At 42.5% G+C, this 288,358-nt stretch overlaps 1 protein-coding gene across 7 annotated transcripts; it reads left to right on the top strand.

Moving 5' to 3' along the window:
- The first annotated feature begins 122,804 nt into the window (after nt 1–122,804).
- Nucleotides 122,805–250,427, top strand: MCTP2 (multiple C2 and transmembrane domain containing 2). 7 transcript variants are annotated; one of them, XM_055716767.1, is made up of 23 exons: nt 123,592–123,682; nt 140,723–141,259; nt 149,848–149,910; nt 151,002–151,110; nt 162,971–163,113; nt 163,909–163,985; nt 165,131–165,242; nt 167,249–167,284; nt 175,772–175,936; nt 177,803–177,933; nt 184,721–184,907; nt 185,830–185,923; nt 189,690–189,792; nt 192,252–192,354; nt 201,288–201,389; nt 202,132–202,206; nt 203,006–203,125; nt 226,666–226,788; nt 229,622–229,663; nt 240,287–240,396; nt 242,806–242,915; nt 245,244–245,341; nt 247,600–250,427. In XM_055716767.1, the coding sequence occupies exons 1-23, from the start codon at nt 123,662–123,664 to the stop codon at nt 247,666–247,668; spliced, it is 2,730 nt and encodes a 909-aa protein (XP_055572742.1). In that variant the 5' UTR covers nt 123,592–123,661; the 3' UTR covers nt 247,669–250,427. The 7 variants fall into 7 exon arrangements, with proteins under 7 accessions (XP_055572747.1, XP_055572742.1, XP_055572741.1 ...); XM_055716771.1 differs by adding an exon at nt 126,158–126,227 and having other exon boundaries at nt 123,609–123,682; nt 245,244–250,427; XM_055716770.1 differs by adding an exon at nt 126,158–126,231 and having other exon boundaries at nt 123,619–123,682; nt 245,244–250,427.
- Nucleotides 250,428–288,358: the final 37,931 nt, after the last annotated feature.

The raw sequence follows: 288,358 nt of genomic DNA, 5'->3' as shown, positions 1-288,358 counted from the left end.
CTGGTGTGTGAAAAGGATGAGGCAAGTCTAAAGAGAAAAGAACCTAAGGGCAGAGGAAAGGGCTCATAGCAAGGATTCCTAAAAGGAATAGAGGATGAAAATGGAGCAAAAGTTATGCATGTACACTGAGCAACTGTTCGGATCTGTTCAGGATGTGTTTTTGTTTCATGCCCACAAAGAAAACACAGTACAGCTTAGAAATACCAAGCTTTGGCCCTCGCTGCCCTCTGCACAGTGTTAGGGCTGTGAACACACTCAAAATGTCAAGAACGTGCTGCTAGGTGTTCACAGGAGCGGCTCTTTCCAGAAAGTGGTTTTGTGGGTTTTTTCCTTGTTGTTTTTTTCCCCCCCCACTTCCAAGTAAGTGCAGTAACATGCTGTGAGGTTCCGCAGCCACGCTTGCTGCATTAACTGTTCTCATGTTAATCGTTTCTCTTAAAGGTCTGTTGAGATCATGGCCCCTGTTATGCCAAGTGCAGCTCAAGAAAAGCGAAAGTGGGAAAAGTGAGATGTAATTCAGTAGGGCGACGCTCGGCAGCTGAAGCTGAAGCAAGGTAGTGCTGTAAGGATCCAAGCTTTACATCTAGTGTACATCAGAGGGGGTGTGCTTCCATGTGTTGCTCCTTCTTCTGGCCAGGGATGGAAACTCCACAGAAGACAGTGAGCACTACCTGCTAAGTTAGTATTATTGGGTGTATCTATGCAGGATGAGAATGCTAGAGGGTCCTAGCATGTTTCTTACCAGGTGTTCTGAACAATAGCATCTACTATATCTGATCTTGTGCGCCCTATTTAATCTTGCAAGCAAGACAAATGCCCTGTGACAAGCAACTGATCTTCCATGTCTTGCTCTGACCTCACAAAACAGAAGGCTCCCCTCAAACAAGGCTCCTGGAGGGGAATGGTAGAGTGGTTGTATTATTTCTTCCTGTTATGTGAAGACTTAGCAGGCCGTGCCATAAAAGACATAACATTCAATTGACCTTTTGCTTATCTATAAACGTAAAATGAGCTACACAGACCCCAATTCACCGAGGAGCCATTTCCGAGAAATTTATTTCCTTTTACTAGCCATAAAAATAAATTGCTCTGCACAAAGAATAGGCACAAAAATAGCTCTACTAGCCTATAATAAGATTATTATGAAGGAGATGTTTTTCCCTGGGCAATCACAGCCAGCCAATGCGTTATCAAATTTTTATCTCACTGAATTGCTAGGCACAGATTAGTGTTCTAGGGAGATTTTGTATGTTACACTGGCCTTCTGTAACCTTCTACAGTCTGCGTACCCAAACCAGGCTGGATTCAGGGATTGAATTCTATTCTTTGAAGGATGGATTATTTTGTGTTTTTTTCCTTTGCCCTACTTTTAAGCCAGATTTGAAGAGTCTTACAGAAAGCATTCAAAGAAAAAAAAAAAAAAAAGTAATTTTTAGATGTCATATCAGTCTATTTGGACAAAGCCAGGCAAAACTGTTCTGAAAGGCAATGGGAAGATAAGGCAATAAGTCAGAGTTTATCCAGCCCATTTCTCTTTGTGGAGCCTAGGACAATGAGGCTAGCTATTAATCTTGTCAGGGCTGTAACCGAAGAAGTTGGCTTACTCACTTCCATCCTTTCATTCTAATTTTTCAATGATATTCAGAGTGAAAAATACTCCTCATAAAGAAAAATACCCCTCCTAAAAGAATAAACCCCAGTGCATTGCCTCTCTCTGATTAGAAGTCAGGGTTAATTTTTTTGCACTCAGCTGTGTCCTGATGTGTCACCTGCTGATGGAGATGCTGAGCAGGAGCAAGCTGGTGAATCCTAAGGTCGACAGGTTCTCTTTTTCGTTCTCTTTTTGGTGCTGTTATGTCCTTCTCTCCTTGCCCTTGCTCCCCACAAGCTCTTTTGGTCTGTTTTTTTTGCTACAAGATTCCTGCGGCACACAGCCTGTTTGCAAAGAGTACGGCTCAGGGTGTGCAATGTCAGCTGAAACTGCTCCAAAGGGTCTCCCAGCTCCTCATTGCCTACATCAGATTTAGTCTCAGGCCTTCCCACCGGTAAGGTTTGCAACCCAGATATGCCTTATTGCAAGAATACTGTGTCTAGGAAGGGGGCAACGTGTCACATCTTGGTAGCTGTTGCTCTGACTAGCAAAGAGGAGTGCGAGAATTGGAGAAGGGTGGTGGTGAGTGTATTTGCCTTGAGATGCAACGTGCTTTGGTGCAACTTTGTGTGGGGTCTCTTTTTGCTCCTATCAAGACAGTGAAGTACTAAATAAAAGATGTTTACTTTAGATCTAATCAGACCATCATTTTATGCTTTCTGAATATTTATGGGTTGTGAACATATTGGAGCTTAAATCATTATGTAATGGTGATTAATTTATTATATTACAAAGTTTCAAAATAGTGTCCTCTCCTCTCACATGGTACTAATTAGGAACCAGTGCATTAGTAAAATCTGCATGAAATGTGTATTCAGAACCATGATTTTTACATGGTTTCACTTGGTTCCTTAATCCCTATATATACGTATTGCAGGACAATAGTGCAAACCTCATTTACTGTTCGGTGGTCCCTGAAACTGCAGACTACCCATCACGCTGATCTGACAGTAGCACAACATATATTTGTGTGTGTGTGTGTGTATAGATGTAGGTAAATTCAGATCTGTTTCTAAAAGGACTGAATTTTCTTATTCCCCCTGCGCGGGCTGGGCAGTGGTTGCATTAGCTTGGGGGCCAGCGTGCCCCTGTGTCCCCCAGCCCTGGGGCAGGGTGGCAAGCCAGCAGGGGCTCAGTTCCACCCCATCTGCTCAAAGATAAGCAGCTTGGAAAGCACCATGTTGGGGCCAGGAGGGACCTGGGTGCTCTGAAATTAGCCTTTGACAAGCGGTTTGGGAGTTGGCTGCGATTTTAACAACTGGTTTGACTACACTGCCTCCAACACAGATCTGGATGAGGGGCCTACATTTGGCAGGGAGGCTTTATAGTGGCATAGATTAACCTGGTAAGATGCTGAAGTAATTTTCCTATTAAGAATCTGGCTTTGCTTTGCGTGAGTACAGCATGTCTGCATTTGGGATTTCTGATGGGAGTGTTCTTAATTTAGACTGAAGTTCATGCAGATCAATGTCTCTCCAGTCAACCACTTATTTTTACCATAGCAAGGCTTAATGAGCAGGTCCCGCTGCTTTTAAACTGCTTCAGAGTTCACGCTGAAGAAACAAAGTCAGTCTTGAAATTAAAGAGATGTTAGATGAGGTCGCCTCAGTTCAGGTATTGCAAAGGGAATTGTGGCCAAACGATACTTTGCTCCATGTTTGTGTCATTCTCTCTTGCTTGTACACGCTTATTCAGCTCCATCCTTGGGATCTGAAAGGGCTTAAAGTCCTTTGCACAGGGATCCTTTGGCTCAGCTCTGTCTGTATCGATGGATCTTAAAAGTGACACAGCTGTGCAAATGGACTGCGATAGACCGAGGATCCGTCTGCGGTGCCCACAAATCCTGCTCCTTTCCTGCCTTCGCATCTCCCCGCCTCCCCCCTCCCGCGGTAAATAGCCTCTAAAACAAACACACATTTTTAGGCATTATGTCACTTCTGGGCAGCAGCCAGGGGATAAGATTAGCACCATTGTCATCAGAATGAGCATGGGCTGTCTCTTTGATGAATGATATTGGATCCTCAGGACTTTTTTTTTTTTTTTTTTTTTTTTAATGTGCCTGTATATTTTTGGATATCAATGTCCCTGCATAGCCTCAGAACAGAGGGGAGAAAAGAGGGGTGAAGAGAGAGCAAGAAGGGAGCTTTGCTGTCAGCCTTTTTTTCTCCTGTCTTCATCTTCATGGGGGAAAAATAGCCCAAGGTGTGAAGCACGGGCCCCTCGACCGGCTGAGTCTCTTTTGTGCCCTTTGTGCCATGAGCAAGACTAAACCATATAGAACAATTAACATCACTTGGCTTTTCACTTTTTCTTCCCCCCACTTGTGAATTTTTCATCCTTATTTAGTTCCCTGGCTCTTTCAAATACCAATGATAGTGTCATGATTTCCAGTTTGTCAGGACTGAGGTTTTGAGCCCGAGCTGGGCAGCCGCTGGTGAGCTGCCGTGTAAGCCCATGGTGCCTGCGCTCCCGAATCTTCTCCCCTTGTTTCTTCTCTATCTTTTTGTTTGATTCTCATCTGTCCTCTTCTCTCCAGCCTCCGCTACAGCCCCCACTACAGCCCCCAGGGTAGAGGCTGTCTATTCTTTGTTCTGTGTTTTGTACAGCACCTACTGCCATTTCTCACAGCTGGGAGATCACAGATGTGGAGAAAGCAAGTAATGGCATTCACATCTCTAAATACTTTCCCTTACAAATGTCAAGATGCCCTTTCAAAAGGAACTCAGGAGAAGAAATTCTATTTTTTGGGAGGATAAGTGAACTCTAGCTGAACTTGTTTTTTTTCCCCAGACTCTAATTCCAAAAGAAATAAAATTTTTAATTTGAGAGGAAAAAAAACCAACAACAAACAACCTGAACCTAAAGAAGTATTTAATTTCTTGGAAATTATTTTATTTCTGTATTTCACCACTCAATCTGATGTGATGTGAAGCAAAGACAAATGCTGTCACTAAGAACAGCATGATATTGCTTTGTGATCTTAACCCTCTGTGCCTCTCAGCTCGAGCACCTGTGACTTCACCCACTGTGGTTCATTAAAGAGATGATGTATTAAAATAGACACATCTTTTATTACCTGAGAACCAGAAAACATCCTTATCGCCGTACCCTGATGACAGCCTATGTTAATTTCACCATTTTTTTCCCCCCACCCCCATTAAGTGTGTCCCCTTGGGGACAAGGAACTTTATTTCCACCTATGTTTATATGATGCTCAGCGCAAGGTGGTGCTGCTCAGGGTGCCAGGACTACAACACTGCAAAAAACCCCCCAAAAATCCAATCTGAAATTTGAGGCAGTAGCCTTTCCTCAGCGTTGTTTCTTCACTATAACCCCTGCATTAGGTGATATGACAGAAAATATCGATTCCCAGTGCTGCTGGAGCTAGAGTGACAATCAACCTCCTGCTTATGAAACAATTTCCTTATTTTTCTCTTTGTGAGGAATCTGCTTAATCTTCTATTAAAGGGAGCTATGTTTTTTGGAAAGGGGAGGAGGTGGTTCCTTAAAGGATTGAGGATGAACAGGAAGCGAATGGCAGCAGTGAGATCACTTCAGTCTTCCCATTGTGCGACCATTCACCTGGGTCTTTTCATTCTCTCTTTCCAATTTATTTCCTTACATAATAATGACCCAAAGGAGGGTCATCACTTTGCAGGCACCATTTGGCTGAATTTTGATGAGGGACTTGAATCACTCTGACAAATGGGAGCCTTCTGCATGGCTGGTTGTAGAGGTGGGGGTGCTGGGGGGATGAGAAACCTCACACGGAGTGAGACTGGCCTGCGCTTTGTCCTGGAAGTCTTTATACCTGAGCAGACACACGCATGAAAAATTTAGCATCATTAAGGTTGGATGATGGACTGATGGGAGGGAGGACTACTGGGAATGGTAGCTTCCAGCAAAGGGCAACTCAGATAATTTGAGCAATTACAAGCAGATATTGTACTTATTTATGCTACTCCTTTCTCTCTCTCTCCTTTTCCATCACCTCCTTCCTTTTCTCATACCCAGCTTCTCCCCATGCACTTGGGCTGATGGGGGTAGTTAGGGTATAGTTGTAACGTACTGTTTGTGCTTCCAAGGGCTTTTAGAAGGGCTGTGAAAAGCCACGAGGTAGTTTTAGCTTTGGCTGGAGGTTGATTAAGCCCCAGGAGAGCTTGTGGTGGGCTGTCAGTGGTGTTTTGAGCCTGGTCCTACCTGATAACACCTTGAGATTCAGAGTGTTTGACTCTGTGCTGTGTTGGGTCCTCTCCGGCCACCTGAGACTCCCCCAGTTATAAAATACAGCAGGAAGAAATGCTTATCTAAAAGTTTAAGGGCTTAAAAGCACTAATACAGAACCAATTAGTATTACCTTGTGTCTTTTCATCAACTGAGTCAAATGCATGCTACCTTTGTGCTGGAAATTAAGCTCACCTGGGAATCCTTATGGAAAATGACGTTGCCCGTTTATGACCTTCCAGCACATGAACTTGTGTGCATTTCCACCAGGCTCTCAGCATGCTGGATGACTATCAGCATCCTGGGATATGTTTTAAATTAGTGCCCGAGGGGGGAACGGGATTGAGTTGTGTACCACATGCCCAACTCAGCTGAACTTTCTTCTTATGCCTTTTATTAAAGTTGTATATCACCAAGAGAGTGTGAAAGTCACATTAAGGAAGGGAAATCATCTCCCCAGCACCCTGGCCTGTCAAGCTATTTGCATAATAACTTAAGGAAATGAACTGGCCACTTCTAATACTCAAGGACAGGCTGGGAGAGCAAGAGCCTTCTGAGGATTTTATCACAAAACAGCATTTTGCGGCACATCTGGTTTGTTTTAAGTATCTCTGTGTATTGGGAAGAGAGCAGCAGGGGATGGGGCGGGAACGCTTTATTTGAAATCTTTTGCAATGTTTCTGAGTCAACTGTTTATAATGAGAACAACGGTCTTGGGAAAACTGCAACCAGGAGACGAAGCATCCAAGTGCTTGAGCCACTAATGTGGAAACTTCTGTGGGGATTCTTCACCTGCTTTCCTTCCCTCCTCTCCTCCAAAGGGCAAGTCCATGTGAATGCTGCTGTTGAGATGGGCTTTACCTTTGAAGAATAGCTGAAATTCAAATCAGACCCCTTTGCTCCAGTGCAGTCTCTCATTAAACATAAATCCACAAGCAAAATCCAGCTGTCTAAATCATTGCTAGTTATATAATTATTCACTTAGTGCCAGGGCTTGCTTGGTAATTTGGTGGAGTTGTGGTGAGCAGAAAATAGATGCAAGCTACTTCTGTGGTGCAGAACTCGAAGCCCTGGGGTTTTACAGCGCCTGAGGCTTGTCCCAAGTCTTTTGAAGCTGCAAGACACAAGTTTCCTATTTGTAGCTTGAATTACACACCTGCTCTGACCCACGGTCAGGAAAAGACATTACTTCAGTCACCACCCATATATTTCTGGACAACGAAGAACAATTAAATTGAAGAACAAAGCAGTAAAAGAGGAGAGTGAAAAGGCAGGTGACTGGATCACCAAGTGCTCCCTGGGACTGAGGTACCATACTAGATGGAGTCAGTATCCAAGGGAGATGAGCAGGGGCCTTCAGGAGGTCTGTAACTTTGTGAGGAATTCTGTGCGGAGTCCTGAGACCTGGACTAATGAGACCCCAACCACTGGCAAAGCTTCAGGGTGTGCAAAATATTATTTTTCTTCTGTGCCAATGTGCTCATCAGAAAACTCTCAGAAATTTTTATTTGGATTGCTTGGCTCTTCCCTGAAAGCACAAATTTAATACTATTAAAAATCAAATAAAATGCTAATTTGTTTTGCACATAATTAACTAACAAGCAGAGGAAAATTTCCCAACCAGGCTCAATGCACTGGATTCTCCTTTAGTGTCCAGAGCTGCTCTGCTCTTACTAGCTGTTCTGGTTTTGTATGACACGGCCTTGTAAACTGCTATTTTACATTGGAAATCTTAAGGAAAGAAAACAATTCATTAAACCTCAGAGCTAATTGGAATCGATACTTAATGTTTTTAGATCTCACAATTAATTGCGGAATGATGTATTGCTAGTTTGATGGTGAGATATAGACGGATATCTCATATTCTTCCTCTAGGGTGTCATTCCTGTTGATCTACTAGCTGGCTCCAATTTTTTCCTTTCCCTCCTGCCTGCCTTTCTGTGTTCTAATTCTCTTGCTTAAAATCACAATATAATGGTAAATTAGAAAAACTGCAAGGCACAAGATACTGTTTATCTATTGGAAGGTATAGGGACTTTTAAAATGGAGCCTTGGAAAAGGTTCTCTTCTCATTCAGCTGATCGAGTGTTTGTTTCGTTTCCAATCCAGGGAGGAAAGGAAAATGTATCTTTACTCGGTTCTCACAGAATCACCCAGGAGTGTCTACAGTAATTAAGTGCCTTAAATTGCAGCTGGGGGCTCTCCTGGGGGTTTCAGAAGTGCATAAGGAGGTCAGACCCTGAGTACCTGTTGATGTCCTGCTGATTTTCTCAAATAACAATTCTCCCTATACTGTGTAAAACTTGTAATGTGCTAAACGAGTTATGTGTTAGCCTGGCTGTGAGCGCCTCCAGCTATTGTTCCTACGGGTCACCCACACAGCCCTATCGTCAGCTTCAAATCATCTCTGCTTTCGCAGGCAAGTGATACTCTGGCTCGATAAGCAGCAATATAGTCTCAATCAAGCTGGTTTCCGCCGTGGTGTAATTCATTTAAATATACCCATGCACTCAGTAAGGCTGACTCATACAGCACAACATATTTCCACTAATAAACACTAATAACCAGGTGCCAAGTGTTAGCGGCTGCCCTGGCTCATGCCAACGTGGACGGCTGGGCTGAGGACCACGTATGGCTCTGATCGGTGGAGGTGCCCTGATGATGTAGACCCAGTGGGCCTGATTCAAGTATGAGTAAAGTTAATCTGTTGGTGTTAATGTTGTATAGAAATTAACACTTAGACACATTCTGGTAGTACATGGACACCCACAATTTTTATCTGTGGTATCCAGGAGTAGTTGAAGGATTATTTCACAGTTGGAATAGTCATTTTATAAGCATAGTAGGGACTCTAGAAAATGTTTTGTCATTTCCTTTCTGCTCAGTTTCTTCCTAGAGAAACAGGCATGCATGGAGCCCTGTTTATGGTACCCACATTAATAATCGAACGTGTGTGTAGGTGTAAGGATTGCAAATAAACACATCTTAAAACAAGATCTCTCTTCCTTCCCTGAACTGGCACGCTCCCAAATGAACTGAATTGTAAAATTCCCTCATGCTGAATTCAGATTTTTTTTTTTTTTTTCATGTATGAAAGCTGATGACCTCATGAGCCTTTCGCAGGGAGCAATGAGCGTGGTAAAACCTTCCAAGTGTTTGGTGGCAGTGTGAATGCTGTTATTAGCAAGACAGAGTCAGCAGGAAAGGCACACATGCAACTGACTTTTTGCGTGCATACTGGCTTTCCTCATACTGTCTGAAGACTATAAATGAGTATGAAGAGAAATATTTCTCTGTATCTGTTCTCAATTTTTTTCCCCTGCAGTTGACAACCCTAGTGCACAGCCAGTTGCTCTGTTTTCTGTTTCTACAGTCCTGCTGTTCTCTTGGATGTCTCCATGAGGGTTTTTTTGTCTTTTTTTTTTATTAATTTATTATTTTACACGAGTCCCTGACAAACATAAATAAAACCTAAGGGAGAGCAAGCAATAAGGTGCTCCCTCTTGTATATGTGTTTGCATAATGTTCCTACCTAGGGCAACATCATCTCTCCAGTCAATACAGTAGAAGCACAGAAAAAGCTGGAAGCAAATACTACAAATCCTGATCTATCTGGAAGTTGATAGCAACTCTTGCTGTAAATTAAGAGTCCCTTTGTGATTGACTTGAAGCTGCAAGACTACGTTCTGGAGAAGGGTTCAGCTAAGTACTCTGTGTTCTGGTTTTTTCACCATAAATGTCCTTTTTTGTGGCACTTTCCCATCAGCATTGTGATGTTTTCTTGTTACGTGAGGTCTGTGGCAAAGGGAAATCTTTAGGTGACCCCCTTGGCAGTGCTGGAAGTGAGCAGTGAGTGGACCTAATATTTGGTATTTCAACACATGCCTTCTTCCTTGAGCTGTTTGAAACACTTGTAACTTTTTTTCATATAAAAATTACATTTCTCATTGGAAAAACAGACCTCCCAAACTTCCAGTTTTGAACACTGTGAAAAAGGACCTAAATCTGAATACTGTTGGATACAAACCAAACCAAACCAAAAAAAAGCCACCCAGCCCCCTTTCTTTTTCCTATCAATATTAAAAAGAGATAAAAAAAAATAATCCTCAAGATAAATTTAAAATAATGTGTTTGCTGGGGAGAAAATAGAATAGATGGAAGACTTTCAGCCTAATTTAGTAACTACTACTCAAGATACGACTTGGAAAGAACATTCTAAAGCTGGAAAGTAATTCTAATGACATTTGTGACTGGGGAAGCATATGATTCTCTTTTGTGCTTTGATTAATATTCTCTATTATATGAGGCAGCTTAAAAACTGAAGGAATACTTCATCAGTGTTGTTCTGCTGTTCCTTTAATGCAAACTAACATCCTTCTGTAAAATGAAAAAGTAAATTGGCCATGGAAGGACTCTGGACTCTTTCTGACCTGTCTGATGCAAAGCAGAGTCTGGTAATGCTGCTCTGTGCAGTCAGATGTGTGTCCACACAGTTAAACCCGAGGCAACACACATCTGTGATGAGAGATGTATTTCTGTCAGTAAATGTAAAACATTTCTCGATGTTTTATTCCTTTCTGCAAGAGTTGTGAAGTAGGGGGTGATTTTGTGCAAGCGTCTTGGACAAAGCAAATGAAAGGAAGAACAAACAAAGAGAAGGAGATGAGGGAATCCAGGGAGTTTGCTTGCTGAGAAAGCTGCTAGCACAGGTCTAAGAGCTTGAAATATGATTTAGCATAAGAGAAGTCTGTCTCTTACTTGTACCCAAGCTTCCCAGGAGACTCAGAGGCGCAGGAATCTGCACACGGGTCTCTACATCTGGAAGAGAACATGGGGCTGATGAATTATTCATGCGTTATCTACTTGTGCTTAGGAATTTATTTTTATTCATACTTTAGGAGCACAAAAAGGAGGTAAAAACCTTGTATCACACTTGCCTTTTAATTTAGAAAGGGATTACTTGTAGCGCTGTGGGCAAAGTCATCTGGACGCAATAGCAGGCTTTGGAGGACAGGGTCTTGAAGCTGTGGCAGGCTGTAATACTGCAATTTTATTCTGTTCTTTAGGCAATCTGGAAGAGGGCAGAGAAAATCTGTGGCATAAAGACAACTGTCTGACAACTGGAAAAACAAAGCAAAACAATTTTCCAGATCTTTTGAAATGATGCTCAGTCTCATCAAGTCTGTAAAGAGCTGGAAAAGAGTTCTGAAAGTTACATTTCCAGGGCTCTCCAGGCATCACCATCCCATTTGCTTTAATTTGGGGTTGAATTAATCTTAGTCTTTCAGACTGATAAGTGTGAAAAGTCCTCGCAGAAAGCAATTCATCGTTCACTATCCTGGCAACATCTTAATGTAGATGAGAGGGGAAGATTTGTGCTGAGACAGAGCTGGCTGTAGGGGAGGAGGGCAAGGAGTTTTTTCCATGTTCTTGCTAAAATAACCCCCAATGCAACGGACTTTTTGCAAAAACTCTCTACCCTTCCCAGCTGACAGCTACACACACGGAGCAGAGCTCATCCAATGCAGAGCTGTAGTTTAATCCTTTGCAAGGCCATAATTAACGTATTACTTGGGAATTGGGGGCCAAAAGGTCTTACGTGGCCTGATGAAACAGCCCTTCCAGAGCCATGTGCTCTAATGATGAGGAATTTTGTAATCTAATTTCTACTTTCTGGTTTGTGGCCAGCTATGTCTCCTGTGTTCTTGTCCTATCTTTGCCTGTTAGCCCTTCTACTTTGCCAGTACTTCTCCCCTACTCCCCTCTCTCCTGTACTATATTAATAGAAAACAATCATGTTATTTTATCTACGCAGCAACATATGCTTCTCAGTTTTCTATTTCGTCAATATCAGAAAGAATTTTGCTTTTACTTGGAAAGGTATGGAGCTGCTGTTCAGCCTAGAAAAAGCTTTCCCAGATGAACCAAGACTTGTATAAACAAGTCATAGTTTATACGTTGGCAAAATCAGGCTGCAGATACGCTCGCTGCGTTTTTCCAAGTTTGCATGGTTAGAAATACCAGCTTCCCTTATTTTATACAGCATCTGGGCTCATACAAGGGGGTAGTACAAACTAATTTCAGCTGAAACCAGTCACACTACCTAAGAATAAACTAATAGGTTAATTGTTCATTTCTGGCAGGGTCCCATCTCCGGCTAACAGCTAGGAAAAAGTATAGGAACAGATGGCTTCTTGGGCCAGAATTTGTGCCTTGTGATGTTGCTTCACTTGGACTGTCTACTCACCAGCTGAATCCTTGTAAAACATGATGTAGGAATTGTTTTCCTTTATAGTTAGACAATGTATGACACAGGCAGGCTCTTCAAGGGCCCTGTGGCTCATGTTACCTCCCCCATACTGCTTTTAGCACATTTCTGTATGAATGTTGTCATTCCTCGTATAACTGCACGCACCATTGTGTAAAAGGAGATCTGTGAGAGACTGACTTTGCACTGTGGCCGTAATCTAACTGTATAGGTTCAGGCTTGGGCAAGCATATACACCCATGTTTACTCAAGCCCTGCACAGCTTTGAAGAAGATACCTTTGGAGGGAAGTGATCTCATCTAAAACAGAATTTGGGAAGCATAAGGTCTTTTCCAAACATCATAAATGACCTGCAGTGCAAAGCAGAGGGAAGCTTTGCTGGTTAGTTGGGCATTCCATGGCCCAGTGGGTCTCCTTGCCTTAGGACAGTTAAGTAGATGATCATAAGAGAAAACAGCACAGTGCTTCTTTGTGATGGAGAGGCTAGCCAACCGACAGGTATTTCTGGGGGACCAGTCTGAAAGAAGGGAGTGGTGCTGGCAATGACTCCCCATACCAGCCCTATGCGCTCAACTGGGGAAATCAGCCTCGGGCTGGGGAGTGGCTGGAAAGGTCACATCCATGTTCTATAGCCCTAAGGAAGTCTTGTGGATCCGGGGGGCAACCGAGGGGAAGGAGGGCAGAAGTCCACTCTTACCTTGCAGCACAAAACATCCTGGGCTTCTCTGAATCGCCCGGCAAAGGCTGATCGGCCTCAGCCGATGAGAAAGTGCAGATTGGTCTTTCTCGGTGTTTCTGACCATAGCACAAATCAAAAGCACCATTCCATGCCAATGCTCTCAGTACAGGTGACACTTGAAAAGGTCATGGCTGTGGAGTTTGTGTTCATTTCCATTTATCAGCCTTGTAAAATTGTTGTATTCTTGCCTTCTCCCTGCTAGTCAGGCTATGGATTTGTTATTACTTTTTATTATTTTTATTCTTTATCAATCAACTCCTAATAAGGCATTGAAAAATTCTAAAGCAGCTGACTGAACATCAGCCATTCCTGGTTCTATTTAAACTCTGGATTTTCCATCTTTACTGTCTACTTTGGTTAAGGGGAAAATCCTTGAGCTGGTGCATTGGGACCTAGATTTTTCTGGTACTTGTAACAGCTTTCTAATATTTCTGGTAGAGACTAGAGGTTCAGACTAGGAGCAGAAATAGAGTTGTTCCAGGATCCAGGACTGGGACTTAGCTTTTACTTATTCTGATATATTGAAAGGCACAGGAAAAATGCCTTGGTTCCTCACACCTGTAGTTGGCACTTGCTTTGCAGGGGGAGTCCTGCCTGCAGGAACCCTCCCCAGGTGTCTGCTGGAACACCAGGTATTGCTGGAAAGTTATTAAGGAGGTGCGTTATTAATGCACCCAAGTTGTTTTGCGGTTGGGAAGGGCAAGGAAAAGACATGGCTTGAAGACGGATGGTTTTATTCTGTGCTCTGGAAGTGCTGGTCTCAGCTGAGTGAGAGTTACTGACTTCACTGTGGCTTTTCCTGGCAGGGGAGTGGAGGGTGGACTTGTTGCTCAGCATGCAGGTCATGTTTCTTCCTGTGCACTTCCCATCTCTGAACATCCTCTCCTGTGAAATGTGGTCTCGCTTAGGGTCCTTCAGGACCATGAGTAGGTGCTGCACAAGGTTCTGCAAAAGGGCTCAACAACTGCATCTTCCAAAGCCTCTTGAACACAAGGGATGGAGCAAGGGCTTTTGGAGGACGTGTGAGCATCTGGGAAAGGTGTGTCTGTGAAGAGAGTGAGTATCTGGACTCTTCTGATCCCTGTGGCTCTGGGTCAGTGTAAGCCCACCAGGAGAAGGGGGCAGTGGTTTTACCCTACTAGTCCCTGTCTTTTGGACCCCACGTAAATCATGCTTCCTGTGGTTGTGAACAAGGACTTGAATCACAGCCTAAGATACAGTGCTGGATGCCTAACAAGGCCCCGTTCTATTCTCCTTGTGTTTCAAGTGATACAAATAAAAAACTGGAGAGTTAATACATTAACAACATGGGGAAGGAGGGCAGCGAGATCATGTTTCAAGGAGATCTGAGTGTGGCTGATGTTTCTCTCCCTGTTGCCTACACATATTTGTGCTGTGCAGAGAAACATGTTGGTCAGCCTGAGCCAGTGCAGCTGATCTCAAGCCAAAGGCTAAATTAAACTAAGGTGTCTTTTCTCTCAGGAACCCTAAATAATGTCAGGATCCCAGATCCTGGGTGAAGTGCAAAGGAAGGCCAGAACAACCATTCAGAGAAACCAAAATGTCTCTGGTGTCAGTTAGGGCTAATCAAAGGTTCAGGTGTCCGTGGCATTGTGCTGGGACAGCATGCCAAAGGCTTTCATCCCCAGCTGTAAAGCACCGAACGACCAAAGCACCAGTCAGAGGAAGCAGAAGTATTTTGCAGGATCAATGCTGCTACAACACCCATGGTTTCTATTTTCAGTTTTAAAGGTAGGGATAATGTATGGGAAGACATACAGGTGGAGCCTTTGACTCCATGAAGGACTGATGAGGGCCGGGGAGGCAGCACCTGCCATGAATTCTTTGTGATGAGAGCTGGGAAGGACCATTGTAACACCTGAGAGACCTCAAAAGTGGGTCAGACTCAGTGTTTGAAGAAAGGATCAGAAGACTCTTGCCCATCCCTTGAATTTCTAAAGGCACTGAGCCAAATGATGAACTGGAACAGATCCTCCCCATCATTTTTTAGTAGTAAACTACAGAAAGCATGAATAAAATAAAATATTATTGATTTCTTATTGTAGCAAGCCATGCAGAAAGTGTCAAACACTGACGCATTTGAAAAGGAAAAGCCAGTTAGCAGCTGATTTGATGCACATGCTTGGTCAGTGCTGCTTATGCGTGAGCAATACTGGGTGATAGGTACTATTGTATTACCAACCTTTTTACCCTTAACCTGAGAACTACAGGTTTGGATATGTACTTCACCTGTTGGTAAAGCACTACTTCAACCCTCCTTATTCAGCCCTAGGGAAACATCCATTTACCGTTCCTGGCTGAGTGCTGGAAGAGGTGAAAAGGCGGCTGTGTTTAGTGTTTTGCTGTTTTTTCAATCCGTTCTCCAGATGATTTGTTTTCGTGGGAATCGGCTGGTGTTTATGTTAGGGTGGAAGCTAAAGCGCGTAGTCAATGGCTCTGCCTTCAAGAACTGAAGTGACTCCTCTGATAACTTGTTTTGTTTGCTGTTTAGAGGGGATAAAGCACACTTCAGGGACAGGAATTCACGCTGCGAGAAATCTGCTGCAAAGGTTCAGCCATCAATAGCGTCAAGCTGAGCCGAGCGTGTGAGAGGCTTTTGTCTCCTGATGCGGAGACCTCGAAACACTCCCCTTGCACACTGGCAAGGGTTTTGTGTTGGGTTCCCCCCAGTCCCCATTCATCTACTTTTTTTGTTGCCAGATTTCATTAGTTGTTGAGGAATCGTTGAGGCTTGATTGTTCGGGCTGATCCAAGCCCCTTCGCAAGAGATTAGCGGGAGCTTCCACAAGGAGAGGTCCCAGGCCAACATTGGGGGTGCTACACTGTGATTTGCCTTAATGGCCCAAACTGTGCAGCTATTAATTAATGAGAAGATTGTGCCGGGAAGACCGGTTGATAGAAAGATTGCTGGTGAGCAGCGATCTCAGAGAAGTATTTTATTTATTTATTTGCTTGTTTGTTTTCCTGGAGCGATACACATTTTAATAGCAAGACTCAGCTTACCCATTTTAGGTGGGGAAGAAAGCAGGGTTTGGATTGAAAATATCCTGATGGAGCTGAAGGGGAAGGAGCTGGTCTGATTCCCAGATCCTCTCCTACCCCAGAGTCAGCCTGCGCTTATGCAGCCTCTCTGCGCATACTTGGAGAAGGGAGACCAGGGAGTTGGAACTGCAGGGACCTGAAGAAAGGGTATTATTCATTTGGCCAAGTGCTTGAGAACATGGCACTGATCTCAGATGAAGGGGCGGGGGGGGAGGGGAGAGGAAAAAATGTGTCAACATGTTGGCAAGGGGAAAACTGATCTGCAGCATGGGTATTTTTAGGACATATTCTCTACATTAGGGCCTTCTCGGATTTTGAATCTTAATGTCTGCTTTACCAAAGAGGACAGCATCCTGCAAAGCTGCATTGCAGGAAAGCAATACTTCTCGCTGCCAGGCTATTATCACAGAAGATGTTAAAAAAGAAACCACTGATTTGTCTGCAGTGAGTGCCAGGAACTCAAGTAAGCCCCACAAATCATGCTGCTGGGCAGACAGCACTTCCAAAAGCAGCTATTAGAAGTGTCGGCTGTTTTCTTGCTTTCTGAGTTAAGAATCGATTGGGAAATGGCAAAGAATATTCAATGCTCTCAGAAGTTGCTTTCTCACTAATTTCTTTCTGAATCCAGCTGTCTCCCTGGAGTCTTTCTGTTAAACCTACAATGTATATTTATTTTCATAATCTGCTTTTCACCTGAAAAGAATAATAATCCCCATTTACTTTAAGCCTGGCTGAACATGCACTGGATTCAGAAATTAATTTCTCCCTGCCCTTAGCAGTTAAGCTCTGAAGGATAGATCCTCAGCTGCTATAAATTGTTTAGCTTCATTGAAGGGTATTGCCCTGTGTCTTTAACCTCTAGAAGCAAATCTCAGCTTTGAGACCATATGAAAATTGATTTTGCTTGTCATATCATTATCTTCATTTGGGTAAATGGTGTAACCGATGCACTGTCAACTCAGTCCTGTGAGGCTCTGAGTGCACCTAGTGACAGAGTAAGCCCCTGCCAGGGAGATGATTTAGATCCAAGGTGAGGGTGCTTAGCATCCTCCTGGGAAATACTTCGTACCTCAGCTGCTGGGCTCTGATCTGGCACTGTTTCAATTCTGCCAGACTCAGACCTTCAGATCTCATACATTCACCCTGCAAAACTCAGAAGCTTGACATAAAAATTCTGAGGTGATTAAAAAATAAAATGGGTTGGCTTGCAATTCACCCCCTGATTTTGAAGCCTAGAGTGATATTCTGATAACAAGCAAAAACTACATTTAATTTTCCAGTTCACATTGCTAACCCAGACCCACAACTCCATCAAACTTTGTGCGAGGTGGCAAGAGCCCTTTCCAGGATTTAGCTCTGTGCCTGGTGGGTTTGGAAAGGGACAGTCCCCAGACCACAGGTTGGGACTGAGCTGCTTCTGCAGGTCTGTGTCGCAGAGGGTGAGCTGAGACCATTGCCAGGACATTTGCTCCAGGCAAGGCTGTAATCTGTGAGGCTGATACAAGCACTTTGCAACTGGAAACACATCCCATGATGAAGGAAGAGCCTCTTCCTTGTCCTACTGGCTATTGAGAGCTGTGAAGGAGGAAGGCCTCTAAAATTGGATTTGAAAGCCATTTAAGAAACAAAGATTAAGAGAAATAAAATAAGCGTAAAGGATGTTCTGATATTTAAGTTTTTTCTTTTTTTCTTTCTTTTTTTTTTTTTTCCTGGTCAGACAGCAGCAAACATGTGGAAAGGGGCTCAGAGCTCTCTGTGTTACTTCTCTAACCCATGAAATCATAAAAACGACATCGGAAAGGCTTTTGCAATGTTTTTTGCTCCATCCCTCTGGCTGCAGGCAGGATGTCGAACCCGCCGTTAAAAATTGCCAATGATGATGGTTCCATACCCTCCTCTGGCAATTTATTTCAGTGCTTTAACTAGCCGTGGAGGTCACATATTCACCCTGGTCTTAAATCACAGTGCTGCCGGCGGTGGACCCTTAGGAAGCATTTGGTACAGCAGGGGAGAGGATGAAGTGGTCTGGCATGTTATTGCAAAATACTGCGGTCTGTGTGTGTCAGGCACGTATAAGTTGGCATCTCTGCCTAGCGCTGCCAGCTGTGGAGTTAAGATGCTGGCCTTGTCTGCCTGGCATCTTGCAGGATAATTTATTAAAATTTAATGGATTCTCATTTCTGTCTGTCTCCTTGTGAAAACCAAAGGGTATTTCTTTCCCTTCCCCTTCCTCCACCTCCTATTCTCCTTCTGAAATGTTAAAGCATCTGGCTGCCTCCAAGCAAGGACAAACTACAAACACCTGGGTGTTGGTTTTTTCTTTCTTTTTTTTTTTTTCTTTTTTTTTTTTCTTCTCCCCCCACACTCCCTCCTGAGATCTGCAGCTGCATGACAGACCATTCTGGCGGCTGTGAATGGCACCTTCTCCCCACGGCTGTCAGTCTATCAGAAACAGCCCCTGACTCTCGCTGCTTGATTTAAAGGGCCCTTACTCTGGCGCTGACCTGATTACCTCATGATAAAATGATGTGGGGCCATGACACCGAGGCATGATGTCATGGGCCTTGACGTGTCATGAGAAGAAATACAAGTTTCCTGGTGGTAGAACCTTATTACAAGGTGATTTTTGTTCCCCGGTACACTGATTTAAGGGTATGTAGTGCACTTGTCCCGTTTGTCCCTGCCCACCGAGACAACCACCATCACTAATTCTGCTGGCCCCCTCGGTGGTACCCTGCAGCATCATACCCCCATGGGGTGGGAGGTCTGGATGTGCCCTGAATGTAGGCACTGGCCATAGCACCCTGGGTCTGTGCACAGCCCCCTGCTCGTCCAGCAGCTCAGCACTGCTCCCAGACACCTAATTAAATTGAAGCCTGAAGTCTCTGGATATCATCCCATACCTTTATTTGAAATGATTTATCATGCCGTCTGATACAATCCCTGCAGATGGCTGTTACAAGGCCTTGTTTAACATGCTATACGCACCCCTGTACAGTGCAGAAAATGCTCTTGGCAACGTGAAAGCCAAAGACTTGGAAACTGTTCGTAAGAGTCTTTTCCTGCGCACCAGCCTTGCTTTCAACCGAGAGCAGCGTGTGGGGCCTTTGTCTCCCTGGATGGACACATCAATATATGCCATCCTGAGTATTGACTTCTGATGGTTTTAAGAGGGTTTTTTTTTTATGTGTGGTTCTTTTATTTTTTTTTAAATGCTCCATTGGAAATTGATGAAGTACTTCCCAAAATCCCCAGGCTACTGACAGATGCAACTAGCTGGATGTTGGATCCAGTGAGAGGTTTGCAGACAGGTTGGCTTCCACGGCTGCTCCTGCAAGCACAGCCATGCTGGGGTGGCCATGGTGGTGTCGCCCCTCTCCAGCCCAGGCACAAGCTGCTGGTGTGGGCATCTCTCTTCTTTGACAGGTCCATGGAGAAATACTGCTCTTTGCTTGTTTTCAAGCCAGTGCCGTAACAGCAATGGTCTCTGGAGATGATGCTCTTGTCTCTCTCACCCATATCCCTGATGACACATGTGCAGTGGTCCTTCATGTTCAGGACCTGAATCTGGGGCTGCCTTATGGGTGACACTGAAATTCTTAGGAGTGCAGGATCCAAGGTATAAGGCAAGGAGAGAGCAATTGCACATGGAGACACAACAGCCATCTCTGACTCGCAAAACACCCTGCTAGAAGTTACAATTTTTATACCTTTCCCTAGTCAGCAGAGCAGGGTTTTTCCTGCTGATTTCACTGGAAAAATCAGGATCTGAAATGAAAGGTGACAGAATATGCTGCCTAGGTCTATTACTGTCAGTTTGCTTGAGCTGGCAGATAATTCATGGCAAGTAATTTATATAGCACTTTTACTTATCCTGCCCTTCATCTCATCTGTGGTCAATTTGTTGGAAGTCTTTCTAATTAGAGTTGTCTTTGCCAATCACATGGTTTATTTCTATTAGCTCATTGGCTAAATGTAGCTCTTATAAGCCATTAATGGCATATAACTGCTATGAGAATAGGAAGAATAACTCCTTTCAACTGGAAACAATTTTTGCATTATTTAAGAAAAACGGAAGTCAAGATAAAAAAGATTATTTTTTTACCAAATTATTGTTGGGGTTTTTTTAATTTCTGAGCCTTTAGAAGACCTGTTATATAAAACAGAAGTAAATATAAAACTAATTGCACCTGAAAGACAGTATTTTATTCTCTAAATGCGAAAGACAAACATTGTTATTCCCTACAACCACCACCTATTTTTCTACCAAAGCAACTTCACATTAATCAGCCCCAACTTGCGAAATGTTTTGGATGACCTGTATCGGGGAGGGAATATTCTAGTCTATGAAATATTTCCTAGCTCTATACACAATGATAAATTTGAAAACCATTTTCCTGCAGGGGTAGTAGCAACATTAGCCTTAAATGCCTTTGTTCCTGCCGGGGAGCTCATTTGCTGGAGTATTTGCAGAAAAGGAAATACAAAAGAGAGGTGAACAAAGGGGAAGTGGTTGAAAGACCGGAGTGAATTGTAATATCCCAGACGGCAAATGGAGGGCAAGAGAGAAAAGACAGATAACAGTGCCACCAAGCTAATGAGTGAATCTGTTCAGCCCCTTGCCTGGGCTGGGAAAGAAGCTGCTGTTGACATTTCTTTTCCCTGGTAAAAGCAGCTGATGAGTTGTGGGTGGGTAAATGAGAAATATAACAGTATATCCCTGTTCTGTTGGATAACCTGGTGAATGTCGGCTTAGAGGCAAGAGCTTAGAGCAAATCCTGCAAAGATTTACTGTGTGTCCTTGTTTCGAGAGAGGCAGGTTTGGTTTCTGGGTGCTAACACGTGTCTTTGCCTGCTGGCTCCGGGTTTGTGTGCAGCTTCCAGCTCACCGGAATCAGTGTATGGCTACTACAGGGCTAAGCTTCAAAATCACTGTGAAGAGCAGCCTTGTTACAGTCTGCTGGGGATCTGCCTGCTCAGATTATCCATGTAATCCCTCCAGTGTGAGGTTAGCATCCAGACCTCGAGAAAAATTTGGGTGAGGGCTTTATTTATACTGATTTCCCTATTGATGATCTCCTCTGTATCAAAATACCATCCAGCAGGTAACTTTGAACCTGATTTTCTCCTCTTCATTTCTTCCATGCTTAATAATTTAATCTCTGAGGGAGTTTTGCCTCAGCAAAGCTTGCAGGGGACCAACGTGGCCCAACAAAATTGCAATTATGCAGACACGTCTGCTAGGAAGGAAAGATGAGTATTTTCTTAACTGCAGCATCCTCTCACCACCTGGTCCCGCTGCTCCAGACAAAACCGTTTGACACACATGTCTGTGCTTTTCATTCTGGGAACCGACTGTTTTCCCCTTTCCTTCCCCCTCCCCTCCTTGCCTTCATTTCTTTTTCTGCTGAATGTCAGACTATATTGAAGAAGCTGCTTTTTTCTTTTTTTTTTTAAATGCTCTTTGGCATAAATATTGTGTGGGGCTCAGACAGCATGGGCTAAATCGATACTGGAGCGGTTGGGCAGCGGGGGCCATTCACGCCTTGAATTTAATTTCGCAAATTGATCTATGGAGCTGAAGACAGGTTGCAAAAGACAAACAGCCCTCTGTGCTCTGTTCTTCCATTCTCTGGCCCTCAGAGCAAGAAGGAAACCAAAGTTACTGTGAGGATGTTGGCTAGTTTCAGGCTTTGCACAAGCAATAGCATTAGAACAGCTAAAGAGATGAAAATCAGACTCACTTGGGCAGGAGCCAGGGCTGGGTTTGGGTTTGGGTTCTGGCTAGCCACAAATCTCAGCCCTAGATTTAAGCCTGTAGTAGATTCGACAGTGTTTTTATTGTCTATTAGGATACAAGGAGTAACATTCATCCATGCTATTTTTTATTTAAAGCAGTTAAAACTCTAGGGATTCTCTCTACTACTTTTCCTTCTCCAGTAAGCTGACTGTGGGGCAATCCAGTGCAGTGCAATCATCTGTGCCAGCAGGGAATGCAACCGTATAGCTGGGAAGTGCTCTTTAGTTATGGAAAAGAACGGGGAGAAATTGTACGAGTGGAGCCCAATCCAGTTCCTGTCTGTGACAGTGGGAATCTTCAGCCTTGGTCTGTATGACAGGCTCTGGCTGCAAGTACTCACCCCAAAGGACAGATGCATTTGGAACCTTATCTAAGCTCTCCAGTCATGTTGCGCCTTCAAAAAGGAGTGGAGAAAAAAAATCTTTGCTACGCAGGCTTCCTTCTGAGATTTCTCACAACCCTTCTCGCAGAGCTGCGGAGGCATGGGGGATGCTCTCCACTACTGGCTGTGGCCACTGCTGGTGCCAGCTGGAGCCTCAAGGACAAAAGAGCATGAAAATGAATAAATGGGATTTGGGGGCAGCGTGGCTGGTGGGTTTTGTTTTACATGTATGCATGCAGGGAATGTCTGAATTGTTAAGCAACCTTTAGCAAACTTGGAAGGTTTGAGATATAGGACAGTGTTTTCTTTCTGTATGCATTTTTTATTTTTAAGTTGTTTTCTACCAAACACAGCCCAGATTCAAATCCGATGATAAGATCATCCCAAAAAGCAGGGAGATACTTGGAGCTTAGTCCAAACTTCATACATCTCTCTTTTCTCATAAAGTCCTGTTGGATTTATTTCTTTAGGTCCAGGACCACTGTAAACCCTTCTCCTTTTGCCCTTGTGCCAGTTTGTGAGGTTTTTTTTTTTTTTCTTTTTTTCTTCCCAGTAATAAATAACCTTTCAAATACTCTTTTAGTTGTGGATTAAACAGTGCAACGAGTGACGACATGGTCTGAAGTTTCCTGTGCCTGACTTTGTTCTTCTAAATCTGGTGGGGGGTATAGAATACCCTAATTTTCCTTTTGTCTTCCAGCATTCAATGCTACTTTCTAGATTTTCCTTTCTAGTGGTGTTCCTCAGTAATCACAGCACTGAGAAAATGCCTGCTGTGGCATTTAGCAGCCTGCAGCTGGAGCAGTAGATTTACCCACCCCACGCCAGCTCTTTCCAAATGTTCACTTGCTTCCCTACTACGTGGCTGGCACTTTCCATTAGGTGAGAAGTCCTGGTTTTATTTTTCTGCTTGGCTGTTGCTGTCGCTACCCTGTGAGTGTGATACCACTCCCGCACAGACACAGCTCTGACTTAACACACAGCCTCTCCATGGCTTTCAAGCTGATTTCCTCACACAAACTGTTGTCCTTGACTAGCACAAAGCAGTTTAAAAGGAGAATACTAAATATTTGGGGGTTTGCCTGCTACTTCTCCAAGGTAGGTTATGTTATGAGCAATTTATGCACGTGAGGTGGAAGAAAATATAATAGGAATATTATTTTTATTTCGCCACCTGCAATGAGAAGTGTTGCTAGAGATGCATGTGGAGATGCTTGTGCTATGGCTTGAGCTGGGCTTACCCACAGCCTGCTTTCCATCTTGAACTTTACACTTTATCTTTGCTGGCTATAAGGAATCTTCCAAGTAGGAAAGTTTCTGAATTTGGGGGAAAAAAATCATATCTCAGAAATGTTCTTTTTCTCACTACATTTTTACATGCACCAATATGAAATTTGTTGTGTCAGCATACATTTTTGCAGGAATGGTCATTGTAGGTCTCACTCTGGGAATCTGCAGCACACTCTAGGGAGCCTGCCCAGTGCACAGCTCTAGGTCTGAAAAGGGGGAAAAAAAACCACCTGCATGTTTCACTTGCCACTGATTTTTGTTTGAAAGTATGTAATACAGAATTTTCCTGTTACAGCTCTAAGAAAACAGTTGGTGAAATTGTGAAATGGAGTAAATGAAACAGCAAAGTGAAGCTAGAATCCCCCTCTTTCCTGGGCATGTCCTGGGTACACAGCTAATGGCATCCCTTTCTCACCCTTCTGCTCTGGGCACAGCCGTCCTTGTGCACCAGCAGGCTTGGGGGCTCTGCTCCCAGGGCTGCCTTTTTAAGACACAGACACGGCTACCTGCACAAAATCTATCTTGAATCCCACCCCAGTCAAGCGTATGCCCCTGTGGCCAGAAGCAGCTCTGTAACAATTGCACAAGCTGAAATGAGTCACAAGCTGTAAAAATAACATCATTGTGGTGGCGAGCTTGACAGCGTGCTCATCACAGCATCTCCTGGTGCCAATCAGATAGGTTTCACACCTTGCGGATCCTTGTCCGTTATCACTCCTGCCATCGTTTCATCTACACTGAAAGGGCAGAAAAGCATGAACAAACTGTTACACTTGGCTTGATAGACATCTCTACTTTCAATTACTCCTCTGTAAACAGATTGAAGATAACAAGTGCAGCCATCTCAAATGGCTGTCCGAAGGAGCGGGTTGCTCAGTGACTGCTTGCACCTGCCTGCTCACCCTGAACTGCAAAACATAATTGCATTTCATGTCACCTCTTGTGTTTCCACCCTCCTTTCTATTAACTATGAGATTAGAATAAACACTTTTGTTTAATGTCAGCAAAAACCTTCAAGGAAGTGTGTGAGATGCACTGACAGATGCCAGTCACTATTTTTAAAGAATACATAAAATCATTCTTTGTTTCCAGCACCTCTTTTATTTCAGACTTTTCCATTCAAGGCAGGTAGGAATGTAAGGGTTACATTTCAGGCTTGACATTATCTGGCTCATCATTTTCCGAGTAACACAGCCCCGCACAGCCATGGCTTGTGTGAGTGTCAGTGGCCGATGAAGCAATGGCTATTTGTCCTTCAGATACCACCTCCGAGTCATCTTCTGCCATGATTTACAGTGTGCTCCTACTGCTGCGGTGGCATTTAGATGTGTGGCAGGTTGTGACTCTTGCTGCCTGTCACTTTATTACTCTTCTGAATTTTGCAACCAGCCGATCTATGATGAACTGCCTTCATCTGTTGTTACATCATCTTTCATTTGGGTGGCCTGTGTTGTCTGACTACAGGGATGCCTTTTTCAATGTGTCTACGGAGTGTCTCCAGATAAGTTATCAAGATGCCCCAATAAACAGGACATAAAGAACATTTATATTTTCGCAGTGGTGCTGGTAGCTGGAATTGTCTGAGGATATAAACGAATGATTTTTGCCTGACTTGAAGTATGTACTTTGGTGGCTCAGAAGGGAGATTCATGCTTTGCGTGGAGGCTGCTGAATTAGTCCCTGGGAGAAGACAGCGTATCCTCAGCTGAAGCACAGGCTTGGGGCATGAGCTCGGTCCCCCCAAACTCTGTGACAACACTCTTGGTGCTTTCCATGGAGCTGAACCAAGCCTGTAGCGCACAGCAGTTACCAATCCTCCTTGAACACTAGGTGCCTTACTAGCACCTCCAGGCACGATAGAGATTTTGATTTATTCATCAAAAATCTTCCAGCAGCAAATAGAAGTTCGTCCCCCTGTTTCACACTACTGTGCCTGTACAATCACCCCTGCTGCTTAGATGAGGGGCTGATTTCCATGCCAGGAATCCCGCTTTGTGCCAGATCCCTTTATTCTTCTTGGAACTTTGAAGATATATTATGATGCTAATTAATTCCTTTCTTAAGAAGAGACTAATTGCAAGTATTGGAAGCAACTTCATCAGCGCAGGAAATGAAGGCAAATAGATGCTCTTTTTCTTTCTTTCTTTCTTTTTTGATTTCCCTTTTGAAGCCAAAGACCACGAATTGATCTGACTCCTGGGTTCTGTCATTAACCCACCATGATGTAGTCACATGGTCAGATGCAGCTGGTTGCAAACCAATTCTATCTAAGCTTTGGTTTTGCTTAGTTAAGTAAATCGTTATCTGTAACCCATCCTCATGCTAATTTCAGTGAGTGAAATAATCTGGTCTCTGGGGCAGGATATCCGTTTTCTTCCTGCCCCTAGGCTGGAGTCCCATGGCAGAGGGTACAGTTATGCTGCAGCATCACAGTTATGAATGCTTTTTCAGTTTCCCACCTTTAATTTCCTCCCATCTTATCCTTACTACGGCTCAGCTACTTGTCATTTATTTGCATGCCCATGTCTGTGCAGTCTGAGCGGCTGGTTGGCAAACGACAGTTGCATGCAGCTCCCCCTTCCCATATTCAGTAGATCATGCCCTCTCCCTCTATTTGGCTTAATCAATTTGCAAACCAGAGAAAAAACAGAATGGCCGAAGCGTGAAACAGCAAAAAAGTCAAAGCACCTGAATGCAATGCAGAAAATTGCAGCGGGGATGCTGCCTTCTTCTGACAGCAGTAGCAGTAAGAATAGGACAAGCACAGCCTGTGCCTGATGGGGAAGAGGGCGGCAGGAATCGTGACACGGAGCAAACGGCAGCCACTCATCCTTTGCAGCCTGTGGGCACCAGCTCCTGCCAGGGCAGGGATTGGACTCCTCTTCCCCCGCACAGCTCCGGCAGCAAGCAGGGTGCCAGGGCCATGCAGCACAGCCCAGCTGATGAGCTGTGTGCTGGCTTGTGCCAACAGGGGCATGGGGACAGCGGGACGTGCTTGCTGGGAAAGCCAGCGGTGGACCTCTGGCACGGCAGAAAGCAATTAGGTATATGTCACGGGGAAAGACAGCTTGCAAATTCATCCGGGGTGCTGGAGGAACCCAGCTCTCAGAGGAAGCACAAACAACACATCTCCCGGGGCACATCCTAAGGACAGTGAGTGGCAGCTGAAGCAGTCGTGGCTGAAGCAGCCAGCAGGGTGGATGGTGGCAGGAGAGCCTCCCACCAAACGGGCCGTGCACAGACCCCATCGGGAAGGGAGGCTGCACAGCTGCTGCCTCCAGCCCAGGAGCTGCAGTGGACGGCGGGGAGCCCAGACTCCCCTCCCAAGCAAACTCACTGCTGGAACTGGTGGCTAGACAGTTCCATTCTGGGATTTCCCTGGTAAGACAGAAGCAAATGTTTTTGTAGGAGTTTTAGCTCCACAGGAGCTTGGTGCCCATGCAAGGGGTAGATTTGGACCTCTGTGGTTCCTCTGCATAACTTGGGGGGAAGGCAGTAAAATGGCTTTTCTCTGTGGATCTTCCCCTGGGAATCCCTTGACCTTTCAGATGCCTGATTTATATAATCCTCTCAGAGGACAGACTGAAGGGGGGGATATTATCAGCCAATTAAAAGGTTCCCTCCTGAGGAGGGTGGAAAATAGCATACAGATGATCTATTTTTTATACAACATCAATTACCATTCTGTTGCCAGATGTTCCATGGAGGAAGATCTGTGCTGTAATGTGCTCTATGGAGCTGCCTCTCCCAGACTAAAACTCTGGGAAGAAAAACCCTGTGGTGGATTTCTAAAGCTGCATGGGTATTCATTAAATACTTGATGGGTGTGAAATGTATCTTTCTGACAAAAAGCAACTGTCAAATTTGCATTGGCTATATCCTTATTTGCCCCTAGCAGTTCTCTGCCAGTTGATGTTTGGGTCTAGATGAACAAACAAATTATTTTTAAAGCCAAGAGGCTGTTACTTTAGTTCAGTTTTCTAGGAATCTCCCAGCTAACACCCACACTACACAATCCTTATGGTATTTACTCACAGTTTCATCTGATCTCCCTCTTGCTTCCCTACTTCCAGCTGTTCTTTGCATCCAGTATGCTGCCAGTTATCTTCAAAAGAGAAAATGACAGTGTGTACTCATGAAGATATGCAATGCCACAGTATTTACATCGGGGTTTTGGTCACACGTGTTGTATGGAAAAGAAGATGCCACAAATGGGAAACAGTTGCTGCAGACTCCAGGGTCTTAAATTAAGTAGTCTGAAGAACATCTTGTGAAGAGGGACAATTTTGCCTTTCACAGATAAAACTGGCCACTTCTGAGGTTTCTAGGTAATTCTAGTTCAGAGAAATTTTTGACAAGGGAGATTTCTACCATAGTATGTGGAGGTTGTTGATCCATGAATATAGACCTGGAAGAGGGGACAAGACAGAACAGAGAAAGAGGAGTGAGGCAGGATTAGAACATGTCTGAGAACGGTAACCGAGAGCTCCGTCCTAGGGCATAGCTGCAGGGAAAAGGCTGCCTTAGGCTGTAGCAAGGACCTGTCCTTCCAGACAGACACTGACAATAGAGGTCTGCCCTTAGTCTTGAGAGGCTCTTGGGTGTCCCATGAGCCTCACTTCCCCCTGCGATCCTGGGAACTGTCTCTACCCACTTGTCTCTTTATCTTAAACTGTCTTTCAGAAGAGGATCTAATGATCCATCTGCCATCCAGCTGTGGTCCTGGCGTCAACATTAGTAGATATTTAATCACCGTTAGTGGCATGCTCCGATTCCTATCCCGATCGGTGTAGGTGAGTTTGGACACCTCCACAGAGGCTGCTGTGCTAGTCTGGCTCCGTGGGCCATGGGGAGGCCACACAGCAGGGCGGGCACATTACCTACACCGAGCTGCTGCCAGGAGCTGTACAATGTCCTGCATCCCAAACAGACTAGAGGCTTGTGGGTTTGTGAAGCTGTGGCTGGACAAGGTCTCCAGCGCAGATGCATCCTGTGGAATGAAAGCTCCCATTATGCTGCCCTTTTAGCATGCGTCTGCCTTAGCCGAATGGTGCTCATTAGTTCATGTCCAGTCACTCCTTGACTAATTTATCAATGCCAGTCATGATGAATGTGTTTGTGAGGAAGGGCGTTGGTGCCTGGGAGCTGCTGAGTGTTCAAAATCCAGGTGGGACAAAAATTCAACCCATCATTCAATGACCTCAGTGGTGCCAATTCAGCAGCAATGGTGTCAGGTAGCTTTAGAAAGCAGCATAACTTCAGTCCTGAGTTTATTTCCCAAGCTCAGCACAGTCCAGTCCAGATCAATCATGTAGATGAATACTTCTCAAGGTCCTTCTCTAGTCTGTAATTCTTGCTGGACACTGCTCTTATTTCATTTTAGTTGCTTATGAGCCTATAGGCCACAGTGGTCCTAGGTCAAAGATCATCCTTTTACTGCTGACCCAGGACTTTGTCATTAAGGGCCGTCTGCAATGATGTGCTACAGGTGCTAAATCTCATTTCAAGTGAGTCAGTACACCTGCCTCATAGAGATCCTGCCTTAGACCCCAAAAGCTGGGGAGCTGCGCGGGTGCAGCGCTGTGCCTAGGCTGCCTGCCACTGGTGGCCCTGTGCAGGGCTGGCTTACGGGCCAGTGTGACCAGGGTGTAGTGAGGACCGTTGTGTCAGAGCGAGTGAGATAACATAGCACTCCAGACCCTGCACATCACTCACACATTTCCCTCTTGGCCGTGCTCAGACAGGAAGATTCACAAGCGCCCGGTTTCTCGGCAGACCAGGAGCTCCTCGCTCCCAGACGTGTGGAACGGGATGCAAGGCTGAGGCTGCTGCCTGGCTGGGGTCATGCACCCCTCTGCCCCGCCACATTGCAGGTGACCAGCCAGGCCACAAAATCCATCACACTTTATTCACAGGGAAAAAGACTGACTTGCAAGATAAGGTCCATCTAAGCCTTGGTGATATCATGAGGACGAGACGTGTGACAGCAGGAGAGGCTGCAAAGATCCATGTGTTGCCCGTGTGTGCTGTTCTTAGTGGCAGACTGCTACATCAAAGCAGCACGGTGCTGACAGTGGTAACCTTTACAAAGAGTAAGCAATCACCACAAATGACCCGAAGGCAGACAAATAAAACCCATTTCGAGTCCCTGGTGTATTCCATCGAGGAATCTGTATAGGAAAACAAAATGAGAAACCACAAGTCCCGTTTTATTGCCGCACTGCAGAGGAGAACGCAGTGCTGACCCCTGATGAATCAGTTTAGGTTGGTGCAAGGGGAGCAGAGGTGTGTTTGATGATTTGGAGAGAGGGAAACTAAATGCAATTGTACTGAGAGATACGTGATTTAGCATGCACACCGAGTAACGTGGGCAGCAGGTGGCAAATTAGAGAATATGCAATATCTTGTTACAAAACTAGCAAAATACATTTGCTGCATTTAAAGTCTTGAGATGCCATGTTGTTAACAGATCTGTAAAGTGCATCATGCTGTGAAATGGGACATCATGTTTCATTTCTTTAACGTATACAGTTGTTGTCTCCTTCAACTCCTTTACAGCCATGCTTGCTCTGCCTGTCCTGCTGTTTGATGTTAACTTTCAGGTCATACACTTACTGGTTAATGTTCCACCACAGAGCTTTTCAGGCCTGCGGTCTGCATCTTAGTCACTGACTCACATTTGGAATACACCTCGGGTTAGGTGACAAGGTCATGGGTTTGACTGTTGCGATGGAGGTCCGCCGGATGGGAGGAGGAGGAGAGCAATTTCCTCATCTCAGCAAGAGGCTGAGCGCTGGTCACATAGTTTGTGTTCCCTAAAGACTTTTGAGGAATTATCTTACAACAGCAGCCATTTCATGATCAATTCAGATGGTCCTTTCCCTTGGAATTATTACTAGATAGACAAGAATCTGAAAACAGTCAGGATTCATGAAGAATAATTAATACCCTTTCCTCTGCTGCACGCCTGTACCCTCTGAATTGAGAACCTGCCAGATCCCTATGTTCAAGAACATCAGCCTTTTAGGGGAAAAAATAATTCTGAGACCAAAGAAAGGAAGACAGGATGTAAAGGAGGTGGAAGGGAAACCTGAAGTGATGGGAGTTTTCAAGAATTCCAGATGGTCTCAGACTGAAATCATAAGAAATAATCACTTAATATCTGGGTAATTTGAAAAACAGATGACAAGGATGGTAGAAAACAGCTGTTCCAAGGAGTCTAACCAGGTTATTTCTCAGACCAGGAGAAAAAATAGTCCTGTCAACGGAAAGGAAGATTTAACTCCTCATGTTCTTGTAAACCTCTGTTGCTCTGTAACAACACTTACAGATTCAGAGGTCTCCATTTTCCAGCACAAGGCCCAGTACACTCGCTGCAAAGGTTTGGCTTTTTTCGGCAAAGCAAAGCACCACGTTTTCACACATTTTCAACTCTTTCACTTGATGTTTAGCAACATCTCACTATTTTCCCACTTCACCTTCCAAGCCCAGTCTTTAAAGTTTCTCACTATGTTCCTGGTAACTTAGGCTTAACCTTTGACCAACCTGAAGTTTCATTTTTGTAATGAACAGCAGTTTCTGAAATCAGGAACTATTGTCACTAGAGCCACTTAGATGCTTTTAACTTATAAAAAGACTTTACTAAAAGCCGAATCTATTTTTTTCTACATTGTTTAAAATTGTTTTTTCTGGGCACAAACCTGAGTTCACCCCAAGATGGGTTGCAACCAGAAGCTAACTCTGTAACACTCCTGCTTGTTGACCTCAGTGCCACTAGCCCAAATTGAACGAGAACAACAGGAAAAGCCTCTGCACTCCTAACTCCTTCAGCCAATTTACTTCCACTATACTAGACATCGGGCCGATGGTGCAGAAGCTGCAGTCGCATTACTCTTGGACTATTAAGATGTGGTTATAAACGTGTCCACTTCAACAGCTACCCTACAAGCTATGCCTGGTGAATATTTTTTAAAGAGCAATTGTTCTGTCTTGCCTTACATGGACTTTTTCAGATGTGAGGCAGTAAATTTTGAGCACCAGATGTGGCCAAATTCCTGAAAGATTCCCCTCACCCTTTTCCCTTTCCCTCCCAAAAAAGCTTGGCTTGTGAATCTCCCCTGGGAACTAAGTACCTTTGGGATGGTTTGAAGACAAAGGCAGCTGAGAAAGCCATTGCCGTGAGTGTCTCCTATTCCCTAAGTCTATTATTCTTTTTGCAAAGGAGAAAGGTGACAGCACCATCAGGGAAAGCTTTATCTCTGCAGCTTAGCTCATCTGGCAAAGGCTGAACAGACCAAATATAAGGATATTTCAGCATAGTTCTGCAGATAGAGTGTCTTTCTTGCTCTTAGAGAAATCTTTAAACAAAGATTCAGTGAAAGACGTCATAATAATCCTAGAAGAAATGGTTATAATTACATTTCAGAACTGTGCTGGGAAGTGAGTGGATTAACTTCTGTCTTCACTTTGGTTGTTTTCTTGTTCCTCAGGACAAGGTGAATCCTGCTTGCTTCCAGTCATGTCCTACCACAGCCAGACCCCATTCACACATTTCATTATCACTGGAGCTCAAGGCAAGTGCAGGTTTCACATCCGCAGCCCCACCTCTCCATCTCCATCCCTTTCAGTTTCTCTTAACTGTGCAAGTTCACTTTACTGTATTTGGCTTCTTTCGACATCAGATCTATCCTCCTCAACTTGTTTCATACTGATCATTCTTCATCTATCACCCCAGAAAACTTCCTGGAGCAGGAGAAATTTGGAGGATGCTGGGGTGTCCTTTTATAGCAGAGTATTCCTTGCTACCTGCCCTCCCCAGCCAGCCCACCCCACTGCTGAAATTACTCCTCAGATCTGGAGTTTTGTTTCTCTTTTGCTTTATTTGCACTACTTTAAAGTATGAACAGTCCCAATAAATTCCTTGGGAATCACGAGTGAAAATCTGGTGCAGGAGAGAACAGAATCACGTCCTTTTATTGTTTAAAGCATAGCATTCCTAGTGGATAAATATCCTGTAGTACCACTGTGGAAGAGCAAATATATGAAAAACCACTTAGCACCAATAAGGATACTAATGTAGTTAAAACATTAATCATGGCTGCAGCTGTTGTCAAATCTGTCGTAGGGCTTAAGGTGGTTCCCCACAGCTCCTCAGGAGAAAGCAGCACGTGTCTTTTGTACGATCTTAAGAGGAGGAAACTGGATCCGGGGCATTTTTCATTTCGATATACAGAAAGACATGTGCTTCCTCCCCAGGATTCTTGTAGCCTGTTCTCATCTGCACAGTATCTGTGAGAGCTTGGACAAAACCAGGGCTGGAGGCTAGAAAAAGTAGGTGGTGGGAGCTGCTGGGGATGCTAAGCTGTAGGATTTTTTCAGGATGTTTGCAGAAAATGGGAAAAAGTCCCATGAGAGGCAACCAACCACTAGTTTCTTTCAGTATGCTTGAAAGTTGCTGGGAGAGGCAGTAGATATGTCCCGCTGAACTGCTACCTTCAGTCCTTTTGGTTTTGGTTTTTTTTTTTTTTTTCCCCAGGATCTTTCTTCTGGGCTTATTCCCAGCAATCAATACCTCCCCCACATCTATCCTGCACAGCCCTCCCTGCCTGCTCTTTTAGCATCAGTCTAACTTCTGCCTCAGGTCCAATTAAACATAATGTATAAGGAGAAGAAGAGGAAGGAAAGGCCATTTTCTTGATTTCACTGCATCCAGAAAAAATAAAAAAAGTTGCACCTAATTGATACCAGTAATTGAAAGCTCTCAGGATTTTTAGGAAAACCTCAAAATTTTGGGGCTGGCAGTAAGGAAGGGGCAGCCCAGCTAGGTGCAGGAGCCAGAAGATGGTTGAAATCACTCTCTCCGAATGCTGAGGAGGGAGAAGGGCCCCTTCCCCCCTTTACTGCTGAGGGTTTCTGCTGACACAGAATGCCGTGTGTCCGAAGCAGGGGGTGTGCAGTGCACAGAGATTGTAATTGTCTTTATGGAGTGACATGGAAACCCAAGCTCACCAGCTGGCTGGGTGCCCGTGGCTGGCGGTGGGGCAGGGCTACGTCTCCCAGCCCTGCTCTGCATATCCCCTGTGCCGTGAGCAGAGCTGGGCACAGGCCAGAGCCAGGACAGAATCATGTCATCCCTTGGCAGAAGATTGAATGCTGGAGGTTGGTAGGGGAGGTGGACACGGAAGGGATCACCAGCAGCCCTGTGCTAGAAGAAGCAGAAGGATTTGCTGCATATTTGATGAAAGTTTCTGCTGTTTGCAGCCGTGGAGAGGTGAACTACCGTTGTGTGATACCTTGCAGGAGTGAGTCCCTGCTCGTTGTGCAGGAGGGCACGCTGAGGCAGTGGCGCACCTGGCAGGCATCCATGTGCTGCTGCATCAGTGCTGGGACCTGCTGGCATCCTCCCAGGTCTGCTGGGAGGCTAACAGTCTCAGGGGAGGCACTTTCCAGTGCAAAGCCAAGGAGCTCTGGGAGCTCAGCCTGTGGCCATGTTCTACCTCAATCCAGGCTGCAAATTTTCCTAGCATTGGACTTCTGTGCTAAACTCTTCAGTCATGGAGGAAAGAGGCTGGGGGAGGCTGTAAAGGGCCCCTGTGAACCAGGCAGGACACACTGATGCAGATACAACTTTTGACAAATAGGTTAGGCTCTGTGGCAGATGCGTGGTCCCCAGCTGTGATCATCTGGTATGCTGCACCCTAAACCTCCAAATCCATTCAATGCCTCGTGTCACTGTGCAGCTTTCTGATTTGCTGGTGTCCCTCTTCTCCAGCTCCAGAACACCCAGTCCTGCCATGGAGGTTCCCCCATTGCTGACCATGGGCAGCATCTGAAGTGGCTGATAGATTCAAACTACCCGATGGCGCTTCAGATACAGCTTTTCACCAAAGCTGCACGTGCCTTTTAGCTGGCAGCACAAAGCCAGCATTTCAGCATGGAAAAAATAACCGGTGTGTTTTCTCTCTGAATAGAAAACTATTTCACTGGGGATGAAGGGTGAGGCTGTGACATTGCAAGTGTTCAGGTTAGTGCACCCTTAACGGAGACCTTCTTTCAGCTGGAGGTCATTGCAACGAGCTGGGACGTTGCAAATGAGTGTCATCTGAAATTAAACAGCTGAAGTTTCCCGTTTTGCCCAAGGAATGTCAGTTCTTTTGAGGCAGCTGAAGTCAGATGTTCAGAACAACTTCTGTCATCATCCTAATTGCAGTCTGAGCTCAGCGTTGGTCATTGATGTAGGGTCGGATGGGCACAACGCACTTCTGCAAGCATGAGCTGAAACACTGCAGTTGATTGTCATCTCGTCACTGTGCTGGGAGCTTTTGCTGTAGCTTACTGTATCTTTATTTGCACAAAGTCTTGGCCAGATGCCTGGCACCATGCCAGCAGAGTGGTCCTATTTCTGTTTGTTGATAGATCTCTTTTACATCTGATACTTTGATTAACATACATTGATTTCTCCTGTTTCTGCTGGGTGGAAGGGGTACTCTTAACAGAAGCCTAGGAACCGGTTTCTCTAGGAGGGGTTACTGCATTACATTTAAAACCCTCAGCATGCACAGCTATGAACCAGCACTAAGCACAACATATATTTTCAGGACTTGCTTTCCCCTGCCACTTAGTGGCTTTAAATGGCAAAATATTTTTGCAAAGACAAATTGCTTCGCAGGTACCGTGCTGAGCTTCTGGAAAGCTTCCAAATGCACAGAGGGATTCAGAACGACTCCCTGAATCCCCGTCAACAAGGCGAGATGACCCCAAGCACTTATTTTCCACATTTAAAAATTAGAGGAGTGTGAAATATTGACAACAAATTGCATCGCTATTTCAAATTCAAAGCAGTCACGCTGCTGAAAGGCTCAGAGGGCTAGTTCACAACATCTCAGCTCTTCTTGGAGTAGGTCCTGAGCATTTTTTTGTTTTAAATGTAGCAAAATTAAGACCATTTTTCAATATGCATGGACCACTTCTGAGTAGGAAACAGCTAAAGTAAGACTGTTCCCCAGCAAATATCATCTGGGATAATACGATGAGCTTTTGAATAAATCTGAGATGCTGCTTCAGGACAAGCCATTGAATTGCAAAACTGAAGAAGAGTATCTTATGTTACAGGGAGCTTGGAGACACACCATTCTCTGTCCCTGGCCTCTTTTGCCCAGTTACGATCTCCAGTGCCTTCTGTTTGTGAAGAGGCAGGCGGTGCCTGCAGTGGCACAGTCTCCCCTCTTTCCCTGGCAATAGAAAACCTGTATTTGTTCTCCAGTTTCTCACGCTGGGACAATGTGGTGACCCTCTGGATGCTGGATATTCCTCACTGGGAAGAATAGCAGAGAGCTCAGCTTATTTCTGCAGCACTCTCTCCCCCTCCCCTTTACCTCCCTCTACCTCCCCTCAGCAGAAGGGACCCTGAGCTTCAGGTTCTTAACCCTTTTCTCCCCAGAAGCAGTAGGGAATCTAATTCACTACATGTGGGTTCAACATGCAAGTTATTTATTAGAACCAGCAACTCTGTAACGTTAGGCAAGAAGTTGCTTTTCAAGGCCCTGGGTGGCTCTAAACATTATTAAACGTGGTCATTAGAACATGCTTTTCCAACCATTGAATGGCTGTGAACATTAAATATTTTGTTTTAATAAGTGCTTGCTTTTTCAGCTGGTGAGTGGCCTTAATCTTTTTTTTTTTTTCCTCATTAAAAAATGTTGTTTTTCCAGCTCATGAGCCACTGAAAATACTGTTCTGTTTTTTTCTCTTCCTTTTTTTTTTCTTTTCTTTTTTAAATTCACTGATCAGTTTATTTTTATTTTTAAAAGGAGTGAGAATTTTGGAGCCTTTGGCTAAATAACTTGTTTTCAGCTACTAAGACAAGTATAGGGCAAGGCTTAGGATAACATAAAATCAAACCTTGCTTGTGTGAACAAGTTCCACTGAGATAAGAACATGAAAACTATCTGAACATCAGCAGGTTGTCTGCGCTGTGTGCTTTGAAAGGACACTGCTGCATGCTCGTTTTCCCACCTGCCAATCAAACATGTCCTATTGTGTCATCACATAGATTCACGGGGCAAGATATGAAGTGAACCTGGGGTCAGAGGTGAAGTGTGTATGTTTGGGATTCAGAATGAAGTTGAGAAGTTTAACTTAAATTTCATTTCCATTATTTGTTCTATAAGGGAGACCACATTACATAAGAAGAAAGATAATTAGGGAGAAAGATCTTTTGCTAAAGCATCAGGCTGGAAAGAGCTACTTCGGCTGTGGGTTCGTATGGCCATGAGAAAATCATTTGTGCCATGACTTTGTCATGAAGATGGCAGTCTTCACAAACTAATGGCAGTCTTCACAAACTACTTGGGGAAACAGTATGCCCTGCCTGACCTCCAGCTGTCCTTCCAAGAGGGAAGAGGTCTCCTGTAAGTCCAGCATCATACCTGCTAACACCATGAGGACTTGAGAGTTACATCTCAAGCAACATTGATTCTTTCTGTTTAGGCAAACGTATTTCAGTCTTAGTCTTTCCGCCTAGTTTTCCCTACAATACAAAGTCCCAGGAGTCTGCTGGAGACAGAGGCTGCCCCGTACAATGTGCTACCATTCCTGCTCTCATAGGTCCCTGATTTTTGCGGTTGCTCTGATGGAGGAGGAGACACTGACAGCACGGAAGGCAGCTGATGGGAAGTGGCCAATGTCTTGCTCAGCTGGGGAACAATCCTCAGGGAGTCCAAAAGTGGCAGCTTTCCCCTGTGGCTGGGGCATTGGCTTTCTGCAGCTTCTAAATCACCCACTTGGAATGCACTGTGCATCAGCCTGGAAGGGAGTCAAACCGTTTTATGAAAGCTGCAATTAGTGGCTTCCCACAAATAGCATCTAGCACTGACAAGTGGCTGCTCTGTAATGCTGTTTATGGGCTTGTTTCAGGTAATGGAATTTCATTGCCTTTCAGGTGCTCTCGCCACAGGAAGCACATATATTTTTTCAGCTCTGTGATTTTTTCCACTAAATTGCACAAATCATTATATTTGGGCAAGAGCATTGGAAACATTTTACTCTGCATTTATTTTGCAGCTCAAGTCCTTCGTGAAAGGAAGAATAAATGTGTTCTTCTAGGAAAACAACTGAGGTGAGAAAGCAGAGATAGCGGGGAACCAGACTTGGTCTTCACATGTAATGAATCAGTCTATCTGCACTGACTTAGTGTACCTGTGCTGATTGGCATCGGTTAATGAGTGGATGCAAAATTTCCCATCCTTCTCCATCCCCAGCTGTGGCAGCTCCTAGCAGTCACTACTTGAACCCATGTCTGGATCTCCTGGACATGTGCGTGGCTTCCTTGGGAGAGCAGGCTGTGAAGTGATGCAGAAGAGCTCCCCGATTCTTCCTCTACAGAATTATATGCATGTGCTGTTTTTGTAGGAATAGAGCAAAGCAAACGGAGAATTCAAACAATCTCTTTAACTGTAGTGGATGAATAAGTTGTGTTGAATGCAGGGACAGAAGGCAAGGGCAAGCCACATTGGTTCTGGCTGGCTCTAGTGTAACTGTTTACCGGGATGATACACGGCATCCAGCAATCTGCAGGACCTCCCTGTCGGGTTCATGCTTAGCAGAGTCCTGCTGGGCTGGCTGCACTGGCATTTGATAGGGAAAAGAACCCCACACGAGTAGCAGTGAAGAGAAAGCCTGTGAGATGTCGTCACTTACACTGAGCCTGTTTGGTCATGGTTAGGCAGAAAGAGCGTTTGTAAGGAAAGCTGAGCACCAAACTGCATAGCATCTTCTTTTGTTTGTGAGCTTTGCTGAAACCATAAGCCTCAAAGGGACAAGAAGGCTGTGAACCCAAGAAACAGGTGAATCAAAGGCAAAGTAGTTGCTCCAAGGGAGGAAACTTGAAATCAAGGTTGCAGAAAACCAGGGCTCCTAACAGGATAATGCAGGTAATGCTATCACACAGCATTAAAACAATACAGAGCTAATTAGCTCAAATATTTGCTGACACTGTGGGTTTTGAGGAAAGGGGGCCATGGGCTTTCATAAAACTTAATTAACTCATAGAGTAAATCAGTTTCATTCATTGCCACAACAGAGCCAATCAAGATAGGCTTACTGTTTGCTCATTTGGAAAACGATTAGGATTCCCATTTAGACTTAATTACAGTGCAAAGGTTGACAATTATCATCTTTGTGGAAGCACTGGATGCCACAATATCTCAGTTGAACATGCGCCTATAATTATAGACATCATTTTCTTAGCAGAAAATGTAACCCACTTATTACCTGGATTTCATGCCTGTAATTAGAGATAGTAGAAATAAAAAAAAAGAAATTAAGAAAGGGGCTGGTGCTGAATTATTTTGGATCTTTCCATAGAAAATTACTTTGTGCAACTGTTTGTAAGAAATTAAAACCTTGGTCTGTACTTTATATGCCTGATGGAAGGAAATTTGTAGATATACAGAGGAATAAAGTACCCACATGGGTCATATTTTTGCCTCCGCTAAGAACACCACGGCCTTAGATTGGTTTGGTTCATAAACCTTTCCTTCTACCCCCTGAAGTTTCTCGTATTACACAGGCATGTACTTATCACCCGAGTCGTTGCAGAAGCAAGCTGTTGAGAGAAACTTGGTCAGTCACTCCGGAAAATCACAGCTTGATCTGAACCACAACTGAATAGACTTAGCCTGTTGACCAAAATAAACCACATTAATATTAAAGCTCGCAAGAAGTGCTTGACTGCAATCATGTTTAATACTGCAAAACACAAATGATAAGCAGGTAGAGACTGCTCCCGTTTGCCAGCCTAGATCCCTCCAGGAGACTTCCAACTCATTGCATCCAGGGGCTGCACCACAGCTGAGATAAGAGAAAAAGAAAGTTCAAAGCATTTTACAGATATTAATTACAGATAAGGCAGGAGGTAAGATGAGGATGTAAGAAGCACAAGCTTGCTTCAGTCAGTTTTGTCACTGTCCCTGGGTCGTTTATCCCATGAGCTTGTAAAGAAGCTGGGGAGAGTGCCCTTTGCAGGGAGCAGCAATGGATCAGCACAATCCCAAACACTAAACAGGCATCACATTTCACAACAAAGTTGAATTAGCCCTTTTCCTTAGTTTAGTTGCATTTATTTCCAAACCAGGGTGGGTGAGGTGGAAGAATGCAGGACCCCAACCTTCTTGTATTTGTTTCATACAGGACGTGCCTGATCTTAAGAGTAACATCTGAACCGCCTGGGGGAAATGGTGCACGTGACTTTGGGACCAGGGCACCACCTTTCCTTGAGCAGCATTTTGACTGCCTACCAGCTGAAATGTTGACTTCGCCTCAGACACAGGTGATTTGCAAGGGGCAGAAGGAAGGATAGTTTCCACTTACATATCCTTTCTATTTTCCACGATTAATGAAGAAATACAGCATTCAATATTTATTCCTACCTCTGCCCTGCTTCTTTGGAAAAACACCATTTGCCTCCTGAAACATGCACTGTCCTGTTAGGAGGGGAAAAAACCCAGCTTTATCAGGTCAGATTATCCCTGTGCACCATAATCAGAAAATAGTGTCAGCAGGACTTCAGGGAGCACATTTTTGTAGCTGATTCCTGTGGAAAGGCAGCTGCAAGTCTGGAGGCAGAAAGGCATTTTTGTTTGTTTTCCAGAAATATTAACTTGTGCTTTCATTCAGTTTTTTTCATAGGTGTAGATAAAAGGGAAGAAAACAAAGTTTTGAGCCTTGGCTGAGTCCTTTTGAAAGTTTACTGTTCAGGTGCTTTTAATATTGCCTGGATGCTGAGCATTTTGCAAAGAGAATAAAACCAGTGATGGAAGTAATAAAACACAAAAAATAAGTCCTTACATTGTTTGAGGTGCTTATAGTGCTGAAGGTCTTTGCTTTTATTCAGTTTCTTATATCTTGTTCACTTTATGTAGCCATGGAGCTTGCATGGTACTATGGTGTTGCTTTGGAAAAGCCGAGAGGGTGGATTTTTTGATGCCTTGGCTCCCAGCTGCCTGGAAGCAAGAAGCTCCTTCAGATGTCAGCAGAGAATCCTGCTCATCTCCAGGCTTAAGAGCTAGCCCTGCGATGCCAGACACTGCTTGGTGTGACAGCAGGAAGATTTCCACATGGCTTTTCAGATGGGAGCTCAGTGCTGGAGCACCTCCATCACTCCAGACAAGTCAGAACAGGGCAGCTGTGCTCCTGCTACAGTTTTCAGTGCAGGATAAATGAGCTTTCTTTTGAACTGCTGAACTACAAATTGCCCTCCTGGCCAAGCAGCCATTGTGGGTGGGACGAGGGGGAGAAGAAAAAGTTGCTCAGCAAATAAAATACTGGTAGGTGCGCGCGCGCATATGTGTGTGTGTGTGTGTGTGTGTGTGTATGTGTATGTGCGTGGGTGGTGGGAGCAGCTGACTTGCCAAACCCACTTGGATTCACTCCATCGAGCTGAGCACAGTTGGGAAATCTGGCAGGGTTTGATTGCCTGGTACCTGGAAAAGCTCATTTGGAATGCCTGGTATCTCCAACCAACCCACAATCAAGCGATTAGTTGCAATGATCAGAGGTTTAAAGAAATATGCAGCATTGAGAAATATTCTAACTTGTTTTAAAAGTAAGGATAATAATTAGGGGAGGGGGGAAGAGTCCAAAAAAGAGAGGAATCCTCCCAACAGAAGAAGGAGGAAATGAATGGAGCAGCTTGTCAGCAAACACCAGTTCAAACCTATTCACTGATTTTGTGCAGAACTAGTTGTGCCACTTCAGTGTTTATTTATCCACTACAAGAGTCCCAGGTATGAAAACAGACACAGAAACATATTGGCACGCAGGTATTCATCATTTGGCAGTAGAAGCATGTGAAATTCCAGGCAGGAGCTGCAGTGCTGTGCATAGCTCCTGCCTTTGCAGTGAAAAAAATCAAAATCCTACAGATGGGTTTTTAAGGGTTCGAAAGCCAACACTGAAATGTGTGGTTACTGGTCACTGGCCTTGGGAAGATGGGCAAAAGGATTCAGGAGCAAACATGCACACGCTGAAAAAAACCTTCTGCAAGCTTCACAGAGCTACATTTATATCAAACTACTTCAGCATCAGAAATCTTGGGTTGCATTTGCTTTCCTCCCTCACCCACCTTCAATATCATCTTTGGGTTTTTTTGGAAGACAGTGACACACTTGTGCATTTTTGTCCCAACTAGAAGCCATCTGACAAATGTTTTAATGTTTCTGAATCAGTTTCATAAAAGGAAGACATTGCAGCTAGTCAGTGTGAGCTTTGAAAAGTGCATTGATTTTCATATCCTTATCTGAATTCAGCCTGTGTACGTTAAGTGCTTACTCTATTTTTAACTCACGGAGATGCTGCCAGCCTTATAGTCATTAGCCTTGCAGAGGTAAATACCATGAGAAGTCAAGAAAAGTCAATTTCTTGTTATAAAGGTTTCTGGAGGTGCAAACAGAATATAAGTGGAGTTTCAATTGCAAGGAAAAGTATCCAAGACAGCTGTAGTGTTAGACAGATATATAAGAAAATTGCTAGTTTATTATTGGCATCACTCTGAGTATCAAACCGAGCAGAGAGCGACTTTTTTGAGCCTTTGCTCTTTACTGATATCAAATACCAGAATTATTAGCTGTGCTATTCAAAGATGAAAGTGACTTTAGGGTGGTGGTTGTGAAGAACTGTTGCATGGAAGCACGGATTGAACGAGTAATAGAGAAGACCTTGGATGCACACACACCTGAGATGTATCCGTGTTTGCATTAAGCGGGGATAAGAAGCAATGACTGAGCTGATGCTAAGTTCCTCCACAGGGTGACTGTAAAAATGTTTTTGAGAGAGCTCCAGGTATGTAAAAAATTAACCCAAGTACTCAAACCCAAGCAACCTACTTTTGATGCAGGGATACTAGTGAGCTGGAGAGACAGAAAATAAAGGTGAAGTGACCCAGATCACCTTGGGTTTGGCATTTGGGGCTTTTCAGTTCTTACTTTGGTACAGAAATAAGCGCCTTCTGAATATGCTATTAACTCAAGAGCATTTGAAGAGGAGAGAAGCTTGTTGTATGTGAAAAATATCCTTGGGAACCAGTGCTAGACGTCACACAAAATGCATCTGGCAGAAATGATGGGGAGCAGAACAGAACTGCTAAGTGGGTTTGTTGTGGCTTAACACGTGTCTCCTGCAGCAGGAAACCTTCAGTGCTGGGCAAATGGGAGCCTGCAGAAGACTGCAGGACGAGGCAGAGCCAGCTTTGCATAGGGACACCTCGTCCAAGGGCACGACCCAAAGGAACACGGTAAGGGGGTCCAGCGCTGCCTCCAGCACAGCTCGGTACTGTGCACTGCATGTGCATCGAGGTACTGTTTGCTCTTGGCTACAGTCGCTCCGTGGCAATCAATAACTTCTCTCCAAGCCCTTCAAATTCTCCCTGAAGGAAACCCCGGAGGTGACCGCTCCAAGTCACACCCGGTTTGCAAGCAGATATCTTCTTATAGGGGAAAAATGAATGTCTGATTTGTTTTGCGAGAAAGCATGTTTTGAATCTCGGTGTAATCTGACTCCCTGGATCAGGAGAGATAGTGCATGGGTTTTGAGACAGAAATATATTCTGTTCTTGAAGTGGTTGGGAGAAAGCAGCGATCTGTGTGGGAAAGCTGGAGAAATGGCAGGAGGGAAAAGAAAAATTACATGCATTAGTGGTTTATGCCTTCCAGACATTTACAAACTCTGGGTAATGCAACTGGGAGGGAATTTTAGTCATTCCAAGGAGGCTGCATGATTTAAGAGGGCATAAGGGTTGCAGTTTCTCTATGGTTTAACCCACAAATAAAACTTCCATCACCCAGCTGAATGTCTGGAAGGAATTTGGGGTTGCATTTTTAGGAGCACAGACATTAATACAGCATTGCTTTATTGCCTGAGTGACCTTTCACCTCCATTTTGTCTGGCCCTGTGCTGCTCATGGTACGGAGAGGTTAATGTGTAAAACATGCCACAGCTTCAGCAGGTTTGGGGAAAACAAAGACAGTCTTGCGGTTGTTGCACTCCTAACTGTTTTTACATGACGTTGCTCTTTCTTTCTCTTGGATGCTTTCAAGACCACCTACTCGATCCCTTCTCCCTTGCTGACCTACTCTCTGCCTCCCAGAGAGGGTTAAAACCGAGACGGTGTGCAGCAAGGTCCAGTGGCCATCATCAGCCAATGATCTTATTAAATTAAAACTCTGACTGCTCCATGTCCCTTTAATAGCCTCCTACCTGTTTCGTTCAGTGATACCTTCCAGTCACTTTCCTAAACAGCTGATACATTAGCAAGGTCCTAGAGCATTTGTTATTGTATTCCACTTGCAGAGGCCACTTTATTTTGTTTAATACATACCATCCCAAGGCTAGGATAAGTTCTCGTAGCACTTTCCTTTATAATGTATACTTTAGGTAGGACTTTCTCTTTTCTGTTCATTTCCCTCCTTGTATTTTCCTTTTTTTTTTTCACTTTCCGAAATGTTTTCCTGCCTTGGTTTTTGATGTGTAAGGAAAAGACATATACCAGTATGTAAAAAAAAAATATCCCTCAGTCTGTTTTATGACGAACAACAGATGAGAATGACAGAAGTGGAAAAAAACCCATCAAGCATTCTGCTTCTTCTATCTTGAAGGACATTAAAAAATGGATGAAAAATATTTGGAACTGGGATGAGAACTTCAGTCTACTGAGGGTTTAATTTTTATCCTCATTTTATTAGGAAGGAGGTAACAGAGGCAGAAGGACTTGCCCAAATGAGGCAGTCATTCAGCCTAAACACATGTGCTGGCATGGTTCTGGTGTCTTTTAGAAATACCGACACTTTTTGATTGTGAAATACTTGCTGAAGTGCATTATCAGGGAGCCTCAAAGGAATTTCATTTCAGAGCTAGCGGTTTGAGGCTGTTCTGACGTGAAGGGAAAGTAGATAATACCTCGTTTCAATCAGTGAAGACCCAGAACAATCAAATTCAGCTCCTTTGCCCTTTATGCCATACCTCACATCTTCATACAGCACTAGGGGAGAGTCTGAGCAGTGAGTAGCGTTGAGAGTAACCAGACTTAGATGCACAGGCAAATTCAACGGCTCTTTTCGGAATGATCTACTGGGGGGATATCATCAGGGTCATTTCATTTCTGTCATTTCAGGTGTGAAGTGATTGTAATGGTGATGGAAATCTCCAAAGTGATGTACTCTTGGTTTACTTCCTTCTGCTTGTCTCAGGACAGCTAACGAGCAATTGGCTTGCTGTTCAGGTTGTAATTTGGTTCATGATTAAAGTCCTCCCACTTCCATGTGCTCTCACTGTCCTCAGCGCTCTTTCTGAAGGGAGTCTAACACGGATAACTGGAGACAACTCCTAACCCTGAATTGCAAAGGAAAAACCTGGAGCTGCCGTGGCAGGTGTTGAGGGTAGTTAAGCAGCTGATCACAGCTCCATTTGCAATACAGGCACTTCAGAAAACCAGAACAAACTGTATTCTGCATGGGACCAAAAGGCAACATAAAACTTCAAAATGCACCAGAAGCTGCTTAGCCAAGGTAACAGAGAAATCAATATAGGCTGCTGAATTAACTTCCGAAGCAGCGTGAGTGTTGGGTTGGTACCCCACAGTCATCTGCAGCTGCCTTGTAACTTCTGGAAGAACTGTTGTCTTTGTGCTGGTTCAGGTGTGCTGCACGGTGCTGCTCTCCTCCTGGGGAACGCAGTGTCAAACACGCTGCCTTAGCAGCGCTCTGAAAAGGCTTTCAGACCTCCTTAGGTAGTAGTCAGAGTCTGAATATGTCTTATGTCCTAGCAAGATCACACAGGAGAGAGCATGTGCTGTTATGAATAAAAAAATGAGGCATACAGGGGGTAATCTAAAAGACCCATTGTAGCTGGTCGTTCTGATTTTCTTATGGGTAAGGCTGCTGTTGTTATGTGAACAATTTGAAAATCAGCTTTTTTAATAACTTTGTTTTTTAAAGGAGGGGGTGGAGGAATCTAAATTGCAGGAATTTTCATTGTGACCATTTTCAGAAAAATGCCTTGCAAACATATTTCTATAAAGAGTGCACAGGGCTTCGGCTGCTTCGACAGTAGCCAAAGCAAGCAGCAAAACATGCGAATGCCTCCAGACCGCTTCCAGGCTTTTGTTCCACTGCCAGAAGCTGAGACGTAGACTCACAGCATGAGGCAGCAAATGTCTCTGGCTTTATGTGCTCACACATGAGATGGATTTCACGCAAGAGACTGTTATGCCCTCCTCACTTCTCCCCTTCTATTTCTCCCCCAAGGACTTGATTTAATAACTAAGAGAATAATATGGAAGCAATTCTGGATCTAGTGATACTGAAGGCAGATGAAACAACTTTGTCAGTCACAGCACATATTTATCAAAACAGCTGTGTTGTGAACCCATTGGAAAGACCAGTTTCAGTGTGTTTCATCAGGTTGCTTCCGTCTTGTGCCTATGAATGGCTGGGGATCGGGAGATCTCTTGGGTAATGTGTGTCCTTCCCAAGGTTGTTCACAATATAGGGTCAAGATTCCAAAAGGTCATATGGTTTCTGCTCAGGAAAAGCTGGATAGGTATACGTGCTTTCCTTCATTTATCTTTCTGCCACCCAGGAAACGTGGGATGGGCTCTGTATCTGACTGGTGGGGCATCGTGCCCTAAGAAGCAGATGAATCCCATCATCACAGGGCAATCTTTCCTAACCTCCTTTTCAACTTGCCTGTTCCCCGAGATCCTCCTCAGCTGATGGGAGTTACTTGTCTCCAGGGTAAAGAAATCAGCTATAATTCCTGGCTGTAAGGATTTAGTCTCTCAGATATCATCATTGGCATTGGGAGCCTGACAGCAATTAAAAGTTGTTAGCCATGGTTTGGTGAGTATAAACCTCTGCAGGCAACAGTTGCTGCTATTCTGTTCCTCTGGAGGAGGTGAGCTGCTGGGGACTGCTGCATTTGCACCCTGAGCCCTTCTGCAACCCTCAGCATAGCTCTGGCCTTCGTGGGCACTTTGAGGGACACTGTTGTGAGGCAGCTGTGAGGGCTCCCCTTACCAAATCCTGGTTCCTAGTTCACACAATGGCTGGAGATACAGACCTGGAGCCTACGGAGCATCTTTTCAGGATGATCCTTGAGAAGTCTGCCCAGTATGTATCCAGTATGTATGTCTGTTGGTGAACATAGAATTCCTGCATCTATATGGGTGGAAGTAGATCCTGTCAGAGAAAAACTTTGATCACCCATGTGTAGCTTTTTCATACGCAGATGTCAACTTTCATAAAGCCTATGGGTTTAGTTTCAGATTAATGTGAAAGATTTTCCCCTGTTTATTTCGTACCACTTAAGAAAGGTTGACTGGATCCTTAAAAGATTGTCAGCCCTGATTAAATCCTCTTTTAGGAATTATCTGGTAGAACCCTGGCATGAACCTGGCATGGCATTTGGAAATCTTCATTTGAACGGTCTTCTGCTGCGGTTTTGCTTATACATTAAAACAGGCGGACAGTAACACTGTATCATCTCATGTCCTTTGATTAAGTGGGTCATAAGAGATAGCATTAGAAAATGAAGCGGTTTCTGAGGGTTTCTGGAGAATGGCTTCTGTGGGTCTCTTGTCTATGCAGGAGTGGGAGTAAGTTATGAAAGCAGAGGGATGGCAAGAGGTTTGAGCTGAGCAGGGCCAGGGAGCTTGGGTGGGGAGATGAGGACCTTGGGGTGGAGAGGGGAGAGTGTAGGTGCTCTCAGGACATGCTGCAGCCAGCCTAGGGACACAGGCCAGGAGGAGGGAAAAGCAGTGTAGAGACGCCAGTGACAAAGGACAAAGATGAGACCTGGCAGACGTGTAGCCTTGAGAGCTGAAGGAAGCTCTGCTTTCTGCTCTCCAGAGCCAGTGAGCTTTGCCAGTAAGTCAGGTGGGGTTTCAATTTTCTCTAAGAGCAAGACTAAGGTCTTGTGGCCCTTCTGAAAACATTGCGAACCTAGCAGCAACTGCAGCTCCTGTAAAACATAAATTACTCCCCTCCATGTAATTTTTTGCTGCATCAACAAGCAAATTATCTGTTACCTCAGATTTCTCCATGCCCAATTTTTTAGCCGGTTCTTGCTTTTGACTGCTCAGTTTGTTGGGCAGAGCTTTTCGGAGTTTAGTCACGTTTGCTTTGGAGCTGTATCAGTAAGTCCTAAGCCTCTTACCCAGATCATCTCCAGCCTCTCCCTCCTTTTTCTTCTTCTGAACAAAGGGCTACAGAGAGAGATCACAATCCAGCACTAGGAGAAGCTATCTTCCTAACATGTTTGCACATGTAGAATATTTCCCAGAAGCAAATGCATTTTTCTGATCTCAAGATTTAGTTTTTGCATTGAGATCAGACCGTGAGCAACAGAAATTCGCTGCCAGACTTCCACTCTGCTATGTAAAAATTCTGCATATCAAAGCCATCGGGGACAGGGTTCATCTATATAAAACTGATTTATTAGAACTTGTGAAACCAGGTTCTATTCACATGGTACTGCAGGTTAGCAGCATGGTTTAACTGTAGGACGGCATCACTGAAGGGCATTTCACTTGCTTGATGTCTAAACAGAGTCAGAAATGGGGAGAAACATCTTGAGTAACCAATTTCAAAGACTGGGGTGCAGTGATTTCTGTCAGGTATTTCAGGCATCAAAAAACTCCTTGGTTCTGTCTGATTAGTTTTGACGGTTACTATGTCAGATTAAAAAATCTCGGATACTACAACCTTATGTTTTTAAAAGATTAATTATAGTTAGCACTCGGAGCCATTCTGTCCTGCCACTATTGAAACCACCCTCCTGTTTTCATGCTGCACTTGTATTTCCATGTGGTACCCAAAGGATAGCTCAGTCTCTCTGTTGTTGTCTGTAGCCTCTCTCACTGTGCAGGGCTGACAGCTCTGGCATGTCTGCTTCTGCCGCGTGGGTATTTTCCAGCTGAAAGCTGAGCTGGCACCAGCACCTGTCGTTTTAAATATCTCCAAAGAGCTTTCAAACAGGAGGAAACCCCTGGGTGGGGTGATGCTTTGCAGGTGACTCTGCAGTATCAGCTGAGGCAGAGCCCTCTGCACTGGTGTTACACCAAGTGGCTGGTTGTCTCTGAGCTGCCAAGCTTGAAGTGCCCTCAGCTCCCCTTTAAGCCAATATAAATGACAAAATCTTAGTTTCTTATAGGATGACTTTTTAAATTTCAGACTGTACTGGAACTGACAAACTGAGGTGAATTATACACAAACATGCCAAGCCATCAAATCCCAAAACCTTTTAAAATACCAATATATTTCAGATGCAAAATCCTTACTATTCAATTTTCTTTCCAGCTGTGCAACATAACATTAGATACCTCATTGCATTCTCTGTTAGAGTTGCTTTTGATTAAAATAGTTTGCTTGCTTTGCTGAATAAGCTGCTCCTAGGGCTGGTTCTGATCACAGGATTTCAGACATGTAACCTTGAAGCAGATAGCCACCAGTGGAAGTAAATTTCTTTAAAAAGTCAGACTGGCATGAGTACAAAGAGCTGAATCGTACTCTCTCAGTGTTTGCATTCATGTCCATTAAAAGCAGACAAAAGGACTTTTTCAAAAAGGGATGGAGAGATGTCATATGAGGAAAATGCAGTGATAATGCTAACTACGGATGTTTCTTAGTTAGTCTTTGAAGTGTAAAATATTAAGCTGGTCAACGAGGGAATGGGATAGGCAGAATTATGGAATCCTGGGAATTTACATCGATTCAGAAGAACCAAAATTTCAGATATGCCTGTAGGGAAGGTGGCTTGAATGTTTAAACCAGCTCTATGAGTCTGTAGGTAATTTTTCATTCGATCAAAGAAACAGATCGATTGAGTGTTCCCTTCTGCACCCAAAACCCCTTTGGGGTCTGTGTGCGTCGATGTATTAACTCAATGCTGCTTATTCAAGGAATTGCTCAGAACAACCTGAAAACTTCAAGAGCAATCAGTTATTTATGAAGGTAAGAAATAGCCATGACTTCTATTCATTGCAGGTGTGCCTGTGCCTGGATGAGGTGGGGGATAATTTTCAAATCTCATTCACCTGATGGATGTGGAAGGGAAGCTATGGGAGGTGAGGACACCCCACCAGAAAGAAGCTTCCTTCTTGTTGTGAGTGTCCAGGAAATCTCTGTGGTGCAGATGTGACAGCAACAGCAAAACCTATTTCGTGGTCCTGTCCCGTGAAGAAGCTGTGAGTACCAGCAACCACACAAAAAAGCTAGTGAGGGGCTGGGGAGGAGAGACTCCTGAAAATAACAGACATATCTGTCCGTCCTGGTGAAGTGTCGTAGTGACTTATGGAGCCCACTGCCTAAACCTCATCAAAGCAAAAGCACAGCACTGCTATCTGTTGTTATTCTGGTTTGGGTTTTGTTTTTAAAGTCATTCCAACATTTTGGCTTATGGTTCTGAAACCCTGCAATTATTTGAGACAAAATGTTTGTTTAGTTTGTTAATCAGTTGTAAATCCAAATATCTGACACAAAGGACTTGTGTGAATGGCTGTGATGAAGCACAAGAGAATTATTACGATCCTTATCACCAGGGGAACCAGCGTCAGCAAAGCTGATTCTCCTGCTCCCTCCTGAGGTCCCTATCACCTGGCAGAACAACTTTGTGGGGGATGGAGGGGATCAGGACCTGTCCTGAGCTGTTGTAAGTCTAGGGGCTGCTCTGCATGGAGTGGGATTATTTTTTTGGTTTTGGCGAGAAAGGTTAGCTCATTTTTCATCTCACTGTGGAGAACAGACAAACCAATGGTTCATTCAGGCTGGAAAAATGAGGGAGTTCTCCATGAACAGAGAAGTTCTGAAGCAACCTTTGAACACAACTAGCGGTGACAAAACCAGAACAGCTTTTAAGACTTACATTGATAAATGAGTGAGATACTAGTGCTGAGGATCTATAATGACCCTAATTAGGGTTAATAGCTTTACAGGAGATATTAAGCCTGATTAGTGCTGGAGACCATTTCACTCTAAGGATCTTGGATCTGACCTGTGGTGGTGTCCTCTAGTACAGCAGCAGTGTAACTGTGCTGATGTCACTTCTGATTTGCACTGCTGGAAAAGAACGAAGCCAATGTAGTTTCAGGATATTTTCTATAATACCTTTTTCAGGTTTTATAAAACCCTACTGGTTTCCTTCCTCTTAAACACTTAAAAATTTTCCAACATAGTTGTTTGGAAGGCTAAGAGTATTCAGGAGGGAGGAGGTGGTGAAGCAGCCAAAGGTGTGTGATAAATTAATGTAATTACTCAGCTTTGCACGATAACTCAGAGACGTCCCCTCTGCATGTGCAGTGGATGCATTAGCGTGCAGTAATAACAGGAATATAGTATCAGTATAAACAGAGATGGATATGTAAACGCTATCTGAGACCCGTACTATTTCTAGATATGTTGTGTTGCCACATCTGGCTTCATGCTAGCAGAACGGGGCTTTCATGCTATTTTTACTTCAGACTTTCTTGTCATAGGACTTTTGTTTGACTTCCTGCTGCCTCTCCCTCCTCCTCTTTGCCTCTGACTGCATGCACTTGGGCATGACAGTGAACATGCGAAATCACGTCAGCAGGCCAGTCACAGAAGAGAGAACGTTACCTATTTTGTTTTACCAATCCACAGTTATTTCTCTGTTTGCTTCATCCAGCTGTTCCTCCTGGCTGAAGGACTTGGTTTGGCTATTTTGTTCTGCTGAAATTACTGCTGCTAAAATAACATTCCAGATTTCTTGTTCTGGCCCCATCTTTGGACCCTCCCTCTGGAGCAAACCTCTCAATCGCAGCAAAAGTTGTTTTCCTTTAACACCTCATATACCTCAGTATGTTCAACCCATTCTTATCCCAATCTTACCCAGTTAATTCTCATCTGCTGCTCCTCTACTGAATTTTGGAATAACAGCTATTTGTTTCACTTTGGGCCAGCTACCCAAGTACATAAGGGACAATTTAAAGTGGAATATGCCATTCTCCAGGAGCAGAGGGCTGGCAATACTTTCCATTGCTCACCCATCCCTTTGTCCAAATGCCCACTCTGCAAGGACCTCTTGGTGGAGGCAGGTAACTTAATTATAGAAAACTCTGTGAACAAGGCCCTTGGTTGCTGTCTTCCATCTTCATGCTGGTAATGAAAACTAAAGTTGGAGAGGGGTTCTAAGAGCCAGATCTACCAGTCATTTGATCAAGCAATGCCTTGTTATGTTATGGGATTTGTCAGCTGGGAGGTAAATCCCATAAATTACCAACCAAGAACACATGAAAATGAACATTTTCTGCCATAACAGAGGGTTAGCAGGCAGGTCCCAGTGAGATGATCTTTACTACTCTACCATAGAGTTTTGTTCTACTTTCCAACTGTACAAGTACTGCACAGCCTACATGCAGGAGGGTGCAAAAAGTTGTTCAAAACCATTTCTTCCTCTCCTCCCCTCCTTGACAACAGCGTGAACATGGCATTGTACTCCTGAGAGGTTCTGCAAAGGGTCTCCCCCTCCCCCCACCTTGAGATATTTCTAGGGAAAAGTTTCCAGTCGTTGTATTTATGTAAAACTAATATAAGAAAAATAGTACTGTAGTTTGCTTCCAGAGTGAAAACTTTAGAAAGTGTTTTTAATAGATTTTTGTCTTACTGACTGGCTTACCCTGTGGTGCAGCAATAAGTAGTTATGAGCAACTTGCCAATGAAATATTTCACTTCAAGGGAACCTGTGATTCAGTATATAAGCAACAGTCCATCTGCAGTGGACTATTTTTAATATCCCTGGATCTGCAATAATATGTTTAATTAAAGCCAAGATGAAGTTTCTATTGCTCATTTTTAGGCCTTTTTTTTTTTTTTTCTCAAAGCAGTTCTGTGTAAATGTTCTTACAAAATATTATGAGACTGAATGATTTCAGATGAGAGTACTGAGCCAAAATTGGAGATTTTCCAAAAATATTCTAAACAAAACGCAGAACCAAATGTTTGCTGTTTCCTGTGATTCTCAGTAATTTGAGTAATATATATACCAGCTTCTTCACACATTGTTTTGAAGTAAACATTCATGGCCAAAAGCAAAGCTATAGGTCAAAAATACCAGTGAAAAAGGGATGCAACAGGCAATACTTACACGTAGTCTCTCTTGTAATAAAAATGAAAGCACTGCTCTGCTTGATATCTTAGTGGCTTTAATAATCACATTCAGGTAGCAATTCTGTGAAAGTCCTGTAGCATCTGGGTCACCCTGTTTGTCCATTACAGATGCTGTTTCCTCTCACTTGTGTCTTTTAACTAATAAAGACATTGCAAATGCTTGAGGCTTGGAAGGAAATCTTTTTTTCTTTGGAATTAAAATAAACACCATTCAGTCCCAACAGCTTTAACTTTTGTTCCCTCTTGATTTGTCTCATGCTTAAAACAATAATTATAATAAAACCCATACTGTCTTGGTTAGGCATTTCCCAAGTCAGTACTAAACTAAACAGAGAAATTACTTTCTCTAGGCAGCCAGAGTTATTAGAAGCACAGAGGTGTCCCTATACTAGGTGCAAAACGTACTCAGTTAAATATATATTACCTCTAGAGCACTCCTAGCCTGACTACAAGCACATTACACTAGACAGGACTTTAGAGAGATGTTTATCATTTGATCGGTGATAAAACCGCAACAGCACTTGTATATCAGAGTTCCAAACCGCATCAGGTCCATTCAGCAGGGTAACTCAAAGACCTTCCAGGCTTTGATGGTTGTGCAGTCACAGGAAGCGAGAGCTGTGTTATTACTGTCAATGGATGCTTTTGTGTAGGCCAGGCGGTACAGTAACTGCTAAACCTTCTGCTTGGCTAAGATCTGATCTCACAGTACCATCACCCTTTTACAAGGCTGACTTTGTTCTCCAGTGGGTATGTATATTCATTTTTGATGGTGATCCACAAGAACCCCGCTACTCCATGTTTTTATTAATCTTTTGTTCTATCCTTCCTCATCCTCATGCCGGTTGGTGATTATTTGAGGTAGATTGAACTACACTTTGCTGCAAACATTACAACGAGACCAAATTTTCATTGCAGGTCAAATTGTGATATTCCCCTTTGAGCTAGAACTGTGATGCTGAGATGCAGTGGGATGCTGTGATGCTATATGGTTGCCAGAAGGACTAACGTATTGATGGGGTCATCCAAACAGACATACAAATTATAAGTGAAGCCCAGCAACTGGAAGAGATACATTTTCCAAATTCACATGTTTCATCATGTCTCCCTACAGATTGAATGATTGCAAGAGATTTGCTAGTTGACGCAGGGTGAGTTGATTGGCATGAGTGGAATGTCCACGTTAGAAAAAGAAACAGCATCTTTATGTTATATTGACTTTTAAAGTAGCTTTTCAAAGAAACATATATTTCTTTAGAACAGTTGGTGGGAATAGTATACAGCTTGGGTGGCATGCAAACAGTTGTGCGCAGCCTTATACAGATAAGTAGAAAACTAGAGCTGGAAATTTTTGTCCTTTTGATAGAGCAGATTTACTGGACTGCAGTAGCAATACTTTCTTAAATGGTCCATTTTGGCAACCACTTGCCTGAGACAAAGGATTAGACAATAAAATAATTACAGTATTCTGTAAGTATTTGAAAATATACAAGTCCTCAGAGAGCATCTTTGACTTTTCTAGAAAACAGGGCAATGGCCTGTTAGGGATGACGAGTTCTATTGGAGGCATGAGGATGGACTGGAAAAGTTGTAGGATAGGTTTTCTGTTTGTTCAATACTGTAATTATTTTCTGTCTCTTTTTTTTTTTTTTTTTTTTTTTCCCCCCCTCTCTTCCCCCCCACTCCCTTTAGACCACAAACCCTCCTGAGCAGGAAGCATCTCACATATTCCCAGGTTTGCTAGAAATTCCAAGGACCACTGCAATGCAAGAAATGTAAAGCAACATTTGGTCCATGTTACTGCAAGAGGAGACTGAAAATGAAAAGGAAGACATTAGGCTGGGGTGAACATCAGCAAGCACCAGATGAAGTTATCATCCAGGTTGGCTGTTAGCCAAGTTGCTGCAAGCCTCCTTGGAGTCTGCCTTACGAAATGCCCCTTCCAGCAAAGTCAGAACCTGCCTGTGAACACAGTGGGGCTGGAAATGAGAAAACTTTTAACCGCCAGTGAGATAAGGTTTTGGAAGAGCCTCTTACCAGGATTCACTGAAGCATATAGCCTTATTTTAAGGTAAAACTTTTTTCAGACTATGATGAGATATGTGATAGGTACCTGTGGTATAAAGGGGCTGGGCACAGTGTCCAAAGAGGTCCTGTCCATTGCTCTTACCACATTCTGCATATGTCAGTAGGAAAACAAAATATTTTTAAGCACTGAAGCTCTAGTTTTAAGTTTCAAAAAGACCCTGGAGTTCAGCTCCTTTATTCAAATCTGTCTCAAAGAGAGGGAGCTTAACGGTTACTGAACCTGCTGGAAGTGTACTAGAGTAATTTGTTTTCTTTCTTTCTCTGCAGACAAAGATTCCTAAGCTGTAATAAGTGAATAGGATGATTTCTTTAAAATGCCTTTTCTTCCTTCTCTCTTTATATTTATTGCCTTTGGCAATTGTAAGCCTTCAAATACAGCTACAGTTCCCTAACAGTTTTCCTGACAGTCTGCACTACTGAAGTAAGACTTTAATTGAACACAGTCGCACCTAAACATGTTACCCTGTGCAGCTGACTGATCATTTTTTGATTACCCTGGATACCTCAGGAAAAGCATACATACTGGAAATATGCAGGTATTTTTCATTTAGATCTTTACTTTTCTTTTCCCAATGTGACCTCATCTGTTCTATTTTGATAAATAGGAAGAGGGTGAATGGACAGCCGAAACCTAGACAATGAATTTCATGCTGGTCAAAACAAGATTTAATTTTTTTTCCACAGTCCCAAGGATTAGAATCAGCACACACACCCCACCCCCCCACCCCCCCCAAAAAAATCATAACTAAAAATCTATCTATTAAAGAAACCATTTTATCAAGCAGTGGAAGAGAAAAAGCTTTGCTGATCAGACTACTTATAGCTATAATAAGATTTGTTTAATTTAAAGAGGATCTTGAAACTGAATCTTCTGTATCAAGTACAAAGATGTGGAGTCAGACACTTTTTCAGATTCTCCCAGTGCTGCTGTTCCAGTTTGCTGATCTTACCCACCCAGCAAGTTCATTACTCTGGCTTGTCTCTCTCTCTCCTAAAAGTTTTCATGAAAACTGTTGAAAGGTTTCATTTTTGTTCCACTGTGGAATGAAAATCAAGTGTCAAAATCATGACGCCTGGGGCCTGGGGGCTCTTTTTGCCATTTAATGGAATGAGATTGCTGGTTTTAGTCTGCCTCCATGTACTGAAATGACTTCTCAATTCAAATTGCCGTTACTGGGAGGAAGACGACTGTAGTTTGGGTATCAGTTCCCTGGGACTGGCAAGGAAACATTGTCAGGTAGGTTTTACCTCATTTAAATGCCATTATTCCCAGGACTTGCTCAATGTATGCACCCTGAAGTGGGAGAGAGACCGCAGAGAATGGAAAGACGGATGGCAGGCTTGGATGAATGCCTTGGTTAGATTCTCTATATTAGATTGTCATGCTTTCCCTGGCCCAGATGCTAACATCGAACACATTTTTAATACTATTGCCTGTTGAGATCCTATTAGAGAATGATTCAGAGTCTGGAAAGTTGGGGGGTGGGGGAAGTCAGTTCCCTAGAAATAACACAGTCATTATGTGTACACACAATTCAATACGTAACTTGGGTTTTTTATGGCTTCTCTACCATCCTGTACACCAGCTTTTTTAAAATTGCAGTCACACTCATTATAAAGTAAATGCCTAATGCAAGTGATTCTCAAAATATTTTGTAATTTAAATTCCTATTAGAAATAAAAGTAATGACCCACAATAGCTCATTAGTGGCTTTGCAAATGTTCATTATTTCCTTTCTCTTTGTCTTTCTCCTGGTTTTCTCCCCTTGCTAAAAGACAGGGGAGTTTAAAGGTTTAGACTACCTTTAGAGCTATCCATCTCTAAATGGCCTATGAAAATGAACATTCAATTCCTGAACAAGGAAGTCATCATTCCCTGGTATTTTCAAAGGGATAAGTGTGTTCACTTAGCAATCCATGAGGAAGCTAGATATTCCAGAAAATTTTAAGGAATTGTTTTATACTTGCAGCAAGGATATTGTGGGTTTGGTTTTTTTTGGTTGTTCTAAAATATCAAATCAAATACTGAGAAGGCCAAGAAGTCCCTGAAGAGATGAATATGGACACTTGGGATTTTGAACCCAAGCTGTTTCTAATTATATCCGAGATGCTAGTACACTACCAAAGGTTCATCTGGCTCCCCATTGCCTGGAGATGCACGAGAAGAAGGTCCCTGCCCTCTCTGTGCCCTACACCATCTTCCCCTCGCAAGACTGTTGGCTAAGTGGCGCATTCAACAGAGCCCATCTCCACTTGCTTCTCTGTCGGATGAAGGCTTAGCATCTGCAGATGGTCCTTGGATTGCTGGGGAAAATGATGCAGTAGAGAGGCAACATAGGGTTGCGGTGAGAGTCTGCATTACTTAGTCCCAGGAGCAGGACTTAACAGTGCTTGTTCCGGAATGATTTTATCCTTAAAAATATGCTGCCTTGTTCACCTGGCTGTCTTACTGCCCTGAAGTCCTCAGTCCCTCAGCACCATTCCTGGTTTGTCTCCTTTATGGTGGCTCACAGGGCAGCATTTGCTGTTGGTGTGGAAATGCAAAAGCACTCTCTTCATCAAAGCCCTTGTAGCAAAAATTCTGTGCGATTTAAACCTCCTGTATCCCACATGACTTCAGCACACTCTGCTGTAGGGTGTTCTCAGGGGGAAAATAAGTGCAAAAAGTCTTATTTATATTTAGTTTCTCTCTAGCCTGGTGATTTTCCTCCTCATTAACAGTTGAGGCTTGGGAGGTTGTCAGTATACTGGTGATTGCTGGTAGGGGCAGGCCTTAATGCAAACCTTTTTAGAATATATATTAAAAGATTGCTTGCTTGTTGAAGTCTCATAAGTGCTTACCAGAAGTTTAGTTTCACTGGCTACTTTCTATGTATGCAAAGGGATTATTTTGGCAACATACGCATGAAACAAAACCTGGTAACATGCTTAAAAGCATTACCTATTGTTGGAATTTGAGTTATTCAGTACAGTCATTAGATCACACCCAATAATTCTGTAAAAATTGATTTTTCCATCGTAAGGTCAATTCGCTTTTATTGAATTGCTTCAAGCAGGTTTTTCCAAAGCACAATGCTCCTCTGTGAGCCACCGGCACCATGGCTGCTACCTGGTTAGCTGATGCTTACATCGAAGAATCGGGTTTGACTGAGTTTGGACAAAATGAGCTCATTTGACCTATGCTGAATTTCTTTTCAAAGAAACGAGTCAGGAGTGTTCTTTCTCAGTCTTGTGATCTGCTTTCTTGTCTAAACACTGCAACCACTTCTCTCTGACTGGTGAGACCATACTGGAAGCATCTTCTTCCCTCTGTGCTGGCAAGCAGCTCTCACAGCCTGGTGTTATGCCTACCTCTCAACAGAGAGAAACAAAAGCCCAGTCCCCAGCTTCTCATCACTTGCATGAACTGTTGTCTTTTAAAAAGTTTTAGCTGTATTCTTATTCAGATCTACTTAACACACCCATTGGCTTGCTTCCCCCTTGTTTAGTGTGTGCTCTGGTGTGTCATTCATTTCTCTTTGCCCATTGGGCTCGTGTCAGATGCGATGCTAACCGCCTATTTCAAGTTCTACTTTAAAACAATGTCGTTCTCACTTTGTTCACTATAAATTGGCTACACAGTACCACCTGCTGATGGACCAGCATCACAAACCTGGCTTTTATTACCGCTTTTTTTCAAAGGCAGAGTTGTCTGTGACAGCCTTGCTTCTTAGGAAGGGGCCATGTGTCAGAGGTAGGAATGCTCTCGTGTTCATGCAGTGCTTTGGACTCTGTCATCTGTTACCACTTAGCAAAAGGATAATGCTGTGTCAGAAGGAGACTTGTGCTTTAGAAGAAAGAGTGAATAGTCTCCATTTTTCAGAGCCTAAAAGGGCATAAAAAAAAAAAAAATTGAGTGTAAGCCAACAGGCCTAAGGCTATTCTGATTTACATCAGAATCTGCACAGGCCCTGTATGGCTTACAAAGCCTAGCAATCATCTGCATCCACTTCTGTCACCCATCCCACAGCTCAGGAATGAAGTATCTGAATATCAAGGTCATTACATTTCATTAGTCTTCATTAACATGAGAGCAATCTTGGTCTGATCTCTTATTTCAGAAGCTTTTATCACTGAAACCCTCATCCTTCCCAAAATTCAGGAAGTAAATTTGTGTAATCTCAAGTTCGGCAGCAGGCTTGCACTCTTACCATATGAGCAATACAGTGAAATATTGATATAGATATTTTCAGCTGTTGATTCTGAATCTGTCATTCACCCCAAGAAAGTTCCAGTAACTTTTGGCCCGATTAAAGTTTGCAGAGTCTGCCCCTTCCTAGGGAACAAAATCAGTGTAATCACAGCCAGATAACTGTCAGAGAGAAACAGCGCAAAGCCAAGAAAAAGAGGTGACAGAGCCAGAACTTGGTATTTTGCAAATCCAAATTCTCATCTCTTTCTACTATCTACAGGGCAATTAAGAACAGTTTATCCTATGTCCAGCGTTGCCACTTTCAAGAGCTTCCTTTCTCCCCAAATTGCATAGTTTTTCCTCTTCCCCACCCCCCCCCCCCTTTTATTTTTTTTAAAGATGTGAAATACTGTGGTGCATGGGTTTTGGTTTAGGAGGGCTTGCTTTTTTCTTTTCATTTCATCAAGACAGAGTTCCATTTGTTCAGCATCTGCACAGGACAACATCTGGAGCCTCAGGAAATTCAGCTGCTCTATGTATGACGCTTAAATGAAATTACTTTTTCATGCACTTCAGAAGAGTATCAAGAACATCTCTCTGACCAAACAGGGCCTTTTGTTCTCCTCCAGCAAGTGTTTCTCATTAAAAATGTCATCTCCCTAACAAATTGCTTCATTGCCTTTGCAGCTGGGGTTATTGTTTTCATGGTTTTGTACTTGTGTGATTCTCTGAGGGAGCAGAAAGCTGGAAGAAGCGAGGCTTGGTTTCGTCTCCATTTGCCCCGTGCATGCCGGGCGTTGATTTCCCACTTTTGGGGTGGAATGCCATATATTTACCTGCGTACCCTGTGGATTGGCACAGCACTGGGGCTGCCCAGGCGAGGCTGCCAGCTCAGTCCACAGGCAGCACAGTCAGTGGCATGTGGCCACAGCGCTGGACTGTCCCTGCGCCCAGAGAAGGGCTTGGACCACCTTGTCTCAGTGCTCTGGGGGCTCTGGTGCTCACTCAGGGGTGGACGGTGAGAGCAAGGAAAAAGCCAAGTGAGAAATGGTCGTTTAAAGCTGGAATATGAAGGGTGGTTTTTAAACAAGACAAATCTATTTATTTTGTAAGAAAGGCAGGGTTTGGTGTTTTCTTGTTATTCTTCCTGAAGAGAGTATGCAGGGCAGTTGGGTCTGCAAGAAAACCTAAGTTACCCTGAGGGACTCAGGAAGTTTGCTGTGACTTTTTTATTAAAAGTCTGACCAGAAATAAAACTAGATGCTAAGAGAAGGAGCTGGAGGAGCTCAAAGGGAGACAGCGCCGATCTGTGCCTATTGCAGCAGGCTCTGATAGCGTGGAGTACATGCAGCCCCTTGCCATAGTGAGCAACCCTGCAACAAACCTCACCTAGCAGCGTAGAACTGAAGGGGCTATATCATCTCAGTGAAGAACTGCTTAGAAAAATGTCAAAACTTCAAATAATATTTTGCAGGGAGGGCATTATTTAAACCCCGAACATAAACCCCTCATTTTTTTCTTTTGCCTCCTTCGTGCATTTTGAAAAGACCCTTGCTTTGCAGAGACATATGCCAAAATCTTAGAATCACAGAATATTTCAGGTTGGAAGAGACCTCTAGAGGTCACCTAGACCAACCCTCACTCAAAGCCTGGTCAGCTTTGAAGTCTAATTTCAAATTGCAAGTTATAAATAATCTAGAGGCTACATCTCACTTGCATAAGTGTTTACCGCATGGTCACGCACTGTCTGCTTAACCTCATAGCCCTTTTTCATAGGTGACTACAAATTACTCCTGAATAATTTTACCAACCATATAGACTTGTTGGGTAATCAATTTATACAGGCTTATTTCCCAGTTTCACAGTTCTAGTGCTAGCCCCACAGTATTGGCAGTTTTTCTTAAAGTGTTGATTCCTGGAATTGCGTGTGTTCCTGAAAATGCAGGTTTTCATTTTTTCAAATGGCAGGAGCTACAGAGAAATGGTGAGAGGCTCATGCCTAAAGAATCATCAATGAGAATTTAAGTAATACCCCCTTAATATTATAATTCTTCATAGATCTTGTTCTTTAGCCATTTTGACGTTTAGAGCTTCAGCTTGTAATTCCAATTTCTCCTTCATTTAAACAAAGGATAGGAAAAATTGTAAACCTTTTTTTTTTCTTTTTTTTTTTTTTTTCCTTTTTTTTCCTGCTTTGGCCAGTGCTTTCTTAATGGGATAGCTTTCTAGTTTGGTTTCTCTATTTTGTCTGGGACGCCATCAGCCATTTAGCTCACAAACCACTAGTCACCTTTGGTTGTCTCCAGCCTGACTGATTTTACGATGTTACCTCTCCTCCCATCCCACTTCCACCCGGTGAAAAAAGTTTCTCTGTGTTAGATATAGCACCAGTCAGCCTTCCTGTGCGGCAGCTCCATTTCAGGCTGTAGCAGAAACATTGGGCACCACACTGTGGAAAGTAAGTATGTAGCAGTTGTAAATATACATGTATATTTATATGTATAAAATGGTGCTAGAACCCACAGTCTATAATTTGTGGGTGACCTTTAACTACATGAGGATAAATGGTTACAAATGAAGACCTCTGGTCTTGGCTGTTGTAACCTATTTTCTTACTCCCGTTAGTAAATCAAAAAACATGTATATCCATGGGGTTTTTTGTAGTGTAACATTTGGCTTAGATTTAAGCTGGGATAACTGAACAAAGTGGAAAACCAAACAAATAAATATGATTATCCTGCAGTGTTTTGCTTCATGGCATCAGGTTATGAACTAAGCAAAGCGTGTGGGATGCTTTAAGGTCTCTAAGACAGACACATGCTATTCCCATAATTAACTCCACTCCCTGAATTAGATCTTTGTGCTAGTAGGAGCTTTTTGTTCTGTTTATTTTGCTACAAGATTGCATTTTTGCTGGAGCCAAGCAGCATGTTAAACTTTTCATTTTCAGAGGCCCTTGCATGATGATGCTGGTGACACGAAGCCCTCTTGAAGCACCAACTATGATCAGAGGGTAAGTTCAGTCTCCAAGAGCAAGAGTGTCCCAGGATGTTTCATTTTGAAAGGCAGCAATAAGGATTATCTGTGATGGCAATGTGCACAGCAATTCAGCAATGGGATGGAAACAAATGCATTCATTACAGGTAGTTCGTTGGGTGGTGGTGACTCCCTGAGAGGAACAGGTAGGGAAAACTGGAAGGAGGTGTAGCACTCAAAAGCTATAAATTGCGTTCCCAGTCCCTATAGCTATTTTTTCCCTATCCTTAAATGTGCACATAAAAGCTTTCTCCAGTCTGTCTGTTCATCACGACACACAGAAATAAGTTTTAGCAAGTCTTCCAAGAACTTAAGAAGTCATCAACCCTCTGGGCTTTGATTTCTCCACCTTAATTTCAGCGGGTTAATTTTGCTGTGGCAATCTCTGATTGCTATTGAACTGTGGCCCATCTGACTCTTGCTTTGAAGCTGAAACATTCTTGTCACAACGGAGAATAAATATTGGGCTTCATGAATTCGTCAGCTTATTACCCATTTGTTTCAAGATTTTCCTGAACAGAGGGAGCAAAATGAAAAAGCCCAACTAAATGTAAAAACCCTGCTATCCCATCTGTATGTGGATTTTCTTTCTTTCATCTCTCTTTCATCCTTTCTTCAGCTCCATCTCCACTAAACCTCATTTAAAATCTCTGCTTCATCATGGGGGCTCTATTATACACACTCGATCTCAAGGTCAGCTGTTTATTTCCTATTTCCTTAGAGTACTTGCCCCAGTCAAATTCCTGCCACATTTTATCTCCCTCTTACCAGTCTGACATGTAAGGCTTTGTGGTTTGCTCCCATAAGCTCGGGAATGCTCAGGAACTGCACAACTCTCCTGACCCTATATGTATGCAGCTAACAGATTTCATAGGCTTCTCAATTCCAGGTGCCGCTCAGCACCCATCCATCTTTTCTCCTTTCATTCTTACAAGCCGAGTTCTTCTTCAGGGTTTCTTCACCAGAGTATAGCCCTGCCCAGAGGTCAGTGGATGCACAGAGCCCCCCAGCTAGCTACAGCATCTAGAAGATGACCGGATTTATCACCTCGGTTTCCCTATAAAGATAGTAAGGATCAAGAAGAAAGAATAAACTACACGTCCTCTGGTCAAATTAGAGTCACGCAGGAGCCTTGGCTTGGTGGATACCCATGAGTCTGTCACCTCTCTTAGTGCCTGCAAGACTGGAAACTTTATTTGAGAATGTGTGCTCCGGAGAGGTAACTTCACAGGGGAAAAGAAGGAAAGCACTGCTGGCACGTTAGGAGAAGGGGTATGCAGGGAGTTACACAGGATTGCTAATGGCAACAGAAATTTAATTTGGTTACAGCTATATAAACAATTGCAAACAGTGCCAAGGCAGTTAGCAAAGCTTTGGGGCAAAAAGTAGCCAAAACCAGTGGTGATTTCTGAGATGCCGAGAAAGATACGCATCTTTTGAACTGGGGAGGATGGGAAGGGAAAGAACATGAACATGAGTCTTAGGGGTTTTACTCTTGAGAAGAAACAAGCCTAAGGGGCCAGGTTTGAGTTCCTTTGGGCCCAGAGGGGAGATACCATGCTTGGAAAAAACCTGGAGTGCAATGCCAGGATCAGAAGCAGGGCTTAGGCGGAAAAAAAACTTGTGATACACTCCAGATCACACCGTACTAGTGCTGCCCTTAGCACCACTTACTGTTTTCTGCCTTTCTGTGAATCCTCATGCACAGCATTAAACCCATGGGCTCTTTACACATCTACGATGCAGAAATTAATATCTTCAAATAGCTCCATTGTCTGCACACTCTGCAGTCTCACTTCGTCTCCTGTACAGGTTTAAGGAATTGTGCCGCTCCACAGCTTCCTGAAATATTTTCCTTGTTCTTATACCGGGCTTCCTGATGGTTTATCCTCCTGGTTATCACAGTGATAATGATAACTGAGTGTTGCTCATGAGGGGGGGGAAAAAAAAAAAAGCAGAAAAACAAAAGCAAGTTTGGGATATCTCAGGTTCTTGTCTTGATGGTTAAAAAGATCTCTTTCCTTCAGATGTGGAGGGATGGTGATGCTGTGAATGTCATCTTGCTTATGATGGAAAAGGGGAATGCTTTTCCTTGTTTCCCCAAGGTTCTCTAACTGGATTTGTCTCATTTCCTTTGCAAGTTTGTCCCACAGCTGCATCCCTTCAGCCAGGAGACTTTGGCTTTTGCACTTTTTGTCTTGGACTTTGTGATCTGCAGTGTAGTGGAGAAGAAGAAAGTTTAACTAACTGTCCAGCCAGTGTACAGATGAAGAGGAGGTTTGCAGTGTGCCAGGCACTGTACTAATTACTCTGAAGATTAGCTCTGAGGACCTCATTTAGGAAGAGAGGCAGACTAAGAGCAGGTGGAAGTCACGGACTGGTTTGTTGTGGGTGAAGTCAGGCAAAGCAGCGTCGCAGGGGAGTCCTTGCTCTCAGTTTGTATTTGCCTGGAGATACTGTGTCTGAATCACGGACATTGTACACAGCTCCCGTACAGGCACATCTGGGGATTGCAGGTGCCTTTCCTCTCAGTAATTGAAGTTGTGTCATTTCTATTCTTTTGTTTTTAATATACCTTTCTTGTGCAAGACTCATTATTCTGGCTTCTATACCTAAATCCTGCTCCCTGAAGAGGTGGGAAATTTTATTTCCAGAAATTTGTGGCTGTCTTGGTAAACTCTTAAGAGCTCACCAAGATTAAGAATGACTTTCTGAAACCCACCTCCCTTTTGTTCCCTTATACTAAACCCTACATTCAGGCAGACAAGGTGCTCACATTCAGCTGCAAGCCCCTGAAACCTACACTGATCTTCGTTGTGGATGTATTTTACATCTTCCCCCATTGTGGCTTCAGCACTCCTCCCAGCTCTCATGAACCAGTTCCTTCTGATTTACATCTGTGTGGGGGCAGCTAAACTGGTTTCACAGAGTTGTTTATTAAAAGCAACATCCATTTTGTTCCGTTTCCTTCTGCTGCCACCTGTTTACCCATGTCTGGATACAAGGGTGATTGCACCTTCCCTGCTCTCCAAGCCCTGGCTCCAGCAGTCCATCCCCGGCTGACCCCATCCCATGTCCATGCTGCCTGGCCCCACCTCATAGCTGGTTGCTAGTACTTGGCAGCACACCTTGTTCTGAGAGGTGTTTTGGTTACTGATGGGTGAGTGACTTGATGCAGAGTTTGGTTTGGATAAGCTCCCATAAATTGTAATGCTTGACTGTAGGTTATCCAAACTAGCTGGGCCCCTTGAGACATTAAATTGGCCTGGAAGGTCCAGGCTGCTTTCTGAGATTCTGGCACATCCTGATCCCAGAGAAGCTGCAAATGGCATGGCAACAAGCTCTTGCATGAAAGGTCAGCATTTCTGCTTCGTGTTTCAGCTGGATCCTGCAAAATGAGTGAGCAAGCAAACAAGCCAGTTAGACCCAGCTACTCAGCCAGGTGGGAGCACGAGGGGGCTGTAAGGAGCTCTCTGGTGCCTTATGCTTGAGATGTGCATTGCCAGCACCTGTGGGTTAGCATTTGATAGAGAGGGGACTGGAGAGACTGTCTATTGGTACAAAATTGGATTTGGCACGTTAGTACACCGGTCTGGGTGGAGGAGGGATGCTGCACCACAAAAAGTGGCCAACGACGCTGGCTTTGTTCAATAAAAAATAGACGTAACTGTGACTGTCAGATTAAAGTGTGTATCTTTGCTTGAAATACAGCCCCTCAAAACTGTGTACGTATGAACATCTGTAGTGTCATAGTTAACGCAATATCCTGTCTGTAGGGAAAGCAGGAGACCTGGACGTGAGCAGACTGAGTGGTCCCTTGGCAGAGCCTCACAGGTTCCAGCGTGCAGAAGTTCAGTGAGTTTTAAGCCAAAAATCTTGTTCAGATAATTCTATTTCACAGCCACTGATGAAGCTATCCTCCCAGAGTTTGTCTATACTCTATTTAAACATATTAGCACTGGCAATTTATAATTACTAAGGCAGGAAGATTGACGGGGAGAGAGAGAAAATCCAGTCTTTTACAAATCTCTGTAAAGATCCAGCTGTTAAATATATATATATATATATAAAAATAAATCAGTCAAAGGTTTGGGTAGGTTCTTCTGCAGAATAGTCCACTTACTCCTATAACTGCAGTTGTGGATGGATTCCCTACAGAGTTTGGGGATGGGAGAGAGCTTACACCTGCACTGCCGAGCCTGTGAGGCAAAGCAAGCAGTCCTCTGACCTGATAACGTCATTTATTTTCACTCACCTTTGAATCCATTTTTCTTATCTTAGCCCAAAAGTGCCGGATAAATGCAATCATTTTGCCAAACATGGACATAAAATGGGGGGGTGGGGGGGGTGGGGAGGGGATGACCTACCCCAAACCCTACATTTCTGTTACAGTAGAGCATGCTCTTCAGAGTAATTTGCAGTGTCCTGGTGTTTTTGCTTTACATACTGCATCCCTCCCTCTCTCCAGCTTTATTCTGGTGCACAGCCCTTCCTGCCCACATGATATTACGCTTAATGCGGACGTCATGAAGATATTGCTAAATCACAGCTTCTTGCCAAACAACTGGCTCTTCCTCTTGCCAATTTTGTTCAGCCTCTGAAAAGCTGCAGGACTTCTGCTGAGCCTCATTCAAACTTCAATGATGTGTTCAGTTACAAACACAAAATAAAATGCAGGACACTAACAAAGCAGTTAGGTTTTGATTAATTCTGGGAAAGGGTTAATGGGATTCTTTTTTTTTTTTTTTCCCCCTTTTCCTACTCTCTAAGGGAAAAAGAAAAAAAAAGACAGAGAGACCCAAGTGGACGCAACTAGAACAAAGCCCTGTTTATGATTAGTATGGCTGAAAATATCCATGTTAGGCCAGGTGCAGATGGCTAATTCCCCCAGACTACAAGCCAATTTAAACCATAATTCCTGAGATACACCACTTTTCCCAACATTAATGGGAACCAGCTGCCTCCTATTAATAATATGGATGATTACAAGAAAAAAAAAAAAGTGGGGGAGGGAGTAGTGGAGTTAGAGAAGATATTATTTTCCAGACTGTTGGCTGTGTCCTGCTGAGGACAATATGGAAAGCTATGGAACAAGTCTTGAAAAACCTGTCAAGTTAAATACGCACAGTGTGTTCTCTCAGAAGAAGGATTGAGTTATCTGTGTACTTCTGTGTTTCGGTGACAAGGCTATTTAAGGGGTAGCAATTGTATTTATTTAGTTATTTGATGGTTCTTTGCTTTCACCTTCCTGTTGCTGACACTGGATGGTTTTGATTAGTTTCCTAGGAGGGAAGCTGTGCTGGTTTTGACTGGGATAGAGTTAATTTTCTTCACAGTAGCTACTACGGGGCTGTGTTTTGGATTTGTGCTGAAAAGTGTTGATAACGCAGGGCTGCTTCAGTTCCTGCTAAGCAGGGCTTACACTGAGCCAAGGCCTTTTCTGCTCCTCAGCCCACCCCACCAGCGAGGAGGCTGGGGGGCACAAGGAGCTGGGAGGGGACACAGCCGGGACAGCTGACCCCGACTGACCCAAGGGACATCCCATGCCCCACGCCGTCATGCTCGGTATATAAAGCTGGGGGAAGAAGAAGGACGGAGGGCGATGCTTGGAGTGACGGCATTTGTCTTCCCAAGTACCTGCTGTGTGTGCTGGAGCCGGCGTTGCCGGAGGTGGGCTGAGCACCTGCCTGCCCATGGGGAGTGGGGAATGAATTCCTGGCTTTGCTTTGCTTGCATGTGCAGCTTTTGCTTCACCTATTAAACTGTCTTCATCTCAAGCCACGAGTTTTCTCACTTTTGCCCTTCCAATCCTCTCCCCCGTCCCACCGGGGGCAGTGGGCCAGTGGCTGTGTGAGGCCGAGCTGCCGGCTGGCGTGGGAGCATGGCAGGAGCCCACTGCCTATGGAACACTGAGCCTGGCCGTTCCCACCGAAGCCTGATTTCATGTGAGATTGTAGAGTACATCAAAGCAGAAGGACAACAAATGATCCAAAGTGTCCTCTAAGATCCTGGCTTGCTGGTTCAAGAAATTTGTTTGAGCTGCTGTTATTGTTGTGCCAGTGTGAGACGAAAGGTGAAGACGTGGCAATTCATGGCATGCGATACCAATGTGTCTCAGGAGTGGGTTCTTTCTGTTTTCTTTATGATTGTTTTCCTTTGGTTGTTTTTGGGAATCTGAGTAGAATTTATTTTAAAAGCTAATTTCCACTACATACTTATTTACATTGTTTGGAAGGGGAAAGGAAAAGGCCCGTGGTATTGGTCATCTTGGCTATACTCCTTGTTCCCTATGGAGACATGATTTTTAACACATGGATCATTGAGATCGATGAATAAAGGAGACTCGCTACAAATGTCTCTTGCCCCTGCAGGAGATGATTAGGAGTCAATGGCTTTTTCCCAGTTATTCTGCTAGGATTTTGTGGGATTCTTGAGGATATTTCATTCACGCAGGCTGCATTTCTTCTTAATCCCTTTGATGATGGTCTCTGGACACGTGTAGGAAAATCCAGCTCATGGCACTGTAATTCCTGCTGGAGGGTTTGCAAGGGGCACTTTTTGTGTACTTGAATAGATGCACAGATGGAGCAAGCTTGAGATTCCTCTTTACAGCCTGAGGGTACAGAAGGGCGCGATGCCTTCCCAGACTATGTGGACCTTGTACATATCTCCTCCAAATGGACAGATTGCAAGGGACCCGCATAACCTTCCAGCTCCTCACTCATTTCTAAGAGGAAGTGGGGGAGAAACACAGACTAGGCCTTTGATTCTTTAATACCCCAGTCCCTTGGCATTATAACAGGGAGCTAGGAACCATAGGCCTTGGGGAAAAATATCCCTCACTTAGATGATCTTCTGTCCCTCACTAGGTTACAAGCGCTCTTTTTTGAGTCACGAGCAAAACATTTTCTAGATAGCAAACTCTTAAATGGCAGCTCTGAGAGGAAAACAAAATAATAAATCATTGACCTTCTAACTAAGCCATGAAACTAAGGACATTCCAGCAACGTATCCCAGTGGCAACACTTTGTTTTTGTTCACATGTCTTTGTAGCCCAGACTTTACATAGGTCATCGGAGCATCTCTCTGGGGTATTTACTGTACAGAAGAAAACCTCCACTGCCTGTATCCAAACTGCAGAGCAGCATTATTTAAAGCAGACATAGCAGAGGTAAAGGAAAAGGGATTATTGACTGTATGTATGTAAATAGAGCACAGTTGAGCTGACAATATCTCTTCAAATAATTGAAAAAAATCAGCCTCAGCTGACAGTAGTTCAGTAGATAATGAGGCTGGTTATGGAAGAACCTGAATAATTAGAGAGTGGGGATTCTTGCTGTGTGGAATTGACCCTTGGGGGCTCAGAGAAAGCAGGATTTGTGGCTGCTCTGAAATGCCAGCGGTCTGATCCAGCATTCCTCTTGTCAATACAAACCTTGTGTTTTTATTGGAAACATGTGTCAAAACAAAACAGCGTTTGAGGCTGCTGCTGAGAGAAGGTGGGCAAGTCCAGAGAAAGCCAACCTGTTTTTCTGTTTGTTGCCAAAAATACCATGCCACTGCTGCCCATCGTGCTCAGATGGAGGGGCGGATGGTAAGCACATTCATAGTAAAGTAATTATTGCAATACAGGTATGTATATAGAGAAAAATATCTTACACTACTTATTCTGACACTATTGCCTCTTTAATGATGCTGTTCCCACCCAGAAAATTGGAGAAGTCAGGGTGACTATGGCATCCTGCTGTACCTTGATGATGCCTAGATTGAGAGTTTATATTACAGTAGTTCTCTGAAGAAAAGCTGTTGCAGCAAGCTAGTTGTTTGGGGTTTTTTTGTTGTTTTTTTTTTTCCTGGACAGGCAAAGGAGCATTCAGTGAAGACCTGCCAATCATATGCAATATTTTACTCCATATGAGCTCCCAAAACACTTTGAAAACTTTGCAAATTATGAATGTAGGTACCATTACCCGCATTATAGAAAACTCAAAGAAAAGAGGTGAGTGTCCTAGTATCTGCTGTTTACATAAATAGGTCTTTGGGTTTGTTAGTTTTCTTTTTCCTGATTTAAAATTATTTTGTTGAGCTGTTGTTAAACATCTGCTTCCCTCTCTGCCCTCCTCTCTATCCCACCTCCTGAGATGGCTTTATTTCATGGGTAGAATTAAATGGTTTGGAGAGCTAAAGAACCCAATTTGTAATGTGCTTTAGAAGCTTTCAGAATGAAAGGCAGGGATTGATGTCAAGTATTTAGTTATTAGTGTCTCCATATTTCTTTCCCTTGATCTACCTGTCTCGTCGTGTTGTCAGATCCTCGCAGTCGAGATCTGAGGCAATAATAGTGAAAGCTGGAACATGTGAGCCCTATTTAGGCCCAGCACCATCATATTTCTGGATTGCATCTAAGCCTTAATTGAAAAGGCAAGTGGATTTCTCTGGCAAAAGAAAACATGGCTATCATAGACTTTACCAAGTTCAGTTTAACACAGTAGAATATGCTCTGGCATCTTTGTTTGGTTTCCATTCTAAATATAAAATTAAAGACACATTTCCTCTGTTAGTAGGTTTTAAGGATGATTTACAAACCAAAAAAAGAACTCTACAGCACTCCAAGGTCTGGCCCTTGTGATGCCAGGAAATAAGTCCCGATTCATTTCAATACCATCTCCGCAACAGTTTGTGCAAACTCGCTTGCGTACCACCTTATGGGCAGTGTGTACAGTTGTCACCATTCCTCATTGCACCTGTGATCTCTTCTTATGTATTTCCTATTGCTTTTGCATAGTTCAGGAAATAGAAACTGTTTGCATCCAATTTCCAAAGGATTAGAGCCGAGTTTTGGATTGGAGGCCCATGGAGGTGTCATGAGAGTATTTTCCTTGAGCCCCATTTCTTCACTGCTGCCACAACCACAAGTAGCTTTGAGACATTCTCTTTGGAAGCTCAAAATGTCAAATCTTTCAGGCAAAGCTCAGTTTCCATCTTCTGAAATCCTTTTCAATTATCACTGTTATTTCAGATATATTTCTTTCAGTATGTATCCATTTCAAGTTTAGAAATTGCAGAAGGGTTTTTTTTATAGTCGATACTCCTTTTCGTTAGTTTGAAGCACCATGTGATGAGTCATGTGCACTTCAGAGTACAGTGTATGGGAAAGCGTTGCCTTCAGTAATAGTTTTACCAAAAAGAATTTCCCTTATTAATTAATTGCACAAGATTAATTGATTCTTTAATGGAATGGAAAAAAATAGATCCCTATCCTAGAAATCTAAATCCACAAATTGTTGAGGTCTTTGACTGAACCCTTTGGTTTTGTTTGCATCTGATGCATTTTAGTGTCCTCATCGCTTACGGAGCAACGACTCTGCTATGAATTAGGTGCATTTTGGGAAACATTATTACAAAATAAAAAATTCTGGGGATCCTCAAACGAAAGAAAGAGGAGCTGATAGCAGGCACACAGCTCTGGATGGCTCCTTTTGAAGACCTCATCTATCAACTAGGGGTTGGCAGAGGCAGCCCTTGGATTACGGTGGAATTATAAGCACACTCTTCTCGCAGCGGTGGCACAATTGTTTTGAAACTAGGCAGATCTTCTGTGTTTACTATTTGGCAGGTTCTGTGGTTTTGGCTGGCAGCCACGCTGAAACGTGTTTAGTTTCAATTGACAGCCACGGTCAACACTGCAGATCCTAGGTAGGTACTGCTAATCCTTACAGGGCAAGGCAGAAACAGACAGCAGGCTTCTCGTCCAGCTAGCAGGGACTCAGTCCTCGGGAAAGCAAAGGCACTTTGCCTCGGGATGATTCGCCCTCAGGAACTCGACCTCCAGTCGCATGCTCCAACTCAGCACCGCCTCGTAAGCAGCCACAGGACCTGTAAGCTGTGGCAAGCAAAATGATTTTGTAATCGGCTTTGATGAAATGGGAAAACAAGTATGAGTATCCTTGCACGAGAGGTCTTATGAGAGCAGAAAGACATCCAGAGTTGTATTTTCTTCGATTTGAGACTTCAAAGCAAGAACAGTTACACACAGACCTGTAGTTTAAAATATGAGACATTCGAAAAGTACATATGGTTAGATTTATGTAAGTCACAGTTTGTAATGGTTTAGATTTAACCTCCTAGTCCTTGTGAGAGCTTCAGCCTTGCTCTTGAAAAAGTAAAAAAAGAGTAACTTAGAACACTGATAAAAGTTAAAGAAAAAAAAAGCGTATGCACAGACTTACGATGGCTTAGTCATGGCATCTATTTAGAGACAGCAAGGATTTCTGTGAACCACAAAAATGTTAGTTTCAGTTGGCATAAAATTCTACAGAATAATACTCGCAACTATCTCTGTCAGTCACACTCATCTGCTTTATTATTAGTGATGCATCCCTTCTCATATTTTTGTCTTCCTTATAAGACAACTTCTCAAGGAATTCTTTAACTTCCCCCTTAAGTGCCTTGCATTTCAAATAGGTGACAGACTTCCATGGTAAAGAGACTTTTATTTATGGATAAAAGGTTGCACCTGGATATCAGGACAACATACCTCCTATTAGCATTTAGGTCTCATCCTTGCTAACAGTTTATGCCTCTACAGAGAAAAAGAAAACAGCATCAAGTTAGATGTTACCAAAAGAGGACACTGAAGGTAGTTTTACTGTGCCAAAGAGAGCAAAGGATATTCAGCGTGTCACCTGTGATCAACAGGATGGTTGCTCTTCATGTTGTGGGATGCTCCTAGTGAAAAAGTAACCCAGATCCTGACACAGTGACAGCTTCAGAGTATGACTTCAGTGAATCAAGGTGCTCCTCAGCCTTCAGATACGTTTTCTGGTAGTATCTCTGCAGAGACACCTCTTTGGAACAGCACAGCATTTATGAATTTGGATTATTTCTGAGAGCTGTTTTTTTAATCTGGGAGAAGTTGAAGAATAATCCCCAGTTGCTCATTTTTAATGAGGCTGCAAGATTGAGGTGGAGACCTGGCTGTTCCAAACTTTCCAAAAGGCATTTCCAATAGTAGAGTAGCTCTATTTTCTCCCTCAACAGGTCTTTAAACTGTGCAGTACTCGTTCATCAGCCTCAGACTTTGATTTGGCACTGCTATGTCGTGCAGATGTAGCAATCACATTTGCGAGCCTGGAACTAATTAAAAATGGAATATTTTAGATCAGTCATGGTGAGTGTAGCCAGATTTACAGGGAGAATACAAGGGAGCTTAAGGAGCAGAGTGATCTAGCCTTTTAAAAATGTTCTTCCTTCAACATTGGTACATTACCTACAGGCCAATTGGGCTGGTCCTTTACAGCACTGTCTCTATGCGCCCTCAGGCTGGTTAAAGTGGAGCTTTAAGGGGACACAGGCATTTCATGGATTGCTACATTCCAGATGCACGTAGAACAGTTCCTGAAATCTGCCTGGCAAGACATTGCTGCTTTTTTTTTTTTTTTTTTTTTTTTTTTAAGAGGGTATGGTTGCCTAGCCTGTCCATCAGTTTAACAGGAGACAAGGAGTTAAAGGCAGTGGGGAACAGGAAAATCAGGAGATTGGAAGAAAAACAGGTGAGGAGATACATGTGGCTCTAGCCCTGTGGCAACCGTATGTCTGATAGCTGCAACAGAATGGGGTAGAGCCACCACAGGTAAGGCTGTTACCTAAAGCTTGGACACTATCCTGATTTCCATGAACCTCTCCAATCCTGCTGAATGGGTTTGTCAGGGATCGAAGAGAGCGCTCACCTGCAGACAGCGCTGCAGGGTCTTTGGGGAGGAAAGATTATCCACAGAGCAATTGTGTGGTGGGTCACCATCATTTTCTCCTTGCTCAGCTCAACATTTTCTAGGCTTTGCTGCTCCTGGCTGCCAGCTCCGCACCTGCTCCGTGCTGAGTCAAGCTTAGAAACAAAGGAAAAACCCTGTGATCTCTCCCAGGGTGTAGTCAGGGCTCATTACGGATCAGTGCTTTTTCCCTTTGCACCTCACCGACAGCTTGCTCTGGCTGTGACTGGCAACTGGTGTGCCACGACACCAGTCACACACCAATTACGCCACTCATCATGGTCTGGTGGGGACATCGGGTTCCTGTCACCACTGTTTTGCGTCACCCCCAGGCAGTGCCTGGCTGCTTGTGTGCTGGGTTGGGATCTCTTCACGGTGCGCAGGCTCTCTAATGGGCTGTTTGATTAGATCCTGGGAGACCGACTCTGAGCAAACAAATAAATGACCTGGGTGCCCTAGATGTGGCTGTTACTACAGAACAGAAAGCTTACCTGTAGGTGGTCATTCAGATGTGGTAGTCCTTGCGTGATGCTCGGACGGCAAAGCCTGTTACTGGTTTGTATATAGGAAGGTGAGTTTTCAGGCATGGTCCCTCACAAAAGTTTGTGATTTATAAACCTCAAGATAAACAGATAACTTAGTATCACATAGTGATTTTTTTTCTTTTTTAATCCCAAAAGACCTTTAAAGTTAATTTGTAGACAAACTGGTGAAGTATAGAATGCAGGTGGAGGTACTACAGTGGGGAGATGCTTGGGGTAGTGTCTCCAGCTATCTGCACTCCAAGGGATGCACTGTCACCAAAAGGCCCCATGTGTTCTCCTCAGAGTGTCCAGCAAATGACTCAGTTTATCAGCTCACCTCAAAGAAAAATAAATAACAAATCAACTTTTCTTAAACATGGCATAGCTTGCAGTCTCCTCAAGGAGTTTTTTTGCAGTATGGCTTATATTACCATTAAAATGATTTAACTGGAACCTCTGCACAGCAACATTGTAGGTGACACGTTCCCTAGCTGTGGTGTATCCAAGCAGATTGTTGCAAGGCCTTGAATAAACATTTTCTAAGTCTAGCTCTGAAGCAATTTATATCAAGCAGCATTTATTTCATGGGTGCCAACTAGTTCTTGTGTATTCCTGACAGGGCAGGCAATGTTTCCTATCAAATCTGGTGGGTGTAAACAGAATACCTATTAATAATGTGGCAGGAACCTGACTGAATGCAATATTTATGCCTCATGCATATGAAAGTCTCATAGATAGTTCGCTTATAAAGAGTGCACGAATTCTGTGGTTAATGTTTGAAATGAATAAGAGAACAAGAACAACTGTAAACATTTTTCTCACAGGCATACCTACCCACACACTTTTTTTCCTCCTGTAATATGAAGGATTGATGCTTTTTTTCAGAATAGGCTGAATGCAGACCTCTCAGATTTCAAGAGGTTTAGTGCTAGGATCAATACAATCTAATAAAGAATTAGACTAAAGCATTCAAAATCTAGCAAAGGGAGCAAATTCCCAGAGACCTTAAATTTTTCTTGCATGTTACTATGGTGAAATCTCGAGTTCATCCATTGATTTCAGTGACGAGTTGAAACTGTGCTGAAATGGAGCAGAACCAGGTCTTGGCCAGTGCGACAGTCGTTAGGTGGTGAGTTGTGTGCTAAGCACCTTAAATCTGAACCTCATCCAAACCCCAAGACTGCAGAATGGAGATGGAAATTTTGTGAAGCGAGGCTTTAGTTAGAGTATTCTTACTCCTTTTTGCTTTCGCACAAATTAGCAGAGTTCTAAAAACAGCTTCTAACGCTCATTTCTACTGGCACGACTGCTATTGATCGTGTCCAGAAAGAGGAATGGAAAGACACGACAGAATTGGCAATGATCCCAAACTGTGGAGTTTGGATCTAAACCCTGATCCAAACTTTGCTAAAGAACAGGAGGGTTTTTTGTATCTGGAGGTTTGATTTAATCTCTTGTTCGTGCATGGAAAATCCATAGCTGGAGTATGGCTTTTTCTCAATGGATAAGGTCTATTGGTTCTGGTGCTTTGGGGTGCCTGGGAAGAGTGGCGTAAGCAGCATTAGTAGCATCAGCAAGAGAGAGGGGTCTCCAGCCATGGGAACCAGAAAGGCAAAGAATATACCCAACATTCCTAAACATGCCCCAGCTCGGATGTCTCATCTAGCTTTTTGCCAGAACAGTCTTTTTTTTTTTTTTTCTCTCTTTTTTTCCCTTTTCTTTTTTTCCTTTTTTTTTTTTTTTTTTTTTTTTTGTGCACTCAGCTGGAGCTGGTATAGTACTTAAAACCTGATTCACAAATTGTCTTATGAATTGGCTGGCAAGTTTAGTTAACATGAAGATTTCAGTCACATTGTGGTTAATACTTGTCCAGTTTCTGCAGGGTTTTGGTTGGTTTGTTTGTTTGTTTAAATGAACTGCAAGTCATTAAACTCATTGTTTTCAACCAGATGTTTGCACCTGGAAGCACATTTATCATTTACTATTTGTTGTTTTTCAATTTTAAGCTCTTCTGTCTCTCCAGTCAAGAAACAGAAATATTAGCATGTGGTTGAGCTAACCTGTATAATCATTATTATTATTAAAATCAACTGACAAAATATCATACTGTACAATTTGCAAGAAGACAACAGATTGGCAATTGCTTGTCCAAACTGTATGGTAGATATGTTCCAGTAATGAGTGGCTTAGCAGAAAACAGGAGAGAAAAGACCACAAATAAAATCAGTATTATTATAAATATTATTTGCCACAAGTAATTTGAAAAACTCCATTTTCATCCAAAATATTTGTTTTAAATTATATGTTGATATATTCTGGAAATAACTATGATAGACTATTTTTAAATTAGTAGTACACAAAGGAGTTTTTCTTTATGTCCTTTTTTACATCATCAGTTTCTGGTTTCTGATGTGCTAAAATAGACTTGGATAAGGATTTATATGTGTGTGTGTGTATGTATGCATGCAGCCACTTTTATTTATTTTCTGGTTTGGACTACAGAATTGTGTGCTTTGGGAAGCAGGTGGTTTCCAACATTTGAAGAGATCTACATGTTAAATGAGTTATGTTTTGTATTGCAGGGAAGTATTGCTACATGTATTTTCATGACATTCCTTTCAGGCATCTTTTTGGGTCCATTTCCAAAATGCTATGAAAAAGTGATTTGCTTTCAGAAAGGAATTTCTCAGCTAAAAATAATAAATATGTTATAGCTAATGTGGAAACTAAATGTGTCAGAGGTGATGTGGAAAACACTGGAGCAGACTGAGCTGAAAGGATAAATGATCCCAAGAAGGAGTCAAACAAAGCTGTTGCAAAAAGTCCAACTTTTAGCAGAATCAGGACAGTTTGGAAAACACAGATGAAAGGCCCCTGTTTCCCGTGGAGGGTTCAGGAGAACCAAGTGACTTTCTGCTGGCTTGAGTGAAGCGGTCACTGCTTGGCCAACGCATCCTCAGATTGCCCCTTTCTAGTCAAAGGATCCAGATGTCAGTGGTACCCCAAGGTCTGCACCCCATTATGGGGTGGCCAGGTGTCCCACGGAGGATCATGTGAGCTGGGAATGCCATGTGTTTACAGTTTCAGTGGCAAACACACACTCGTGTCCAGGATGAGCATTTTGTGTGACCTTCTCTACAGGCTTTAGCAGTATTGGAGATGTCTGTAGGGATTGAAGTTTCCATCTTGTTGTCCCAGGAAGCCTTGATAGAAATGCAAATCAAGGGTTGTCGTCTCAGCAGTGCCCTGTCTGAATGGCTGACAGTCACCAGGGGATGTCTGCCCTGTCCCCATCAGCATACAGTATCTACACTGCAGGGGGTCCCTCGTGACTAGATGCGCTGTCACATGTGTGTGTTCTTTTCTTGGTTTTACCATCAAGTATCACATTGACTAAAGGTTACAGACAGCTCTGATGGGTGTCATCTGTGCTTTTGAGAGCATTCATCTTACCAGATCTCTTAGATCAATCCTCCAGTTTGGCTACCAAAATGAAAATTAAACATCCTACCCACCAGGAAAACTAATTTGAAAAAAACATTTTTAACCCCAGAGCAATATTTTACCTCCAAATTTAATTGTGTTCCTTTAAGAAGATGTAATTAAGTATCCTCATGGCAGACCATCATTTTTTTCAAAGCATCTCTAGAGCAGATAGACATCATTACTAATACAATTCTTGGAGGTGCAGGCAGGAAAATAAATTGGTTGTCATTGGGACATCATCAATATAATGAACATCTGACATGTAGACTGTTTGTTTCAGATGAAGCAGACATAGATGAGGGGGAAAAATTGTTAATAAGAACAGCAGACAGGACATTGCAGACTGTATCTGTCTCATGAAATGTTATTTGCTGCCAACACATCACAGTAAAGAAAGTCTGGTCTACCTGGGAATAGATGAGAAAAATAAAGTGAAGAGACACTTTCAGGTATGTCCTGAGAAGCTCTGCTGAATAACGCAGTTTGAAGCTTTGACTTTTTTTATTGCATCTCGGTAGCTACTTTCATTTCAGGCAGGATATTAGTGGTTTGCCTGTCTTTTATTTCCATTTAGCACTACAGTGAAATTGAACCTTTGATTTTTGGAACTATACCATCTCCAAGAGAAATCAGTAGCTAACACTGTCATTCAAGACGAATACAAAGCAGAGCTGGTTGAAGTTTTGCAAAGCCTACAGGGAAATTTTGACGTGCAGAAATGCATACCCAAATGCCCTCGGCTGCCTCGGGGATTTCCAGCAGCATCTGCAGGAGGTGGGGGAAAAACTGCAGGGTTGAAAACAGCTGAAAATGTTCCATGATAGTGTCCCAGATCAGCACTTTAGTCTCACTCATCTTACATGGATTTAAGCATGTGTTTATTGTTAAGATGCTGATTTCAACAGGAACGCACTGCTTTTCCAAGCAGGACCATAGCTCTTTCTCTCATTCATTAATTATTTGGGAAGTGAACCTAGACTTTTTGAAGTTTTTTCTTCCAATATTCATTAACAAGTTTGAACAATGTATACTCTGATTCAACTGTTTCCTATTCAGTTTATGTGATGGGCGAAATCAACCACACAATATAATCCCTTTTTACAGTTTTAGATGACTGAAACACACTCAAGGAGAAAATTTTCACTTTGTTTACTTGGAAGAGTTTTAAATAAACCGTTGCTCATGTCAAAGGGATTAGTGAAGGGCTGTATCAACATACTCGCACAGATCCCCACTTGTCAGGATATGTGTGAGTTAAACCCCCACAAGTCAGAACAAACTGCAAGAAGCAATGCCATGAGAGGGTACCCTTATGCAACTAAAGCAGCTTGAAGCATCATGCACACCCTGACCCCATCAGGAGGTATAAATAATTCTCCTTGTGAAACGCGTTTGGCCAGAGAAAGCACAGTAGACAGCATCAAAGCTTACGTGGAACCTGAAAGAGATAGCCAAAGCTCAACAGGATCAAGAGTTCAGACAAACATCCTAATGCTTAAATACTAATGTGAATGCTGTCCAAACCCATCCAAGCCATCTGGGCCCAGCTTATTAACCTAGTAGCATCATGAGAAATGGTTTTCTCACAAGGTTTCTGATGCTTCCTGTTGTCTGACAGGCAGGAAATACCATCAGCAGAGCCTTTCGTGCTGGAGTGCATCACTTTCAGTGCGAGAAGGGATCAGGAAGCGCAGAGGCAGCGCAAACATGAAAACCAGTGTGCTGGGGTTGGGATAGAGGGGGGAAGAAGGGACATGGAGAAGGAAAGTTAATCAGGTTTTCTAATGCCACAGAAACAGGCTTGTTTTGAGAGGTATCAGCACACACGGGAGCGGGCTGCCGTGCCAGGCGGTAGCGGGATGTGCTTCTGAAAGAGCGACTTGCCCCACTCGTTGGTCCAGCCCGGGTTATAACATTTCCCTGTGGCTGGGGAATGCAGCAGGATGAGAAGATTTGTTGAAATGAGAAGCTGCAAATGCAGGTCTAAGAAGACTTTGCAGCTCTAAAAAGAATTTTCTATTTAAGGTTCCCAAACCAGTAACCTTAATCTTGATGCTGTTGTTGCTTCACAGTGTATCTGGCATCCTGAAAAGGCTTATCATCCGGGATTTTTATTATTTCTTTTTTATTTTTCAGGGCTCTAATTAAACAGTTGGCTACCTGCTAGCCTGTCTGGCATCACCTCATCGCTCCAGGGTGACAGGACAGCAGCAATCACCTCTGATGATGGATTCAGCAGTGTGCAGCTGTGCCGTTTTGTTACAGCATAAGCAAATGGAGGATTCTTTGTGTGCAAGTCTGAAGCTGTGTACACATGTGCGTGAATGCTCCAAAAGAAAACAACTAGCCTTTTTAAAGCCAAATTCCAAGCAAGAAACCAGCTCAGCAGCTGTGAAAGGTGTCTCTGTCTTTCATTGTTGATAAAAGTACAACCCACAGTGACTCAAACATCAGGATGTGGTGGGAAGCCAAGAAGAAAAGAAAGATAGAGAGTGGGGGTAAAAGAGAGGGGAAAAAAACCTTCTTGGGATGAGGAGTTCAGACACGCCAGATTTCTTTGGCACAGACGCTGCTGTCATGAGCCTTGCAGACATTTAACGTTTGATTCCCTGCTTTCTTTTCACTTGGCAGTGAGCATGAAGATTTTGAAAACAGTATTGCAAAGTGTTTTAAATTGCAAAGCTGACCAGTGAGTGCCATAAGCAGCAGCTCCTTCATATGCTACAGGTTGACAGCACAGGCAGAAACCTGCCATGTGAGGGCTGTCATCCATCTGTCATTAACCTGCATCTGCTCCCTGTGACATAAACATCGATGATCATTTTCTTCCACTCCAGCCCTTCCTTGAACTCTTCTGGGAAAGCAGAAGGCAACTGCCTGAAGGACAAGGACTTGGCATGGAAAAAGGGAAAGGGAAAGTCTAGTCGGGAAGCTGCATACTAAAAGTAGGCATTGATTTCCTATCAGAGAGGTGAAGTGTTCGAATTTGCTATACTGCTTTGGCTTGAAAGGCATTTACCCAGTCATCGGGACTACCAGGCGTGCTGTGTTCTGATGAGATAATGCTGCAGGGTCCATTCTGAAGCCCCAGGTTTCTCTCCACCAGCTCCAGCCATCTGGCTTAGGCACAGCTGCTTGCTAAAGCAGCAGGAGTGACTTGAGGCTTGGTGGCCTCAGTGCTTCTCCTGTGATGCTGCTAGATATTTAGCTACAGAAGCATTAGCTCAGGCATGAGGAAGGAACAAAAATATCCTGTAGCAGACGTACCTAACTGAACAGGTCTTTTTTCTACTGCACACGCGTTTCCTTCACTTGCAGTGAGAGAGAAGTGCAGCTACGATATGAATGGAGAGCAGAACCGTTTAAGGGATGAAGGAGACAAGAAATGGAGGAAATCGCATGAAGGCTGCATGGGCTTGTCTTGAGTGTTTACTGATAGGAATAACACAGGGCCTCCTGTCAGGTCTAATCAAACCTGCTGAGCTGACAGATGCTGATTCAGCACTGAGACACAGTGCCTGCTCTCCAGAGGAGGATTTACAGAGTGAACCTGAGCCTCTGCAGCGTGATTCTCACATTGCTAGTGCTGGGAATCCAGGAGCTACTCAGACAAGGCAGAGGGAAGGCAACTAGGAAAAACAAGTCTAAAATTGTTAGATTTGCTTTGCCACGCCTCCTCCATCAGGCCGTTACAGAGGCTCAGGATGCCCACAGCTGGAGAGAGACCGAAAATGGATGTGCTGTCATCAGTGAAGAGGAGCTGGGCTCCAAAGGCTGGTTCAGAGCAGGAGCCACACGGAGCTGCTCTGCACCGTCTCCGCTGGTAATGACAGGAGTGGGACTTCAGTGTCCCTGGGGGAAGGTCTGCCTTTGAGAGTAGCAGGTTGTGTCCAATTGCTTTTAACCTTCCAAGAATTTAAATAAGTGACATGAGCTCTGAGAAGCTGGAAAGGACCAGATACAGGAATAATTGCAGTGGTGCTACCAAGGTACCTTGGCCGTCGCTGACATCTGACCTACGCCATGCCTTGTGGTCTTTGGTCTTTACTGCCCGATCGTTCAGAGATGCTGACCGCAGTCGGGAGCGTATCACATGCAGCTCCTCCAGGGACGGCTCGCAGTGGGCACGGGGAGAAGCCACAGCCTTGCTGCAAGCAGAAAGTGAGCTGGCTACTGCCACTTGCTGCTGCTTTGCTTTTGGCTCAACCCTGAAGCATTGTAACAGCGTGTTACACAGCTAAATGAGAAATACTCATTTTAATAGTCAATATTCAAACATTCTTCACACATGCATGTGGCTAGAGCACATATAACATAAATGTGTTCATTTACCAGTGCATTTTCTGAATGGCTGTGGCTTTTTGTTAGCGTGATCCCTTTATCTCCACAAATGAGTAACACTATTAGATCTGATCTCTAATTATATTCTGAAGACCAATAAACCCCCAAACATTTCTGCATGTCTTTAATTAGAACAAAATTCAAACAAAACAACTGAAAAGAAAACAAAGTGGTTGATGGAGTCTTGCTACTCACTTGCTGGTGGTTAAGAGTAGATCTGGGTAAATCAGTCATTGCAAACATTTGATGATTTTAGACCTGTCTAACTTTTCTCAGTATGCCTGTGAACAGGCTTTATTTTTTGTACATTTTTATATTCTTTGAATTTTTTGATACCTATTTTGTATAAATATGTTTCAACACACTGGTAGTAAAGCAGGTTTTAGCTGTATTTAGGGCAGTTTGCAGTATTTGTGTGATATTCAGTAAGTCTTGTGAATCATGTGGTGCTGTATATGCTTATACTTGGATAGCTGAAAACACCATAAGACACAGGGTGAAAAATCAGAGATTCTTAGGTGATCACATAGGCACTTGCCTAAATTATTGCAAGGATGCAAGAGTGGACAGCATGACCCAGTGCTGTTTCAGTAAAAAGGAATGGCTGCTTTTAATCCCTCATAATTTTTCTTTTGGATTACGATGAAGTTTTAGTTCACTTTAAATGACATAATTCATGTTCAGAAATATTTTACCTTTACTCATTTCTTGTTCTGATGATTTTGATAGAAGCAAAGTAGTCCCTTGCTGTAATGCAACTGTCTCTGGGGTGAAGCACTTCTGGGTAACTCCAGCACAGAAGCAAATCAGATCTGTGTCTTAGATGAAGAAGAAAAATCAGGAAAGAAGAACTGGATGGAGAGGAAAAATTTGACTGAGGAGGGAACTCTTTAGAAAGTACCGTGAGATCTTCAGGAAGGCAGCAGGGTCAGAGTTCTCATTGCTTGTGAATTACCTAAACTGCATGAGTGAGCTTTAAGAAGTAATGAAAGAATAAGATGGTTTACAAGGTACATCAGCCCTGGAAAACAGAAGCATTTTACAAATGGTTTCATCTTCTTTGACTGGTGATACACAACAGTGATGTACAATTACTTCTTGTTGTAGTTTTGTTGTATCTGAAATACAAAGCCTTCATTTTAAATCTGGTTAAAGAGCAAGAAAGGAGAATGAAGCAACTTCTAAATTAACCATTCGCTCAGCAGCAGGGTTTTCTCAGACTGCTTTGAGAGGGGAAAAAAAAAAAAAGGTTAAAAAAATAGTAGTTTAAACTTTTGCCTCAGGGATGGAAACCTATTTTTCAGGCTGTTTAACTTTTGTCATTCTCAGTGCATCTGTTCAAATTAGCTTCAGACAGTGAAATAAATAGGAAATATTGCCCAAGGGCCCTTGGTTTTGTCAGAAGGGACTTTGAAAAAAGTGGAAGAAGAAGGAAGCCTGATCCATGAAGGCCTGCTGAGTCTTTTTGCTAAGATGAAATAAAAATTGACTGAGTTTAAGTCCATTCAATTATCACAAACATCCTAGTGTACAGGAAAACCCAGAACATTATGATACTGGGTTAAAAGTTCAAGACAAGATGTGGTGTGAGCTTCCCCAAGTTTGAATTCAAAGTTTCAGCAAAGGAAAAAGAATGCCAAGTAAACCTGGTTCAGAGAGGGGGGAAAGAAATAATTATTTGCTCACAGTACAGAATGGCAGAGCAGTTGAGGTATTTGCTGCGGCAGATGCGCTGACTGTATCCTATGGGCAATACCTTAAGATCTTCATGTCTCTTCATGTTTCAAGACATTACTGTTGATTCTAGAGAGCCAAATGAAGGGAGAGCTCGGACACTTGCACGTCTTAACCACAGCTCAGCAGAGCACCTCTTCTCAGGCAGCACTTAGAGCAATTCTGCCCCAATAAACCCTGTTCCTGATGGAATACTGGCTACTTTGTTCCTTTTCTCTCAGCGTACTACCAGACCATGGAAGCGTCTTTGTTTCCAGGCTTCCTACTGTACCAGTCTGCTCTCTACTCATTTTCCCAAGAAAACTCTTCATCATTGCAATGATGTGAAGTATTTGTATATCAGTGATATTTTACACACACACACACACACACATATATATATATATAACCATGGCAAGATGTAATAGCATCTTCTAATCTTTTAAAGCCTTCCTTCACCCCTTTTTGCCCATGGTTTGATTCCTGGTGGTTTGGGAAAGTCTATTCAATCTTTGTGTTTGCAGTAGATAAGAAGCACAGGATAACTTGGTCATTAGCTGCTCGCAGATGGTGATGGCTCCTGTATAGGTGTCCTACATATTTTGACACCAACTGACCAACCACCTACCTGCTGCAGATGAGCAAGGCAAAGCAAGCCCATCCAGGCTGGGACATCCCTAAAGTTATTCCTGTCTTTCCTCCTTAGATCTTCTGGCCCTGCTGGCAGTGTGGTCTCAAGGCTTCTGGCAAGGCAACTTCATTTCTCCCTGTCTTTGCAACACTCTTGCCTGGAAAGGCAATACATCCAGAAGGATGTATGTCAACGACTGCCTGGTAGGGTGAGGGACTCATCTGTGGCACAGATGAACACATACAATGAATGAGCTACTAATTTAACATGGAGGTTAAGGAGGATAATTTCTGATACCAGCTCTTTAAAAGCAACAAGTTCCATTTCTATTCCCAGTAGTTTCCTTCTTCCCCTCTGTCACATCCTTTCCTAAATGATCTCTAGTAACTGGTATTTAATTCACAAGTATATCCTCTGTGTGCATGAATTAGACTGTTATCAACAAGAGGAGCTTATCTCTTCTTTATTGAATCTGGAGTTTGCTAATACACCCATTACCCTTATATCGCAGAAAACAATTAACAGACTTATTTGTTCATTTAAGAATCAGTTTATCTCTGTTAAATGTCTGTATCTCACAGTACAAGCCTTGTACAGCACACCTCTGGTCCAGAGTCCTTCTGGAGCACCTAGAACATCCTTTAGATCAAGCAGCAAAGGCATTTCTGTAAATGACTTAATTTTAAAAAATGTATTTTTATGTCACAAACTTATCTTGCTATCACTGAAGATTTTTCTCTAACACTTAAATGAAAAAAGGTCTAAAATCAGCATGGAAATACACGGACAAAAGAGACTTAATCATATTTGTGTCTAATTTGCACCTCTAGGGTGTTTTGTGAGAAATAAAATGCACTTCACATCTCGCTCTGGCATGCAGTGTAACTACAATCAACATTTCTAAGTATCATAATAATTATTATGATGATGACAACAATAACGATGGCCACTGCTTCCCACCTATTTGCTGTAGAAAAAAAGCTGACTGCAACAGGATGTACTATGAGTTAGATTTATTCCTTCCCTCTCTCAGAGGTAAAAATAGGTCAATATTCTATTATAGTCCTTATATAGTCATTATTAACTTTCTTTCCCCATATATTTTGATATTCCAGCAAAAAGGCCTGTGAAAATCAAAATCGAACTTCAGAAAAATGACTCATCTCAGGAGTAATATTTAAAGTTGTCTCAATCTATATTTTCCATTCTTTTTTCTCCAAGGTTGCTCTGTGTGTATGCTCTTTGCTTCTGCAACAGAAAGGAAAACAAAAACCGAGGACTGAAAATAGAAGAAAACAAAGCAGATGCTGGTGCTTGTGGTTATTTTAATTGGGAAAGAAAAACCCACAATGTCTTTCCCAAAACAAAATTTTAAATTGATATTATTTGCAACACCAGCCCCTATTGGACAAGTGCTAGTCTGGAAAGGTGTGTCTTTCCTGGAGTTGTGTTGGAAGATATGTATTCCAACATCTTAGCCCTTTCTTTGGGATGAGGAAAGAAAACATCAAACTGTCAGCATGCCAAGGGTGTTTTCTGGGTAACACAAATCTCTTCGTAGGCAGCCACATACATTACAGCAGAACTACTGTAAATGTCCATTTATTCTGATCACTCTAACAGAGAGCATCCACTGGTTTATGCTGCCTTCTCTGACAGAAGAGAAACTGCATTAAAGGAAAGAAATTCTTCCACCTGTGTCCAAGGTGAAGGCAATCTGTAGGTAAGAATGAAAATGACACAGAGAAATGGGTATCTCATTTCATCAGGGTCTGAATCATTATCTGCAATGTTATGGATGATTCAGCAGGTTTCCTGGGTGCTGGGTTTTTTCCCCTCCCCTCTCCATTACAAGGCGTGTTTCTGTGACAATGAACACTCAAGGAGCTGAGCTTATTGATGCCTTTCACTTCTTTCTCTGCTGTACCTGAAGCCGTAGGCTTATTTTGCCTCTTGCTGACTCTGGGGTAAATTGGGTGAGGCTGCATTGGAGATCCAGTACTGGAGAACCGCTGGTGTGAAACTGGGCTGAGTAGAGACTCATCACTTACTGGGTGTTGCACGTCTCCAGATCACTGCAGAGCTGACAGGCTGGGAAGAAGCACATGCTAAAAAATCCTTAAGAAACACAGCAGCCTTGCAGGTGAAATGGCCAGACTCCGGGGTTAATGGGCAGGGCAATGAAAAGAAGGAAAACAAATACAATTGCAAACAAGAATCCTTTCCAAGGAGCAGCCTTTCTTCTTTCCCCAGCCCAAGTACGGAAATCTATTGCTCCTCGTTGGAAAATAAAGTTGTAAATGCATTATTAACAACTAGACTGAACAATGTCTTAACCCTTTGATTTAAACATGAGAACAGTATTTTTAGGATTAAGCATATCAATTCTTCCGCTGATACATGATATTCACTATCATGGGTCAAATGTTTAAAAGCAGTCTCATTTTTTTTTTTTTTTGCTTATAATCTACTACAGGAGCAATTAATTATAAGCACAAACTGGAGGCAGGCAAGAGGGGAGAGAGAAAAGGAACAGCTGGAGTAGGTAGCAAAAAGAGAGAAGTGGGAGAAAATTAAATGGAAATATACACATAAACCACTTCTGCTGTAGAGGTAACAAGGAGAAAAGTATGAACGTGGGTTCTTTGAAAATGTTCTTGTTGACAGGAACCTGGAATTTTTATTCATCATCATTTCTTTCTCCAAAAGTATCACTTTTAACTTGAAAGCTCAAGATTTCACATAATTTACATCCTAGGAAATCTTTATTCCCTACCCTTCCCCCAGATGTGTGGAATGTGAGCCAAAACACCTAGATTTTATAAAAATGAATGAAAACTCCAAGTACATAGCAAATATCGCTGATAACATAGAAAATAAAAGTCATGTTTTCATGCTCTTATGGGGTTGGGCTGGTTTTTTTTCATCCTGCCAATAATTGTCGTCTTGGAGGGTTTCGGAGGGTAAACAGAGGCATCAGTGGTTAGAAATGGCTAATGGAAGAATAATGATAGCTCAGACTGCCTTTTTACTTTATGCTTTGCCTGTGCTACAGGTTACGCTTATGGAGTTAATTATTATATTCTGGATATTGTTTGTCAAGAACTGTCCACAGGAGTCCCCACCACCCCAGAACTGTGCAGCAGTACTTCCAGGAAAAATCACAGTTATGGAGCTAAAATGCCAGGATCTTCAAACACTTGCTTAAAAATGAAGTATGCAGTCAAAGGTATAGGTAAAAAGGCCGAATGGGCTGGTGAAAGGTATCCCCCAAGTGAAAGAAATCCTGTCCAGATGAAGAGGTCACTCTATCCGCCAGCCTTAGGCATCGCAGGGATCATAATCCCAAGGTTCAAGTGTTAACAGGAGAATAAAAGACAAATGGAACTATTTGCTACATTATTTCCAAATAAATGCAAGCTTATTATGCACAAAACCTCACTGTCTCAACAGGCAGATCCTAGAGGGTAATTTCAGGGCAGTTTTCCCTGGTGAGTGCTCGCTCCAGGCTTTATGTGGGTTTCTGCTTCACCTCTTCAAGATTAAGCATCAGGCTGTTCAGACAGCGGCTGGTGCTTTGTACTTAATGCTACTGCTTTTGGTGAACAAAGCTCTTTGTTACAATTCCACACAGGTTTCTTGTAAAGAGATTCCTTTAAGTTAACAGAAAGACCTGCAGTGATTCTTGCAGACTGTTAAGTAAGCCCATGTAGAAGTGTTTCTACTGCCTCAGTACACGTCTGGGAACGACGTGAATGCAAACAGGCTGAAGCTGAATTAGCCAAGATGGAAATTATATCTATGAATTGATTAAAGCATTCTGCTGATATGCAGGGAGGAACATTTGATCCTGTCCAAGAATGGGTGAACCTGTCCACAGGTCGGCAGGAAAGATGTGATGATGACCCCCCCACAGGTGGGCAGGAAAGATGTGATGATGACCCCCATGCCACTAGACTGGAAAGGGTTAAGGAGCACCAGTTAATCTGCAATCAAGCAGCTGAGAGGTATAATTAGCCAGATTGGTTGTGCTTTAAGGGCTGTGACAAGAGGTAGCTTCAGTTTCCCTGGATGGGGGGGCAGTCTGGAGGCTGTGTTCCCTGGAGTAAGGGTTGGAGGATTCCTTGACTGGGGCCATCAGCAGTCCTGCTCCATCCCAAGGGCAGCTGCTCTTGGAAAGGAGCTGAGCGTGGCTCTTCTTTTAAGAGTGAGTAGCTATGAGGCTTAAATATAATGTTAATCTTCTATAGATATGATAGAACTCCTTTTGGGTCCTTGAGCTGAGGCTTGGTCTGTGTTTATCTGGCTGAGATTTCCTAGGCTGGATATTTTGCATAGTGTGGGGGACACACACAGGTGCTCCAGCTAGTCCCAACTTATTCCCCTTCTTTGGCAGTATCAGGCTGAGAGAAATAGCAACAGCTCTTCAGCTGTCTCAGCTTTTTGTGAGATTCCATGTGCTGAAATTAAGCTGTTGGGATGCTTGGTGTCAGTATCTGAATGTGAACATCTGAAAGCTGTGGAAGTGGCATAGTGGGGTAGGGGGATGTCCTGGGCTCTCGGATCGTTTGATGCTCTGCTGAGGAACCAGCCACTTCATTCTCCGATCGCTGCTGGCAGTTGAGGGTCTGCTTCTCCTCTGGAGTAGTGCTGGCAATGAAGGAGGGCTGGAGCACAGATGGAGGTCTTCTTTTCACTTTTCCAGTGGTCACCAGTAAAATGTTTGAGGGTTCCCTGAGAGGAGGGGGAGGAGAAAATAACCCACCAAGAAAAAAATACCAAACAAACCCCAAACTGGTTTGTGTAGTCCATTGCTGAGAACCAAATCGGTGCATCTGTTCCTTGGTGATAAGGAAAATTTAGTATGCAAATACACTTTGGTTTCTGGCTTCCCAAAGAATCTAAAGAGGAGGCAAGGAAATAACTAAAACAAGGAACAGACACAAACCCTTGCAAAGCTCTAGGTCTGTGGCCTGTTTTGCTGTTCCCCTGCCTCCCGAAGCCCAGCACACCTTCAAACATTCCTGGCTGTGGTAGATATAAAAAAACCGTCTAATCTGGATTCACAGAGCCCAATCCTATCCTAAACAAACAATGCTGCCTGGAATTGCTTGCCAGACAGTTGGCATATCTCACAGATTAGCTAATGCTAACAATAACGCATTTCAAGAAGGAGAAGAGGCTGAACTTGGCCTTCGCTCCCCAGCTGGAAGGCTAATGTGGGGACGTGTGCCCATCTGAGCCGTGTGTGGCCCCCGATATCTGACCGTAGTTGGAGTGGAAGGATTTGCAGATAGCAGGTTGCTCAACCCCAGCGCTGAACCCTGCGTGGAGGTAGGCTGCAAACTGAGCTGGCAGAATAATTCCACTACAAATTGCTGCAAGTGTTAAAGCTCCAGGGAGCAGGTTTAATAGCTCCCTTCAACTCCTGCGCTGGTTCGTCAGACTCCGGTTTATGGGCACAGCTGGATGATGGTGAGAGAAGGCAGGAAGGGGAGGCTATGCTGCACTTAAATTTGTGGAAAAATTAGTTTGCACTTGTTCAGGCTTTCCTTTGTGTTGATTCATCCCTGTAAGTTTAGATGCATGGGGGAGAGGTGCAGGCTATGAGTGAGAAGCTTTAATCCTGCTTGCCCAGATCAGGAATGTGGGAACCAGCACCAGCTAGGCCTTACATGCTTTATGAACAGCAAAACAAGGTTTCAGCAGCTTGGTCTGGAATTTGGGTGGCCACATCTAAACACCAGCGAGCTTAGCTTTCTGGGGAAAAAAAAAAAAATAAAAATTAATGGTGGTGGTGGTTAAAACTTCAAGCTTATATTTGCCTCAGATTTCAAATGGTGAAGGGGGAGGGTGTATAAATGCCAACTCAGCAAAATGGATGGTTCACACAGAAAAACCAATGTCAGGAGTGAAACCTGACTCACTGAGAGCCTCTTGTGTGCTAAGTGCATGTGCTGTAGCGACAGGATAATATCCCTGCTGCCCTCATCATAATGCAATCAAAATGCTACTTATTCAAGTGTTTAGAGATCGAAACACCAAGAGGAAAGGAACAAAAATATCTCTAAAGATGTGAATCATTGGAAGCTGGAGTTTCAAATATCGGTTTGGGGAGTGTGCAAGGCAAGAAGCGGTGGTGCCTGCTGGAAGCGCAGCCCAGCACGTGTGCTGTGTACCTGCAGGACAGGCCTTCTGGCTCCAGGGCAGCACTGGTGGGTGCTGGCATCTCCTTTGGGAAGGGAGAATCTGGGGGAGCTGCCATCCCGTATGGATCTGCGAGGTGGAGCTGGGAAGGAAGTATCTTAAGATCTGTTTCTGTTAGTCTGTGTGGAAATGCTTATCTCACCTGGCAGGCTTTGCCAAGCCTCACTTAGGAAATATAAACACTTTCTTGAGGTTCGCGGTATTTGTTTCCATTCTCCTCCCACCCATTCCTGTCCCCAATGGCAGGATCACTCTCTAGATCTCAAAACTGGTGAGCAAGGGCTGCCAGTGCTCTTGCCAGTACTAACTCCTCTTGCCTCCAGCCCAGGGCTTGTGTGTCAGTCCTCTTTCACCCAGGAAAAAGCAGCCCAGTCCTGTAATGCCTACAGAAAGGCTCGTGGGGCTGGAGTGGGCTCTGCACCTCGTTTCTGTCAAATGCAGTACTTAGCAAGGGTAAAACTTCATTCTTTGGCTTCTGCGCAATATAACTTCTTCAGGTCAAAATCTTTTTATTGTTTGGTTTTTGTTGACCATTGAAACCAGTCAGAAACTGGAAAACTCTAGGCAAGAGGAAAAATCAGGAACGTGCTTGCAAAAAAAAACCCCAAACCACCAAACCATTTACAGCTGCACCAAACAGAACAAGAAAAGTTGTTTAGATAGCAAAAATACTCTGTGCTTATCTGATACCTCTTCAGACCATTTCTAGACACCTAAGGCTCTGCAAGCTTTCACTTGCTTGCTCATAATCTTGGCCATACTTTCTGCTTGCCAGCCCTTGCTGCTGCGCCAAGGTTTGGTGCATGGTCCGTGGCCAGTGGTGCTAAGCTGCCCTGGCAGGCTGGGCACGCTGGAAGGTGGCCAGCCCACCCGCGGACCCCTGCAGCTGGGTGTGTGGAAGCCACAGGTGATTAATGGGTGACAGAAAGCAAAGTGAGCCTGTTATATCGTGACTGTCGCAGCTGCGCTGACATCTGCAGAGGTGGAGGAGCCTGCATCCACCCCAAAGGGTGCGGGAGGCTTGAGGTGTCAGTGTTTCACACCCTGTGGAGCAGTGAGCATGGGGTGCCCTTCCTCCTGCCCAGCATGGTGCTGAGGGGCTGTGCCCTCTGAAAGAGGTGCTCCATCTGAGCATGAGGCTGCACGAGTTCTGCAAGGAAAACCTGCCCGCTACAGTCTGAAGTTGCTAGAAACCATCTCAAGGGAAATCTGGAACCTGCCTGAAAACATTTAACTGTAATTGCAAAGAATTTCAGAGCTTTTCCAGAGCATTCTGTGTGCTAATGTGCTTTGTCACAGCAGGGGAGGGGGGTCAGCCCTGGGAGGTGGGCAGCAAGCGAGGAGCAGGGTGTCTGCTGGGGGAGCGATCCTGTCAAAATGAAGCACATAAGAGGGGATCTCTTTGTGCAGCAAAGGAGGAGGCATCTCCATCAGTCCAGTGGGCATGGGGTGGGACATCCTCTCCAGCATTCAAAGCAGTTTCTGGTCCCTGGTCTTCCTGCAGCTGGCTGTTCTAGGTGGGGAGACACCTGGGCAAGGACCGTTTAGAGCTGCGTTAGCCACGCTTGTCTAAGCTGCCCTTATTTTGCACAGGCCAATTTTGCAGTTTTGACTGTTTTGCTGTTGATCACCCTTCTGAGGCAAATGGAGCAAATCAAAGTGAACATTCCTGACAAATTAATGAGCAAACACATTAGCGGCTCTGAAAATGGAATGCCTACACATCACATAAATTCATTTCACAGTGTTTATATATTTATGGAAATGTCTTTGAATTATACTCCCAGCTCTAGCGGAGATGATTTCTTCTTCCATTATAAAGCAGGTTATGTGGTGATAACTTTTAGACCCCTATGAGCTACTGGAGCATGTAATTATCTTGTTCCACTTATTAACGATGAAAGGTCTATGCAAGTCCCAGAGTAGCTGTATGTACTATGCTCAGTAGTTTAAAGAGGCTGTACAAATTTAATTTAGTTTAAAATTTAGTTGCTGACTTTAAATAATTGTCAAATATGGAATATAAATGTTGTGGGGCATTTAAAACTTTTCAAAATTATAAATGGGTATGTAGTACTGCAAATCTAAGCTTAATATTGTGGTGCTAAGGTATGAAACTGGGAAAGCAGACTGTAAGCAAAAGAAGCTGACCAGCTGCTACTCTGAAATACATATTGCAAACAAACATCAAGCTAACACAAATTAGGACTCAGGCTTTTAATTTTGAAGTAATATTATTGGTAATGGAAGATATGTTAAAAATGAGTTTCATCTTGACATCCTTGGCAGGTAGCCAATCTATATACTTCTGGGCTAGAGATCTGCAAACCCCTGCTCTCCAACCTTCCTAAAATGGCATCGCTCATTTTATGATGTCTCCTAGCTATAACCCTGCTTCTCCAGTCTGCCATAATACTGCTAATTAGTTCTGTATGTAAATAAACTATTGTTGACAGGACACTTTCAGCAATTCACATATGACTCATGGACAGAGAAAGAGAGAGAGAGGGAGGTTTTAAAAATGATTTATCCATAAACAGGGATTCCATATGTCCTAATCTGGCACGGATTTCTCTCCTTCTCTTTATAGCAAGGAATGTGTGTATGCCTGTATAGCGGGGCTATAATGTGACAATTTGTCTCAAAGTGAAACCAGGATTTATGGTACGTACTGGAGACCACAGAGGTAAAACGAACAGCAGGCTGCATTTAATCATCTAAATTTTTAAATATTTCTTTTGCTTGGGTAAATGTGTCTTTGTTCCTTTTTGGAAGCATGTTCAGCTGTAGGACTGGTTCCTGTAAAGTATCCGAAAACACTGCGGGCATACCTTTAGTGAAGTGCACGGAGGGGGTGGGAGAGGAAGCATGGATAGGGGACGCTCCTGCAGGGAAAGGTTTGGGACCAAAACTTTCTAGCCGAGTGTACTTCTGACAAGGCTGCCACCATTAACACATCCTGGAAGAAAATGCGCTTATTAGGTGTCCAGTGCACATTTCTGGAAATCAGGGCATATTGCACTAATCCCATATAAATGCCATAGGAAATCCAGGCAGAGGAGAGAGAGGAATTGTGAACAGTTAAATGCTATTAATTTCTCCTGTGGGTTGGGTCCTGTGGCCTTCAGTGATGTGATACTATTCCAACCTCAAGCGGAGTTGTGCTGATACAAGTGCGCTTCTAAGAGGCAATCATACCCTTTGCAGGGTTTGGAAACTTCCCTGGGAATGAAGCTTTGGTTGAAGTAGCTTGTATTTGGGCTTTTTGATTTTGACCTTGTGGTTGGGACTGCAGTACATATCCTTCTGGTGATGCTGCTTGTTCTCCCTGTCTCTTCTTGCCTCTTGTTTTCACTTTATTTTTGGTTTTAGCACAGGGTCACTCATATTACTACAAGTAATTTCTGCAACTTGCTGATTCTACTCTTCTTTTAAATCAAACCTAGGGTTCCCATAACCACAAGGTATCAGGATATGGAGCTTTGGGTAAAACAACCAGAAATCATGGAGCTGTTGACACCTAGAAAATGGCAGCATGGATTACCTGAACACACAGAAAAGGCAGATTAAAAACCCACAAACCAATGGCAGGTGGTGTTTGTGCCTTCATAATTTGAACAAGACAATGCTGCCCATGTGAACCATAAAATGGGATGAAACAAAGTACTACTGGCAGTAAGCTGTGATGACAGAACAAGACACCCCCCCCAAAAAAAAAAAAAAAAGTTGAATTTTCTGTATGGAGGGGGCAAAGCTGGCACCTCCGGAGAAAAAGGCTGGCTGCTTATACAAGGCAAAGATGCCAGCTTTCCTGACAGTGGAATAGGAGCTCATTTTCTTCCTTCAGAAAAAAAAAAAGCTCTCTAGGGGTGACGGTGGTTTAATTGGGATGGCTTGTTAGAGCCTTTGAGCTGCGAGGCCTGGTGAGGCTGCCAGTGAGGTGCCACTACAGAGGAGATGTGACTGTTGCAAACTCGTGTCTGCTGAGAATTGGACCAGGAGCGGGTGCATTGGCACAGCTGTTTGTGGGAAAGGCAAAGCCAGAACTGCTTTTTCCTTCTCTCTCAATTTGCAAGGGCTTTCCTCCTTCAGGCTGTGTAGGGAGAAGAGATAAAGGCACTAAGCTGGCTCACTCAAAAGAGAGGATCCCTGGTCTGGATTTTCTTGCTTTCACAATTATTTTGTTTGTTTGTTTCTTTGTTCATGGCCTGGCTGTGAAGTTCTGAGCATGACAGTTGTCATTTGCTGGTAATGCTGGCCAGGGTTTATTAGAGAACCTTGCTAGAAGAGCTGGTTTTTAGCTGGTTCTAAGAAGCTTCCTCCCAGCACTGCTCCTTTGTCTGATGTATGAGACAGAGCATCCTTTAGCATCCATGCCAATATTCAAGGCAAGGATTTACTAATGTGTGCCATTAATAATATCAATAATAAAAAAGGAGGCATTTTATGAAATTTTTTCTCAGTTCTCAGCTATGAGACTTTTGGCCTCCTCTTGACACATATGAGCATTTGTTACAAAAAAAGAAGGTGGTTAAGAGAGTATTTTATCTTATATTGTAAGGAGCTATGATGGAACCTCTGAAATGTGGAACCTGAGTCTGAACATAAGGATAGGAAAAATGATTACCCAAGAGGAGCCTGATGGGTATGTGCTCTGATTACTTTCTGATCTTGGCAAACTTGTGGGAAGTCCCCTTTCAGGCCCAGGTATATAAGCTTTACTAATCCAGCAGTGACTGGGTGCAATTCTGGTTCTGAATACAGAACAGTAAATTCAGATCTGAATAGATCATAGTAAACTATCAAAGGCTAGCTAGAAACTGGAGATTGGTTCAGCTCTGGTAGCTTCGTGACCCATTCCTATCTCTAAAATACACTACTGTCTTTGACCTTTGTTTCCCACCTAGGCATTTCTGGTGTAAACACATGGTGATGATAGAAGTGGAATAAACCCACATTTCTAGAGGCAGAGCAGGAATTTGGGGGTGAAGTGGGGGCTGCGTTTGCCCAGCTCTGTTAGAACTTTCCCTTTTGCCCTTGGTAAACAGGGGATGACTTAGAGAAGGATAGTTAGATTGCATTTTCCATGCTGTTGTCATTAATTACTGTTTGAGAGTTGAAATGAAGAGTTGGGCTGCTTGGTTGCTGTGAGGCGAGTAATGTGTGTTTACTGAGCGATCTGCTGCCTGCCAGCACGCTTTGGCTACCTGTACTTACTGGTTCTAGCCACAGAAAGAGCTTGGGGTTAAGTTGTGTTTGATCCATTTAAAAACAAAGGAAAGGGAGATTCTTTCCTGTCTCTTTAAACAAATTCCCTAATGAGCCATATCCCCAAAACGGGCTGAGCAAAAAGGTAGCTATTTTGGTCAAACAGGGTAATCTTAACCCAGAAGCCAAGTCATTCTCAGGGAGCTGGGATTCCTGGAAAGCACAATTTTGAGAGTGAAAGGGAAGTTCAGAGCTCTGGCTAGGGGGTTCCTGGTCTAATTTTTTCTGGTAATTTTGCCAGGTGCCCAAGAAATCTAGCGCTCCCGTGCAGTGGTAGCTGCTGTATGAGGTTACACTTGAACACTTGTGCAGAAATGTCAAGGATTCCCTAGGTATTGGAAGAGCTTCAGTTGAGGGATGATTTGGTTTTTTAACCCCAAAAATTTTAACAGAGTTAAAGGAAGACAAAAGCATAGGAAGTCTTCTGCTCCAGCTAAGGCTTATATTTTTAATTGCTTTGAGGCAGAGAACATGGCTGTATTTGGAAGTGTAGGCACAGGACAGGGCCACAGTGAATTAAACACCTTTCTCCAACCTTCTACCCTGTTTTTCTGCTGTTATAAATATTAAGAGAAAGGCTGGCAGTGTGAAAATCTTGTGATATTCCTCCTGGGAATGTTTTGTCCCAGTGTCCAAAATGTGAAATTTTCCTTTGCCCTGTGTGCCACTCTTCTCATGTGCATAAACTCTGAACAGAAATGGCAAGGTTTTGTCCAGAGCTGATGGATTTATCTGTTAAAGAATTTTTGCAGAAACTCTAGAAGAATCCTCCCAACACTGCTGGGTTGTGTTTCCAAATGCAGGTCACTGGGAAAATGTGAAAGCTTGATTTGCAGGTGCAGCTGGCAGTTCAGCTCTCACATTACCTGTGTGTGTGTTAGCAGATGGCTGGGGTTGCTGTTTACCTTCCCATGCGTTGGAGCAGATTGTTACAGGCTAATATTTGCAGTGATGGTTATGGATTCCCCTGGCCGAGTCAGAAGTGTGTGGGCATAAAAATGCGGAGTGATTTACGGGACCTTGAGTTACTGATTAAAAGTCCCTATTGAAAAGGACTTCCGGTTCACGCCTCATGTTGCTGTTTCTTTATCTGATACGAAGTTTTATTTTTCCTGTGATAATGCTCCACTTTCAGATTGGTAAATCCGTTAATAGAGCATCTACCCAATCCTGCAAACATACAGTAGCTGTACTGGTTATCCTATAAAGAGTATGTGAATTGTCAGGACCCAAAGCTGCTGGGGTGTTGTTTTTGAGAGGTAAAAGAAATCCAATTTGTTGAAAAGCAGCGATGAGAGTGAATGTTAACGTGGGAGTACTTGGGGTAGGCTGTGACAGGGAAGTAGCTGAGACAAGTGACCACATTTGAGATGAAGTAGCTGTTTATTGAAATCCTATTGCCTCCAAGGGGGTACTGAGGCTGTACGGTGCTTTAAGACACGGATTTCCTGCGCACCTATAAAGAAGTATTCAGAAAAAAAGTGGCAATTCAAGGACCGCTTTGGTGTTTCTTGGTGCTACTAGCATTTTGCATTAGCATGCGATGCAGAGGTCAGCTATCGCTGCAATCCACATTAGGACATTGTCTGGGTACTTCCTAAGCAATACATCTTGCTCAGGTGTTCAAGGAGCTTGTATAATCCCTTCCAGTGCCAGGAGGAGGAGGGAAATCGGATCTAGAGTTCCCAGAGGGACTGGGCAGGCAAAAATGAAAGTGTATCAGTAACAGCTTGCATTCAACAGAAAGGTAAAAAGATACATCCAAGAAAGCAGATACCGGTATCGTTCTTCCCTTGTACGTCCTTTCAGAGCCAGATAGTCACTGCTCTTAATAGCTATGGATTCATGACGTAAGTGTACGGGCTTTTGCCTGTCCCCTGCTGCTGTGATGCTTCAACAGTGTAGTTGTCTTTCTTCAGGTACTGTCTTCCTAGAGGGAACCTTGTAACTACCCCAAGGACTCTAGTCCTGTCAGTCTGGACAGAATGGCAAGCGATTGCCACCAGGCAGCTGCTGCTTTTGACTTGTGTCCCTGACAGCACCCTCCCTCCGCTGAGGGAAGGGGGAACAGGGTGGGAAGTTTTCTTATGTCTCTAGGTTGTAATTTTGATGGACAGGGTCACCGAGTGTTTAACACAGGAACAGCTTGCCTTATGAGAAGGGCACCTAGGGAAGAGGTTTTATTGACGCTCAATACCAGTAATTCAAGGATAAAGAGCAAATGAGGTTCCCAGGATTTATACGTAAGAGCCTGAGAGTATACTTGCAACTAGGCTGCTCTTGCTCAGTGAAGTAGTGGGGTCACCTAAGAAATTCTGGTTCACCATGACACAGCCACTGTGTGGGTGGCTTTGCAATACTCACAGAAAAGGTGTTGGGGGGAAAAGGGCTACCAAATTGGTCTGCAAAAAGGAATTGCACTGAAACAGGTGTGGTTAAGTGAAGTAATCGGGAAACTATCTCTTTGGGTTTATTTAGCAGCTTCTGAAAAGCTTGTCTGAACATAAACTTCAAAGTGGATCAGAAGGTGAGCCTGGCATGATCTAGACATACAGGTATTACTCAAGACCTGTGTTTTGTTCCAGGCTCTGCTACTGCCCTGGAAGGAAAAAGGTATTTGGAGAAGATATTTCATCTGGTTTTGATTTTCTGTAAAATCAAAGCAGTGATACCAGCTACCATGAAAACATGTGGAGATAAGCTGATGGAAAGTTATTAATTATACTAGTAAAATCACTTCCATGGTTCTGTAGCAAGTTTCCCAAACTAGATACTGAAATTAACTTTTTTCAGCAAATAAAATTCCCTTGTTTATGCCTCTTTCTCTCTCCTGTCCAGAATAAAAGAGGGATCTCAGCTTTCTGTTGCTTCCACTTAATTGGATTAGTCATCTACCTCCAACGGTATGTGCCTCAGGTCCAGTTCTTGCTGACAACCAAACCAATGGGCCATTACATGAGGTAGATGGAATCCAACATCAAAGAAAAGAGCAATTTGGGTTGGATAGATGCCAGGAGCTTTTTATGCTTATCCAAATACCTGCATGCACTGAGATTTTTCTCATTGCTCCTAGTGCTCCTTTACTGCATGTTGGAAAGATTAAAACCTTTGCTCATGAGTAAGGTTGTGCTACTATTATGTCCAGTGTCCAAATGAAAGTGGTGGTGTGGGCTGCTTATGATGTTGGAGATCACTTCTCATTTTCAAATGCTGGTGGCTCTGGGCAATGAAAATGCTGCATAAAGCTATCTACACATGGGGATTTTAGCTGTGCCTCAGCATGATCAACATTCATCTATTCCTGTCACACAATCAAGGAACAAAATTAAGAATTACCATTGCAATAATGTGGCAGGAAGGAGCTGTAAGGAGATGAGTGTAGAGCTCCTGCACAGTTCTCCTAATGAAGCTTCTGCAAAATAGCTTCCAAAACATCTGTGAAGGTCCCTGGAGAGCCTGCCAAAGATGTGACATTGCAATAGTTTGTGTTGTCCTGGTATAGACCTCAACAGTATGCTCTGTCCTCTTGACGATGGTAACCCACGGCCAGTGTCTCTGTGGAAGTGCCAGTTGCTATAGAGTAGGACCACCTGCAATTTGAGAGCAATTAGTAAATGGACACTGGAAAAGCTGGACCTGAGTCCTAAGTCCACTGAAGTGCAGGAAAAAAATGCAGATAAATATTGACTCCAGCATGTGTGAGAAATTAATCCCCAGGACCTCTATGGAGCTGAGCGCAGCTGTTTTGCAAATTATGGCCCCTTTGGTTTGTGCATCGAGCCAGATAACACAGTAAACACAATTCTCTTGAACTATTTCCAGTATCTTCCTGGGAAAACAATCTTCGTGTTCCTTTTCTGCTAAGGAGTTTGGAGGCGGAGGCTGGAGAAAGGTAACTGGGCTCTGCTCCTTCTGAAAGATACAGTGGGGCCAAATAAAGCACAGCTAATGCAATCTGTAAAGATCTGCTCTAGTGAAGTTGCCAGCCAGCCTGCCGGGCGCAGCCCATCCCCTTTTCTGTGCCTTAGTTTCCATGTTTGTAAAGTGGGGTGATGCTACTGGTCTCCAAATTACTTTGGAAGAGGAAGGTACTGTTTGAGTGTTGCTTAGGTGATGGGACCCATTTGCTGTGGTTTCTCCCTTCTCATTGCTAACGTACAGAATTGAAAGCTTTGTTGCAGTAGTGGGCTAACAGAAGAACAGCTATGAAATCACATGAATTTGGAAAAAAAAAAAAGGTCAGGGCCACCTTTATAAGGGCAGCCATTCATAGAGCATCTGTTAATGCTGTGAGGGACCTGTACTAACTTATGGGAACAAGGGTGCTAGGGTAGGGGCCCTCTTTATGGCCCACACGATATTTACAGCTGCTTTCCCACCAAGCTGAGTGCTCGGTTTTCTTTTATCAATCCCTGACTGCCTCCAGTCCTCCCGCTTTTGCTGTGCTGAGACTCACCTTTTTCACAAGCCATGGGACAACTTGCCCATACAGATCAGGCAGGTACAAAGACTACTCTTGAAAGTCTTGTCCTGGGGGTCTGCATCTGTAAAACCTGGCTCTACAAAACTAGCATGTGGGTATGGTTGTTCCCAGCATAGGTTAACGTATGAAGTCAGGAATTCCAGTTGTTAGTACTGGGCGTGGATTTGCCACTGACTTTTTTTCAAGGAGAAGGTATTCTTGCTTTATTTCCAGAGACAAGCCTTTCCAAAGTTGTGAACACAAGAGCTTGCCAAATATTAGCTTTCAAGGTTTTAAGTCACACAGTGTTTACTCGAGTTACCTCTTCTTGAAGTCTATATAAAGAGTCATGTTTGCTCAGGCATACTCCTAAAAGCTCCAGGACATGGCTCTGGAAGGAGGTATGCAGCAGCAAATGTAAATATTGCTGTCCTTAAAACTGGAAGCCCTCTGAGTAATCTATAGAAGGAAATAGTAATGTGAGGAAAACACTTTATAAGATTTGGAGGCAACTTTAAAATTTGGAGGTGAAGCCTACAGAACAGTACCTGGAAGGGATGAAATTCAGTGATACTGTAAATACAATTTCTCTTGGCCAAGGCTTAGCCCTGCAATTGCAGCTGCTCTCTCCTGTTCCCCAGTGTTTCCCTTTGCTGTCACTAAGTCAGCATTTTCCCATACCCCAGCTTCTGAAGAAATTGCTGGGAACAGTTTTTAGGGACTTTGCTGGCCAAACTGTGCTGGCCTCTTGCTGCGGGACAATGGTTGGAAACAAAATACTTGTACTTAGCAAAGTGATTCCCTCCTGCCTTTTAGTAATTGGTGTCATTTTGCTGAGACAATTGTGGAATTGTGAGCTAAGTTTCAGGTGTTCTGTGATATGATAAACAAGAATTTTCATGAAGGAGTGTTTAGATACAGTGCAAATAAAGAATTGAATTGAAATCCAACCACAGTATTTACAAACCTCTCCACCTGCCCATATATGCAGGTATGCTGAGACCAAATTCACATCATGAGTTTCCTGCAGCTGAGTCAAGCAAGCAGAGTGCCGAGTTGACTGAGTACGATCATATTTGTCCTTGCCATGTCAGTTTTTCTGTGTATCAACAGGCAGCCCATCAACTTTCCACTTAACTTTCTTCCCTCTCTGTAGATAGCAGTGATCAGCCTTCCACAGCAGGGGTAGGATGTAAATAAACGGAGCTGAAGCAATTTTTATGCTGCAGCAGAAAACCCTGCGCAGAAGTTAATGCAGAATAATTATACTTATCAGTGTATTGCATCTATCTCCGGTGTCTAGATGAGTGAAGGATTGCTACAGAGCTGGAGGCAGCAGGACCAGCCCTGAGCCTGCAGCCTGCAGATGGATTTATGGTTTCCCGATGCCATCTGCTGGCATGGGCCTGGCTTGTGCACTGAGCAGTGAAGCCCTCCAGCTTCTCTCTCGCACAAGCAAATGCTGCAGCTCCTCATGTCTTTGCAAGTGGTGTAACCCCAATCCACCCTTTCTTGATGATTTCTTGAGCTTTGCAAGGCAAATGCTGCCTGCACCTGTAAATCCACTCTGCCCATAGTCCCTCCTGGAGCTGCTCTTCACCTGGATGCCCCGTAGGCTTTCCATGCTTCCCTTCTTGCTTGCTGCAATGCTGTGTGCAACACAGGAGCAGTGCCAGATCCAAAAGGACCTGCAGCTGGATCTTTTTTTTTCTACCCCAGCAGAATAAACCTCCCTATCCATGTGGGTTTTGAGGGAATGGGTTTGTCTTTGGTGTGGTAGTGGTACCAGTAATACTGCATGAGGGTAAGGTTGTAAAGTTACTGCTAGAAAGCTTTGGGAGCAATGGAAGCTTGATCTTTGTGTAAGTCCCTGAGTGGCCTGGAAAAAAAAATGAATATTCAGGTAGTAGAGGACGTAGGGAAGCTTGTTCTTTTTCTGTCTTGCAGTCTTGTAAAAGAGTCCTGTAGCAAGCAAAGATGCACTATGACAACATTAGTTGATGCTATTCCTTGGCTTTTCATGTTAGCGCTCTAGATACCCTGGTAGAGCTGCTTTGATGCTTTAAACTAGCATCACTGTCTCCAGCACAGTATCTGCTCTAGATGATATGTGCTGTGGGGAACTGATCTCTTCCTCTGACTCCAAGCAAGCACAAATGAGCTACTTGTAAGCACTTTGGCATGTGCCGAAGACGTGGCTGTGCCCATGTGCACTGCATGAACCTAAAAGCAAGACCTATGTCAAAGCAAAAGTAATGAAATTAATTTTTAAATCTTCCATCTTTTAGAGGTAATATTTCATTTTATTTCACAAAAAAATACTTGGTTCGTGGACCTTGCTTTGACTTCAATCCAGGTTTGCCCTGGGCTTCCCTTATTTCTGCCTGTGGAGAACTTGCACTAGTTAACCACAAATAAAGTGGAGTTTCTGACACTTCTAGTATGTCAGGAGTGGGCAGTGACCAGACCTAGCTGGAATCTGTATTAGCATGTTTGCAGATATGGATCAGAGGTCTGAAATCCAGATGTCATGAGGATGAATGAAGACAAAAAATTGTTAATCAAATTCTGAAGGACTGCAATGCAATAAACCAGGGTAACTTGATGGAAAATGTAATCAAGCCTTCTAGTCCATTTTCCTGCTACATTTAGGCTCCAATTTTCCAGTCTTTATGCCTCCCTCTTCACATGAACTTCAAAAGGAAGGAAGATGTCTGTGAGGATCAATGAAGTCATTTAGTTTTACCGTGCAAGTTTAGTAATCTTGCTGGACAGATCTTCCAGAGGCTTCTTTCTCTTAACTGGGGGAAATATTGTAAAGACATTCTCCATCCTCAGACCATCACTAGTATAGATAATGCCAGCGCAGAAGCATAACTTTGGAGCAGAAACAGATGCTTTTCCCCCTCATTGGTCAATAAGTGGTTAAATTTGAGAGGCATTTTCTGTCTTGCACATATATAAACCAGTTTCCTGAGTTCTAACACCTGATTTTGTGCTGGGGGAAACTGGCACTTGTGTTCACCGTCATGTTTATCAAATTGGTCCAGTTAAATGCAGACTACCTATCAGTAAAAACTGTTCATAGACTATAAATTACAATGAGCTGCAGGTTTGGTTGGGGTTTTTTTTTTTGAGGTAGCTGGACGCAAAAAATATTGCCCTCACCGTATCGGGTGGGGGTCTCCCCTTGCTTACAACATTTTACTGGATACAGGAATCTCAGATATTCTGACATCCCTGTAGGATGAAAGGAACTGAGCAATTTCATATTGGAGCTGCAGGCGTTGGCTCTCTACAAAGTCACCTAAAATGTTTTTCTCTGAATAATGCAGTGTAAAAACACAGCAGTAGCTGACATACTGCCAGCATTTTGAATTTGAGCAACTATTTAACCCTGAAAAAAGTAATGATCAAGCACTCTGGCTTCTGTCTTATTTCAGGCACATCACTTTCAAAGTTCTAACACTAGCCAGATGGGAGATGATGGACAGAATTGCTGCTTTAAGGCTTAAAAAGGTCTTTGCAAATTAAGCTTTTCATTTTTCCTCCTTTCTTCCTAAACGTTGCTTGCAGGTTGCATGCAAAACTTTGTTTTGACAGGAACAGTCTGATCATAACAGTAAGCTTCAGCTTTCAGGGAAAATGATAAATTGCCAACAAATGGTGTGCATTAATGGGACAAGTTTGCTTTCAGACAGAACTTTTTTGGTTCCATCTTAGGGACAATTTGTGACTTTAATACCTACAAGGATGTGTATGTAGGTATCCCGTGTTTTGCAATCAGTGACACAGGGATGTTGTCAATTCTTCTAAGTCAAGCAATTAAAAAAAAAAAAAAAAAGAGTAAATATTTGAGTAAGTGATCAGACCTTACAATGGGTGTCATCTTCAGAAGCTGTTTGACAGGCAGGATTAAATGAAGGAACACCATAGCTGTATGAAAGATTTCCAGGCCTCAGCTTGTTTCTTAAACAAACAGGAGTTGACACCACAGAAGCCAGGAGAAGGTGTGGGTCTCTAACGTAAACCCATGTGCCCAGACACTGGGTCTCCAAAGAAGTTTGCCTCACCAGAGCAGCAAACCACAGCCGGCAGTGATCGGTGTGGCTGGTGGAAGTGCTCCTGTAACTCGCTCTGGGTTGGCCTGCCAGATACAGACAGATACAGAAATGTAAAGCACATTTCAGACTGCTCTAAAGCACGGGAGGGAATAGGGGGGCAAGTTCCACTGACCCTAAACTTGGGGGGTTTGAAATGGCACTTTATACCCACTTCTGTTGCACTACAGCTAATGAGCTGTGGGGGAGCTTGGCAAAGCTGGAGGGATGCTCTGGTTGCTTACAGCTGCATAAAAGGCACAAGTTTGATTTGCTATTAAAATAGAAGCAAAAGTTCAGAAGTCAAATGGAAGCAGCTGCCCTTGGAAACTCTCATGTTACCTGCTCTTACTGCCTGCAATTTTCTACGTTTCTTTTCACCCCATGTAGGCCCTCAGGACCTGGGAATCAGGTGGCTTTGAGATGCTGCCCTTTGCTTCATGCTGCTCCTCCGTAGTCAGCAGTTAGCTGTGAATTGGTGAGTGTGTTTCTCGGATGCTTCATGGAGGTTTGGTTACACTGAGCCTTCAAGTTCACAGGAGGTAAGCCTTGATGCCAGAGCCAAAATGGGATCTGGAAGAAGCTTTTATGTGTTTCCATGCATCTATGCTAATATTCACTGGAAAGGAGACATGAGAATTTTGCGTTTCACGTTTTCATTTTGCCTCCGCAATCTTTTGCACTCCACTATTTAGATTTTTTGGCTTTCTCAAGATTTTAATGTGGATCATCCCAGGGATGGGTATACCTCTGTATATACTCAGTATATACTACTGTATTCAAATTATAAAATTATATATATATAAAATACATTATAAAAATGCTGAACTGTTGAGTGGATACAAATTAGATACAAATTAGGAGGTGCTACAGGAAGACAGTGGGGACTCTTACTTTAACAATCATAATGCAGAGGGAAGACATGATTTTGTGTGTGTGTGTGTGTTCATTTTGAGTCCCTCAGGCACCACTTCCACTTGTGGAGCTGAGGGCAGCAGAAAACTGTGTACCTTTGGGATGCCGAGAGTTTCCATCGATACCACACTTCGCTATAGTCTCCCCAGGAGACTCATGCTCAGACTTTAATATTTCATCTTACCCCTCAGAAAAATGTATATTGCTTTGATAATACCTCCTTTTGCCTGCAAATAAGCTCCATAAGTCACTTGTATAAGAAAATGGTAGGGTCGGAGTCTGTGGTCACAGCTGCGGAGCTGTGCAAGAGCATCTTGTTTTAAGACCTTTGCTCTCGATGGCCACGCAGTGGCAGCAAAAACCAAATAGGTTTCCCCATCCTAAACCAGTGCGGTGGAAGCAGGAATGACTCCATGGCTGTTCAAGATCCAGTTCGTGCTGATAAGGTATGAAAAGGTAAGTTTAAGTAAAAACAAACAAGATAAACCAACTTCTATAAAAAAAAAAAAACCAAACCCCCCCCCCCCCCAAAAAAAAAAAAAAGAGGGGAGAACTTGAGTCCACGCTGCCCAAGTGTAATACTTGATTGAGACGAATCCTGCTGCAGGGAAAGACTGGTGGGATTGACTCCTAGCAGTACTTGTGTCCTTTTGTGCTCCAACTCCTGGAGGCATCGGGCTGGCTGGGAGTGATGCAAACTTTTCTAGACAGTCTTAGTAAGATTTTGCCGAGTTGCATGGGTTTTCAAGGAAATGCAAAAGACCATGTTTTTAGCATCTCTCTGAGGATGAATTAAAGGCATAGTGGAAACCAGTCTGGTTTGGGAGCGTACACACTTCACTCCAGCCTGGTCGTATTGTCATTTACAGCTTCAGGGTCCTGTTAGGCTGTGTACTCTACAAACACAGTATGAAACCATCCCCTAACTAATCCTTGAAGTCTAAATAAAAAGCAATAAGGAAAGTACACTTTCATTACAGATAAGGTACCGAAGCACGGAGACAAAGGATTACTCCTTTTTGTGGCCAAGGATTTATCTGGAGACGACTAAGGAGCTGAATCTCTTTTTAAAACCTCTGATTTTAAAGCCTGATTCCTCGGGATGAAGCCTTCAAGCATTTGAATGCTTCTTGCCTAAAACTACACTGGAAATATTTCAGGTGAGGATTGCAAAACAAGTACATATCACAGCCCTATGGCATCACATCAGCCCTGGTCCCAAGATCCACTTGCTGTCCCACGGCCTGAGCCATAACCAACATGTGAAAAAAGGCTGAAAGGCAACTAATAACTTATTAGAAAAGAAAAATAGTGCAACCCCAAATGATTTTTACCTCCTGGTCCATGAATCTTCATGGATTCTCTCCTTGTCAGGAAGGATGGGAATTTCTTTGCAACCAGTAAAAGATGTTGGCTGTGTCTGTACTGGGCCCAGCTCGGCAGAAGGGGAAAAGTTTGTGCATTATGTGCAGCCATAATTAGTTTAGGACACTAGATAAACGAGGAGCTGTTTGCTAAGCAGTCACCAAGTGAGAGATGTGGCTCTGGAAGCAGCGAGGAGCAGCACGGGTAGAGCACTCTCGCAAAGGAATGTGGTCATACAGGAAAGCGTGGCAAAACACCACCGGGCGTGTGAACCTGAAGCAGGAGTTTTTTGCCTGCCTTGTAAGTCGATTAAAGGAGACAATCTGAGTATTTTCCTTAATTATCACCATTTCCTATATAAGGAGTAATTTACCGGTTAAAATAGGAAATAATATAGCACAATTTATGTAAATGACTCATCAACTAGAGTCAGCCCGCTGTTTTATGCCTGTCCTGTAGGAAGGGGCATTGGAAGCTATAGTCGTACCCCTCTAATACAGGCTGTAACTTTTGGCTATAGCTCTTGCACATCACCACAGCCCTGTTTAATAACTCTGTTTTCTTGTCTTTTCAAGTTCATCAGAAATTATGTATTACAGTTGAGAAGAATTCATCTTGCAGCTGACAACAGCTGGATGAAATAAAGAGCCTGTTGCCAATGTTTTTTTTTCTTGCTAATTGTTTATTAGAAAAGAAAAATAGTGCAACCCAAAATGGAGTTTTAATTCCTGGTCCATAAATCTTCATGGTTTCTCTCCTTGTCTAGAAGGGTGGGAATTTCTTTGCAAGGTGAAAGATTAATGCTTATCTTTGTTGAAGGCTGAACACAAGACCTGAACACTGGCAAAGCCTCTGCAGACTTCTAATAATTTTCCACTATACTTTGCAAATGATATGTTATAGCATGAAATTTGTCATTATTTCACTGCAAGTAGTTCTTGAAGGGCTAGTCTGACTACGAAGATAATCCTGGAAGGTTAAGTATTTGAGGGAATCCTTCACACAAGGCTTAAAGTTCAGATTTTCAGACTGCTGGGTGCAGGTGTGCTCACTTGACTCATGTATGTGCTTGTCTGCTAATCCCAGGATTTCCCAGAGCTAGCTGGCCAGGAGGACATGGGCACTGGGGCACGGAGGAGCGCTTGGACATGTCTCCTGAAAGGCTTGTGTTCAAGCAGGGCCAGCATTAATGTGAACGGGGGAGCACATGGAGGGGAAAAGTGGTGAGACGTATGGGTGGTGCAGCCCCGTGTCCTGTCTCGATGCCCTGGGACTCAATACCACAGAGGGAAGCAAACAGCTTTAAGGTGAGTAAAAACCCCTATCAGAAGAAGCGTCTTCTCCCCTATATGGGAGGGAAGAAGGCTGATGCATGCCAGCATTTATTGCTTAGGTTTTGAAAAATTGCAGGGTACCCAGTCACTGTCTTAAGGTTATCTGGGCCTCTGTGTCCCTTTTGCCTTTCTCACTGTTTTTCTGGTCTTTGCAGTGGCAGAGGTGGTGGTACCTTTCTCGTTGGTCAACCTCCATTTTTCAGACGTCTCTCTTCTCTTTTATCCAGCTGCTTGCATGTGGTGCCTTTTTTCTGGAGAAAGGAATTAGAGGTAAACCTTACAACCATATTCCTACATAAGCCTGACGAACCCTCTGGCCAACCTCTTCCTGTTCTTGAGAAGGTACAAACACTTGTACAGAAGACAGCACAAACCTCTGGACCTTACCTCATACATTTTCGTGAATTTCTATGTGCATGTGTGCTCTCAACTTCCATGATAGATCTTTTATTTCCCTCCCTCCTTTCGTGGTCAGACTTTCAGCGCCCTCAGTGCAGTGTCAGGTCTGGAGCATGAAGGATTTGGGTGAGCTGTGGATGCACCTCCCTTTCTCCAGGGTCTGGTTCAGTCAGCTCAGCGTGTCTGCGGTTGGGCTTTTCCCCTGAATGAGCGCGGATCCTGTTATTCGGTGTCATTCCTGCTTGCACATGTTCTCTGAACTTTTGCTGGCTGTTTGCATAACCAGGAGCATATTTCCTGGCTGGCGCACGGCCCTGGGATCTGTTTATTAGCACTGGTCTCGGATGGGGGTGAGCTGGTATTCAGAGCTGCAGGCTCCTGCTGCGTGTGCTCTGCAGTCTCCCAGGGGTTTAACTCCTAGTCTTACTTGTGACTCGATTTAATTTCTGTCCTGTTCCATCATCCCAAGTACCGGTGTATGTGGGGCTTATGCAAATATAGGATTCCCAGATCTGATCCTGGTGATCTGAGGGAAAGTGACTGGTACCACATTGCCCAGTTCAGTTCCTTTCAAAAGTGTCTATAGACATTATCCACCTTCTCACCATGTAACTGAACTGAGGGTGCCTTGAAAGCCAAGTTCTGAGGCCATGGGTTCATTTATGGAGTCTGAATGCTAACGCTGCCTTAGCTGGACTTTGAGCCCAAGCTTTTGCTATTTCTGTATATGCGTTTGTTAGCATAGCTTTCTTCTGTATCTGACTTTCAGATTCAGTGTGGATTTCTTGCAGACTACAATTCTTCCACTTAAGTCACCTATCCAGTGTCAACTGATCGTCTTTAGTGTCTCAGGCGAGTCAGAAGGCAGTTTTACTTTGCTTTTCCCTCCTGTGCTTGCTATTTCTTTTGTTGACACTTAAAGGCCATTCGGTACCGCAGCTGCACAACTGTGTTTTCCTCACCCACTGTTCCTTCTGTGTCTTTCATCATCAGACCCACTCTGTCTGGTTTTTGGACCTTCCAGCTCATCTGAGGATAAAAACTGCAGCTGAACCACAAGGAAGGAGTGTTTGATGCCGAGATGAGGACAGCCTAAGCTTATTTGCTTGATGCACACTGCAGAAACAGCCATTTTTCCAGTATGAACAGCAAACCACAGACACAAATCTGCCAAAAACATAGAGGTACCCAGAAACCAGCCTGCACCAACAGCTTCAGAGCCTCATGTTGGAAGATGCTCCAGATGTTTCCGTTATCTTCCTCATGTAAGAATGGTGCTGCTTTCCTGAGTACTATGGGCATGAAGCTTAGTGATAAAGTGAAAGAAATCAGGTGATGCTAACTAGTATAAGTTAATGAACTTCTGACCTTATTTAATCAGGTACAAAGCAATTTCTATTCAAGACAAACAAGGCAAGAACCTGAGCTGTTTTTTTTTCAGTAACAGTAGCTATTTTTTCTGCAGAGTTCAGATGTTCTGATCATCTAAAATGGGAAGACAGTTAATAGTGAAAGTGTGTATTTGACACATCCACTTGTCACTTATACATGCAACAGAATCCACAGTCTTCTATAACCAGAAGGAATTAATATGCTGTAACAAGAGGCAAATATTCATTTCAGGGGGAGGAGGAGGAGGGACTTCCATCAAGTCTGTCTTGTCTTGCCAACACTGGAAAGAAATATTTCATGCTTTTTTATAACTTTACTAAATGATACAGGAACATCAGATTGAATAAAAAATAGCATGGAGGAAAAGAATGACTCAAAAGGTGATCTGTCTTACTGAAAGCACAGTTAAACCGTGTGCGTGTACTATTCCTGAAACTGTTTTCCCTGCTCTTAAGGTTTATCCTTGAAGTCCCTGACTTACGACAGCTATTGGAGGAAATGAATGTTGTAGTCTGTACAGGATGTTTGTAATGCTTCTAGTGGTATAAAAATAACTTCCCCAGTTTCAATTAAATTGAGTCCTCATAAAGATAATTTTGGGCTTGTGTAATGAAATTGTAAATTCCTAAAGATGCTGTCTATTTAACTACCTGTGTTATAAAAAAGATTCTCCATGTCCATCACTACTACATCAGCTGTTAGAAGTGATAGCCTTGTGAAGAAGCAGCATTTTCCTTGACATTTAGTGTTGTATTTGTGAAAATCCGTGTAGTCAGCTTCACTTTTAGATTAGACTTCATTACTTGTTTCACGGTTTTCCCTAGTTTTTGAGGTTCCAGACTTTTAAAGGAAGGCTATTTCCTTCTGGAAATGCTACAGTGTGATCCTTAAAAAAATATAGTGTCCTAGATTTCATTTCTATGTGAAAACGGTAGTACTACATTTGATACTCATGCAAATTTTTACTTTTTCTTTTAAAAGGACAAAAGGTGGTGGTGGGGAAACAGTTGCTTTTTAGACAGGGTGCAAATTAGTCAGTTTTCAAGCATTAAGAATGCTTCTGCTGTATCAGACTTTCTCAGCACTCCCATTCCTTCACGCTAAGATTTAGTTATGTAAAATACAGCTGTGTGAAATATTCATAAAGGCAAATGAAGCAGCAGTCCACACTCGTGTGGTTTTGTTTCCCAGGCACTATGAACAAAAAAGGGAAATGTTTTCATCTTGCACTTTCAGACAAATTCAATCCAAGTATTAATAAATAATATTTAGAAAGGAAACTTGCTTCAGGTGGGAAGAGACTTGCTTTGTAAGATTCCACGTCTGACTTAGTCAATCTGCTCTGTCTTTGAGAACCAGGACAAGAACAGTAATTCAACTGAGAAGGTGTGATTTGAAGAAACTATAATGGACTCTATGATGCGATCAGTGGGATCCTCTGCACATAGCCAAGATGCTGGAAAATATTACTGTTCCCCAGGTAATCCATGTCACATCTCACTGCTGGAAGTGGTTACCTCACTGGAGGCTCTGGCAGAGTGATCTGCTCCCCAGGAGGACTAAGTTAGGCAAGTAGCAAGTTTCAGGAGCATCTGAAGGGGGCTGGGGAGGAAGCAGAGTCCCCTTCCCTAAGATGCTAGAGTTTAAATGGCTGTTTGAACCTCAGCTTCTCTTTCATAGCTACAGAGGGGATGGGTTCAGGCAAACCTGATTCTCAGCTTGCATCAGCCAAAATAGTCACTTAAATTTATGCAACCATTTCAGGTTTTTTCCAGGTGATGCAAAACTAGGCAAAGTGGGACAGCCTCACTGACAGCGTTTCTGGAGCTGAATAAAGAGGAGAACTCAAAGGCCAGGCTATTTGGGAAGAGTTTTGTATGAAAGCTGGGAGAAGAAAAGGCTCTAATATAGCTTTTTGTCTCCCCAGAATGTCACTATTTAGCAAAATTACTGCCCGGCACAGTGAAGGGGGTATGAAGACACACACTGGGTGCTGGAGTACAGGATTAGAGAGGGTGGGAGGGTAACCTGAAGGCATCGTTTAATTAACTAAGCTGAGCTGCATCAGTATGAAAAGGAACTGTAATGTACTACAGTAACTCACCTTGTGTGGTCCCAGACCAGTGAGCACTGGAGCTGTTTCTTCTGCATGGCCCCATGGCATGGACCAGGGCACTGGACCTGGGTCGGAGCTGTGTCTGCTCCCCTCTTCCAGGTGGAGCAGGTAAGTGTTGGGATGCTGAATCCCTGCTCATTTCAGTTTTGTTGCTTAGACTGTCTGCTTTTCCATCAGGATTATATCAATGTCTTGGATTTTTTCCTCCCCATTTAGTTCTGGAACACCCTGGACTACTGGCCACAGACAGAGAAATGCTGTAAGGTGAGCCAGGCTGGGCACGGAAAATAATTCAGTTTCTGACTGAAGAATATTGCTCGCTTTTTACAGGGTTGGTTGTTTGGTGTCAATATTGGCGTGGACCTTTAGAGTCTTTTCTTTATTCTAACATGGCACAAACGTCTGCTTTTAGGCAGTACCTGCTATGTTTGCAAAGCTGCTATCTTCCTGTTAAAGGAATCTAGAAGAAGAGAAAATATTCTTGATGTTCTTATCTGATATTTTTCTAAGGAGCTGTTTTCTGTAGCTTGTGGTCTGCTATGAAACAGATCTAGACTAGTCCCAAGGTGCCATGAGGGTGTTTTTGTGGCATCTGGAAGAGCAAGTAAAAGCTGAGTTGTGGACATACCTCTGGAGTGATGGACTGTAGTAAGATTGCCTGGGTCATGATGCTCTACCTTCTTTCCTGAACTGAATATTAAGGTGTTTACTGGAGGTGGGAATAAGAACTTGTACTTTTTCAGAAAACAAATACCTGTTTCCTTTACCCAGTATGTATCCCCTTTCTCCCCAGGGTCCCTTATCTAACTTTCCAGGTTACTCACATGTTTTCAAGGTCAGAGTCTGGAAGGATACCCAGTTTGCTCCACTTACACACCATTGAAATTATAATTTCACACTTGGCCTCTGGCAGAATTGAATGCCTCATCTCTTGGAAAGGAATATATACAGGAAAACAAATAAAACCACTTACCAGCTGGTGCCTGGTGAATTAGCGTTTGACATTCAAGGATATTGCACATAGAACTGGCTTGATTGGCATTTATGTGGAAGTTTGACTGGCACCATTTGATCCTTTTCGGCATTATATTCAGACATATATGCTAGTGTAGTTTCTGTCTTGCCATGTGTTAAAGACGTTTAAGCTGTCATGAACTTTCCTGTTCCCTCTAGACACTTGATCTCTTCTCTCTTTGCCAGCAAATGGTCTGGGTTGGTTCCCCTCTTTCTTGATTCCACAGAATTGCTCTTTGGTCCCCTTCTCGTAAAATGCAAGTGGAGAGTCTGTAGCAGCAGCTGGCTGCCAGCAATGCCTTGATTGCAGTCTGATTCCAGCAAGGAGGAAGAGTGGTGTGATTTTCCTGCCTGCTGTCAATTTTTAACCTCTGGGGTTACCGCTGCACAACTCTCCCTCTTTCTGTTTATTCCCTCTGTCCTCCTCCTCTCCCATCACCCAAAAACTGGCTTTAAAAATTGTACATGAGGGTTAAAAGGAAATTAAGAATACTTCGGTCTTATCCTCCTGGTCTAAGAGGTGTCATGTCACAACTTCCTTCACCAGTCGCTAGATCACAGCTTGCAACATGGAAATGCTGCCTGTGTTGAAAGAAAGTTTTTAAAGTTAACATGGAGGAATACATTTCCCCAGAACCGTGGGACACTTGGGGCTGCAGTTGCTGCTGGACCAGACAAACAATGGAATTGCCTTCAGTTGTTTCCAGGATTTAGTAAAACCAAGACACATCGGTGCTAAGGCTGTGCTGCAATCGTCTGCACTGCAGGGAGGTGACATGCTTTATAAAGCAAACGGTACAACAGCACGCTCGTACTGTCGTGTTGAAACTTCTGTAGTTTGTTCTCTAAATGGCCTTGGAGTGAGTTGAGGATCTGGAGTTGCCTAAGCAGCGGTACAGCTTTTGTGAGGAGATCACTGGCAAATTTCTCTTACCGAATTTGGAAAACGTGTAAGTCCCTACAAATGTTAAGAGGAGTTAAGAAGCAAGTATTTTTCTACAGTGGTAAAAATCCTGGTTTTCCGAAAAACCCAATATTTTCTAATTTGGCTGTCTAATCTCTCTCAGATACTAAGTTGTTTGCATTGGTTTGAGGTTCATAAAGAAATTAAAAACAAGATGCTTAAATGATACATAATGTTGGAACATCTTGCCATGTGATTTACAGAAATGCCATGAAAGTGCATGTATGAAGCTAAGCATTAGAAAGCCCTTTAAAACACCCACACTCCGTAGGTTGTTTTTCTCTCACTGTTTTCTTTTGCTGTATTTTAGCTCTAGATATCGATGATGGTAAATGTACAGACATAAGAATCTGTTCTGGTAATTCAGTACCATAACCTTTATTCATATCCCTATGCAAAATAGAATATGTTTTTATTCCCAACTTATTGATGTGTGCATATCTCTTATCAGCAATGCTGAAGCCGGATCTATAAAGCACCTGGCTTCATCTCTGGCTGTTACCTAGAAACATCACTCCCAACTTTTAGTGCTCTTTCTACCCTTTCACCCACCTAGTCCTTAGCTAAATCACTTATATTGAAAACCTTAACAGTAATTTGTTTGGTTTACTGGGGGGGGGGGGGGGGGGGGAAGCAAGCCTGACATAATTTTGTGTGTACATATTCATTTTCCATCAGCCTCAAATGGCTGAGACAAGGATTAGGCAGGTTTTTTAAGGCTGCAGTACTATAAATCTCTAGACTGGCACTTGTAGTTTATAGGGGCTGAGTGGCTGTGGTGATCCTCCATAAACAATTCAGACATGTGGAAGATGAATTTTAATGAGTGCTCTCAAAGCTAAGTGCTACCTCTTGCTTCTACACCTCAAATTCACCCATCTTTTATTTTTATGTTCTATCAGAGGCTGCTCTGTGCTTTTTTTTCCTAATTATCCACACTCAAGCTGGATTCTGCCAAACCCAGAAGAACGGGAACAGAGCTGTGTACACAGAGGTGGGGTTTTCACCTGAACTGACTTAAGCAAGGGTTTAAGCTTTCAGTTGAAACACCTGGGCTTCTAAAGAGGAGGGATTAGCAGCTTGTGCTCAGTTTCATTTACTTTTGCCTGCGCAAAAAGCTTTTGTGCTTCATGTCCTGTCTGCAAAATGTTCACCTTGTTCTAGGAAAGGCTCCAAAGTAAATGGGAGCAGCCTTGGGGGCTGGTGTAAATCACAGCAGCTGAGGCCTTACTGCAGCACTTCATGCTCTGCCCTGTGCCTCTTCCACCGACGTACTCTACAGTAACCTCAGATTTCCACGTTTTTAAGAGAAAACTCCGTTTTGCATCACTGGTAGGTTTTCCTAGGCTGGGGAATCATCAGATCTGCTTTACAATAAGCAAAGAGAACAAAAAATGGAGCCCAGTAGCTTTGCTGGGAAACAGGCATACACCAGTTACTGTAATTCAGCATCGCTGTTTATAAGCACATAGACTTCTGTTCTGAAGCACATAGACTAAGCAGGAAAAACATAGCTAGAATAATTGCTCCTGGGTATTGCACTTTCAGATGCAAATTTACCCATTCCTGAAGCTGCTGAGGATAATTTCCCTGAACTTCCAGCACTGTGCAACCGACCATATGCCTTGTCTGGGGTTGACTCTTTCCTCAGCTGTGACACATACTGGTCCCTGACCAGTTATTTCAAGGGAAACTGATGGATCAGTGGAATGATCCAGTACCAGCAATTCCATAGTTACAAAAATAGGCTGTTATTCTTATCACTTCCTAGTTCTGACACAATTTCCTGCCCTCCTGTCGGGCTGTTCTGAAGATGGCCTGGATGACAGATCTGCTTTGAAGACTGTCAGACCCCTCTGCAAAGTCCCTTTCCTGTTAGAAAGAGCCGTCTTGAAGAACAATGGTTGGGAGCAGGGTGAGAAGCTGTGCGATGTTAACAGCCTCTGATCACGCTTGGCACGTGTCCAGCCAGTGCCTGCTGTGGGCACTGCTTGTTTTTTAACGTTTCTGATCGTATCGCACTAAAGCATAGGAACTGTGCTTTGCTTGATGGGTTTTACTATACCTCCTACAGATTTAGTGATCTCCAGCCCTCTTGGAGCAGCTCGGAACAGGGGAGGGATGCGGGGACCACAGAGCTGCTCCTATAGGAGCTAGTTAGGACATGACTGAGGCAAAGGGAGGAAGGTGAACTAGTCTAATTAATAGGGTTCTGCTGGTGAAGTTTGTTTTGACAGAAGAGGATTAATGAGATCTCACAGCTGCGGCTCTGCTGACAGATCTGTGTGTGATAATGTCTGGAATGGAGAGGTAGTGAGCAGATGGAATTGGTAACTTCTTTGGCAAGTACAGCTGTCCTTGGCATAGGAAGCATGATAGCCTTTAATACCTCCATCCAGATCCTTAGGGATCTATGTACCAATGATTCTAAGGGTGTATGTGACAGTCAGCCTGGCTTTGCAGACTGGTCACCTTTAGCTTGTCATCATCAAACCTTGTTATGCATAGTTATGGTAGTTCTCAGATCACCTTTGATCATTTCTGGGTCTTAAATATTAGTTTTAAGGTTTTAAAAAAAGCATTTGAAATTAAAAGACCTAAGAGTCCATAGGTCAGTGTTTTCCAGAACAGAGTCTTTCTATTTGCTTATGGGATAATGCTTCAAGAGCATCAGTAAGTGAAGCTCTAAGTAGACTTGTGGCCATGTCTACATGAAACACTTGTTCTGGTCCAGGACCCTTAATAATGCATAATTCATTCAACTTTTAGAGGTATGTGCAAGATTAATATCCCTCAGAGTCAACAGTTCTAGTCTGTCTGATTAAACAATGTACTAGAAATATGTATTATTAACATGGATGGAGTCTGCTGTGCTCCCAGGTTTAGACTTTGAATTTAGACTTAATAAGATTTTTGTACTATAATGAAGAGATAAGTGCTGTAATAGAAAAAACATTAACAGCAGCAGAAATGAAAGCAAGTAGCTATTTTTCCTCCATTCAAGTCAGTTATGAGGAATATAAAGCTTCCTTCCTAGCTATCAATTATTGATAAACACAGTTGAAAACTCTCCTCTGTTAAAAATTCCTGCATGTGTAACTTCTCCTTCCTCCAGCTGTACCAGATCATAATTTGAGCAAATACGAGTTCCGACAGACATGGTGCGAAGCAGGAAAATACTCTCCTGAAAGTGCACTTTTCTGAAAATAGACATAAAGCAAAAATACCTTACTTGGTAGAGTCTGGATCAGAGCGTAATTCTTAAATTCTTATTCTTTATATCCAGGACCTGCCTAGAGGATACTGTGTTATTCTTCTAGTTTGTGTTTGCGTGTTCTTCCCATGCATCTCACTGAGAAAGCAGGGATAATGTACACCAATAATCTGTTTTTAACAACTCAGTCCATGCAGGAATGGGGGGAGGATATACTGGGGAATTTTTTTTAAAAAAAGTAAAAGACTATTTCATCTTTTCATTTTTCTATCCCTGTGTTTCTTCATAAGTTATTTGCATTGTTCGGCCTCCCTATAGCTTGTGTTTTCTGTTGCTGGGCTTCATTTTCAAACACTAAACGAACAGAAAGGGAAGAACATGAAGACAAGTGTGGCTCCAAAGAGCAAAGATCCTCGGACTTCAGTAGACGAATTCAAATAATCTTGCTGCTGATGTTTCTTAGTGACACATAGGTTACAGGAGAAGCCAATCTGAAGATTTAAAGAGAAGTTAGCTAGGCAAGAGATTGCTGTACGGCAAAAAAAATCAAAAATCTTAACATGTCACTGATCAGAGTCCTTGGTATTCTGTCACAAGACACATACTGTGTCAGTGGTATGTTTTAACCTACATTACATTTTGACTTAATGTTTAAAGCTGACAGGAATGAGAAAACCAATTTAGCTGGGGTCAAAGCAAAAGTGGGTGAAATATGGGAGATGCAGACTCCTGGCTCTGAGCTCCTCCTGTGTTTGGAGCTCAGCAGGAGCTGGGACCTCCTTCCTTTCCCCATGACAGAGAGCAAGATCTCACCGTTGCCTGAAGCACCTGTTGAGCAGCAAAAAGGGACAGGGAAGCGGCCAGGGTGCCAGCCTCCCCTACTTCAAGGACCAAATGCCTCACTGCAACTCTGGTAAGAGCACAAGGCTGCAAGTGGCAAACTCCAGGGATCCAGTTTTCCCTGTTCAAGAAGTATAAGCAGAAACCCCAAACCAAAATAAGTCACTTACCTTTCCTTCCCTACCAAACACTTTGGTGTTACTGGAAAGATCAGAATTTCATATTCTATTCTTAACTGTCACTGGTTTCCTACCTAACCTTGAGCTGACCATAAAGCAAAAATGAAGCTTGTATTAGTCATTTTTATGACAATACTTCTGAAATGTAAAAGGATGAATTTATTAATGTTGGTAAACTCCTTGGAAATTCTTGAATGTAAGTACTATTTAACTCTGTGAGTATACTTCTAGAAATTGCCAGCTGCTCTCAGGAGCACATAGATCTACTGCACAGCCCTGCATTTACTGTTGGGATGAATCAGAGCTGAATTTTCAAATGTTCTTAAAGGGTTTTTTTTGCACAAGAGAGAGTCCTCTGCATTGCTACTCAATGAATTGTGTCAGGAAAATGACTACGTACATAGTAAATTGTAAGATCTGTCATAAAATGCAGCCTGTTTAAATAGTTTTTAAAAGCTATTAATAAATCCTGAGTGGTTGAAACAGTTGTCTTGAGTTCATTCTTTCTCGCCAGGTACAGCTGATCGAAATGTAGTCAGCGCTGAACAGCTTGAAATGGTTAAGTTGCACACAAACACGGGCATGTGATTGCAAAAGAGAGAAGAGGAAACTTGAGGTTGTGATGGTTTCATTTCTTTGAAGTTTAAGCTCAGGTTTCACCGTGTGGCATTTCCGCTGTTCAGACAAAAAATGGTCAGTGACATTTCGGAGTAGACAATCCAGTCCTAAACAATGTATAATACAGCCTATAAGCTGAATCATAATGACATTAAGTGAGATAAAAATACGTCTTTTTTTTTTTTTTTTTTTTCAGGTAATCTGCTGGAATTGACAGTGAGTAGTCAAACCATAACTAATTACCATCATTCATGTCAGTAGCATGGGATTAAGGTCTTGAGTACATTTATTTCTGTAGTGGCACAGAATGACTTAAACCTTGCAGGTGGCTTAGTTTGCATTCTGGGAATGGCTTAACCCTGACAGACCTGGAAAGCAAGCACACCCTTGGTCCTGCTCCAAGTTCTGCCTGTAAACCAGGTGCCCAGCTGCAAGGAAAATGAGCTGCATCTTAGAGACTTGTAATTCTCTGTGTTGGGATCATCAGGACTCCTGGGACACAATTGTCCAACTTTGGAATAAAAGAATTAAACCACAACGCTTAACTCTGGCACGAGATTTCACCTGGGGTTTTTGAAAAGCCTGGACGGGTTGCAGAGCTGAGGGTTTGTGCCCTAGGCTAACAACTGTCTGAGCCATTTACTAAGCAAACTTCTGTAAACAAGTCAGTAAAGTTGGTGGTGAAAAGGTGGGAGCAAACAGAATTGGTCAGAATTATAAGGGGATCTTCAAAGCTTCTGGTGGCGGTTCCAGCAAACACTTTCTGCGTGTAGGTAAGGTAGGAGACATGAGGAGCGATCACTGAAAAGCTTTTTATTTGGGTGAGCTCCGAAGACTTGCGTTACTGGGTACACTGCCTATGTACAAGTACAAAGAGTGGTTTAACACACATGGAACGACTGTGTTCTTCTGTGATTTGATCTCCCTGTGCCCCTGTACCATGAAGTATCTTGCTCGTCCCCCTGACAGATGTGCTGGATAGACGTGCTGCCGGACCCAGGCTGTGCAGAAGGGCAGGCTGGCTGCTAACGCTTCACTTGCTGCATTTCCGAAGGGTTGCGGCTGAACCTGTGACTGGGCATGCAGCTGAAAGCAATACCTTCAGCAACCCCACGCCAAGCTGCATTGCTCAGGTTTTGATAAAGGCTGATGAGGTAATTTTTTTTTTTTTTTAGCAGTCACACTACGGGGCGGGGGGGGAGGGAAATCGGGGCAAAGGAAAAAAGTTGCATTTTTTTCTTTTCTAGGAAGAGAGCTTTTCTTTTCCTTATGAGGAAATGAGACATTCACACAAAAGAGCAGTAACATTTGATAATGCCAACTGTGATTCTCAATTATATATTTTTCTTTTCTCTTCCCTCAAAGGAATTGGTAATGCTGTCCTTAATAAAGTCGAGAAGAAAAACATGTGTGTGCCTGAAGGGAAGGTGTACAGCGGCTCCTCGTGAGTATTCCTTGAAAGGTAATAAGGAATCTTGTTCAGCCATACACACTTAGATTTCTCCTGTTGAAACGTTTATTCGCTGGGTTTTTAGCTGCGTGTTTGTTTTTTGGTGGTGTGTTTTACTGTGTGATTTAATTAGCGTTTATTTCTAAGTCCTATATTTAATGAGTAAATATTGTAATAATGAGTATCTTGGTTCTTGGTGGCTTCAGAGTGTTTTGGATGCATTCATAATATACCCTCACACTGGCTCCCCTCATGTTTTCACGGATGCTTTGCTGGCTTCACTAGAGTTTTGGTGATATTTCCAAAGTGCCACTTCCCCTCTTGTCTTCCCCTCAGCCTGTCAGTGACGTAAAGTAGTTCCCCAAGGGAACTGCCCAGAGTTGTCCTTCATTTCCTTGGTCAGCAGTGAAGTAGCAAAGAGCCTTGATGTTCGGTGCACGGTGGCCTCAGACAGCATCCCGCCGCTGTCCTCATAGTGGCTGTCACCAAACTTGGCTGATTTTTCCCCTCGCTTCCCTTTTGTTCATGCAGTGAGGTTGTCCTTTGCAACCCTACTTTAGAAACTGTGAGGTACACTCTCACTTCTGAAAAAAGTCAGCACACAGCCAGGGATGTTTAGTTAGCTGAGAAATAGCTCCTATAAGCCATCAAATTGGAGGTCTGACCATAGCATATGATATCTTTCCATTTTACAGGTGTTTTCTTCAGATGTGCTATTCTCATATAGTGTAGTAAACTAAGGGAATTGTTAAAGTTTTTTGGTTTTTTTTTTTTTTAATAAGTAAAATGTACTAACATTTGTTAAAAATAGGAAGAGTTAACATGAACGCTAGCAAATAGGTGTATTGTTTCAAGTATAAGATAAAGACAGGACAAGTTCTGGTTTCTTGTTGATTTGCTATAGTTGGGTGTTCTAGGAAAAACATTTTAGATTACCATGAATGTATCAAATAGTGGAAAGAGGGCCACGCATAGATCAAACAAGGAAAGCATCTATGGGGGTTGAAGAGTAGTAATGAGTTACCACCTCCACTGGCCCTCACAGGAACTAGAACCCAGATGTGACTTCTCACTCTGAACATCTCCTCACAGTGGTGTGTCACCAGTGAGCAAGCAAAACCAATACTGCTACAGAAAAAGTTTTTTCAGCTCTGTCGGCACTTCCTTAATAATCTTTTTAGTCTAGTCCCAGCATTCTACTATTTTCCCAACGTGGCACATGGTGAACATATACTGGCTTCCCACCTGTTGCATATGCACTGTGGAAGGACAAATAGAAGCAGTGACATGATCCTGATGGGATGAAACACAAAGGCCACATGTAGGGCTGGTAACCGGCATGTTCCAATGCAGCTGCAGCAGTTATCACCAATGACACCATTATATTTACTCAGAACTTATATGATATTCAAGAGAAGAAAATTTCTCAAGCTAATTTTTTCAAGAGCCCTTATTTGGGTAGTCTTGTAATAGTTAATTGATTTATCTTTTTATTGCTACTAACTCGTGGCAAGCTCTTCTCATTTTGGTGGATACTGGGCACGAGAATTTAATTCTTGTCTCTCTGTCTTCCCCCTGTTGCATCCAAGAAGCACTGTTACGTTTTATTTTGGCAGACATGCACGCAAGCTACGTTTTTTGCTACTCCAAAAACCAGCAGCTGCCTTTATTAGATTGCCCTTGGGCATGTTTACAGTTTTTTCTCTCTTGGCTGTAGTCTTTGACAAAACACACAGAGAACTCATTTCTGAGACACATTTTTTGGGATCACAGAGCAAACAAAAAAGTATTTTAAAGGCTGTGTTGGTTTTGTTCCAGCCTTGCCTTATTATTTGAACCTGATACCTGCCTTGGTTTAGATGAAAGGATGACAAGTGGTACAAGTTTTCTTTCTTCTCTGTTTTCAGTTTAGGTGGCTGAGTAGTTTTCTGTTATCAGCCAACTTCCCTCTAAATTTCTGATTGCATGTGCTGAGTGAAACTGGCCTGCTCAGCATTTAGCAAAACCGTAGGAAGTTGTGTACTGCAGGAGTTGCTGCATACCTCCTGATACGGTATTGGCCGCAGTAACTGTTGGTATTGCCCAGGCTGTGCTGGAACATTAGGATCTGGCCATTCAAATGTGATCTTTAAGTCAGGAGGGAAAACAAAACCTTGCCAAGTGTTGGGTTTTTTTCTTTGCCCTGATCCTGTAAGATTGCTCACATGTTCAAGCAACAATCTTGCCGACATGTAGCTTCTTGCTCCTGATCTTGTGGATCCATGTGGGACTGTGCATACATGTGAATTCCTCCTCTTCAGATCTGGTTGAAAGAGTTGGAGTAATGACTTTTATAATGTTTCCCCCATGTTTTTACTCAGTCATTAGTGGACTGATTCTTTGCGCTATGACAAACCCTGACCGCATATCCACATGTACATGGCAATTTCTATTTTGCAATGGCATAATGTGATTGCATCACTAGGTTTCTGTAGATGATATGAGGTGAGTGTCACTACGTCAGCTATGCTCTTAGACAAGGTGCAATTTCAGTTGATCAGAGTGATAGGCATGGAATGTAAATAAGTTCCATCACTAAGCTTTTTTTTTTTTTTTTCTCTTAGCCCTCATTGCTCTGTGCCTCCTGTGGTGATACCACACTCAAGGGAGGTTAAACCTCACAGGCTGGAGTGCTGACGTGTGACGTGCATGAGGTGTCGGAGAAGGTGTGTAGTGGAGTGTGAAAGCCAGGAGTGCTCCAGAAACAAGCTGGTGTTGGAGGTGCTGCTGGGTAGCATCTGCCCTTCCATGCTGTGGCAAACTCATGAAGAAACACATGTGGGTCCTTGTTTCAACGGCAGACGTGCCAGGTAAGCAAGTCCTTATGCAGTCCTGCTCAGTTTCCTTGCCTGAAACGCACGGCTGTGGTACTTGGCTCCCTTGTCAGGCACCTGGAGATGCCGCCAAGAAAAAGTATTAGGAGATGCAGCCAAGAAGGAGCGTTACGTGGCAGCGCTGCTGTTGATTTTATTTCCCATTGCCTGTAGTCATTCACGGAGTTTCCTTTCCAGCTCCACCCTCACCCGGGGCTCTGCAGGGGGGTGCTGCCAGCCCCCCGCCCTCTGCCCCCACCTTCCCCTCTGCCCTGGGACAAACCCCTCGGAGTTTTGGATTGGCTCGGGGAACCTTTGGGCGCAGCAGTGTGGGGAGCGGGGAAGGGTACAGGCCTGGGGGGGGCGGGCGGGGGGGTGCTGCCGGGGATGCTCCGAGGGAAACGGTCCGTGGGGCGGGCGGGGATGCTCCGAGGCGGGCTGCGCCGGGGGGGCCGCGGGGCGGTGGGTTGCGGTAAGCCCGGGAGGTTCCGGGCAGCGCGCAGGGAGGTGCCGGCGGCGGCTCCGCCCCGGGAGGCGCCGGGGGCGGCGGTGACAGCGACACGTGCCCGCCCGGGACGGCGCTGGCGGGGTGAGCGCGGCGGCGGTGCGGCGCGCCGGGCGGGATGGGCTGCGCCGGCCAACAGGTAAACCCCGCCGCGCAGCGTGCGCGCCCGCGGTGCCCGGCGCTCGGTGCCCCGCTGGGATCCCCGCTTTGCGGGGGGGGGGCGGCAGCCCTGCTGGCAGTTCGCTGCTGCCACCTGCTTTGGTGCTTAGCGCGGCCTCTCGTGTTGCTTTAAATACGGCGCGAATTCACTTGCAGAGGAAAGTCTCAGCCGGTTGTAGGAGGGGGGGGTTCATGGGTGTTGGGTTTTGTGTGTGTGTTTGGTTTGGTTTTGTTTTGTTTTCTGGAGACTCCTTGGATTTTACCTATTTTGAGCCAGCCACATTGCTATCGCTGTTTGCACTTACCCAGGTACCCACGAGAACTAACTTTGTAGTGGGAGGCTCGAGGTTCCTCTCTGTTCCTTGCTTTGCTGTGTATTGCTTTAGTGATGCTGCACGAGATACCTGAACCTTGTGTGAGTATTTCTGTTGTCGTTTTTTTAGGTGCGAATATTATGCTGGAGAAATTGGCTTCCTTCCCAGCCAGCTTTCACTGAACTGATTCATTCCTAGGTGCACTTGTTTACCGAAATGGACTTGTTTGGTTATTGACTGTAGTTAGAAAAATAAGCAACTTCATAAAACAATCTCTAAAATAAACAAACACAAAGAAAAACATTCAAACAGGTGCATCAGTATAGCAAAGCTGCCTTAAGGGTACCTTTGAGGGAAATCTAAGATATAAGGGGTAGGTGTTTAAAAGCATCTGTTGATGTGCTTATAATGAGAAATAGTGTAATTTTTCATTGATGGTAGCATAGCACAACTATGGCAACTGGCAAGAAACCAACTGGTGCCCTTAGTTTTATGACAGTCAGTTGCTCAAAGCACACTGGAGGCTGGATTACTACTACGTGGCATTAAGAAAATAGAAATTCTCACCTGGATATTTTTGTATTAATTTTCTGTGGTTAAGCTGTAGAATTTATCATGTATTTTGCAATGATTTTGATTCGTTCTCATACTGTTGAGTGGGTACATTTAGCTGTCGGGATGAATGGGTGTATTTGAGTGATAATCTTACTTGGGTACATTTAGCTGTCGGGATGAATGGGTGTATTTGAGTGATAATCTTACTTGTTTGATTTCTTGCTGCTGTTCAGTGCCATCATAAAGTAGCTTGTTGTAAAGCAAATAGACTTTCATTCGATGCAGTCTGAAGATGAATTCAGCATGTGTAGTTTCACTTTGCAGTAGCTGTGTGAAGAACAATTTGAAGAAAACAGTGCAGAGAGGAAACTTTCGTTTTATTTCTTAATTTTTGACACTTTTTTTTTTCATAGGGATGGTAAGTTTTGTGCTGTTGAGAAGTGTTTAACTTTGATTCTATTAATTTAAGGTGTTAAGAAACAAGGGCATGAGGGGGGCATCTCTGTCGTTGATGGTCAGTGGCAGGTGGGTGTCTATACAGCATATGGGCTCTTGTAATCACCCCTCTTTGGCCAGTGCATAAATCAAGAGGGCTAGAATTGCTACTTACCACGTCATTTGGGGTCATTAGTACCATAACTGGCTCAACTTCACTGCAAGTTTTTTTTTTTTTTTTCCCAGTGGCTTTTGCAGTTGCTTTCTGACTAACTGCACTGCTGAAATTCCTCTTACTTGAACAGATAATTGTTAAAAAAATGTACCTGCTCAGGCAAGAAATGCTCCTGAGGAGTGTAGTAGTTGTGTTTGAATGTTGAAGTTCACTGGGATTTGGGGCTGCCAGTGATGAAGCTGGGGTCAGACCGTGTGTAGCCAGGGTGGGCTCGGGATGGGATAAACCTCATCCCAGAAGCTTCCCGGTTCCTCCCTCTGAGATTTCCAAGCAGTATTGAGTGTCTGCTTCTGCTGCTTTAGTCTACATGCTGCTGATTTGCCCATCTCATCTCTAAAACTAATTTTTTGATTATAACTGAAGGTAGTCATGAGGCCTCCACTAGTGGCCATGAAATTTATGCAGGACGCATGTAACAGTTTGTGCTGTCACTTCGTTACAAGAATCTCAGGTTTTACCAGTTTCGGTCATTCACTCCCATATCATGAACTAATTTTGGTATGGGGCCTCAAATTTCAGTCTCCCAAGGTACAGAGAGGTGGGGTCAGTCATCTCCATACTGGTTGGGGTCCCGCTGCTTGGGCAGCAGCCTGGCTGGTGGTGAGGGAGGGAGGGAAACTTCACCTTAGCAGAAGAGAGCAAAGCATGCTAAATATGCTCTGCATTTCCTCCACGCCGTTTCCATCCCTGAGTGGAAAATTGCTCCTGATTTCCTCAGATTTGGAGGATTTACATTGGCACCCTTCCCACATTCCCATTTTACTTCTGGTTGTATTTATTAGATAACACAGTTGCATAGAAGCTTCTTTATAAGCAAAAGGAAGATTTTTTTTCAACCTGTTCCTACCAAAGTTAGGAGTTAAATGCTCCCTGGGTCCCAGGAGGCTGTTTCTCAAAACTAAATTGGTCTTTGCAGGATTGTGCAGATACCAGAAACGTGAGTGCCTTTGAGCTCTGGTTTCAGATAGAGCATCAGCAGAACAGCTGTACGTGAGTGCACCTCTTATTTTCTAAGCTGTTGATGCTATAAAATCAAACCATCGAAGCAGAAGGAATATTCATATTTAGGCAATTTATGTGTCCCAATGGCAAGGTTTTTCTTCTGTATTCACATAAGGATTAACTCCCCATTGCATTCTGTGTGAGGGTCCTAATGAGGGCCGATAACGATATGAGAAACTAGGCCAAGTCTCTCATGTTCGATCAAATGATTGATTACCTTATTATATGCTTGGCAATTTCTTGCTTGAAGAAATTAGTTTGGGTGTAGCTACAGGTTTACCAGCATTGCCACGGAGTGGGGTGATTCCTGTGTGGGCAGATGGATCTGGTGCAATTTAGGGATCAGTAATAAGGAAGCCTTGTTAATGGAGGCTTCATTTCTGTTAATGTTCTCCATCTTCCTTGGATCATGGATATCTTGTGAGTAGTAAGGCATTATGGATGTGCAGCCTGTCTGTCCTGCCCTGAGGATGCCGCCTCCTAAAGCAGACTAGGCTTTCAGCACCCCAGTGCAGCATGCTTCACTGTGCTGGGGTAAATATCTGCAAGAGTGTAATTTTATTTGCACTAACTCATCACATAGCTGTTCTGCACTAGTATAAAGGAGGCTTTTGCTATTGTTTTTAAAAAGTGTGTAGGAATTGCTAGGTCTCTTACTTATCAAAAAATGCAGTCCTTTAAGCTGCACAACAGATCACAAAGGTGATTTGCAAACACTTCAACCTATTCTTTCAGCTTAAAAAATATTTGGTTAGTTACACCCAATGATAAGACTGGATAAGAAGACGTTAATTAACTTTTCTTGAAGCATTCCTAGATGGTTTTAAAATTTGGATGTTTTGCACAACATTATATATTCAGATAAATCAATTATCTTAGGGGAAAAAAGATAGATTTTGTATGCCTGTTGTGTGTGCCAGTTAAGAAGTTTGGATGGTGTAACATTAACCAGGGTTTTTGAATGGTCTGTGCTTTTCAGTTAAGAGAGAGTGTTAGAGGGGATAACACAGAAGCAGGCAAAATCTGAGTGATATGGAGTAAACAGAGAACATTTACTCATAATTTCACATAACTCCAGATTTTAAAGAAGTGAGAATAATGAGCAAAATGAAATGACTCTTTTTTCTGAGGTACTTTTCAATAAAAGGAGATACTGTTTCACACAAGTATAATTTCTCAATGGAACTCATTACTGTAGTATCTTCCTGTTGCTTAAGATATAAATGGATTTTAAAAGTTGTTAGGCAAATTAATAGAGAAAAAGTGTGCTAGGACTGTTAATCACAAAGATGCAGATACAATTTCCAGCTGAAGCAGCCCCTAAATCACAGATTCCTGGAAACCAGGAGATTATTTTGCAGGCAGAATCATGATATAATTTCCTGACCTTATTTTCTTTCCCTGAGCATCTGCTTTTGGTCAGTTAGAGGCAGCTTATTGGGCTAAATCGATATTTGGAGTGATGCAGGCCGCTGACACACTGTATGTGATGAAAATTCAGATGGGTTTTTCTCAGATCACTGCTGCTTTATCCAGAACAGCTCCAGGCAGGTGAATGTTAGATGTAACATCCATTTTCAGACTTTGTGGAAAAACCTGCAGTAAATAGTGTGCTGTGCTGTGCTTCCTTAAGTTTTGATTAACTGGCTATTGGTAACCATCTGTTAAGAATGCAGATTGATCTGACATTTTGCAAGGCTACACTACTGCTGCAAAGCTTCACTGTTTCGTCTCTTATAAAATAATTTATTATTGTGTGAAAATCTGGAGATGTTGTGGTTTTGGTTTTGATTTCTATTTTCTTAAATGTATACCACTTTTTTTAAGGAAGCTTTTTTGGTTTTTTGTTCATATAAGCAGTCTGCTGACCTTTAGGCATTCTTCTAATCTTTAGTCTTGATGCTTATGCTGCCTCCTGTTAAGCTCTGCATCGGGGCTGATGGTGACAAATAGCGTATTTCTGCACATTCCTGTTGTCTTTAGCTCCTGCTTGTCTAAGGAAAGCAGATCCTTGAGCTGGGAACCTTCAAGGCTGCTCGTGGAATTGATGCTGGAATATTTCCAATTTAGTCATGTAGGTGTCCCATCCCCACCACCAGCAGAGTACCCTCTTGTGGGTGGGTAGGATGCACGATGTGACCACCTTCGGTCTTACAGGAGAGCTTCTTGGAGACACTTTCTGGTGGTCCTTAGTTAAAACTAGTTAGCTTGATTGCTTGCTTCTGGTTTCTTGGTTACTGTATGGTGAGACTTGGAGCCAAGTGACCCAGAGGGTGACGTTTCTGCCTGCTGTGGTGGGTGCCTGTTTCGTATGTATTTACACAGATGCTCCTTCACTAACTTGTTTTCACTTTCCCACAAAAACAACTTGCTAAAATACAAGGAAAATAATAACGAAGGTTCTGAGATCTTTGTTTTGTTGGCCTTTTGGGATGGGGGAAATAAAAAAGGGACATCTTATTCATATCCTTCCTTTCTGGGAAGTACTTTTACCCTTGACAATTCTTCTTGCTGCCCACTCCTAAGAACTAGGAGTCTGCAAAGTAAATTTTGCTTTACTGGAAATTTTAGGTTTGGGCAGACTTCATTGTTTTGGAAATCCTTGGAACCGTACAGTTTTGCTGCCTTAAGATCAGAGATAAGAGCTAATTCGGAAGTAAAAGATTTCCAGCTCCATGTAACATCATAAATTAAGATGCAGAAGTAGCTCTGTTGTCTTTTCAGGATTTATGAGTGTGTGCTTTCGTTCTTTGCTCCTAAATAGATAAGCCCTGCACTAAACTATATTCTGCCCATGACGGGGCATATAATCTTTATTGTGTGATAAGGTCTTAATGGGAGATGAATAGAAATGAGATGTCCATACTAATTTATTTGAGCAGACATTTGCCTTTGTTGCCATTGATGTGGAGGTGGCGGTGGTCTGGAGCTGTCAGCGAGGATGGGGCAGACTCTCTTTGCTCATATTATCATGGCTATGATTTTTTTTTAAAAATCCTGCCTCATTTGGGTTTAAGTGAGAAGGGATTATGGAGCTCAGTTCTTTGAAATTTGTTGCATACAAGTTCCCCTTAAAGTAAAATCCTATTGAGCCTAATGTTTTTGACAATTTCAAATAAAAATATCCAAATGAATGAGTTAACATAACTCAGCTCCCTGTCACTGCTTCCCTGGGTTTCAAGTGGAATGTTTTTTTGCTGTCTTCCCTCATGGGAAACATCTGCAGAAGCAAATGGCAAATCATTAATGCTCATTCAATAGCAGGCTTTGTTCCCAGTTTCTTGTACTTGGAAACAATTAACTGTAGGGTTTTGTTTTGTCTTGTTTTTTTTTTTTGGATGCAAACATGTAATTCCAGTTATATATTGTAGTGGATTTTGTAGAAGTTCTGTTATTTGGGGTTGCTTGTAGTTATTTTAGAACAGACGCTCCCTACCCAAATGTAGATAGCGGTAATGGTGATAGTACCTTTGTGGCTGGGGTGTGGTTTGGTTTTGGTTGTTTTATTAATTTATTTTTTTTAAATGTACAATTGGCTGAACTTTGTTCAGCTCTGTAAAACTGTAATTTAGGACACAAATCTCATTACAAGCCAGGGGAAAACATTTGCATTTTGAAATGCAGCCTGTTTCCTCCAGTTCAGGAATGTTTCTGGTTCCTAACATCCGCCAAACAACCTTAGATGCCTCATAGTAATATTCAGCAAAAAGTCTGTCTGGCCTTTGATAGTAAGCAAATGAAAGCTGAAGAAGATCAAGCATTCATCTACTTAGGTGCAAAAGTTGTGTGAACCAGAAAATCTAATCTATTTAGCTCACTGTGAGCAGTTTTTGTTTCAGGACACTTGCCAGATTAGTGACTCTTGCCCATATCTGTTAGACACAGGTAGCTGGAATGCAGATAGCTCTTAAATCCATTAAAAAACATTCCTAAAAAATGACCTGAAAGGTTTTTTTTATTGTCATCTGTTGCAAAAGTCTTGGTTTTGAGCTCTGTGGTTTGAATCCATAAACAAACTCAGGAGATTGTATAATTGTGGTAGCCAAATTAAAATGCCTTTTAGTTAGTATTCACCAGAACTAAACATCCATGATTAATAAACTCTTCATTTTGTTTGTTAATTAGGGGCTAAATGGCCATGATTTATGCACTTAACATTTAGTTTGAGAATATGTGAATGGGGCATGATAATGACAAGCGTAGTGGTCAGTTTGATCTGTTCTAAGCTATCCTGCCTGGAGCTATGTATGCATGAAAAGAAAATTAAACCCAAAAAAACCCACTGTGGTAACAGTGTACAAATGGTTGGCCAGTGTGGTTGGGTGGCATGAGCAAGGAGGTGTAGATATTCTTAAGGGAAGGTATTTAAAGTTTAGCAAACTTTACTCCACCCTGCCTATGGCAAATTTACCCTGGATGAATCAGGACAGAAGTGTGTTTTAAGGACTGTGTAATGTGTCTGCAGTTTTTCACAATAAAAGTAATTTGATTTGGGCAGACATTAACATCTTCATGGCCCTGCCACCTGGATGCACCATGGAGCTGCCAAGAGGTCTCTGGATGCAACTGAAATGCAATAAAATCCAGCAAACTGTCTCTGAATGGAGAATCTCTTGAATTCTATGTAAAATATATTTTTATGTTGAGGTTTGGATGTCTCGTGCCAACAGATAAGGCAATCATCCCATCATTTCATGGAGTACAGGGGGAATGAATAATGCTTTTAAAGATGCATGCAAGTTCTGCCATGAATTGCTGATCCCTGACAGCATTCCTCAAAGCGTGGGGTGTTTCCTTCCCTCTTCTTCCAAAATGCGTTTAAGGGTGTGTGTGAATGAGTAATGTGTTGTGCTGCAGATCCGAAGTAAGGCAGGCGGTGGGGTCAAGCGCTGCTGTGTGATACCCACGTCGGCCCCGGCTCTGGGATAATGGCTGCAGCAACTGGTTCTGTGCAAAGTGATGACAGCCATCCTGGGTGAGATCAGAGGTCCGTGTCCCCAGGACCTGTGACCGACAGTCACCGACAGGACGTGCAGTCGGAGCGGTGTAGTATCAAAGAAGCCCTTACTGGAGCCCAGAGAGGACAGAATATTTTGGAAAATTCTGGGTTAGAAACTGAAAACACCGAGGAAAATTATCCGTGATATCAGGTCAAGTGACCAGGGTGCCAGTGTAATGCCAGTGAGCCAAATTCCTACAGAAAAGCTGCTTAACTTTATGAAGTTAGCCATATAACTTAAGACATTATCAAAACTACTGTCATCTGTAAAAGCATCCCTTATTGCTGATTGTTAAAATTTCTCCTAAAATTGCCTTTTCCCACCCTTTCTGTAGCAGCTATACGATACTCTTATTGCCATTTAGCCAATACAAACCCGTGGCTTTCAAAGATCTTTATTGTCAGGAGCTGTTCCCTAGTAATTATCTACTCCTGCTCCAGTATTTTTCTGAGCGTCTTATCCCTGATCACTCCAAACTGAATTTTGGAGTAGCTGAGGATCCATGAAGCCCACTAAAATGTTCATGTGTGTTGAAAAAAAATACACAGGGGAGCTTTGTGCTTAGAATTATTGTGCTTGTAACATGGGTATAAGTGTGCAATGGTTCTGCATACTCAAAGTTGACTTCTTGGAGATTTAACAGATAGTGTGTGTGTCTTCCAGCAATACTTAACAGAAAAAACATGCCAGTGACAAGGAGGGCTTTTTGTGTCCCCCACAAATTAACACTTGTTTACCAGTTGTAGCCTGGAGTTCAGACACAGATTCATTGTGGCCGTGAATAACTGCCTTCTGAGGCTGAGGATCAGATGACTGCTTTGAATGCTTAAACATTTGTTTTATTCTTCATTTAAACTCCCCTGTGCTTCTCCCAGGATTTCCATTTCACTTGTGGTTGTGATCTCTGTCTGTGTCTATCTCTGTGCTGTTAACTAGTACGAGTTAGTTGTACTGATGGCTGTGGAGGAGATGGCACTGAAACCCACAAACATTTGGATTCATCAAGAGCATCCTAAGGGACTTACTTATATGTGGATTTTCCAGTGTCCCTGTCAGCCTTCTCAGTGGCAGTGCACTACCCCAGAAATGTAAGTGCAGTGATTTTCTGTGAGGAGACTGGTGGCTCTGGCAGAAAATGAGGGCAGTTACTGGTGCAATTCCCTCATTCCAGTGATAGCTACAACGCGCCGACCCCTGTTGTCTTGAAGGGCAGTTGCCTTCAGCCTTCTGCCTTTGCAGATTAAGAGACTGTAAAAACACTGGGTCATTTTATCTATAGATGGACCCAAACTGTGTGGAGATGTTAAATCTGTGAAAAGACATGTAATCACACAGATCAATAGGGATTCAAAGTAATCTCAGCTCTCCTGTGTGCCCAGCTTTCACCGTGAGCTCTGGCCCTGGCATGTGCCACGTTGAAGAGGAACAATCTGTAGTAAGGAAGAAGAGAGGGCAAACTAACAGTCTGCTTAGCGTAGGCCTTTGTCCTGCTCAAATTAGCATCAGGCCACTTCTACGGATCAAAAGTGTTGTGTTTAGGCCACTTTGGTAACTACCTGAACAGAGCTGAGTGTCAGTCTCTTCTTTCAAGTAGCAAGTGATAAGACAAGAAGAAATGGACTCAAGCCAGGGGACGTTTAAATTGGGTATTAGGGAAGATTTCTTCACTGAAATGGTTGTCAAGCACAGGAACAGGCTGCCCAGGGACCTGGTTGAGTCACCATCCCCGGAGCTATTTACAAGCTGTGTAGATGTGGTGCTTAGGGACATGGTTTAGTGGTGGACTTGGCAGTGCTGGATTGACGGTTGGACTCGATGACCTTAATGGGCTTTTCCAACCTAAACAATTCTATTATTGTTGTTAAATAAGGAATCACGCAGAGCTTTTAATAGATCTTTCCTCTGTAGTCTGTGAGTTTTGGTCAGTGGTGTGACAGTAATAGTAGTTATTTAGGGAGCAATGCTGGCACAAGGACAAGTAATTTGCATATAAATACAAACTTACTTTATTTAAATATGTGACTTAAGTGCTAGTAAAAGGCACTGGCTGATTTGGCCTCCAGTGGAAATGAGTCTCCAATTTCCTTCCTAGGTTTGTTTTCCCTGAGAGTTATGAAAAGGAATGATCTATTTCTGTGCACCTCTTGTTATAAAAATATACCTTTTGTTATGAGACACATGAACAAGGGCTTGAAGGGAGAGAGTGTGGAGGAAGGATGCTGCAGGGCTGGGTTCCCCCCAGAGCTCCTCTGAATGGGCACCAGCTCCCTCAACACGTGGGTCCCAGCCACTCTCTTAATCTTGTGTTGCTCCTCATGTGAACACTGATAAAGCTCTCATTTGTCTAATTATTTTAGAGCTCTCCTTATCTCGCTCTTGCTCTGCTTGTACCTGTATCTGTCCTTCCCCTTGCTGCTCATCAGCTTTCCCTCTTCCCCTGCTCCTGGAGGTGCCCTGCTCTGGGTACCACCTTCCCCACGGGTCACCTGATGTGACTGGGAACGAGGAGATAAGTTATAAAACAGATACAGCCAATGTTGAAGAAATATCGTGATTGCTGTCGTGTTCTCAGCATGTGGCACAGTGCCTTCCAAGGGCAGAATCTGTCACTCCAGGATCTTTCTTGGAGTCTGGTTTGATGTGCACATCGTCTTCTGCGGTACAGGGCTGCAGGAAGCAGATCTTCATGCATAGGTGTCCTCCGGGAGGTCTGATGCTTGGCAGGTGTGACTGCACTGTAAAGATCATATTTGATTGTACCAGCTTGGTACAGTCCCATGAATTAGACTGAAAAGATTGAATGGGCTTTCTGGCTTGCACAGGTACCATTACAAACTGCAGTATTTTGAAGGAGGCTGAAAGAGTGGAAGGAACTTGTGAAACATTTTTGTAAAAATACACCCAAACACTTCTTCCTTTATTTCCCCCATACGTACTCATGATTTTTCTTCTGTTTTAGAATAGACAGAAGCAAAGCAAAAGTAATACTTTCATAAGCTGGAGGCAGGTGCAGGGTTTTTTTCAGTAACTTTCACTATCAGATGCTATTTTAAGATGCTTATAGCAGCTGGTTGTTCTGTTAGTTCTCATAGCTACTGTCTGTGCATAAATGTTGAGAAAAAAGCTCTCCAGATTGTGCAAAAGAGTCTCTAAGGAGTTGGAACATCCCTGTTCCTCTCTTGTCTGATAAGTGGAAGAAGATGTGTACTTGTTTCATGTGTTTGTGAAAGATAGAACTCATCACATTTGAGCCAATTAAAAAATGAAAAGCTGAGCATGGGATCTAAAAGCCCAGAGCCTAAAACCCCAGGGATCTGTAAAAAAAACCTCTCCCCCAAAAGAACAAACTCAAAACAAAACAAAAAAAAAAAAAAAAAAAAGAAAAAGAAAAAGTCTTTACTTAAGATGTCTGTATTATCTGCATATAATAAATATGCTTTTCTTAAGCTTTGTATGTACCCTAGGCAGTATTTGTGGCGTTCTGCAAGGAGTGTAGATTTCTTTCATCTTACATCAAGAAAATAAGACTTGTTTCTTTTGGTCATCTTATTTCTGTTGAAGCATATGAAATTGTCTTTTATGAAGCACTTGTACGAATTTGGTTGACAGCAACAGGTCAAGTTATTTTATTTTTTAAGTTTAGCATCCCACTACGCTTTGCAAATGAGTCTGTAACAATACAGCAATAGAAGAGCAGGATCTGTGTCAAGAGACTGGCATCATCTGAAGCCCTATAGGGAAGCTGGAGCTCAAATGCAGTGGCAAGATTTGGAAGCTGGCCAAGACATGACCCCGCTTTTGCAGCAAGTCACCTATGCAATGAAGATGTTAGCTACACTTCAGCAGTGCGCTCCCTTTGATGCTTGTTAGTACTAAAAATAATTCTAACACTGATTTCCCCAGGGTAATTAGCCTGTGCAGAATCAGAGATTAGACTTTTTCTGGTGCCTTATCAAATTTAAGTTCAGGTATTTACCATATGCTGTAAGACACAGCTGCAGGAAGAAAAGGCTGTCTCGGTGTCTCAGTATTGTGATCTGTGTATCTAATTCTGTCAGCTTCTGTCATCGCCCGCCCGGAGGAAGGGCCTCAGGCCCGCCTAGGACTTTCCTTTTGGACTTGCTTTTTCTGCAAAGGAAGCACAACATTGGAAGGTGTTGGTAATCCGAGGGGCAGCCTGCCCCTGGTAAGGTAGTCCCTTTTCTTTTAAACGTTTTAAATATCATGTAGAAGTGTAACAGGTGCAGGGTTTGGGATCTACCAGGAGAAACTGGTAACTCTCAACAAAGGGTTACTTTATTTGGGTGATATTCTCGTATCTCTGTGGCTGTTGATGCTTATAAAGTTACTGATTTTCCAGATAAGGTACTGACATGAGCCATTGCGAAGAAGGAAGTGTAGGTTTCTTTTTCTAAAGTAATTCCACTCTTAGTACTTATTTGTTTGGCTGTGTTCTAGACACAACAATGAGAAAAAAAAAAGTCTGGAGTAACTAGTGTGAGCTGATATAGAAATAACCACCGAGCACATACGGTTGTTTTTCAGCCAGCTGAGGGCTATTTTCCTGATATTTTCCTTTTTCTCCCAGGGAGGAACGGTTTAATTTATCATTTCCAGGGCCAGAGGGTGCAATTTATAGTGAAAAGCCGAAAGAAGAGTGTGAAAGGAGGATTCCAGTCCCTTTCCCCACTGCTCCCCCCCGTTTCTTTCTTGATGTCAGCCTCTGATGGCAGTGCACTGAATTCAGGAATTATAAATCTAAAGGGGTTATACTCTTATTACAGTTTTCAGTAGCCAAATACTGTGCTGCATAGCAGAAGTTTAATCAGCTTTGCTTGTAACTTGTACAATGTCTCATGCATTAGGTTTGAAGCCAGTGAATCTGTGCCAGGCCGGCAGCAAATGGGGTGAACATCCGATGACGAGGAGCCAGAATCAAGAGAGGTTTTACAGTGAGGGAGTTGCATTAGTTCCTTCCAGTCTGAACCTATGCATGCAAGCGAGGAACATCTTCCTAACAGCTCCTAATGCACGTTCGTATTTTCAGCTACGATGGGTTTAATTGTTGGCTACCACTTAGCTGTAGCTGAAAACATGCAGACTGAATCAGACGTTATGAAGATGGATGGCACGCAAAATGACCCAATGTTTTCACCTTAATTGGATAAGCAAATTTAGTACAATGATTACTAGATTTATGAAAGTTGTAACAGTGGTGGTATTGTGCTCTGTTGCATTTTTATCTTCTCGCTGGCTTTGAGAATGCTTCTCAAAGTGTTAGCAGGGAGTGTTTCAGGGTGCTGCAGTGAACATTGTGCCCTTCTGGGTGTGCAGGGAACGCTTACTCAGTGAAGAAAGACAACACATTCCATAATTTTCAATATGTAAATCAATTCGGTTTTGTTTGCTAGCTTAGTTATATTGGGCACTTCTTATAATGCTTTCAGAATGTCTTGCAGTATTTCTCACTTGTGGCTTTTCTGGCTTCCTGACAAGACGGTAAGTGAAGTACAATTGCAGAATGACTTCTCTAGGCTTTCAATGGCATTTGAAATATCTCTAATAGCAACTCGTTAGCACATCTGAAAAAATAATTTAGCTCTAAATATTATAACAATTTAAGAGAGTGCGTAGGGAGTGTTACAGTGAGAGAAACCAAAGCACATAAAAAAATAAAAAAATCCCCAGGACCATAATAGGAAAATACTTCAGGGGGATAGAATGCTAGAAATACTTGTTGTATCAGTTGGATGGTGAGCTGTGACCAACTTTTCTGTCACTAATCCTTTCCTTCTTGCCCATATTGCTCCCAAAAGAGGAGGAGACAGCAAAAGAACAGGATATAATAAAAATGACAGGTACAATCAAAAGTGGTGTCTCTGAAGAAAGAGATTAAACTATATGGATTCTTCTGAGCATTTGAGATTTAGTAAATATTAAAGAGAAGGCTGAAGAAGATAGGCTGAAAAGATGTATTTTTTTCTCATTACATAAGAACAAGGAGCCATTCAATTAAATTATAAAAGCAACGAAGTTAAAGTCGATAACAGGAAACATTTCTCTTTGAATGATTACTGTTTGCAGATTTTTCCTACAATGTGCCATTGATACAGGGAAAGAATAAGGATGCCAAGCTCAGACCAAGGATTTGGCAAAGTATGCTTTTCCCTTTGGTTGCTTAGGGAATATTTGGCGATATGGTTGGCACTGAACTTCTGAGGCTGTGGAAGGAAGAGGGAAAGCTTCTGGCCTGTGGAGGATAAGGAGTACATGAACAACATGTTGGTACTGAGAACATGCTTTTCACAACCAAAGGAGAATTTATCTCTCTTGAAAATCATGTATCTATTGATGTTGCTTGGTGTGGAAAAGAAAAGCAGAGAAAAATTGATGTAGGAAGAAGGAACAGTTGTGCATGTGAATACATGCCGGTGTGGCACCGGGGTACCCCAGGAGGCCTGGCACCCCTGGCTCCAGCACCGTGCTGGGGAGGGATGGTGGTCCCCATCCCTGATCTTCGAGTGACCTTTCTAGGGAACAGATTTCTGGTCATGGTGGTGGTGTGTTTTTTCTGCTTGAACTGGGGAAGTGTAAAAAAACTATGCCAGTCTGTGAATGGCTGATGTCAGAGTGCATTTGCCCTTCAGACTGTATTTACCCTTTTCTCAGATTAGAACAGATTGTATTTACTGTTATTTGTGTATTATAACCATCATTTGGATTAGTTTGTAAATACAATTTTTTATTAAAAAAAAAAATTATAGCTGCAGTAGGAGTGTGGGTGTAAAGGTTTGGAGGCAGAGAATGGCCAAACCCCTTGGCAATCCAGGGATGGGCTTGTGTCTTCTGTGGCCCCAGTTCAGGCATCCTAGTGCTGGCTATGCAGCCAGTATCACTGCTGCGTTGCCCCAGTGTGAGAGCTGCTAGGTGGCAGGTAGCTGCAGCTGTCCCTGTAGTCTTGACCAAAAGCCAGAAACTTTTCCCCATTTTTTTTTTTTTTTTTGATTCCCCCTTCCACTGTGATTCTTCCTGGCTTGAGGAGGACTCCACTCATTTGGAGTTAAATGCAAGGGGGTCTCAGAGAAACAGCACGGGTCCGTGCACCATCCTTGCTGATGGGCATTTCTATTCAGCAGCTGAGGGAATGTAACTGGGAAAAAAAAAAAAAAAAATTCAACTTGGGGGAAAGTCACTGGAAAAACCTACACGAAGAAGTCTGCTGCTAGGACACAAAATCTGAAAGCAAACAAGATAAAAACAGCAGCAGTGAGTTGTCAAAAGGAGAGGGGTGGAGAATAACAGGAAGGGAATAGGAAGCAGTAAGAGTCTTGGGAAGTGGACATTGAGCTGGGTCCTGCCGTTATTTACAACGTCTTTGCTTCAGCAGGTTTCTATGCGTGTAGGCGAGCAAAGCAGAGAGCACTGGCAGTAGAAGAGCTGTTTAAATGAATCCCAGCAGCGTGCTTCATAATGTTTACTGCAAATGTGTTTAGCCCAATAATTTCTGTTATTGGCATAGGACTTAACGCTACCAAAGAGCCCTGCAGCTGCCATGGCGAGTTTTTATTTCAAGAGGGAAGAGCCTAAGTGAAAACTATCAGTTGTAGGGAGCAAATTCAGCCACATCTCTGAGCTTGCATGGGGCATCAGGTGCTGCTCCAACATGGGCATTCCTGCATCTCCAGTCAAACCTGTTAAGGTTGGCATTGAGGTTTTTTTTTCTCCTCCCCCTGTAAATCTGACCATCTTGCGCTTCACCCTGAGTTCAGCGAGACAAGAAAGCCCTGCCATGCTTTGTGTGCCTCAGATCTCCCTCTGTGAGGTTTGGAAAATTGTTTTTGCTTCTCAGTGATGTGAGGGAAAAAAAAAAAATTCAGTTTATCTATGTGCACTTTGATACTGAGTCTGACTTTTGGAGATGGAAGTGAAAATACTGTGTTAAGCCGATATATCTATAGTAACACACCTGACTTGGACAAAATTTGCTCCTGCCTTGTGAATGCATGTAATGACATTAAAGCTTATTTTTTGTATGGGATATAAAGATGCTGGTATTAATAATTTATATAATAATATAAATGGGGGGAGGGTTTTCAGCTTTAGTTACATAGTAATACAGTTAAAGCATTTCTTGTAGATGCCTGAACACTGCAAGTTTGGTGGGGTTAGTCATAATATTATTTAAATAAGCTATTAAATAACTGCTATACAAGCTCACTCAAATTAATGTAAGAGCAGATTTATTTGAAAGCAGCTGGTGTATCTGTATCCAGACTGTATCTGGATTTACCCAACAGTTGTATTTCTATTGTCTGTCCTGGGATTTTCCCTAGTGATCGGGAAAACGATGGGATAAGTCAGTTTTGGTCAACTGTGCAATTGCTAGATTGTAAACAGACTGTCAGTTTTGGAAGCAGCAGTTATATAGTTAATGGGTATAGATTTCTAAGGACATATCCTGTAACCTCTCTGTGTGTGTCCTTGGGACTGTAAAGGAGTAAACCTGCAGGTTTCATCAGCTTTTTTTTCTTAATGAGTTTTGGTGATGGTTTGGCTGTCTCTGCTTCACAGACTAAGAAGGGTTGCTCGGCTGCTAACCACGAAAGTTGCTGTCTGTGAGGATATTCCTGTGCACAGAGGTGTCTATACGATTGCTCCCTTATGATGCAGATACAGTAGGTGATTTTGTTTTGGCTCTTCTCTTCTTGTCCCTCCCTACTGTATGAAAGCTCAGTATGAATCAGCTCAAAGATGAGAGTCCGCCAGTAGGTTTTCAAAATCTGTAAGTGATCCATCCATCCATTTTTGCCCTCCTTTTCTCTCAATTGCCGCCTTTATAAGGAAAACCAATTCTGCAGTGGTGACTTTCATTGGCAGTAGGTTAAAGTAAGGGGAGGATTTTGGGGTCTCAACTGGTATCTCATGTCCTACGTGTCCTCTTCACTCTCATCCACTTAGTTTCTGGAGCTGTATTTTGTGTTGTACTTGTCCAATAATGTGTCATGTAAGAATCCACATAGCCTAGGAAATAGCCAAAAAACCCCTACATGGGGTGGAAAAACGTCAGCAGAAATTAATGTGCCGGCTTTGCCAGGTTTTTTTAGTGTGCTAGCATTATCGTGACTGGACTCCCATCAGTAGGTTTTGTACAGAAACAGTTTCAAATTGGGTAAATATCAAAGTTTTGCAAATTGGGACTTGACAGAAGAAGAAATATAACGTCTCCTCTTAGCAATCATATAGTAGTGGGCAGACATTGCATTTTCGTGTAGGATTGAATACTTGTTCTGGCAGTTTTCTTCCCAAATAATCAAACCTACCCACCAGATTGTATTTGGAAGCATTTACTAATGTGGCATGCTTTGTTTTAACTGTTGAGGAAAATGACTGAAAGTTTCAAGATGAGGCAACATGAATCATAATCTTCAGCAGCTGTTCACTTTTGTGACTGACATGCCTTCTTCCTACGTTTCTTTTAGTCACCCTGGGAATCGTTGAAGCTGTTTCATGCAGGAGGCATTGCTGAGATCCCGGTTGCAGCAATGGACTTGGATAAACCATCCGTCTGGGGATCCTTGAAACAGAAAACTAGACCGTTCCTGCAAAACCTAAGTGTGAAGAAGCCAAAGAAGAGGTCTAGCAAAATGGTGGAGAGGAAGGTCCACTCCTTGGACCGACGCCTCAGTGTGTCAGTACCTGACATGCTGGAGGTGGAGACTCTTACAGAAGAAGAAACAACTTACTCGAGTACTCAGGTGTTGTCGAGCTGCTCCCCCAAGAGCTTCTCCAGGTCTGTGGTGTCCCTGAAAAGCAGAAGTGCTTCAGCGAGGCCAGCGGGAGAGGACTGGCTGTGGGCATCGCAGCAGGTGACACGCACGGAGGTGACAGTCGCCCACCCAGATGTGCAAGTTTCAGGCAGCCCTGTGTCTGAGGGGAAGAGGGAAACCAGCGATGACCTCTTTGAGCTGCTGCAGAGCAGCCGCCTGAGTGCCGCTCTGACGGATGAGGGGGCAGAGGTAGGTGGCTTGGTCATCAGCTGGGCTCCGTGGCTGCCTTGTGATCGTTGTGCTTCTCTTTAATTGTCTGGGTTATAAAGGGGTGGAGAAGGGGGCCCAACTCAAGGAATGCTTGGGGGATAAAAACAAGCATAAACCATATACGATATACAAATTATTGGAGACCAATTCGATTATCCTTTCTGTCCGTCTGGAGCTGCAAAATAAAACCCTGCTTGTTGGGGTTTTTTTTGTTGTTTTGTTTTTTTGTTTTTTGGTTTTTGTTTTTTTTTTTTTTATTCTGGCAAGGTTATGATACTTCAGATTTTTTTAGTTTTGTTGGAGTTACTTGCTTAAATCAAAAGTTGTTGCAGCCCTCGGAGCTCTGAAATGTGCTGCTGAAGAATTTGCTGTAGTTACCCTTTTTAGTTACTATAGCTTACCAGGATTGCTATATAGCAAACCCAATTTACCATCCACCTACTCAAGACCCAATTGAAGGCAAGAGGTGAAAGATGATGGGTGAGTGAGGTAAACTCTGCCTGTACCTGGAATTAACCAAAATAAGCACGTGATGGAGAACAGTGAACATGTAGCATCATGCTCAGGGCTGTCCTTTGGGCTTGCATTGTGATTATTGAGAGGAAGTGCAAAAGCAAAATGTTTCCTCTACATTCCCCATCTTGTCCCCCTTCTTCACACACACACACATCCTACCCTTGCCTCTGCGGTCAGCATTTCTGTGGCTGATCATAATATCCCATGAACAGGAGGATCAGAAACTGATGTGCTTCAAATCTGACATGAAACTCATTCCTGTCTGCCCTGAGCAAAGTGGGGAATCCTGTGGAGTTACACGGTGGCTTTGTAATATGAACAGCAGGTGAAGATTGTGGCTGCTTGAAACATGCAAAATTTGTTTTATTTATGTTTTGTAGAAGTGCATCTCCTCCTGTTGAGTTTTCACTGGGAAGGTTAGAGTTTTAATTTAGTTTTGAGGCTTTTTCCTATTACTTGGATGTTGCAGTTATGGTAGCTGCTTTCCTTAGTCATCCGAGGTGCAAAAATGGGAAACAGACATCTCAACCAGACTTGGTTTGAAGTCCTCCTTTGGGAGTGCTGATTTCACAGGTTGATTAGCATTTCTTAACTGCATGTTCGGAGTGATGGTTAGTGCTGCTGTGGGGAAAATGGTCCTTTCTGGTAAAAACTGCCTGTTCTGCATCTCAAAGGCCTATGTATTCTTATCAACTCAGTGTTGGCTCCTAGTCCGTTGTGACGCAGTGTCACACTGGTAGTTACTGACTGTCACTTCCAGTTTAGTGTTGCTGAATTGTTAACACATTGGATTCCACTTACTGGAGTGTACTATTTTCCAGAGGTCAAAGTAAGAATAATAGGTGAAATAGTATATCACTTTGTTTCTGTGCTTAAACCTGACTCAAAAGTTGTAGCAGCTGACTGGGTATATGGTAGATTGGACATTATGAAGGTGTCATCATTTTAGGAGGTTTTCCAGGTTGTTTTAATGACAGCAGCAGTTTTTTCATTCTGTTGTAGCCCAGAAATTCTAACCTAAAATATACCACAGCACCACCAAAGTTAAGCCCAAATCCTGCTTTGACTTAGGGCAAACTAAATGCTTTAGGAGGAGGAGGTACTTGTGTAGTGATGGAATAGCTTAAGTTTTTTCCAGATGTACAGTCTGTCTGGTGTTCTCTGCAGCATTTATCTTTCCCAAAGTGTGTATTTGTATATATGCTTTTGTGTGTAAATCATTTTAGTATTTACTTTTATGGCAAATCACCTCGCTATGTGAATATCCTGCCTTCCTTCCTCTAACCTGCCTCCAATTACTACTTCTAAATGCAGAAAGATTTTTTTCTCAGTACATAGGAGAGAGTGAAGCAAAGGAAAGTAGAAACAGATAAGGAATAGTGAACAAATTTAATTATGTTTCAGTTGAATTTAGTGCAAACCTCAATGCCCAGCTTTTCTTGTACTTCATGGGACAGCTGCAGAAGCTGTACTCGGCGTGCCTCGGGTGGGAACAGTTTATTGCAGAGGTTGCTGGCTGCCCTGTACTGGGTGGGGTTGGTGTGAGGAGCACCTCAATAGTTCGCATCATTCTTTTGTGAGCATCATTGAAGATCAATGAGTGAGGTAAATCAGAAGGAAGGCAGATCCCTGGAACAAAACAAACTGAAAAAAGCAAAAATGTAGGTTGAGCTCTTTTTCCTCCTGAATTGCTTGTCACATGCCACCTACTCATTTCCTGGTTATCTTTGGTCACCCAGTATCATGAGATACTTTCTGAGCCTCATGCATGAGCTCAGTGTGGGCTGTGGTTTTTACACTCGTCTGAACTCTGAGTACAGACCTGCCAGTGCTCAGAGTGTGCCATCTTCAGTAAAGGCTCTTGTCACAGGTACTGTATTTGCGTGCTAGGAGACTTACTTTATCTGTTCAGGTTGTAAAGAGCACAGCTAATGCCACTTTTTGCAGCTGGGCTTTGCCCATGGTCATGTGTAATTGCTAAAGTGCTCTAACGTCACTTTGTCTTCTTTCTGACACCTTGCAGTGAGTCACTGGCAACCCAAAGCCTCGTCCTGTTGCTGATGCACTCAGTGCCCTTGTATTTTGAATCTTTCTTCCACAGAAAACAAGAGGACATAGAGGTTGTAAATCTTATCAGTAGGGACATCTGATTAATTTTTATATACATATGTATATTCATATATATATTTTTGTTTGATTTGTTTTTACACAGATACATTTAGGATTATGATCTGTTTGATGGATGTGGCCACTTTTCTCTATACTTTAAAATTCAGAAACGTCACTGCAGTTAGATTAAAAATCAAGATTTCAGGATCACATTTTCAGCAAGGTTTTTGTTTATGTTCAGTGATCTCATTGCAACTAGCTATCTAGAATAAAAGCAATTTACATTATGTGGAGCCAGAATGAATAAACAACCCTTTTTAACTTAAAATTATAATCTTTGGTCAAAATCTGTTGATGTAATGCAAGTAATCAAAAAGCAGAATAAAAACAAAATCATAACTTTGAGGGTAATTTTTAAATTATAAATTGTATCAAGCTAGTAGAGAGGGTAATTTTTATTATTATAATTTTGATCCAGTTCTATGATTCTGTGTTTATACCGTGTAAAATAAACTGTAAAGAGAAGCCATTATCAGTGCCAATGATGGTGTCTGAAGGAGACTTCTGTGAAGCCAGAGACTATGAGAAATACTAGGTTTAATGCACACAAGTGAGATTTTATGCATACTAGTCAGGAAATTCAAAGTTAGGGTTCCCCTAGCAGCTGTAACTCAGCTCTGTTGTGTGAGAAAACTCTTCTGGTGCTCTTTATGATGATAATTTTTCTACTTTTAATGTGTTTTTGCAAGGTGGCCAAGTTACGATTACTGTGGGAACCATAATGTTAAATTTTGTCTGTCATGCAAGTGAAATTTTACTTGCGATGCTGGATTACTGTACTTCCTGGTATGTAATATATGTATTTGGGGGGAGGAGGAGGAGGAGAATTACGCAAAAGTGTATTTATATTTCTTTCCGCGTTACCGTATCTCTTAAGATTTATGATCTTTGGTGCAGGAGCTGGTTCTTTTTTCTAATGTTTCTGTAGTGCTCCACACAATGCAGCTCTCATCTGAGAGATCTGGATGTTACCACACTATACATAACATTTTCACATGAGGATCGAATTCCACCTTGTGTGCATTTCTGAGGTTATTCTTACCATAAATCTTTGTATTTGAATGGGCTGTGATTGCTCTGCATTAGACTAAAAGAGTTGCCCAGGCACGTAGGTTTTCTTCAGCTAAAATGATGATCATAGGCTGTTCTAGTGGTCAAAATAGCATCAGAGGTGTCTTGACCCATGAATCCCTTCTGTGCGTCCAGGCAGTCTAGATGCTGTGCCACCGTAGCCTCAAGTTTTTGGATGACTCAGTATTTAAGAAGGAATGTTTAACTTCCTCTCCTCTGCTGGGCACTAGATAAAAATCCTTTGGATCTTCCAGTTGCTGCAGAAAGTGGGAGGAAGTACATGTCCAATATATATATTTATTTCCCCCCCTTTTGTTGTGGTTTAACCCAGCAGGCAGCTAAACACCACACAGCTGTTCGCTTCCTTCCTCCTGCCCCACTACTGGGAGCCATCGTCCTCCATACCAGAGAGGCTTTACCCGCTTGGCTTGCTTGATTGCAGCCCATGTTTCACATTCACAGATAACCCCTGCAACAGTGTCCATGGTCAAGTCCACCCCTTGACCACAAGCCCATCTATATATATTGCATCTCTTCCTTGGTGGCCTGAGGTGTCATGGCCCATCGGGCTATAAATAATTCACCCTTACATTGCATGTTCAGATCCACCCGAGCCACTTCAATCTTAGCAGCCTGATTTACCTGCTTGTTTTGATGTTCTTCAGTGGCCTGACTCTTGGATAATGCATCTGCATGACGTACTTTTACAGCCAGGTTCCCCATCTGAGCAGCAGTATCTAGCCGTAGTTCAGCAGTCCAGGTTAGTTGACCTCTGCGTGGCTAGTTGTTCTGCTTCTGTTGCTGTAGCCACCCCCACAGAGCATTTGCCACCATCTATGAATCAGTGTCGAAATGAAGCACTGTTTTTCTTGTCCAGCAGCGTCTAAAGCCAAGTGGGATAGCTTTCACCTTGTCCTTCAGCAATTTCTGCAACTTGGCATGTAGGATTCCACATAGCAACTTCTCACCTTCGATGTTTTCCTACATTATTACAGGACCCATCAGTGAACAGAGCATCCTGCTTTTAATTTTCCGGTAGTTCATTATACAGGGGCTTCTTCAGCACGCATCGCCTCCTCCTCTGGTGATATTCTTAAATCTTTGCCTTTTGGCCAGTCCATGATCACTTCCAAAATTACCAGGCAACTGGGGTTTCCTGTTCAAGCCCATTGTGTAATTGATATGACCCACTTACCCCACATAATATCAGTTGCATAATGCGTAGAGAGGGTCCTCCCTCTGACCATCCAGCCCAGCACTGGCAGTTGGGGTGCTGGGAGGAGCTGTGCTCCAGTACCAATTACTTCTGAAGCAGCTCGAACCCCTTCGCCGCCAAGATCTCTTTTTTTAGCTGGAGTATAGTGGGTTTCAGTTCCCAGATCTGTGTCCCCGACTCCAAAACCCTAAGGGTTGACCTTGAGTCCCCCCTGGTGCTTTCTGCCAGAGGCTCCAAGTGGGGGCCGTTCTCTCCGACTGTGGCATAGAGCACGTTTTGAATATCTCGTCCTGCCCAGACTGGCCCAAGAACTACTGCATGAACCTGTTTAATTTGTTCAAAAGGTTGTTGTTGTTCGGGGTCCCGTTTGAAATCATTCTTCTTCTGGGTCACTTGATAAGGAAGAGCTTCCAGTCAGACTGTAATTTGGAATGTGGATTCTCCAAAACCTCACAACGCCTAGGAAAGCTTATGTTTCCTTTTTGCTAGTTAGTGGAAACAACATAGCTGTTATTTTGTTAATCACATCCACTGGGATCTGATGAGGTCCATCTTGCCATTTTAATCCTAAAAACTGGTTCTCCTATGCAGTTCCTTTGACCTTACTTTGTTTCATGGCAAAACCAGCTTTCAGAAGGACTTAGGCTATTTTCTTCCCATTCTCAAAAACTTTGGCTGTGTTGTCCTACACGAAAATGTTGTCAATGTATTACAAGCGTTCTGGAGCTTCACCCTGCTCCAGTGCAGTGTGAATCAGTCCCTGGCAGATGGTAGGGCTGTGGTTCCAGCCCTGGAGCAGTCAGTTCCAGCTGTACGGACGCCCCTCCAAGTGAAGGCAAACTGTGCCTGCACCCTGCTGCCAAAGGGACTGAGAAAAACACATTAATAATATTAATTGTACCAATCCACTTGGCTGCCATTGACTCCAGTTCGTATTGAAGTTCTAGCATGTCCGGCACAGCAGCACTTGGCAGCAGCGTGACTTCATTCAGGCCACGATGGTCTACTGCTAGTTTCCACTCTCCGTAAGACGTTCACACTGGCCATATGGGACTGTTAAAGGGTGAGGGAGTCTTGCTCATCGCTCCTTGGCTCTCCAGTCAATGAATCACCTTATGGATGGGAATCAAGGAGTCTCGGTTGGTGCAATATTGCCACCGGTGCACTGTTGTGGTAGTGATGGCACCTGTTCTTCGACTTTCAGCAGCCCCACTACAGAAGGGAGAAGCCAGGTGACACTGGGCTTTCCTGGGTGATGGCTGGAATTTTTTTTACACATCTCGCAGCTCACTCAGGTAGGGATTGGGTTGCCACCTCGTTCGTGAGTTCTGCCTCTTCCTCTTCCTGTTCTCCTGGTGGCCCTGCCTCGGAGCAGTCTGCCTCATCACTTCTTCCCTTAGTAAAGGAAGAATTTCTTCCTTTACTAGACGAGTTGACTTTCGCTTCCAACATTTCTTCTTGTGTATAGGGGCAACTGATTCCGGCACGGGTTGGTTTTCTGGTTCAGCCGCAGTGCCTGTCACGGGGGTTGGAGTGGCTGCAGTGCCCATCGCTTTGGTGTCAGATCCAGAGGCCTTCCTTCTCTGCCCTGGCGGGTACCGAATGTAGTGTTGAGCAGGACTCGGCAGGTATGAGCGAGGCCCTAGGGCACTGCAGTGATTTGTGTCTCTCTGCAGCTGCTGGGGTGGCAACATACTTTTTTCCAAATATTTTACTAGTTTGTCAGGGTTCTGCACTTGTTCAGGGATGAGCTCCAAAACATAAGAGGTGCCCACTGTCCTTGGTACTCATCCATGCTACCCCCCAGACCCTGCTACTTAAAACTGTCCCACCTCGGGGCAGATCTCTGGGTGATATTCTTAAATAGGTGTTTTAACTTTAAACAAGACCTGAAACACATTCAGGAGTAGGAGACATATCAATGGGAACATTGCTGGTCTGAACATCCCAAGGATATTAAAAGTTCTCAAGAGCTATTGTAACTAGCCTGGAGGAGAATGGGGAGGTGAAGGAGCCAGGGAGGGTGGAGGAGCAGGGGAAGGTGTCCCCTCTTGTCTCCCCCATAGATTGGCTCTCAGAGGAGAAAAGGCAAAGAGTGTAATTATTAATAGTTTCCAAGAGATGGCTCCCGAAGTATGGAGATGATGGCAATGCTGAGTACAAATACAAGATTAGTCTCACGACCATCCATTTTATCATACAAGGCAGTGTTACGAAGTACGACGCTCTGATAACCTTAGCCCTGCCCCCAGAGATGATAAACAGCACAACAGGCAAGTGAGGTGTCAGATAATGCAACTCACACCAGCGCAACAACTCTGGGAGCAAAGAAATCAGCATTGTGACCAGCGACTATTTAATATAATGAATGCTTATAACCAATTTGTTTTAACATGCTCTGGCCAGATCTTACCCACTTTGGGCACCAAAATGGACTGTTGTGGTTTAAACAGCACACAGCTATTTGCTTACGCCCCAGCCCTGCAGTGGGATGGGGGAGGGAATTGGGGGTAAAAAAAAAAAAAAAAAAAAAAAAAAAAAAGTAAAATTCATGGATTGAGATAAAGACGGTTAAGACAGTTTAATAGAACAGAAAAGGAAGGAGAAATAACAAGGATAAAAGCATTGGAATGTACAAACAAACGATGTACAATGCACTTGCCACGCGTAGACCCATGCCCAGCCAGTTCCCCGAGCCATGGTCCCTGGCCAGCCTTCGTTCTAGTTTATATACTGAGCATGACATCATATAGTATGGAATATCCCTTTGGCCAGCTTGGGTCAGCTGTCCTGGCTGTGTCTCCTCCCAGCTCCTTGTGCACCCCAGCTTCCTTGGTGGAGTGGGGTGAGAAGCTAAAAAGTGCTTGACTTAGTGTAATCAATACTATTCTTATCCTAAATCCAAAACATAGCTCTATTCCAGCCAAAACCAGGGCATCTTTCCCTTTGACAGTTTCTTTCTAACTTTTCCCCTGACCTTTTTTTTTTTTTTTAAAAAAAAACAAACAAAAAACCCCCCACAAAACAACCACAAACAAAACAAAACCTTGTGGACCTTGCCATTTAGGTGATAAAAGAGACATTATAGTCAAGTGGAAGAGCAGCTGACTCTCCAACCCCAGGATATTGCTGCTGCTGCTGCCACCACTTCTCACAATTTTTATTTCATCTTAGCGAGGAAACTTGGAGGTTCAACAAATAAAATTGTGCTCAGGAACAGGGATCAGCATTGCAATGCTGACTGATAAGTCACCAGATGCAATAACCTTCAGGCATCCGGAAAATTTGTGGTAAGAACCTTCAGCACTGAAAACACAGGTCTCTACTGGGGAGGAGAAGAATTTATTCCAGTAGCTGGAAGTAGGCACTTAGTTTTTTACATTAAACTGAAAGAGACTAAGTGCAGTTACTGTCTAGCAGGAAAAAGAAATGTATAACTAAATTATGGAGGGGAAGGTTCTATAAAGCAGAAGTAAAAAAGTTTTACTGGGTACACATATAAATGAGTAAAATGAGTACTTTCTTGACTGATACTAGGAGTATTTTCTTGATCCCTGCATTACTGTTGTCTAATTCATTGTATTTTTTTTTATAGTATCCGTGTGGAGACATGGATCTAGATTCTTCCATATCATCTCAAATTTTTGATGATCAGATGGTAAGTTCTTTCATTTTAAAGCATTTTGAAACTTTTAATAAACTTTTTAAAGCGCAATTTATTTTAGATTTAGATTCTTTGCTGCTTACAAATTTAAAACCCCAGCAGGTGAAGAAGCCTTCCATAGATTTTTCCAGTGTGTTTTGTTTGGCTTGTTGGGTTTTATGTTCATCTAGTGGTGGGTTTGTGTTTTTGTTTGTGGATTGGTTGTGTTTTGTTGGTTTTAGTTGGTTTTTTGGTGTTTGTTTTTTTTTTTAGTGCAAAGCGGTTGCTGATATTTTAAATAGACCCAAATGTTCTGGATTTATAGATACCTGAACACAGCTGTAAGGTTTGACGGATCACAAAACCAGTGTTAAGGCAGTGCGAGAAGGCAGTGGCAGTTTGGACATGTGCTGTCCTCATGTGAAGCATATTTGCCTATTCCGGGTGAACTCCTCTACCTTTGCCCTCTGATAACCTCCCAAGTGCTGTCCAGAGGCTGTTTTCACTGAACGTGCCAGCTGGGTGATGCTGTGGCTGAGGTGTGTAACCCTGGCAGCATCTCTGCTGAACAAGAATCCTCTGGAGTTTGCTACTCCAGAACCTCCCAACTAGTATAGCCCACTGCTGTGTTTCTCTGCTTTAGAACCATGTAAAGAAGTGCTGTTCTCTCGTAGCCATTTGAAATGTGTACTTTCTCATGAGGTCGTCAGATGTGTGCTAATGGACTCGATCCTTCTGGGTCCCTTCCAACTTGAGATATTCTATTCATGAAGGTGAAACAGCCAGGGGAAAAAAAAATGCAGTAAGTGGGTAGGATTTGGAAAACATGTGCATGCATTTATGATTATTAATATTGCTACTCATTTTCAGATATAACCCTTCTTGTGTTACCCCTTGCTTCGTTGAATGTATCTGATGCTGATAGTTAGCTATTTGCATAATGAAACAAAGCCAGGGAAAGAAATTTTTTTCTTTTTTCTTTCTGTAAAAGATCGCCCTAAGGAAAGATGAGAACTTTGCCTCTGCAAAACCGAGAGAACACCTGCTTCATTCATGATCCGCTTCAGGAGGTGGGCAATGGTGACTGGTTTCTTTGTTCTCCTTAGGCTCTAGAGGAAGCAAGCGATTGCCTGAGCGACCTGCCCAGCCCCTTTGCCTACCTGCTGACCATCCACCTGAAGGAGGGCCGGAACCTGGTTATCAGAGATCGCTGCGGTGAGCCCCACCTTTCAGCTGATTTCCTTCAACAGCTACATGGCTCTCCTCTCACTGACTTAAGTTTGGCAGCAGTTGGCTTCTTTTCTTCTTTTTGATGCAACAAGTTATTGATTTGTATCCGTTGCCCAGGTTGGAGCACTCAACGACTGGTTTTATCCATCTTAGGTACACAGGGGAGGGAGCTGCCCTCTGCTTGCTGTTCCTCCTGTCGGACTGTGAGGCTGCAGGCTGGGCTTAGCATCCGTACCCGTTCTGGAACTGCAGAGTCATTAACCTTGAGATATTCTATTTAGGCTTAAAAAAAGCGCCGAAGAGTACTTTGAAATTTATTAAATGATGGAGCTGCTCTAGGCATGCTTTTGGGGTTATCTGCAAAGATTTTAATAAAAGGGAAACCATAGAAACAGGGCTGTAAACCAAAAATCCCCTCTGTAATCTGGGATGCAATTTAAGGATGACAATATGAAAAGAAAACCAACCAAAAACCCCAGCCCCAAGCCCCACCCCCAAATGACATCTCAAATAAATTAGAAAAGATGTGGGGAATTCCTGGAAAAGCTATGTGAAGGTGCCTGCTGTTACCCTGGCTCCTCTTCAGGCTGTTGCAACAGGGAGTAAAAGTGCTTGTAAGCAGCCAGTTGGTAGCTTCTCTGCTTGCAGCAGAGGGAAGAGCTGTGCTGCCAGAGGCTCTGCGGAGACTTGTAGGGCTCTGCAGCAGCAGCTGCTCCAGGACCTTTGATCTGAACCTGTCAGAGAGCTCTTCCATATGTCCAGTCTTTCTGCATTTTAGATTTATCCTTTTATTTCCCATTTTTCCCCCCTGCATGTGGAAACAGTTCTGATACTTTTGCATTGCAAAATCTATAAGCAGTTTCTTTCTTCTGAGATGAAGCAATAGGGCTTATTCATACAGTTTTAAAGAAAATAAGCTTGTACAGCCTAAAGGCCTGTGAAGGTTTGCATGTGGAGGGACCTGTCTGGATTAGAAACCTTCTCACATGGGGTGCTTGTTGTAGAGGTTTCTATTATCTGTTATCTCAGTTAACTTTTTCCATGCTGGTTTTTCATGTCTTCGTGAAACAGTAACCCTTGGCCAAGCGCATGCTTGTTTTTCCTCCCAGTTTTTGGAAGGACTGAATGAGTGCTTAGATTAAGATCTTTTCTCGTTAAACAGAAGCATGTATTTCCTAACAGTGTAGCAGTTAATCAGATTTACTAGGAAGCTGCACAAGCCAGGACACATCCAATTGCTTCTATGGAAAAGATGCTAGAAATGAGCAATTCTAGCAGAGTAGTATTTCTAAAGAAGACAAAGCATAGTTTGCTCTAGGCTGTGTTTTGTTGTGTAAGGAAGCAAATGCTTGTCTTAGTGAAGCATTAGACAACACAGTGAAACAACTAAGCAAGGGGGGAAAAAACATTTTTCTGGGTCTCTGTTGCTTTGTGGCAGATGACCATGCATTTAGTAAACTAAGTATGTGAGGTGATGCATGATTCAATAAAAATCCTGGGGTTTTTTTGCACAGTCACTGGAGGTGGTTAAAATAGTGACTTAATGCTTATTCTTCAGTCACCGTCATGTTGCGGTGGTGACTCCTTAAAAAGAAAAAGCGTGCTGCTGATGTCCTGATGCACGTGTCTATAGGTTTCTGCTGTTGTACTGGTTACTTGGGATCTCTGTGTGACACTGAGGCACAGGCCTGCTTTTTGCAATGTGCTTTTCAAGTTGTTAGCTTTGCTCATCTCTCCAGTGTGACAAAACCCCAGGGAAAACTTGTGGGCTGGGAGAATGCAACTTCCCTCCTCTTCACCACCCCCCACCCCCCTTCCCCCAGCCCCTGATGCTGCACTGGGGTATACCAGCTTACTCTGAATATAGGAACACATTCACAGCTGGCATATTGTGCGAGTCAGACTGTGGCTTGGGCTGAAGGCCAAGTCATCCTCACTGACTTGTTGGGAAGCGCAAACCCCCAGAGCTAACCAAGTGGTGCTGCCCGACATAGCTGGGAGAGGGTTTCAGTCCCTCTTCCCCAAGGTTTTCTGTATGTCGAGAGGTGCTGGAGCTCTCCGGTGGGTAATGCTGAGGTGCTGGTTCCGTGTTTTATGTGTGTGTTGGACTTTGAAACCTTCTCTGATCAGCCTTGTGTGAGCAACTGCAAAAACTCTCTGGTGAGAGAGGAGTGGTGGCAGAGTGCTGGAGTCCGTAGGGAGGAGTAGCCATGTCCTGCTTTTAGTTGAGTAAGGTCACAGCCCGTGGTCAGTGCTTGACTGGTAATTGATGGAGATCGACTCCAAATACTGCATGGAGCATGCTATACGTTGAATGTGAAAACCACAGACCGAGTGAAGAATGTATGCCAGCATCTTTAGCCTACGTCAGGTTTAATGAAAGTTTTGTCAATTTCCTAAATCTTCATCTTCAGTTCATAGAATCACAGCATGGTTTGGGCTGAAAAGGACTGTAAAGATGATCTCGTTCCAACTCCCCGCCATGGGCAGGGACACCTCCCGCTGGCCCAGGCTGCTCCCAGCCCCATCCAGCCTGGCGCTGAGCACTGCCAGGGACGGGGCACCCACAGCTGCTCTGGGCAGCCTGTGCCAGCGCCTCGCCGCCCTCAGAAAAGAATTTCCTCCTGATATCTAACCTAAACCTGCCCTCTTCCAGCTCAGCGCCACCCTCCCTTGTCCTGTCACACATGCCTTTGTAAGAAGCCCCTCTCCAGCTCTCTTGCCGGCCCCTTTAGGTGCTGGAAGGTTCTGGAAGGTCTCCCCAGAGCCTTTGCTTCCCCAGGCTGCACAGCCCCATCCCTCTCAGCCTCTCTTCAGAGGAGACCTGCTCCAGCCCTTGGCTATCACAATACCAGCAATTACTCTGGGAGAAAAAAAGAGAAAGCCAAAAAAAAAAAAAAAACCGCGTCCAAGCGGCCCCAGCCCCCCCCAGTTCGCATTTCCCGGCGGTCAGTTCCGTGGCCGCCCAGGGGCGCCGCGGGGCTCGGGCCGGGGCCGCCTCCGCACGCGCGGGTGGCGCCTGCCCTCTGGTGGCGGCTCCCGGCACTGCCCGGCGGGGCCCGGGCAGCCCCCGGTGCGGGGCGGCGGGGGGTACCGCCTGTCGCAGGTCCCCCCCCCGCCTCTGCGTCTGCCTGCGTGTTGTCCCAGTGTGAGCGCTGTCGCCGTGCGAGCGTGTAACACCAAGGCTGTGTGACAGAGGAGGTGTATGCCTGCTCTTGGGAATAGCTGTTGCTGGAAACTCCTGATTTTACTCAGCAAATTCACAGGGCTCTCCCTGAATTTACTCGTTAGGTGCCTACTCAGTGGTTACTGAGTAGGAATTGGTTGTACTTGCCTGAATAGAGGTGAGCAGTGGTTCTGCTCGATGTGACCTTATTTTTTCCTAGCTTTCCAGGTATTTTCCCAGACTTTTTGTCTCGCTACATACTGCTCTTTCCCAGGATATATTCCCTTTGGTGCGATTTAAATCCTCCTTCACTTTACCAGATTTTTATTCGCCTCCCCTGCAACGTGACCCCTGTTAACATCTGCTCTTTCCTATTTTTCTTTTCATCTTTTGCTTCTTGCCGCGTTTTTTGCCTGCCTCTCCAGCCCCTGACTTTCTGCAGCTCTTCTCCTTGCAGCTGCTGGCTGCAGAGGGTACAGGGCATCAGCCCAGCGCTCCGGCTCAGCTGCACGTGCTCCCTGGTGCCTCCTGTAAAAAATACATAAGCAATGCAGGAAAAAGTCAGCGTTGTAGTGTTTTCTTCTCTCTTACTTTTTTTTTTAATTGTATGGGAAAGAAAAAGCCCCTGTACAGCAACACCCAATACATGTACCCCACCTGAGGAAGCTGAGTGCTGTTAAAGCAGGATCTTGGTTCTGGTGGCAAGGGGAGAGGCTCCAAAATATCCCTTTTTCGGTCAAAATTGCAGTGTCTCCCCTTAGGGAGGTACAGGTAGAGAGAGGTGTTAGCCTGCTGGCTGGCCATCAGCTTACTTGCAGTCTGATTTATTTGCTTCTCACTCCTTGGGGTACAATCAAACTCGGTCATACATTAGAAACTGCCGAAGCAGATGGTAAGGGGGTCCTTGGCAGGTGGCATTCGTGTCACCTGTGTGTACCTTTGGTACCTCGTGTTAGACGGTGCATGGGTCCCATGTTTATAGTTCTTGTAATTGATGAATCAAACACTGAAGGTTATGGATCTGAGTGTGTGTATACGATACCGAAAGTGTGGGTTTTGTGTACTTGTTATAGTATTACTGTTAGTAGATGACATGATGTATCTTGGTGACAGTGAAGAATTCTTGATCTCTATAATGTTAATACTGTCAGTAGTAGGAAAGCAGAAACGTATTTTATTAATTCAATACCTGTGGAGCACTGGTAGTTCTGTGATATCTTATTTGGCTTAAAAAAACCCCAAACCATTCTTAATAAGCAATGCCCTTAAGTGTTGTAATTTTGTAGTACCTTTAGTGGTTTTATGGCCTGGTTGAACTGTTTTTGTGAAGCTTGCAACTTCCAGCTCTGCATGGTTTGAGCTAGGAGAGGCTGGAGCCCTTTTCCACTTGCCCGTTCGCTTTCCAAGGGCAGGGTGATGTGTCATGGTCATTTGAGTCAGCCTAATGAAATCCGAAGTGCCTTGCTCCCTTATGGCTCTGGGGTGCTCTGACTGTGCACATCGCTGCCTGTGCAAGTCACCTTTGAACAACAGTGATGCTGTGACACTGAGCAGCAATGTGATGCCACAGCTGTAAGGAAGTGTTACCTTCCTTGAGTTGACAAACCCAGCTCTGCTGCTGTAAGAAAAAAGAGAAACTGGGTATTGAGTGCCTGTAAGGGTGAGAAGCCCCTTCTGTTTCCAGATCTTGTACTTCCGAAGTCTGAGGATGTTTGTTCATCTGTTAAACAGTGTGGTTACAAGAAATACACTTCTCGGACGTGATGTCAGCTGGGAGTGGCTGTGGTTGTGGTCGTTTGCCCCCTGCCCCTCAGCTGCATTGCTCCGGCCTGTATTTTCTATGTGTCTTTTTTCCACATAGTATTTTTCCCCCCGCTAGTTTTTTTTTAACAGCATCTTTGTGCCCTGTCTGTGTTTCTTTGGGGTTTCCCTTGTTGTTTCCTGTTGCTGCACTTTGGTTTTGCTCTCCTTGCTTTCCTCTCGCGGTGTAGTACAGAACATGCCATCGTCTTGCTGGGTGCATCTCGCTCCCCTGTCCAGAGCACATCATCATCTGCTCTCACATCTAACACCACCTACTGCCAGGGGGTCCCGGTGGGCTCCCGGAGCTGGCAGAGAGGCTGTGCTTCTCTGCTCCTAACCTCAGCGTGAGCTGTGCCAAATCTCGGGCTCCCAAGGGCAAAATAAAATTCAAGGGGACAGAATAAGACATACTTTTAACTTTAAGCAATAATGAACCTGCAGTAGCCCACCACTTAGAGCTCTGGGCTATCTGCTGCTCGGGTCCACGCTGATACCAGGGTGCTGGAGGAGGGGATGTGTTTGTGCTGTGCTGGGTGTTTGTCAGCTTAGTGCATTGTTTGGAAAGCAAATGCTCGGAACAATTAGGCTGTATCGCTCCCTGCAAACATACTGATTAATTTAGACTTTCTCTGTTTTCAGGGTATCTGCAATTAGATCATTAGTCCCTCAGATTTATTAATTATTGAGATGTATTAGGCAACTTTTCACACTTCTTTTTGAAAGGCGTAATCATGGCTAATTTACAACTGCTAAGAATTTGAATGGTGCTGGGTGCTTGTTTTGATGTTTTCTGGATCTGGTGTAGCTCTGCCTACGAGGGCTTGTGCAGCAAGTGTTGGTCTGTGCCAAGTTTGGTTTCTGGAGAGACAAAGTGTGCGGCTGGAACTTTGCCCTTTATACACGGTGATCCCTGTGAGCATCCTTCCTGGACTGGCAGTGGGAAATGAATGCACAAAGATAGGAACTTCAGGAAAATAGATTGAGTTCGAACAAAAGCAATTAATCCATTGTATGCGTAGCCACCTTTGGTAAATTAATGTTAAATTAAGAAGCATAGGGATGGCAGCACAGAAAGAGAATACATAAAGGCCCAGAGAATACCCTGTGACTCTTCTTTTGTAGATAATTGTAATTTAGATAACAGGTTTCTTAAACGGTCCAAGCTCTATTAATTGTCAGAGCTGAGTCTTGGGGGGGGGGGGGGGGGGCACCTGCCTGCATTAGCAGCTCACACTGTGTCTTTCTGGGACCCCTTAAGACTACAAGAAGACACAACTATTTACACCGAAGGTCCTCTGTGCTGCCTAGTAATATAAATGTGCTTTCTGCCCTCCTGTGCCTTCATACTTGAGCCCGACTGGGAATACAATGTTCAGCTGAACTATTTTTTGCCATAGGCAAGTCCATTCTTCGTGTCCTTGCATCCCTAATGCACGCCACATGGCGTTTTGGTAGGGTCTTGCACGTTCTTTTTAGCTCCTTTAGGTTTTTTAAACACTGTGAAGTGTCTTGCATAGAATGTTCCGTATCTGCTTCTGTCACTTTATTACTGTTCAGTTCAGGCTTTTTTTCCCTTTTTTCCCCCCATCATCTGTGGGTTTGCATACATTCTTCACACTTCTCTGGTCTTTTTAGTGTATTGGGTTTTGTTGTGGTGTGTTTTTTTGGTTTGTGGGCGTGTTTTTTGCTTGTTTGTTGGTTTATTTTCCCTTGGAACCTATTGGCGATGCTTGTTTCCAAGCAATGTTTCACTTCCATCTGGTCATGTAAAACTAGCTGGGCACAAAACTTTCCAAAATTACCTGAATTTCCTGCCAGCAGAATACTTTTTTTGTTTTAGATTTTCCCTTTAAGCCTTGATCTTTGCTATTTCACTACAAGAATGTAGTGGTTTTCCACTTAAAAAGAAAAGTGTGTGTTCCATTTTAAAGTATCTTTTACTCCTTGTTGTAAATGACTCCAGTAATTCTATTTCTAGGAAGATTTTACAAAATTTATTCTTTACATGCATATAAAATAAATCCTTCATTTCCTTCTTCAGATTAAAATGTAGGGTTTTAACCAAAGCTTAAGATGGTCTAGGTTATATTTCATACTGTCCTTTGATTTTTTTTTCAGGTTTTTAAGGCAACTCGGTGGTATTTTTTATTTATTTATTTATGTAACGAAACTTGTTTCATATGCTACGTTTCCCGTAAGTTTACTCCTATAAAATAGTGTGTGGTTTGAAATTATATCGGGTCTTCTGGTGTTGGCGTTTTTGTTTTTTTTTTTTTTTCTAATTATGAAGTAAGTGTGTAGCAGTATTGAACACAGTCAGTGTGATCCATCCCCTGGTAGCTGCTAGAGGGCAGCAGGATCCATTTAAAAACACCATTAACAGTTTCTTGGGCTGCTCAACTCTCCTGCTGCTGTGTCCCAGCAACTTTCGCTCACTGAAGCTTGCTCTGATTTTGTTTTTAGTGTTAGTGGAAGAAAATAAAGTGAAATAGATACTATGTGAATGAATTCAAGGGAGCATCACTGCTGAGAAGAATGTTCTTTCTCTAATGGGAAAACAGGTCCAGCTGACGGAATGATTTTTTTTAGAGGTCATCCATTCTTTATACTCCTGCTGGGTTTGTTTTAGGCTGAGAGGTAGATAATCTTGTTTGTTGTATAAATTTTGGTGATATATTTCATTGTGTGAGAGCCTTTTTGTCATTGAATAACGTTTAAGTTAACCTCAAAGTATCACACCTTGCCTTTCCCGCTAGAGAAGTATTTTTCTCGGGCTAAATTCTCAACTGACTTCAGGAATAATCAGTCGTCTTGCGTTAACCCGCTGGCATTGCTACAACTGTTGTGACAGAGATGAACATGTTCAGATTTTGCATTGCAGAAAAGCCTGGCTGCATGTGCTTAAAAGTTGTTGACTTGGTTTCTTTCACTGGGAAATGGCTGCTAAAAAGCTTTTTTTATCATGGTCTGTCTTCTCCAGAAAATTATCAGGTTTTGTCATGTTTAAAGGAAAATTATACATATGAAAAACCAAACCAACCTAAACCTTTTCTAGACTGGTTCGTCTCTAAAATCCCTAGGTCCTTTTCTGGCTAGGTTATAGATTGTCTCTAGTAAGTAGCTTTTAATAGATCCAGACATCTTTCTGTTCTTGAATCCAGAAGGCGTCAAGCCTTGAATTCAAATGCAGTTAATCATTTGCAGCCTGTGCTGTTCATCCCGTCAGGCAAGGCTTGTCCACCTGCCTTATTTCTCATCCCCTTCTCCTTTTTAACCTATTTTGATCACCTAGATGCAATCTGGGGTGTCTCAAAGAAGCACAGAAGTGGACACAAAGACCCAGGGAGGTACAGGAGCTTCGTCAGCATCCCAGGAGCAGCTTGGGGGAAGCCTGGAAAGCCCCAAAAGGGACTTTTGTTTCTCTCCCAGCCATCCAGGTCCACCCCAGCAGACGCCAGTGAGCCCTGGTGCGCGCCAGCTCCCGCCACGGAGGTGAAGGTCCATCTGTTTGTCGGCACAGAGGTGTCAGCCCGTCATTTGTATGATCCGGGAGCCACGCTCCCGCGACGCCGACCCCTTTCCCCTGCCTGCCTAGTTGAGATGTTACCCCTCTGACAGCCAGACAGGCGAGCGCCGCCGAAACCCGCACCCCTCCACAATTATTTTCCCTAACAATTAACACCGGTACTAACTTGACACCTTTTCCTTGTTTGGCTTTTGTAAACCATCATCCCTTTTTCTATTAATTCCCAGCATTAATATTTTCTTTCGCGCAAGTGCTGCCGTTCACCCCTGAAACAGTTTGAACATTATGTAGCTGTCAAGATAGCGAGGGATTACCCAGTGTGCCTTGCCGGAGTAAGTGACACCACTGAGGCCCCGGTTTGAGATGTTTATTTTGAGAGTAAGCTGACAAGCATGAAGGCCTGATCCCAGAGTGGCAATCTTATTTAATTAAAGGCCTTTTTTTTTTTTTTTTTTTCATTATAGCTTTTTTCCATCACTACTTTTTCTATATTTTAAAATTATATATTTATATATATATTCCTTTCATATATATATATGTATGCTTATATATATAAAATATATGTAAATATAATGGATGACATTCTTAAAAAAATATGTATATATAAGAGAATGCTTGCTAAAGGCTGGCTCACATGAGCAGTGCTGGGCAGCCCTTCTCCCAATTTATTTTCCTTTCCTGTATAACAACCTGGAAAGCTTTCAGAGCAATAATGCAATTGGGATGCTTACTTAGCCATAGTCTTCTTGCTTCCATCCCTGGAGAAAGGGCTCGGAGTTTTAGACTTGCAGCTACTGAACTTGCTGGCTGTTTGCTTTCTCTGTCTCTTTCTCTTCAGGTTTTGCCCTTGTGTGCGTGGGTTTTCTGTGCCAAAAGCAGATGAATTGTGGCCACAGACCACCTGCCTCCATCACCCCCTTCATGCTCTCATGTCACCAGTTGCTTTCCTTGTCTCGGCCAGTTGCTATTCCATACACAGAATAGGTTGTGGACATTATTATTCCTATTATCGTTATTTTAAATAATGCACCTTGCTCCTGGTTATTCTGTAAATAAAAGCTAGTTAACTTTTTTCTTTTTCTTTTTCTCTTTTTCTTTTTCTCTTTTTCTTTTTCTCTTTTTCTTTTTCTCTTTTTCTTTTTCTCTTTTTCTTTTTCTCTTTTTCTTTTTCTCTTTTTCTTTTTCTCTTTTTCTTTTTCTCTTTTTCTTTTTCTCTTTTTCTTTTTCTCTTTTTCTTTTTCTCTTTTTCTTTTTCTCTTTTTCTTTTTCTCTTTTTCTTTTTCTCTTTTTCTTTTTCTCTTTTTCTTTTTCTCTTTTTCTTTTTCTCTTTTTCTTTTTCTCTTTTTCTTTTTCTCTTTTTCTTTTTCTCTTTTTAAAGGAGCTGCAAGTAACCAACACAGGAGAGCTCAATGCTGGTATTTTTTGAACCTCTGCATCCTCTGAGGGCTACTGCCCACCTTGTAGGGCTACGATTTATCTCTGTGTTGCCACTCATTGTGGAAAGTGTGCTGGTTTTATGCTGTACACTTTATATAGGAGTATAATTGTAGTTCTGAGAAGTATTCTAGGGAAAGGTCTATTCCCAACCCGTTGAAAACAGTGAGAAGCTGCCCTCTGACTTCCCTGGCTTTGGATCAGGCCCTTATTATTCTCCCTTAGAGAAGAAGGAAAAGAAGCTTCTTTTTAAGTTTGGAGCATTTTTTCACAGAGGGGGGTTGATTTCAACAATTACTACTTAGGAAAAGGATCAGCTGCTGATACTATTTGAAAACCAACTGATATTTTCCTTCTGTGAATGAAAGACCCTTCATATGCAAAATTGGCCAGGGCTCTACCACCCTTCCCTTTTGAAATTAAAACCATAATAACTTTCTCTAATTCTTAAAAATAAGTCTGTATGTCCCAGGAGCACAGTTCTTTACAGTACTACCTAATTCCAAATAAATGCTAACACATAACTTTTTCATGAATCTAAGTCTGTCTTCATACAACACTAACCAGAGCTTTGGATGTTTAAGTATGGGGGTTTTTTTTTCACATTCTCACTGTTCCATCAAACTACTGGCAAGACAGAGTATTGGTCCTTACACTGGGTTATCCTGAGCTGCTGTGTGTTTGTCGGCCAGTATCCCAATGGGAACCAGGGGAGGACAGGTTCAGATTATTTCTGCATGTGAAGTCTGGCGGAGGAGTCAATCTTTTCTTGCCGGCAGCCCACAGTGCAGGCTGGGGGGCAGCCAGGACCATTGTGTGCTGTTCTTCTAATGAAATTGAACTGTTAGGAGAGTTTAATTCCAGATATAAGGTATAATACAGACAATATTGAATATGACAGATGAATGGCACCTGGGATCAGTTAATTGTATATGCTGCTACACCTCAGTTTTATTCTTCCCCTGATTTTTTTTCTTTTTTTTTCTTTTTCTTTTTTTTTTTTTTTTGGCAAAGTCTGTATGCGTTACTAAATGAACTATCTAATTAAATCCTTCATGTACCTTATTCGCCCTTTGGTATGGTGCCCTACGTGGTGGTTGGTGTTAGTGCAGATGCCGCTGGTTTAATAACAATGATAAAAAGTTGATTCCCTCTTCTGTTTTCCTTTGACAGCTGCAAGTCTTTCTATTGCTGCTGAGTGGCACGAGCCTCATGCTCTGTCCATGGACATCTGTTCCATAAAAATATGGGACATTATTGCCATGGCAAATTATACCACTTGGATTAAAAAATGTGTTACCTGAATATTGTTTGTTGCCTTTATGGAGTCTATTCTGTGTGTGGTTTTTATCCTGAGCTGGTGAATAATGTCAGTATTTTTTCACTGAAACTTGAAATTTGGTGCTAAGTAAATTGGCAAGTGACTCCAGTGATGAAATCCTGACGGGTATTTTAGCTATTGTTACTGGTTTCCTTGGAGCTCCTATCCAAGTTACGATGCTTTTGAGTTTTGGTCTTTTGATATATCCATAGTCACAGGATTGCATTTTCTTTCTTCCACTGTCTGTGTTGTGAGTTGGCCTGTAAACAGTTGTTCATCCCTGCTGCTGTTTCCTTTTTTCCCACATTAAAACGGTAACTAAGTTACTAAAGAATAATTAATGTTCTTTAAAAATAACACAGCAGAGATTGAGTGAATGATGAAGAATTTTTGTTGCTGCTTTCAAACAACTTTGTGCTTCTGTTCTATAGAGTTCCTGTATGAGCTATCAGTTTTTCTACAGGTAATCAAGTATATGCATGTATATATAAAATTACTCATTGCCATTTATTATTGTTATGTATTGTTTTATGTAACTATAATATTGTGGGTTTACGTGGGGATATGCTAATCTATTCTTTATTAATTACCACAGGTACAAGTGACCCATATGTGAAGTTTAAACTGAATGGGAAAACTCTATACAAAAGTAAGGTAGTCTACAAGAACCTCAACCCAGTTTGGGATGAAACTGTAGTGCTGCCTGTACAGACCCTCAATCAGAAACTCTGGATCAAGGTAGGTTTTGGGTTTAGATTTTTGAAAGATGGATCTATATTTTTTTAGGCAATCATTTTCAACTTTAGAAATGTATTGATTTTTATTCGCTGTAGCAGTGTAACTTAAAACACAATCCGGTTTTAAGAGTTTCAGCAATTTCAAATTAAAATGCACATATGTCTTTTCCAGACTTTACTCACATGTTTTGCTTTCCGTCTGCAAAAACCCAAGTTGAAATAAAACTCCTTGACTGGGTATGTTTAAAGCTATGGAGCTAAATTCTCCCCGCTCTTACCGTGCTTGTGCAAGCTCGGTGAAACCAATAGCGGTTTCATAAGCACGTTTTAAGAGTGTAATTTGGCTGGGTTGAACAGAATTATTACCTGGGATGCAGCTGTGACAAGTAGCAAAGCCTTTTCTCATTATGAGTAACGTTACAGTTACCAGAACCGCAAGCTACCAGTTGCGAGCACTAATTGCTAAAACATCTGTAACCAGAAGTACCTGATTTTTGTGCAGCATTTCATTATGCTGTTGCACAGGGCATAAAGGAACAGGCACAATCCATAGCAGCACACATGTCTCTGTTTACATAATATTAAGGAGATACTTCCAAAATGCTGTTTAAATATTTAGTTAAAAATACAAATTAAAGCAGAGAGATGGAAAATTATCCCTGAATTTTATCTAAGCTTTGATCTTTCAAATACAAAATTGCACTGAAAGGGCTTAAAATATCTGTTCTTTTACCGGCTGGGATAAAGCTGGCTTATGATGTGAACATTAGAAATATTTATTTTTTTTTGCTACCAGGTGTACGATCGAGATTTAACCTCTTCAGACTTCATGGGTTCGGCTTTCGTAGCACTCGCTGAACTTGAACTCAATAGGTAATATGTTTATTTAATTAAAGGTTAATAGTGCAGCTTAATTGAGAAACAGGAAAATAATGAAACGCTTGTGCTCTAGCGTGGAATTTGTCTATTCATGAAAAGTTATTTTGATAGAAGATAGAAATGGCTTGAGATTAGTCCTGTACATGCACATGTTTATCCGGCGTTATGTACTGGATTCAGATCCAACCTGGGTGGAGCAGTTCAGCAGAAGGCACCCTCTCCTTTTTGTGTCTAGGAATAAGAATAAGAGTTTCTATATGCGGCATTGTTTAGGGAGTGCTACGTGAGAATAATTTACGGAGGTGGAAGAAGAAAGCGGGGAGAAGGTTGAGACCCCCCCCCCCCTTAGCCCCACGTAGCGCGGGGTGCCTTTTTCTGTGCGTAATTGGGCTGAGGGGCGGATTGCCTGGCTGCTGCAAGCACCCCGCTCCAGCCTCCCCCCGCAGCCATGCGTCCCTGTGGCAGCTGCATCTGGCCCTGATTTAGTGCGGAGGCAAGCCCTGCGCCTTTTGTCTGCTGCTGCTTCATCTCAATGTGGAGCTGGAAGCCAGGAATTCGAGTTTTAGTTCTCTTTTATACTCTCTTGCTGGCTGTGTGACTCTTTCTAAAAAAAAAAAAAAAAAAAAGAGTTCTCCCTGTGGTGGTACGTTATAGCTCCCATGGCTGCTGTATCTGTATTTCTAGAAACGTTAATGAATTTATCCATGAGATAGAGCCACCAGATAAATGCCAGCATTCCTGTTTTCAGAGAGTAAACTGAGTCACAGAGAGAGATTACACACAGGCAGAGATAAGGCAGAATAAATATCTCCAGTGTCAAATCCCAGAAAATGTTAGAAAATTCACTTGGATAAATTTCCCTGTCACTCTTCTTCCCTGTGAAGTGGAGGTAGTACTAACTTAATTCGGTGGGTGGTGAGTTACAAGTATTAAGCAATGCTATATAAACACTATGCTGTGTTATTAAAAGGGGGGTGTTTTTTGTTAGAAGGAACCCTCCCGGTTTCCCATTTTAACATTTAAACTCAATATTGGGAATTTCAGACAAGAAGCTGAAATTTGCACAGCTCAGAGTGACCTTTAATAATCAACTCGAGTTTACTGGAGTCAATAAATGCTTGTCTGTTTTTTGCTTGTAGAACTACTGAACAGGTTTTAAAACTGGAGGATCCCAACAGTTTAGAAGATGATATGGGAGTGATTGTATTAAACTTGAGTCTAGCAGTGAAGCAAGGAGACTTCAAGAGAAATGTAAGTGCCTTAGGAAATCAAATTTATAGCTGGAATGCTGGGGTGGGGGGAAGAGCTGGCATAATCTGATTTACTGGGAAATGCCACCTTTATTTTCATCCTCTGAGACTCAATATTGAAATAGAGTTAGATCATAACTTTAAAAAAAGCCCCATATTTTTAAAGGGGTAAAAGTTGCATAGACATCTGTAGCTGGATGCTTCTGTCTTGGAGCTGTGATGCGCGCTGTGGCAGCGCTCTCCGTGTGCCAGGCATGTGGTATCTGCCACCGCACTGCGCAGGCTGCTGAACTGAATGCATGAACCGTGCTGTGATGGCTATTCCAGAGCATACTGCTTTCTGATTTCCACCGAGGAAAATTATTTTTTTATTTTTATTTTTCTTTCTTTTTTTCTTTTTCTTTTTTTTTTCATGACAATGAAAAAATGTATCCATGTGAAATCTAAAAGCAGAGGTTTGATGTTAAGACTTAAACTGTGCCAATCCTGCAGAGGAGCACACTGGCTGAGAGGAAGACACGGCTTGTAAAAACCCTGATTTTGCCACTGACAGTTTCTTGATAGAGTTCAACTGAACTTGGCTCCTGAGGCTGAAATATGGTGCATTCAGTGATGCTAGCAACCCAGGAGAACCTGGGAAGAGGCTGGGAACACCACAACTGAAGCTGTTAGTTTTCAAATTTCAGGTCCTGCACGTGTTTTGGTTTTTTTTTTTTTGCTTTGTTTTTCGTCTTTTAAGATTCCTACTAGTGTTTTGCACAGTGTGTGGAGTATACCTGTGTTGGTGAACTCATCCTGCTTCTGGCCAGCAAGGGATGGGGAAAAGCAGGCAGTTACTTGGACTGACTTGAAAACCAGAGCTATTTTTAAATATGTGTGATACCTATGTAAAGAGAAAATATCCCTATATTCTTCTATATAGTCTAGTATGAAATTTGCTGTTTACAGCACATTATTGAATTACAGGTATAGAATTCCAGTCTGAATGGGATTATTTATAGAAACATAAATGTTTCAAGGGGTTGGAACACAAAATAAGAAAAAGCTAATGTGGAGCGTCTGCTGTTCCGTTATTTATTTTGCAAATAGTTGCCTTTTTGAGAATTGTGAAATCTCACTATTAAAATAATTGTAGAGTTATTTCTACCTCCATATGTGATTATTTAAAAGCTTAATGACAACATTCAAAACACTGTTGGCTGTATTTATATAGCTATATTGTGAGATGGCTTCGATGTGGGATGTTGAATTCCCCCTCTAACTTGTACAAGAGTGTGTTGTTGGCGCACATGTCACTGGGTTGCAGGAAGGGATGAAGAAAAGACATAAAGTTACTTTAGCAAAAAAGCAGTTCAGCCAAAAGAACCTCAGGAATTCTTCTGGGATTTTAAGGAAGGCATGTGCTAAAGTGGACCTAGCCAGTGAGACAGAAAATACATTGGTTTAAAGTAGCAGCTTTTGGTACTCTTGGGTGCTTGGTTAACATTCAGAGTGCAGATGATAGAAGAGCTGGTGCACACTGTAATTTTTTTTAAAGACGATGTTTTAAGCCCTCATATTTCAAATGCAGATTGCTCAGCCATTTCCAGTAGAATCAGAATAGTGAAATGGCTCTGTCCACGTTAGCACTTAACAGCAAGATGATTTTTTTTTTTCTCCTTTTTAAATTAGCTTACTGTAGAACCAGATGGCACCAGAAGTATAAGCCATGTTTCTTACTAATGACTCTGGGTCCCTCCACTTTTTATTCTTTATTACTTTTTTTAATTTTCTCTATTTTTTGGTGCAATGCAGGTATTTTGAGTTTGTTGATTGTTATGTTCCCTGAGGGAGGGGAGGTAGATGAATGCAGTCGTAGATCCAGCCCCATACTTGGTAATAAGCTTTTCTAACACATTTGACATGCTGCTGTTTGAATTATTTTACTAAACGCTTTCTCCATTGTACTCCTCCTCTGTTTCCTCTCTCTGGGTTCTCTTTGATACAATGGTGGGGACTCATGAATAGAGATGGTCAAGTCGGAAGAAGCGAACTTCATCCAAGGTAATCCATACTTTTTTCTCTTAAAAAGAAAAAAGCCCCCTCCCAAAATCTATGCCCTCCTCTGAAACGGAAAGGGTAAACATAGGAAAACCCTGAAGTATAGATGCAACCTGCCTGAATGTAGTGGCTGTGGTACCCTTCGCTTTTTTGGTTGTTTTTTTTTTTTCAATGTGATGAGGAATTGCTGCTTTTTTCTTGTTGTAGGTGGAATGGTGGGGTCTAGTGGCAAACGAGAGTAAGACCCCTTTTAGCAAAGAGTAGTGGAAAGAGAAAGAACCCTGTCTGTACTAAAGAAATGGGTATAAATTCAACCAAAAATAGGCGCTGTAGACAATTTGAGTTGTTTAAGGATACCCCAAAGGTGACTGGTAGTTGGTCCTGGAGCTGAACGTGGGTCTGTTGGATCCCAGGGCTACTCGTTTGGGTTGCCTCTTGCCATGGGAGGAATTTTGTGAGGCTGTTATTTTTTGTGGGCAAAATTATCCTGTGGGGTTTGAAATTCCTTTTTTTCTTGGGATAGAGACCGAGCAGGGAGTTTTCATTACCAGCCATGTCACAGGATTTCCAAGACTTGTGTGTTGGTACATATCTGTGTAACATGCTTCCCTTGGTCTTCTGTGGTATCTCTGAAGGCTTCCGTTACTTTTATATTCCTGTACTGTCCCATTTTTGCATTAGATTTTAACTTGTTCGGGAAGCAGACTGTGGCTTTTTATTTGTTCTGCAAAGCTTTAATTTGCTATTGAATAAATAACAATGATATAGGAACTGCAGGCCCCAGTACCCAGCTTGAGAGCTATACAGTCTAACTTTCTGAAAAGCTGTATTTGGCTCTTACGAGAACACATATGCATCTTGATATTTTCCCTATGTAACTATTGGTTTGTACCTAAATAAATTGAATAATTAACATCCTCTTGTTTCATTCATTACAACTGTGGTGTGCTATGCAGAGGAGCCAACCCTCTCAGGTATTGTGCCAGCAAGTGTATTTTTGTCAATACAAGAACTGCAAAGTACAGCCCTCGGAGCTGGACGGCAGCTTGGCGGTTCCAGGGGTATCGCAGCCCTTTGCTCGATGCAGAGAGCCGCCAGGCATCCCTGAATGCCGTATGACAGAAAGTGATGGAATAATTGAAGAGCTCAGCACTTTAGTTTTTAACTAAAGCTGGGGAAATTACCGTGCCCTCACTCAGTGTAGCTCGATCCCCCTTTTTCTCACGCGTGCACACACAGCTGTCTCTTGATGCTGGTTGGCTTTGGGTCCTGGGAAAAGGAGCCAAGTTTTTAAACTCTGGTCCGTTTTGTCCAGAATAGCCAAACTTCTGTCTTGGTTGCTGTCACTGGATTTTTTTTTTTTCCCTGGTTGTACACTATATCTCATTGCATTGTGAATAATTTATTTACATACAGGTTTTTGGACCTTCAGCTGTAAGCCATACTGTCAGGTCGTTGAGTTCTCAGGACTCTGACTAGAGCCTTAGCATCTTTTAAAATAAAATCAGGAGATGCTGAAGCCTGGTACTGATTTAGGAGACGTGAAAGTATTGTTTAAAAGAGAAGGGGGGGGAAAAAAAAAAAAGCTGCAACCCTGTGCTCTATTCTGTTCCAGTCACTAGAGGGTAGGAGAGCTTCAGTTCTTCCTAGGGAAGACACAGTTCATGCTCCAGTGTGATCTCTAAAGCTCTGTGACCATCCAAAGGCAGTAAAAAGTATTTCCCAGCATGCGCTGGAAAAATCTGACAAAGCAGTATTTCCTAGTTTATTGATTCTGCTACTGCACTAAAACACTAGTACTGTACATCAATAACCATCTTTAGTTAGGAAACTCTGGTCTGTGGAAGCAGTACTAGCAGTTTGTGGCAGAACATAAAGGCTAGAAAGAAAAATTGTGTGCATGGGGAATATAGGTGTCTAGGGAAGGCACAAGAGGTTACGGAAGAATAGCCAGAGAGTATGATGGGGTAGAAAACAATGTTGCTGGACGAGATAAAGATACAGGCATAAGGGGGGGCAGGGGAAGTGGGGAGAGCTTGGTCTTGGCTACAGAGCTGGCTCTGGTTGGCTGTTGCAGGGTAAAAAGGCCGTATACCTGCCATCTGAGCAGCTGAACCGAGACAAGTCTAAATTTCATCTCTGTAGATTTAGACGAATAAAAGTTTTCTATTTCAACGAGTTTTCCTGTTTTGGTTTTTGTTTTTTTGGTTTTTTTTTTTTTTTGTGCTGAACTGTAGCTGACCTCTATTGTAATATTTAGGTTTTCTTCTGCAAATACAGGGAAAATAACTTATTTTAAGGATGGACAAAATGAGTATAACTTTCACAGCTTTTTTTAATCTGTATTGCCTGTATGAAAGAAATCTGATTATTCTCCAGTTTGACCACTTTATGTTATCTTCATGCAGATTTGGCACATCGGTGTCCTAAATGAGTCTTTTCTCATGTTAATCACTGGATTCTTTCTGGCTTCCCAGATTCACCCCAGATGGTCAGTACCCCTGTTTGGTGGTATTAATACCTGATGCAACTCCACGTCAGACTGGTGAAGGGGTTCACGTGGGCTGTTGTGGATACTGTACACTCTTCATGTGTGTTCTCTGGGCTCCCTTGTTTTTTGAAGGAAAAGCCACATTTCAGACAACAACAAAACCAGCAGCAGTCCAAGATCTCCAGTCTAGCTATGGTTGCCTCACGGTCATTAGAGATAGTATGCAGGAAGGATTTCAGCAACTGAATATTGTCTTTTAAATCATTTCAGTGCAAGAGCTGTTGAACTGGATGATTTAGGTATCTGTTGATTACACAGTATATATTTCTCACTGCTGCTAGAAGGGAATCATTGCACATTTGGGCGGACTCCCAAGACATGGGCAGCACATCCAGATCCCTCATTTTTCATGGGAGCTGAGAACACCATTGTCCTCTGTGGGAGCTGTCTTGAAAGACCACAGCTTTCTTCTTTTTCTCATGGAGGGTGGCATCGCAAAGGGAAGAGGGTACTATTAGGCAGTATTAATATATGCACTCATAGCTGTGTGTTGGCAAGCTCTCCTCTCTTTTCTGTTTTTCCTCCTGGGGCGCAGAGGGAGTTGGTAGCTATCTCTGCCGGTGCCCCACATGCTGATGCTCAGTAGCCTTGTTTGTCCCAGGTGGCTTGAGTCTCACCCTGAGTGCCCTGCACGCTATTTCCAGCATTTGTACAGCTGAATAATCTTTAAGCATTGAACATCTATGAACCAAATAAGCAGGTTTGCTTGGGGTGGATTGACCCGCAGCAGTTCAGTCCTGAAACAAAAGCGACGCAATTGCCACCTTGATAGCCTAAGCTGATTGAATAAATTGGCTGAAAGGCTGACCGGACCGAAGTGCTCCTCAGCATCTCATCGCGGGGGAAAATCCCTCACTCTTCTTTTTTTTTTCCTTCTGCGTGGGCTGTTAGATTTCATTTTTGCCTGCCTCATTGTATTTGGCTTTATCCCACAATACCCCGTGGGCAGCGACGCTCTCCAAGCATTTCACAGAGCGGAGGGACTCAGTTGCCACAGGGTCACGCATCGTGGTGGCAATCTCGTGTCGGTTCACTTGCCTTTCTCGCTGCCCTCTCCTCTTTCCCAAGGGGAGGCTGCCTCTGCAAAATAGTTTCCCTGCCTAATGAGGAGAGGTCCAAAGAGTCTTCCTATTTGTGTGTTGTTGTTTTCTCAAATGGCAAATTACGTGGCCCAGTTTCGATGTTGACCTCTTCACAGGGATTGCAGCAGGCTTTCTGTTGTCCTGTCTCATCCTTTTAAATGAAAGATGTGAGAGATGGGCTCACTTCACACTTGGCCACCTCGCTGTGTCATTTAAATGTACAATTTTTCTGCATCTCTTTATTGCTTCAAAAACAAGTTTGAACTTGGGGCATGGTTGTGTGTGTCAGGAAAAGAGACAGATTTGAAAGCAGTCCTGATGCACCAGAGGGGATTTGCTGGGTGCCTATAGAGGGAAATTATATACAAATGGTGTTATCAGGGAGACTCAAGCTCCTAAAGGATCTTGTGAAGCTGGGTCAATGAGCCAGCTCTTTCCTCTCCAAAGCTCTGCAATTCTTTCTCATTGCCTGTATTTGGCTCTGTGAAGGCAGAATATGGCCCACCTGCTGGTTCTTGTCCAGCTTTCTTCTTTAAACCAGAACCAGAAAGTAATGAAAAAATTGAAGATCAGTGTGAGAAACTTCTATGTACATTTTAAAACCAGGAACTAGACTCTGAAAATGGTACTGTGAGCACTGAATTTGATTTTTTTTCTGTTCAGAGTTGTGGGATGTCTTCTGGGCAAATATTCTTTCAAAGCAGTAGGGAGAACCACCATCTTCTGTTCCTGACGTGGCAGGGTCCTGCTCTTTGACCAGGCCATACTTTTGCTTCAGAGAAGATTACTCATTACTTATCTGATGTTGCACAGTGCCTAAATCTGCTGTAAACATGGGCTTTTAAGACTTTAAAAACATCTAGTTTGTTTTAAAAAGTAGAGCATTCTGGATATTGTTGCGCTTATTGTTTTCTTTCTGGCTGGCTTGTTTGGGGGATGCTTTTTGTTCAAGTTGTTACCCATTTTATGGCAGGGAACTGCTCATAAAGGTGACCTTTGTGGTATCGCCTGTTATTTGCACTCAGAGCCCAGCCAAAATCAGAGCTCTGTCTGCAGACAACCCCTTCAATTCCAGTCTCAAGGCTATCTCTATTTCAGAAGTGATGAGGGGGCAGGAAGGAATAAGCAAACTTGTCCTGTGTCTTGTGCTTGGGGCATGTGCCAACTTCCCTCACAAAGCGTGCGTTTCCTCCTTTCCAGCCCTACAGCCTGATCCTGGCTTCAGCCAGCTTTTCTGTACCTCTGCAAAGCACCTTTCCTTTGGGCTGGGATGTAGCCAGAGTGTGAGCTGGCTGACTGCGGAGTTTACAGGAAAATATAGCAGGAGAGGCTTGAAGGACCTGGCACCCAGTCTGGGAGCACAGCTGGAGGGAGCTGGGGGTCAGCAGCCGGAGGAGTGAAGTACCCAAGTGCGGAGGCGTCCATAGCCTGGGAGGTAGCAGGGAAAGGGAAGAGCTGAATAGATGAAAACACTTTAAAATTGTCACTGATTAAGCAGTTATGTCCTCCTTTTCTGGCCAGTACATACAGAGACTTCGACTTTTCCGGTCTCATTGTGAAGGCTTGTTAGTGTAGTGGTGGCTGGAGGGGAGGGAAGGGGTTTGGAGTGGTTTTTTCAGTGCTTGTTTTGCCCCTGAGTAACTTCGTGGGACTAATGGTTGCACTTCTCTGTGCTTCGCTCTGTAGTAGTTTTGCCAACTCAGAGGGAGGCTGTGAAGTTTAATCAATTAACTCTGTGTAAATCAGCTTGAAACGAGTAGGTGGAGAGTATCAGAGAGGAGGTGAGACTTTTAAAATAAATAATGCAATAATCATTTTCTTGTCACCTGGGAGGCATTTTCCATAGCACAGACTTCCCCAGGCAGCACTAAAGTTGACTCATTGATGGTCCAGGTCTGTGGGTCTCCCACACATCTGGGTTACCCCAGACGTGCTTCCTTCCAGAAACTGAGAGTGGAATCTGAGACACTGCCTGTTTGGCTGGGATTTCCATCAGGGTGGTCAGAGGAACAGCCTGCCAAATACCCGGGGAGGCTGGAGAGGTGGCCACAGAGCATGCACAGAGCGGTTCTTCGGTGTGTCTGTACGTGAGATGAGGCACAGGAGACCTGCCAGACCTGCTGAGCACACGTTGTTGGAATGACCTGGGCTGGTCCAGGAAACCCAAAGCATTCCTAACGTGATGGGTTGTCTTGCAGGGGCACAAGGCGAGCAGGCTTCCCGAGCTCCATGCTGCTCCATTTGGAGAGAGGCTTGTGGCACTGGTGAGGCTGGCTTGGCAGGGGTTGGACACAGACTGCGGTCACCGAGCTGGTGTTGAGGTGCTGCAGATCAGCCCTATGCCCTAAACCAGTTGCAAACATCCTGGCTTCTCTATCCAGCGTGATGCTAGATCTCATGCAGACGGTAGCCAGGTCCTCTTAGCTGGAGACCAACGCACCCCTCTTCTGAGATGAGCACAGAGCGCTTTTGCAGCCGTGCAGCCATCCGGGAACGAGGCACGAGGCCATTCACAAGGGGCCACCTGTTCTGGGAGGTCAGAGGTGAATTGCAACGTGCTCTAGTAATACCGAGCTGCAGGCGCTGATTTTTCTGGGGACTGCGTGGAATCTGGGCTGTTTTGGTACTTCCCAACAGTCCTTTGAACTGTCAAGTCAGTGGTGACAAAGGGTGGGGTTGTGTGTGCTGCAGAACTTGGGCAGGAGGCCCCCCAATGCTGAGTGACTCCCTAAAATACTGGCCTGCTTAAAGAATGAAAAGAATCCAAATTGATTCGGAAAGTGTTAACAACTGTCTGTCGTGTTCAGCCTGGAAGCTGTGAAGAGAACTGGATGCTTTGTTTTTTAAAAGAAATTGTAATGTGGATAATAAACTTTGTTTTTTTCTTTTTTTCCTTCTTCTGGTGAACTAACTTCAAATACCTCTTCCTCCTCTGAGGAAGGAGCTGGGGGAAGGGAAAATCCTTGGTCCTAAAAGCAGCAAGTACATCACATCAAACATGACTATGTTAAATACTAAAATGTTCAAAGTACAACCGAGATAGATAAAGGCTTTGATGGGAAGTGGATATTTCCCAGGGACATTACAAGCAATAATCCAGATGTTATGGTGTAATGCAACGAGTGTCCACGGATAGATGGGGAGCTCAAGCCAAGCAGCGCCTGCTGTAGGCCTTAGCCCTCCACTCCCATGCTGTTACGCCATATGGAAGCAATCTCCAGGCCCCCTTAATAGCCAGCTTTGGATTCCATTTTCACAGGGCTCATAGAGCTAAGTGGAGCTGTTTTATGGACAAGTTAGATAGAAGCCTTTCCAAGATAAACATCCAATTCGAAATTAGGACATACCAAGCTGCAAAATTATTTTAGGGCATATTTCATGGAAGCACTGCCATTTTTCTAAGGCGATTGCCAGACTGTAGAATGCCCTTTGATCCCTTGTGGACATTACTCCCTTTTTTATAAAAAGGATTTTGAAATAGTTGCAGTGTTTAGGGAGGAATATATCTGCTGGGACTTTGAAGTATGTCCATGGGAACAGTCATGCTTTAGCTTTTTGGCCTAAAAGATGAACTTTAAAAAAAAAAAAAAAAAAAAAAAAGACTACATTGCAGCTGGATTTATGAATCAAAATCTTGTTTTCTTTTTAAAGGTAGGAATTTTTAACCACTTTGCCAGGAAAGCCAAACGGGGTGTTTAAATAGAAATGTATTAATATGCTGGTGGGATTCAAAGAGTTGGGGTATTTTAACCAGTAAAAAGCGGGTAAAAAAAATTGTGAGTTCACCACCCGTGATTTAAGAATTTTGTTGCTGGGTAATTGATCCATAAAAAGTAATCTTCAGACATCAGGTGCTTTTGCAATCGTTTTATTTAGCAACAACATGTCTTACTTGCTTTTAAAGCTAACACGTTCTGTTTTAAAGTGACTTGTGAAATCTTCTTCTCCATCTTGCTCCCACCTGTATATGACATGATTGAAGCTCCGAAGTGTGGCAAGTTAAAAGTTGCTTCACAGGAATAAAATATGGCAGGATTTTTACTGTGAGAAGAAAAGCATAGCCTTGAGTTTTAATGTTTCCAGCTCACTCCCCCCAAATAAAGGCCTATTTAATCATCCTCTGTCCAATAAAATATTGCCAGTTAGCAAACTGTTAGCGCAGCCATGCTATGTAGGATGCAGCTGCAAAGGTAACAAATGTGGCTACCAGGTAACCATAACTCCAGATAAAGAGCCCAGTGGTGTCAGTGGTTTTTTTCAGCAGGCATCAGTATTTTTGATTCGTGAGCTTGGTTGCTGGAAGCAGGAGCTGCAAAGGCAGCAGGCAAAGAGCTAACGTGGACGACAGGCGGTTGAGTGATTGAGGAGGTGGAAGATGCGTGTTCAGCCTTTCACCTGGCCATAGCTTTTGTGATTGTGGGCTGTCTCCCTGGAGAGGACAGACCTGCGTTTTGATGGATGTAGCTGGAGACGTTTAAGAGTTTACTTTAGTTTCTCCCCTTTTCCACCTCTCCTCCCCATCGCTCTCCTGTGTCTTTCCCTGAGCCGAGGTAACAAGTTGCTCTCAATGCTAAAGGTCTGGTTATCAAAGCGCAGCCAGGTTATCTGAAGTCAACTTCTCTGGTGGTTTAAGCAAAACCTGATGATTTTTGCTGTCATGCTGAGCACCATCCCTTCACAGGACCAGCCGTAGAACGTACAGGCAGAGCATCCATAGCATCCTACTGCCCTCCATTCTCTGCTGACTCCTAGGGGATCGTGGTACCTCTGTCACTGCTGGTGCTTTCATATCACAGTCAGTTTGAGCATAACAGTGTGGGTCTGAGTGTATGTTTCATGTCGCTGACTTCTTTTCAGTCCAGTTTCATGCGGAGCATGCGACTCTCTGACTCCTTGCGCAAGAACCAGTTGTGGAACGGGCTGGTCACCATCACTCTTTTGGAGGGGAAGAACATCCCTGGAGGAGGCTTGGCAGAGATTTTTATTCTCCTGAAACTGGGAGATCAAAGATACAAGAGCAAGGTAAGTATTTAGCATTTTCTTAAGTTTACTGAAGCCGATACGGTACTTTGTGTTTCTTTTACCGGTATTGCTACCTCAGATGGAACGATTCTCAAATCTCTTGAATAAGTGAGATCAAAACCAGGAGACCAGATCAGGGACATTAACATTTGACTAATGTATGTTTTACATGCCAATATAGAAATAGTATGTTAGCAATAATGTGTGTATCTGGTTTTGTACATTTAAATACTCATCATATTGATGGATGTTTGAAATCAGTATGAAATGAAATAAAGCTATGTACATCACACATATGTTTTGCTCTCTGCCAGTAAAGATTTTAGGTTTGCAATGTTAGGTATGCTGGAAAAGCAGACTTAAAGTGGTTCCCAGTGCAGAGGACTTACTTTTTATTTATTTTTTTAAAGCACCTTTCTTGAAAAATGTTATGTATAGCAGAACCTGCCCCCCTCCTCCCCAAATGTACATAATGTTCTATGGTTTTGATTTGAATTTTTATTCCTCTAAGGCTGTGTTTATTTGTATCCAGTACCATTTCATGGGAATCTAAGAAAGGAGTGGGGTTCACAAAGACATACATTTCATCTCTATAAAGTTGAACAAAGAGAGAGGCTGCAACTAAAATAATATTCTGTTGATAAAGTAAGAGCTCTGCATGTCATGAACTGGAAGTACAGAGAGAGGAGGAGGATGAGAAGACAAATCCCCTCCTGTACAAAATGTACAGGGCAAGTTTACAGAACATAACGTTCAGATGTAGGCACATCTGAAATCTGCACTCTGCCCCCAACATCGGACCTCAAACCAAGGTCATGATATAAAGTTTTTGTTTAGAAAAACAGCTTTGAAAAATAACAAATGGGTTAGTTATTTTAGAATAAACATACGTTATTCCAGTTAAGATCCCTTTTTATGTTTCTCTTTAATGGTCCGTAGCCTGTGTCATGAATCTACACGACTGCACTGTTTGCAGTCACAGAAAATTAAGAAGTTCAAAAAGGGGAGGCAAGTGCCATGTAGCTTGCAGCGAGTTAATTGCTTAGTATTTCTGTCTGGGGTCCAGCAGAAGTTGGGGACCACTGCTTTTGCACCCTAGTAAGACTTCAAGTTGGCAATGCTTCACATTCCCTCCTGGAGTTTATTCATTTTATGAAGTACAGTCTCTCGTGGTCCAGAAGAGCAGACAAGGTAGGAGAAATTTCAGTCATGGCTGAGCTAATCTTATCTCCTGTTCTCTCAGTGGCCATGCTGATATTGATGGTGGGTAGTGTAGTGTGACATGAATTGTAAGTGATTTAAGTCCCAATCCTCTGAATCAATCCTCAGGTTACTCTGAATACTCAGAGTAACCTGAACACATGAACAATCTCACTGAACTCAGAGGGACAATTTACAGGCATCAGATAAACTGGATGTTAATAATTTCAGGGCTGCTCCTTCTTTGCCTATATCTTAACACAGAAGGTTAAAAAGTACTAGTTTGGGTTCCTTAATTCCTTCAGACCTGTTTTCAGGTGATTGTCCTCAAAGGGTTTATTCTTGATTTCTTCCAGTGTGTGATGTTGAATGATGACCACAGTCCACTGAAACGGAGCTGGTGCATCCACCTTGCATTTCAGAATTTCTCCAGCCATTCATTCATGTCATGCTTCTGTATTTATCATTATTGTGAGGCAGGAAAGAGAGGTTTTCAGGAAGATGAGGCTGTGCATGATGGGCTGGGGAGCTTTGGTTGGAACGACCTTAGTACTTGGTGCCCTGACATCTGTCTGGCCTTGTTCTTGTAGAAAAATTGAAATGTGCTTTACTGTGGAAATAAGTACTATTTAAGAAAAGTAAATATTATAACTGCATGTTTTCTAGACACTGTGTAAGAGTGCAAATCCTCAGTGGAGGGAACAGTTTGATTTTCACTACTTCTCTGACAGGAAGGATATGTTGGACATTGAGGTCTGGAGAAAGGATAACAAAAAGCATGAGGAGCTTTTAGGAACGTAAGTTGTGGTTGTTTTTTTTTTTTTTTTGGGGGGGGGGAGGGTAAGTACAAAAGATAATGTGATTTTTATTATTATTTTTTTAATGGATCAATTTATTTTCATTACCAGCCATCACACTATATGTTTCTTTCCTCATTCTGCTCGTGTCCAGATGGCTTTGTAAGGGTATGTTTATTAAAACCTATTAATGGGTAATCAGTTAATCACAACTTGAACACAGAGGCACCCAAGCTGACCCTACACTTGCTGACTGTAAAATCCAAACTACTGCGGGAGCTCAGTGCAGCCGTTTTTGGGAGGACGGTGGCAGGGAGGAGGCAGTATCTGCCTGTGTTTGCTTGGTGATATTGCTCCAGATCCCCTTGTGCTCTGCAGGGCCCATTTGCACCTTCAGGCTGGTGCCAGCTCCGGGTGGTCTGCTCCTTGAGAGTGGCACTGGTGTCCCTGCTTTCTGTTTGCACTTTGGTGTGGTCTTGTAGCCTCATTTACATATGGGTCCTGTTACCTGGGTTTGCTTTATTTGGGTAATCTCTTCCCAGCTGCCACAGAGGACTGATCTCTGTGGGTTTGGTCCCCCACTCTATTGCACAAGCTTGTGTTGTTTAAAACATCATTTTCAGGGGCAGCCTCAGTGGTGATTTACCCATCTCCTGACTGATACCAGATTTTGTCCCACTGTGTTATTCCATTATAGCTTCAAATTCTCAGGTAATGATTTCATGCCACGTTAGCAGATGAGACTTTTTGTGGGATAGCAATCAACCTTTTATTTTATTTTTTTAATAGGAACAAAATATGGTTCCTACTCCTGTGTTGTGCTCTTTCTCTTCCACACTGACTCCTTATTTTGTACAGTGTTAGTACAGTCTTGGTTTCCTAGTAGTAACTGCGTCTTGTTCCTTCTTTTGGCTTGCAGCATTGCCATCTAGACCCATCTGCACAGTTGGCTACATGGCAGCAGCACCAAGAACCATTTAATTTACGGGAGCCCCTCTTGGGTCTGCCTGTGCTTACCTGCTTGCAGGACCAGTGCCACAACCTCTGAATTCTTAGGGACAGGGAACCTGTCCGCAGTTGTTTGCTGTTCTTACCTGGCGAGGGTTTCACAACTTGCTAAGTAACAGTAACTCGTAAGAACATTCTCTCACTTAAAGCATTCAAATAGTTTGAAGCTATTCACAGAAAAGAACAATGCCCTTTGGCTCAGCAAATGCTTGTGGTTTTGCAGAGCAGGAAATGCTTTCTGGCTGAATGCTGTTGCTCATCACATGGAGAAGTGGCTGAAGATGAATCTGTTCCTTCCATTCTCACAGTTACTTTTATTACTTCTGATATCTGTTTAGAGTTAAGAAACGTAGCAGTGTTTGTGGCTTGCCTCTGGTCAGTCTCCTTAATGCTGGAACAATTCTTCCTTAGTTTTTTCCCTCCTCTTTTTTTTTTTTTTTTTTTTCCCTGCTGGTTTCTGGCAGGTGGAGTTCAGTGTGGCAAAAAATTATCGGCAAAACACTTATTCTATTATTGAAGATTTCAGCACTGGGAAAACCTGTGTGTGTTAGATTTTCCTTGGTTATTTTTGCTGTCTGTGTGGAGAAAAAAATATTGCTGGTATTGCCTTAAGCACAGCAAACTCACTGTAGCATCAAAACAGGAAAAAATTATACTAGATTTTTAAAAGCAATTGCAAGAACAGGTAAACACCAAATGCATAATAACAAGTCTTGTTTTTACAGAGTATAAACTTTTGACACCCAATAAATAGTATATTATGAAGGGTTCAAATGCAGTCTAATCTGGAAAAGGATTCTGTAGGAGAAACAAGCATTATAAGGTACTGTTTATTGGCTTCATGACTTCCAAGTGGAGTTTTGAGATTTCTGGATTTCACAATATCATTGTAAGAAAGATTCTTTAGTAAAATGTTTGTGGGTTACATTCGGTCATTGCATATAGCAGCACACCCCAACTGCCCTGAAATAATTTGCATAGCTTTCAAGGAAAAATGCAAAAATGGCTGGATTTGAATTAATAATTCTGTGGTTAATTTGTGGAGGGAGTTAGGATTCATTACGCTCCCCTCAAAGTTGTGTAGGTTGGACTGTGTTGGTTATACCTTTAAATATATGTATATTTTTAATATTTAGAGGAAGTTGAGGAGATGCACAAGGTGGAGTCATGTCTGGTAAACAAGAATGCTGAACTTCTTTGTAATAAAGACTTGTGTTAATTCCTTTAGACCCAGGGTTTCATGTAGGATGGATGCCTTAAGCCCCTAGAACATGGCTCTTCGCCCAGGCATAATTTGGTTTCAGGGTAAAATATTGTTGTTGAAATAGGACATGAAGTGCCTGTGGAGACTGTGGAACGTGTAGGATAAGAAATGCTTTAGACCTCCGGTACTAAACACTAACACCTGGGGTATTTATCTGCTTCCGAATTAGTGAGGAAATGTTCGGTGCAATTTCATTTCATCCTTCTTTATCAACACCTGGGGTATTTATCTGCTTCCGAAATAGAGAGGAAACGTTCGGTGCAATTTCATTTCACCCTTTTTATCCAAAACAAACCCTCACTGTCAGTGCACATCGCAAGCTAAGTTATTACATTTAGCCTACCTGTGTTCTCCTTAGTTTTTCAGCTGGGTCCAATTTCTCTTGCTCGCTTAAAATACTGCAGCTTCGAGTGGATCAGCTGCCAGGGCCTGACCCGGAGGGGTGGCTGTGTTTTGGTGCCAGATGAAATGATCCCTCTATTTAGCCGTCACGGAACTGTTAGTAACTTTTATTGAGTGGTTTTTGTGTCCTTTGGAATAAGAGGCATTCTATGAGCAGGAGACCATCTTAATGTATATTAATAAACAAAGGTGTTAACGTGTGCAGAATTTGTCCGGGCAGAGTTACATTGCTTATGCCAGGTTGTGTGCGTTTCTGCATTAAGGGATATGTTCTTAAAAAGAGATGCTGCAGAATGTTGGTGGTTTTTTTTCTTCACGTATTTACCTCAAGACAGAGTTTTTACAAAAAATGCTAGACTTAAGAGCGTGATCCAAGAGATTGGAGTGCATCCAGTATCTTTCTGATTAATGCCTCTGGGAAACAGTGTCTTTTGCAACAAGAAACAATCCTTATTTTAAAGTCCGTGCTGTTGCGATGGAGCAGTAAAATCTACTATGGCTGTGTCCAAACCTTTAATTTAAATTTCACCAAGATACAGGAAGAATCAGACAACCAAAATTTATCTGTAGAGTAAGTCTGAATAAGACCTTATTAATTGTCTCCCTTACACCTGTGGCATTTGAAATTCCTTTTCAAATATTAATCATAGATGCATCTTACTCTGTATACTGTGATAATGATTCTGACCTCGAAGGGCTTTCCAGAATTCTGCAGGGGGAAAAAATGGCAATGTTGTGTGCAGACTTTTTAATATATATTTAATTTATTTATATTTAAGGATACTTACCGTAATCTGATGAACTATGGATTGGGTAGTAAAATACAACCCCATGACTACTGCTAAGATGCTAAGCTCAGCACCTTTTACTGAAATTTTAACATTTGATTCCCTGATAAAGTTAAACAAATAATTTAACCCAGATTTTCTCTGTAGTGTTCTCAAATAATACTTCTCTGCAAAATGGCAGCTGACGATGAGGGCTGTAAGTCAAAAGAACAGTTTTAAATGAAAACTAAAGCAGTGGTGTAATCCTCTATAGGACTAAAGGTTAATATAGAGGTGTAGACCTCGATATTGATCAGGAGGAGGAAGCAAAACATTTAATTAATTGTGGTTTTAAAAAAGTGATACATTTGTGTGCACAGTGCACTCACAGAACTGTATCCCCTATAGGTCATACATATAGTCAGGTGTGTGAAAGCTTGTACCTGAATTTAATATGTAATGTAGCAAAAGATGACAACAAGCAGAGCTATCCTGAAGTATGATTACTTTGCTGAGGATTTAATTTGGGAGATCGTTTGCATCACCTGAAATACAAATAATCAGAGAGTTTTGCCCTTTGCATTCAGATGAGGCAACTTTTGAGCAAGAAGTGGATTGCCTCCATTAGTTTTATATTGTGCCCATCATGATAGTCTCTTACCACTTTCCTGTGAAATAATTATCTGTAATAAGGTCTTGCAGATAGAAAGCAGAGAAAGAAGGAAAGGGAGAGTTTCTGTTTCAGGAGGCTGGGAGAAGTAGTTTGGAAATCATTAGACTCGTTTTAATAGTGTAGAAGCATTTGTGTGGAAACTGCTGAATTTATATAGTAAATTGAATGTCTAATTGTTTTACCAAGCTGCATTCTTTGCAGTCTGATCAATTATGTTGTATAACCTAAATGAAACAGATTGTCTTTTTTTTTTTTTTTTCTTAAGCCTTTTGCCATTTGCAAGTGTAAATGTGGATTTTCTTTTCACTTCCTCAAAAGAAAATACAGGGGCATACCATCACCTTGAGTGAACACAGATGTTTTAAGGAAGTTAGTTTGCACGGAAATCGGACAAGATTTGAGGAAGAAAAGCTTATACTCCACCTCCTGCTGTTTTCCCGTCCACATGTGCATCACTGCTATCCCCACGCCCTTATACTCAATCTTCTTTTTTTTTTTTTTCCCCTGACCTTTGGCTAATCAGATTCTTCTAAAAAGAGAAACAATTCCAATTTGCCCAAACAAGCTAGAATTATATTTAACTTTGCCTTTGAGAGATTTCTGAGGTTACCTATTTGTGGGAGATGCACCGTTGTCTGAATGAGTTGTCTGTTGTCTCTTACCCCATGAAAAGTTCTTAACATAAAAAAACGCCAATGCAAGTTTTCCCGGTTGTGGACTTGTGAGTGGGTGGTGTATGAAATGCTGATGTGGGAGATGTGGCCTCTGTTGCCAGCTGAACCACAGACCAGCTGGGTGACCCTGCGTTTTCCCCTCTCCTTCCTTCAGTTTCTTCATCTGTAAAAAAAAATTAAAAATAAACCCCAAGGTAACGGTACGTTCCACCTTTTGCACTGATACCTAAAGTATCAGTAAAAACTGCTGCAGTCTGGGAAGTTGCTGTGTTAATGCAGCCAAGGTGATGTTGGCCTCCAGTGTGGAAGTGATAAGGTCTTTTTCTCAAATACTTGCCTTTTTTGTTGTTTTGTTTCCCCTTCTGCTGTAACTCCTCCTGTCATATCTATCTGAAGAGTCTAGGCGTAGTGATGAGCTTTAAATGCAACCTCTCACACTTGGAAACTGTGTTGAGAGGCAGCCTACGCGCCGAACAGTGTTGGTACTCTGCCTGGTTTATTTTCTTTCTCTTTAAAAGCACTTGAAAGCAGTTAATAAGAGTAAACTTGCAACCTGTTGTATGTTCAGTGCAGTGAGTAGCAAAGAGGACACTTAAGGCAAAGTCATCCCCATGGATTCTGGTCAGAAGAAGCTTACACAAAGAGCTGTGTTTTAATACACGGAGCTACTGGATGACTTACAAACTCATCAGAGCAATGACTTTTACTTCATAACATAGCTTCTTGGGTTTTCAGGCTGAAATGTTTGGGGATTTTATTTTTTTTCGCCCCCTTTAGCATTCACAGAAAATAGGCTGTTAAGAAGCGGAAAGCATGCAATTTATAGCAGATGGGTATAAACCGCTCCAGCTCTACTACTGGAATGGGATCAATCAGGAGCACTACATGCACCATTTACCCAGAAGAAACCCACCTGGGGGAACCCTGTGGAATTTTAGCCTATTAAGACAACACCTTAACAAGTTTAGTTTAAATAAAAACTTGTCGGCAGGCATTAAGCGGAGCGAAAGCTCTCGCTCTCCATCATCCGCTCACCATCCCTTGGAGAAATGTGACTCCCCACGCACTGTGGCAACAAAGCTACTCCTTCCTTATTTTTGTTTTGTTTTTTTTTTTCCTTTTTCATCTGTAACTTTTGTTCAGCCTGTTCTTAAAAGCCAAGCCCTACGGAGGTTCAAAAAAGTTCCACTCCATTTACTGGACTTCTAAATAGAAGGCATTTAGCCAAGCCAAGTGATGAGGCTTGCTGTTGCGTTTAACCGCTCCCTTCGCGTGTGACTGGCTGACTAGTGAGCGCTCCCTGCTTTAGCCCATACTCATCTTTTGTTATTGCCTCTTTAGAAATGTTTCTCTTCTTTCCTCCTAATTTTTATTTTTGGGGGGAAGTATCAGGTTAATGATATGTACTATGTGCAGGGGGTTGGGGGTGGGGCGGGGGTGGGGGTGACTTTTAAGACAGTCCTTCCCTTTGGGAAATATAACAGTACACTGAAAGTGTGCTCTAGTAAGGCTTGTAAAAGAGATTGGGGCATACAGTATAATGTAGCATAAAATGGAGTATGTGACTTTAAAGAAACGAATCTATTTTAGGCTAATGTTTTAAATTTTGCATTTGCTCCTTTTCTTTTCCCCCAGGTGAAATAAAACTGTGTTTCAAATCCATCACAAAACACTGGGGGATTTTAGAGGGGAAGTGAGGCAGGCCAGAGTTAAGTTTTCCTACTGTACTTGCAGCCCAAACCTTTTACCTCTGCTTACCAGTAGGTGAACCAGAAAGCAAAACTTGACAGTAAGTGCAATAGAAACTGGCTAATTGGTTTCCCGTGTTTAATTTTGAGATGCTTTTTTTTTTTTTTTTGTGTTCTTTCCATCCTGAACAAGCAATAAGTTTTGGTGCCTGCTTACTACTGAAGTCAATATGAATGTTGCTTTATTATTCCCCCCCCCCCCCCCCCCCCCAGCTCCTTTTCCGTATTAACCCTTGGCAATGTTGTTCTAGGTGCCAAGTTGACATTCATGCCCTGCCGATGAAGCAGACCAATTGCTTAGAGCTGCCTCTGGCAAAACATCCAGGGTCCCTGCTAATGTTGATTGCTGTTGCCCCGTGTACAGGCGTGTCTATCTCTGATCTGTGTGTCTGCCCTTTGGGAGACCCCAGCGAACGGCAACAGATTTCACAGCGCTATGTGAGTTTGCATATTCTTTTTTTCTTCTGTTTTTCTCTCCTCTAGTTTTGAAAGTAGTCAAAATTGCGGGGAGGGGGGAATTGTCCAGTCATAATGACATGTGTCCTACCGGAGAAAACTATTACACGGAATAGTTATTACGTTTAGAATGACTTGGAGATGAGCAGGGCGGATAGACCCAAGCCATTTGCCTGCGTGTATTTGAGTTGTAAATTAATACTTTTCTTTGCAAACTTGAATTGTATTAAAAGATTATCATGGGGAATGAGACAGAGTGAATGTCATGGAGAGTCTGTAGTATTCTTTGCTTTCTTTCCTCCTTTGGGGAGGATGTGTTCTGGATTTTGAACTGTTGGAAGATAAAGCCTTATGATGGCTTTCACCCATCAATCCTCAAAAGCTGGACAAGCAGCAATACGTGTATCTCTCTGAAATGGGGTGCGAGAATGAGGCGTGAGGAACTTGAACCACCTATGCCAATGTTTTTGAGGACAGATTCCTCGCTGCTGATGTAGTGTGCTGCCTGCCTGACCCATGCTGCTTCTCCAGGTCTACCTATGTCCCATTTTCTGTTTTAATTGACAGATGATATTTGCATAAACGTTCAGGGTCCTTCCCATCTCCACCATAACATTAACATGTAACTTATGTGAATGGAGAATTAGGAGCAGGTACCATGTGATGTCTTGAAACTCCGGGTCGTGATGCAGTGAGACTGAGATAGTGGATGTGTGTTTATGGGTGTATCAGCTGCTGAACTGAAACAAAGCAGAAATAAGATGGATATAGAAATGTAAGTCATTTAGTAGTTCAATAATTTCTGTTTCTTACTGAATAACAAATGAAATACATCTTTACTAGTTCAGTAATTTCTGTTTCTTACTGAATGACAAAATGTATCTTCATGCTTTCCTCTTTGCAGTGTATAAAGAATTCCTTTCGGGACGTGAAGGACATTGGTTTCTTACAAGTCAAAGTGTTAAAGGCAGTGGACCTCTTGGCAGCAGATTTTGCAGGTATTTTGTTTCTCTTTTGCAGCATATGATGCTATAATGTTTTGTGAGTGCTGCTTAGACTTTGTGCAGTACTGTCAGTTGATCAAGGAAAAGTAAATCTTCCATCGTTTCTCAGCGGCGAAACCTACCTCAGGGAACTGAGGTACAAAATGATTTTGACTCCCAAAAGTATGTGGGAAGTCCAGTGGATGGAGATCTGAGTGGCGTGACCAATAGCTTAACACTTAGCATAGTGTACTGTTGTATTTTCCAGCAGGGATATGTAAAATAAAGTGATGGTGCCTGCAAAGTAGCCTTTCCACCTTTTATCAGGTGCCTTGTGAGCAAGACTGAAAGATTTTGGGGATGTCTGACACGGTGCTGAGTGTGTGGGTTGGGGTGGTGCTGCAGGCTGTCACCCGAAAAAGAAAGCTTGCCAGCGATGGGGATGCAAGTGCGATGGTTTCTCTTACAGCTCGTTTGTGGCTTCAGTTTGCAATGATCTTTTTGGTGCTTTTACTCCGAGAAAAGGATGGATTTTCCACTGAGCTGTACCTCAAATTGTGCTTGGTCCTGACAGCAACGGACACTTAACACCTTTTAAAAATACAACTTTATATTGTTTCTCCAGGGAAGGTCTAGGGAATTAGTACTTCTCTGTAACGATTGCCTGGACATTATTACTTTTATTACCATCTTCTCCAGAATTCTGGAGAACTTTTAATTCCCCTCTGTATCTTGCAGCACCCAGTAATTCACAGCCACAGTATTGTGTGTTGTGTATTTGCTGACACAGTAATTTTCTTAAGAGAACTTGTTGATAAAGGCAGGAAAGATGCTAGAGAGAAAACACTCTTGCCCCACTCACTGGTGTGCATGAAGACACTGTAACATAAGAGAACGTTGCTCCTAATGTAAGGACCAAAGGAGAAAGCCCAAGATGAATCAAGATATTATTTCAGTTTCAATTCACTGCTTAACACTGCAGTGGAAAAAAAGGTTTCTGCAAAGAGCAGTACTTTAAAGAACTGAAGAACTTAATTTGAAAGCATACAGAAACCCTGCCAATAATGAAACGTATCTTGTACAGAAGTGCATTTCTAGGTTGACATAACGTATACATCTGTATGGAATTAGGAATGTAATGGCACCTTCCTAACAAATTTAATAGGAAGTGTACCACAGCAAAGCAGAACCCTTGGCTAACGGCAAGGCTAGGGCTGTCTAGAACTATGTGAGGTTTTAATATAGACAGCGTACAGGGAAAGAGCTGAGCCCAGAAGGTTACTTACCCTTTGGAAAACTTCAGTGATGCTAATGCAGTTGCATCCGTGATGGATTTGGCCCCCTTTCCCTCAATACTTAAACAGGAGCATGTGGGTGGATAATGAACATTGGAAGAGACACGCAGGTTCTTGATTCTGCAATTCAAAGACTTTTCATACAGAGTATGTGACACACATTCCTTGTGCATAGCACAGAATGAAATTCTGCTTAAGTAAAAGGTTACTCAGTCTGTCATTATATTCAAAATAACCCAGGCTTTGAGCCTGATTCATGAAGCAAATGACAAATTGTTTTTCAATGGCAGTGCTGAAAATATCCTAGTATTATGCTGTAATAGACCCACCAAATTGCAAAAGGATGCAGCCATTTTAGGTAAAAATAGCATAATTTCTGATCGTGAAATGAGAGACATAAAGATTAATTATCTGTTCTGAGCCATTCATAAATGATTAGTGCAGCAATTATGGTCTTCCATAATAGAGCCCTCCTAGAGCAGTGCCATATTTCCTGCATTGCCAGGGAGACTGCTCAGATTTATTGTTATTGATAAAAGTAAATTCAAAGTCCAGCAAAAAATCTGATAAAGCAAAAATCGCAGAGACAATAAGAGGTACAAAGATTTCCAAGGGTTAATAGAGGAGCAGTACGAGCAGGTAGTGTTCCCTCGCTGTCCTGTCCCCATCCAGTAGCAGTCATGAGTCCTGTCTGGGTGAACTTCTGCAGACCAGTCATGTGCTGTCAGGTATGATGCCACCTTATACCTTCTTCCATAGTAAAGATTGGATTTTGGTGTGATTGGGATTTCTGTTGTCAGTTGATTATATGTTGGCATTCTAGATTTTAATTGCAAGTTTTTAGCCTACTGTAATAATAGCTCTCAGAAAACAACATAGAATCTGCTTTGGTTTTGAACAGTGTTTTGAAAATTCATATTTCACCATTTGACATAAATTTTAGGCTAGTTTACACACAGCTATATCAAATATGTAGATCTTCAGCCACAGCTAGCCCAGTTTGAGCCTTCCATACTTTTATATTCGTAGATAATAGTTTTGTTGACGTGAAAATGACTTTTTCTGCTTTGTTGGATGTTTTCTGTGTATGCATTGAGAGTTCTTCTCAAACACTGCATTTGCTCACTGACCAAAAAATAGCATTCAAAATACCAAATTATACAGTGGGATTGTTTTTGGCATATACCCGTTTGCATTTCAAATAGTTTCTCTGAAGGGCTGCATGCATTTTCCACACTTATCAGGGAATGGGCACGTAAGCTGAAAAGAAGACAGAGAGATTCCAGTAGTACACATGGTCTTTAAACTTTACCAATATTGACTAGTTAATACCCGCTGCTTACATACTGAAAAGATTCCTGTTTAGTTTATGAACTTCTCAGAGTAAGAACCTTAAGAGCTCTGCATTAATAATGCCAAAAATTAAGAAAAAGACAGCTTTTGCTTAAATATCGTGTCTGTCTGCTGTCTAAATCCCTGCATTGCTGACATATTTAATTGCCTCCATAAAAGTTAGGCTGGAGTGTCTGTGGCTGAGTTATACGTGAACACTGAAGATGAGATTAAAACATACTGAGCCAGACATGCCGATAAAGGGCACTCTGTTCACGATGGAAACTGCTCAGCTTGTGAAAGCTACAAATTAATGTAATGTGAATTATCCAAAAAAACCACCCCCAAAACATTAGCAAACATCTTTGCTATAACAGGTTCCACATTGACATCGTTCTTTTGAGAGGAGGTTGGGTTTTTTCGTTGGTGCTTGGTAGTGGTTTTTTTTTTTTCTTTTTTTGGTTTTGGTTTTTTGTTTGTTTGTTTGTTTGCTTGCTTTAAGTACGATACCTTATTCATGCATGGATTCTTCAGTTGATGCTGGGTTTTGTTTTAAACTGTGGCACTGTGTAGGGTCTTCGTGGCTTCCAGGACTTGCTCATGTGGAACTAATTGAAGAAATGCAGCTGATAAAGACAGTGCCTTCTCTTCCCATGGTGTGGGTACTTAGTCCTGTAATCAGCAGGAGAGGACCACAGACTCTAAGCAGAAGATATCATAGAGCACTGTAACTGCAGCACTGATGCTTACCTGGGTCAGAATGATAGTACTGCTTTTGTAATGTTGTCTGAGTAATTGTCAAAATAAGCAGATTTTTCTTGCTATAAAGACTTAGAGATAATTCACTGTAAGTCTCAGGCTTCCGGCATTAGAGTGAAGCCACCTGAGTGAGTTGTAAGGTAAGTGTTAAGAGTTTGCAGAACTGAGGATGCATAGGAGATGTTTTTTGTTTAGCAAGTCACTCCAACAGAATGAGGCAATTTGCAGTTGTCTTAATGGGTCTAATTTTACTTGACCTATCACTTCTTCATCCCTCCTGCAAAGAAACAGTGTGCATACTAAATACAGTAACTGGTCCACTTCATTTTTTTGTTTGTTTCTTCCTTTTTCTTTTTCTTTTTTTTTTTTTTTTAATCTATCTGGTTTTTCCCTAGGTAAAAGTGATCCTTTCTGTGTATTAGAGCTGGGAAATGACATGCTTCAAACGCACACTGTTTACAAGAACCTCAATCCAGAGTGGAACAAAGTTTTCACATTGTAAGTGGATTGCTTTTGAAAACATGCTGCAACACCAAATAGTTAGCAGCTTCACTATATAAGCTATCGACTTTGGGAAAATGCAAAGGTCAAGTTTAAGATATGTCAGTTTTTCATAGTCAGAGAGGATGTTGGAGAAATATCAAATATAACTCAATTAAAGCCTCTTGCCTTTTACTAGTTCTTGCATGGAGTTTATTAATAGAAGTCATTAAAAGAAAAATTACTGTGATATTTATAGGAAGAATCATGACTAGACATAATGGAGTCATAGCTGGATCCAAGAGATAATGTAACAGAAAGTAGAGACCAAATACTCACGCCTACATTTTCCATAATTTAAAATAAAATATGTTTCATTGAACCATAGCAGAATCCTTGTTTAATGTGTAAGTAAGCAGAAAATGAGAGCTCATGTTGTTCCTGGTATATCTTCTGAATTTAAACTAGTCAAACATAGCTTACCCCAAATTAAAAGCTTAAATTTTTATGGAAATCAAAGTATTCTCTTTTTTGGTGACTTTATTAATAACTAAAGTGATAATTTAGGTATTGCTAACTTTAGGCAGCGTAATTTTTCAGTCTTGCTTGAGGCTGACAAAGATTTTTGTGGATAACCTAGTGAGATACATGTTTCTAGGACTGTAGCAGCCGGTGGTAAGGAAGGCAACCATGAGGGCTGGCAGTTGGAGCTTTTATGACACTAGCACCTGTCCAGTGGGAGAGCAGTTTAAGAATGACAGACTTCTTGCAAAAGCAAGATTCATAAACACTGGGTTGGAGGAAAACACAGTAAAAAGTATCTGATCTCTTTGACAGAATTACCTTGCTGGATTTCTGTTTGATTCGTGGGTGCAGCTGAATGCATGTCTCTTGGAGTCCTTCTCTTTGTCTGTTCTCAGGAAGCTCCCACTCATCACTGTTTATTCTGAGATTGTGCCAGCAGATGAGTCTTGTCGGATGTTCAGCCAAAAAAATAAATCTAATAAGAATCTGAAGTTATTTTATTTAAAATGAAGCTTTGTGTCTATAGTTCCCATGGGTCTCAGAAATACCAGCTACAAACTATCTCTAACTTTCTTACTTGTGTTGCATGAGTAATCTAAGCACCAAACCTGCAGAGCTAGTCAGGCTCCCACTTCTCCTCTAGATTTTTGGCCATTTAAAAAAAAATATTAGGCACCTTAAAAGCTATTGAAGATTTAGATTAATTTTGGAGCAGAGTGGATTGTTTTGAGTGGATGAATCCATTTCAGCTGCAGTGTTCAAAACCACCACTTGGTACTAAGAGTGGTGAAACCCCTTCCCATCATAGTCAGATTTTCTGCAAGACACTTCTCTGTGTGTGTCACTGTGGGGTTTTACTGGTTTATAGCACTGGTAGCTATATCACATGGAAAATTATAATGGCTTGGAGAGGAATATGGAAGTCTGGTTGCAGAAGTGGCAGGTTTCCATGTATTTTAAAGCCATAATGTCTTGAAAACAGTGCGTTTAGTGGTGGTTTGGCTGCCACTAGATCACATCAGAGAACATGCTATGACAGCTAGTTGGAGAGACAGCCAGGGAGGTGGCTTCTAGGTTCAGACTCTGCTCCATGAGGAGCAAGTCCACTGTATTGCAGGTGGAGGTTCTGGGAGCAGGACTGCTCTGAAACAACCTTCTTTTAGGCAGAATGGCTACACTTGGTTAAATAACACACACACACTGTACCGCATACCTCTTTCTTTAATTCTTGCGTGTGGAATAAGAAAAATAGGAGATAATGAATGCAACCTGTAAGTTGTCTCCACTTACCCATGCTTTTGCAGTCACACAGATAAGACTTTTCTCAAATGAGACTCCCATTTATTAATGATACGATAAATACTTAGGATCGCATGCCTGCTGCCACATCAGAAGAGCATTGGCACTGAATAGAACAAAAATATTGTACATTTGGCCTTTAATGAGGGTTGATAGGGATGGTTTGTTGTTTTTTTTCTTCTGTGATTGGGGTTTTTTTAAGTAATTTGATTTGTTAGCACCTTAAAAGGGAGAGAATTGTTCAATAACTGGTCAAGTCAAATGAAGTTATGTAAGTTTTTGTTTCCTGGATTATTTCTTTAATGTCCCGAAGCCTGGCTTTGAATTCAGCCCTTGACCTGTCCCAGTCACCAGCTTGTCCTGTTGGAGAGCTGAGTTTTACATGGTTAGCATCATCAATGCACAGAAAATGTCACCGTCTGGTAGTTCTTTTCTTCACCTAGTTCTGGGACTGAAACATGAGGGGAAAGCTTGGGGAATACCCATCATTTGATTCATTTTGGGGGGAATTTAATTAAATGCTAGTTTTATACTCCAAGGTAATACAAACTTAATTAGTAAAACAGTGTTCTCAGATCTTTGTGGAGGAGACTGTGTGCATGTGTATCGAATATTATTATTTTTTTTTATGTGTCTGCACTTTTTTGTTCCAGCCCTATTAGAGATATTCATGATGTTCTGGAAGTGACAGTGTTTGATGAAGATGGAGATAAACCCCCTGATTTTCTTGGAAAAGTTGCCATCCCTTTGCTGTCTGTAAGTTACCTTTGCCATGTATATCATTCAAATATTGATGGTTTTGCTGGGAATGAATTGCATTTCTTTTCCCCATAGCACAAAGCAACACAGATTTAGAGATAAACAGGTTTTGTGATCTATATATGCCTTAGTTGGCAGTGTTTATAGCTCTCCTTAGTGTAACGAGCATTGCCAACCCATTTAAGTACAAATTTGGTTGATTGGAAGGAAAATTGCAGAAGTGTCTGTACTTCATCAGTACTATATGCCACATAGGTCTGAAAACATAATTGAGTTGTTCTGTGTGTTTCCACATCATCTTCTGAAGGTAACGTTTTAAGCATGCCTTTATTCTGTCTTGCTTCTTTTTACTCCAAGAAAGTAATTGCACATCACAGTAGGATTGACTAGAGATAGCTGTTGTTGCTGGCATAGCTGAATAAAATTACCTAAAAGGGGTGTTTTCTACTCCAGAGTGCTTTTAAAGACTGGTGGCTTTTGTTCGGTAAACAAATGTGTGAAGAGTGAGCCCTACCATGGGAGTATAAAATCAAAACTGGAAACAAAGCGAGCTCAGGGGAAAGCGGTTGTTCTGGAGATTAAGGAGAGTTGAAGCTTTTTCAGAAATGGTGAAAAAAGGCCAAGCTAAAGAGAGTGGGACATAAAAGGGTCATTAAAAGACATTAATAGAGAAATGGGGGGAAAGCAGTTTTGTGTTTGGTAAGACTGATTTAATTCTGGAACAAGGCTGGTGGTAATAGAGTGAGCGAACCACATCAAGTGGATGTAAACAGCTCCATGTATATGTGCAGTATCACAGAACATTCTGGTAACTTTTGCAGTACCCTTTGGGAAGAATTTTCTAGGCTGTGACTTTTATTAAATCAGTGAGTAGATGAAGCTTGAAACATCATGGGACTCTTGTGCTCCTGTCAGTCGAGTCATGTAAACACGTTTAACTGGAAGCATGGAGGCTTCCTTGAGTTCTGAGACACTGATGCTTTGCAGTACATTCTCTACGCAGAGGAGAGGGTGTGACAGGTATTTATGCAGCAAGTACTGCATTGGGCCCTGTACAAACACTCATGCTTGCAATAAATAACATGATTCAAGTGATACGTGCAGTAGTGAGATGCTTTTGGTAATGCACAGTGTGATGCTGTGGGTAATAGCACTCTCGAATAGGCAGACGGCACATCCTGATTGAAATTATAGAGTACAAAATTGCAGTATTGTTTTGAAACATGCCTGTGAAAGCATATTCACCTCTGCAGAAAGGCTGGCACGCATCTTTCACAGTTAAGGCAAGAGCCTGTCTTTAAGAGGTGGGCTGCTGCAGGAAAGGCAGTATTGCAGCAGCGGGTTAGTGGGGCTCTGTCCTGGTGGAGACTGGAGAAGTGGGAGGTTTCTAGAGGGAAAAAACCTCATCAAAGTGGGTCATGTAAGCCCCACAGAGTTGGCGTACTTTAGGTAAGGGACCAGTCAGGATCAGAGAGGGGAACTGCAAATATTTGATGTTTCCAAATAAATAATGAACTGCCCAGAAAACTCTTGAACTGGTGTAGAGGATGTGATCCCAACCTAAGGAATGCTTTATAGTGGTAAAGAAATAGGCCGATGTGCTCCATTTTTGTTATTATTTTGTCTAAATAAGTGTATTTCTTGTGCATGCGAATTAGAAGCAGTGTGGCTTCTGAATCTCTTCATGAAAGTGTGTTGGGTTTCATCCACTGTGCACTCTTTCCAAGTTATATATTCCCTATGTACAGCGTAACATGCAATTTGTGGATATAAAGAGCTGAAGCTATAGAAGCTGAGAAGTAAATACTGAGCTCTTGGTGCCCCACACACTGTTGTGTGCTTTGCAATCCTCCTCCCTCTGTGGCCCGGACTGCAAGTTTTTTTTGAGGCTGGGGATGTTTTAGGTTGTTTGTCTATTGTAGTGGCTGGAGTTGTCAATATCTCTGGGTTTAGAACAGTATTAGAGTCAGTTGGGCATGGAGGATGATTTGATGTTTACAGGGAAGGAAAAACCTCTTAACATCTTTTATTCCATTTTTGATCACTTTGTTAATTTTTCCCCAAGTCCTCGTATCTCTGATGTTACTGGAAGAGAGTGGCTGGAGCAGCTGCTCTCCTGCAGATCCAGCGCCTGCCAAATGGTCTGCATGATCGGCAGCAGGCTGTGTGGGCTCACAGTGAGAAGATGTTAGATTTGGATTTTCTGTTGATTTTATAGACGTTTGTCAAGTATCCCTTAGGAAGCATGTAACAAGGCAGAGGAGGGGAGTGCATGTGTGTGGTAATGTCCAAACTATTCAGTGTAGGTTTTTTGTCCAAGGTTTGAGACAAAAAAAAATAAAATAAAAATTGTTTATGCTTTCCCTTGCCAACTGATCTTCTTCCTTCCCGTCCAAACTTCTCTGCCTCCTATTTCAGTCAAATCTAGTGTAAATATATTCGTCTCTGCTTCTGATTAAAAAACATTTTGCACCTATTAACTTAGTCTGCTCAGACAGAACACTGCAATTTTCTAAGCTCTTTTTCTTGAAATGGGAATGTTGATGTATGTTTTCATTTTGACTATAAATTTGAATGTATCCTTTCAACCATTTAGATAAATATACTGAAAGATAACAATAGGAAGCCTCACAGATCATATAGGTTTAATTTCTCTAGGTAGTCAGGCCTAATATTTGCTTGCATTAAATTATCTTTTGAAAATACAAGTGCATTTGCCATTTTTATTTTCCTGTTAAAAATGCACAAGTTTGACTTTTAAGCTGTCAGCACATGAAGTAAGTTTAGTTTAGGAATTGTTCATGGATGACTAGACTCTTAATAAAAAATTGCCTTGAATAAAGTATATGTTGGAAGGATATGAAATGTTCATATGAAATCTGAAATCTGACAATGAATTTTGGTTTAAATGTGTCCAGGAGTCTTACACTGGCATTTTGCAAACATGCGTACACCTTCATCGTCCTGTTAACACACAAATGGCCTTACTGCACAAAAATTCAGAGATAGTGAAATTAATTCTGCTTTCCATGCATCCTTGACTGTGATCTAGGCTTATTGCTGGCACCAAATAAGAAACAAAAAATTGGGCAGCATGAAGTGTTTTAAGGTGTCAGATGATGAATAAAGCTGCAGACCTCATGTTCTTCTGATAGATGTGATAAAGCAGTATTGGGCAAATACCCGTTTGGCTTTGTTTCTCATACAGCTCCATTAATAATGCCCTGTAGAGACGGTGATTTTGGTAGCAGTACACTGAATTTGGGGGACATGTTAGGAAGAGATGTTATTTACTTGCATTTTACCTTTAGCTTTTCCATGTCAATCAACTTACTGTACTTTTTTTTCTCCCGCCTTTCTTTTGGTCAAACTCCTGTCCTCTTCTAAAGCGTGTATGAGAGACCTCATCTCAAATACAGCTGTGGTCAGCCACATTCACAGAAACAGGATTTAAACTGGAAAAGACACTGATTAGCGCTACCAGGATATTCAGGAACATGGATTGCTCTCTCGCCAGAGGTGACCTCGAGGTCTGGCTTGCCTAATCTTTTGGACTGCTTTCTAGAGCCTGGGGAGTGAAAGAGAAGACCATTTACACCACTGGGCAGAGCAGGCTTTTGTGCTAGAAATTGAAGAAGATTCTGGGGACCGGAGAAGTAGGGCAAAAACTTCGTTGATTCAGGAAGGAAGTTTGATAGGTCTAGAAGTTTTGTAGGTTTTGGGGGACTTGAACTAATTATCAAAGTAGTCCTTTCCATCTCTGTGTTCCTTTGTGCCCTAGATCTTAGTAAAAGCACCATGTTTCTCTTTGTGAGGGTCTGTCTTTTTTGTTTTGCTTCAAGAGACTCCTGTCTCCTAGAAGGCCGCAAGTTATTAGAGACATGGGAGCGTGTAGTGTGCTTCAATGAATCTGAAAGCAGAGTATATCAAATATCCTCATGTAGAAAGACCTTTGAGTGAAGAGTTGTATCACAGAATGGAATGGTTTTTATCTGCTGGATTATCAGCTGAGTAGTCTTCAGCTGCACCCTTTTTTCAGCAGCCAGGAAGAGGTCTATGAAATATTTTCAAGTGCCGAGCAAGGTCGGTAGCCAATGATACACTGAAAACAAATAGTATGCCTTTCGCAAGCTTAATTATCTAAACCACGGCCTGGATTCAGAGAGCAGACACCCAACGATTGCAGTTACTTAGCACTTGACAATAAGTGCACAGCCTTTTCCAGGAGAAAGCTTTAGAGTTTGAGAAAAGTGAAAATGCAGCTGTGAAGTGTATCGTCTGTTCTGCCTTTTATCCCTGTCATGAACTAGAAATTTTGGAATGGGGGAAAAACTGCCACATCTCTTCCAGAAAAAAATGGTACCTTGTTTCTGAAATTACATTCTTCCCCAGCTGTGCACTACTCACTGAAATGGTATCAACAGGAATGTTTTCCTCGAGTACCACCTAGGATCCTTGTGCTGCCAGGGTTTTCATCTGCCCCTCAGACTGCCTGGAAGCCCTCATATGGGGCTGCTTGCTTTCTTTCAGTCCATCAGCTCAACATCTGTTTGGTCTTTGGGTATCAATCCTCTGCCAAGAGCCCAAATCTCTGTTCTACTTTGGGTCTCCCAGAAGGCTGTTACTAGTGAAATGTTTTGGGCAAAGAGTTTTGGGATGAATGAATGGGCATTTTGTACAAAATCAAATCGACGTATATTGCAAGACTTGGGAAGAAAGAAGAACTCTTTATTCATCTCCAGGTGGATCAAATATGTGGCTTGCTTTCCTCTTTTCCTGGGGAAATATGTCCTTTGATAAGGGTACAAGACAGCTTTATGTTATTCAGGGCAAATGGTATGACACTGTGCATCAGCAATGAGCTCAAGCAGGAATATCAGAGGTCCCAAATGCTTTAGATGAATTACCCTTGGAGAGTAGCCATTACCCTTTCTACACGTCACGGGTGTTGATGTACAGAGGTTTAACCTAGCGTTCTTCTGTCAGGTCATCAATAAATGACATTGAATCTGCATCAAAGCTGGATACAGCGTGAAGTTTTCTTAAAATCAATGTAAAAAAAAAAAGGCACTAAACCATATTTCTTTGAGACGAGCAATGAAAAAACATGCTTTGCTGCGTAAGGGTCCTGTCTTCTCCGTGTTTGGTGTCATATCAATCTCGGCTTTTGCTATTTCATTAAAATTCCCAAGCGGTCAGAAGGTTGTTGTTTAATAGATTTAGCATTGGCTGGCTACATCAATACTGTGTTTAGTCACATTTGTTTTACTGGGGACATCTGTGGGAAGAGTTTAGCAAATACATTCATTCATTTGAAAGGAACCTGGTGCACTTTGGGCCTTGACTGTACAGTGGTCTCGTGTACCCGAACATTTCCTTCAGTTAGAGGCAGCTCCTGGCAGTGCTTTGTCTGAAGTGCGTCTGTAGGTCAGAATACCCAATGCACAAAGGATTTTGGCTTTTTTTCCAACTGATAATTTCCTTTGCGTGGTCCTATATGGAGAAGGGGCTGTGATACCGAATATACAATTTGTTTCTGTGACAATATTGATATTTTGTCTTTCCGTGTTGATTCAGAACAGGGAAATGCCCCAAATATCAGAAATTCCCATGGGATGCAAATCCTGACTTTTTTTTTCTTTTTCACCTGATGGATGCCTCGCAAAATGAAGCATGTCAGTGGGGCAGGCACTACTGTCCTCATGTTATTCACATGGTTACGGGTGGTCTTGGTTGGTGATTGAACGCCAGTATGTTGTTTGCTGTTAAGAAGCTTTCAGAAAATGCAGGCATTAGTATTCAGGATAGAACACATCATCAATAAAGGAATAATATTGGTTATGTCTCTTTAAGGACCTCACCTGCAGATATTTTCACATTTAATTTGAATATCCTTTTCTCATAAGTAGATGTAAACATTCATCTTGTTGTAAACGTAGCGAAGGTAACCTATTTTAGGCACAGCTATCAGGAATATACAGAGTGAAATCCATGTGAGATCATCAGGTATGTAGAAAAAAAGGTGTTTGGGTGATAGAAGAAATCTGATTGTTCTGACTTTGGGGCTCCTGCTAGGACCCCAGCCCTAGCCGCTCACCTTTTCCACAGCTGGAGAGGGTATTTAAGCAGTCTTCGCGAACAGCAGAGACTGGGGAAAAAGTACCCAGGGAGGAGAAAGAAAGAGATCCAAAATGAAATTAATATGACTGGCTGTCTCTTGAGATGAGGGAGATGTTGAACAGAATCTGAACTCTGGCCCAAGAACAGCATGCAGTGAAAATGTAGAGCATTAAAAGCTATTTTGCATGTTTTCTTCTGGGCACGGTTGAGACATGCAAGCGATCTAATCTCCATGCAGTCATGGGTGTTAGAATTACCCTGTACCTTTTGTTGAACCGCACTGGCTTAGCACATTGCCAAAACTGTAAGAGAGACTTTTGTTTGACATTTTTTTCAGGTTTTTTTTTCCTTTTATCCAAATGAAAATGCAATGGAGTCATGCCATTTCATAGCCGGTTGTTCTTCTGTCTCGTGCTTTTTTTTTATCTCTGAAGGTCAAAAGCTAGGAGATCTGTATGAATGTTTAGTCTTAGGCTGAGTTATAATTGCACATCTTTTACCAGACAAGTCAAACACTTAGAATTAAAGATGCCAAATGAAGCCAACTGTGCGACTGTGTTTGTACTGCATTTCTTTCTGCCCTGCTCCATTTCAGAATAGCAGCAACAACAATAAAGACACAGTTTTAAAAAGTTTTCCAAGCAACAAACAACCCCTATTTCCAAAGACAGTCAGAGATGGAAGTTATTTGTTGCTGATTTGAAACTTACTGTGCGAACACACCTGCAGACACACCCAAAACGTTTGATTCCGCTCCAGCTCTTAAAATGCAAAGTCTTTTCCCCAAAGCTAGGAGCATTTTTTGAGTGCCGAATAACACTGTATCAGACTGGGACCTTCTCAGTAGTGACAGCATTTCTTTTCCTTTTTCTGTCAATTTAGCAGTGTGTGACATTTTTTTTTTCCTTGTTGGTTATGAAACATTCTATCCCGTTGCAGGAGAGTCCATGAATCAAAGCTAAACCTGCTACTGATAGCATCCCCTTGGACCAAAGGGCTAACAACCTCAAACCAAGTCCTTCTGGCCCTGCATCTAGCATCAGTAAATCCATTTTTCACTTAATTTGTGAAATTGAACAAATTTTTTAATTTCCAAATATTTTTTTGTTTTGTTTTCATTCAGTAGCTTATAAAATTATTTTTTTGCCCTTGCTTGAGGAGGCGGGGAGAGGGGAACAAACTCATGAAATAGCAGAATCCTTTATTGTGGGCTGACAATAGACTGTATGTGGTGGCAGTTGGCCTGAGGACCTTCTGGTGCCAGTCCATTTGGCCCTACGAGAGTGGGTAGCCAATTCAGCAGCTCTCCTGTTTCGGGGCTGCAGGTGATCTGAGCCTACTGGTCTGAAAAACAGGTCTGTGCCTGCCGCTTTCGTGGGAGCTGCAGCATCCTTTGCTGCCAGCTGCAACCCTGTGTGCACTCTCTTGCAGTAAGGGCAGAGGTGCTTTGTGGTCAGTTTAGTGCGGTTCCTATTATTGATGTTATTTATTAACTCAGTTCCACGTATGCCTGCGTAACTGCCAGCTTCCTGTTAAGCAGAGCTTTGGATGAGAACATAGGTGAAAGCTGGAGTTCCTGGTTAGACACCACTGAGGATGCAGGGTTGGTCCTTGTGAAAGCCCTCTTCCCTTTCAACCATTTGCCAGAAAACCCATCTGCCCTTTGACGAGCTATTCGGTACAGAAAGGGTGGAGCGACATCGGGAAGGAAAGTGACCTTTCCCTTGTCTCATGAAATCACTTGGTTCCCATTATACCTTTTTTTTTTTTTTTTTTTTTGTCCCCCCCTTGCTTATTTCTGCCATGGTTTATATGAGTGCCTTTTCTAAATGCCAGAGCAGCAATAGCCGTTTTAAATATGGTTGCAATTTCATGCCCCCAAATTTCCTCCGTTATCTTTAATCTTTGATCATTACAGTCCCTGAATGTAGCTTTTTGGTAAGCTGCAGGTTTTTATGTTACTGCTGTTTAGAATTAACTGGTCTGCTTCCTAAAAAGCCAAATGTTTAATCAATACATATCCTACTGTGTATAATAAATACATTTCTGCCATCGCTTTTTGAAGAGAGAATGCTTTTGATTTGAGCCAAATAGTTTACAAAATGGTGAGGGAGGGTTTTTTTTGGTGGTGGTTGGTTTTTTTTTTTTTTAATAGACGTTTAATGAGATAGGGCCAACCGGTGGATTAGAGCATAGAAATGCTATTGAAATTCAGGGGTGGGGTGGGGGGAGAAGTCTTTTACAGGAATTAGTTAATTTTGAACATTTGTTACATTAGCATTCGCTCCACTTAAGCTGATTAATTTCTTTGGGTTGTGTTTGTTTCCTGGGTAATAATTTGACAACCTTGCAATAAACTAAGCATTAAGAAGTGCATTCGTGTACCGGAGTGTGCAATAGGTAGGTAAGTTGTTGTTTGTGGCTCTTTTCCTGAACTTTGGAAGAAAAATCCCATTTTAAACCTGTAATAACAGAGGCTGATTACTTCCCATCAGCTCACTGGCTTCTAGGGCAGAATTTTCAGACTGGTTATTGCGTGCGCTGCTCTACTATAAAGTACAAGGTCTGTAAATTAAAGTTGGACCATAAGAGATTTAATCTGCAATTTTATAGGTCTCTAATCCAACGGTCGTTTTGTATTTCAGGTTCTGAGTGTATTAGCAGGGTTTGGGGAGGGCTTTTTTGTGTTTGGGACTTATTTATTTATTTATTTATTTATGTTTGTAGTGTCTTTAAATTATATTGTGAATTACAGCCAGGAAAATATTGATGCTTTTTCTTCTCCCCCTCCCGGCCCCCCGACCCTATAGATTAGGAATGGTAAAAGAAGTTGTTACACACTGAAGAACAAAGACTTGGATCGTGCTTCAAAAGGAGTAATTTACTTGGAGCTAGATGTCCTATTTAACCCTGTAAGTTGAAATATTTTCTCTTTGCTTATCGCTTGTGTCAGAAATGTGGGAATCTGCAAGGATGAGGCTGGGGGGTGATGCTTTAAAATCCCGGAGCCGAGCGGGAGAAGTCGTGACCTGGTGGCGTGTGGTGGTGGAGGGGTGTTTCACACCATGAGTGAAGAAGTATTGAAACATCAGGGCTCTGTGATGGCCCTTCCACGTGGATGGGACGGTGCAGGGGCATTTTTGGACTGACAGGGGACCACGACTGCCTTGGGAAGGAGGTGCCGATTACTGTGCACCACGGCTTCGTTTGCAACAGCCAAAAAAGGGCTTTATGTTTAGATCTATACATTACTTTTAACACCTACTTCCTCCCCAAAAAGCTGACCCATGAGGTTCTCTTCCCAGGGTGTTGACAGGAAAATTAATGAGGCATGGACACGGTGCACTTAAGTTTTTAGGTGGCTGTGTCAGTCTCAATTGTTTATGCCCTACAGCCTTTTACTGAGTTAAATCCTATTTATTAAGGCCATCGTGGGCTGCACCACAGCTCTGCTCTAGCTGAAGTGAGTCCAGCCTTGCCCAGTTTAACTCATCCACATTTCTCCTAGCAGCTCCTCCTAAGTCATGTAGAGGATGAAAAGAGTGAAAGATCCTGAAATTCCTCATCAACGCTAGTGATACAAAGCTGAAATAATGCATGTAAAACTACATCACATTTAAAAACGTTATTTTATTTATTTTATTTTATTTTTAGGTAAAAGCAAGTATTAGAACATTCAAGCCCCGAGAAAAGCGCTTTGCTGAGGAGAACCGCAAATTTTCTAAAAAGGTGAAAACTGTGTCTGAGCTAAGCTCTCGCATCTGTTTTGCAAAGATTTGAATTGCTGTAGCATGGTTGCAAGGACAAAACCTATTTACACATAAAATGCTGAACACATGTAAATTCTGCGTATTTCTGTATATATTAAAAGGTTTGTTTGTGTTAACACGAAATTGCTTTCTGATCTAGTTTGCATCAGTAGTTCTCATTCATGCTTCAGAGTGGGGAAAATGATAGCTGTGGATGTTGCACAGTTCGCAGCACCTAAAGCTCAATGAGAGCTGTATTCCCTTCTTTGGGAAGGAGGAAACCAGGTCTATGTTAGTTATTTTAAAAGTCCAAAGGATTTTAGAACAATGGCAGTGATCCTTTTCTTTTAAATAAAGGTGCCTTATAATAAGGCTAAAATTCATATTTATTTCTGTGGACAAAAACATGTAGAGAAGAGGTTCAGTGTTTTGATTAGAATCTCTCTGGCCCTTTTCCTGAGACATTGCTATATTTTGAGAATTGCAGGGGAATGAAGATAGGCTTGCATTACTATCTTATTTAGTTTTGGAATCAAGACGTGCTTGCTTTTTTTTTTTTTTCTTTCTTTTTTTCTAAGGGATGAGGGAAATCTGGAAGGTTTGGGTGTAATCAGAAAGCAGACAGGAGCTGGAGTGCGTCTTTGAAATAGAGGCTTTATTTGTAATATGTGCCCTGGCATGTAGCTTAAATTATCCCTGTTTCTGAAGCAATAGTAGGATATTAGAGTGTTTGATTAAACTCTTCTTCTCCTCCCCTCCTCCCACTCAATATTTATCAGATCTTATCAAGAAATGTTGATCGTGTGAAAAAAATCACCATGGCAATATGGAATACAATACAATTCCTTTGGAGCTGCTTTCTCTGGGAGTCCACGGTAAAGAGTGTGATAGCGTTTGTGGTAAGTGGATTTCTTCTTTTATTGCATGAGGCTAAGTGATATAAGATCTGGAGTGTTACCATGCCTCCCTCTCCACCAGCGTAAAGCCCTTTATCGTTTGCTGTTATTGGTATTTTGTAGCTATGTGGCTGCAGGGCTGTGGGTTTCAAGGTAGTTTGGGCCACAGTGTGCCTGATGGGCATGGAAATTAGACCTTCAGGAACAGCCTTTCTTCACTCGGTGCAGAGGTGTTCACCAGCCTGCTCCAAGCCCTGAGGATGCCCATGTCTATGGTGGGTGATGCCACCCTATAAAGACTGTGCCTATGTGGTGAACATTTGGGTTTTTTTGTCTTGTGTTTTTGTTTTGTTTGTTTGTTTGTTTGTTTTAAAATGGCAACTGGATGGTAGGAAGGGAGGGAGGTGGTGATGGCCAAGAGGGTGATGCAGGGAGATGCCTTTGATTTGAGTGATGCAGTGAGCTGATGGGTCTTGTCCCTTCCATCTTCCATTGCAATGAGGTGACACTTTGCTGCAGGTTAGCAATGCCTGCTGTGCCCATGTCCCTATGGCACATAAGCAGCTCTGCTGACATCGCCTGTTGCAAATCTATTCTCTGGATGGTAATAATATATTGCTTAAAAAAAAAAAATAAAGAAAAAAAAAGAGGGAGAAAAGGGAAAGGCTGTTCAGTGAGTTCTGCTGGGCTCTGCAAACAAAAAGCCAAGTTCTCCACCTGCCTGTCCCACTTTTCAGCTCTCTCCTTTTCCCTCTTGGTAGTAAACACCCCATTTGCAGTTTTCTCATAATCCACTCAAGCACAAAAAGGTTTTGCCTGCTTTTTATTCTGCGGTGTGACATTTTCTTCATGCTTGAAATGTTTGGCATGCCATTAAAGGTTGCAAAATTGTTTTGTGGTAGTCCAGCATGCAGAAAGAAAGTTTTTGAGTTGAGTGTTTATTAAGCAATATAACAGTTAATCTCCAAGATTTTCTTCCCTTTTTACTATCTCTGAATTATAAATCGCTTAAAGGTCCTTCTGAGGAAAACACTTCAGTGTATTCGCTACAGATGAGTAAAGTAGACCATCCCTGATTGAAAGAAGTTCCAGAGCAAAGAGACAGGAGCTGTCTTTCACCCTGCACGTTTGAGGGATGACTATCATGTGAGAGTGGGTAGGATGGAGAGTCTTTTTTCTGCATTTTTTTTTCTTCCTGTTGCTCAAAGCTTATTTAGATCATATCTAAATTTAATGGTTCAAGAGTTGGCAGAGAGCAGAGCAGCCGGTGCCTTGCCAAAGCAGTATGGCTGTGCAAGAGAACTCTGTGGTTGTGCACAAGGGAATCGGATGGTCATGCCCATGGAGGCTGGAAAGGGAGGGGACATACGTAAAATCCCAGTGCTGATGTCCTACCATCACCTGATGGCAAGAATCTAAGCATGTGTTTAAGAGATTTGCACTTAAAGAAATTTTGGACCAAAATACTTGTGAAGTTACAGCTGTGAAGGTCAGTTTTCTAGACAGGAAAAGTTCGGAAGTGGTAGAGAGGCAGAAAGATAAGAAGGTGGGAAAGTGGGTCTACAGGAAAAGGATTCTTAAAGAGAAGGAGGATGAGCAGGTTACAAGTTACAGATTATTAACATCTTTACTTGATACCGTAATACTCCTGTTTCCTGAAAGAGAGTGAGTAATAGGAAGGGAATAAAAACACATGATTAAGACTAATTACCACAGGTTTCTTCTACAAACCAAAATTTAAGTCTATATGATGTTTTTCCACATGGAAATGATTCAGCTCTGGCACTTAAAATGAAGTGCTGATTATGTATCTCTCACTATTTCTAGCGTGTGTGTTCATAGTATTGAAAATACCTATGCAACATGGTAGGTGCAGCATCCCTCCCTGCCCCAGTCTTAACAATCCACTCCTAACAGGTTGAATAAAAGAGGTACCAAACACCACATTTTAAAGAACATCATTCTCCAGTGAGCAGCATTGTATACCTTCAGTACCTGGCTTTCTATCAATTTAGCTTGTACCAAATTTGTCCTTGTTGACGATGTGCGTGTGGTTGACACTGAGTGCCAGAGGTGAGGAAGATGCACCAAGCTGCTCACCCGTTTTTCAGCTGGAGCCGTGAAACAATGGCTGGTAGCTTAAGTGCCAGCCAGACCCTTAAACCACCTTTTTTTTTTTTTTTTTTTTTTCCCTTACAGATGTTGTCCCTTCAGCCACTGGCAATAACTGTTGTGACCATATTCTACATATTCTGCGTATCTTCACTGTGATAACCCCAGAAATTGTGGGGACCCCCCTCCCCTGTTGTATTGCTCTTGGTTTCCCTCTGCAGGTAGCCGATGCCCCTTCCTCCAGGGGGGAATAAAGGGAGGGAGGAGGAGGAAGACAAGCAGGCAGCATAATCAGGTGACCCTTGTTTTCTTAAGCAATCAGACAAACACCACTGCCAGACAGAAGAAAATATTTTTGAGGTCATCAGAGCGTGGCAATAGGCGAGGACGTGGTATCTTCCACCTTCCTGCTTTTAGTCTTCATTACAGCGCGGCTCCCTCCCTATTAGTGGTGATGGTGTCTGTGAGAAGGGCATTAGCTGCTACTTCTGGGTGTGCAAGAGAAAAAGGGGAACAGATAAAGAGGGAAGAAACAGAGGACAGCACAGGCAGGATGTGAGTGAAGAAGAAAAATGCTGTCACCATGTTCTCTCATTTATGAGATGCATCGTCCCAAGCTAAATTTCTTCATTAGTTTGTAATGGTGAGAGAAGGCAATCCAAGGACATATGAGTAGGTTAATTTTTTGTGCTAGGAAAATGAAATCATGTTTCACCAGCATTGTGTGATTTTAATCTGATGATTTTTAATCTGAGTTAATCATATAGGCACACGGGACAATGATCAGGTCTGCTCAGGCACAAGGAACATCAGAAATTTTTCAGGCTTAGAGGATTTGGAAAGAGGGTTGAAAGGGAGGTGAGCAAAATTTCACTTTTGGTGATGTTTGCACAAAGGGTTTGGTGCAAATTCCATTATACAAATTGATGAAAAACCATCCTGGGTCAGAGGAAAGAGTCACACATAGGTTTTCTGGATTCTTTAGAGTGTACATTTCATCTTTGGTCTGGTGTGAAGAATGGACACACATTTGTGCATGTGTGGGAATATCAGGAATATTCCCACATGTGGAAAATGTTGCTTGTAGATAGAGGTAATAGTGTTCCTATACTAGGAAAGACCTTAAAAGACTTTGTCCATCTCTTCTCCTCCATCAGTTCAGGATTTGAAGTCATTTGTAGATTTTTAAGACCAAAAAGATCTCCAAGCATTCTACTGTGTTTAATTTTGGTATAGTTATCTCTGTATTCAGCTTGATATGTTGCATTTTGACAGAAACATGCCTCAGAAAGGTCTTTATTTTGAAGATACCCAAAGACTTACTCTAATACATCCCTGTAGGGTTCTGCTCATGTGCCTGACACTCTTCATATCCTACCCTGGACAGTTTGCTCCCAGTTCCCAGGGTGAATGTTTTGTTTTTAGCCTGGCCCTCATCACTCCTTCATCTTGTCTCACCTCTTTCCATTGAGGCATCACTTCCATGCTGCATTACTGGTGTCCAAAAAGCTGCAGCTGGTGAAATATGCCTAGGGGAATGTCTGCTCATAAGTCATCTTGTATGTCTGTGTGATTATAAGCTGTTTGTTTTTCCCACTTATGCATGAAAAAACTTGTGTGTTTACCTTTTTGGTGTCCTTTTAAACCAAATTTCTGGTCCTTCCTTCTGCATGCATGCAAACATTCTGTGTCTGCTCTGCTCCCCCTTCTTCGCTGGTTGTGGAAGTTAAGTCCATAATAACTGAATTATTCTTACTGTACAATATGTATTTAAAAATATTTTAAAAGTTAATTTTAGTCATAGAATGATTTTCATGAGGAATTATGCACCATTGCACATTGTGCTTGTGATTTTATACAACATAATTACACCTTCTATTGACAGTTTTCTCTGCATTAATGGTAATTATGTCATTTAATGAAATTACAGTAATTGCATTAAAAAAACTATAATCTGGTGCAAATTAAAAGGATATATTGACTGGAATTTTTACTATCTTTTTTTTTTTTTTTTTTAAAGTTTGCATGATAGTTGCAAGAGACATTGACAGGATCAGGCAAACGATGGGAAACCAGCCACGGTAGCACCTCTGGTGTGACTGGCAGTGCTCGCTACTGATTTGCTTCAGGGTCCCTGCACACTCACCCATGCCAGCATACTTCATTTTTACTGGCAGGATTTCCCACTATATCAGGTTTAGGCTTCTTGCTAATCAAGGCTGCTGCCAGGGTGGGTACAGGTGGGAGCTATTTTTCAGGCTCAGCCCTAGCTGGCAGCCTGGGCTGGCCAGACAAGGAATACAGCGTGCGCAGGCAGTATTTATTTATTTTGCAGTGACATTGCAGTGTGTCTGATGATTACTTTATGATGGGTTAGCACAGGGAGGAAAGGAAGGAATATGTGGTGATGCAATGCAATGCGTTGGAAACATGGAGTTTCTGGTCAAACTGGCTGCAGTTATTTAATGGTGGGCAGCTGGGAAAATGACAGGCATGGGATCATTTTGGAGCAGTTTGGGCTTCCCACAAAGCCAGCTGATGCAGGAGTAGGGAAGCCCTGGGGGTTGTCAATGCCCAGCAGAGCTGCTGGGGATTGTAAATGCAGCAGGAAACCAAAACGTAAGCTTTTCAACTCCTAGCTGCAGGGGTGAGATTTTGGCATCCTTCTCCATTACGGTCTCCAAAGCTTTTAAATCCAGAGAGAGCTGGAGGATGCCCCGTTTTTTGGCACTGGCCTCTCAGGCTGTGGGAACTGGAAGCCTGAGGAGTCACACGACGAGCCGGGTGAGGCTGCACAGATGTGCATTGATTGCTGCGCCAGTTTGCTTCAGTCCTAATCTGGGATAGCAGCAGAGCGGCAGGTCAGACTCTGCAGCCCATGAACTTCTGGGCATCTCTACTGAGTGCACTGTTTAACATGCTGCTACTTAAGCTTGTGATATGGGAGCTGGATCTGAGCCCAGTTAAACTCATCTCATAGAAAAGACACCAACCATCTTATTAGACATGAACAATTTTTAATCCCTGTTGAGCTGAGCTATATTTATACTGATGACCTACAGGCAAAAGGCCATTAGCTTGTTGACAGTGTCCTCTAAAATTTCTAATTGCATATCAGTAAAATGGAAATGTTCTTTTCCCTCAGGGAGGATGGCTGTTAACTCAAAACCTAAGCCTTCTGGAGTTTAATTGGGGTAAATCTTTAATTCTGCATGTGGACGTCTCCTTCATGTTATGGTTAGACTTTCCTAAGCAAAACACAAAATGTTCCAGTCCTGTTTGTACTAAGCATAATTCAGCCCTGGACATGACAACAATATATGGGTAAAACATCCAATTTAACTTGTGCATTGTTTCGCAACACAGTGATTTTTATTTTTTTTCTTTCTCCCTTGATGGGAGCGGAGTCATAGATCAATAAAGGGAGATTCTTGGGACAGAAGTTTAACAGGGAACATGAGGAACCTGTGGAGAAGGAAGACTAGTAACAGCTGTGAAATCCAAACATCTCAGGATAAAGACTGAGTCCCCAAGTGTCCCTTGGACATCTGACCAAGCAAGCAGAGGACAGAGCTTAATTTTAACTGAGACTTTGCTTGTAATTTACCAGTACATGGTAATAATTTCCTCATCTATAGGGTGAGGAAGGAAGATGTGCTCTCACATGAGCTTCCCTGACATCTTTCTGATTTTCCTCATAAAATGTCCGCTAATTTTGAACAAGCAATTCTCTGATACAAAGCACAAACCACCCATAGTCTTTTTTTCTCCCCATCCCTGCCTCCGCCCCCCCACTCCCTGCCTTTTTTTTTTTTTTTTTTTTTCATCCTCATAGCTGAAGACAAAATATAAATCATTGCTCCCAAACTATTCGGGAACAGCATTAAAGTAATGGTAGATTAAAATGTCTCCACATTAAAAAGCTAAATAAAATGAATAGATGTAATCCTAAAGAGAGAAGAATGAGTATTCTTCAAACGCTGAATAGGGAACTTGGAAAAAGAAGAAGCTTAAAAAAAGTATTAATGCAAAAGAGATGGTCTGTACTTCCGTTTTACTGTAGAGCTTTTGCTAAGGGCTTTTCTCAGCCCATTTGCAGCTTGTGTTTTTGCTACAGTTTTAAAGAAGCAGTCGGCAAAGGGACGAATGCAATTCCTATTTAAATAGGGAAGCTGTAAAATAACGCTCTGGTACAAAAATTTGTTCATATTTAAGGCTAGAGCTAGTGCTGGAGGAGCAGTGAAAGGCAAGGTTTCAGGAATTTGACCTAGTAAGTAATTCTTCAGAGCCCCTAACATTTCCTCTCCTCTTTCTCTCTAAATCCCTGGCAAAGGCACATCTTAAAAATTATTGTCTTGAACTCCAGTGAAAAGGCTGGATCAGAGGTATGTTTTTATTTCAAGCTATTATATCCCAGTAAGAGCATTTTCCTAATGACGGAGGAAACGTTTACATCCTGCTTCTTCCACGCTGCTCACGGCAGTGCCTGTGAAAATGCACCATTTGTGCGTGCAGAGCCGTTAGGAGCACGTTACCTGACACATGCAAGTAACTGCTCAGATGAGAAACAGGCTTCTCTAGCCAGTTGAAGGAGATGGCTTTACCCTTCTCGCAGCAATTTTTACATTTCCAGTATTATTCTTATGTGGTTGAGGGGAATACGATTTAAGCTTGAGATCCCAGGCTTTGCTGCAGCAGTTAAAATTCCTGGAATGGCAACTGTGATATTGGTGATGCTGAGAGACACGCAGCAAAGTAAACACGTTATTTCCAGCTCTTTCAAAAATGCAAGAACAAACAAGGACAAAGTTAATAGGGAAATAACCACTTAGAAGCTTGAGAACATGATAAACAAGATTTAAAAAGCAAAGTTTGAAGCTTTGGAGTCGGGGTGAGATAGAGCTGAGCAGAGACCAGTACAAATATCCCTTTTAACTCTGAAAAGGATAGATGGTCTTATGTTTCCAGCTCAGGGGTTTTGGGGATTTGCTTTTTACCAGGGAAATGTTCCAAAATAAAAACAAAAACAAAACTCTGTTTTGCATCTGAGGAGCAATGCTCGTTTCCTGGGCCTGCTTTAATAAGGCACTAACCCCACAGAGAGAGCCCCTCCCTTGCTTTTGGGGTCGGGGAGATGCTTCTTCAATTAAGTCTATGCTGTGCGCATATTTTTGAGCGGTAGTAGAGCTTTCTGTGCCATGTACTCAAAACTTGCATGCTTCACATAGGAATGGTTCCCTCAACCCTGGTAATGAGACACATGTAAATCACTGCCCCCCCCCCCCCCTCCCCCCCCCCCCCCCCCCCTTAAAATGCATTATGTTTTTAGTTTATGATCAAGCCTTTCCATACCTTGGCTGTGTGTGTGAAACTGGTCAAAGCATTCAGGTAGAAGCCAGGTCCTGCCAGAGGATAAGCCTCTGCACAGCTGGGCAGCAGGAATGTGTGTGCAGGCACCCGGTGGAGAATTAAGGCAATGGGAAAGAAATTCAGCTTTGTTCTGGGATGGAAGCGTATCCCTAGAAGATGCCAGCATTAAGGTACACGGATCTATCTGTCTGTCTGCAGAAGTGGATTAGAAAGATAGAGTTTACATCTCTTTGGCTATCTAATGACAGCCTACAAAGCCAAGCCGAAATGTGCAAACATTTTCTCTGCTAATAACAATAATAATAAAAAAAAAAAAAACTCATCTAAAAGGGCTCTTTACAGCTCAAACCTGAACTACATGCATCCGCAGACAATCCGACTGCCTTTGTGCTCAAGTTGTGACCTGTTGGAGAACTCTGCTCGGCGCTTGCATTTCCAGCTAATTTGATAGTGTCTTTTTTTTTTTTTTTTTTTTTTGGTTGAAGCTTTGTCATTTATTTTGAAGCTGTCATTTTTATTAGTCTCCCTGGCTGATCTTTTTGGGCTCTCGTCAGGTGGTGTGTGTTCTCCATTGTCTGCCTGGTCTTGGCAAGCTGTAGGTCCTTTTATTGCCATATGACGTGGGCGTGCTTGCAGCAGTAGCCTGTAATTATACCCACCACAGGTGACAGTTACAAGGGAGCTTTGGTAATAATTTTAGCTGCCTGATCTGATGTTTATGAAGAGCGAACCCTCTTTGTGGTCTGGCTGGAGTTTGCTATATTGTTTTGTACTTTAGCTGTTTGATTTATGAAGCCCATTTTTTCCCCCCCCTAATGTATACCATCTTGTGTCTTTTGAAGTTCTGAAGTTTTATAAGAGGTTATTGTTGATCTTAAGCCATTTTGGACATTCACTATTTATTTTTGCATATCTTGTATTTATTTCACTTTGTCCGGCAGGGTAAAATAGTACTCTTGCCTTTTGCTGGTTTTATTTGTATATTTAACGTTGCTGAACTCCTGTTTCTAACCTCTCGTTAGCAGATATGCTGTGTTTTCCTAGCTGTGAGACTAATCACAGATTAGCATTTAATTATGGTTTTTTATCTTTGACTGTTATTTAATTGTTTTATAAAAGATCAAATTTGCTATCCACGAAGGCAGCACGGGTTCCTTTACTCCCGATGGAATTGCAAAACTTGCATATGCTGAAGGTGAATTTAGCTCATGGTTCTTCCTGTTCCCTTGCAAACCTACATCCCAATGGTAGGAATTTGCTACAAAAAACGTGGGAAAGACTGAAGTGGACACTACCTGGAAGCTGGCTTTTCCCTTGTGGTATATTTCTTTTTGCAATTTTTTAGAGGATTCTTTAGAGGAACTTCAGATTAAATATCTTGAGCATCTTCTGAATTGGGTAGAAAGCAGTAATTTTATCAATTGACTGTTAGGTTGAAAAATTTATTTGTAACCATTTTCTGGCTTGTCTGGTCCTAAACAGACAGTATTATGTATCAGGATCCATCATTTTTATCTTCCCAATTCGCCTGTTGCTTTTCCTGAAAGCTGACTTTATTCATAGATTAGAAATTGCATAAACAAAGATGAAATTAGTATTCTAAGTTTAATGAATGCTGCATCTGTGAGAGACTCATTAAACAGGAGCATGAGAGAGAGACTACTTACCTACCACTGTTGGAAATATTGGAGTTTTAGAAGCTTATGTATAAAATTCCCAAAGTTTGGCGTGGATTTCACTGTGCAAGCTGTATGGCAAAAAGCATACAGCTCAGCCCAAACAAACAAAGAGGTAGGAAACCCATAGTAGCTGTTACGAAAAAGGTATGTATTAGGAAATGAAATTGTCATTAAAAGTAAAAACTCCTTTACTCAGTGTGCTTTTTTTTCCCCAGAACCCCAGGTGTATAGATTTTCTTTCAGTCAGGATCTGCTTGGATTTGTCTCGTTATTCACATTACTTTGACCTGGCACCTCTTAGAAAGTACTTTAAAGCACTTAGTTTTATAGAAAGACTGTAGACATTGACTGTTTTCTCCCTTGTCACTGGTGGAGCAACATTATCAGTATTTTGTGATGATTTTCTTTTTTCTTTTATTTTTAAAAAGCAAATTATTTCTTTTTAACACAGATGCAGGTTCATTCCCTTGAAACATACAGGCAGGTTTTATTCTTCTAAAATGAGGGAGTAAGTAGACACGTGTCTGTAGGTGGTTTAAATCACTGGAACTTCATTAACTTTAGCAAACCTATGCTATTTAACATCAGTTAAAAATCTCCATCCTCATTTTGGGGCAAATCCTGTGTAAATAGGAGCAGCAGGTTTTCTGAAGAGGAGGAAAATCCTGTAGGTGGCGATGGACCCTCATGAATAAGCCAGCTCTGGCGTGCCGCCTTTTGACAGATTTTTCTGGCAGGTTTTCTTTCTCTTGCTTGAACTATTTTATTTTTAATTTAATTCACCCGTTCTCTCAGCGCTAATCTAACACTAGTTGCAGAAATCTTGACAACTGGAAGAAATTTCCTATTTGAAGGTAATGCAACATTTTGGGTTTATGATGGAGACAGATGCACCTGGACAGGTTTCTCCTAAGGCATGCTACTGATTGTGGGGCTGCTTTTGCCTTTTTCTTTTTTTTTAAAAAATAAGAAAGAGTTGGATCCTTTACAAGATCTGAAGTAAAAGGGGATTAGTATGGAAGCTACAGAGCAAATACATCTTTTATGTTTTACAGCCTGTTCTCTTTTAGTTTTACTTTTTTTCACTAGTGACTAAGAAGTGCTTTGATTTAGAGGTTAGACTTAAGCAACCAGGAAGTTCTCGGGTTGTTTAAGGATAGCAATAATAATAAAAAGACCCTACATCAGGATATGTCCCTTCCTTTTTTTATTTTTTTTTAATTTTTTACCATTTGTTGGGAAATAAAACTGGAGAAATGGGATGACTGCAATATCCCAGAAATCTGATTGAAAAAAAATCTATGCTATTAATTATTAATAAATATTACTGCCACAGTAAAGGATCACACTGGTACCAATAGCATCTAAAGAGTTTTGATCACTTTCCCCACCACTTCATGAAAATTAAAACTATTATTCTTAAATGTGACATCCACACTGTATTCAAGCTTAATTTCATTTCAGGTGTTGGGGTTTTGGGGTTTTTTTGGCGGTTTTTTTTTTGTTTGTTTGTTTATTTGGGGTTTTGTTTTGTTTGTTTTAAAGGCAGTGCTGTGATTTTGAGAAGTGTTAGTAAATATGTAGAATGGGGAGTGTTTTATTCTGGTCTAATATGCTCATTTATTTTAGTCTTAACTTTACCCATGTAAAGTCAGCTTGTTTACTGAAAAATGAGTGTCATACGTGAGCAAAAGTCTCCACTGAAACAGCTTTTATCTGCTAGCTCAGGTTCCGAACTTTCTCCTTGCTTTTTGGAGAACTTGCTGTCTTCTGTGCTTTCCTTCAGCTTTCATCTTTTAATGGAACAGAGGAGCTGCACAGCTCTGTATCAAAGCCAATTGTCAACTTTCATTAGATGTATTCTATTGTTTGTTCAGATTAGAAATAACTGCATTACACTTTGACTTTGAAGGCTTGTTTGTTTTTAAATATACTAGGTGTATGTGACCCTTTTGTCATTTGTGATGCACTTGGCTTGACAAATTTGAGATACCCATTCAAACAGCAGCAAAAACTATTTGTAATGCAGGTATTTCACGAACAGTACTTTCTGGAGGTCTAGAAGAGCAAAACAAAATCCTGTAACTAATACAAAGCATTAATAGATTCACATAGAGTATTGTTAGCTAGCAGTGTACCTCAAATACATTGCATGGGGGGGGGGGGGGGAACCCACTGTTTAGTGAGACTGCAGCACCCTTAGCAGTGGGTGGCAATCCAGTTAGCTGGTTTTGAAACCCCATTATGCCTTGTCCATATGAGAATGGTTCAGATGTGGCCTCTGTCAGAACGTTATGGCAGGGAAGTCTAATTCCATTAAAAAATTACGCTAGGCAAATTTCCTTAAAATGTTTAGAATATTAAATGGGAAATGCATAATTGATACAGTGATATTAGCTTTATTTTTTTTAATCGAACATGCCCATCAGGAATTAGATGATGACTTGTTCTAGCAGTTAAGAAAACTTCCCCAGATACTTCCATATACACATTTGGGAAAATTATTTGCAATGATGTATTTCAATTTCCTTAATAAACTAGACCTGTCTTCCTAATTCCCTTTCCCTCAAGTCCCTCCACAGGGGTTAAGAAATGAATTATTTTGAAATTATTATCAGATAACTGTTTCTATGAATAAAAACCTAATCTGTGCTTTTTTAAAAATAGATTTATATTCCAAAGCTGGGAAATAAACAGTGGCAGTAGAAAGGAACAACGAGATTAATAAAAACAAAGACATTTTGCAGAACTACTCTGGATTGGTTTGAATTTTTTTCTTCTTTTTTTTTCTGGCAAGTAGTGCTTCTGTAACAGCATGCACTGCAATGGCTTTCCTGCTTTCTATTTTAAAAGTTATGTGAATATTCGCAGAGATAGTGGTCCTTCAGTGCCCAATGAATACTGTCTTACACACTGATACCTATAGTAACACATACAGAGTGACTATGAGATCAAATGGTCTGGTTAAAAAGCCTTAGGGAAGCATTATGTGTCTGAGGTCTGATCTATTGTCTGGGAGGTCGGAGAGTGTTAATGCACTCTGCAAAGATTAGACTCCCTCTCTAATTGCTCCAACACTTCCTTAAAGGATTTAAACAGTCGGGAAAGGTGATGCTCCTTGTCAATTTTTGTCTTCTGACAGCCGTTGAAGTTTATCTGTCTTTCCGCGGAGACTACTAGATCACGTAAACCAGGCAATGTCAAAAGCGCAAACCCAGAATTAGGACGGAGAGCAACGACTTCTATTTACAACTTCGTAATTTCAGCTTTTAAATACCTTAAGGGCTGGGGACAGGGTTGCTTTTACATGCCGTGCCATGCCATTTACATTTGGTGATGGGAACTCCCAAAGTCCCACAAAAAGTTTAACTCGCCGAGCTTGATGAAAAGTCACCCTTTTAATTCTGAAGTGGCTCACGTTATTGTCTGCATCCCTCAGAGCACAGCTGGTGCTTCCCCACCACATCTCTGCGGCACCGAGGCACTGCGTGCAGCAGCCACTGGTGTTTTGTGTGTGTAGTACTGGTTGTTTATCTAAGTGCAGTGCTAAGTCTGAGCTACTGTGAAGCACTCTTTGCTATTTACCCCAAATTTTTCCTTTCCCTCACTAAGTCTGCTAAGGATTTGATTTCCCTTGCTTCGCAGAGCCTAAATCATGTACAAAAAAATGACTCAGAAATGTGGTAAAGCTCACGCTGGAAAGTTTTTTCTGCTGCTTAACCAGCACGTCCGCACTGACAGGTACCTGATCCCTGGCACGGGTTTTGTTAAGCACAATAGGAATTTGTCCAATGCATCAGAACCACTTTAAAGAACCAGATTTTTATTTTGCAGTCTAACTATTTGCGAATCAGCGCCAAATAGTTTTGCTGGTGGTTTAGAGGACTTACCTGTTATAATGGCTTACGTTTGCAAAGGATGCTTCTTTTGCTTGGAAAAGCACTTAAAGAGCAAGGGATGAAAAAAGGTGATTGTTACTGAGAAATGAGAAGCATGGCCCAGCCTCAGGAGAATTTGGAATATTTAATATTTCTGCAAAAAGGCCACGGTATCCTCTCGTTCACAGTAGGGTAACATTATTGTAACAGGAGTGGAATTTGACCCATCTTTTAAAAAATGTCTGTTCCTGTTTCACAGACAGATGTGAGTGTGTCCAGTTTCACTGCAGCTCACACAACATGACAAGTCCTGCGGAACAGAGAGCCATCCTGGAGCTATTTTTTTCTGGTGGATCAGAAGCTTTTGAATTTGATAGTGTCTGTGTTTTTGCTAGTGTTGCAGCATCTAAATGTGTTGGTGTATATAATCCATTTCACACATATAGATGTATAAATATGACCTATATAAATATACATATATTTAATGGCTCTTTTTGAGACTCTGAGCAGATGACTAATACAGCTGTTCAAAGGAGAAAAGGATTTTTTCTTTTTTCTTAGGGAAAAAAATAAAAGCCCTCTTGGCTCTGAATCGGAAATTGAGGAGCAGAATTCATCAAGTGTATTCTGATCATTCTCACATGGGTAGTTCCTCCTTCCCTTCCTGCATAGCATGTTCCTTTGCACTGTTGCTATATTACATGAAATGTTTCATCTGTATATAAAAATTAAAAATTCAAACAAAAATCTGGCCCACATGAAGAACAGGCCCTTTGGGCATATGGTTCATTATGCATATTCGTTTAATTACTAAAACACTTGGGATGTCTCTACTGCCCTTGCTTTCAACTTGTAAAGTTGGATCTGTTCTGCAGCACAGAATATGTTGAACAGGCATGTGTCATAAAGGACTTCAGTTTTCTCCTACTTAAAACTATATAATGTTCTTGGCTGGATTGTTAGAATTTACTGAATATTAGTTCAACCCACTGCATCAAAACAGCAGTTCGGGATCTCTTTTCCCTTAACACCTTCTCTAACCCCAAAAAGGCAAGTTTTACAGTGGTTAGTTCAGAGTTGTGTTTAGTATTGAAGTAACGTGAAACTAAGGATTTAGATTTCAGGCACATTGCCACAAAGCGCCTAAAGTCGCACGTTGAAGCTGTATAACTTTTATTAGCTAAGAAGGGATTGCTGTGATAGTGTGACTTTAATTGATTTTCAGGGCAAACAGGTGGTGATGGTTTAGGCATCCCCTAGTCTCCTGCCATTCCCAATTTGGAGCTGCACATATAATAGCTTTATTAAAATAAACAATCTTCTGGCTTCAGTTTTACCTGAACAGCTGCCTGAAATTGCAACAGTCTTGCAACTTTTTTTTTTGTTTGTTTGGGTTCTTTTTTTTTTTAGATTGTTCTGTATTTTGGAAAGCAAGATGCTATAGGTCTGCTAGTGGAAAATCTCTATTACATAGTCATGCTGTCAATACTTAGGAAATTTTTTTTGTCACTGCTGTTGTTGCTAGCTTACAATAGTAACATATTTAGGGTATAATTACAGTGAGTCTCCCAGTCATCTTCATGTTCTTTAATGGCACAATTCTGTCAAACTGCAGATTATGAAGTGCTGAAATTGTTTGTGTGTGCTGTAATCACTCTGTTGTTCTTGGTGTCCAGTGTGTCAGGTGTGGGGAGGGCTGGGTTTGGTTACGATTATTGCTCTTCTCTTGACGGTAGGAAGTGGATCTCAGATGAAGACACCTCCTGTGCTCTGGCGTGGGGCTGTGGTGGGGAATCCCATGTATGGCATCAGGAAAGAGTGTCACCTGAAATTCTTTGCATGAAAGGATGTTGTCCTACTGCTTTATAGGTGTTTTATAGGTGTTCTTAGAATTCTGGTTTTGTGATCTGTTTGTTTTTGTTTTGGTTTTGTTGGGGTTTTTTTTTGGTTTTGGTTTTTTTTTTTTTTTTTTTTTAATTTAATTATTTCACTCCTTATGCTCTGCTGCAGTCTGGAATCATTTCCTTAGGACTGGAGGTTCTGGAACAGAGGGTACCAGCCAGTTTTGCAGTATTAGTGTGTACAAGCATCTACTTCTCATTTATGTGGTTTACTACAACCTGATCTTTTTGTTTTGTTTTAATGCCATAGCTGGAGACTGCCAGGGGAGTCACCTTATGTGGGATCCTCCTGCCACTGAACACAGAATTAAGTCTAATTAAACATTCTTGCTTTATTAGAGAGCTCTTTTTCCTTTACTCATTCAACTCTAATACACACTATGAATGTGAAGGAGGAAGTCATCAGTTTAAACGTATCATGTAAGCTTCCCATTTGCTACCAGTTGGAACCCAATGTTGAGAGCTCGAAGTTAAAGAACCCTTCACCAAATACTCCTTCCACTGCTGTACAATTACGTCACCATCTGACCCTCTCTGATGTTTCTCACAATGTTAACAAATATTTCTCCAGAGTAAGTGAACATTTATCAGCTCAGCTAATGATAAATTTTATCATGACCCTTTTAAGGTGTTCACCTCATCCAGAATAAATAAAATTAACCTACATTTTTGCCTCCTTTTAAATAGCACAGATATTTTTTTTCTGGCACTTTTTGGAAGAATTATTTACTATATGGCCAGGCTTTTAACTTGCATAATGCCTATCTTTCTTGCAAACAGATCACAACTTTCTGTATGAGACTAATTCCAAAACTATGACCCTGCTGATAAACAAACTAAAACATTAGAGATAAAAATGACAATTTAATTTAGCTACGATATAAAACAACTTTTTTTTTTTTTGGCATGCCACCCTCTCTTTGTTTTAGTATCTTCCCCCATTGCCTTTGTGATAGTTACCCCTTTAGAAATAACATGCAGATTTATTCCCCTGACCCACTCCCAGCGGATTGTCCCAAAAGATAGAAAACTGTTGTAATATTTTTTTCCCTGTTTTTTCAATTTTAAGCTTTATTGCTTGAGGGTCTTAACTGTATTTTACTTGGCACAGGAAATGTAAAATATGTTAGATAAAAGCATGAGGGAAAAATTAGACCAGTCAGCAGGCTAGGAAACAGCTATTTCTTCAGTGTCTACAGCCTAAAAAGATTGGAAATCTTTAAATCTGTTGTACATACATAAATACAGAACCCAAAACTTGTGGTGTGGTAGTTGAGTTTCTTTTGATTAACCTCTTTTGGGGTTAGGGATAAAGAGAAAGTAGCAGCCACAAGCAAGCTGGGCAGAGGCACCCCGTTAGACTCGTGGTGGCTGGTAGGCTTTGGGGTTTAAGACAAAGGCACCCCCAGGCACACCCCTTTTTGTGTTGAAAATTATCACCCACACTGACCAGTTTGGCAGATAATCTTCAAATAGCTGGAATGCAACATATAAGTCTTATGTTGCATATAAACTTAACAGGTGACAAGTTCTGTCAAAAAAAACCTTGAAGCAAGCGGCTCTTCCCTGACCCCTCATTAAAGAAAGATCTCTAAGGATCTTGTTTTCAATTTTCTAGGCTGGCAAATCTCATTAATGTAACCAAAATAATCAGAATAAAGGAAAAACCTCACTTTTTAGTTCGATTTTATTTTATGATTCCAGGCATTATTATCAATCAAGAATAGATCCATTAAACAGATTAATGGCAAAAGTGATTCAGGATCAGTGTGGACATTTTTTTACTGTTTGCAGCGCTAAGCATAGCATCCCAGCCTTCCCTTGTGAAGTTACCGACGGCAGTGTCCCAGGAGGATGGTGGAGAACAGATTGTAATACTGTCAACTCTTCTGATTTCTCTGCGACTTTTGCAGAACAACATGCTTTTTCTTCAAGCGCCGTTTCTGAGACTCCTGTGATTGCACGTGAATCACAGCTTTCATTTAAAACACAAATGAGTTGCTACTTCCTAGCAGTAGCAAGGAAAATGAGATCCCCCTGAAAAGTCTAAAGCACAGTGGTAAAAAGGGCCCTAACACACATTGGCTTGAACAGTACAAGATTTGTCATGTATTCGTTAGGGATTTATTTGTTGTTTTATGTCTGATTTTGCTGGGAGTGGAAACGGTGGGGGATTTTTTCTTTTCTTTTTGAATGTTGCAACTGGTGTTAGAATTGTGACCGTGGTGACAACAGTTCCTATCCTTTGAAGACTTTATTCTGTCACTCCTTTTCCTTGTTGCACCCTCACAGGTAATGTAAATTGTCAAGCACGAGGTGGGTACCTTGTGTTCCTCCCCTCACCCCTCAACCTCATCCTGGGACACTTTCTCAGCAAGCTGCAGCTGGGACTAGCAGAGATGGGACACGCGGTACTACAGCAGGGCATGGCTTTGCCGCGGTGTCATTTAGCCTACGCAGACATCTGAAGTGGGCAGACATGGCCACATTGTTTCTGTTACCCAAAACATCTGCAAAAGAATCAGGTCTACATGGCAGCAAATTCTACAAGCATATCCTTTATTCCTACTTCTCAGTTCTGTGCAGTCACACATGTAATACAGGCTGAGTTATTCTGGGTCACAATTTGATGTTTAGGTTTGGCTTTGGGGTGTTTAGGTGGATTTTTGTGTATGTCCACCTTTGTTTTTAGATTCCAATTGCATTTGCACTTGGAACAGAGAGCTCATGTGGAAGAACTAAGCTTTTTACTTGTGGTACGCCCTTAAAAAATTAGTAAGTCGTACGCTATGTGTGGAGCAACGCAGAGATAATTTGTAATGTGGCATAAATATTTAAAGACCTCTATTCCTTCAGGTCATTTTTGATTTTGGTCATCAGTGTTCAATACAACGCACGATTCCTGCTACCGTTGAGATGCTGTGTTCTTTTGCTGGGGACACAAAAAGCAAACTGAATCTAAAGTAAATAGGTTTCTTCTGACAGTGTTGGTTTATTTAAGTGTAATTTCTCTTCCTGCCACGTTTTCTGTTATTGCATTGCAATGAGGGAGCGACTCTGCTCAGAACCGACCCCTCCTTAAGCTCCAGCTTAGTGGCTATGAAGTGGCATAGGAGCACTCTTAGCTGGCCATGGCACGGTGGGAGAGCATCACAGGGATGCGGGAAGGAGAGGGTTAGTAACAGCAATTCTGGAATGCATCTTTGGAAGAGGACCTGTTCTTAAAAAAAAGAAAAAAAAAAAGTCCTTGGGAGAGGACCTTTAGTGGGAAATACATACTACTTGACTGCCTCAACCTTTATTTGCTGTGCCCTAAGGTGGAGCTATTTTCCATAATTGTTATTCTTCTTTTTTTTTTTAATATTGTCACTAGTCCAATGCACAAACCAGCCCGAGAGCACAAGCCTTATTGCTGCACTCACATCAGGCTGAGCCCACACTGCATACCCTGGTTTTTGTTAGCATGGGCTCAGTGCCACAGCGTTGATGCATCCGTATTGCCTGTATCTGGAAGAGATACTTCTGTATATACAGATATGTATACACATATGCACAAATGTACTGCTCAGTGCGAGTGTGCTCATTCATTCCTCTTTTACTCTCCCTTTCTAAGGGCAGGAATAAGTATCTGTCAGAAATAATTCGTTGTCGACAGGCTTATTGCCTCCAAGGGATTCGAGTGCCCTTTTGGGGAGCCAGTATCTTACATTATTGGCTAATATCCTGAATTTTGTTTGGGGCAAAGGGACTGAAAGCTTAAAAAAAATAATGCTAGAGAGTTTTTTCCTGAACATTTAGCTGCAGAAACTTCTGCCTTTTTATAGAGTCCATTTACACATACACAGCACCTTGAGAATACATAATCCAGAGATAAGTTAAAAATCTGTAATTCTTCTCCCCTGTAAATAAAGGGAAGCATGTCTTTGTGTCTCAAATCAAAACCAGCGTTTTGGTTTATCACAAAACATAACTTGGACATTCACAACAAGATCAGCTCAAGTTTTTCTCCTGGCTTGGTGAATTGCACAGACCGTGTTTATAAATTGCAAGGAAACTTTTGACAAAGCTGTTAGTAGTTTAGAGTTCAGTTAAATTGTGTGTGGTTTTGAAACTTGGAGTTTCAAATAATATTTTTCACAGCTCTGCTGATGAGGCATTTCATTAGCATTGGAGCCTATGCTGGCTGAGAAAATAACCTTTTACCATAGGTTCCTTGCGTGCATTTAATCTCCTTTCACTTTTATTTTTTCCATCTGATGGAATGTATCCCTCTCCTTCTCCCATCACTGTTGTTTTCCAGGAGTATTGTCACACAACACAGCATCTTTTACTTCTCCACAAAGACTCTCCAGATCAAAAACAGCCTGGTTTTTAGAGTTAAAAAAATGAAATTACTGTGTAGAAAAACTACGCAGAAAATCCTACCTAACGCTAGGTTTCTAAACTCCTTCTGTCCCATGACTGTGGGTTTGCTGGTGACAAATGTTTTATGGGCATACTTTAGTAGACACCCGTCTAAAATCTGTTCTTAATAGTCAGATCCTAAATTGGAACCAGAGGGGCAGAAAAACCAGATTTGAAACGTGTTTCTAAGGGTTTGTTTTTACTTTCAGTTGAGACTGCCTTCTCTCATCTTTTGTACTGCTGTCAAAAGGGCCACTCTCATGGTTGTTCAAACTCCATGCTTCTTGACAGGAACAGTTGGACCCCTCTTCAATGATTTTCAGATGAAACGGCTTCCAAACCTCCAGAGCTTTAACTTGTAGTTATTAGGCCCTTTGAAATAGCAACACATTAATCAGTTGAAATCAAGTGGTCCTTTCTCCAAGACTGTGATATTGCTGTTCTCTTCTAGGTAGAACTCTAGTCTAAATATTAATTTCAAGAGCTCTTTTTCTTTTGTTTCCTCCAGATAAGTCTATCCTATTTCAGTTTCTATTTTGATAATTGTTTTATAATGCTGGAACTGAAGTTGCTCTGTTCCATAATAGGCTTTTATATTCTCAGATTGCATTAGAAGAAGTAATGCAGAAAGCTAGTTCCACTTGTTTGGCTTTTGTTTTAGAAAGTGGCTACTGTCCTCTTAACTTCCCCCAGGCACAGTATGAAGCCCAGCAGAAAAGGTATCAATGGTGCAGTGGATTATGTCTGACAGGACTTGGTCTGACGATGGTGTGAAACATGGAAAAAAGTATGGTTTGTTAAAATGGGATCATTTGAAATAGGGGCTTGGTTCCTGTCCCTGGCTTCTGTGATACTGAGCAAGTGATCTGAACCTGGTAGTGACTTCCCTTACCAGTCTATGGGATTCCCTTACCAGTCTATGGGATTCCCTTACCAGACTAGGGATTGCAAGAAATCAAGATCTTTTTCCTTGCAATAGCCGTTCTATACGTCAGCAGCTGAACTGGTCTTGAGTTTTGGCAAAAAGTATTGCTAGGAAAATAATTTAGGGAGGATAATGCAGGAGCTTGTCCCAGGCACAAGGTATTGCTGGGGAGAAAATAAGAACATGCATGATTGAGAACCTTGTAATTGGAGGAGTGGGCGTCTGTGTCACAGGGCTGCTGGTGCTGTAGTCAGTGTCGGGGAGCTGCAGAAGAGTTGATAAAATAGGACATGGACCTGTTTGGGAACTGCTCTGAAAACTGATGCTGCAGAACTACTCAAAAGGCTGTTAGAATGCAGAAATGTTTCTATTTGCTTTATAAACACCCTCTGAACTTTTATTATGTACTGCATGTTCACAGCAACCATTTCCCGTACCTCCGAGACTAAATGATTTCTGAATAGCTGAATCAATTTGTCTTGTGTCTGTGTTGTGTCACAGTAATGAAAGTTCCCTTTACTGCAGCGGGAGCTGTAAAGCAACTCTTCTTGAAGGAGATGTGGGAGCTCTATCAAAGCATCGCTGTCTGAGTTATAACTCAGCAACTGATTAACCAGTCGGCATTAGAAAGGAAGCGGCAACATGCCTCAGCTATCAATTGAGACTACAGTGAGATTTTGTAATTAAGTTTTAAGTTTTATTTAAGGTCTGAAACTTAATAATACACAGAATGTACTGTTGGATCTAAAATCACCAAGGTCTTGATTTTGTATCTTGCCTAAATGACCTGTGATTGCAAGGTTGTATTATACTTGCAACTGAGCAGAGTGGTGTTCGTACAGGATGGTGACAGATGCACTAAAATTGGTTCAAGTCCTGCAACTGAATGAATAGAGGTTCTTCAAGAGCTTCATTGACTCCTGTAGGACTTTGCCTAGCTGACGGCTGGTGGAGTCTTTTTGCTGCGTTAAGAGAAGACTGAGTTTGCAAATACGCCAGGGCGATGATGAAAATGCAACCTCCTCCGACAGGCTGAAGCAAGTGTTTTGAATTAATACCTGGCAATATGAATTTCCATGAAGGAGTTTACATAAGGATCAGATCTGTATTTATATGTGTGTGTGTGTGTTTTTATCTGTCTCTGTGTACCTGAGATGGATACCTGTATAGGTATGTACAGTAACAGGTCCACGTTAGAGTGACATTTGAGGCAGGACAGGAGCTGGTATCACCTTCGCTTTGTCTTACAAAGCAAGCAGAGATTCATCCAAGTGAGTTGGAACAGCTTCAGAGGAACTTGTTCAGGTTTGAACTTTTCATTTGTGGAAGACACTTTAGCTTGGAATACCAGTTTTTGAAGTCTTTATTAACTAAAGCCATGCAAGACTCCTGTAAGGCAGATCAAGTACTGTGCCTTCTTGGCCAGGGCTCGTGCATTTCTGTTGCCTTGCTTACATACGAAATGTGGCTGTTGGAATCATTATCACTTCGAATTTTTTAGTATGTTGAAAAGCAGGATCAAAAAGAAGATATAATCAAAACCAAATCCTATTCTACGTTCCTATGCTGCAAATCAATAGTATGGGGATATTTTGCCTGGTTGTCAGCCCATTTTATAAATTAATATATCTCAAAGTTCATTTTACTGGCCTACAAATGCCAAGAACAGGATGACAGTCTTAATTCCTCGCATAGCAACAGCTAACATAAAATCAGGTTCACTCCAGAAAATGCAACTGCTGTTTGGGCAAGGTTACGGATACATCGTTACTTGGGTTATGCTTGGCCCCTGGTAGATATTAACCGGCCATTTGTCTGATGTCAGACAAGTCTTTTTGTTTAAAAGTTACAACAGCTGCTGTTTTTTAGAGGTATAAATTCTCACCCCGCTGAATGCAGTGGGAAGTGCTTCTTTGGTGCAGTGTGGTTAGACTTTCAGGTCCATAACACAAAATCCATTGCCATAAATATCCCATTCTGCAAGTGCCAGCATTGTCTTTATATGTAGTACCTGACAGGCCAAGGATGAAGGGAGGTGGAGATTTAGCTTTCTTATCACCCTTAGAATTTTCACTTCATTGCAGTTTGGGACACATTCACTGGATCTGACTCATTTTCACGTACCAGTATTATTCTAAAACCATGATTTTTGTTTCTGATCATTCCGGGTTCCTTTGGGGGAAGAAGAATCAGATAAATGTGTTTGTGCCTTGTCTTTAAAGCAGATTGTTTAAAATAGCTTCAAATTACTACCAGCATTAGGCAGTACTTCTGGAAACACTGTGTATGAGTAGAAAAGGAAATGGGTTCACAACATCCATTTTATGGCAGTTCTGGATTTAGTTTATTGACTTTGTATTGCCAGCCACTCCAAGTTTGCAGTCCATTCATGTTATCGTTGGTACTTGTAAGATAGGATTACAGTTTATCATGGTATCATTTAAAAAAAAAAAATAATCCTAAGTGCTTTTTAAATATCCATTGTGTTAGTTATGTGTTTTGCTGATCCAGTTTGCAGAACAGAACTTCAAAATTTGGCTTCTGGTTTTGCTGTTAATGGATACCACTCCAAATGCACAAGCTCCTGCCATTTCTGGGCAGAGAGACTCCAAGCAACCAGTGAAATCAGAATATGCTGTGCTGAAAAATGGCAAAGAGTATGAGAATGGAGACTAGGCTTACTGGATCCTTTTCCAAAATAATATATCACATGCAAACTAGAGCCTTGCCTCCGGGAAGGGTATGGTCCTTTATCTGTGCTGCCGTGACAAGAATATAGGTGGATTGATGGTGAAGATGCATTGCTGATCATCCCCTGTGGAGTGACGAGGGAGCTGGATGGCTCCTGTTGCACAAAAGAAACTCTCCTCTTGTGAAAAAAAAAAACCCTGACAATTAGGGTTTGATGAAGTGGAACAGGTTTACCTCTGTAAGTGGGTCTGTTATGCACCAGCACTAAGGACAAAAGGTTTTCAGGCTTGAGGAGATCCCAGAAAGGAGCAGATAAAGCCTTCGGACTAACCTTCTGTTCATGGCCTTGTACTTCCCCGTGCACAGGGGAGGAGAAGCTAACAAATGGCAGCCTAATGGACTCAAGCAGAATAAAAAGAGAGCATGCTTTGCAAGCAGACTTTCTTTGCCAGAATAATAATATGAATGAAGTTAACAGAGACTCAAGGATGAATGTGCATAGGGATAATGACTGAAAGGCTTTCTTATGTCTTTCTTTTTAAATGCTTGTATGTATTCCCTCCTGCTGCTTTATTTCTCCCAGGTATTTGTGGTCACCGTCTGGAGCGTGGAACTGTACATGGTGCCCCTGGCTCTGCTGGTGCTCTTTGCCTACAACTTCTCCCTCGTTGCAACTGGGAAGGTCAACAACACCCAAGATGCCCAGGCAAGTAAAGTGGCAGTAACATTTCTTGCAGCCCCAGCTTGAATTTGCCCTTGAGCAAAATTTGGTGCATTTTAGTGGTATTAAGCTAGTTGTGTAGCTAAACAGCATTTTTATTTCAAAGTTACTGAAAATAAACCCCGACTCTCTCACTTTTCGTGATTGAACTCAAGCAATAAACCATTCAGAGTAGTAGGAGAGGATGACAAGAGTATGTAGGAGGGGGATTTCACTTACTAAATAACTACAGATGTTAAGTTGAATTAAGAAAGACTTACAAAGCAACAAGTTCCTAAACCCCATGCCCCTACTGCCCTTACACTTGCATCACACTGATGAGTCATGATTCACAGAAGAGGAAGGTCAATAGAAGTTGTTTTTAAACCTTGTCCTGTGATCTGGGACTTCAAGAAACCCTTATTCCTCCTCCCCACCCCCCACCTTTTAAATGACAGATGCATTTTTTCCCCAGAAACTTAGCCTTCAGTTTTTTAACTTCATCTGAGAGAAAAAATGATTTAAATACAAAAATACTTAGAACATGTGGTGAAGTGCTACTGTGCAAATGCTGCTTGATGTTAACCAGTAATTGCAGTTAGAAAAGAGAGTAAATTCATAGATGTCCATAATATTCTGTATTTTAAATGTGTAATACATACAGCAGTGAAATACAGGCTGAATTATAGCTTCCTTCTAACTTTTGATAGAAAGATGATTGACATTTTTACTCATGAAGAATATCTTTTCCCAAATGAATCAAATGGATTTTATACAAAGAAATAATATCCTAGAATTAGAAAGGTCAATAGCAGGTTTATTAGTTTTTGCAAGAAGAAGTTGCTCCTAGTTCAGTTTTCATCAATTCCCAAGTGGAAAGATTGTTAGAAAATATGGGAAGTTGCATTATCCAGACCAGAACATAGACTTGATATGAGAACATGGTAAAAGAAATGCTTTCCTCTGGTTTCAGCCAAGTCCAGAATAATGTAGAAGACATTGTGTGTCTTCAGTGACTGTTTCATCAGTGAAATGAGAACTTCCCATGTGGGAGAATCCCAGGCAAACGGATGTTTTGGTTTTAATACAAAACACTATACAAAATAGTAGTAACTTACCCAGGAAAAAACTACAGAAGGAATACCTTCCAGCACCCATCAGTCATCCTGTGGTGAGCTTGTTGCACGTTCAGGTGAGGAGAGTCTCACAAAGGTCAGCTAAACCGAGCAGTACATCATTTAGACGGAAGCTACATTAAGGCTATATCTGAAAGTACAGGTTAATTGTAGTAATACTGAAGAAAGGTGAATCAGAAAGATGGCCCTGTTCCTGTCTCAGATCCTGCAAGCCACACGATGCTGTGAAATTCAAGGGTGCATTTTGCATAAGCAGAGTTACACATCTGCCTAAGTTCTTTGCAGGAGTGCGATCATATGGAACAAGTAGTCAAAGTGCCTTTAATATTACCTGATTTCTTTTTTATGTGTGTCTATGATTCTAACCATCTGCAGGTCAAAAATAGACAGTCAGGTGCTACCCTTAGTCACATGTGTCCTGCAGATGAGAAAAGGTTTTCTTCAAAATAGCAATGCTTTTTGCACAATGATTTATTTATTTTTTGCTTCTTCAGACGTTGGCTGCATGGGCCCTACCTTTGTTTTTTGTGAGCCGGCATGCACATTTCATGTATATAGAGGAATGCATGCAACAGCCTGCAAAAGTAGACCTCAAATGTTCTCTGTTTCCTGGGCTATACAATGGGAACAATAGTATTAACCTTGCACGTATGATCCAGTTGCCAGGAGGCTAAAATTGTGAATATTGGTAAAATGGTTTATGTTTTACATATGAGGAGCTTGTACAGAAATGTTAACAGTCTTCAGTGTTAATTCCGCTGCCTGGGGTATTCCAGAGAGTCAAAGAGTAAATGTGGGTATCTGAGCTCTCAGTACCTTCTGCATGCTAGGTGCAATGGCTTTTCACTGCTTTTTTTGGGGGAGGGGGAGAAAAAACCCCACAAACAAACCCATACCACCGAACCCCTCCAAAAAAACCCCAAATTCAAAACATCTATTGTGATTCTTCACATTCTTTGCATGTTTGCTGTACGTAAACCTGTAGTGCGCCAATTCAAATGTACCTACTAAATAACCAAGAATAACTCAGAGGACCCTGTTAAAAGCTCAGCTTACTGCATACCTGAACTGAAAGCCAAGTGCTCCTCGTTTCAAGCCTTAGCGCCTAGTCTTTTGTTTTCTCCCCTACCTGTCAGCACAGAAGTTAAAGGGAGGAAATAATGCTGCATGGAAACCTGACTGTGATTTGTGAGGTTGATTATGTTCATACTAATGTATTTTCTAAAGTCTAATGTTTTAGTAATGGCCCTAAAGGGAGGGAGCAGTCATTGTAGTAGTGAGGATGGAACAAGTTGAGTATAGAGTCCTCAGCCTTGACATACCGGCTGGTTCATTTGTCAGACTAAGAACAAAGTTGTTTACAGACAGTAAAAGTCAGCAATGAATCTGAAAGCCTGTTGCCTTCAAACTACTGGACACAGCCACTAATGCTTTATTTAGACTTTAAAATTTGTATAGGGTATTGCGTGCTTTGTTCAAGATATCACACACACACACACACAAAAAAAAAAGTCCTTGAATACAAAACGTTATTTCTGAAAGGTGAAAGTGGTGGGTTTTTTTGATGACTTGCAATAGAAGTGGGAGAAAACTATGCAATGAAATGTTGTAGGAGTATCATAAGCTTTTTGAACACTGCCTGTCACTGGAAAAAAAACACACAAACAAGTAGTGTTTTGTAACATAGACGTCTGCTTTTTCAGGAACTTATGGGCTTGGATGAAGATGAGGATGAAGATGATAAGGTAAGCATCTCTCAAGACTGTGTTAGCTAGAATCAGAAGGAATGTGGGAGAGCACAAACCCACCATCCTACCTCTGTGAGATCTTCATTGATTATCTGTATTAACTGGGAGACCAGTTGTTACCAGTTTACTGGTTGACAGATTTGAAAGTAAGGAGAGATTGGAAGATTGGTTTGTGTAACATTCCATAGTGGCGCTACCTGCGCGAGACCTCTGCATGCTGCTTGCATCAGAGCAGTCTCGTCTGTGCTTGAAATCGTAACAGGCACATGTTCATGTATGTTCACTTACAGAGTGAGTATGGGTGGACAGGGTGCAAAGACAAGCATGAGCCTGTAAAATTCTCCATCGCTTCCATTCTGAGTGTGAAATGGCATTCTATACTAATGGCTTTCCCCAAACGATGTGGCATTTCCATTTCTGTTGGCCAGAATTGGTACGATTCGTGGAGGACTTGTTAGAACTTTCTCAACATTTCTTTCAGAGGCTGGGGAAAAAAAACAACGTTTTAGTTCATCGGCTGAAATGTAGAAAGAATTGGAATTGGCAAGGTCTGTTTTTTATTTTATTGGAGCGTACTTACTCATTCTACTCACTATGAAAAATTCATTGGATTTTTTTTTTCAAGTTTATCAAACCACAGTGACAAATGATAAAAGGATTAGAGGGCATGACATACGAAGGAAGATTAAGAGAACTTAATGTATACAGCTTGAAAAAACATAAGTAAGTGAAGGAGGATCTGATAATCTATAAATACTTTAAAGCTAAAAGGTGAGGAATTATTTAACGAGCAACAGCATGCAAAGGAACATTAGCTGTTAGGAAGAAAATGTTCAGAAGGCGATGTGAAACTTTCAAATTGCATACTAAGTTAATAAGATTCTTCTTGAATATTCTATGTTTTAAGAGTGTTACAGTGAAATTGTTGATCATTGAGAAGTAAATCAATACCACAGTCAGCAAGCGCACCTTAACTCTTCTCAGTCACAGACACTAGAATTGAAGCTGGGCAGACTAATTCATGGGAATAGTTATTTAAATTTAACCTGCTCTTCTGTGGTGGTTATATTTTAGTGAGCAACCAGAAATTCATTAAAGTTATAAAGTGAACTTTGGACAATTTAGTTGAATTACAGGTTTCTTGCAACACACAGTAATTGCTTAAATGTTCTCATTTATAATTCACCCTTTACATCGTAAAATTGGTCAGCTAAATGAACCAATATCTGGAACTCATCAGAAGTTGGTAAATGAAAGCTGCATCTTTTTCAAAGGAGTACTGTGTATCTCTGAAAGGCTATAATTTCTATTTTGTGGGTACCCAAAGCTAGACACCTGTGAGTATTGACCCTACATCTTATTTGTGTGATGCCCAGAGATGTAACTTATTCATTGGAACCAACTGCATTTACTTTCTCCTTTTTTAGTATTCCTCTTTTTCATTTGCAAGTGCTGAGGTAGGGGGGAAAAAAAGTAAAAAAGGTATTAAGTAGGTATTTAATCCTCTGTTTTGTGTGCAGTGCCACAGGTTCATTGCTGCAGAGCCAAAATATTCTAGGTTACCTTTACATTTGATTTAACTCCAGTGACTTTGGTTCTCTGTGTAAATACAGTTGGGTCACTTAAATATGGAAGTAAGCACTTTGCATTTTTGCTCCCCCCTCAACAACTTCACTGCCGTTTCCTTTCTTGGTTTCTTTCAATGACATATGAAGGTTTGGGAAAACTCCTGAGAGTCAGTGTTGAGCTGCTGATGATTTGGCCGTATAATTTTGTAATCAGTGTTGCCTCTATCTCCATTCCATGCGTGCACAGTGACTCTGAAGTAAAGAGCTGGTGGCGCTGGCTAAAGTTACTCACAGACACCTCCAGCAGGCTTTCTCATCAAGATAGCACTATATCCCAACATTACAGCGGTAATAATGCCTAACTTTTATTAATTGATATGCTAGTGTTATGGGTATATGGAATTCTGACACAGAATTACCAGGAGGGGGAATTGCCAGTCGCTCCGTGTGTCCCACGTCCAGTGCTGTACAGCATTGCCTTGATGTCCCTGTCCTGTCCGGGCTGTGTCCCCTTTGCATCGTTGGTGGGACGGACCATGCTTGCCAAGTTGCATTTTTAAGTGCGTTAGGTTTATTCTAAGTGACTTCCAAGTCTGAGGGTGGCCAATGCTCTCTAGGGAGTGTAAGAAAAATGTAGTCTTACGACATTATCTCATGACAATGTCAACATTTAAACAGACAACTATACTTTCAGAAGTCTGTGTATTTTTTTTCTTTTTCCTCCCTAATACAAGACCTCCTAAAGTTGAAATCTGCTAGTTGGGTTGTGCTATACAGGGTCACTGTTTCTGTTTCCTATCATCGTGCTGTATCAAAATACTCACACACATAGCCTTTCTGGGTTCTGCTGCATGTTAGACATAACAGACCATGCTTCTGGGAACTGTAACACACCCTCTAAGAGATGAACTGTTTACAAATTATAAATACATAGACACTTAGTTCACAAACCCAAGAGCAGATTAACTCCCTCCACCTAAACTATCTGTCTTAGATGACAGGGCTTAATTGCCAGCTCCCCCTTTCTTTCCCCCCCCCGCCCTCTGCAGATACCAGCATGGAGGACTGTAGAAGATAAGAGACCTCTGTCCCTTTGGCACAAGCTGTTCGGTGGATGAATGCCTTCTCGGATTTGTGCCATCTTGGACACTGAGCTCAGGCTGCATCGTGTCAGCTCTGGGGTCTGTCAGGCTGTCTGAATAAGGATTGTTTTAAAATTGCGTCACTGCAGCATCTTTTGCCTGGCAGTAGAAAGGTATAGACAAGTCCTGTGCGGCTCAATGTAAGTTGTCAGATTGTTGACCATTTCTATTTATTTTAGGGGTTTTTTTTTTCTTTTCATTTTTGACAATGTCTGTAGAGCTTCAAGAGTAGACGGTTACCCTGTTGAATGAGTGTGTCATAGCGCCCGACTGGAAAGAGTCTTGGAATCTTCTCATGATCTTAAGTTGTCTGGATAAAAGTTTGCATCTCTTCCAAAACAGACAAAACTTAAATTACTACTATTTCCAAGTCTGGTAACTGATTCAAAAGAAAATCAGAGACAAAAGTAAATCAACAACAATTCCTGTTTTTATATTTGGGTTTGTTTTTTTTTTTTTTTTCTTGGAGGGTTTCTATCCACTGGTGAGCCGAGATAGCTCTGCTTGGCTAGTGGGATGTCGTAGGGGAGGATCGGATGACACTGTGGCTTTCAGCCAAGTTATTTGGCAACTTCCAAGAAATGTTTAGTGTCTCATGTATTGGAAAAAAGAAGAGTGGGAAAAAGTCCCCAAAGAAGAAAAATCCAGTGTTTCTAATGTAGGAAATTCTCTGTCAAAAATAGGTACCAAAAATATACAAAGTTTTATGAACACAGTTCAAAAAGACTCCAGCCGAACAAATTAAAGTCAAATTCATCCAGTAGCAAACAGCTGACATTTTCCATTTGAGTTAGATTCAGCATGTGGAAACCTTCCATATGGATCTTATTTGTACGGGTGGATTACGATGAAAATTGCATTAATTTTCTCCACAGTAAAGGTCAGTAATTGAAACATGAACCAAGAGTCTATTGTGTAAGATGCTATATCCCCATACTTAGGAAAGGTCATATGAGACAATATCATTTCATTGTTTTCTTCCTTGGAAGTATAAATAATTTCATTAGTTTTTCTTTTTCTCTTCAATACAACAATTGCAATATAATATTTCAACATCTCCCATTAAGATTGCTGAAGAGAAATGATGGTTGAGACTTGAAAATACCCTGTGATACATATGGTATGGTCAGACTAGCAAGGAGCACCCACCTTCTCCACAACATGACGGGCAAGACTGTGTCCTAAAACCCCCACAAGGTGTGTGTTTCTATAGGTGTGGACTCCCTTGAATTTCTGTTTGTTCTTCTTTTGGCTCTTTGTGGCTTTTCTCTTAGTGCTTCCCAATGAGTCTACACACAGACCATGAATACATGTTAGTGATGGAGAAACCTGAGGGACAGATTCTGCTACTTGCCTGGGCTATGCTCAGTGCAAAGCTGGAGGATGGGACGCTTCTAAGCACACGTAATTGTCTGGTCTTGCAACCGTCTTGACTAGGATGTAATACAAGTTTCCAGGTATCGCTTCTGTAAGTTTTCTCCAAGCTTCTTATTAACCTAATCAACTTCTGGTTAAGACAAAGTACAGGGGTTGCCTTGGTTGTGCTTTGCTCTTTGCTTGGGAGCCTCCCGTGTATGAGAAACTGGAAGATAAATGGTCTGCTGTTTTTTCTTATTTACACTGCATCGTTGTTTAGGACTGCTCTTACCCATAGGCATCCCTTATTGCTTATGGTACGATTGGTACAATCCTTGTCTCGACATCATGACCCGTAGGTTTAGGAGTGATGGTAGAGAGGAGCCGAGAGGAGGGACTCACAGAGGACTTTTAAATATCCTCGGGACTGTGGTATGGCTCTCCTCATATTAAACCCTAACAGCCCTATGGCAGTCTAAAGCTCTCCCTCTTGCCCCTGGGGGTGGGTAAGGCAACTCTGTAACTTCTCTTGAGTCTCTGGGAGATGTATTGAATAGCGCTAGGCAGGTCACTGGACTGAGCACATTAACATCAGAGTTCTTGTCCGTTAAATTGCAACTATTTAAAATGTATTTAGAATTGGCCAGATGTATGAATGGGTCTGTCTTTTTCCTGTACCCCAAATTGCTAAAGATCATTGCCTACATTATAGGTGATGATCCAGTAGTTTAAGTTTAATCACATATGATTGTTCTTAGGTCTCATGTATTTCCAGGCGAAAGCACTTATTTGAGCAAAGTTGTTTTCTTTCTCCTTCCTCTTTTTAAATCAAAGATGACTGATGACTTTTATCTCCATTCAGGCTTCTTTCTTTTTGCTTCTTATGCACATGTTCCTCACCTGAATGGTGTTTTATTCTGTTGTGACTACCAGTATTGCTCTAAAACTTGTAGCAATACCACCAGATGTTGCGTTACTTTACATGTCTATGAAAATTACAGAAAATGCCTCTTAAACCCCCAGCATTTTGCAACAGTTATGACCTAAGCCTCTCCATATAAAATATTTCTTGGATTGGGCTTAGGGGACTTTTGCTGGTCCTCTGTGCACAGATGAAATTCGTCTAATGTAAGTGAAGAAAGTGTAAGTCTTACTGAACAAGGCGTGAAGCGGTCATCTTCTGTCTTTTAGCCAGTGTTCCCCCAGCCTTAGCTGTAGGCTGATGTGCCATTGCTTTTAAAATGTGTCCCTTGTAAGGCCGATGGCGCTCTCCTTCACATGAATCTGGAGTGATTCTATTGGCTCTGGTGGAATTATTCCAGATTTCACACCTTTTTAACTGAGAGCATAAATTGACCTGTATGTGTTGCATTTCCTCTATTTGGTAATTATTTCAAGTACACTCAGTTTTGCTAAATTTCCGCAGCCAGGCAGGCACGTTTGCAGCATGGTGTTAATAAACAAAAAGATCCTGTGATGCACAGTTTCAGGACTGCACGAGGCAATTGCTCAGAGTTTGGCAGCCGTTCTCTCCGGGTACCCATCCTCCTGGAAGTGCGGAGAAGCTCTCCTTGACATGCAGCAGACACTGCAGTGCAGGACAAGGCAGTGACTCAGCAAGGCAGATTGCTGGGTTTGTTTCAGCTGCCTTTGGCTCCCACCAAAGGCGGGATCCAGTTCAAGGTTGCTGTGGTGACTATTTTCAAAGCTCTGCCTGGAATTCATTTTAGCTACCAAGAGACTGTCTGTCACTCCATGGCTACCACCTCCCACAAGAGCTTCGTTCTGCTGTTAGACTGAAGCTGTTAGTGAACTGTTCCCTGCAAACAATAAAGGCGAGTGGTCTGCTGTTTATACCCAATAAAATCTTTTTTGGTTTCAGAAGTTCTTCATCTATGAGCGTTTTGGCCTTAAGATGTTGCTTGGCACAGGTTTTGCTGGACACCGGTAAGGTCAGAGTTTGGTGGTCTAGCACAAAGCAAGTTGCAAGTTAAATCCAAGTTTGGCGAAGTCTGCTTTTCTCTAAATAACTACGGCATGTCTTTTTTTTTTTAAAAAAAAAAACCAAAACACAAAAACAAAACCAAAAAAAACCCACAACAAAACCCCACCAGAATAATAGTGGAGCAAAAAGGCACACATGCCTGAGCTTTTTTTCCTTCCTTTCCCCTTTCCATCAATCTTGTTTTTGCTAGTACACTGGGGAATTTATATCTGGTACATGGGAGAAATCCTGGTAAAACATTACCTTATGCCCTGCTTGCAGCAGTGGTGGCATAATGAGATAGCCACTGTAAAAAGCTAATCCTGGAAGTTAGGCCAGCCCAGGGCTAGGCAGACTACTCTGAATTCCTGAAGATTTTCCAGTTTTTAATTCCTGACTTAGTTGCCTATATCCTGTTTTCTTCCTTCTTTTGCATTAATGCCTATTTATTTTTTCTCCTCCCCTTTTCCTCATCCTTTCCCCCAAGTGTTCCTCAGCTTTATATATTGAGTTTCCCTTGGCATGCCAAAAATCTGCTGATGAATACCACTTGTTAGAAAGTTGCATGCAAGATTTCTTTTTCTGTGAGTGTTTTATATGAAATCCAAGTGACCAAATATTTAGTACTTGCTCGTGGCTTTGAGCCTGTTTTCAGTTGTGTGCGTATGATGTTTGTGGTATACATCAGAAATACACTTAGAGAACAACAGAAAAATTGTCTGTGTTTGGAGTGTTGCTTACTGCTTTGGATGTATCCAGACGAAAAATATTGGAAGGGTAGATTTAAAAAATACAGAACAGCTTTTTGTAAAGATGAAAGCTATTAATCATTGAAACGGATCATCACAAGAAGTTAGATGATCTCCACCATCCAAGTTTTCAATTTGCTAACCGATGCTTTGCTAGAGCAGAAGCAGCAACTAAAGTTATTTGGTCTTTGTTGCAGAGCAGACGATTGATAATATTTGCCTTCAGTCTCTTCCTCCGTAGCTCTTTTTCCCTTGCAAGCCCAGCTCTGACAACCGTAGCTCACCCGTTGGGAATTGCCATGTTAATGCTGGAGACATTGTCTCCTGGCCTGCCCCGTATTTCACACACTTTTGAAGTCTTTGGCATTGGAAGTACCTCAGTTTTGTGGTTGTGTGACAGTTTGTTTTGCAACTGTCCTGAAAGTCTGGGAGCAGCATAACATCATAGGGAAGGGAAGGAAGATCACAGAGCCATAGTAACCCTTTGAGTGCATTTACATGTCCTGTTACATATTTCAGAAATTTAAAAATCTAGAAGCACCTTCCATTCAGCATGGCAGGCATTTGGTGTCTTCATTTACAATTTTAAGCTGATGTGCATTAGATGGACACAAAAGGTAATTGCTGAATTTGCTGTTGTTTTTTGGTTTTGGTTCCCACCCACCCCCCTTCCCCTGACATGCTTAATCTTTTGTAAGATCCCTTTTGTGGTTTTGTTCAGGCAATTAATGTAGAAATGAAGGTTTCTTAAATCAGGATATGCAAGGAAGATTTAAAGTAACACACTGATTATATAATTAATTCTCAGTTGTAAATTCATTTTGATGGAGTTAATTCTTTCCCAGAGGCTCAAGACTAGTTTTAGTCCACCCACAGTGCTGTAATCAGCTAAGAAATAAAGAAGGAAAAGGCCTTGAAGGAATGGAAGTTTCACGACTGGTTTTAGGGAAAAAAATGCCAGAAACAAGCAGGATATTTTATTTTTAATTCAAGCAAAAGCTTCTGAGATGCGATTTTGAACCATGGGTATCCAAATGATGTTTTCAAGCAGCATAATATATGGAACCCAAAAGAAATCAGAAAGGATTGGTACCTGAGGAGGATGTAGAAAAATTATCTGGCTGGTGGGAGCTTGCACAGATGGGAACGTGTGTTTAGTGGAAGATGTATTTAGGATTATTTTTTTCATCTTCCACAAATACGGCAACATTCAAATACAGCTTTCTGTATGACAGTTGCCCCGTTACTAATAAATATGAACCAGTGACTGTCATCTCAATGGACTATGAACTCTCTTACTGCTTCCAATAGTGTTTTGTGAGGTGCTGACTTCAGGAAGTGTAAACAATATTCCAAAAAAACCTAAATAACTTGGAAAATCCTGTTTGTTGTATTTCATTTTTCTGCCTCTCTCTTGCTTAACCAGTAAGCTAATCATCCCGTACATGTGTTTTGACTGCAGGTTTCCAGAACAAAATGATAATAACAAAGAAAAGACATTGACAGATTTTCAGGATTTTCAAATGATTCTGCGCGCATATTGCAGTGTGTACTGCAAGGGTGGTTGTTAGCCTATTTGTCTCTCTAATAACTGATTGCATTTACAGGGCTTTCTAATCCCAGTCTGCTTTGCCTTATCCTTGGTTGGGCATATATTGTATGATAAATTGAAAATGCCATTGTCTAGGGGTGATTTTAGCATGCATGCTAGGTAAGAATATGCATGCAATTGTCATTATGTCCTAGGGACTGGTAGTTTCTGGTTTGTTTTCTTGGTCTGCTTGGTGGCTGCAGCAGAAGTTATGTTGTACTGGTTAAACTGCATTATCACCACATTTCTAAGCTGAATTGGAGATGTGTAAATGAAGTCAGCATGATGCAGATAGAGCTGACAGATGATGTTCCTTGCAGCTCTGGGCAGCAAGAGTAGGCTTGCCCTGGAATATCACTTTATCTAAAGTGGTTTCTTTACCCCTCTGTCTGAATTTGGACAGAATTAAATTCCCACTGGCTGGTTCTCCATTTACTGCTCCCCGACTTCTGCTTCCAAATTCGGTGCAAAAAAGCCAACTATGGCTAAGGGACCGTTCTACCATTCTAGTGAGTGAATAGTTAAATATAATCTTAATGTGTCATTTACATTTAAGCCTAACGAGGTTATAACTGGAGTTGTGTGAAAATGACTTTTTGGTGCTATTTTCACATAAACTGACTATTTATTTATTTATTTTGTTCCGGGGTTATTTCACACCCCAAGGGTTTAATTTTTGTTGGTTGTTTTATTAATGTAAAAATACTCATTTTCACACCCAAATGTGTGATTATTTAAAATGCTGCTTCTATTCATTGTGCACTCACTTGCAACCTAAAGGCAAATATTCAAATGTCTGGAGCTTGATAACTCCGTGGTGGTTTTGGCTGGCTTTTTAAACTCAACAGCTATGGGGAAGACAAATGGGCAGTAAGTAGCTCCAAGGGTTGCAAGGGCTGTACCATCATGCCTGCCTCTCAGCATCCAAGGAGGATGCATACGTTACTCCAGCATACAACCACGTAGTGCGGTGCTCTTGTCTCAGATGCACGCTAGCCCTCTCGCCGCACAGTAGTGCCAAAAGGCTGTAGCCATGAGCCTTCACCTCTCTGGCCCACTGCAACTTTAAGCAGCCTCTGACCCTCTCTCCGGCGAGAAATAACGTGGGTTCACAACACAGAAGCAGAATTGCAGCCGTGTTGCTCCAAGTGTCTGGCCCTTGCTGACTCCTGCCCAGCCTTTCCCCTGCCCTGGCCGGTAGAGACCATGGAGAGGATGGATGCAATGTGTGTTTTACCAGCATCTTTCCTCTCTGGGCACTGACTGGTTAAAACACAACTTTAAATGTATTTTTTTTCTAAATTGGGCTGATTTTGAAGTGTCTAAATGTGATGTAAAATCAGTGTCCAGGGCTCTGCATTTTGTAATAAGTGAATGTTTTGCTGATTTCTTGCTAGAATATCTGCAACCGCACCAATTTGCATGGCTGTATGTGTGTTAGATTGCTGGCAAAGAAATGCTGAATGCTGATAATTGTATACTGATTTCCAAGGCTGATTTAAGTAATTTTGATTTTTAATTCATTCTGTGCTTCCTTTTTATTTCTGCACATGTGTAGTAATGTCCTGTAATGTTGTTGCCTAAAATAAGCAGTAAGAAATGAAGTTGTGAAATGGCTGCTGTAAAAGGAAAATGACATTTTTTCCTTTGATTCTTTTTTTTTTTTTTTCAGTAAAAGAATAGGTCTCTGTATACAGATTGTTCAAAAAAATATTGCATTCACTATCTTGCTGCTAATTTATATACAGAAAACAGCGTGGTTGTCGGGAGCCTACAAAGCTCAGAAAAGTGATATTCAGAAGTTCTGCACAAGAATATTCTTGTTCTTGAGAAGCACTGAGCACCCAGCACTCCCTGCAGGTCAGCTCAGGGGTGCTCAGCACCTCTTCTGCTTGGGCATGCAACTGGGCTTTTCAGTAAAAGCCTGGTTTGAGACCCTGCAGTCGATTTGTGTTAGAAGATGAAGAAACCTCTGCCCATGTGCTAAGGAAAAGGAAGAAAATACCTATATTCTCCTCCTTTTCCTTAGCATATGGGCAGAGGTTCTATATGTCTTCATGTTAATTGTATGTGATAAACCAGAGTGCGTGTTCTCTCCTTCCTTCGGTGGTATACCGGAGTTCACGGGTGCATCAGCAATACTGGGACTCTTATTTTTTTCATATATCTGTGAACATGTTAGCAAATACTGAATGTATAAAAAGTTTTGGTTTTCTTTTGTTGTTGTTAGGAATCCGAGAAAAAGGGGTTAATTGAGAGAATCCACATGGTCCAGGAGATCATCATAGCTGTTCAAAGCATCCTTGAAGAAATAGCATCATTTGGAGAGAGAATTAAAAAGTAAGTGAAAATTTTTCCTTGCTTAGCCATGATTTGCAGTGAAGCAGAGCCAGGAGGATTAAGGTGGTGGGAATGTCTTGCTCCAAAACTGACTGCAAGGTGCAACAGGAGAACTTGGCCAGTCCCACCATTGCTTCTTCTCCTGGAGTCTTTTATTCCAAAAAACCTTTCCGAAGCACAGAGAAAAGGAGAAGCCATGTGCTCTGCTGATGTAGCTCTCACATTTGCCTGGATTTCTGGTCTTGTCTGTTTGTGACAGCGCAGGGAGTCATGATGCCACACAAGGGAAAATAATTGCTTGAAGATGCGGGTGCAGAAGCATCAGGCATTTCTTTTTATTTCCTTCATAGAAAGTAGGTAGGAATTGATGGCTGGTGTTGCCTTTCCCACGCCCTCCCCATCCTGGCCTGGTTGCAGGGGTTAGCAGTCACTTATTTCCCTGCCCAATGCATTGATGTTCTTCCCTACCATTCTGAGCTGTCTGTTTCCTGCTGGTGCCACCAGGAAGCCCGAAGGGGTTTTTCTGGGTCTTCTTGCAAGGCGGAGGCACACAGGGTATTCCTGACCTTACAAAGGAGGGAGGTGAAGAGCCTAAAAAAAAAAATACCCCCCACACAAACACATACGAACTTTTATAACTCAATCTTTATTGGAGCTTAATTGACTGACATTGTGTTCAAAACAGAAAACAAAGTGATGATTTGTGATGGAGCCACACTTTAATGAGGAGCTGGGTTCAAGCTAAAAATACAGCAAACGCATGTGCTGTGGTTCCACGCCGGACACCCCAGCTGGGGTGGAAGTGGCCCAGAGATGTATTCCAGTCTATGAACAGGGCACTGTTCTGCCCAGCTGCATGGCAGGAAGACTCAGAGCGCTTAAACACTATTAGTTCTTGTATTCATTTTGGTAACAATGGTCTTAAAGAACACATTGGGTATTAATGTGGATGCCCGATGTAATTTCAGAAGAATTCCGTTGTAACTCAACAGTAATGTACCATTAAAAAATTGCTACCAAAGTTTTTTTGTAAGTGACAGACTGAATTGTGCTACAGTTTCCGTCTGTCACTCTAGTTACACAATCGTAGGGAGTTTTAATAGTTTTAACTGAATTGAGCTGTTTTGCTTTTTTTTTTTTTTTTTTTTTTTACTTTGACTTAAGCTACATTGATTGATAACGACGGGTCCTCTCCCACCTATCTTTACTTAATATTTAATACATCTATTGAAGCTTAAAAGTAATTCTTGTAGCGTCCTATTAATTTTATCTGTCAAGGGAAGTTAGTCTTATTTTATAGCCTGATAAGCGGTCCACGTTCGTTCTCTCTTCTTCCTACTCCCCGTCATCGTGATGTGATGAAGTTAGCAGGCAGATTGTATGAAAAAAGAGATGCCCAGATCCCTAAATCCACCTATAGACCGAGTGGCATTCGTGTAGGCCAGGTATCTCAATGTTTGGTGTGTGCTGTAGAGATGGGTCTTACGAGGGCACAGAGGACAGAGTAACTTCAAAGGTGTTAGCAATAGCTACTCACCTTAAGCCCATTGTGGGCTTACAGATGAGGGGTCTGAGTGAAAGAAAGTCCTGTTTTGTACTACAATGCTGCAAAAGTCTGAAAGACTGTAGTAACTGAGCCTCTTGAGAGTGCTCCACTTGGGAAAAATCTGATGCAGGTTGGCGGTATGCAGAAGCTTGGACTGCTGCTGGCATACTACAGCTTACCCAAGACAGCCTCCTATATACAGTGTGCTAAGGAATTGCTGAAAATGTAAGGAAATAGAAGCAAGTGTGTGTGTGTATGGAGAGATTCCTATAGAATGTTATCCCCTGATATTATACAGAGAAGGGACTCTAAATGCTCTTTTAAGGGTTAACATCCATCATGGCTAATCCATTCCAAGTTGCTGGTGGGGCAGAGTCTGGCTACCTGCCACATTTGAGTCGTGCACTGACACGCATCCCATGTCATCTCTGCTGTGGCCCAGTGGAGCCAGCTCAGATGGCTCACACCTGCAGCATGGCCTTGTCTCCAGATCAGATAATCTGTCCATGAATAATGGAGAGCTGACTGGTAAGCAGAGATGTGTAACAAGTGCAACATGTATAAGAAGAAACAAAAACAACTCGCCACATGCCTAACAGCTCCACTGAGCTCCCCAGAGACTCTATCTTCTCTTTCCTTATCATGATATCTGCCTTTCAGGTATCTCCCTTAATCCTTTATAGCATCCAGATGCAGGAATCTGCTTATCCACCTTCCAAAGGGTCTGCAATTTACAGCGTATCTGAATGCACTGAGCAACGCAAAGAGGTCATTAAATTATTATTGGTAGCAGAGTACAAGCAGTGTCCAAGAGCAGAAATGTTGAAAAGGATTTTTTTTATTATATTTTTTTTTCTTTACAGCACATTCAACTGGACAGTGCCTTTCCTCTCTGTCCTGGCCTGCTTAGTCCTGGCAGCAGCAACAGTTATTTTGTATTTTATACCACTGAGGTATATTGTTTTAATCTGGGGTAAGTACTCCACCATGTCTCATTTGCATGTGATGAATACAATGTATATCAGCAGGATTAAATCAAACAAGCATTAAACGACCTCTTACACAGACAACCAAGTGTTGTTGCTTCGAGGTGAATAAATATGCGATGAACTTCTTAAAATTACCATTTCTTCCCCCCCCCCCCCCCCCCCGGGTGATTCGATGATTTGCTTTTCTTAAGGTTCTTTGTAAGTTTCCAACAGCACCACAAGAAGAGAATTAGCCTAGATAAGCTACTTTCAATGTTATTATTCTGCAGGAGAGTAATTAGCTTCCTGGTGCTGGAGCCCCCCCATTTGTGAAGTGGTAGGGAGTGGACAAGATGTGTTTGCAGAGCTGGACCACAGAGGTCTGGACCTGGCACCCTTTTGGGTCTTAACACCCCCGCAATCAGGAAAGGCAGCGTGCCCAGCACCCTGATCCAACGGGAGGCATGGAGCATCTCTTTTTGCCACGGCTTGGAAAATGCTTGTGTGAAGGGGCATCAAGAAGTAAAAGAGAAGCTTTTAGAAGTGAAAACTTCCCTGGTGGTGTTATGAAGAGAGAGTAAGATGGGCTTTCACAAAAAGAGATGGCATTCCAGCTGCTGAAGATTTTCTTCATCTCAAAATAGCCTTCTGTCTTACTTAGGGTAATAACTTCTAACTCAACCTGGGGGTAAAACGACTGGGAGCACAGTGCAGGTGATCCTCACCGAGCTGCTGAAGCTCAGCCCTGGTTGGCTCTGGGCTGCAGGGACCCCCTGTCACCTTTCCAGGGCTGAGCCATCTGCTGCTGTCTTGGCTCTCCTGGATGCAGAAAAGGCAGGGAATGGGAAGGCAGCAGTATGAACAGCCACTCTTGGGCAAAAAAATAAATGAAATAAAGGATTAAATCAAACAAAAGAAAGGGCAAAAGCGAAGGAGAGAAATTGCTAGGAGTAAAAAGTTCAGAAACAAAATATTGCTGTTCCTGTGTGGAAGACATGGTGAGTACATGAAAACTATACATCCATTCAACATCATCTAGACTGACAGGGCCTTCAAATATGATACATGTTAAACAACTACCCTGTGGCAAGGCCTCAAAAGACCTTATGGTATTTTCTGTTTTTTAAAAATCAGGTACACAGAAAATTGTGTTGGCATTTTGCTATAAGTTTGTAGCTTAAAAGCTGAATCTGAGATGTGAAGCAGGTACATTTCAGAGAGAGGAGAAGGCTGGAACAGCCATCGCATTTGAAATCACTTTCAGGGAAACTACTATGAGGTTTGGACAGGTGCAAGATGGAAATTCAGCGCTGTGTTATGATCCTCAGAGGCAACCAACATTTTGAGTTTTTTGCTGTTCTTTAAAATGCGTTAGCTGATTTTCTTTGCTTAATGATCCTTTGCTCTTCCACCACTCCTTTACACAGCCACACTACTAGCTGCTATTTCTCAGTCGGGAAATGGTGGCAGTAGCTGTTAAATGGCTGCGTTGGCACGAAGGGAGAGCTGGGAACGGTACGCAGGTCTATCACTTTCTCATTCTGGTCCATGCAGTAGTGATGGCTGGCTGAGGGCTACTCATCACACCCTTTCCTCAAAGGGAGGAGAAGAGAAGACCTCATGAACTCCACAATAATATGAACATTAGACTCCCATGGGTCCTCTGTCTGGACTAGGGATCACCTCTGCCAGCTGAAGCATAACTAAGTCCGTGGAGATGAGGAGTGCTGTTGCAGTTAATAGGCCAAATTACTCACCCTGAGATCCAAAAAAAAAGTAAAGCTTGTGAGATGTTTTTACAGTTTCCCACGGCATCATAATCTGGTTCTGCAAAGAGAGGATAAGCCATGAGACATGATGGGGAAAGGAAGCTTTCATTTGCAGAAGAAATGGCAGGGAAAAAGCCTTTATCCTGCCTGCCCAGTTATTTTCAGAGCCTTCCAGTTCCCTGGGCAAGAGGAGAGGAAATGTCTTCGGTCGTGTAGCATAGCAGACTGAACAGCAGTCTTGGCTGCAAGTTTGGTGTTCTCCCGACAGTATCCCCCCGAATGAGTGCGTGCTGCAATCTCTTTTTTCCCACGTAGCTGCCAACAGATGATCCCCAAAGTGGAGAAGTACCTTTATAAATAATGCTTTCTGCTTTCTTCAGGAGACACTCGTGAATGATTCCACATGACGGGGGACATGTGCATGGCTTTAAGTCTGAGGCACTGTTTTCACACTAACTTTGACTTGTGAATTCCTCTTCCCTTTTTCACCTTGCCTAAACAATTTAGGAGGGAGGGAATAGAAAACGGTTGTATTATTTTGTTTGCCTTTTTTTTTTTTCCTAGGCATAAATAAATTCACTAAGAGGCTTAGAAATCCCTATGCCATTGACAATAATGAGCTACTAGATTTCCTCTCCAGGGTACCATCTGATGTTCAAAAGGTAGGTAATGAATGGCCACCGCCGACAGAGGCAGCAAGCGGCACTGAGAGCGGCTGGGTGCTCTGCTTGGGGACTACGATGCCAGTGCACTTTTGAATAATGGAGATAAGGAATTGGGGAAAATCCATGAAGACTGGCGTGTAGGGGGTGGGGGGTGTTAGAAGAGAGGGGAGCCAGAATCCTTTGTCAGAAGGATAAAATGATTGCAGAAAAATTATCCTGAAAAGACCTACTTAAAAATGATCTGGAAAATCACCCAGTGTGGTTGCTGAACTATGGTTTCTGTCACCTTTCTGCTCCGGTATTTGTACAGAGGAGAGAGAAAAATAGTCTCTTTGATAGAGATAACCATCCGAAAGGATTTGCTGAATTCTCCCTTTTCTCAAAATGGAGGGGGGAGCAGGCATCATTTCCATGACTTTGGCATGCTGTATTTTTTTTTCACATCAGCTGTCCCTCAAAATTCTTCCTCCCCACCCACCTTGAGCTCCAGGCCTCCCTTGGAGGATGCTCCACTCATCTTTTTCTTTAAAAAAAGCCTCCACGGTTGATCAGATCAATCTTCTACCATTATGGAATTATAACTTTTAATCTAACCAGAATCCATCCTCCCTCAATTTCAGTCAAGTCTCGTTTCTTCTCCTATTTCTTTTAAACAACAACACTGTCTACAGTAATCTCGCCTATCTTCCTGGAAATTATTTGAACAATAAGTCCTTTAGAATGTCAAGATCTGTTTATTTCTCTTGGAGGAATGAAGATAGCCTCGCTGGGTAACGAAGCCACACAATATAAAGGTTTCTTTCTTTTGTTTTAATCAACTGGAATCTCTGTCTTCAGGCCCTGATCCCGATGCCCTGGATCACACGGACATTGTGCCTTCCTCTGTGCATCATGGTACTTGCACAGGGAGGTGCTGCTCGCTGGGAATACGGGATGACAATCTCACCTATAGTGGTTTTACTCTGTTGGAGACAGAAAAATAAAGGCTCACATGCAGTGTCAAGGCATCTGGTAGAAATAAGGTTGGAAGACGCTTCTGGTGACATTTCTCTCAAGAGGCCACCAGATTGGTTGGTGGCAGCACTAATAACTTGAGAGAAATCTCACCATAGACGGGTGGGAGGAAAAAAAGCTGAACAGAAATGATCATAAGAGACATTAAGCTTCAGTGTATTTTTATTTTTTGTCATTGCTCTTGTAGAGCACACTAGATTCGCAGTGATGGTTTGCATATGCCCTTTTAGTGTTTATGTTTAAAGATAAGCTGCTTTTCTCTTCATGCTTTATTTAACATTTACATTTATAACATTTCCTTGAGTGGTTTCTGTCATTCTGGGATCCTTTGAGCTCTCCACAGAAAATGATAACCATTTCTATGGGAGGAATGATAAAAGTACCTAGGGTGGGACAAAACTTGTCAGAGTTTTCCACTAGTGCTACAAATAGTGAGCCTGTGTGACAGCCACACGCTCTCGTGAAGTCATCTATGGCAGCTCCGAAGTCTGCTTCGTTTACGTGCTATCAATGCATCATCATTTCACTGTGGTACTGCAGCGAAATTACCTCTGTCTGTCCCTTAGCCATTTACAACCCGCATGTGTTGGATGAAGGACAGAGGAGTAAAAAAGAAGGCACATTCAACAAAAGTTTCCCCATGATTTCGATGGGAACGCTGTTCTGTAGCACAGCAGACAATTTGGAGATTACACCATCCTTGTCGGTTTATCGCACATGTTTTAACCATTATATTTTATAAGAAATTGTTTTGAAAGGTGGAGGCAGCTTTGTCCAGGTTCTGTTTGGGAAAATATTTTCCTTTTAAAAAATTATTAAAGATGTCAGCATCCCAAGGTCTGTGTACGGTTTTGACAACTGTCATCTTACTGCATATTGGGATCCACTTGAAACTCCTGAGAGAAGTTTATTAAACTTATAGGTTAATGCCAGAAAGAGAAGAAAAACAATTTGCAAACCAAAACAAACCCCAAAGATCTAGCCTACATTGCTGAAATCAGGTAGAACCCCATGTATCTCATTAGAAAAATCTGCTTTTAATATTTTCGTTTCAAGAAATGATGCATGACTTCTCAAATCCTTCCTGCAATTAATCCCCCATGTTCCTGTGTTTAGAAAATGATTCATTACTTTTGAACCTTCCTTAGTTTCCCTTGGTTTGTCCTCGGGGAGCCATTAACACACACTGTAGTGAGCTAGAGTTACCTAACTGCAAACGTCATGTCTATTTGTTTTTACAGGTGCAGCATGCTGAATTGAAACCATACAGCAGCTCCAGTCCCATTAGGAAAAAGCGGAGTGCGCTATAGGATGCGGCGTGATTTCGGAATGAAGCATCTCCCTACACACCCGCTATGCGTGTACACGTGCTTCCCCCCCTCCCTTCTTCTTGCTTCAGAACAACACTATAATCACCACCACAGACTTTTTTTTTTAAAAAAAAATAAATCTTTTTTTGAAGACGTGGTTTTTGACAGACACCTATCTTGGGTTGTCTTTTTGGGGTTGTCTTTTTGGCACGGTGTTGTAGCCCAAAAGACTCAAGGTGGAATGTATTAACTAGTTTGTGGGGTGGGGAGGAGAATGGGAGAGGATGGTGCAACTGCACTTTTTTTTTTCTTAGATTTTTCTTTCTTTTTTTTTCTTTTTTCCGCCCCTCCTTTCCCTTCGATTGCAGAAGCAACGCTGGATGTGGCAGCACTCCCTGTTTTATGTAGGAAGAGATAATTCCGCTTAGTGTAGCAGATCAGCTGAGCTGATGTGAGGAGATGCTCTGAACCAGTTTTTAACATATCCAACAGATTTACATTAAGATATGAAAGCTATTCTTTTCTGAGTTAAATCACTGTGCCTAGAAAGGTTTAAGCTCTGAATTAACGAGTCTTTGATACCCATCTTCTGTTCAAGCAGTGTACATTTTAAAAAGTTTTTTATCATAATTAGCAGAAAGAGCTAGGAGCTCCAACGGTATCTCAGTATTTCATCCAGCACTTGTGGGTTTTTCTTTTTCCTTTTTTTTTTTTAATTTTCCCCTTCTCTTTTTTAAAGCCCACCCTGCGGTTAACTCTTTGGATACTGGATTCATCAGAGATCCATTGCTGGCAATGGATGCATGAGAACCTTCTGCTGTGAAAGGATTAAGAGACTGTAGAAAATCCTAACTCACTGACCTGAAAAAGACTCTGTTGACTTGCCTTTTGTAATTCCATCTCATCAGATATTTTCAGCATAGCTGTTGTTTTCCTGTCTAAATCCAGAGGGGTCAACACTACAGATCCAAGAGAAAAAAAACACTTTGTAGCCTTAAAGAAACAAGTGCTTGTGCAGAAAGAGAGCATGGTGCCCAAAGATATGGGTGTGCAATAGTGTGCAGGCTTTGGTCCACCACTGGTGTCTTGTTGGAGTCTTTCCCGGTGGCTCGCAAGGACGGGATCAGAAAGTGCAGTCATATGGAAACCGGGTAATGAAGAGACAGAAGAAAGGACCCTGTTTTCTGTTCAAGGAGAATGTGATTTCTTGCTTGTTTACCAGTCTTTTAGCTATTGTGCTTTTGCTTTATATAATTCAGATAAACAGCATTATTAGTGTTACTTAACTGGGGAAACTGAAACACAGAATTATATGTAAATCTGCTTAACTTTGGTGACAGTCCTTGGTCCTTTAGCTGCTGTAGGACACTGGGGGAGTGACTTGCCACCACAACAAGTCACTCATAGTGTGAAAGCTGGAGTGGCTTCTTGTGATTCCCAAGCTGGGCATACCACCAGCATCCCCTGGGGTAGGTCACTGTACAAAGAAATTGAGAATCCCGAGAGACAGGTTTCTTTTTAACAAAAGACTTTGAAAGCTGTCTAATTAAAGGTAAAACGGGTAAAACCTTGCTTCTGAGTCGGCGATCCAAATGGAGGTGCGCTCTGTGCGTTCAGTAATGCAGTTCTGAGGGCCTGTTGCATGAAGCTGAAGGAGGAAAAGTAACACCCGAGTATCTTCCACTGGATTATTAGCCAGATTCAGTGATTTTTCAAGAAGTTTACTTTTCAAAGTAACAAGCCCACTGTGCTTTTGACTAAGGAGAAGCACGTTTTCATAGACTTGATTGGATAAAGAATGCATTTTGCTCATGCAAAGCTGTGTGTAGCTGCAAATGAAAAGATAGAAAAAAGATTATCCTGGTTTAAAAAGCCACAAAAACGTCTCTTTGTGTGCACGTGTGCTTGTGTATCCATGCGTATATGGGGTTGTGTATAAAGAAGAGTACATGTATAATGTATTTATAGGCGCGTGTGTGTGGGAAAATGGGTGACTATACAGATTTAAAAACCTTGAAAATGTTTATGGAAAATGCCAAAGATTCTAAAGCTTATCAGCTTGCGTCTGTTCTTCTTCATTTTGTATCTTTCCCGGCATGTCTCTCTGGCTGAGCCAGATCTCTGCATGATTTGATTTACTTCAAGTTAATGAAGCTAGTTGGAAAAAGCCTTGTAGAAATTATAAAATCTCCAGTAAATCTCCTTCTTGTACATACAATAGATGTCCACGGACCCTTTTTGTTAAACCAGTTTCTCAATCTTCTGTGTAAACAATGCCTCATTGTCTCGCTTTAAACTATCATCTGGTTTATCATACTGCAGTCTTGTCATTTTGTAAGGACCAAAGGCAGACATATTTAAGGAGCCATGTGAGATCTGAGCATTGATTTGAGTGGAAACATCCAACTGCAGGGAAAATTGTTTATTTATTCAGAGGCTGGGACTGATACTTTAATAGGTGTTTGTTTTTTTTTTTTTCTTGTAGATTTTTCCATGTGGAACTGATTTCTGTTCGGGAGACATGGTGCTGTCCTTTTTTGGTTTGGTTGATTTTTGTTTTTTTGTGGTGTTTTTTTTAGTGTAGATCTGTTGTGTTTCAGAACAATTTGTATTTGATTGTTATGCTGGAGACATACCAAATGAAGGGGTTTGGATGGTCCAGTACCGATATGTGCTGTAATGAGCTCTTCGTTTTGATAAGTGCTGTTTGAAATGCAATAAACATTTGCGGTTAAGCTGCTGGTTTTAATTTATCTGGATTAGGAGGTACGTTTCCCATTCTTTGCAAAATGCTTACTGTTCTGTAATACTTAGTATCTGGGTAGGTAGGCAAGTACATCACTTGACAGTGCAGTGTAACGACTGACACTGGAGGTTACTTGGGATGGAGACTGTGCTCAGCAGGCAAGGTAAAGCCTTACCCCACCGGCTTACAGCAATTCAGTGGAATTTCCTAGGCCCTACCTAAAGGAAAGGAGGGTTATGCACATTTACCTCATATTCCAGTAATCAAACTTTTTATTCATGTTTTTCATTTCATTCTTAAAGCAAGAGTATGAGTTGATACTTATCTCTGTGTGTCTCTCTGCCCATGTAAATTATCAGTTTTTACATCGTTAATCTATTCAAAGTATAGCATGGTAATTATAAACTTAGGTATTTTAATTTAAGGTGGTCATTTCAGTGCAACGATATGTACATTTCCAGTCTAAAACCTCTAAGACCAGAAGGCATTCAGAAATTTAAATCTAATTGTAACTCTTCTGGATGACTGTGGATTACAGAATCGTTGTGCTATCAGAATATGACTATGTCCAGTAACTGTTCAGTGTGTAAATAACTGGATTTGTCATAATTGTGCAAATACAGTATGTACTCATGTGTGCCCAAACACAGGCTGCTGCTGAAGGTTGGTTTCTTGAATAATCATGAACAGGACTGAGGACTTGGCTCCCCTGCGGATCACTGTCAGTAAAACCCAGTCACTGAAACGTACCTTGTGGAAAGCAAGCAAACAACTAAATAAAGCAAAGTCAGTGGAAATGTCAGGCACCTTCTTGTTCTTTTCCAGCTTGCAAAGCTCCGATTTTAACCTTCAGCCACAGCCGTCCCTCTGCTTCCCCCCGCGTCCTCTCTGAGCCACCCCCAGGGCGGTGGGGATGTGGGGCTCTGCCCCAGTGACCCGGGGCTCCCCCCGAGAGCACTGCCTGGCGCAGCCCCCCCGCGCCCCTTTGCCTGCCAAGGGGAAAGTGCTCGTCCCCTAGAAATCAGGCTGGCTGCTGCTAGTTCACTGCCTGGAGTGAGAGTACTAACAACTCCCTGAATTGGGCTGGAAAACAGAGACTTGCCATTTAATTTCCTGTACTCTACATGGGGCTATGTTTTGTTTTATTTTATTTTTTTAATTTGGAGGGCCTGATCCTGCAAGCATTACCACAAGTGGAACTGGAGTTACTTTCCCATCAGACCGGAAGGTTCACACCATGGAGGAGTTCGGCGGCTCTGATGTGTTGAGAAAATATTGACAACGTACATTGTAATCAAATCTTAATCTTTAGGTTCTCCATCCTTTAAAGTAAATTGATAGACTGACTGGGAAATGCTGGCTTTGACATTAGAAACTATAGCATATATTATAAGTGAATCCTGTTCTGACTTAATATTGTATGTGTATTTTATCTGCCAAGCTACATGTGTCAGGGCCCTGGTGCATCTACCCCTTCAAATCACACTGGGACATGATAAGAATATCTGCTTTTTAGCATTCTTAAAGTTAGCAACTCAGAAGGAAGCTGAGATACTAAAGATGATTATTAATCTGCTATATTGCAGATAGAATGTTTTAATCATTCTCAAATTGGGGAACATTAAGCCAGGTGAAATTCCATCATTTTGGGACAAAGTATCTGCCAGACAATTTATCAGTGGGGAAGACCGTTAGCAGCAACAGTAATTATATAGTTCAACGAACATGTGAGTGAAAGATATGTTTATGATTAATGTAAATATTCACAGGCATTTAGAAATAATATTGGAGTGAAAAAACAGCCTCTTGAGATTATACCATCTTTAATCTCGTATTCTCTGTGATGTTTTGACTTAAAACGGTGCAGCATTTCAAGATAATTTAGAAGGTCATTTTGTTTTGAATAAAAGACGTGCTCGTCTGACATGAATCATGAAACTAAGCATGGGGAGGCAGGAGGTGGCATTCACGTCTCGGTGTTTGCAGCAGCAGCGGCACCTGGGCGGGCATGAGTTCAAGTTCTCAGCGTGGCTTTAACCTGAGGGCTGGTGATTCTTGTTAAATTTTACGTGAAGGAGCATTGCCAATCAGTTCCTGCATGTTGGATTGAACACCTGCAATTTCCCTCTTGGCTGAACAAGATGATATGCCTCTTACAGTGGAAGAAAGTAAGAACTGGAAGACAAAGACATGCTGGTATAAACCTCATTTGCACTGATGTCCTAGTGCAACCAGCCTTCTAACTGCTTGAGGGCTTCCTTGCACCGGGAAGGCAGGGCAGGCTCATAGACCTGGTGCGTACATCTGGTTCTGGGTCTTCCAGAGCCAACCACGGTCAGGTTTAGATGGTCAACAGGTTGTGCCTGGCACCAGTGATTCTTGGCTGCTAGAATGGCTCCGTGAAGCCATGTGCTCCGCTAGCACATTGAAAGAGTTGCTTTCAGTCCATGAAGGGAAGTTAAGGCACTGGGCTTCAATGATTTGAGGGGCAGATGGATCTGAGGGGTGTGAGTCGGGAACCTGTACTAGGGACTGCTTCCCCTGGGGAACTAGGGACTGCTTAGCTAGGGGCTTCTCGTCCACACATGATCTGTTGTGTTCAAATTTCCAGCAGATAAATGAAGATTTATTTTTTTTTCCTGCTCTTGATCCCCGTGGTTTTGGTAAGTTACTTTTATGATAGGAAGAATGTTAAATATTTAACTGTCATCTACCAACTGCAGATGAAAAATCCTAAAATCTCGGGCCTTCCACTTCTAAATGCATGGTCAGCCTGGATTCTCATTCAGTCCCAAGTGGATGTGGGGATAAAATGGTGCTGGATCCAAACTCCTTCAGGGAAGTGCAAAGTCTGCTCACCAGTATTGTTACAGTGATTTCACAGGTGCTGGCAAATACTTCATTTGCACCCTCAACAGGGGTAAGTGAATAAAAGGGGATTTTTCTTAGTGACGTTAGGCTTTATTCCTTCTGTGGGTATTTCTTTTTAAGGACATCACCTGAAAAGAAGCAAAACAAAAGTCCATTTTTTTTTTAATTTTTTTTGAGAGTACTTCTATTCTAACTACTGTATGTGGAAGATGAGATTTGACTGATCTTTGATCTCTCAATATCCTGTAGGGCAGCTGCTTCTAGGGGCCTGAGTCTGTGCACAGCAAAACCATGTGTTACTCACTCACTTAGTACTGCCACCTCCCAAAGTGGGGAAAGTATCTTGTCTTTGTTTTCAAGTGGAGATACACAGTGGAAAGAGCATATGTTCCTACAGACAAAAAAAAGACAGTTAGTTTCATTGACTTGCGTGCTAAATTTTGCTTAGATCATGGCTGTCTGATTCCTCCCCCCACCTTCTGTCTGCCTGTGGCTGGCTCACTCCACAGAGTGAGTGTCTGGAGCCACACAGCAGCTACAACCTTAGAAGAGGTGGAGAAGGGGGGGTGAAGTCTCCCTCCATCTTTGGCAATAGACGACTTTACTGAAAGTCAATGCCATTCCCCTGCATTTATCACTGCCACTCTTGCTCTGCATATTTTTGGTATTCGCCATGCATTGTTAGCAGTGATTGTCATGTAATTAAATCACTGCTCATCACAAGAGCCTATTTTTATGCTGAGATAAGCATCAGAAGTCTGCTGCAGCGTCCCCCAGATCAATAAAGATGTTCCCTGTAGGATTACAAATAGTCTGGGGTTGTACAGGGCACTAGAATTAATTAGGAATGATTTCTCTTTTTCTTTCTTCTTTCAATACATTTTTAATTGTTTATCCATTTTCGATGGGCTCGTTTTTAACTCTGCTGTGATGGCCCAGATGCTGCTGTTCAGACCTTTTGAGTGTGATATGATATCCATTTGGGCAATACCATTTGCTGTAAGCAGTCGCTATTATCATCATCCTTCCATAGTCATACGTGGCTATTGCTTCAAAATATGTTGCTGAATGAGGTATTTGCATCTCAGGCTTTGCACTTGAGATTACGGTTAAATGGTTTTATTAAGGGGTTGGACTTGGAGATCCAAATACAATGTGTAACCTTCAGGTGCCGTCCTGAAGATTTTGGCATTTTGATTGGAAGACCAGAAGGCAAGTGGAGAAGCCTGAGCCATTTGTTGAGGAAGGATTTGCCCAAGGTCGCAGAGCCAGTCTGTGGCAGAAAAAGGACGAGTGCCCTGGGTGATTTTGGTTTAGACTTTCCTAGTCTCAGCTGTCCACTTTGCCTTATCATCCTCCATGGGGCATTGATCCAACACCACTATCTGCTGCTCCTCCCTGCCTGCTGACCCGTATGGTAGGAAGGAGAAGGAAGTCCAGGATTAGCAACAGCCTCGCGTCGAAGTCCTGCCGAGAGGCGCGTGCGCAGAGTCCGGGAAGGCCCTTCAGTGCCGTTGTTCGGTGTAAGGTAAGAGCAGGTAAAAGTTGCAATGGGTCACGAAGGATAGGATGACTCAAAAGAGTTCTTTAAAAAGAGGCTAACCAGAACAAAGTCAATCCAGGTGTCTGGGAGCAGGGTAAACTAGCAGCACAGTGTCAGCAGCGTATAGGATTGACCGGGTTTACAAATAGAAGCTGTGGACTGTCTCTGTAGGACTCTGTATGTTGTCCTACTCAGACATTTCTGGAGAGGTTCTAAAAACAGAGTGGTGATGTCCATGAACGGATGATGCGTAGGGAAGGTGAAGGTCTTCATTTTCACTGCCCTTCAGTCAAGACAGCTGAGTGCCACGTCCTTCTGATCTGGCATCATCACAAATGGAAATGGCTTCTTCAGCTGTGCTGGGGAGGGAGCGTGTGCTCAGGGAGAAGGTAAATTTCTCTTAGGGAAAAGAAGCAGTGTCAGGTAGCAAAATACAGCCACTTCTTTATGTGAATAAGAAATTAACAGTTGAGCGTTTTACACTTGCATTGCTATACTAAACTGTTGTTCTTCGTGACCTGCACCTGAATTGCACTGAAGTCAAATGCCTGCTGAGCTCAAAGGCTTTGGATCAGACTGTCTGCCTCTATGATAAAGTGATAAATAGTGGTCAAAGTTGCTGCTGATAGACTAGGTGCACCTAATGGAGAGAAGATGGTAATGCCCTGGAAGAGCCCTTCTAAATGTAACACGGTGCTCCTTGGAAATGATGCTTCTAATTGGGTCATTCCCACTGCCAAATGAGGGAGGAGCTGCCAACGTTGCTGTAAGCAGCTCTCACCTGGTTGTGCGTGCTCTGTGTTTGCACCACCTTGTAGGAGAGGGTTGGAGCTCATGTTCTGCCCTCAGCAAGTCCGTCTGTCTTGCTGCTCCATGGTGGTGAAGGTTAACTGACTCTCAGGGGGCAGCCCTGCTGACCTTGTGCCAGGGTGTTCTCATTTTCTGAGGAGCAGAAAAACTTCACCTTGATTCAGTGGCAAAGAATGGGGCAGCAGCTGTGTTTTGAAAAGCACAAGGATCCTCAGGATCTCCAAGCTGGTGCAAAGATGCTTTTTCAGGTGTGGCTTCACCCAAAGGCAGTGTAGGACAGCCCATGCCTAGATCTGCTATAGCCGAGATGAAACACTTTAATTAGGCCCCATCAAGATCCAAGGCCACGTGAACTCACTGCCTGCCTTCCCCTTGCATCACAAACCGGCAGAACATAACGTCTCTGTAGGTGGTGGCTTCTGGGGGGCACTCAGCCAGTGCCCCTGCCCCCCCAGGTGGCCTGGAGTTAGGAAGGCAAGCTTTGCACGGCACATGCGTGCGACCGTGCCCACGCAGAGGCGGTAGCTGCTGCCAAAAGCGTGTGATGCCCAGGTGTGCCCAGGGCGTGACGCGATGCAGGCTCCTGTCAGCCAGCCAAAGCCAATCTGCCCAGGATTTGCGTGTGGCAGCACAGGAGAAGAGCTGGCAACCCCGCAACATCTCTGGGCTAAAAGCTTGCTGTGAGCCTTCTGAGTGGGCCTTTTCTCGATCTGCTGGGAGGGAGCTCCTGTGCAGCTCACATTCTGCAAAACCGGCATGTTTTGTCCTCCACTGCAGCGCTGTGCACTGTTGGTAGGGAGGACTGCATCCTTCTTGCTTGTGCCAGGAGAGCCCTCGCAATTTCAGCACTCGGTCCTGGCCTACCTTTGTCCGACAGAGAATTCAGACTTGCTGCTTTTCCAGTCGTCAGCTCCCTCCTTCCTGGGAGGGGGCTCTGGGGGATTTAATTTGTCCCCCAAAGCTTTGCAGAGCTGCTGCTCACCAGAGGCAGCACCCAGGGGTGCAGCGTACAAAGCTGCTCAGAGAGCGAGGAGTCTGGGGAGGTGAGTGAGGTTTCTGCAGCTTTTCTATTGCCCATGCATAGCGTTAGACTTCTTTACAAGGAATTTCTTTCCAAGTACTTTCTGTTTTCTCATGTGTTCAGTCACTTCCATCATCCCAGTGTGACTTGGATTAAGGTAATTCAGAACAGGACACTCCTCCTGTAAAATATCTGCTTGCCCCAGAAATTTTACGAGAATTGATTCTTCCTATTGCCAGCTCTTGAGGTCAGTTTGCTTGCCATCAGCCTTCCTATTTTTTTTAGTAGTTTTATTATTATTACTAGAGTTTGAGCATGTATGAGATAAATTGAACCTTGTCACGCATTTTGGTTGAGTGCAGTGTTTGGGGAATGATAGACGTTCACGCTACGTCAAAACACATGGTGTTATGGAAATCTAGACTACTTAACCAAAGTTAAGTTACTTAGGACAAACAAAGGGAAGTTTACTGAGATTTTCAGTGGGCAGTTGCCTGAAATTCAGCAGGCACCATTCCAGTCCTGCTGAAGTCAATGCAACTCTGCCGCTGTTCTGAAATCAGCCCTGGACAGCATCACTAGGCAGTCACCTCTGTGGCAGTTGCACGGTTACCTCATAGATAATTTGCAAAATGTCCATGAACCGTGTGTACAAACGTGTCTGGTATGGTGCTAATTTACTGGCAAGGTCTGGGTACGCAGATCCAGCACTCTGCTCAGGGGGAGCTTCAGCCATGCCCAGCAGCCAGTGTAGAGGTTTGATTTCTGTGCAGCACGTCAGGGATTTCTGATGGATGGGCTCAGCCTCCCCTTCACATGTGTTTAGAGATCTCCAGCCAGGCTGGGATTTGCCAGATGACCACAGTGGGGAAGGCATCAGAAATATTTCCGTTAAAATAACCCTTCCACGCCCCCCAGAATTTATCTAATTCATGCATGGGTGTTACAAACCCCTTGTTCAGGGCTACAGGACGTGGCTGGACATTATCTAGCCTGTGTTCCGGCTGGGTTTATTTTGAGGTGGACAGAAAGGAAATCCCAGTGTCGAGGCGGGTGGAACATTTTTGTTGAACTGATGTGAAAAAGAAAAATACCTGGCCGTTTGGAAGGGTCTGAACTCTTAGCATAAGGCTCAGGGAGATGGATGAATGGTCAGAGGGGAGGTGACGGTGGGGGTCGAAGGTCTTACGGCATAACTCATCACTGTGAGAAGTCCCGATCTCACAGTAAAAGTTTAGGAACTGGCTGGCAGCAGCATGACCCATAGCAGTCAACTCTTCAGAAGGATTTCCCGTCTGAATATGCAGATGTGTGCACAATTATTTTACCTATCTTTGTAAATATGGTCCATGTCCCTGCACGCTTAAATAAATCTTGGCGCTGTCCCTTTTAGAAGGCATTTCGGGTTCAGTCCGGCTGCCTGCATCCTGCATAGTTTTGTTCAGCAGAGTCCTTGCAAACAGCCTGTCTCCTCTTCCCTTTCCGCTTCCCCTTCCTCCTCCTCCCATCCCACCGCAATCACTGCTGCCCAGACCCATCCTTCACTTGCACAAAACTGATTTCTGTTTATGGAGCAGCTGGCAGCAGCAACGCTCAAGCACTGAGCGATGACTAAGAAACAAGCCCACTTTTCCCTTAGCTGTCAGGAGCTTTTAGAAATAACACCCTCCTCTGAGGAAGTCAGAATAGCAACAGGAAAATAAGTAAAACCTATTATAAAACAGTTGTCCAAGAACTTAGGCACGGCGCGGGGTAGAGATCAATATGCTGTGAAGGTTAAATCTATTTTCACACTGTGTTCTATTTCACAGTTTAATGGTGTTTTAATGTGTCTGTCACTGAGCCCCCTTCATGTTATGCAGGTAGAGCCTTTACAAAGGAGAAATAACGTTGGCTTTACAAGCTTCACAGTAACATCTTATTTACCAGCCGAGATCTGACGCTTTCCTCTCTGGAGATATGCCAGAGTTTGACTATATTTTATTTTATTTTATTTTATTTTATTTTTTATTTTTTAGAAGACATAATGTGGTATGGCGGTTACAATAATTTTTAGACAGCATTTGGGGAATGCCTGTAGGGATGGGAGCAGCAGGAGCATGTGTGTGCCTGCGTAGAAGGGATAGAAATATCTACTGCTGTTTGTACAAGCTAAGTACATGAAGGATATGCAGAATTCCCAAGCCTGAGTTTGCATCCAGCCCAAAACGGTATCTTTAAATGCTTTAGCTTGAACTTAGCTGATGCTGGGAGGCTGCATCCAGCTTGGGGAGAGCATGGAGGACAAAAGCCCTTGGACAAAAAGGAGTAATCACAGCCCAAAGAAAAGATGCTGAGAGAGAGCGGGGTAGGAGGAAAGCTGATTTCAGCCTGTGCCAGTGGAAAGGATGAAAGGGAAGGCAGAGACAGAGGGAACAATAGAAAATAAAGAGGCATGGTATAAAATCCAGGGTATGTGCAGTGCTAAAGCACACATACAGGCCTGTCCTTAGTGTTTGAGATGAAGCATTTTATGTCTCTACAGCTTAGCTCACAACTTCTGCTTAGAAGATGAAGAAGGAATGAAATCATGTTTTGCTTTAATTATCCCTCCTGAGCTTCAGCTAGGGAAGCGGGAGGTTAGCATAGCCTAGTCAAAGGGTATTGCTGCTTCAGGGCTTCAGACATGTACCTGGGTGTGCAAATGCCATGTGTTGATGTGCTGACCTGCTTGGTGAGGATGCTTTGACAAACCTCCCACTGCCTGTGGCTGAGCCAGCACCCAGACACAGGCTCTGGCCCTTTACACCTCCCTGCAATGAGCTGGGGCTGCTGGGGCTATGCACAGCTACGTTTTCTCACACTGACAGGGCTGCAATTGGGTAGCTCCTCTGGTTTTGCCACGAGTGAATCTGAGTGCCTGTGTTATCCAGAGGGACTCGCTCCAGACATCCTCGCGTTGTAATTGATGTGCAGAGTCAGGGGAGGACGACCCGCTTAAGCCAGTGGCTTCTCTCGCGTGCTCTCTCTCCCTGCCGTCTGCGCCCTCAGCAGCTCCCTTGCAGAGCTGGGAGAGTGCTCTCCTTTGCAGCTGCACTGCCTTCCCATCTCTCTCATCTTCTGCTCCCTCCGTTGCTCTTTACCCTCCTCTTCCTTTGTCTTGCAGCCAAATGACTTAACTCTGCACAACCTCCTGGGAGGGGTAGGCTGTAGGAAGGGAACGCATCAGAGAAGGAGATGTAATATTAAGCCTTCTTAGGAACAACTTGTTAAAAACCTCAAGCTTCCCCTCTACTGGTTGCTTTGCCAGAGTAATATGTCTTTGCTCTGTCAGGGTCCGCTGAGGGCTGGTGCTTGCAGAGTGTGAGTTTTTAGACTTGCAGAGCCTTGACTTGGCTTAACCTGCATATCCCACTGTAGCAGAAATGTCTGCAATGTGTGTTTTGGCTTTGGTGCGCTGCGTGCTCCGAGTTCATCTCTTCCCCCCTTCCGTTTTCCATTGTTGGAACAACAATCTTCTGCTGGATGCAGAGCGCAACCGGCCCTATATTGTGGGGCCAAAACAAACTCTCTGCTAGCATGTTTTCCATCCTCCACAAGGTAAAATACCAGGACTGAGAGCAGCTGACCCCCTGGTGGGAGTCTGTTGTCTGGAAATCCAATGGCTGACTTCACAGGGCAAAACTGTCTCAAACAATACTGCTGAGAAATGAATTTGTGCCCTTTGGAGCTGGGGGATCAAAGGGTTTAGACCCTTGAGTGAGGGTGACTTGGCTTCAGAGGGCTTCAAGATTCCCTCCCCAACCACCGCTGACACCACAGTGCAGCCTGTTGCATTAATACATCACCAATGTTGTGGACTGCAAACCACAGCGCCGCAGGGCTTGCTTTAACTGTACTTGCCAAATGGATGGAACCCTCTGAGAAGGTCAGAGCTGAGGACAGAAAACCTTGGGGAGCCAGAATCCCAAGGAGCTGCCAAAAATAGATTCAGCCCATTTTTCCGACCCAATTTTGCAAGTCTAAGATAATCCAGGAAGGTTGTCACCCAATACCCCTTGCTTAAAATCTGTAACGTGTTTGCATCTGCCCTTGTGTGAAATGGTTAGAAAATATTTTCTGATCCAGAGGAGCCTGGAGGTTGAATCTTGTGTCTTTGGATTTTGTTCTGGTTTTGTTTGGTTTTTTTGGTGGTTTTTTTTTTCCACTTGCCTTTACTTTTTGAGGGCTATTTCTCCCACTTCAACTGTTAGACCAAGTCCATGAATGTTTGAATTGCAAGCTTGGACATACGCTTTGAACATTTGCCCGAGTGAGGCCACCTTTCTGAAAACAGGACTGGATACCTGTTAACGGGCCTAACATTTAGGGGCCAAATTTATGCATGTTTGCCACCTTAATTGTAGAGTTACAGATTAAACTTCAAAGCTGTTTAATCGGGTAGCTTTCTCAAATTTCCAGTTTAATGTCAGTTTTTTGGAAGTAAAACTTCAATGCCCTTGGCAATCCACAGCCAGGTGTCTTATATCAGGCACTGGAGTTTTGGAAAAATGACAAAAGCACCACTAAAGCAGAAAAATGTTTTATTATTATAAACTCGGTTTCTTTCCTGCTTTATGGAGGAGATCGGGGGGAAGAAATGTTTGTTTGGTTTTTGTCTTGCTTAAAAAATAAACATTTGCTGAGGTAATTAATACAATAACGTTAAGTGGTTTAAAACCTCAGATTTACTGTGCGTTTCCTTGTGAAGTATTAAAACACGGAAATAAAAAAAATAGAAGAAAATAAAATGTTAGAGACAGGAAGATGTCCAAAATTACGTGATTTTTAAAGAAATGTTTAACACAGGCATATAATAGTTTGGTGCTGGCTAATTCTTACTTATAGAAACTAATGGATGGTTTTCTAGTGCAAGAGAGTCAGTGTTTTTGGTAGCTGAGAGACAGAAGAGTTTTGCACATCTTGCTGTGAGAAATCCAGCATTCCCTTTGGATTGCAGTTTCTCTACAGTTGGGTGTTGTCTGCCTTCCTTAGTTAGGTACGCTTGTGTACTTGCTGTGGCACTGGGAGCAGAGGATGGTGGCAGAGAGAGACTTCAGAGACCTGAACAGGTCCTTGAAAAGAAATGGGTCTGGATGCTCATGGAGAGAAGGACAAGAAAATTATGGAGCATCGGCCAGGGCAGAGGTTGTGTTACTGTTAGATAGAGAGAATGCTGCAGGTTTGCTGGCATGGTCCGTAGAAATTAACAGTTCTTAGAACACAATTTAGATATTTTTTTTTTCTTTTACATATTCTGTTCATAAAGCTTGGGAAATATTGTTCAGAACTTTTTCAGATGAGCGTTTGAAAATGCTGAATGGTGTCACATGGAGACCTCGTCCTGGTGGATCACCGCTAGCAACCTGACAGGAGGTCATGGTCCTGGACTCTGAGGTAATGAAGTTCTTCAGAAGTTCGTAGCCAGTTCCACTTGCATGTCATGTCATTTCCAGTTGACTCCTACCTGTGGAGATTTTCAGCTTCTTGAGCATATTTTTGAAGTCATGGTTCTGATACTGAGGTGCACTTATGGTTGCCCGTAGTTCCCAAATATCTTAAATTTCTTTTCTTCACATGAAATTCTTTCCCTGTAAAACTGACGCTACAAAACACCAAAGAAGCACCAGCACCACTGAAGCAATTCAAGTGAATTCAAATATCTGCAAAACATAATTTAGAATCCTTACCTAGGTCTAATACTTTGTGAAATTTAATGGTGAATAAACATTATCAAGAAATCTCACATCTTGCTACGCAGTAAGTAGTTTCTTTTAAGGAGCTCCTAGTAATGCAGCTCTGACATAGAGGTACGTGCTGCTCAAAGTTTTCTCTGTGTCTTTATAGTCACAGGGATCAACTTCATATCACATAGTTTTGTCAGTAATGCTTACAGTTTTTTCTCTCTTTCAGTCTTAAATTTGCAGATGCCCAGTCAGTTACGTATGAGGAGCAAATCGGTTCATAACCTGACAGTAAGTACAGTCACACAAATACAAATTTATATATATTTTTTTTTTGCCATTTCCAAAATGGAAAGTGGCAAGCTTAGTTAAAACTTCTAATCATAATCGCATTACATGTTTCATTTAAATCTCCAATGATGTTTTATTACAAGACTTCGGAAAATATTTTGTAACACTGCAATAGTTCTGATAATAAGTCAACATAAAATATCATAGAAAAAAAACACTCAACAATTATCCTTCCCACCCAAACCTTTTCTTAGAAGCAGTATTAGAAATTTTTAATGACGTTTTACTCCCACTATTGCCAAAGAGAGTTTTATCGTTGACTTGAAGGGAAGCAATGTTTAACACTTTAATTTTTGCATAAGCAGAGAAGGAGTAGTTCACTTGTTAGTGAATCTTGGACTGAAATGTAGCTGTTCTAAGTAAGCCCAGTTCCATTTAACCTCTATTGAGCAGCTCCCAGTTCACCTCAGTTGAGGTCCTTATGCTCTGCTTGCATTGTCCCCCGTCCCCTTCCCCCCCCCCCCCCCCGCCCCAATAATCTCTGCTCAGGTGCCATCATGATGCAGTTTTAAAAAAAAAATCCACTGATGATAAAGGAATTGCTACACTCTGCTGCAGGCAATGCACCGGCTGAAATGCGATAGTCATGGCCCTGACACAATGCCGACAGGAAGCCAAAAGCTGTCAGAAAGGTCAGAATTTCAATAACGTGTCTGTGCATTTCCAGTGCTCACTGCCTTCCCTTCTCCTGTTCTGTTCTTTCCTTTCCGTACCCCTCTGGAGCAAATGCGCCCTCCCAACAAACCTTCTGGACAAAAAATGTAATAAATAAATAGATGAGGAAAGTTCCAAAGGTAGAAATCTCCTTCAAAACCTTATGGAAGGAGGTATATTTTGGAGCATGAAGACCACTCTGGACCATTGAGCTCTCTCAAACAACTCTCCTTTCTGCTCTGAAAAGTTTGTATCTTTCCTTTTTCTGAAATGATTTGCTAATGCCCTTCTCGTCCTCTGTATTCCTGCCAGTTCTTCTCACAGATGTTGCTTAAAATGAAGTGTTTGCAAGGTGCGATTGACCAGGTTTAGGTCTGAAATTTAGTCCGCTGCATCTAAAAAAGTTAAGGGTTGTGCTCTGATTTGTGCCTGCAAAATTATATCAAGTGCAAATTAGATAAACTCAGGACACTAGTTCTCATCTGAATTTCAGCACCACCTGAAAGCATCACATCGTTATCTATACTTCTGCTGTGGGACCTCGGTGTAGGCTGCAACACCTTTCTGAGGAGCTGGATACATAGCAGGGTTAGCTCCTCCTGAACTGGGTCTGACCAACATGCGTGTGGTCACACAAGAGGGCTGTAGCACGTCTAGGGACCGAGTTGTGGTCTCCTGACAGTCAGTCCAGTGCTGTAACCATGATACTATCCTTTCGAGCAGATTGCTAGTCTTTTTTCCACTTAGGGACCCATAAAACATTATCAGTGGAGATGAGGACTTCTGTATAAATGTGAGCCTGTGAGAATGGGCTTGATCTTTGCAACAACGTTCGCAGCCTTTTTGGATGTGTATCCGTAGCTTCCTTCAGCTTTAAACGTTCAGTGATTTACTTGAAACAAGTTCATACTTTTAATCTTTGTCTCAAAGGAAGCGTTTACTTTTTTTTTTTTTAAGTGAACACAACGTCCCGAAAATTAAGAAACACTTACAAAAAGCAAAAATATCCCCAAAATCTGCATCCATAACTGGTCACTCCAAGCAGCTTTTTCTTGTAGACATACCATTTCTAGAGCATCTTTGTTAGGGCTTTTTTTTTCCCCCAGATTCAGTCTTCGGGTTAAGCCGGGACTCCACTGTGTTGTGGTCCCACCTTGCAGCTCTGCCACATGGTGTGTGGAAATGCAATGGCAAGCAGCTTCTTCCTGGAAGCATGCAGACCTCCCTTTGACTGGAGCAATTTTTATTCTGCAGGTGAGTGCCCTGTATAATGATGTATGTATGGCAGAGTGAAACATCTTACTTTCATCCCTTTTATCCATTTTTGCTTGCTTCAGAACTTGATGATTGCAAAGCAGCACTTGGGGAAACAGGTACATCTCTTGAGTAATACCAGGAGGATTTTAAGCACTGCTAAAATCAAAAGAAGCTATGGGCCAATCTCAGAGCACTCCTCTGCAAAACTTCAAATGGCCAGTAGGAATTCAAATGGTCATCTCTTCCAGCCACACGCAGCCCTGCTTGTGTATACTTGTGCTTACACATACCATCATGCTTAGGCGTAGGAGTCCCGCTCGTAGGAGAAGAGTTAGTAAACCCAGTAAGCCAAGGAGTGTGGAGAAAGCTAATATCTTTTATTTAACACACTAATCCCAGTTGTGAGTGGGGAGACAAGCTTTCAGGTATTCAAGCCTGTTGTCAGGTCTGAGACAGTACACTGGTTTTCAGGTTGCTGCTCTTCAGTTCAGCATTGATCATGTCTGATCCTACCTCAGGGGATAAAATCACTACCAGAAGCTGCACGTCTCTTTTAGTGGGGCTTTCTACTGGAAACGCAGTTCTTTTCTTCCATTAAATTCTTTAGGAATGAGGAATTATTCACAGCTGCTGGATTTATGCACTGGGCACAGCAACTGCACGCACTGTATAACCTAAAAACGAAGCTAACTTGGACTTTCAGTTTGTTTCTTAGCAAACTGGTGATGCGTATTCCCAGCAGGACTGCTGGAGAGAAACAGTGTCCACTGTATTCTGGCCCAGTGTAATCTGCATTTCTAATTAAGGCTATTGGTACATCCACTTATCTGACATATGCAAAGAGTAAATAATCAGGCAATGAGAAAATAGCAATCTGCAATGAAACCTTTGTTTTAAAAATCCTTCTTTTATATCTCATGTAAATGCTGAGTGCAGATAGCACAAAGGACGCCTTGACAATGGTACTTGCTGCTGCAGAGGGTTGTGGCACTTTTGGTTGTTCTGATCTGCTTTCCATCTGCAGACTCTGTCTCTGGGGAGTTATGCATTTGAACACTGAGTGTTTGATCAGAAATGGCTCTGCGTGCTTCTAGATCCTATTGATTTGGGGTAGTTCAGCACCTTGCAGGGCTGGGTCTGCTGCTGCAACTTGGCATTCCTTGAGCTTAATGATCCTTTCCTCTTGGAGCCCTCCATGGTTGGTTCAGGGGCTGAGCTAGAACACATCCATGTTCAAAACCAGAGCTTCCTAAATTGCTCACTTGTGAGGTCGGTATACCAAAGATTGGTATCTCTTTATCTCATTTGGAAGGAGATAGGGATTTTGAAACTTCTAAAAGAGTTTTCTTCTCATCACTTGACACATTTTGCAAAAAAACCCTCTGCTTTCACCCAGCTGGAGCCTCACTCAGAAACTGAGCTTCCTTCACCCGCCTTGCCACCGTTCTTACCCGGTACCTCATCGGTTGATCTTGGCTCTGGTGTTTGCTGACAAGGCACCACGCTCTCAATGAAGCCCCCAGCTGGGTGACATAGTTGTCCAGTCTGCCCCACAGATTAGGCCGGTTACGTCTGATCTGGGAACTGCTCAGAAGATGGGAGAAAATGGAATGGAAACCAAATCTCCAAAGGTATGAATCATCAAGGGAAAGGTTAAACCCACCTTCCTGGGGTGTGGGTTGCTGAGAATTCATCTGAGAGTTTATCAAAAGAAGCTGCTCTGGGCCAAAATTTAGTTTTATTGGAAAACAGTCTCCAGTGGCATTTTGTTTCTCTTGCAAATTTCAATACAGGAAAATGTTTTAATGAGTTTAAACACCACATTTCATCAAATTGCCTAGGGAAACTGAGGCTGTCTTTTTTTTTTTTTTTAATACAAATTTAAACTGGAGGTAAATTTTATTGTTTCTTTTCAGATTTACATTTCCAGTGCTGAGCCAATGCAAGCCTTGAGGATGCGTTGGCAGAGGAGTACTGAAGCACCACCACCTCCCTGCGCATCCACTGGATTTAGAGGAGAGTTAATTTGGAGGTTTGGTTGGCTCTTGAGACTTCTGCTGTCGCTGCCAACAGAAGGCACAACCTGCAACATTAGATCACGGTTTCACTCCACAGAGCTTTCCTCCTATGAGAGATTTTCTAAACCCCACTACTCGGTCCTTCTCAAGTCCATAATCTAACATGGCATATCCCCAGTGTTCAGAAGTTGCGACAGCTTTGTCTAAATCACAGATTGCTTTAAGAAAGGAAAATAATTTAAAGCTCTGTGGGGCTTTTTTTAGGCTCCCTCTCACTGCTGAACCTTTAGCAGTCCCTTTCTGTTTTTCACAATTTCTCCACTGTTCTCATACTAAGATGTTCATACTGTTTTTTTGCTTTTAGAAGCCAGTGCTAAAAAAAAAAATAGGAAAAAAAAATCAAAATATCGTAAGACTTGTGATACATAACCACAAGACTTGGCAATACTTCATTCCCTTCAAATTTAGCCTCTTCTTTTCATATACAGGTTTTCTCAGATCTCTTTTGCTTGGGGAAGCAGCCTGGAACATCAGTTTTGCTGGGCATAATATAGAAAAAAGAGGAGAGGAACAGCGGGCCATTGCTACAGTTGGAAAACCTGGTTTTTATCGGGGTCCATCAGTGAGTCGATGCTGGCTGGCTGGAGGAGCCTGCTCTTGGGACCAGATGGAGGAAAGCTGCAACTGGGATGTGTAATGTGAGAGCTCTTTTCCGTGAAGAGACAGGAAACATAACTGGAGGGAAGTGTTCAGAAAACAGGTAAATAATCTGTGAAGCAGTTAATCTTTGTCCTGTTTGGGCTGTTTTGTCTATTCATCACTGCATTGCTCTGCCCATCCTTCTTTTTTGTTGGAACCAAGGTGTACCGTGCACGTCGCCTTCTGCAGTTTGCCTCTGGCCTTTTGCACTACAATTTGTAGAACCCCTTGGTGAACAGGATGAGAGACAGATCCATTTCAGTAATTCCTCACTTTCTACCTCTTTCTGTGGGTTAAAATTCAGCAGGATTTTGACCCTGGTATGATTCATAGCCTGGAAGACAAGAACAGAGGTGGGGGCTGCAGTATGCAACAGGTACGAGAAGGAAGGGACATGCTTTATGTTGCTGTTGTCACCAAAAATAGATCTGTAAGACGGATGATAGAAACCCTCAAGATTAAATACAAATAAGAAAGAGCAGAGGTGAGTCTTACTCTTTTGCTAGCCCAGAAGAATAACTGTTACAGACATACATGCGCTTCACAGATAATCCCAGCCTGTGATATGCAGCTTTTATTTTCAATATAATCTTAAAACAACATGAAAAATGAGAATTTTCTACTTCTCCCAGTCATTGCAGAGGCCCAGACCAAGACACCCCACCTGTGACCCTTGGGCTAGGGAGATCAGACCCAAGCTAATCTCAACTTCTGTGTGAGAACAGTGACAACCCACCTCCCTCGCCCATCACAGGCTGCGAAAATGAATGCATGGGGGTGAAGCGCTTTGAGATCCTCAGATTGGGAAAGGTCAGGAGAGTGTCGCCGTTTCTTTCAGGAGCTCCAACACCAAGGGGAAAAATAAATCACACAAAGCTTAAATAGGAAACCGCAGCTGCTGTCAGATTAAATCTGTTACAAGTGCATTCCACTGCCTCGCTGAACAGTGTTTTATTTCACACCTCAAAATGTGAGGCCCCGTGCCACAGACTTGCTCCTTTTTCCCTATTCCCCCTAGATGACTTAACAAGCTGAAAGTGCAGCTGGAAATTAATGCTTCCTGTCTTTTTAAATAATGTGACATTGAAATCCCGGTATTTAATGCGTTGGCATTTAACATGCCACAATATTTCAGTTACTTTGCACTGGTTGGGGTGCAGAAGTGTTATTACAGCTGTTCTGAAATTCTGACAAAGAGGTGCGTTTCTCTCTTCTCTTTTTTTTTTTTTTTTCCCTTCTCCACTATGTCCCACCATAATTGCTTTTTGCCGCATCTCTGAACCGTAACCATGGCGATCCGCCACATTCATCAGAGGACCCTCTTGTTGTTTTGCTTGTGTGAATGTAAGAAGGGGAAAAAATAAAAAAAAGAAAGAAAAAAGAAAGAGGGGACATAAAATATTTGCAGAACTTACAAAAAAACCAGATTTTTTTCTCTCCCTCCCTCTTTTTTTTTTTTTTTTTAATTTTCATTTTTATTTTCCTAATGACAGAAGCTGTATTGGAGAAGTGGCCTGGCCAAAGCACCAAGGACTTGTTCATAAACTAAAAAAGGGAAAGGAGGAGTCTGGTTCTGGAGGTGTTGCTCTTTGTGGAAAACAGACTTCAATAACTGGAGCTTTCAAACCATTCCCCCCTGAAAGCAGGGACTGTTACATGCAGAAGGGGCAGGAAAGATTGACCCTTTTCCATTTCTGTCTGATGACAAACTGGTCCTTGTTTGGAGAACAAGTTAATGCAGAATGTCATTACCATATTAAAGTCGTGCTTTCTGACTGGGGAAGGAGAAACTGCCTGGCTTTGGACAAAGATTTGGAGCTGTCCCTTTCTGGGTTTGCTGGCTCCATGGTCTGCTACTCATGCCATGGGTAGTGAGGAAGGAGAGATGCTGAAACCACTGGCTGTGGTGGGGCAGGCAAGAAGGGAAGGGGAATGATAATCTTCTTCCTCTGAGATGTTTTTCAACATCTAGCACCTCGGTATACTTCTCTGTCACTGTTTCAAAAAGCTTTGTGAGTCAGCCTGGAGGCTTTAATGTTGAGGGACCTGGGCAGTCGTCTTTGCTCAGAGTCTGTTTCTGTCCTGGAGCTGCTTCGAAGGGCTGGGAAAGCTGTCTGATGTTCAAAGTGTCCCTTGATTGGCTTTGTCCACCCAGAGTAGAGTAGCAATTCCAACCATCAGCTGCTGTTGGTGGGCTCTCCAGGGCACCAGGGAAGAAAGCCAGTGGTGGCTGTTGGAGGGTCTGCCTGGGAGCCCACAGTGCAGAGCATGGGCATGGTACGATTGCCACTGCCCAGGGAGGTGAGCTGGCTGGGGACCAGGCTTTGGTGCCCTGTAAAACCTGGCTGCTTTTTCTTGAGGAACTCTAGGAGTCACTCTACATGTATTCATGCAGTGGGATTTCGCTTTAGAGGAGATTTGTCCCCCTGTAGAAGCGATACAACTTATTTCCATGGAGTAGAAACAGCGATCTGATATTATTTTACTATCCTTCCACACAACAGCCAGGAGTGGAATGATGAAGCAGTTGTGCTCGGGATCCTATGGCAGCACTCACCAGGTGATCTTGAGAGATTTCCCAAATGTCCTTGCTGTGGCAATCATCTGCGGCAGTACCTGATTGTCTTGTAAAGCAGCAGCTCTTGACGTAAAGCATCATCTGAATGAATAATTATACGTCACAAGGATGTAAGTTGTAACAATCAGGCACTAGGCTTTGTTTTGGCTTTACAGCATTTGGCATGGGGGCTCTGCTGTCTGGGACTCCGGTGCAGCAACAGGCTGATGCAATTCACCCCAAAGTCCCGTTTGAAACTCCTTCATCTGGAGTCCTCTTGTGTTTCTGCTCTGCCATGGCTGGTAGCACTCATCAGCGATGACTGTGGAGCTGTGGCAATTAGGGGGCTTCTGTTCTTCCTCCTTTGCTCTCCCTCAGCCAGCTACACCTCTGCTCTCTCTACCTTCCTCAGTAGCAGTTCTGGTGGATCAAAGCCCATGTGCATGCCGCTGATGCCCCAGTTTGCAGGTTGGGATATCAGCACACACCCAGCCTGTGTCAGTGGTTTCAGCCAGCTCGCTGGACCATGCATGGTGCTGGCCCAGGCAGGGGCACGCATCTCCTCCTGCCATCAGCACAGAATCCCTAGAGGAGGAAGGTTCCTCAGGCAAAGCTACTTATTGATGTGCCTCAGCATGGGCATTTGCTGGCGAGGCAGAGCCACCAGAGCATTGCTCAGTGACCTGAGATGTATTTGGTTGGAAAATGTCTGGTTCTGTTCTCGTCTGGGAGCCATTTGATCCGTCCCCAAAGACGCAGCGTAGCAACGGCCCTGGGGCCCTCCCATGGGTGACAATGGATATGCTGGGGTCTGTAGAGCAAACTGCGTTGTCTACAAGTCAAAAACTCTTAGAGACCCGTTTCTAGGTGGGATTGTCAATATAGAATAACAAAGCAAAAAGCACTCCAGGGTATATGTTATCAGTGATTATTTTTAACTTAGTTTTTACTGTTTCTGATGTGTTCTTCAATCTGTCTTCTTGATGTTTATTTTTCCATTTGTGATAAGGGTCATATGTCATGCCTCCCTTGCATCAGGTGCTATACAAGCATGTAGTGTCCTTCCCCCAAACAGTTCACAAAGTCTTCCCTGTGGATGAGTTCTCACTGGCACTGCGGTCACTGAGTTGTTCAAGCCCTTTACCAGGAGTTTCTTTAGAGGGTGTAGAACTCCTTATTTCCCTTCCCAAAGCAATGAAGAGGTCTGAACATCTTTACTGGAAATAAAACAGGACATTAAAAGCCCAATAAAATCTCAAAATATTTTCCGTAATCAAAATCAATAATAATTAACAAAACCTCAAAATTCAGTGATTGGATATTTAGTAGTGAGGCTTATTTGTCCTTGGGTTGTTTTCTTGCTTTCTACTGTCTTCCCACATAAGGAAAATGTACTTCCTCCACATTCCCTAAAAACCTGGGACAGAAATAGTAATCTCAAAATATTCTTTCTGATGGTTATCAACCGTAACTTCCAAAATACTCGAAATTCTCTGCTGAATTCAAAAGAACTATCTATCTATGAAAAAATGTTGTGTATGCTGTCTGCAGTATGCAGTCAGAGGACAAAGGTAGAACCTTTTTTATGAGTAGGATCTGCACAAAAGACCATTCCAACCACGTTTGATTAGGGATTCACTAAGTATGTATCTGAAGTTGTAGAAACCCATCAGTGAAAATTTAATATAAAGCTGTAGTTACTCACACTAAATAAACTGAAACAAGGTAAATTAAGCAGTCATTAGTAAAATGTGAAAGAGCAACTTTCTACTGAAGAACTGTCTTAGCTTTGTCTTCAAGGAAAATAGCACAATGAAGGAACTACGTAAGGTCCCACTGGACCAGTGAGGTCCAGCCTTGAGGCTGCAGGAGCTCCGGGAATCCAACATCTCATCTCAAGGAAAAAGGGCCATAGTATCATCTGGGCTCTGGATCTAGTTGTCAAACAGTGTATGCCACAACCCTGTGTTGCCAATTTAAACTTAGCTTTTTTTTTCTCCCTAGATTTGAGCAATGCCCAGGATTTTCAGTTTCCTGTGGATGAAAAACAACAGACGTGTTCTCCAGGGTTGTGTCTTGGTGGGGCTAGAAAGGTGCACTTCCCATATTGTTATTCTGCCTGAATTGCTCTAGTATAAGGTAGGTTCTGATCCACAAATTACTTTTTTCTTTCTTTTTTTCTTTTAAGCTCTATTTTGATTGTTATGGCTGAACATAAAATGGGACGCGACGGGACTGTTTGGTGGAGCTGCCATTGGTGGAGGATGCTGCTTGAGGTTTCCTTGGAGCAACATTGCAGCGGTCTGTGTGATGAGCACCAGAAACCATAATGCCAGGTAAAGCAAATGGAACTCAGAGCTGAAAATTAAATATTTTTAATTAAAATCCACATCTGCAAGCCACTTGCTGGGAGCCAGGGTTTGGCTGCTAAATTATGCTGCCACTCTGGGATCACCAGTGTCAGAGACGGTAATCCCAGAGAGGCAACCAGCAGATCTCACTGGTTAATATTTAAAAAGCTGCTGGCGCCTGATGGAAACTGTTTTGTGAAATACTCTATCAAGGCTGGTTGTTTCTGCTTGAGTAGTGTCATATGTGGGCAGCTTAGCTGTCACTTCTATCTATGGGGCAAGCTTGGGCTTCACTCAGGTTCCAAGATGTCTTTAAGCTCTTTTGATTTGATGGTCACTGAAGTTGGTGTTATGCCAGCAGTGTGCCATGAGCTGAGATCACACCACCCAGGGTTCTAAATTGCTCCGACTGCTCTTTCAGTGGCTGGGCATGGCATCTCTTGACCACTCTGTCTTCTCTCTGAAATATTTTTAGGCAGGAGGAGGCTAAGGAGAGATGACTAACATGCTGCTAGAGTTACCAGGCCGGGGCTTTGCATCCCACTCACATCCCCATTTATACCTTTGCTGCTGCCTCATGCCCCTCTGCTTCCCCAGCTGCTCCATTGGCCACCTTGCAGCCACCACCACAGCAACCCCCTGAGCAAAGGTTTTGTCTCTGCGTGGTCTGAAGAGACACTCTGGGGCTGGAAACATGTGCCAGGAGAGGTTTCAGTTCACCATCTTCTTTTGCTGTTAACAGAATAACTCTGAATCAGTCTCACGCAATCCTTCCTAATGCGGCTACGGAGGCAGGGAAGAAGTGAGGTGGAGTTAATTACGTTCCTCTGCACCACTCTGTGTACATTATAGGCCGTGAGAGAAAGGGTTTGAAGTTTTTTAGCAATGATTTCAAAGCTGGAGAGTAAAGCAGCACATTTATACCTGGTTAATATGCCTCAGCTCTCACCAGCATTTAGCAACCCCCTACCCTGTCTTTACTGCTATGTTGGTTTGCTATGCAAATGGATCTAACAGTATGTTTTTCATTAAAAACAAACAACAAAACTTGTATACTAACACCTTTTAGCAGGAAAGCAGTAATGTCAAGTGGCAGATTAAGAAAGAGGTGCCAGAAATGTTTTAGAAAGGCTATTGGGAAGAGAAAAGTTGGAGCTTTCTGTTCAGCTTCTGAATTTCAGATTCAGTGTTTAAGTTTGTATCTACTTAAAGGGAGAAACAGGGGTGGTAAGAGAGAGTTGAGAATTTACAGACTTCAAACATAAAGATCTCTGCAAGACAAAAGCTTGTCACCCCATATATCTTCCCAATCAGTTGGGAAACAGGACTTAATTGGTCAAGACAGTCCGAGCAAACAGGGTTATCTTTCAGCTTTCTCTAAAAGTGGCCAGATTAATACTTAATTTTGTCAAACGAGAAGTGAAGGTTGGAGAAGCCAGCCCATCTCGTGGAAGGGCTGCTGTCAGCGCCGTGGAGAAGGCGATGAAATGCGAATGGTCAGGTTCACTTTTGTTTAAAATCAATTTCATTTGCTCTAACACAACCTGGTTGTGTTTGTATTTTCAGTAATGGCTGGGAATAATTAATTCTCCTTCATTTAACGGATTCCTTGCTCTCTCATCACTCTAAAGAAACCCCCAAATTATATTAAAAAATTACTTTGACAACAAATTAACTCAAGATTTTAAAGCAGTTGTCAGTGTCCCTTTAAGTCAAATCCTCTTTCCACTTATAGCACAGACGCATGAAAGAGGAGGCTGCTGTTCCGCAGCGAGCACGGAGGAAGATTGAGCTGTGCGTGGGAGGACAGAACAGGAGAACACTCCAGTTACTTGGGCCACTCCTCCAGCAAAATTAATAAGTATTGTTGGAAAGTACTTTGTAGAGGGGAAAAAAAAATAGTTAATCTCCTAAGTGTAGTCGAATGATGGGGCTAAGCTGGCAATAATAATAATTAAGGGGAAAAAAAACTTTGTTGAAAAAAGTTGCCTAATTTTCTCCACCATTCAGACTTATTCTGGGGAAACAGGGGATAGCATTTTTGTCACTGTTTCCAAACTGGATATATCACCCAATCTACAAGCCGTAACAAATCCTTCTTCTGTTCCAGCTCTATCTGAAGTTATTTTTCCCCCAGAGAGGGAGAATTGCAGCCCCAAACTTGATTCAGAAAGGTCCAGGATATTCAAGCCTTCAAAGGTCATTCAGACACAAACTAAGACAGACCATCTAGCAAGCACCTGGGGATTGAATTCAAAATCAAATCTGGGTAGTACAAATACCCAGAAGAATTTTCTTTCCATTTTCTATTTTGCCCCATCACTCATATATTGTACTATTGAGTTATCTAAAGAAATAAAGCATGTTTATGTTATCTAGGTATATTCAGCAAACTTTATTCCTCTCCCAAGAGTTCACCCATCAGCTCCAGCCTCCATCTAAGCTGGGAACATGTGGATCTGTAAGTATATCGCTGCATCTTTCTACACCATGTTCCTTACGATGGCTGATCAGCAATACTTCAAAGAAAGGCCAAAACTGAATCCAGACAAACCCCATAAGCCTGCCAAAAGACAGAAGGGGTGAGGAGGGGACAAATCCTTCCTGCTCTCCAGAAGTAACCACAGAAACCTGATGCGTAAAATGAATACAATGCAAATAAAGAGCAATCCAGTCTCCTTTCAACCCTTTGGGGCTAAACTGGCATGCAGGATTCATGTCTCCTTGGCAATACGATCCCTTTCAAAGGCTTACCAAATTCCAGTTCAGATTCCTTACTATAACTCCTTAATTTCAGAAAATCACAACAGTTTCAATACTTAAATAATCAATACTCGTATGTTCATTTTCACAGTAAGATTATTCATGTTCAATCTATAATTAACTGATCTAGTTCCAGTAGCGTCCTTCAGCTTAAATAATCTTTCTTTACTATTCCCCTGGCTTTCACCATTCTGAACCCTGAATACATTTAAGAAGTGTCATCATAACCTCTTTTAATCTTTAGCTGTTTAAATAAGACAAAGTCCCTTAACCTCTTCGTAAGGGAGCCATTGCATTCTTGTCATGTATTTATACCCTTTTCTGCACTCATCCCAGTAAGGTTTTTGTTCTTATTTATGGTACCAGAACTAGATGAAATATTTACACAAGTTTTTATCAGTGCTTTGAACATTGATATCTTTTTTTTTTCTTTTCTTTACCAAAACCAACTCTCCTGAGGCAGTCTAGTCATTCCTTGGCTGACCAATAACCCAGATTCTTTCTTTCCTCTGGCACTTAATGGATTACTTTTTTTCCCAAGGCTTTGACATTCCTTTCTCCAGGACTTGGCGGATCTTTGGAAGAGTACAGCTGTGGCAATTCCAGTTTGAGGCAGAGTACCACTGACCTTTGCTGGTTGATAAAATCTGAGTATTTCATTTCTTCTCGACATCTCTTCAGCCATTTTCAGCACAACTTGCACTTGAAAGAAAGTAAGGGTTGTTTCTGTGCCTGGACAGAACTGGTAAGATGAAGAGAAGTGACATTTCAATAATAATAATAATAATAATACCTGCATAATGATACTCTAGGGGATTGCCTCTTTAGCCTGTGTTCCTAACGTCGTTACAAATTAGCAGATGAAAAGGGATTTTCAAACACAGTAAGAGTGTTAGTCATGCTCTAAGCATCTTTTTCTACTGAGTTTTGCAGAATCACAGATAAATTTTTGTTGCCTGTCTGGTTTCCTAGGAGCCACAAACCCCGTTGAAGCATATTATGTGGACTGTGTGGATTGCTGATGGTGCTTCAGCAGCTCCATGGTGGTTTCCTGTGTGCCACCAGTTTAGACCAGTAGGGACTGTCCCAAGTTTTCATTCATTTTTGGATCAAAGATCATATTTTTAGATGAAGAATACAATTATAAATACTTTATAAAGTGTTAATAAATTATTAATAGAGAGAATGCTCAAGTCATGAATAACATGTTATAGATTATTTAAAGCGCATCCGTTCCAGTAGTGTAGATGAATATAAACCTGACTAATAAGCACAGTATTGAACAGTCCGTAACAACTGATTTACTCATTATTAATATGTCTGTTACTACTTTATTAACCTGTTGTTCACTATTTATGTGATTACCCTGACAGTAAATGAATCTGAACTGATTTCTTTCGAAATAATTATTTGGAAAAACCTTCTTCTAGATTCTGAATTTTATTGAAGAAAATGCATAAGCATTCTTTTGTTCCTGTTGTAAATTAAAAACATATGATTAATTGTTTTTCATGGCTTCCCTAAAGGTTCTATTCCCTCTGCCACTGCTATCAAAACTCTTTCCCATCAACTAAATCAAGTTAATGTGGAAGCAAGGGAGTAAATGAAAATAATTATGTTCATCTAGGGCTTTGAATGGAAAAGACTACAACTTGACAAATGGCAGTTAATAGGACTGGTGGAAGTGTGGTCCATGTGCAAGTACATTGGTGGGATGGATGGGATGTTCCGCTCTGGTTGTACAGAATGTTATGTGAGCGCAGCTACTTGGAATGACACTGAGGAAGGAGGAGGTATGGTGAATATCAGGAAGCATTTCCTGGCAGTGAGGTCTGTCAGGCAGTGGAATGATCTCCCCAGAGAAATGGAGGAAGTCCTGTCGCTAGTCAATTAAAGTGTAGTCTAGACAAAACCCCCATTAGGGTATTCTCCTAAGGATGAGTCTTGTAGATGGGGAGGGAAATGACATGAGGGATGGGAAAATGACCTCATCCATCTCTGTCACCTTTAAAATGCAGAGGCTATGTTGATTGGCTACCCTTCCACAGAGGATGCTAGTAAAGATGTTAATCACGGGGATGGTTTCGTGATATGGGTGGGAAGGAGTCAGCAAATATCAGTGACTTACAAGAGCTGGCAAAAAAGCCCTTATGGCACCTCTTCTGGTCGCTTTTTTTTGGTGAGGTCTGTAAAATAATTAGCTAAGCATATGACAAAACCTCTTTGGTTCATTAATGGTACCCCAACATTTAGTGTTTGGGTTTCATATTCTCAAAAGATAACAAAAGAAAAAAAGATTAAATTGCAGTACACCTAAAAACATTTGAGCATCCTATGCTGGAGACAGTCATCTTGGCTCCATCCATGGATGCATTACTTTAATGCTGGAGCATAATCAATTAAAAGAGCTCAACTACACCAGGGTAATTGCACCTGGCTTTATTTTCTCTCTCATGACAGACCTTAGCCCTGTGGTCTGTCACAGCAAAGGCTCCTTGGTAGCCCTTACCGACACAGAGTAGCCACGCTGGTGGGAGGGCTGGTTACTCGGGGCACCCACTGGCAGGGAGTCGCTGGTGCGATCAACATCTCTGCCCTCTCCACCCTGGTATCTGGCAGATGGGACATAATCAAGGACCCCGTCTGCCTGCCTGGCTGTGAGGTATTGGAGCAGCTCCCTGTTGGTTTTGCAGGCAACATATATGCGATCAGATTTAGGGTTGCTCCAATTTATGCGGCATTGGCACCTCCAAGACAGCTGGAAACCAAGAGTGGCTTTAAAACATCTCAGGGATGCACCTAATAAGTGCTTAGCTCAAAAACTAGCCCTATGCCTCATGCAGACTGACAAAGGTCTGTCAAACTCTACCTGTGCTGAAGAAAAGGGAGAAGATAATGATGGTTTTTACCTTACTGAGGCAGGAATTATTTTTGTTGTGTGCAATAAAAGTTTAATCGTGTACATCCAAGGCACAACTGTACAATTCATCTCATAGTCAGAATGTTATCCTGAAAAATACACTTTAGTTAACAAAGCACACAGCAATCCTCTCCTTGTCCAACAGCTAAGTCCTGAAAAATCAGGTAGGGAAGGCTAAAAGTAATTTTGCTCTCACACAATGTAAATTGCTTTTGACTGTTTGTTTTTGTTTAGGTATTTTTTTTTTTTAAATGAGTTTCCAAGGTCATTAAAAATGAATGCAGGCCTTTAAATTTCTAAATACCAGAGGAGCTCCCATTAGCTCTCATCCTCCTGTCAGTGTCTTTTCGGGAATATTGAAGCCACAGATGTGGAGGAAATGCGCCCAGTCGGTAGATAACGCCTGACTGGCCTCTGACCCTGGGGTTAAACTGCTGTCTGGGCTGTGTGGGCCAGTATCCCCCTTCCCAGGGATGGAAAGCTGCCAGCCAGCTGTCAGCATGCCAGGGCATTGCATCCAGCGCAGGGACATGACGATATGATATCTTTTTAATGTCCTTTCCTTTCATGCCCCTCTGCGTTAGCAAGGACGGGGGGGGATTGTGCGAGCCAGCACCAAGCCTCCCATCAGTTGTGTTTTCATAGCTGCCAACTAAATCTGATTAGTTTGTCTGCATTCCCAGGAAAGTAAATCTGCTGTTTATCGCTAGGTCCATCAAATCCTGTGTATTTCGACTGATGCTTGTTAAGGCACATTATTATTTATTTTCCTTATTGTGCAATAGCCACAAGGATTTTTACAGTCTGTTGAATTATAGGTAAATGGGTGGTTTATCAAGCTAATACAATGAGACTGGTAAGCCAGAGCCAGCCTCTCTGAGCCTCTGGTGCAATAAGGGAAGGGACAGAAAGACAGAGATTCATGCAGCTTTGATTTGGTCCTGAAGGCGCTAAGGAGGGAAGAGTGATTGTTGTTGTTGTTGTTAGAGCTGGGCCAGCCACCCAAGCGGTTTGCGTGTGGGCAGAGCCTTGCACAGTGGAGGAGTCCCCTCTGATTGCCCTGCTCACAGAGGGAGCACATACAGTCCAGCGCATGCCTGGAATACTTGACCAGCATGTGCCCTTTCCAAAGCTGGGGTATGCTGTAGCATCGTTAACACCGTCTTGAGTTGATTTGGGTTGGGTACCAGGAAATGGGGAACACTTTCCTCCCAACCCATCATAAACGGTGGTATTTGCTGCTGAGCTGGTGGCTCGGTCCCTTTCAGGTTCCTCCCTGCACTGGTAGTGTTTGCATTTGCAATAATAATGTGAGTTTACAGATGGGAAACCGAGTTTAAGTGGCTTGCCCCAAAGCCATACACAAAGCCTGTGCAGAGCAAGGCGCTGAACTGGGGAAAATCAGGTCCTGAGTTAATCCCCTGCTCATCCCCACACGATCTTACTTCCTCCAGCCTGAGATGGAAAACAGACACCATGACCAGGCACGCTTTAAAGCACATAAACATATAAGCAAGAGTAGACATGGGACCAAACAGCTTCCAAACAGGATCTTCCTCCCTAACATACATCTGGCAGTTCAGCTGCAGAAAAGACTTTTCACTTCCCTCTGGGTTATATTCAGCTTAGCTGCTGCTTACCCCAGAAATGCCTGTATCCGTGTGGTGGGTGAAATGCCTCCTGGGAGGACACAACCTAGATGGCTTTTATTGGAGCCAGTTTTCCTCTACTTGGAGCTTCCCAAGCTCTGACTCAACACTGTCTATCAGTGGGATGCAACAGGGTCTTCAAGGAATACACATGAACAGACAAACTCCTGGTGCTCATCAGTCGCATGGGCAGTATCTTCTGCTCTCAACATAGAAGCTTCTTTGGTTTTACCTCTTTAAAAATTATCGTTATGTATTTTAAAAGTGGATTTCAATATATATATTTTTTTTCCGATTGTTGCCACGAGTGGATCCTTCTTAGAAAGAAACCCAGAAGTTATTTTCAGTCTGGGGGTAAAGCAGTGAGTACCATGACAAGGCTTAGCAGGTTCACAACAGATCTTTTCCTCTTGTGGTAAAGGAAAAGGTTAGTTAAAAGGCAGTTAGTCTCAGTTTGGGTCTTGCCTAGTTATGTTTATCCAGAAACTGGAAAATCAGATGCAAAATACAGCAAGTGCAGCAGGTTTGGTTAGCAGAGCCTCCAGTAAGAAAGTGGAGGACAGCACAAGTACAGATCACTCTGATTTGGGTGAAAACCATTGCATCTGGCTAAAACTCAACATTGTCTAACCTTCCTCCATACTTCCCTTCCACGCCAAAGCCCCTCACACAGAGTATTCAAGTCTACGCTTAAAACACATATCGTCTTGGGAGAGCACATCTGCTGGCAGCAACAGCAGCTGTACAAAAGCATCCTCTGCTTGCTTTCATCTCCTTCCTAATGGAAAGGAAAATGGAGCATAAAGATATTCTACAGAAGGTTAAGTGCTGCCGTCTAAATGCGGTGGGTTTGGAGGAGTCAATGAAGCAGAGCCGGGGGGGCGGGAAGCGGCCGGGGGGGTGGGGGGTGGGGGTTGGAGGGGATGCACCGGTTTCTGTTGTTTGGCTGCAGATGTGTTATTCCAATTAACTTGAAAGTGGGAATGCGAGGGGTGAGCAGGAGGGAAGGTGAGGAAGCATTTTTATGGCCACAAGACAGTGATGGAGATGGCCCTCCTGGTCTCTCTGAGGTCATCTGGTTTTATGTGAGGCGAGAGGTGTAAAACCAGTACGTGAAACCCAAACAGGAAGGGCCGGAATGGCACATGTGGAAGAGCTTAACAGGCACATGCCTGACCCAGGGCTCGGGTTGCTGCTCATCACTGAGTGGCCCCTGTAATTGCAGGCTTTGCTGGACATGTCACTATAGTAAGTTACAGGATAACTCGCTTGCCTTAATTTGGTGATGACCACTGCAGTTTGGCTGTGTGTGTATGTCAGGGTCTATGGGCTTGTTGGGTGGATGGCTAGCATTAGGACGTAGATGGAAGACAAGATTTTTAAAATGTCCCTGCTGGACTGCAGTGCTGAAGGTACCTATAATTGCACTGTGGTGAGAGTCTGGTGTGTTGAACGGCATTCCAGGCTGGAAAAGAGGAGGAAAGGAGGTGTGTGGGGGGAGGACATGATAATACTGAGAATAAAAGTTAATTAAAAAATAAAATCAAGAGAAATGTGTCTCTAAGGCCACTTCTTTCGCAGAGACCACCTGTCAAACGCTTCCCTGTCTATAAACCCAAGATTGGCTTCCAATCTACTCTGCAGTTCTTTAATTTTTAATGCCTCTCCCCTGGTCTCACAGGTGGCTATTATAGACAGAAGCTGTCGCCTGTATAGATACAGATGCGTGATGCACGCACCGAACATGAGTGCTCAGGATTCAGGAACTGACACCAGCCGGGAGCAGGGGCTGCCAAAGGAGGTTGTTACACTGCAGAGAGCAAGGTGCCTTGCCGTTGTTAGGGATTGCCACGTCTCTTCTTCCTTCTCGGCGTTTTTTCCTGACTCTCCAAAATGTCATCTTGGCGAATTTGAATTGACAACAGCGCTGGATGGTGAACTGGAGGCAGACAATTCAAGGTGTGGTTTGTGTATAGGATTTTGAGGCAAGAACCGATGGTTTTAATCAAAGTCTCCTCTGTGTTACAGTCCTTAGCTTCCCCGTCACTGTGATTCCAGGTAAAAAAAATAGGGGAGTCATAATTCTTTCTTTACCTGATTCACAGGGGTGTTGTGAGGCTCAGTTAGTTAATTATAGTAAAGCTTCTGAATAATAATCATAATAACACTTAGCAAATGAAAAGCGGGTATTATTATCGTTAAAGTAATGACAAGGCACCCTGCTGAAAGAAGCAAATATAATGCTGATTATTAAAATCATTTGTATTTAGTGGCAAATGTTGCCGCTGCTTTATAAACGTAGAGATGTAATCTTGTCCCCAAGCCATAACAATAAGTAATTCTAAGTGCTTTGTTGTTAGGTTTCTCGGGATGTAGGAACAAACAGGTACCTTCAGTGAGAAGGGCTTTTATTTTAAAAATCAAGAGAACAATGAAAGGAAAGAGAAGAAAAGCAACATCTTGCTGAGATGAGGCCAAAGGTGTGTGTCTTATCTGAGCGCAAGCGGCTGCTCTGCCCCCTCCCTCTGGTGCTAGCACGCCCCGGGAACAAGGGGTGAACCTGGGAAAAGTTGCAAGGGCATAGAAAGAAGGAGGGGAAGTTTGAGTTGGGAGGATGTCTGAAGGCAAGGTTTTGGTATGAATGACAGACATTAATTAATTATTTCCACCAGGCCCAATGGCGACTTCTCAGATTTGCTGCTGTCCGTATAGCGCACACATCTTGGCTTTTACACCCATCACCTCCCTGAGCTCCCAGTCCCACAGCCTAGCCCAGCTGCTCTGGCTCCTCTTTTTTTCCCTCGTGTACGTGGGTGAAGCTTTCTTCTAGAAAACTTTCCTGCCTTGCCCAGGGTATAGCAGGAATATGCCCCAAACCTGCCTGGGTCTAAACACAGCAGCACTGTGAGGGCCTCCTGCCAGGGGCAGCAGCTGGGATGAGGGAAAAGAGGGAGAGTTTGGGCTAAACATAGTGAAGGGAGAAAACTTGTGATTTTGAAGTAAACATCCATCTTACATGTAATACTTTTTTTTTTTTCCCCTTACTTTTTTTGCCCTTTAACTACAGTTTAAGATTTGAGCAACTGGAAAGGGCCAGTCAAAAAGTCATTGCTGTCAACTGCCTCATGGAAAAAACGCCTGCTCCCATCAGAAATATCCCCACCGCAGCTGGTCATAGCTGGCTGACACCGTAGACGACGTCTGAGAAAAGGGTAAGAATATTGAACGGGCCTCTGGAGAATCTCGTCACTCTCCAGACGTGCTCTCTCAGAGTCCTGAGTTAAAACAAACAGGAGAGAGAGAGAGAGAAAAAAAAAAAATCTGCAGAGTCACTTTTTGTATTGTATATTTTGTGTTGATGGATGGTTTCAGTTACCAGGGCTGTTAATCCAGCAATTTTTAGGAACACAAAAATAATTTTTAGAGGAAATAAACTACATAAATAAAATGAGTATAATTGGATATCACTCTGGTTCCACTGATTCTAGGGCTGTAAATTGCACTCGGTGGTTGCAGTGTCAGGCTCCGAGGTCTTTAATTCTGTTCCTTAAGGATGACTTATGCAGTGAGGGGTGAGTGTTTGCTTTAGCAAGTTTGACTATCTCAAGGGAATCCCAAAATTGCTATAAAAGAAAAGGACTCACTTGTTAATACAACCTTTTTTCTTTTGGGTTGCAATATTTCACATTAAAGTTGGCTTTTGATCCCAGGAATGGTTATTATTCATATAAATCTAAAGCATATGAATGTGGCATAAATATTTAGGTTGACGTTCAGGTATTTGTATTTTACTCCTGGTTGTATTGCGGTTGAGGTTATACTCTACTCTTGGTCCTGTGACTGCACATCTCTACATCCAAGGTCTTTTGTGGCCTTTTGGAGGGTGGGATTTGTAAATGTCACATCCTGGGGTAAGAATCAGCTTGTGAGCATCCGAGCTCACAAATATGGCAAACACAGGGACAAAATCAGCTTTATGGTACACTAGACAGCTCTTCTCTCATCTTAGGAACCCACCAGTAAGTTTTGATCCATTTCTGGAAGGGCAAGTTTTGAGACCCAGCAATTCATTGCCATAACTGCAACATCCTTAGACAGCACCATGGGCTGCCAAGATTAGCAGACACATTTGATATATGAATTTCCTTTACCTCTTACAAGGTCTTGTCTTGAAGCTGGTGCCTCCTTGGATGACTGGGTGGAAGAGAAACAGAATCTATGAAGGTATCTCTTCTGGTCCAGTCTGGCAGAGGCATTTAGGAACACTTCACTCCTTCACTTTCTTTGTTTAATTTATTATACTGTCATGTATAAACATCTTCAGGAAAATATTAATTAGAGTGTGTATTCCTTGACAACTAACTCTAAATGGATTAAACATGCTTTACTCAATGAAGCAAAGAGGTGTTGATTAAGAGAAATTGAATTGTATCCCTGAGATAATTTTCTGTCTCTGTGCCTAGAGAATATAGGCAAACCAACGCATGTAGGAGAAACTGAGCCACTACACTCCAAGCATCTCAAAAATAATATTCAGGACATACATATTAATTGATTTAATGTAAAAATGCTTGATGCAAACTTGTGTTGAGACTTTAAATTGAGGTCCTGACCATTCTCTGTGGTCACTAGAGGATCCCTCAAGAATGGGAACGACCTGGCAATTTCCAGTTTGGATAATTATGTTCTGCCTCCTTAATGTTTCCCATGCCCTTTCAATTAGTATGATAATCATCTTCACTTTGCGACCTACACTGAAGTATAAGTGATGGTACATGCTGTTAAATAGCTGCCGTGCTCCACCCCAGAATCAGCCGCTTTTCAGCAGTGATGCTGGAGTGGAGAGCTTTGTCTTCTGGTGGGACCAAGAAGGTGAGGGACTCCAGGACCATGGTGGGGTCAGAGCTGCCCCTTCCCTGTCAGCTGCTTTGGAAACACTTCTGGATGAAAAATCTAAAACGTCTAGAAGAGCTCACTTTGAGTAAAAAAAGGGACAAATAAATGAGCCGTATGGAAAGGGGGGGTGGGAGTCGTTGTAAATTCTGTAAAATAACAGCAGGTGAGCAGACCTCCGCTGCAGCTCAAGGGTGAATTTTTAGTACAACTAGTGCAGTCCATCAAGCGGCTGCGGAGGAAAGAAGAGGTGCTGCAGCTCCTATCTCCCTGACAGTGTGATTTAAAGAACTGTTCTTTGCTGGCCTGGCCTTGTGTCTTTCAGTCGCCTTGAAAGGGAGAGAGAACTGTGTCTCTGCTCCCTCATTGGCATTTGTCTTAAAAATAATAGAGGAAAAGTAAAGGGGGGGTGGGGGGGTGGGGGGGGAGAGGAAGAAAGAAAACCAGGGGAGCATGCGGTTGACTGTGGGAGAGAGGGTTTTCTTCACCAAACCCCCTGGCCAGCCATTAAGTAACGAGACAACAGGAATATTTCACCCGTGCTTCACATTATTTGTTTACATTCACCTTAACGGTAAGGAGATATTTACACCAGCATTACACCTTGTAACAGATACGGTTTGCACCAAGGCAGTGGTCCCAGCTGCCTTTTGGGTAGCAGAGTTTCCTTGCAAGAGATATGTTGCTATTTTATATGTTTTTTGATATGCAGCCTAAATGAAGTCTCTGAAGGAGGATCTGTCTTTTGCTAACAGCCATCATTTTTATATAGAGTCGAAGGTATTCATATTATGTCTTAATCTTCTATATCTCAACTAGTAACAATATCACAACTACTCCCTCCTGACAACTATATTCATTTCTCATTAAAGATATTTCATGTTTTATTCAGGAATTTAAATGAAGCTATCAGAGCCTGTAATAGCAACAGTTTGGGATAATTGTATCTCATTGATGGCAGCCTCAAGAGTTCTAATTAATATATATTTAGCTCCCTGGCTGTCTTTAGACCAAACGCCTCAGTATGAAAGACAGGGAGAGGCGATAAGGGGAGGGGGAAGGGAACAGACTCCAAAATGACAGCCCCCTTTTGAAATTAGGATAGGAAAATCTGTGTTGCAATAAGGAACTGCATGCTTTGGGATTCTTCCTCCCCATTCAATCCAAAATAACTTTTGTGATACAGAGTCCTTCTCAAGAAGAGAAAATTCAAGAATATAGATTTACTGGCCACTTGTTTTGGGGGGAAGGAAGGATGACAAATATGTATTTTTCTCCTCCAGTGATACACCTGATATCTGAGTTCAGCTTATCAGTGGTCTCTGCTTTTATTACCTCTCTCACTGCCTCCTTCAGCCAGAGTGCTCCATTCAAAATTGCTCAGTTTCACAGATATGATCTGCAATGCAAACAGGCTCTCATTACACTTTTTAATACTAAAAAAAAAGAAGCTTGCTTCAGTGTATGCCTGATTAGCCCTCACCATACAGCTCTCAATTTTCTTATCCCCTTTGGGCCTTTTTATTGCCCCCCTCTTTCCTTCAACACTACCTTTCTCTCTGTTGTATGAAATGAGGATAGGAAAAGATTTGGGGAGGGGGTATTATTCTGTCATTGGAATTCATAGCACTTGTATTCACTTACAAGCCTGAACTATTTTCTCAAATCACTTCAGTCTCTGTGACTTTCTCAGACTGTAGTTTATAAATCACTTTTGTGGTACACTATCTAGAGGGGATCAAGACCCCTGGAAGCTTGAGTCATATTGAATTGCATTGTGTAACGGAGAGTCATTAGGAGTTTACAGTCAGGGGGAAAAAAGAAGTCTTATAAATAGGCTAATTCAACTGGCACTTATATGTTTTAAAGGCACTATTGAGGAAGGAGGATGGTAGTATTATTTGCTCCCAATTTTGCTCTCATCAGCAGCGGCTAAGGGTGGCTCTTGAATAGGACAGGAATAGAGATTTTATAGACCTCGAGCTTTAAAACTTCTATTCCCCCCCCCCCCCCCTTTATTATTTAAGCAAGTACTAAGGACTGTTTAGAGGTTTATTTAACTGACTTCCAAGCTGGAAGCTAATCCAGCCTATACCAGCTCAATTTGCCTCAGTTTCTCCTGAATAAGAGTTGCTTTTCTCTTACTTCCACTGATATTTTTTTAAAAGTGTTCACTTGAGAGAAGTATCTTGTCCAGAGCAGACCAGGGGCTTTCTGACAGTAAAAGGATTTTTGGTAGGATGTTTACAGTGAGGCTCTTCCAGTAAAGCATCACTCTCTCTCTCTTATTTTCTTTTTTTTTTAAACCTTTTTTTTTTTTTCCTCTCCTTTCTTTTAAAGTTAAAAAAAGAGTGATGATGTAATGAGAAGGTATTTATTTCATTTGGGTGTGTTTCACTTGCAGATTCATGACACAAAAGTGTCAACCCCTGGGCGTTGCCTTGCTGCAGACTGGATTTTCTTGGCTGAGATTAGAGTGTATCAAATACCTGGATATCCTCACGCTTACAGGTGTGGTAAGGGGAGAACAATGACCAGAAGCAGGTGCCTGGCCCTCAGGAACTCTGACTTGCTGCCAGCAAGCTCACTCCTAGCCAAAATAGCTGATATTTTTTTTTTAAAGAAGAGATGACAGTTTTCAGTATTGTCTGCAGATCTCAGTCCTGTGTCATCCACTTCCATGTCATCTGCAGGGTTGGCCATGCTTGAAGCGAACAGGATTTTCTCAGAAAAACAAAGCGGACCCAAAGCAAACCCTCGGTTAAAAACAAGAGCGGAGTCAGAAGTTCAGAGGGTGGAGAGTTGAGCAGGCTCGCGTGGCCGGCAGCGACTCTACGTTAAGTGTCTCCTTGGGATTCGGTTGATGGGTTGCTTTGCAGCTCTGCCCCGGTGCTTCCATAACCTGGGTTGGAATCCAGCCCAGCCCTGAGAGATGGAGGGTCAGTCCGGTTTGATAGTGTAAGGTCAGAAATGGAATGAGGCTGGGATATCTCAATTGAGATTCGAGTGTATAAAAGTATAAATCAAAAAAGCAAAATCCTTGAAGGGACACCTTGCAGCTGTCTCGGGAAATGAAAGACTTTAAAATAAGAAGACTTGAGAACAGGAGAATCCTGCAGCCAGTGCAACTAATAATGCTATTCAGTCTTGACTCAGAGAGTAGCAAAGTCCTCTCTGTCATCTGGAAAAGTAAAGGGTGTACTGTCAAACCTGGGGAGAGATGCTGCTTCTTAACATAGCGAGCTGCCAGCGTACTGGGGAAGTTATACGTGCACGTAAATACGAATCACATCATTTATACTGCTACTTTCTGATCAAATACATTGAAAAGGTTATTCTAAAATGGCTTTGCCAACTGTAGGGACCTTTCTGTGTCCTTGAAAACTCGCAATAGGCTCAAAGTTCACCACCAAAGTCATGGAAGGGGAAAAGAATGGGCTTTTTCATCCACGTTACTCCTGAACGCTGCTGTCTCATTTTGCTGCAGGATACTCATAATTTTATGCTTATTTAAACAGACACATATCTAGTTTATGGGCATATTCCAGGAAAAAAAAAAAAGTCATGTAGCTTAGAGTGCAGTTCTCATGGGCAAACACCTGATCCCCTTTAATAAGAGATAAAAGGGAAACTATTCCCTTGCCAAGCTGCTACATTACAGGGCTTTGCTCGCAGTAGCACGCTGGTAGCTGCACGTCTGACTCGTGCATGGCACGGCTAAGGCTCAGCTTGCAGGTACGGTGCTTATCAGCAGCTCGTGCCAGCGCCACTTAAACCCGCTGGAGCAGAACCTGTGTGTAGCACCGAGTGCCACACAATTAGGATACAGGAGAGGTTTAAGGGCTCAGGATGTGCATATCTGCCAATCAAACACAGGTCAGAGGT

Source organism: Falco cherrug, chromosome 7 (genome assembly GCF_023634085.1).
Source record: "Falco cherrug isolate bFalChe1 chromosome 7, bFalChe1.pri, whole genome shotgun sequence".
NCBI lineage: Eukaryota > Metazoa > Chordata > Aves > Falconiformes > Falconidae > Falco > Falco cherrug.
The sequence above is the reverse complement of the archived record's forward strand: the minus strand, read 5'-3'. Positions and strand labels throughout refer to the sequence as shown.

Excerpts from the sequence above, each read along its gene's own strand:
- MCTP2 (XM_055716766.1), top strand. The coding sequence starts at position 123,662 with ATGGGCTGCGCCGGCCAACAG. Across the intron at positions 175,937-177,802 it reads ATCAAAGATACAAGAGCAAG|ACACTGTGTAAGAGTGCAAA; the intron begins GTAAGTATTTAG and ends CATGTTTTCTAG. Across the intron at positions 203,126-226,665 it reads AGAGTGTGATAGCGTTTGTG|GTATTTGTGGTCACCGTCTG; the intron begins GTAAGTGGATTT and ends TATTTCTCCCAG.